Genomic DNA, 288,358 nt, shown 5'->3' with positions numbered 1-288,358 from the left:
AGTGACCAATTGGTAAAACACGCTGGCTACCTGCTTGATGGTGCCGACAGAGCGCCCAGTCCATATTCAGAGCCGGGTCGCGTTACCCAAATGGGCACCCATGGCAGCACGCTGGCTCTGAGCCAGAGCAAGATCAGGTGGCCCACAGGCCGACTCAGCCTGTAAAAGGATAGGTCCCGGAGGGGTCCAGTCATGGAGGGGTGAGGGGTACCCAATGCAGCAGCAGGCCAGGCCATTCTTATGGAGCCCATAGTAGCATTTATGCTTCTCCTGGCTCCACAAAAATAATGATTAACTTAACTTTTGTGCTCCTCTTCGGCTGGATTGCTACCTGAAACTGGGCAGAGTGACGCACGCTCCACCTGGTTCTCTCCTAAAATGGCAATCGGGTCTTATGTACATCATCGGGCCCTGATTTGCATATTAAAAGGGTCCATCATCTGAAGCAGGTGGACACTCTGGCTGCCCAGTAATAGGCCAGGCGGGCATCAGCTGGACAGGCAGCGGCAATGAGGCAGTAAGTTCACCTCACCATTTCAGGGTTTCCACTCAGCAGTGCCACTCATAATATCTGCCGAAGTTCCTTTTAATTCAATCATGGCTTCAGTTTTTCCCTTCAAAGATATTTCTAGAAAGTTTTATAGGTCACCGGTTTTACTAGATTCTTGCAATGCATAATTAGCGTAACAAAACTATAGCAAGCAAATACTAAACAAAACTATATTATTTGAAACAACATTTATATAGCGCCTTTAAACTAGTAAAACGGCCCAAGGCACTTCACGGGAGTGATTATCAAACAAAATTTGATACTGAGACACATAAGGAGATATTAGGTCAGGTGATCAAAAGTTTAGTCAAAGAGCTAGGTTTTAAGGAGCATCTTAAAAGGAGGGGAAAGATGCAGAGAGGTTTAGGGAGGGAATTCCAGAATTTAGGGCCTTGGCAGGTGAAGGCATGATCACCAGTGCTGGAGCGATGAAAGTCGAGGATGTACAAGAGGCCAGAATTGGAGGAGCGCAGGGATCTCGGAGGGTTGCAGGGCTGCTGGAGATTACAGAGATAGGGCGGGGTGAGGCCACAGAGGGATTTGCAAACAAGGATGAGAATTTTAAAATTGAGGCATGCCAAACAAAATACAATTGCATTTGGCAATCAAAAGCATGAATATAATTATACATCACAACATAATTCTCTAAACTGTACCAGCCCATGAATGGCTTAATTCTACTAATGACTAATGAATGACAGTTTAACAGGAGATAACTCCAAGAGTATAAACAGCTACCACACATTGGGGGTAATTTGACTTTGTGCGATAATGTAAAATGGGTGATAGCGAATTGGCAGCCCACAAATCTTCAGCACAATAGCCGGGATGTTGTCGGGGCCCACAGCCTTTGCTATATCCAGTGCGCTCAGCCATTTCTTGATATCACGTGGAGTGAATCGAATTGGCTGAAGACTGGCTTCTATGATGGTGGGGACCTCGGGAGTAGGCCAATATGCATCATCCACTCGGCACATCTGGCTGAAGTTGGTTGCAAACGCTTCAGCCTTGTCTTTTGCACTCACGTGCTGGGCTCCACCATCATTGAGGATGGGGATATTCATGGAGCCTCCTCCTCCTGTTAGTTGTTTAATGGTCCACCACCATTCACGACTGGATGCGGCAGGACTGCAGAGCTTTGATCTGATCCGTTGATTGTGGGATCACTTAGCCCTGTCTATAGCATGCTGCTTCTGCTTTTTAGCATGCATGTAGTCCTGTGTTGCAGCTTCCCCAGGTTGGCAGCTCATTTTTAGGTACGCCTGGTGCTACTCCTGGCTTGCTCTTCTACACTCCTTGTTGAACCAGGGTTGGTCCCCTGGCTTGGTGGTAATGGTTAAGTGAGGGATATGCTGGGCCATGAGGTTACAGATTGTGGTGGAATACAAGTCTGCTGCTGCTGATGGCCCACCAGCGCCTCATGCATACCCAGTTTTGAGCTGCTAGATCTGTTCTGAATCTATCCCATTTAGCACGGTGGTAGTGCCACACAACACAATGAAGGGTGTTCTCAGTGTGAAGACGGGACTTCGTCTCCACAATGACTGTGCGGTGGTCACTGCTACCAATACTGTCATGGACAGATGCATCTGCGACAGGTAGATTGGTGAGGACGAGATCAAGTAGGTTTTTCCCTCTTGTTGGTTCACTCACCACCTGTCGCAGGCCCAGACTGGCAGTTATGTTCTTCAGGACTCGGCCAGCTCGGTCAGTAGTGGTGCTTCCGAGCCACTCTTGGTGCTGGACTTTGAAGTCCCCCACCCAGAGTACATTCTGTGCCCTTGTTACTCTCGGTGCTTATTCCAAGTGGTGTTCACCATGGAGGAGTACTGATTCATCAGCTGAGGGAGGGCGGTAGGTGGTAATCAGCAGGAGGTTTCCTTTCCCATGCTTGACCTGAAGCCATGAGACTTCATGGGGTCCGGAGTCAATGTTGAGGACTCCCAGGACCACTCCTTCCTGACTGTATACCACTGTGCCACCACCCCTGGGACAGGACATACCCAGGGATGGTGATGGAGGAGTTCGGGACATTGGTTGAAAGGTATGATTCTGTGAGTATGACTATGTCAGGCTGTTGCTTGACTAATCTGTGGGACAGCTCTCCCCTGATGTTGGTGAGGAGGACTTTGCAGGGTTGACTGGGCTGGGTGTGCCGGTGCCGTGTCCGTAGCCGGTGCCGAGTTCGATGCCGGGTGGTCTGTCCGGTTTTATTCTCATTATTGTGTTTCGTAGCGGTTAGTTATAACTGAGTGGCTCGCTAGGCCATTTCAGAGGGCAGTTAAGAGTCAACCACATTGCTGTGGGTCTGGAGTCACATATACGCCAGACCAGGTAAGGACGGCAGATTTCCTTCCCTAAAGGACATTAATGAACCAGATGTGTTTTTACGACAATCCGATAGTTTCATGGTTACCATTACTGATACTAGCATTTTATTCCAGATTTATTTAATTAACTGATTTTAAATTTCCCAGCTGCCGTGGTGGGATTCGAACTCACGTCTCTGGATCATTAGTCCAGGCCTCTGGCTTACTAGCCCAGAGACATTACCACTACACTACTCTTCCTGCCATTGTTCATACCTGGCGATACAGCAGCGGGCGGAAGGCAATTTCACATCCGGGGCGATAATGGGGCACTGCGCACTTTATGATGTCATGATCTGCGAGGCGCTGAGGCTCAGGTGGTATGAGTTACCGGCACTGAAGTTCACAGGAGTCGCTGCATTCGCCACACCCGGTCGCTAACCCCTTAGCGCCCTGTTAGCGCCACCCCACAGGCACTAATGGGAGGCACTAACCAACCGAATTTCTCCCCACTAGTGTCCTTACCCAGTCTGGTCTATATGTGACTCTTGTCCTGACAGATGGCAATATCAAGCAGGTGGACTGCAACCATCAGGCAACCATCAGGTAGACATAGGTAGAACTAGGAATCAGGAGGAGGAAGAGGGAGAGGAGGAGGAGGCGGCGGAGGAGGATGAAGAGGAGGACGAGCAGCAACTACGTGGGAGGGAGGCGTTCAATGTTGCCTCTTCAAGGGCCGTTCGTGAATGCCTGATAAGACACCACTTCAGACGAATGACAGAGAAAATGGCTTTTGGGATGAACAAGCACATCATCACAACCATCCCGCAGCCCCTATTACTGGGCAAAGCTCCAATGAGTAAAATGAGCAAAGTTGTCAAGTTTCAATAAAAACATTTATTTTTCTGACAAACTGTCTTATTAAGCACAACCAATAATAAACAAACACAACAATTCGTTAACAAACAAAAATGGTTCTTACCACATCAAGATAAGCGTTAACAGAGTGAACAATATATTAACATAAACATCCAACTTTGGGGCAAACATATCCCCATTTGTTTGAGAATTTCTAGTTATTTGTCCTTCGAGGGTGATCTCTTTCCCTTCGCACTTCCCCCCTTTCCACCCTACTGTTCCCCCATAATGTGGCCCCAGTGGCTGCAGCAAGGCTGGTGGAAGACTGCTCAATGTTGGATCCAGAGACTGCACATGGCATTGAAGGACGCCCTCGACCAGCTCTGGGCCTGGAGGGCCCGGCTGCAGACTGCACCAACACTGCATAGGCGGCAGCAGTCTGGGCTGGCTGGGTTACAGGCTGTGGCAAGTGCAATGGCGGAGTGGCAGGGGTGGCAGCAGGAATGATGTCATCCTGAGAGAGGACTGCACCTTCCTGCTCGACCCACACACTGCCACTCCCACGGGGCAGGACCTCAGCATCCGGAGCAATCTGCTCGAGCACAGATTGCTGGCCTGCTGCATCACTGTGAGATCCCCGGTGGACAGTGGGTGACCCAGCGACAATGGAGCAGTCAGCGCTTGCGTGACATCAATTTGAGACTGCATGAGAGCAGTCTGACATTGGATGGCACCAACCAATGACTTGATTCCAGCACTAAGCCATTGCATTGCCTCGATCTGTGCTGCAATAGATGCTGCCACCTCACCCATTACATGCGGCATGGGGTCTGGGTCCCCACGGTCTCCCTGCAATTCAACCATCCTCTGCAATGAGGCAAGGATGGGTTCAAGGGTTTGCGCACAGATGACAGCTGTGCTAGCGGCAGACTCCTCCACACTCCCAACCAGTGCATCCATGCTGTCGGGCACCCTTGCCTTTGCACCCATGAGCTCAGTATGCATGCTCGTTGCCTGAGTATTCATCGCCGCGATATCGAGGTCCTCATCCCAGTCCTGTGCAGCAGAACTCATGCGCGCACTCACCCTCTGGGGAGATGACCCCCAAGCTTCCCTTCCCCCATGGCATTGCTTGCAGCCTCCCTTCCCCCATGACATTGCTGCAGCCCGCTGGGTCCCGGAGCTTCACCCACATCAGATCCAAATCCCCTGCTCCTCTCCAGTGAACGTGTGGCCCCAGTATCGGATGTCTCACCCTCGGGTGACGCGGGCGGTGAGGCGCGGGCTTCGTGTTCCTCCTCCTCTTCCACATCGCTGCTACTGGGAGGTTGAGGGACAGGCTGATCATCTGGTGGCTCGCTATCTGAAAGCAGCAAGGAATCGAGACAGTATAGTTAGATGGAAAGTGTAAAAGACTGGTGTTGTGAGGGAGAAGTGGTATGAGAGAGGAGATAAAGCTGATGAACATACCGTTGTTGTCCCCAAGGGGGTCAACCTCTCCAACTGCCACAGTGCCCACAACATGACTGGCAATGAGTGTGTGGACTCACTCCTCCAGTTGTGCGAGGGGTGCAGCTCCGCCTGTTCTTCTCCTGTGTGTTGTTGCTCCCTCCGGTTATGTGAAAGCTTGGCCTGCAAGAAAAAGGACAGCGTCTGAGTGAGTGTGCAGCCATGTTTTTGGCAGATGTGCCTCCCATAGTTGAATAGCCGTCAATGTCTGCAAGGTGTGGGATGTGGATGTGACTTTTATTAGATAGGCATAATTGTTGGGTGAGTGTTGGGGATTTGGGATTTCACACCGTCTGTGCAGAGTGAGGTTGAGATGGTGGGATGTAGAGGTTTTTCAAGCATGTGCTCACCCTGACCACCCGAGTGAGGTCGTTGAACTTCTTGCGGCATTGGGTGTGAGTCCTTTGGACCAGGCTCCTGGATGAAATGTACTGGGCCACCTCCCTCCACACCCTTGTGAACTCCCGGGGCAATGTCCTCCTGCCAGTCTCTGGGAACAGCACTGCCCGTCGGTGTTCCACAGCGCCAACCAGAGCCTCCAATGCCTGGTCACTAAACCGGCGAGCTCTCTCCTTGGGCCTCTAAGTAGCCATCATGAATCTGTGGTGAAGATTTGCACCTGCTTGCAGGCTGAGGTCAAACGCTGCAATGATCAGGGTGAGGCTGTGCAGCATGATGGACCCTCCCCTTTAAGAACTGGACGGCACCAGCCTGTCTGAGTACAAGGTAATTGACTCGCCTGAGCTTGAGTAGCGCTCTGAGGTAACGCCTCATTCCAACAGTAGTGCCCGAAGAGAGGTGTGTAGCGCTTGATTTAGTGCTCCAATCACCTCCAGGGGCACTGCAAACTAATTTCACGGTCACCGGTGATAATTTGCGCAGGCGCTAAAATTTCCGCCAGGCCGATATTAGCACCCCAAAATGGGCAATACCGAATTTTTCCCACTTTGTGTCTGTCTTCACAGAAGAAGACGCAAAAAACTTCCCGGTCTAGCGAGAATGAAGAACTGAAAGAAATTAGTATTCGTGAAAAAACGTACTGGAGAAATTAATGGGACTGAAAACCAATAAATCCCCATGACTTGATCGCCTACATCTTAGGGTTTTGAAAGAGGTGCTTATAGCGATAGTGGATACATTGGTTGTAATTTTTCAAATTTCCATAGATTCTAGAATGGTTCCTCTGGATTGGAAGGTAGCAAATGTGACCTCACTATTTAAGAAAGGAGGGAGAGAGAAAACAGGGAACCTCAGACCAGTTAGCCTGACATCAGTAGTAGGGAAAATGCTAGAATCTATTATTAAGGACGTGGTAACAGGACACTTAGAAAATAATAATAGGATTGGGCAGAGTCAACACGGATTTATGAAAGGGAAATCGTGTTTGACAAATCTGTTGGAGTTTTTTGAGGTTGTAACTGGCAGAATAGATAAGGGGGAACCAGTGGATGTAGTGTATTTGGATTTTCAGAAGGCATTCGATAAGGTGCCACACAAAAGGCTATTAAACAGAATTAGGGCTCATGGGATTGGGGGTAATATACTAGCATGGATTGAGGATTGTTAGCGGACAGAAAACAGAGAGTGGGAATAAATGGGTCATTTTCGGGTTGGCAGACTGTAACTAGTGGGGTACCGCAAGGATCAGTGCTTGGGCCTCAGCTATTCACAATCTATATCAATGATTTAGATGAGGGGACCAAATGTAATATATCCAAGTTTGCTGATGATACAAAGTTGGGTGAGAATGTAAGTTGTGAGGAGGATGCAAAGAGGCTTCAGGGGGATATAGACAAGCTAAGTGAGTGGGCAAGTAAATGGCAAATGGAATAAAATGTGAAGTTATCCACTTTGGTAGGAACAATAGAAAAGCAGAGTATTTTTTTAAATGGTGAGAGATTGAGAAATATTGGTGTTCAGAGGGACCTGTGTGTCCTTGTACACAAATCACTGAGAGTTAACATGCAGGTACAGCAAGCAATTAGGAAAGCAAATGGCATGTTGGCCTTCATTACAAGAGGATTTGAGTATAAGAGTTATTTACTGCAATTATATAGGGCCGTGGTGAGACCACAACTGGAGTATTGTGTACAGTTTTGGTCACCTTACCTAAAGAAGAATATACTGGCCACAGGGAGTGCAACAAAGGTTCACCAGACTGAGTCCTGGGATGGGGGGATTGTCCTATGAGGAGATTTTGAGTGGACTAGGCCTACATTCTCTAGAGTTTAGAAGAATGAGCGGTTATCTCATTGAAACATACAAAATTCTTACAGGGCTTGACAGGGTAGATGCAGGGAGGATGTTTCCCCTGGCTGGAAGGTGGAGTTGAGGTAGAAGATCAGCCATGATCTTATTGAATGGCGGAGCAGGCTCAAGGGGCCTAATGGCCTACTCTTGCTCCTATTTCTTATGTTCTTATCATTATTCCACTGGGCCCAGGATCTGTTGCCCCAATGATCACCGGCGTGATTGGTCTGATGATAGCTATCAGATCCTGAAAGCTTGGAGACACAGCACTTGCCATGGTCTGGAAGCCACGATTCATGCTGCGCGCCATTCTGTCTTCTATTGATTTCAGAGTTACAGTCTATGCTTCCTTGGAGGTGGAGGCAGCAATTGGTCCTTTGCCACTTCTTCGCTGTTGATCTGGGGGAGGATTCCAATGAAGCTGCCACATACTCTATTGGTGAAATCTTCCATGATGTTGCCATGAAGGACAACTGTAGACTCGACAGTCATACCTGCCAGTTGATGCACATACTCGGAGTCTGACCTCTGAGCCTGCACGTAGGTACAATGGTTCTCAGACATCCTTCTTTTCAGTTCCCATGAATTCTCGGTCGCATGATTCCGAACCTTCTGCCTGGCCTTCATTGGGAAGGTGGAACTTCCTCACCGACTCTGTGCTCTGTGAATCAGCCCATTTCCTCACTTCCACCATCTATTCTCCTGGGTCAAAGTCTCTGAGCTGGTGCCTGGGAGAGAGGAAACAACTGCTGCAGGTGGTGAGTTGGAAGGGGATGGGGCAGGCTCACAGAGCTGTACAAGGAAGGTGTCCCAAGTTCTCATACTCCTCTTCCTCTTCATCGTTATCATTATATGGTGCAGGTGAGAACTACCTCCCAGATCCTCCTCCTCCTCCTCCCGTGCCCCCATTGCTGTGATGGATCAGCAGGAAGAGAGGATAGAAGCTCAGAATGGGTGAGCATTACCCCTTTAAGCTTGAGACAGAGAAAGGGGGTGGAAGGTTATGTCTTTGTAGTGCTACCTGGTTGTCCTCCCATCTGATGCTGAAGAGTGCAGGCTGAACTGTCTTTTGAAAGACTGCACAGAGGTTCCATATAGTTCAGCTGCTTACACCTGTTTTACACGGGTTTTAAGCCTATGTGTGCACCAACGGTAAGCAATTGAGAAGACCCAGGAAACCCACGTATAACATCCTCTGCAGCTATTTTGTTTTTACAGTGGTAACAGTGGCGTCACTCACTTCGAAGAAACTCCAGGCCAATGTGTGCCAACTTGCTCTTGTACACGGTTCAGTCACTCCCCAGGAGCCAGCAGTAGATTGTGTTTACAACAAAGGAACAAGAGTGCCTACTTGAACAATGAGCATCAACTATCTGAACCAGGATCGTTGAAATTGAACAATCGCTGCACTCTTGGAAAAGACCACAGTATGGTGAAATTTGAATGACTTTGAGTTTGGTTTAGTACATATCCTTATCAGCGGAATGATGGCACAGAAAAGTGAAAATCATCTAACTACGTAGGATTGTACAGCATGTTACAGCTGGATCTGTATGCTTGAGTAATTTAAATAAAATGGAGCTATTAACCTTTGAGGATAAAACCTAATTTAGAAATTAAAATGTTCCATGGTATTTCCACACATTTTTCTTCACACTCCAGTATTAAATAGTCTGAGAGCTCATTTAGAGAAGATCAATTCTGATTTGAGTGACTGGAGCTCCTTCTTTTACGGATTAACAGCGTTAGTCATACAGTCAGTGAGAATAGGGTTTTTATTGTTCAAATAAGTCATTAATATGCAGTAAAAGTTATAGAAAAACAGCAATTATTTTTGGTTTCAATGGAAACAATGGTTAGTATTATTTTTAAATCTAGGTTGCTGGTGACTCCTATGAATGGAATGACAACAGTCATTATGCTGCATCTATCAATCAACATATTTAGATATACAGCAGCTAAACTTGAAGTATGGGCCATACTGTGTGATATACCTATCAATTCCTCCAATAAAAGGCGAAGAGTTACGAAGGTGACTAAAGGTTTTTATTGACTAAATAACAGAGCCCACTCTCGTGGGTGATCCGATCCAAGCAGGAGGAATACCAGCCAGTCGCTCACCTTTATACCTGGCCTGGTGGGTGGAGCCAAGGCGGAGTCGGCAGTGGTCATCCCAGGTATAGCAGTGTGGCAAGAGGCGACCTCGTACCGTGATACAATAGTGGTCAGTGATACAGTTATAACGAACAGTGGTGAACAGTGCTAACTACTAACAGTGATACAATAGTGAACGTGGTTTACCACATTCACCCCTTGTTTAGAATTAAGTCCGGCGGGGTGAAGTGTACTACCAATTCTGGTAGGTCAGTCTGTCCGGAGGCTTCGTAAGCCTCTCCGATCGCCGCAGCGGTGGTGTTGCCTTATCCGGTGCTGGTGCCTTATCCGGTGTTGATGCTGGTGTTTGCGTGGTCGGCGAGGGCTCGTGGGGTTCCGGCATGCCGTCTACCTGGACTGAGGTTGGGGGGGGTGGTGGCGGTGTTTCCGGATCGGCTGAGGGTGCGAGGTCTCGTAGGGAGACAGTGTCCTCCCGCCCGTCTGGGTACGCCACGTAGGCGTACTGGGGGTTGGCGTGCAGGAGGTTCACCCTCTCGACCAGGGGGTCCGTTTTATGGGTCCTCACGTGTTTCCGCAGCCAGACCGGCCCCGGGGCGGTCAGCCAGGTTGGTAGAGTGGTTCCCGTAGTCGACTTCCTGGGGAAAACGAACATTCGTTCATGGGGGGTGGTGTTAGTGGCCGTGCAAAGTAATGACCGGATGGAGTGCAGCGCTGTCGGGAGGACTTCTTGCCAGCGGGAGGTTGGGAGGCCCTTAGACTTTAAGGCTAAGAGGACGGCCTTCCATACCGTCGCGTTCTCTCTTTCCACCTGACCGTTACCTCTGGGGTTGTAGCTGGTGGTCCTGCTTGCTGCAATACCTCTCTCTAGGAGGAATTGCCGGAGTTCCTCGCTCATGAAGGAGGAGCCCCGGTCGCTGTGTATATAGTTCGGGAACCCGAACAAGGCGAAGAGGGCATTCAGGCACTTAATGACCGTGCTACTGGTCATGTCGGGGCAGGGGAAGGCAAAGGGGAAACGGGAGTACTCATCAACGATGTTGAGGAAGTACACATTACGGTCAGAGGACGGGAGGGGCCCCTTAAAGTCGATGCTCAGGCGCTCGAAGGGGCGGGTGGCCTTGATCAGGCTTGCTCGGTCCGGCCTATAGAAGTGCGGTTTGCACTCCGCACAGGTCTGGCAGTTCCTGGTCATGGTCCTGACCTCCTCGATGGAGTAGGTCAGGTTGCGGGCCTTAATGAAATGGTAGAGTCTGGTGACTCCGGGGTGGCAGAGCTGGTCGTGGAGGGTCTGAAGCCTATCGATATGCGCGCTGGCGCATGTCATTCGTGAAAGGGCATCAGGGGATTCGTTCAGCTTGCCTGGCCGGTACAAGATCTCATAATCGTAGGTGGAGAGCTCGATTCTCCATCTCAAAATCTTGTCATTCTTGATTTTGCCCTTCAGCTTGTTATTAAACATGAAAGCCACCGAACGCTGGTCGGTGAGGAGGGTAAATCGTTTGCCTGCCAGGTAGTGCCTCCAGCGCCGTACTGCCTCCACGATCGCCTGGGCCTCTTTCTCGACCGACGAATGTCGGATCTCGGGGCCCTGTAGGGTCCTTGAGAAGAAGGCCACTGGCCTCCCCTCCTGGTTTAGGGTGGCGGCTAAGGCGAAGTCGGATGCGTCGCTCTCCACCTGAAAGGGGATGGACTCGTCCACTGCGTGCATCGTGGCCTTGGCTATGTCTCCCTTAATGAGGGAGAAGGCCGCGCACGCCTCCTCCGTGAGGGGGAAGGAAGTGGCTTTCAGGAGGGGTCTGGCTTTGTCCGCGTAATTGGGTACCCATTGGGCATAGTAGGCGAAAAGCCCCAGGGTTCTCCTAAGTGCTTTAGGGCAGTGGGGGAGGGGTAGCTCCATGAGGGGGCGCATTCTTTCTGGGTCGGGGCCGATGATTCCGTTCTCCACTACGCAGCCGAGGATGGCAAGGCGCGTGGTGTTAAACACGCATTTCTCCTTATTGTAGGTGAGGTTCAGCCGTTGGGCCGTACGGAGGAATTTCTCCAGATTCGCGTCATGTTCCTGCCGGTCGCGGCCGCAGATAGTGACGTTATCTAGGTAGGGGAATGTAGCCTGCAGTTCGTTCTGGTCAACCATCTGGTCCATCTCCCTTTGGAAGACCGAGACCCCATTAGTGACACCGAAGGGGACCCTAAGGAAGTGGTATAGGCGCCCATTCGCCTCGAAGGCGGTATACTGGCGGTCCTCAGGGTGGATAGGGAGTTGGTGGTAGGCCGACTTCAGGTCGATGGTCGAGAATACTTTATACTGTGCAATCTGATTGACCATGTCAGATATGCGGGGGAGGGGGTATGCGTCCAGCTGGGTATATCTGTTTATGGTCTGGCTGTAGTCGATGACCAGGCGGTTTTTATCGCCGGTCTTTACGACTACGACCTGGGCACGCCAGGGGCTGCTGCTCCCCTCGATAATGCCCTCTTTCAGGAGGCGCCGCACCTCAGAGCTAATGAAGGCTCTGTCCCCGGCGCTATACCGCCTGCTTTTGGTAGCGACGGGTTTGCAGTCAGGGGTAAGGTTAGCAAACAGAGAGGGTGGCGGGACCTTGAGGGTGGAGAGGCTGCAGGTGTTACGCGGTGGGCGGTTTAACGTTTGCTGGTTGTTGACTGTGAGTGGGGGGAGGGGTCCACCGTATGCTAGGGTTACGCTTTGGAGGTGGGATTGGAAGTCCAGCCCTAGTAGGACGGCAGCGCAGAGATGGGGGAGGACGAGGAGTTTAAAGTTTTTATACTCCGTGCCCTTAACCGACAGGGTCACGACACAGTAGCCGCTGATGTCCGTGGCGTGGGACCTCGATGCCATCGAGATTCGGCTGCGCGTTGGTAGGACAGAGAGGGAGTAGTGGCTCACCGTGTCTGGGTGGATGAAGCTCTCCGTGCTTCCGCTGTCGAACAGGCAGGTCGTGGCGTGGCCGTTCACTTTGATGTCCATCATTGACTTGGACAGATGGTGCGGGCGGGCTTGGTCCAGGGTGACGGAAGCTAGTGTGTAGCCGAGCGAGTCGTTGTCATCTGCGGGCGAGGCGGTCGGGCGTGGTGAGTAAAATGGCGTCTCCCACGAGGTAGGGCCCCATGAGGCACTATTGGGGTCGGTTGCCTTAATCAAAGATGGCCGCCCCCATGACTCATGTGTGGGGATGCTGGCCTCAGTTGCCCTAAACAAAGATGGCCGCCCCCATGACTCATGTGTGGGGATGCTGGCCTCAGTTGCCCTAAACGAAGATGGCCGCCCCCATAGTTCGCATGCGGCACTGCTGGCCTCTGAGGATCCGCTCCTGCAGGCCTTGGAGAAGTGGCCTTTCTTCAGGCAGGTTTTACATATGGAGTTCTTGGCTGGGCAGCGCGACCTCGGGTGCTTCTCCTGGCCACAAAAAAAACAGCCGGCGGCCCGATCGCGGATGCCCGATGTCGGGGCCGGTGCCGGGGGTGGCGGGGCCGGTCGGGTCCGGGACGCCGACGCAGAGGTAGGTCCCGGGGGCGGCGCTGGGAAGGGTGCTGTGGTAGGGGTCGGGCCCGAGTCCCAGGGTCGCGAGCAGTACCTGGTGAATGCTTCCTGATCTTGGTGGGCCACTTCCAGGGAGATAGCGAGGGCTTCAGCTTTTTCCATGCTGAGGTCTTTAGCTTCCAGCAGTCTTTGCCGTGAGTACTCGGACCGTAGGCCTTTCAGGAATGCGTCGCGGATATTATCTTCAGTATTTTCGGCTGCCGACACCGATTTAAACTCACAGTTCCTGGCGAGTGCATATAGCGCCTGTGAGAATTCGGCTACTGATTCTCCTGGCTGTTGCGGCCGTGATCTTAGGAGGTGCCTAGCGTACATGTAGTTTACCGGGGTCCGGTACTTCTGTTTCAGCAGGTTGATGGCGGTCTCGTAGGTAGTCATGTCCTCGATGAGAGTGTATACTCTCGGGCTCAGTTGTGCCTGCAGGACACTTAGTTTGGATGCCTGAGGGACGCTGGATTCTCTCAGGTATGATTCGAAGCAGACCAGCCAGTGTTTAAAGTCTGCGGCTGAGTTTGCTGCTCGTGGGTTCAGGTCCAGGTACGGCGGTCTGAGGGCTCGCAGCCAAGCTGGCTGGTGTGGCTGTGCTCCTGGGAGCTGCGCTGGTGGCTCCTCCGCCGGTTGTGACTCGTTGTTGGACATCATTAAATTTAGTCAATAAAATTGATATACCTATCAATTCCTCCAATAAAAGGCGAAGAGTTACGAAGGTGACTAAAGGTTTTTATTGACTAAATAACAGAGCCCACTCTCGTGGGTGATCCGATCCAAGCAGGAGGAATACCAGCCAGTCGCTCACCTTTATACCTGGCCTGGTGGGTGGAGCCAAGGCGGAGTCGGCAGTGGTCATCCCAGGTATAGCAGTGTGGCAAGAGGCGACCTCGTACCGTGATACAATAGTGGTCAGTGATACAGTTATAACGAACAGTGGTGAACAGTGCTAACTACTAACAGTGATACAATAGTGAACGTGGTTTACCACACTGTGACTATAACATTAAAGGAATACTCTATGGTAAAATCTCTGACAATGGCCATATCTGTCAGCACTGCTATAAAACACATTAAAAAAAATTTTTTTTTGCTTCCCATTTCCACCCTTCCCTCACCTTCACATGGTCCATCTCCGACGCTTCACTTCCCTTCTTCAACTTCTCTGTCTCCATTTCTGGGGATAGGTTATCGACCAACATCCACTATAAGCCCACTGACTCCCACAGCTACACTTCCTCCCACCCCACTTCTTGTAAGGACTCTATTCCATTCTCACAGTTTCTCCGTCTCTGTCGCATCTGCTCTGACGATGCCACCTTCCATACTAGTGCTTCAGACATGTCTTCCTTTTCCATCAACCGAGGATTCCCCTCTACTGTGGTTGACATGGCCCACGACCGTGTCCGTTCCATTTCCCATACTTCTGCTTTCACCCCTTCCCCTCCCTCCCGGAACCACGATAGGGTTCCCCTTGTCCTCAACTTTCACCCCACCAGCCTCCACATTCAACGGATCATCCTCCGCAATTTCCACCACCTCCAGCGTGATCCCACCACCAAACACAACTTCTCCTCCCCTTTCAGCATTCTGAAAGGACCACTCCCTCCGCGACACCCTGGTCCACTCCTCAATCACCCCCAACACCCCCTGCCCTTCCCACAGTACCTGCCCGTGCAAGCGCAGGAGGTGCAACACCTGCCCTTTTACCTCCTCCCTTCCCACTGTCCAGGGCCCCAAACACTCCTTCCAGGTGCAACAGAGATTTATTTGTACTTCTTGCAATTTAGTATACTGTATTCGCTGCTCACGATGCGGTCTCCTCTACATTGGGGAGACCAAACGCAGATTGTGTGACCACTTTGTGGAACACCTCCGTTCAGTCCGTAAGCATGACCCCTGAGTTTCCAGTCGCCTGTCACTTTAATTCTCCACTCCACTCCCACTATGATCTCTCCATCCTCGGCCTCTTGCACTGTTTCAACAAAGCTCAACATAAGCTCAAGGAACAGCACCTCATCTTTTGAATAGACACTTTACAGCCTTCTGGACTCAACATCGAGTTCAACAATTTCAGCCCATAACCTCTGCTTATTTTTTCACATGGCAGCTGTTGATTATTCTGATTTACACCTCTTCTGGACTCATTTTTTGTTTCTTAACTTGTCCCATTACCATCTCATTTTGCCTTGACCCATCATCCCTTTTGTCATTTAATCTCTCCTGCCTTCCACCCTATCCCAGACCTTCCCTTTTATTCCTTCCTCCCCTCCCCCCTTTCCCTGCTCCTGCACCTGCTTAGAATCTGTTACATGCCTAACTTTTTCCAGTTCTGACGAAGGGTCATCGACCTGAAACGTTAACTCTGTTTCTCTCTCCACAGATGCTGCCTGACCTGCTGAGTGTTTCCAGCATTTTCTGTTTTTATTTCAGATTTCCAGCATCCACAGTATTTTGCTTTAGTTTTTTTAAAACTGTGGTTCTTTTCAAGTTGAATGCTGATCTTTTTAACCTGCATCTGCATATATCCCATGACAATATTAGGTCATATTTGTTAAGTCTGTGTGTTCCAGTTATGGTTAATATGAATCACTGCACACAGACCACAAGAATAACTTTAACAGGTCTTTACTAGTCGAAGGTCAGGGCTGAACTGAACATAATATTATTACACTGTGCTTATATACCGGTGTGGTCACCACCGGTATTACGTATACAGCAGCCAAAGAAAGTAGTACCTTTCTTAAGGTGGACCAGGCTTAAGTTCTCTTAAGGTGAAACAGGTTACATACACCACAATCCTCCCTTTTTAGCTTAACAGTCATATCCCCAAATAAACATAACATATATACATATATATAACTTCAGGTATAACAGTTCAAAGGTTCAGTCTCTCAGGAGGCTTTCTGATTCGGCTTGGATAACGCCTTTCAGTGGTCTCTGATTCTTGTTGTTGAGGTGCCTCCTCTAGTTGGTTGCCAATGTATTGGGTGTCATCATCATCAAATACATTCTCGGCCGAGGTAGATGCTTCAGGTTCATGAACATCTTCCACAGCTGTCTCTGTCACAACCATGGGTTTGACCCTTGCTCTCGACTCTACCAGTTGATCCGCATGACGCCTTATCACATGATGACCAATATCTACGGTGTACATCAGAGGTCCTTGTCTGGCCCGGATTGTTCCGGACTGCCATTTGTCGTTTCCATAGCCCCTTGCCATCACTGGTTGTCCTACGTCGAAAGTTCGAGTGGTCTTGCTGTTAATATGCCGAAACTGTTTGTTTTCCACTTCCCTCCGCACATTTGGTTTTAACAAGTCCAACTTGGACCGCAACCTCCTGTTATAAAACATCATAGCAGGACTTTGGTTAGTCACGGCATGATCAGCGTTTCTATATGACATCAGGAACTTATCGACCTTGTGTTGCAGCGGAATCTGATCATCATTCATGGCCTTAATAGCCTTTTTGAATGTCTGGACAAATCTTTCAGCCAACCCGTTTGTCGCCGGATGATATGGGGCAGAGGTATAATGTTTAACTCCATTCTTCTTTAAGAATTGTTGGAATTCTTCCGATACAAACTGTGGTCCGTTGCCCGAACAGATCTGTTCTGGCAATCCGTTCCTTGCGAATATTGTTCTTAACACCGCAATTGTCTTTTCTGAAGTAGTGGTATTCATCTTGATGACTTCTGGCCATTTGGAATGTGCGTCCACCGCGATTAGGAACATGGAGTCCATGAATGGACCAGCAAAGTCAATGTGTACGCGTTGCCATGGGGCTGAAGGCCATTCCCATGGGTGTAGCGGTGCAATCGGAGGTGCATTTTGCACTTCTTGACACCCAGCGCAGCTTTTCGTTAACTCCTCAATCTGTTGGTCAATACCCGGCCACCATACGTAAGCCCTAGCAACACTTTTCATTTTAACTCCCCCCAGATGACCTTCATGTAGTTCTTTTAAAACTCTTTCCCTTAACTTGGGAGGAATAATCACTCTTGTCCCGTACATCAAAGTACCATGGCAGACGGACAGCTGGTCTCGCCTTGCCGAGAATGCCGGTAACAGAGGATCACCCCGTGTTGGCTATCCTTTCACTGTCACCTCGTAGACTCTGGACAGTGTCGGGTCGTTCCTGGTTTCTCTTTCAATACTTGCGTTGGTGACAGGTAAACACTCGATAATGGTCGAATGAAATAACTCAACAGGGTCAACTTCCATCGTGTCTTCATCTTCAGGTAGTGGCAGGCGCAACAGGCCATCAGCATTGCCATGCTGTTTCGTACCTTTGAATTCTATCTGATATTGATGTGCCCCTAAGAAAAGAGACCATCTCTGGAGACGCTGTGCTGTCATCACCGAAACACCCTTCTTAGGGTTAAAAATGGACACCAACGGTTGATGGTCCGTCAGAAGTGTGAATTTTTGGCCCTGTAGGTAATGATTAAACTTCTTCACTCCCCATACAAGGCTAAGGGCCTCCCTATCGATCTGCGCATAGTTGCGCTCAGCGGAGGTCAATGATCTGGATGCAAACGCGACTGGCCTTTCCGTGCCATTTGGCAACTTATGTGAGAGTACGGCCCCAATACCATATGGAGAAGCATCACAAGCCAACCGAATAGGCAGTGTCGGGTTGAAGTGAGCCAACACTTCCTCTGAGGTGATCAATTCTTTGCTTTTGCGAAATGCCTTCTTACAGTTTTCGCCCCAGTCCCATGGTACCCCTTTCTGTAAAAGAGCGTTCAACGGATGCAGCACCGTGGATAGATTTGGCAGAAATTTATGGCAGTAGTTAATTAATCCTAGAAACGACCTCAACTGAGAGACATTCTCCGGAGCGGGAGCCTTTACAACTGCCGCTATCTTGTCAGGAGACTTATGAAGCCCCTCCCGGTCAATGACATGACCACAGTATGAGATCCGCTTCTGGAAGAACTCACATTTCTGCCGATTTACCCTAAGTCCATACTCTTTCAGTCTGTTGAGCACCAGTTCCAAGTTAGTGAGATGCTGTTCATCACCATCACCTGTGATCAGAATGTCATCCAGGTAACATTGTGTGCCTGGAATTCCCTGTAATACCTGCTCCATGGCCCTCTGCCAAATTGCTGGAGCTGATGCCACACCAAAAACCAGCCTATTGTACCGGTACAACCCTCGATGCGTGTTGATCGTGAGGTATGTTAAGTCTGTGTGTTATAGAGTCATAGAGTCATAGAGTAATACAGCACGGATAGAGGCCCTTCGGCCCATCGTGTCCGCGCCGGCCATCAAGCCCTGTCTAATCTAATCCCATATTCCAGCATTTGGCCCGTAGCCTTGTATGCTATGGCATTTCAAGTGCACATCCAAATGCTTCTTAAATGTTGTGAGGGTTTCTGCCTCCACAACCCTTTCAGGCAGTGAGTTCCAGACTCCAACCACCCTCTGGGTGAAAAAGTTATTTCTCAAATCCCCTCTAAACCTCCCGCCCTTTACCTTGAATCTATGCCCCCTAGTTATTGACCCCTCTACTAAGGGAAAAAGCTCCTCAGCATCCATCCTATCTATGCCCCTCATAATTTTGTACACCTCAATCATGTCCCCCCTCAGCCTCCTCTGCTCCAAGGAAAACAAACCCAATCTGCCCAGTCTCTCTTCATAGCTGAAGCGCTCCAGCCCTGGTAACATCCTGGTGAACCTCCTCTGCACCCTCTCTAACGCGATCACATCCTTCCTGTAGTGTGGCGACCAGAACTGCACACAGTATTCCAGCTGTGGCCTAACCAGTGTTTTATACAGCTCCATCATAACCTCCTTGCTCTTATATTCAATGCCTCGGCTAATGAAGGCAAGTATCCCATATGCCTTTTTTACCACCTTATCCACCTGTTCCGCCGCCTTCAGGGATCTGTGTACTTGCACACCCAGATCCCTCTGACCCTCCGTCTTGCCTAGGGTCTTTCCATTCATTGTGTATTCCTTTGCCTTGTTAGTCCCCCCAAAGTGCATCACCTCGCACTTTTCCGGGTTAAATTCCATTTGCCACTGTTCCGCCCATCTGACCAACCCATCTATATCGTCCTGCAGACTGAGGCTACCCTCCTCGCTATTTACCACCCTACCAATTTTTGTATCATCCGCGAACTTACTGATCATACCCTTTACATTCATATCCAAGTCATTAATGTAGACCACAAACAGCAAGGGACCCAGCACCAATCCCTGTGGTACCCCACTGGCCACAGGCATCCAGTCACAAAAACAACCTTCGACCATCACCCTCTGCCTTCTGCCACTAAGCCAGTTTTGTATCCAATGTGCCAAGGCACCCTGGATTCCATGGGCTCTTACCTTCTTGACCAGTCTCCTGTGCGGGACTTTATCGAAGGCCTTACTGAAATCCATGTATACCACATCCACTGCGTTACCCTCATCCACACACCTAGTCACCCCCTCAAAAAATTCAATCAAATTAGTCAGACATGATCTTCCCTTGACAAAGCCATGTTGACTATCCCTGATTAATCCTTGCCTCTCCAAGTGGAGACAAATTTTGTCCCTCAGGATTTTTTCCAATAATTTTCCTACCACTGATGTTAGGCTCACTGGCCTGTAGTTCCCCGGTTTTTCCCTACTACCCTTCTTGAATAATGGTACTACATTAGCGGTTCTCCAGTCCTCTGGCACATCCCCTGTGGCCAGAGAGGTCCTGAATATATGTGTTAGAGCCCCCGCAATCTCCTCCTTTGCCTCACACAGCAGCCTGGGATACATTTCATCCGGGCCTGGGGATTTATCCATTTTTAGGCCAGCCAAAACCGCCAATACCTCCTCCCTCTCGATGTTAATATGTTCGAGCATATCACAGTCCCCCCGCCCTATTTCTATGTCTACATCGTCCTTCTCCATAGTGAAAACAGATGCAAAAAATTCATTTAGAACCCCTCCTACATCTTCCGGCTCCACACACAGATTGCCACTTTTGTCCCTAATGGGCCCTTATATTGAGAATTACTACACAGACCACAAGAGTAAACTTTAACAGGTCTTTACTAGTCGAAGGTCAGGGCGGAACTGCCCAATAAATCATTACACAGCACTTATATACCGGTGTGGTCACCCCCAGTATTACAGTATACAGCAGCCAAGATAAAGTAGTGCAACTCTTAAAATAGTTCTCTTAAAGGTGAAACGGTTCTCTTAAAGGTGGAACGGTTACATACACTACAATCCTCCCTTTTTAGCTTAACAGTATATATTCCCCATTAAACATAACATACTAACATATATACACAACTTCATGTAAAACAGTTCACAGATTCAGTCTCTGAGGCGGCGCCTCCTGCGCCTCCTGACTCGGTCCGGATAACGCCTCGGTGGTGTAGTAGTTTTTGGTGGTGTAGTAGATTCTTGTTGCTGGGGTGACTCATCTAATAGTCCTTCACTGGACTTAACAGCTTGAACTTTCGTAACTGCAGAACCAGCATTGCTGATTTCTAAAGGCTCGAGTACCTTGGGAAGTTTTTCTGCTTCCAGACTGATTTGGCTCAGTTCGGAGGGACCACGTGCATGACCTGGTAGGGGTGATAATGGTTCAGATGAGTCACCATCTTCATCATCATGGGACAACTCACATGAATATACTAGATTGCTGTCCTCCTCAGTATCTACGTCCTCCAAATGTTTTATTATTTCTATTTTTGGAGCTTCAACTGTGAGTGCGGCTGTGGTCTGTGCATTACTTGATTTGTAGCTATATTCACCAGAGTCTTTGGGTGTGAGATTTGTAATGGTAAGTTCTATCACATTCTTATTTTGTTTAAATTTGTATCGGTCAGAAGATTCGATTAAGCTCTGGTCTTTGTACCATCTGACCATCTTGGAAGTAGGTGTAAACTCACAGCTCAAAGTAGCAGAATGCTTCTCTTCCACTGTAATGTTCTGTAGTTCTTTGACTACCTTTGACGGAGGCTCTTTAATAGTCAGCCTCGCCTCAGATTTTGATTTCCCTGCGATAAACTGCAGCAAGCCGGTCATCTTACAAGTTGTTTTTTTCAGAGTGAGACGATGAATAGTGCCACGATGCTCCATGTCCACATCTTCAGAAGCATGAAGAATTTCACCATTTAGTATCCATTTTGGAGGCTTCACGTCAGCAACTGAAAGCTCACACTCAAGAATGGCGTCACTTGGCTCTGTCACTTCCACATCCCACATGGGTTTAATGATGGCAATTGATTGCTCTGCTACATATAACTTTGCTGTGCTTTGGTCATCCATGGCATCGCACATGTAGTTGCCTTCATCTTCAAAAGCGACATTATTAATAACAAGCTTCCTGTACACATCTTCACTCACAATCTCATATTTATTACTGGGATGAATCTCTTTGTCTTTGTAATACCACTTGACAGCAGCATTTGGCCTGGAAACCTTGCATTCGAAAATGACACGATGTTTCTCCATGCCAATCTTCTCTCTTAAGGGTTTCACAATTTTAACTGGCAATTCTTTAATTCGAAGCAAAGCTCTGGAAGTAGCGCTTTCAGCAACAAACTTGATCTCTGCAGCATCTTCAGTTTTTGCCTCTGCCACCAATTCCCTGAGTGGCTTATTACTGCTGACACTGCTCACAAAAGGGTGCTCTTTCTTCTTAGCTTTCAACTGATCGATGAATTTGACATATTCCCTTTCATGCTCAGCTTTGATTCGTTTGGCCTCATCGCACAGACGGTTTGTGTGTTCCTGTTCCATTTTCTCAATCAGCTGCTTCTGCTGTCTTTCCAGATTCTCCCACTCTGTGTCAAAGAACTTTTTCTTTGCATTCATCTCTTGCTCAAAACGGCGAATCATTTGTTCTAATTGCTGTTGTAGTTTGAAATTGAGTTGAGTTCGAGCCCGGTGTTCCTCAGAAATGTGCATGTCTGTAGACTGGACAGACTCAGAATTCTCTGTCAAACCATGTTGTTGTTGTTCAGTGGAATTCTGTTCTGATACTTTGTTCTCTTCTGAAGCATTTATGCACTCCTTCGTTTTTCCATCATTAGTCTGCAAGTCCATTTTAGACTTGTCTTTTGCACATGGGCTGGTCTTACCATCATCAGTTCCAGAGTCTGAGCTGATTATCTTCACCGAGTTCTCACTCTCTGCTTTGTCACTGTCACTGCTGCATATGCCCTCATCCAATATTCTGGACAATCGTGCAGGTTTGACATCTTTGTTTTTTCCGGAAACTACCGTTATTGCTTTTAGGGAGTGCCAGTCCATATTTATTTTCCTGATCCACTCCCGTCCCAGAAGTGGTGGACCTCCCTCAGGTAGTACATATATGTCCATTCCTTGGTGTTCTTTACCCTGGTGTACCACCTTGACTTTTATCTTTCCGATGGGGTATACTCTTTGCCCCGTGTATGTCTGCAATACTATCTTCGTATCCCGTAGGGGAATATGTTTGAATAACCTTTTGTAATCTTGCTTATTCATGACCGTCAACGCCGATCCGGTGTCCAATTCCATCTTCACGTGGACTCCTGCTATCTGCAGTGTGACCCAGATAGTTTGTCGGTCAGCTTCCTTACTCACATTGTGAATTCTCAGACTACCCAGTTCCTTGCTGTTGGAGTCTGAATCCGAATTCTGTTCATCCGAACTCTTCTCAGCCACCTTATGTACCTTTCTGCACTTTTCCTGCGGTGACTTTTTGTTGCTGGTCTTCTTTCCTGACCGGCATACTTTAGCTATGTGACCAAGCTTGCCACATTTTCTACATTCCTGGTTTTTAAACCAGCATTGATTCTGATCGTGTGTTGTCTGTCCACAATGATAACATTTCGTTGTACCCGAAGCCATTTGATCTACGCTGAGTACCGCTGCCTTCAGCTGCATTTCCGCAGTGCCTCTCGCTGCGGCTTCGTGCGATGCTGCAATAGAGACAGCCTTATCAAGTGTAAGATCATTCTCTTCAAGCAGCCGCTTTTGTGTTCCTTCTTTCGACAATCCACACACGAATTTGTCTCTCAGTGCCTCTGTCAGACTTTCCCCAAACTGACAGTATTTCGCTAGCTTACGCAGTTCAATTAAATACTCCACGTTGCTTTCCTCTTTCAGTTGCGTTCTCGCATAAAATTTAAATCGTTCCGCTAACATCAGTGGTGTGGGGTTCAAATGATTTTTCAGGACAGCCACCATTTTAGCGAAAGTCTGATCCGCCGGTTTAGCTGGTGATAGAAGATGCTTCAATAGCCCGTATGTCTTCGCACCCATTGAGTTTAGTAAGGTTAGTGCTTTATCTTCATTTGATATTTTATTTGCCTTACAATATATCTCTATGCGTTCTACATACGTGGCCCAATCTTCAACATCGGGATCGAAATCGTTGATGTTACCACGCTTAGGTATCTTCGCAACCTTCTTGAGAACAAAAAGAATTATTTTTTTCTTTTACAAAATGGCGGTTTCCCACGCTTGTCTTCATCCCCCGCCTACGAAAATGGCGGCTTCCCGCGTTTTGCCTTTCTCCCCCGCTGGCTGTAATGGCGATTGCCGAATTGCTGCGTTCGCCCTCCCCCAGCGGTTTTCAAATCGTGCCTCCCAGCCCCTCTTGCAGTCCGGTCCTTTCCCCCCCCGGCTGCGGCTGAGTTCTCCGTGGTTTGTTTCTTTTTTGTTTTTTTCCCCGTGCTTACGCTGCCCCGGTCGCTGCGCCTCGCGGCCTCGGTAGCTGCCCGGCCTTTTTCACCGGTCGCGGTCGAGCTCTCTCTCGACGCTGTTGCATCTCCCAGCCCGCTATTTTCTCCCGCGCCTTACGCTGTCCCGGTCGCTGCGCCTCGCGGCCTCAGTAGCTGCCCGGCCTTTTTCACCGGTCGCGGTCGAGCTCTCTCTCGATGCTGTTGCGTCTCCCAGCCCGCTTGTAGACCGGTCTCTCACACCGGCTGCGTTTGCATTCACCGCGGCTTCCGTGCCTTACGCTGCCCCAGTCTCAGCGCCTCTGGCCCCGACTTCTGTCCGGCTCTTTTCCCCGGCCGTGGTCGAGTTCTCCGCCCTTATATCCTCCGTTTTTTTTTTTCTCCCCTCCTTCACAGCCAATGTGGCCGACTGGCTGCTCGTCGCTGATCGGCTTACCCACCACCGTGATAGAAGGGATGATCACTGCTTGTTGCTGATGGAAGGCTTCGTGTCAGAATTCTTCCTTTGCTCTGCAGACCCGAGTCTTATCTTAGCAGAATGATGAGGGCGGATGCCTCTTCTCGACGCCCGTTAAACTGCCTTGGATGTATCTCTGCCGCAGGGTAAGATCGTACTCGTCGCCACTGTTAAGTCTGTGTGTTATATTGAGAATTACTTCACAGACCACAAGTGTAAAGTCTGTGGGTTGTTTAGTTAATTAATACACAGACTACCAGAGTAACTTAAAACAGGACTTTACTATTCGAAGGTCAGGGCGAATCTGCCAAATAAATCCTGACACAGCACTTATATACCGGTGTGGTCACCGTTGGTATTACAGTATACAAAAGCCAACAAAGTAGTGCCACACCTAAAATAGTTCTCTTAAAGGTGAACGGTTACATACAATGGTTTTCTTAAAGGTAGACGGATACATACACTACAATCCTCCCTTTTTAGCTTACAACATACTTAGTCCCCCATTAAACATAACATATATTCAACTTCATGTAAAACAATTCACAGGTGTAATCTATGCGGGAAACAGTTTACAGATTCAGTCTCTGCGGGAACAGTTCACAGATTCAGTCTCTGGTCTTGACTCGGTCCGAACAACATCTCTGTGGTGTAGCCGGTTCACATTGCTAGCGTGACTCATCCAATAGTCTTTCCCTTGACTTAACAGCTTGAACTTCCATCCTGCTGAACCAGCAGTGCTGACTTTTACAAACAGCTGGACTGCCTTGGTAATTTTTCCTACTTGCCAACTGATTTGGCTCCCTTCATAGGGCCCACGTACATGATCTGGTAGAAGTGATAATGATTTAGATGGTTATCACCTTCTGCTTCGTCTTTTTCTTTTCTGCTTCTTGGAGACTCTCGGGGCTCCCTTATCCGCTGCCAGCTGTAGCGCCACCATCTCCCTATGTTCCTTAGACTTTAAGTGCTTCATCCTGATTTCTGCACTGTGGGAGTTTTCATCACAAGCTGGGCAGACCAAGTCCTCGTAATATTCCGTGTCACTCAACAGGTCATGGTAATATTCGGTGTCGTCCTGAACTAGTCTAGCGAGAGGGCCTGCTACTTCTTCCTTACCCAACTGGACGTTAGCCGACTGTTGTTCCCTCCCTAGACATCTTTCCTGAAGAGACTTCTTCATGCGTTCATATTCATCCCGCTCTTCCTGGGTTTCCTGCAAATCCTTCACTAATGACCTCATTTGTGATTTCAATACTTCCCCTTCCATCAGGGATTGATTGATCGGGCTATTCAATCCTTCTACTGGAGCAGCTGTTTCAACATTCTGTTGTTCACATAGACGTGATTCAGCGTACTTTTGGCATCCCAGTAAAATCTGTGTTGCAACCTCAGCTATTTCCATAACTTTTGAGAGCTCCGAACTCCTTCCCTTTGAAGATTGAAGCTCGTGTTCAGATTGTTCCCATTGCAGAGTCTTGTCCCTCAGCATATGAAGGAGTTGGCTGACCGTTAACTCTTCCACGGGAACACTGTGGATCAGAGTCTTCTCCATTTCATCCACCTTTTCCTCCAATGCTTTCACCTTCTTTTCCTCTTGTACTTTGGCTTTCAGCGCTCGGAGAAGTTGCGCCTTGATGCTCTCTAGCTCATGTTCAGGGGCCATTCTTACAGTCTCTGTGTTTCTTACAGTTTCCTTTTCTTCCACTGAAAGGATTCCCAGTTGAATCTGTTCTTCAAGTTGTTGAACCTCGGTCATTGCCGCCTCATATTTGTCTTGGGTTTCCTTCAATGTTTTTATGAGTTCTTGGACATCTTGTCTTTCATGTTCTGCCATGTCTTTCACCTCTAATTTCTCATCTGTGGATGGAACTTCTACCGATGAGTCTGTCTTGGCCTTGAGCTCATCAAGAATTTCCTGCAGCCTTTGGACTTCTTGCTCATGTTCAACCTTTAGTTGCTCATATGCTTCTACTGAAACTAGCTTTTCGGAGGTTGCCGAGTTAATCCCCTCCAGGATTGTAGCCTGGGCCTGTTCATACTGTTCCTTCAACTTCTCAAACTCTGCTTGTAAGGAGTCGTAGAGAAGAACGGGAATAAAATCCTGGCTTCCTGAAGATTCCTCTTCATTTGCTCCTTCCTGCAAATATTCTAACTCCTGAACAGCATAAGGGAGATGTGATCGGTAATTGGTCACAATGGCTCTATGGTCGCTCTCTGCTTGAGCTAGCTGCTTCTGTTGTCTTTCCAGATTCTCCCATTCGGTGTCATAGAACTTTTTCATTGTTTTCATCTCTTGTTCGAGACGGTAACTCACTTGTTCTACTTGCTGTCGTAATTTGAAATAAAGTTGAGTCCGAGCTCGGTGTTCGTCAGTCATGGATATGTCCGTAAACTGAACAGACTCAGAATTCTCTGTCAAACTATGTTGTCGTTGTTCGGTGGAGTTCTGTTCTGAAACTTTGTTCTTCTCTGGAGCATAAGCCTTTATGCATGCCTTCGTTCTTCCAACCTTAGTCGGCAAGTCCATTTTAGCCTTGTCTTTCATATTTGGGTTGGTCTTATCGTCATCCGTTTCAGAATCTGAGCTGATTGTCTGCACCGAGTCCTCACTCGTTATGGCTTTTAGATAGTGCCATTCCATGTCTATTTTCTTGATCCACTCCCGTCCCAGAAGTGGTGGTCCTCCCTCAGGTAGTACGTATAAGTTCATTCTTGGGTGTTCTTTACCCCCATCTCTCACCTTGACTCTTATCTTCCCCATGGGGTATACTTTATGCCCCGTGTATGTCTGCAATACGAACTTGGTATCACTTAAGGGTATATGTGAGAATAGCCGGTGGTAATCCCTTCGATTTATGACTGATAGAGCTGATCCAGTGTCCAACTCCATTTTCACTTGGACTCCAGCTATTTTTAGCATGACCCAGATAGTTTGTAGGTCAGCTTCCTTACTCACATTGTGAATTCTCAGACTGCCCAGCTCCTGGCCGTTTGGGTCTGAGTCCGAATTCTGTTCGTCTGAACTCTTCTCAGCCACCTTGTGTACCTTGTTGTACTTTTCCTGTGATGGCTTCCTTTGGTTGTTGGTCTTCTTCCCTGACCGGCATACCTTAGCTATGTGACCCAGTTTGCCACATTTCCTACATTCCTGGTTCTTAAACCAGCATTGGTTCTGGTCGTGTGTTGTCTTCCCACAACGATAGCATTTTGTTGTACTCGAGGTAATTTGATCCACACTGAGTGCCGCTGCCTTTAGCTGCATTTCCGCAGTTCCCTTCGCTGCGGCTTCGTGCGATGCTGCAATAAGGACAGCCCTGTCAAGTGTAAGGCCGTTCTCTTCGAGTAGTCGCTTTTGCGTTCTTTCCTTTGACAACCCGCACACGAACTTGTCTCGCAATGCCTCTGTCAGATTCCCTCCAAACTGGCAGTGTTTCGCTAGTCTACGCAGTTCAACCAAGTATTCTGTGTTGCTTTCGTCTTTCCTTTGCGTTCTCGCATAGAATTTGAATCGTTCCGCCAACATCAACGGTGTGGGGTTCAAGTGATCCTTCAGAACAGTCACAATATCATCGAAAGTCTGATCCGTCGGTTTAGCTGGTGCTAGTAGATGCTTCAAGAGCCCGTATGTCTTCGCGCCCATCGAGTTTAGCAAGGCTATAGCTTTGTCATCTTCTTCTATTTTATTGGCCTCACCATAGATCTCAATGCGTTCCACATACGTGGCCCAGTCTTCTACCTCGGAATTAAAATCGTTAATGTTACCACGCTTAGGCATCTTCCTCTCTTCCTGATAACAGCACGGATTATTTCTTTAAATTTTCTTTTTTTTTTCATGATGGCGGTTCCCGCGAAAATGGCGGTTTCCCGCGCTTATCTTCTCTCCCCGCCCACTTCAATGGCGGTTCCCCGCTTCTGTCTTCTTCTCCGCCTAATGGCGGCTTCCCGCGTTTCTTCCCCTGGTGGGAGGGGTACACTTTCCCCACGGGCGACGGCCGCTGGCTTTCAGGTTCACAGCCTGCGCGTCGGCTTCAGTGCTTTCCCTTTTCTCGGCAGGGCAACCGGCGCTGGGTACACCCCGTTGACGGCGAACAGTTTCAGCCGCTGGGCTGGCTCTCGCTCAGTTCCCCTTGCTCGGGCTCTGTCTCTCTCCCGCTCGCTCGGCTCTACCGGCGCTGGGTACACCCCGTTGACGGCGAACAGTTTCAGCCGCTGGACTGGCTCTCGCTCAGTCTCCCTTGGTCGACTCTGCCTCTCCTGCTCGCTCGGCTCCCAATCGCGCCTCCCAGCCCTCTCGCAGTCCGGTGCTTCCCTCCCCGGCTGCGGCTGAGTTTTTATATCTTCCCGCGCCTACGCTCCCGGTCGCAGCGCTTCGTGGCTTCGGTCGCTGCCCGGCCTTTTTCGCCGGTCGCGGTCTAGCTGTCTCACGACGCCGTTGCGTCCCCAGCCTGTCTGTACCGCAGCTTCCTTGCTCCACGCTGCCCCAGTCTCAGCGCCTCTGGGCCCGACTTCTGTCCGGCTCCTTTCCTCCTCGACCGTGGTCGAGTGCACCGCCCTTATCCTCCGGTTATTCTTTTTACTTTTCCCTTACTCACAGTCACCGTGGCCGGCTTGCTTCTCGTGCTGATCGGCTCACTCCTCACCGTGGCAGAAGGGACAGTCAGTGCCTGTCGCTGATGGAAGTCTTTGTCTCTGAATTCTTCCTCCTTTCCAGCTCTGCAGACTCGAGTTTTCTCCCAGCAGAATGACGAGGGCGGTTGCCTCTTCTCGACGCTCGTTAACTGCTTCGGAAGTATTGTTGCCGCAGGGTACAATCGGACTCGTCGCCACTGTAAAGTCTGTGGGTTGTTTAGTTAATTAATACACAGACTACCAGAGTAACTTAAAACAGGACTTTACTATTCGAAGGTCAGGGCGAATCTGCCAAATAAATCCTGACACAGCACTTATATACTGGTGTGGTCACCGTCGGTATTACAGTATACAGAAGCCAACAAAGTAGTGCCGCACCTAAAATAGTTCTCTTAAAGGTGAACGGTTACATACAATGGTTTTCTTAAAGGTAGACGGATACATACACTACAACAAGAGTAAACTTTAACAGGTCTTTACTAGTCGAAGGTCAGGGCGGAACTGCCCAATAAATCATTACACAGCACTTATATACCGGTGTGGTCACCCCCGGTATTACAGTATACAGCAGCCAAGATAAAGTAGTGCAACTCTTAAAATAGTTCTCTTAAAGGTGAAACGGTTCTCTTAAAGGTGGAACGGTTACATACACTACAAGGTATTGGCGTGACTCTTCTTCAACCTCCATCTGCAAGTATGCCTGCGCCAGGTCTATCTTGGTGAAGTGTTTCCCGCCAGACAGTGAAGCGAAAATATCCTCAATCCGTGGAAGCGGATACTGCACCGTGTGAAGCACCGGATTAACGGTGATCTTGAAATCGCCACAGATGCGAACCTTCCCTGGATCTCCTGGCTTATTGTTCGCAGGACGTTTCATAACGGGAACAATGGGCATAGCCCACTCACTCCAATCTACTTTAGACAGTACCCCTGAACGTTCTAGTGCTTCCAGCTCCGCTTCAACCGCAGGTCGTATTGCATAGGGTACCGGTCTGGCTTTAAAAAATTTTGGTTGTGCATGTTCATCAATCTTGATGTTTGCCGTAATTCCTCTCAGTGTTCCCAGTCCCGGCTGGAACACCTCTTTAGCCTCATCCAATATTCTGGACAATCGTTTAGGTTTGACAGCTGTTTCCCCGGAATCTACCGTTAGTGCTTTCAAGGAGTGCCAGTCCATATTCATTTTCCTAATCCACTCCCGTCCTAGTAGTGGTGGACCTCCTTCAGGTAGCACATATAAGTCCATTACTTGGCTTCCTTCACCCTTGTGGACCACTTCTACCTCTATTTTTCCGATGGGGTACACTCTTTGCCCCGTGTACGTTTTCAATATAATCTCCGTATCCTGTAAGGGAATATGTTGGAATAACCTTCTGTAATCTTTCTTATTCATGACCGTCAATGCAGATCCAGTGTCCAATTCCATTTTTACTTGGACTCCTGCTATCTTAAGAGTGACCCAAATTGTCTGGAGGTCTGTATCCTTACCAACGTTGTGTATTCTTAAGCTATCCAGTTCATTACTGCTAGCGTCTGAATCTGACTTCTGTTCAGTCAAACTGTTCTTTGTCACCTTGTGTACCTTTGCATATTTTCCTTGCGGTGACTTTTTATTGCTGGTCTTCTTTCCTGACCGGCATACTTTAGCTATGTGGCCAAACCTGCCACACATTCTGCATTCTTGGTTTTTAAACCAACACTGGTTCTGATCGTGCGTTGTCTTTCCACAACGATAACATTTGACAGAACTCAAACCCAATTTGTTTGTACCGAGTTCCGGTGGCCGTAGCTGCATTACTGCCGTGCCTCTCGCTGCGGCCTCGTGTGCTGCTGCCATAGTGACCGCCTTCTCGAGAGACAGCTCATTCTCCTCGAGCAGTCGCCTTTGTGTATCCTGTTTAAATAAACCACACACAAATCTATCTCGAAGTGCCTCTGTCAGTCCCGTTCCAAACTGACAATATTTTGCTAGCTTACGTAATTCCATCAAATATTCAGCATTGCTTTCATTTTGCCGCTGTCTTCTATCGTAAAATTTAAATCGTTCCGCTAGCATCAGCGGCGTGGGGCTAAGATGATTTTTTAGGACAGTAACAATCTGTTCGAACATCTTATCCGCCGGTTCATCTGGTGATAACAGGTGTTTCAATTGCCCGTATGTCTTCGCACCCATTAAGTTTAGTAATGTTAATGCTTTATCTGTCTCAGGAATTTTATTTGCCTTACAATAGTTTTGTATGCGTTCTACATACATAGCCCAGTCTTCTATATCACTGTCGAAGGCATTAATGTTCCCATGTTTAGGCATCCTTGCAATCTTCTTGAGAAACAAAAAAAAATTCTCTTTTATTTTAAAATGGCGGTTTCCCGCGCTTGTCTTCTTCCCCTGCCTACTAAAATGGCGGCTTCCTGCGCTTGTCTTCTTCCCCCGCCTACGAAAATGGCGCCTTCCCGCGTTTGCCTTTCTCCCCTGCTGGCTGTAATGGCGATTGCCGTATTGCTGCCGTTCGCGCCTCCCCAGCGGTTCTCAATTCGTGCCTCCCAGCCCCTCTTGCAGTCCGGTCCTTTCCACCGGCTGCGGCTGAGTTCTCCGCGGTTTCTTTTTATTTTCTCCCGCGCCTTACACTGTCCCGGTCGCTGCGCCTCGTGGCCTCGGTAGCTGCCCGGCCTTTTTCACCGGTCGCGGTCGAGCTCTCTCTCGACGCTGTTGCATCTCCCAGCCCGCTTGCAGCCCGGTCTTTTACACCGGTTGCGTTTGCATTCACCGCGGCTCCCGTGCCTTACACTGCCCCAGTCTCAGCACCTCTGGCCCCGACTTCTGTCCGGCTCTTTTCCCCGGCCGTGGTCGAGTTCTCCGCCCTTATATCCTCCGTTTTCCCTCCCCTACTCCACAGCCAACGTGGCCGACTTGCTGCTCGTCGCTGATCGGCTTACCCACCACTGTGGTAGAAGGGATGATCACTGCCTGTCGTTGATGGAAGGCTTCGTGTCAGGATTCTTCCTTTGCTCTTCAGACCCGAGTCTTTTCTCAGCAGGATGATGAGGGCGGATGCCTCTTCTCGACGCCCGTTAAACTGCCTTGGATGTATCTCTGCCGCAGGGTAAGATCGTACTCGTCGCCACTGTTAAGTCTGTGTGTTCCAGTTATGGTTAATATGAATCACTGCACACAGACCACAAGAATAACTTTAACAGGTCTTTACTAGTCGAAGGTCAGGGCTGAACTGAACACAATATTATTACACTGTGCTTATATACCGGTGTGGTCACCACCGGTATTACGTATACAGCAGCCACAGAAAGTAGTACCTTTCTTAAGGTGGACCAGGCTTAAGTTCTCTTAAGGTGAAACAGGTTACATACACCACAATATTGCCCTCTTTTTAGGAAAGTGGGATAAAGCCACTTTTTCCATTGTTATTTGCAATCCAGAAACTCACAGCTTTGAAACATGCAGACTCACTCAATACAATTTTGTTAATGGGAACAAAATAAACAGCTATAACAGAGATCCCTTAAAACTTCTCATGCAACCATTAAGCCATTGTTAGGTATAAGTAATTCAATATTTCCAGTTGTGTAATGTGCTGAAAAATAAGCCTGCTTTTCCAACAATGCCCTATTCATCCTTGTTAGCTGGGCATGCAAAAGGATTTAGCTAGCACTAGGGAACCTAGAACTAGGGGACATAGTTTCAAGGGGTCGCCCGTTTAAGATGGAGATGAGGAGGAATTTCTTCTCTCGGGTCGTGAATCTTTGGAATTCTCTTCCCCAGAGAGCTGTTGAGGTTGAGTCAGTGAATATATTCAAGGCGGAGATAGAGAAATATCTGAGGGGAGTCAAGGGTTATAGGGAAATGGCAGGAAAGTGGAGTTGAGGCCAAGATCAGATCAGCCATGACCTTATTGAATGATGGAGCAGGCTCAAGGTGCCGAATGGCCTACTCCTGCTCCTATTTCTTATGTACTTTTGTTCTTATGGACATTAATGCACCCTTCTCAGGGAGTACACTTGATACTTTCATTCTCAGGCAGCTCCATGACATATAGTTCTTTGAAGAAGAAGGAAAATAGATAGTGGTTGGGCTACGTAGTGCAGCCATGGCTGATGATACCTCTGCACAATCTCTGTACTGAGCAGGGATCAAATAATAATGGAGATGTGAAAATCAGGACCCAATAGAGTAAGCATTAGAGGTGCTAAACCAACATGTGTGGACCAGTTTGAAGCCCACCCCCAACCCAGAAATGGCTGCAATATTCCTCAATGAAGTTACGAAAAAGGTACTACAGTCATAGACATAGGCTTCACCTTGGATTTGGATGAGGATAGAGCATAGAAACTCTGGTGTGCAAAAAATGTGCCATTGTGTCAGGAGGCTATCATCCAAAAGTTTGATTGAGCTCTAAAATTATCCACTATGACATTTTATTGGATAACTTTTATAACCAAGACTTGTTATTTGATTTTACGTGTTTATTTTTGCCTCAGAATGTTTGCATTTATCTACTTTAGAATAATAGAATCATAGAAACTTACAGCACAGAAGGAGGCCATTCGGCCCGTCATGCCTGTGCTGGCTCTGAAAGAGCAGTCGTGCTTAGTCCCACAGCCCCTCTTTTTGTCCGTAACCCTGTAAATTCCTCATCCAACCTGTCCAACTCCCTTTCAAAATAATTTATGGAACTGGCCTCCACCACCTTTTCAGGTAGAGCATTCCAGGTCCCGATAGCTCTCTGAGTGCAGTGCTAATGAGAAACGCCGGTTCGAAAGTGTGGATTTAGTACGCAACTTTCAGGCTAATTGATGATTACCATGATTTAAACGTGCCTGCAGGTGCTGAAACCGACAACTGCAGGTTTAGCACGCAAGCGTTGATTAGGCGCAATTTTCCTGGAGCTAGACATAGCCTGCGCTCACCCACTTCCACTGAAGGTGTAGAGTGCGCTGACTGGGAGAGAAGCCAACGTGGAACAATGTCTCAAGGACCTAGAGAGAGAGTGCCCAGGTTGTCCAACGTGATATTAGAGATCCTGGTGGAGGAGATACAGAGGAGGAGGGATGCGCTCTATCCACAGGGGGGAAGGAGGTCACAGAGGCAGCTAATGTGATGCACGTGGGAGGAGATCACCCGGGAGGTGACAGCCAGGAGCTCTGGCCCCAGGATATGACTCCAGTGCCGCAAGAAATGTAATGACTTGACACGCGTTGTCAAGATAAGATCCCATCTCACAAATACACTTCTCAATAACTGCACCAGCACCGGCACTAACGTCACAACCTCAACACACTTCATCACCATCTTAGTATATACTGACATTCACACACACCACAGTATTGCTTCCTTCACAAGCACTACTCACACCTCAGACACATCTCCTCACACTGCTTCAACCATTTGAGGCATCACACAAACACACTTGTCAATACACTCATTCACAATCACCACTCTTTCTCTTCCAGGAAAAAACAGCACACAACAGGCAGCAGCAGGACCTGACCAGGGGAGGACAACCATGCCTGCATGACATCATTCCTCTTGAGGAGGCAGTGTTGGCCATGATCGGGAGGGGAGTGGGAGATGCCGTGGCCGGAGGCAGAGCAGCGGGAATGTCGACTAGTGGTATGTGGCCACTACAGCTTCCTTACAGATGCACAACTATTCCTGATCCCTAACCCCCAAAGCTATCCTCGCTCCCAAGCTCCATATGGTCTCATCACACACATCCTCCTATATGAGGCTGCACCCTAACCCTTCCAGCATTATCATTGCAAGCTCCCAGGAGCAAGATCCACCTCGCCCCCCCTAGAGAAAGTGCAAGACGAGTAACAGCCATCTTGCCCTCCAGAGGAAGAGGAGAACGAGGAAGAATGAACCGCGTCAATGGCTACCACTGTCACAGGCACCAGCTCAGAGACCGGCACCACACATAACTTAGAGGCTAGGCTAGAAGAGGGATGCACTGGGCACTAGTGGGCAGCAGTCCCGCAGGGTGGAAGGGACACCACAGGTGCCACCTTTCCGGGGGTTCAAAGTCACATGCTAGTTCTGCTGTAGAGGGGTCCGTGAGGACCTTGCAGGGCCAAGCTTTAGAAGAAGGCTGAAGATGCAACAAAGCAAATGCTTGGTGAAATGGAGAGTTTGCCTGAAAGCTTAAGGGTTGTGGCTACAGGAATGGAGGAGCTGGCCTCCACCTTGGTACGTGGTTTGACGCAAACTCTGGAACTCGTCCTCTCCAACATGGAAAGGCTGGTCAATTGCAGCCAGCGACCTGTGGAGGCCGACATCATGCAGCGTCTGATGACTGAGGTCGCAGCTTCCACTGTAGTCATTGCAGCTTGCATGGAACGACAAAGTGCTGCAATGGAAGCTCAGGCAGCTGCTATGGTGCCTCTGGGCTCCTTGGTTGAAAAGGGCTTGCGGAGTCTCTCCGGTGGCCAGAGATCTGTCCTGCACCAGATCACTGGGTAGACTGTACAGAGGCCCCTAGGTAGAGGCATGGGAATCATGGAGCAGGAACCTACTGGCCTCTCTCTGGATGCCAGCATTGTTTCTCCCTCCCCATCACTGCATCATTGCTCTTGCTGTTGACTGTCAGCCAGGCGGTCCAGACTGCTGAAGCCCATGGTGAGATGGTGCAGTCAGAGGCAGGGCCATCACGACCCACAGCCTCTCAAGGACGTCCCAGGAGGACATCTGAACTGCCCTCTTCAGAATCTCAGCAGCCATCCACCTCACCTGTTGCTGCCACTGAGGTTGCATTTCATAGAAGCACTAGATTATGCAAGAGCACGTATAGATAGCCACTAAGGGTAAGCACCAAGGTGAATAGTTTAATATTTGTAAGTTCTGTTGGTTGTGTTATGTTTCCATTGTTTGTTTTTGATGTAGGTAAAAATGATGATGGTAATTGGGTAGTGGTGGAATCGGTAGTCTTTTTTGTTGTGATCTTCATGGGGATGTAGTTGAAAGGATTGAATGCAGATGATGGATTGCCTGATGGATCCTAAGTCATGGAAGGTCTGATGGTGGAGCAAGTCTCTCAAAAGTGCTCTTCAATTAGATGGTAGCGAGCAGCCCTCCCAGGTGCGGGCGGTCTACCTGGAAGCCTCTGCTGCTCCCCCGGTCCCCCTCCTCTTCCTCTTCCTCCTCTTCCTCTTCCTCATCCTCTTGTGACTGCTGAGCTTGATCCTCTGGCACAATTGCTGGTGGTAACGACTGGTCTCTCATGATAACCACGGCCGAGTACTGCAGGGCACCCCCTGACCGGTCAAGGCATTTAACCTCTGCTTCAGGACCCCAATGGTCTGCTTAATGATATTCCTGGGGGCTGAGTGGCTCTTATTCTGTGAGTGCTCAGCTGGTGTCTGGGCTTTCTCAGGGGATTCCAGAGCCATGGCATCAGAGGGTATCCCTTGTCACCTAGTAGCCAGCTCTGCTAAAAGCTGACAAATCCCCTGGACCTGATGGCCTACATCCTAGGGTTCTAAAAGAGGTGGCTACAGAGGTAGTGGATGCATTGGTTGTGATCTTCCAAAGTTTCCTAGATTCAGGAAAGACCCCAACAGATTGGAAGGTAGCAAATGTAACACTGCTATTTGTTGTATGAACGCATTAAAGCATAGAACCAGGCAGACAGGCTTACAACTACGATGTTCTCTTTATTCTCTAAAATGGCTGACTGCTGCTTTCCCGGGTAATTCCCATAATGCAATGCACATTACATTACCGTATTAACTGGTGTTAAACTCGCACATTACATTACCGTATTGACTGGTGTCAAACTCGCAATCAATACACGACATCCCCCTTTTCCTTGGAAACAAACTTGCAGTTTACAAACAGTTGCTTACAATAACACAGCATAACTTATTTGGTTTATAAACTTTTTACAAACTTGTGTCTTACCACACAACTAAATAATTCCCAGGTTTAAACATTTAACATCACCCATGCAGTTCTCGCACAGTTTATGTTGTGACATAATCAGACAGTCTTTGGGGTTTTCTTTTAACACTTTGAGGTCTGGCTGTATTGGGTATGTCTGACATGTTGGTGTCAGTGGGTATTGCCTGTGTCACAGTGGTATGTGTGTCAGGGTCTACTATACTGTCCTCAGTCCCTTGTGTTTCCTCCTGCTCATGGAATGTCTCCTTTGGTCCATTGGTTCTGTATTTCTTCACAAACGTAGTGTTTCTCGAGTAGCATGCCCCGTCTGGAGATTCTACTACTACTTGACTCCCTGTTTTACTCAAAACTTTGTGGGGTGTGGCAGTAAAAGGAGTGGTGAACTTGTCCACTTTGTCCTGCCGTACCAGCACCGTGTCGCCAACTTCCACCTCTGAGTATTGTGTCCTCCGCTGTTCATCTGCGTACAGTTTGGACTTGCCTTTTTGTTCTGCGTCCCTGTCACGTAGTTACATGTCTGCGCGCGACTCTGTGATGTCTGGCAGCTTTCCTCTCATTTTCCGTTTAAAGAGCAGCTCTGCCGGGCTCTCTCCTGTCGTGGCATGGTCAATGCTCCTGTACACAGTCACATATTTTCTAAGTTCACGTTTCCAATCTAGTCCTTCTGACTGAGCAATTCTGATTCTCTTCATCAGTGATGCATTCTGGCGCTCGACTTCTCCGTTAGCCTGAGCCCATTTTGCTGTCGTTTTCAGGTGTTTGATCCCGTTGTTTTCACAGTATCCTTTGAATAATTCAGATCTGAATTGGGGACCATTATCAGATTTGCAGGTGATTGGCAAACCATGACGGCTAAATTGACTCTAAACTATCAATAACCTTCTCTGTTGTTGTGGAGGTCATGATGTCGTATTCATAGTAGCGACTATAATAATCAACTACCACAAGAATGGAGTGGTTGGATGGCAAGGGTCCCAGTAAGTCTATAGCTACATCCTGCCAGGGGCCCTCCGGTAATGGTGTTGGTCTCAACGGTTCAGGTGGGTCGGGTCTGGCTACTATCTGACAGCCGTGGCACGCTTTACAGTGTTTTTCAGCTGCCTTGTCCATGCCAGGCCACCAAACCTTGGTTCTGAGATGTTGCTTTGTTCCAACTATTCCCAAGTGTCCTTCATTTGCTAACACCAGAGCTCGTGCGTGTAACACTGTGGGTAGCACGATGCGTGTTCCCCGAAGAACTAGGTACCCCACTACGCACAGCTCGTTTGCAATTGCTGCATAAGCTTTACAGTTCTCAAAATGTCTGTTTGTGATTGCCTTCCGTACCTCAATCAGCTCTGGGTCGGTAGCAGAGGCTTCCTCCACCTCTCTAGTAGTGAGTGTTTTTGGGGTCGCACTCACAGCTACAAATCTCACGTATTCATCTGAGCCATGAGAATGTCTCTCCTGTTTTGCTGTCTCACCCAGCAATCGTGACAGTGGGTCTGCAATGTTTTGCTTGTGTCACCTTAAAATCGTACGGCTGTAATCTAAGTACCCATCTCTCTATACGGGCACAAGGTTTAGAGTGTGGGCCGTATATCACTTGTAATGGCTTATGGTCAGTTACCAAGTTAAATTTTCGGCCATACACATATGGATGCAGCCTCTCACAAGCCCATACAAGAGCTAAGGCCTCTCTGTTTGAGAGTATTTCCTCTCACAGTCTGTTAAACTATGACTTACATAGCATATTGGCACCTCTTGTCCCTGTTGGTCCTGAACTAGTACTGCGCCTAAACCTACAGGACTGGCATTTGCTATCACCTTGGTTGGTGCGTCCTTATCAAAATATGCTAAAGTGCCGGCTCTGGCCAACTCTTCCTTGAGTGCACTGAATGACTGTCTCTGTTGTGATCCAAATTTAAATGGTGTGTCTTTTCTTGTTAGGCGTCGCAGTGGCTCTGTTAGCGTTGCGAACTGCGGGATGAATCTGCTACTGTAACAACGAGTCCCAAGAAACTCCTCACGTCTGTAGCATTCTCTGGTTCCCGAGCTTCTGCCACCGCTCGCACTCTCTCTGCTGTTGGTCCGATGCCCTTTTCAGACAACAGGATTCCCATGAAAATCAATCGGTCCATGTTGAATTGGCACTTCTCTGAGTTTAGTGTCAGTCCACTTTCCATTAGTCTGGTCATGACAGCGTGCAGGCGTCTGTCGTGCGTTTCCTGGTCGTGTGCATGCACGATAATGTCGTCTGAGATGTTTTCAACACCCTCTATTCCAGCTAAGGCATTAGCTATCTCGTGCTGATATTGCTCACTAGCTGAAGATACACTGAATATCAGCCTCTTTTACCTGTATACTCCGTTATGTACTGCAAACGTTGTGATTTCTCATGACTCCGGGGTCAGTTCTAGCTGGTGATAACCCCATTTCAGGTCTAGCTTACTAAACACCGTCGAGCCGTTCATACCTTGGAGTATCTCATCAACGGTGGGGATTGGATATCGTTCCCTCACTATTGCCTGGTTTGCTCATCTCATGTCTAGGCATAACCTTACATCCTTATCTGCTTTTGGTACAATAACCACAGGATTTACCCATGGGGTGGGACCAGTTACAGGTTCAATAATGTCCATGTCCCTCAATTGTTTTATTTTGGCCTCTACTGTCCCCCTTAAGTTGAATGGTATACGCCTGAGTGGCTGGGCCACAGGCTTCACTTGTGGGTCGATATACAAACTGATCTGTTTTGTGTTCAGCCTTCCTACTCCCTGGAACACCTTTGGATACCGTTGTTCTAGTAGCTGTCTTACATCTACCACAGCTGAGACATCTGCGCCTATTTTTAAAACTCCCAGTTTCATAGCTGTCTCCCTTCCTAGCAACGGCTCTCCATGGCCTTTAACCACAATGAACTCTGCCTGCTCAGTTCTCTTACCTATTGTAATCCCACATGTGAATACATCTTTAACTGACAGTGGTCAGCTAGAAGCATAAGAGAATAACTTTCTCTCTGTCTTAGGGACATGTGACTGACACTTAATGTGTTCTGACTTTAATCCTTCCCATGTATTCTCATCTATCACATTACTAGTTGCACCCGAATCAATTAACATTCTCAGGTTTACTCCCCCCACACAAAAGGTAAGTCTCTCTGTCACGTTATTTCCAGTAACAGCCAATGCAAAGTAATTTTGTTCCTCTACATTGTTCACACTATGTTTCTTTGTACCCTTTGTGCGGCATACTTTGGAGAAATTATCCTTTCCCTTGCACTTATGACACGTTTGTCCGCGTGCTGGGCATTTCGGATCTCTGCCCATGTGGTCTATGTGTCCACATCTGTAACATTTCCTTTTGTTCCTCTTGCCATTTCCCTTTGGTTTCTCTGTCGAGCTTTTCGCATAATACCCTCTTTTCTGTGTAACACGACGAACAGTATCTGTCTCCGCCTTCTCTGTACATGACATGGCTGACATCTGCTCCTCGACGTTTTCACATTGCGAGGCCAATTGTAACGTGCGGGCGAGCGTTTGACCTTGCCCTTCCTCTAGCAATTTCTTCCGCACATAGGCTGACGTGCACCTACTCAGGATAGCGTCTCTTATTTGATTATCCGCATCCCCCCCAAAAGCACAGTCTTTAGCAGCCTGCCGCAAGTGAGTAGCAAATTGTTGCACAGTCTCACCTGCCTTCTGGGACAACTTATGAAAAGTCTGTCTAGCAAACGCTGCGTTGACCTGGGGCACGAAGTAGTGATTCAAAGCACTAACCGCCGCCGTGTAGTCTGCTGGTTCTCCTGTGTCCGGTAGAGTCGAAAAGATATCCTGGACATCTGGTCCTGCTAGGTGTAGAAGTAGAGCTCTTCTCCTCTGCTTTGTGGCAGCTGTAGAGGTATCGTCGATAATGAGTCCTTTGCCATTGGCATAAAGCTCAAAAGACGTTAACCACCTTGACCATCTTGGACCCAACGTGGCTGGCTCGGCGAAGCAAGCAAAATTTTGAATGCTGGTCTTCTCCATCCTAGCTAACTAAAACTTGGACAACTACCTATTTAAAATGATTCCTGTTCGTTATCCTCGTCGCCAATGTTGTATGAACGCATTAAAGCATAGAACCAGGCAGACAGGCTTACAACTACGATGTTCTCTTTATTCTCTAAAATGGCTGACTGCTGCTTTCCTGGGTAATTCCCATAATGCAATGCACATTACATTACCGTATTAACTGGTGTTAAACTCGCACATTGCATTACCGTATTGACTGGTGTCAAACTCGCAATCAATACGCAACACTATTCAAGAAAGGAGGGAGAGAGAAAACCGAGAACTACAGGCCAGTTAGCCTGACATCAGTCGTCGGGAAAATGGTGGAATCCATTGTTAAGGAAGTGGTAACAGGATACTTAGAAAATCATAATATGATTAGGCAGAGTCAACATAGTTTTATGAAAGGTAAATCGCGTTTGTCAAATTTATTAGAGTTTTTTGAGGATGTAACTAGCAGGGTAGATAAAGGGGAACCAGTGGATGTAGTATATTTGGATTTCGAAAAGGCATTCAATAAGGCGCCACATAAAAGGTTGTTAAGCAAGATAAGGGCACATGGAGTTGGGGGTAAGGTATTAGCATGGATAAAGGATTGGTTAACAGACAGAAAACAAAGAATAGGGATAAATGGGTCATTTTCAGATTGGCAGGCTGTAACAAGTGGGGTGTCGCAAGGATCAGTGCTTGGGCCTCAGCCGTTTACAATCTATATTAATGACTTAGATGAAGGGACTGAGTGTAATGTATTCAACTTTGCTGACGACACAAAGCTAGTTGGAAAAGTAAGCTGTGAGGAGGACGCAAAGGTGCTGCAAAGGGATATAGACAGGTTAAGTGAGTGGGCAATAAGGTGGCAGATGGTGTATAATGTGGGGAAATGTGAGGTTGTTTGCTTTGGTAGGAAGAATAGAAAAACAGAATATTTTTTAAATGGTGAGAAGCTATTAAATGTTGGTGTTCAGAGAGATTTGGGTGTCCTAGTACAAGAAACACAGAGAGTACCGCCTCTAAGGCAAGTATATCCTTCCTTAAATAAGACAACCAAAACTGTGCACAGTACTCCAGGTGTGGTCTCACCAGAGCCCTGTACAATTGTAGCAAGACTTCCTGACTCTTGTACTCCAACCCTCTAGCATTAAAGGCCAACATGCCATTTACCTTCTTAATTGCTTGCTGTACCAGCATGTTAACTTTCAGTAATTTGTATACAAAGACACCCAGGTCCCTCTGAATACCAACATTTCCCAATCTCTCACCATTTAAAAAATACTTTGCTTTTCTATTTTTCCTACCAAAGTGATAACTTCACATTTCTCCACATTATATTCCATTCGCCATGTTCTTGCCCATTCACTTAACCTGTCTATATATGTGCGCAGTCAAAGCTCCCTGGACCACGAGGAATCCCACAATCCTGTCAAATCCTAGAGCGCTCTGGTCTTCTCTGGCAATACGGAATGATATATAGTCATTTCTCAGAGTGCATAGAGCTGCAGAGACCTCCCTTATGCAGAAGTGCACAGCGGATTGTGATATGTGACACATATCAACTGTGGCAGTCTGGCTACTGTGACCTTGACTGCCACAGGCAATGCATTCCTGGCTGTGCTGCGACATCTGACTCTTTGTTCCATGAGGCCACAGGTCACTGTTACGACCTCCTTGGTAAAGCGCAGCCTCCTCATGGACTGGTCTTGGGTCATGTGAATGTAGGAGTAGTGCTCTCTGAAGACCCTGGGTGGATAGGACCTCCTGCTGAGAGCCCGCCTCGCCCTCCTGTCTCTCTCTCCTGCAGCAGCTAATGCTGCTCTGCCTGGCATCATCTCCTCCTCCAATTCCTCATGTAGAGCAAGGGGGACACTAGCAAGATCCCCATGACCAATCACACCTGGTGACTTCTATCAGGTGTCCAATAAGGTGGAGTAGTACAGCGCTCAATCATTTTAGGTGAAGTCCTGGGAGAATTTCCGGGAAAAATGTTGATAGAGAGTGCTGGTGAAGTGTTGAAAAAGTGTCCTCTTCAAACGCAGTGTAGTCAGTCGATCTCAATCAGCAAGTGAACATTGTAAACTGAGCATGGCTTTAAGTAACCTTCAAAATCCTCAGCAACGACTTGTTTACTTGTTTACTCCAGTTCAGCTGGTTGTTGTCAGGAGAGGTCGATAAATGAAGTGTTACCCACCACAATGACATGCAGCCTCTTTAATGAGCGCTAGCAGGCAATATAATTATCAATCAGCCCCTTAATGATCCTCTGGGTGGCCGTTCCTAGCACAGGATTCACCTCCTTTACAGGTTAAACACCATATTGGCCACCTCCGAGGCTCTTTAGTGCCTAAAGTATCCAAGGAAAATCGCCCTCCTACTCTTTAGTTTTCCCCTGTGTGCAGTCAAATTTCCCGTGGTGTAAGGGGTGGCGTGTGCCCAGTCAGCTCTGCCCCTGACTGCCTCTGAGCGGTTTGAATCGCTCCCACACCCCTGAGTTCTAGACACTGGACTTAGGTACAGGCGGCGATACAGAAATAGAGTAGACAATTGGTTTGGTACAAGAAAACCGTAATTTTATTAAAAGGCACAACAATATTACAACACTGGAAAAATCACTAGAATAATTACAGGCATACAAAGTTACACTTAGTTGGGAATGGGGAACACATGGCACAACGAGGGAATAGTCACGTTAATAATCCCCCTACCCTTGTCCCACCCCCAATACCTAACTAGATTGAGCTAAGAGGGGCCAGGGATTTATGCTCACCAATGGGGTTTCCTTGACAGTTCGAAACCTGTCGATTAAGCCGGTTGTGGTTTTGGGGTTCGCTCTTTGTGTTCTTTGGGGCCTGCCATTGTCACGTGGTCCCAGGGCGCGGCGGTGGAGTCGTCTGGGTGAAGTACCCCCTTTTTCCTCAGTTTGCAGAGTAAAGTCTTTATTGGGTACTTTACCTTGCAGGATGGTTGTTCTTCTGGTGGTGGTCGTTGGATTTCGTTGCAGCTGGGCTCGGCTGGTGGCCTTCGGGGTCGGCTCAGTCGTGTAAGGCTGCGGTTGTGGCCTAATTGTCCTCCGTTATTGCCTCGAACTTGCTATTTGGCTCTATTCCTCAACGTACCCCGATGGCTGGCTCTCTTCTGCCGTGCTGAAACCTCGATCTTGCTGTTTAGCTCTATTCGTCAACGTACCCCAAGTGCATACCTCCTGATCTACCGGTGGGCCTATAATTATACCACGGCCTCCATTCCCTTATCTGCGCGCCAAATCAGGTCAGTTCTTTGTTTAATTTTTGGCGGGCTCGTCTGAAGTGTTTATAGTCATTCACCTTAACGGCTTTTGGGGCGGTTGTCTCCTGGTTTTAACGGCTTCAATATCCTGGCTGTTTGTCATTTATGAATGTTTATTCGTCTTTTCCTGGCTTGGCGGCTCCTTTGAGCGGTTACCGATTATGTATGCAAAAAGTTAATGGCCTCAAGATTATGTCTATCCTGAGTTAACTGTTTCGAGATGAAAGATGCATATTCTGTGTTTACCTAGCTGTCTGGTTTTAGGAAAATGACAAAGTCTTCCACACAGATCCATGCATATTAGGTTTCATTTCAGGATTTGAATGGGCCTGCCTTTTGCAGGGCCTTGCTTTCTAAAATCCTGCTGGCCTCGGTCACGAGGTTTCAGAAGCCATTTTCTTTCGGGTACCCTTTTTAATAACATGTCCAAACAGGGTCCCTTTATCCATAACTTTTGGGGAATGTGGGAATTTTGAGAACCCTACACTGGTGCCGGGGTTTTGATTCTTATTGCATTCCTCCAATAAGTCGTCACCCTCCCCGGAGATCAAAACTGAAAATTGGTTAGCGAGTGACATTGGCTTGGGGGATTCCTGCACTACCTGTGTCTTCCTCCTACCATGTCTGGTGGTCATCCATTCCCTCACCTCCTGCACCTTCTGTAGCTGTGAGGTGCCCACCTCCTGGAACGTATGTTGGAGGAAACTCTCAGACTCCCGGATGCACTGCAGTGACTCCAGTTGCTCCTCAAGCTCCAAAACTCAGAGCTTGAGCTTGAACAACTGGTGGCACTTCCTGCGCACAAGGTTATCCAGGACTCATGAAGTGTCCTGGAGTTCCCATGTAGAACAGGATGCACATGCAAAGGGTCCCTGTTGGTCTGCCATGGTAGTCAATCCACTGACCTCTAAATCACGGAGACCCTGACCACTAAAACATTTGACACTGAACTCTAAAAATCTAGGACACTTAAACCTAAGACACTGAGACACTGACCTATAAAACTCTAACAAACTCTGAAAGACATTGGCCTAGAAATTCTCCTACCCTGTCTTCTACCAGCATGTTAGTAGTAAGCGGGTAGTAAGAGGCGGGGGGGGGTGCCTATTAGGGACAAAGAAGGTGATATATGCTTAGAGGCACAGGGCAAGGCTAGAATACTCAATGAGAATTTTGTATCGGTGTTTACTAAGGAGGTGGATGCTGACAAAATATCGGTAGAAGTGGAAAAGGTAGAAGCAATGGAAGGGGTAAAAATTGATAGACAGGATGTACTAGAAAGGCTGGGTATGCTTAGAGTGGATAAGTTGCCTGGTCCAGATGGCTTGCATCCCAGGTTGCTAAGGGAATTGGGGGAGGAGATAGTGGAAGGGCTTGCCATAATTTTCCAATCTTCCCTAGATGCGGGGGAGGTGCCTGAGGATTGGAAAGTGGTAAATGTGACACCATTGTTCAAGAAAGGGTGTAAGGACAATCCTAGTAACTACAAGCCAGTCAGTTTAACATCAGTGGTGGGTAAAGTTTTAGAAACAATAATCAAGGAAAAAATTAACGGGCACTTGGAGAGGTTTAAGCGAATTAAGGAGAGCCAACACGGATTTGTAAAAGGTGCACCTGGGGCCTCATCATTCAGGTGTGACCGAATTTCTAGGCCTATATCTTTTCCTTGAAATTCCTGCCACTGTGGGCACTGACATGCATCAAACTGATTCTTGGAAATTGAAACTGATTTCTCCCAAACAAGAGTTTCAAACTGAAATGAAAACAGAAAATGTTGTAAAAACTCAGCAGGTCAGACAGCACCTGTGGAAAGAACGGATAGGGTGATGTTTCAAATGTGGACCATTCATCTGAACTGGAGGATATTAGAGATGAACAGCAAGATCATGAAGTTCCAATGAAGAGTTTTGAACATGTGCAATTTTATGGACGATGGAGGATGGGAGAGCAGTAAGAAGAGTAATTAGGAGTAGATGTGACAAAGGCATGTATAAGGGTTTCAACGATGGAGGAGCTGAGATAAGGGTGGAGGCAGACAATGCTGTGCGTAATATTGCAAATGAAAATAAGGAAATGGCAGACTTGTTGAATAATTACTTTTTGTGTCAGTAATCACAGTAGGGGAAGTGGATAATATACCTGTCATTCTAGGGAAACTAATAATGAATCAAGGACTGAAACTCACTGAAGTTAATGTAAGCAAAAAAACAGTATTCAAGAAAATAATGGCACTAAAGACTGACAAATCCCCAGAACCTGTTGGCTTCCACCCCAGGGTTTTAAAGGGAGTAGGTGAGGAAATTCCAGATGCTTCAGCCATAATCTTCCAAAGCTCTCTCGATTTAGGAATTGTCCCTTTAGTTTGGAAAATTGCAAATGTAACTCCATTATTTAAGAAAAAATGAGAGATAAACCAGGAATTTATAGATCTGTTCGTCTAACATCTGTTGTGTGGATGGTATTGGAATCTATAATTAAGGACAGAGGCCTAGAAATTCAGTATAGCCACTTTTGGGGCGGTAAAGTCGGGCGGGCGCTAAAGTTTGCGCCCGCCGGAAAGTGGAGGCCACTTCGCCGATATTCAGTAGCTTTGGCCAAGGAGTTTGCTCGAGCGCTAAAACTGGTGTTGCACCCCTATCTTTAGGCGCTAAGCTGGCGGTGCAGACTGATACCGCCGAGACCGGGCGCAGCGCAGGTGCGGTCATGTTTTGATTGACAGCAGACACCCTGGCGCCGGCCAGCTCTTAAAGGGGGAAGGGTCGACTTGGTCTGCTGCCACGCCCTGGATACTGCAGCCCTCCAGCTAGGCCTAAACACTGCTGCTGGAGAGAAATAGCGCCAGCAAGGATGCAGAGGGCCCGTGAGCGAGCGCAGCGCTTCTCTGCCCATGATTTGAAGGTGCTGGTTAGGGCTTTGGAGAAGAGAAGAGATATCTTGTTCCCGGACAGTGGCAAGAAGGCTCCCAAGAGGCTGTACAGGAGAGCCTGGAGGGAAATCGGCCAGAGGGTCACAGCCAACAGCGATGTCCCCAGGACTGGTGACCAATGCCGGAAAAAGTTTAACGGCCTCACTCGGTTGGTCAGGGTGAGTACCCTTTCCAGTGTCCTCCTCATCCTTGCATGTGCACCTCACATTATGGGCAAAGGGACCTCAAAGGCCTAATGGCCAGCCCTCCTCCAGCAGCTATGGCACTGGCATGAACATCAATAGCACTTTCTGCACTTTACACACTGGCCAAGCTATTCGACCATGGGAGGCAGTGCACACAACAACAGGGCACCACACTGTACTTAGAAGCCGTCCTTTCTCTTGCAGGCCAAGCTGGCCGAGAATCTGAAGAGCCGGACTGTCACCGGGGGAGGCCGTGCCCAGTTCCAGGAGCTCAGTGACCTGGAGGAGCGCGTGGGTCGACTCATGGGTGCCCGGGTGATTGGCCCCGTTGCAATTGGAGATGCCGACCCTGTGCTGGGCCCCAATGGTAAGGACATGACCGTTTGGACCTCTCTCGTTCCCCTTGCGCTTCAGATCTACATCCTTTGCCACTGTCCGACCAATGCGCATAATGCCACCACTCATGCCTCCCTCGCTGACGCCCTGTCCTCACTCTAAAGCTACTCTTGTGCCTTCCTGCTTTCACCTGGTGAGGAGGAGGTCCCTGAAGCTGCGAGTGTCAGTCCCTCGGAAGAGGAGGACGAGGAGGAGCAAGAGGAAGGCGGCACATCGGGGGAACCCTCATCCGTGCCAGGGGATGGCAATGGAGGGGACACGTCTTGCCTGGAGGAGAGCCAGGGGGAAGTGTTGCAGGGGGGTGTAGCTCCTGTGCCCAGTGGCGTCCAGCCACGCGGGAAGGGTCGGGCAGCACGGCTGCCTTCTCCCCAGAGGGGGGAAGTGTTGCAGGGGAGTGTAGCTCCTGTGCCCAGTGGCATCCTGCCACGCGGGAAGGGTCGGACAGCTCGGCGGCCTTCTCCCCAGAGGGGGGAAGTGTTGCAGGGGAGTGCAGTTGCTGGGCCCAGTGGCGTCCAGCCACGCGGGAAGGGTCGGGCAGCTCGGCGGCCTTCTCCCCAGAGGGAGAGTCCGGCCTCCAGTCCGGAGACGGTCCTCGCCCAGGAGGTGCGCCTCCTTGATCAAATGTCCGCGGACTCGGATCGTCGCCACACCGAGTTCATGGGTGTTGTGGCACGGTTGCCTGAGGCCATTGAGTCCCTGGCTCATAATGTGGCCGATTTCGGGGCCTCACAGGCCAGGGGTTTCGAACAACTCGCGGCAGCACAGGCCAGGGGTCTCGAACAATTCGGGGCATCACAGGACGCGAGTCGGGCAGAATTCAGGGCATCACAGGACGCGAGTCGGTCCGAATTCAGGGCAGCACAGGCAGCGAGTGGAGAGTTGACGAGTGGTGCCGTGCAGTCACTGGCTGGTCTGATGCGGGCACAGACCAGGGCAGTACGGGCACTCACTGCTGCCACACTCGCTGTGTCATGCACGCATCGCCAGGGCACCCGCCGCGCTGCTGCAGCACAGCGGTCTGGCCTTCACCAGATTGCTGCGCTTGCTGCAGTGCCAGCCCGGCCGACTGCCAGTGTCTCTGGCGACCAGCGAGCGCCTGGCATCAGCCAGCTTGCCCCCATTGCTGCAGCCGCCACTGCCACTCCCCCAGCAAAGCTGCGACGAGCTGCTGGAGAGACTGATGCTGCCCAGCCACAGCTGCAGCAGTCAGCAGCCGGCCCCTCCAGGGCCGGAGCTCGTCTAGGCCGACCCCCAAGGGCATCTGCCGTCACGCATTGTGCCCCTCAGGAGCCTTCCCCCAGCCTTGCAACACCCACAGGGCCCAGGTTGAGGCAGAGCAGCAGGTCGGCCAGGGGCCGGAAAAGCGTGGACAAGGACTCGCCCTCTCGGCACACAAAGTAGAGTGTGTTGCCAAATGTTTTTTTATATGGGGGTGTTTGTGTTCTGTATGGGGGGGTTTGTCTTGGTAAGGCCGAGGATGAAGGCCATTTGGATGGACAAGTTTTGTTATTCCTCCCCAGGTTGTGGGAGTGAGATATGTTTTTGACTGTTTTTTGGGGGTCTTGTCTGTTTTTGGGTTTCATGTGGGAAGGGCCCTGAGTTTGTTCAATAAAGCTTTTTATTTATTCAGCTTGTCCATGTGTGATGTTTCAAGTGGTTGTTGCGTTAACCGGCTGAGGGCTTGCGGAGCGGCTGCATTCATGTGCCTTCATTGCCACAAGCCATTCCCTGACAGGGGGCCTAGAAGTGTCGTTCAATAAGCCGCCGACGGATGGCCCTTGGACCTTGTGGCCCCCTCCTGGGCTGGTACTCCTGCTCCTCCTCCTCCTCCTCATGGTCCTCCTGCTCGTCCTCCTGAGGTGGTGGTCCAACGTGAGGTGGCAGTGCCTGAGTCCTGCGGATAGCCAGGTTGTGCAGCATGCAGCAAACAACGACAAACTGGGAGACTCTATCCGGCGAATACTGTAGAGATCCGCCGGAACGATCCAGGCAGCGGAACCATTGCTTGAGGACGCCAATCGTTTGCTCTATGATGTTCCTTGTGGCTTGATGGCTTTCGTTGTATGCCTCCTCAGCAGGGGTCCTGGGCGCGCGGAGCGGGGTCATGAGCCATGTACACAAAGGATAGCCTTTGTCCCCGATAAGCCATCCTCTTGGGGGAGGCTGTGCCTGGAACATGTCAGCCACAGTAGTCTGGCGCAGGATAAATGCATCGTGGCTGCTGCCTGGAAAGCGGGCATTGACAGCTAGGATGCGCTGCCTGTGGTCACACACCAGCTGTACATTGACGGAATGGTAGCCCTTCCGGTTGCGGTAATCCTCGGCATTGTCGATAGGTGCCCGCATAGCCACATGCGTGCAGTCAATGGCGCCCTGCACCATGGGGAAGTCGGCGATCCTCGCAAATCCGACTGCACGCTGCTCCTGCCTCTCTAGGGTCATGGGGAAGGAGATGAATTGGTGTCTCCTTGTGAAAAGGGCATCGGTGACCTGCCGGATGCAACGATGCACGGCGAACTGGGAGATGTTCGCTATGTCCCCAGCAGCGGCTTGGAAGGAGCCGCTTGCATAAAAGTTCAGAGCCACCGTGACCTTCACTTCCACTGACAGAGACGTCCTGCACATCAGCTGTGGACGCAGATCTCTGTGAAGCAGCTGGCAGATCTCTGCAACCACCTCCCTTCTGAAGCGCAGCCTCTTAACACAATGCGCGGCAGTCATGGTGAGATAGGACACCTGCTGGCGGTATTCCCTGAGTGGGTAAGGCCTACGTTGCCGACGCCTGATGGCCCCTCTGCGTCTAGGCATGGCTGCCCCTCTCACACAGCGTCTGCGAGCCCTTCGTACATAATGCTGGAACTGAGGGTTGGAACCCCATGCAGCCCCCATAATATACTTGCAAACAGTGAAATCACAATGAGTCAAATTTCCAAGCTCTGGCCAGAAGCCAAAAATACCTCTCCTATGTTGGCCCAAATCAGTAAGGTCTCTTCCTTGGTCTCTGTCCAGAAATCTGTAGCACTAAAGTCATTGCAGCAAAATGGCTGGCCTTTATAGTTCAGTCTAAGTGCCCTTTAATTAGTGCTCCCCGAGGCCCGCAGGGCCTCTGCTGCGTTCCACTTCACAGTTCTTAACAGCGCCACACCCACATTGGGCAGGCGCCACTGAAGTTCCGGTTTGGGGTGCACAAACGGCGTTGCACGACGAAATGACGTCACAAGCTGCGCGCGCAGCTGAGCGCGCGCAAACACTTTGCGCCGGCGCTAAATGTCAACTGAAGTTGGGCGTAGGCGCAGGTCGGTCTGCGCCCGGGCGCTAAGTGCCTAGCGCTCGAGATCTACTCCTCTTATGGCGCTAACGGCTGGCGAACACAACTGAATTTCTAGGCCAGAGTGACTGAGCAGTTAGAGAAATTTAAGCTGATTAGAGAGAGCCAACATGGATTTGTAAGGGTAGGCCATGTCTAACGAGCCTAGTTGGACTTTTTGAGAAATTAACTACAATATTAGACAGGGAAATGAATGTCTATGGGTGTAGTTTATATGAACTTCCAGAAGGCATTTGTTAATGTTCCACGTAAGAGACTGTTAGCTAAAATTAAAGCTCATGGAATTGAAGGCATATTAATGACCTGGTTAGGAGATTGGTCAGGCGGTAAAAGACAAAGGGGGTGATTTTCATTCAGAAGTCGGGAAGGAGGCGGGACTACAACTTTTGGGGTTGTAGTCCCGCCTCCATCGAGATGCAGCCAATCCACGCGATTTTAACTTGATTGACCTTGTTGAGCCCGCCCAGCGGGCTCAGCAGGCCAATTAAGGGCCACCCAGCAACAGGTGACATCACAGACTGAAATTTCATCCCTCATGTGAAATTTCATCCTCCCCATCCCCCACCCACCCATGCCCCACAATTGGCGGCCGTGCTTTCAACCATCAGAGGCCCATGCTCTTGAATTCCCTCCCCAAAGTCTCCGCCTCTACACCAACCCCATCTCCCTTAAGGCCTCCTTAAAACCCATCTCTTTGTTCAAACTTTTGGTCACCTCTCCCAATATCTTCATCTTTATCTTTGTGTACATTTCTGTCTGATTACACCTCTGTGAAGAGTCTTGGCATGTTTTTCTACATTGAAGGATTTATTAAAATGCAAGTTGTTGTTTATCTCAATCTTCCTAAATGGTCACTGACCCAATACTTTCTATCCTTAACTATTCACTGCCATGCCCTTCTATTCCAAGTACATATTACCTCCAAATCCTCATTCGTTTTCCCCCCACCAACTCATCACCCTCACCAATCTACTCACTATTCTCACACAATTGCTTAATTCCCCACTCTATCACTGCTTCCACTATCCCCCTGAATTGTTCAGAGCCTCTTTCTAGCACCTTTATCTCAAATAACATATCCAATCACTTACTGTGAGCAATATCACAGAAGAAACACAGGGCACAAAATTCTGATCCAGGCCAAGGGTGAAGAGCAAAGCTTATCTGCCTGCAGCCAGAATTTGGGGTGGAACCCTGTTCCGCTGGATGTCGACCTCATTTCCTCTGTCCTACATTTTGTTGTTAGACATAAGAGGCTCTTCTACCTGCTCTCCCCACATTGAGAGCACACATGTGGCATAGATCTCGGGTTACCTCTGGAATTCCTCCCCATACACCCTTGCAAGGCTGAGGCTTGGCGCAAGTTCCTTTGAGGGCCTCACTAAGATTCTTACTAAGATTGAACTGACCCTGTTGGATCTTCCAGAGTTGGCCCTCATTTATTGTTCAAACTAATGGCTAGGATTGGGTTTGATGCTGGGAGCTAAGTAAGGAAGGAGGATTGTTGGTGGTGGGAAATTGCAGATGCCATCAGTCCATTGAGTTAAGATCAGGGTTGAAAAGTACTTCAAGATTACAGACAGTCTGCCTCATCCTGGGAGAGTGGCCGGGAAAGGAGCAGTAGTTGTGGCAGGATCTGAAAATAAAGAGGATGAGAAAATGTTGGCTTCAGTTGCCTCCTTCCTGTCTCCTCCCCCAATCAGTTCTTACTATAATTATTGCAACAACAAGAAGTATTTATATAGCACCTTTAATGTAGTAAAACACCCCAAGGCACTTCACAGGAGTGGTATGAAGCCAAAGTTGATAGCGAGCCAGATAAGGAGATAGTAGGGCAGAGCTCGGTCAAAGAGGTAGGTTTTAAGGAGAGCCTTAAAGGAGGCAAGAGAGGGGGAGAGGTTTAGAGAGGGAATTCCAGAGCTTAGGGCCTTGGCAACTGAAGGCATGGCCAACAATTATTAAAATCAGGGATGCTCAAGGGGCCAGAATTAGTGGAGCGCAGATATCTCGGAGGGTTGTGGGGCTGGAGGAGATTAGAGAGATAGGGAGGGGCAAGGCCATGGAGGGCTTTGAAAACAAGGATTGAATTTTAAAGTCGAAGCGTTGCTTAACCGGTAGCCAATGTAGGTCAGCGAGCACAGGGGTGATGGGTGAATGGGACTTGGTGCGAGTTAGGACACCGGCAGCAGAGTTTTGGATGACCTCAAGTTTACGGAGGGTAGAATGTGGGAGGCCAGCCAGGAGTGCAATGGCATAGTCCAGAGGTAACAAAGGCATGGATGAGGGTTTCAGCTGCAGATGCGGGGCGGGGCGGAGTCGGGCGATGTTTCGAAGGTGGAAATAGGCGGCCTTAGTGATGGTGTGGATATGTGCTCAGAAGCTCATTTCGGGGTTAAATATGTCACCTGGGTTGTGGACAGTCTGGTTCAGCCTCAGACAGATGCTAGGGTGCAGGATGGATTTGGAGACTAGGGAACGGAGTTTGTGGCGGGTACCTAAGACAATGGCTTCAGTCTTTCCAATGTTTAGATGGAGGAAATTTCTGTTCACCTAGTACTAGATGTCGGGCAAGCAGTCTGACAATTTAGAGACAGTGGAAGGGTCGAGGGAAGTGGTGCTGAGATGGAGCTGGGTGTGTCAGCGTACATGCGGAAACTGACGCCGTGTTTTCGGATGATGTCGCTGAGGGGCAGCATGTAGATGAGAAATAGGAGGGGACCAAGAATAGATCCTTGGAGGACACCAGAGGTAATGATGCGGGAGTAGGAAGAGAGGCCATTGCAGGTGAATCTCTGGCTACAATTAGAATGGAACCAGGCGAGTGCAGTCCCACCCAGCTTGATAACAGTGAAGAGACGTTGGAGGAGGATGGTGTGGTCAACTGTGTCAAAAGCTGCAGACAGGTCGAAAAGGATGAGGAGGGATAGTTTACTTTTGTCATAGTCACATAGGATGTCATTTGTGACTTTGATAAGAGCCGTTTTGGTACTGTAGGAGGGGCGGAAACCTGATTGGAAGGATTCAAACATGGAGTTCCGGGAAAGATGGGCACGGATTTGGAAGGTGACAACACGTTCAAGGACTTTGAAGAGGAAAGGAAGGTTGGAGATAGGATTTATTCCAGCTCACTGCCATGTGAACTGCTCAAAAAAGTGGATAGCCAGGGAGCACTGTATACACTGGAGCTGGCCACAGTCTTAGGGTAAAGTTTTAATTAAATTTACTCCTATTTTCATATTGTTTCATTCTTAAATGTAGTACTAGTAGTGAAACTCTGCTTAGTCTCTTTCTTTGATCTGTTTTCCAGAGTTGTCAATGTTGAGTTAATGTCTGGAGTGATGTTTGTGAACATCAAAAGTCTCGCAAATCCATTAAACAAAGAAATGAATTTATTTTAAAAGCAAAATGTGTAATTATCACTCAACGAGCAGCACTCGACAGTCCTGGTGTTTTCTCAGGCAACTAAGATGCGGATTTTACGAGATGACAACAACTTGGGGGCAGATTTTCCTGTTGCTGCCCCTGGCTGTTTTGGATTGTCTAGGTGCAGTGCATAGAGGAAAACCAGGCAGGGAGGATCGCATGGCAGTGTGAAAGCCTGCCCTGTTTAAGTTAATGAACAGGAAATCTGGCCGGGCACCCATATTGAAGTGCAACCTTCCTCAGCCACACCCAGGGAATCCATACGTCCAGGTGCAGGAACAAGAAAAACTGCATTGTCATGTTGACCATTGAAATTACACAAGTGTACTTTGGCTGTGTCAAAACTTGCCACCACATTACTGATGACAAGAAGGAAGGTGATGTGGGGAAAGGGAGTTTTATTCTTGTACAGAAAAGTAGGTTACATACTCCAGAATTTTTATTTGCTTGGAGTAAGGCATCATTGCAGGGATAAGTTGCGAGAGGGGTATTGATAATGGAAGCAGATTCCTGCCTCTAAACCCCCTCACCTGCTGTTTCATTAAGCAATGTGAAGTGTGCTTTTCAGGTGTGACTGTGGATGCAGATAGAATAGTTGTACAGATTAACCCAAAACTAATTTTTTTCCTTTTCACATCCGAGGGGAAAATGTCATAGGTAGAACCAAAAGTTTACGTGCAAATTTATTGGACTATATGGGGAGAGTCTGTTTTCTGCCAGCGCCAGTGGGAACCAATGATCTACAGGAAACATACCTTGGGAAATTGTGAATACGCAGGCCATGATTTGCAATCTGTTCATGTCACTAGATGGGAAATCATGGGCGACATGATAACCCAAAATGCACATGCTGCGAGTGCTTCTCCCCACTAGAAGCAGACAGATCATGGAATTACCCCTATAGGTTCAACCTGGAACATTTGGTTTGATACACAGTATAGCTTGCCTCTGCATCTCTGTGCTAGGAGGAGGGGGGGGTAATAGCCAGGTTTTCCACTCTCAATTGCTATTCAATGAACCCTGTACAAAAGTACATATGTGTGAACGTTGAATGAGGATTAGATTGGGCTTGGGTGGGATGTCCCCACGGTTGAATAGCCGATTGATCCCCACTAGGCTCACACCTAATATTGGACACTTAGTCATGGTACCCTAGGGTACTTGGGACATGAGGGAGAAAGGAATAGAAAGGATATGCTGATAGTGCGAGATGAAGTAGAATGGGAGGAGGCTTGTGTGGAGTTTAAACGCCAGCTCAGAGTAGTTGGGCTGAATGGCCTGTTTCTGTACTGTAAATTCTATGTAATTCTTCATAAGTTTTAGGAGAGGAAGGGAGAAACAAGATAACAAAATATAGATTCCCATAATTATTTCTCAGTCTGTGCGTTGGATTTTTCTCCAATTGACGGGTTAGTGGCAAGGTGGAACTCCTGCCCACCCACGTGACTCCGCCAGGAACTTGCCATTTTTTTCTCCCAGGGCCCTCACTAGCTACGCGGGCCAGGTTTGGAGTTGTAATACCACCCCCTCATTGGTTTACTGCCACTGGGAAGGTGGCAAATTTAGTGCTTTAACATTTAAAACACAGCCGGCAATTAAAGAGGCGTATATGTTTTTGGAGAACAGGAGGCCAGCATGGCTAATATTTCAGGGAGAGCAGTAGCCTTCGGGGTGTGAGCAGCAGGAAGGGCCCCAGATTTTCAGATGCATCTGTGGAGCATCTTTTGACGGAAATGAGGGCAAGATGGATAAGGCTGTTATGAGGTGTCCTGTCCTCAGTCCCTAAGAGGTGTTTAAGGCAGTAAGGAGGGAGATTGCAGTAGCAGTCAAAGCAGTTTCCACCGCCCCATGACTACCACACAGTGTCGGGAAAGAGTTCAATGACCTCACAATGGTAGTCAAGGTAAGTCAAAGGCGCTGATATCAAGAAATGGCTGAGCACACTGGATAGAGCAAAGGCTATTAGCCCCAACAACATCCTGGTATCTATCCAGCAATGTGGAAACTGGCCAGGTATGCCCTGTCCACAAAAAGCAGGATAAATCCAATCCGGCCAATTACCACCCCATCAGTCTACTCTCAATCATCAGAGAAGTGATGGACGGTGCCATCAACAGTGCTATCAAGCAGCACTTACTCACCAATAACCTGCTCACTGATGCCCAGTCTGGGTTCCGCCAGGACCACTCAGCACCAGACCTCATTACAGCCTTGGTCCAAACATGGACAAAAGAGCTGAATTCCAGAGGATAGGTGAGAGTGACTGCCCATGACATCAAGGCAGCATTTAACCGAGTGTGGCATGAAGGAGCCCCAGTAAAACTGAAGTCAATGGGAATCGGGGGGAAAACCATCCACTAGCTGGAGTCATACCTAGCACAAAGGAAGATGGTTATTGTTGTTGGAGGCCAATCATCTCAGCCCCAGGACATCGCTGCAGGAGTCCCTCAGGGCAGTGTCCTAAGCCCAACCATCTTCAGCTGTTTCATCAATGACCTTCCCTCCATCATAAGGTCAGAAGTGGGGATGTTCGCTGATGACGGCATAGTGTTCAGTGTCATTCACAACTCCTCAGATAATGAAGCAGTGCATGCCCACAGCAAGACCTGGACGACATTCAGGCTTTGGCTGATAAGTGGCAGGTAACATTCGTGCCACACAAGTACCAGGCAATAACTATCTCCAACAAGTGAGTGTCTAATCACCGCCCCTTGACATTCAACGGTATTACCATCGCTGAATCCCCCATCATCAATATCCTTGGGGTCACCATTGACCAGAAACTTAACTGGACCAGCCACATAAATACTGTGGCAACAAGAGCAGGTCAGAGGCTAGGTATTCTGCAGCAAGTGTCTCACCTCCTGACTCCCCAAAGACTTTCCACCATCTACAAGGAACAAGTCAGAAGTTTAATGGAATACTCTCCACTTGCCTGGATGAGTGCAGCTCCAACAACACTCAAGAAGCTCGACACCATCCAGGGCAAAGCAGCCTTCTTGATTGGCACCTCATCCACCAGCTTAAACATTCACTTCCTCCACCACCAGTGCACTGTGGCTGCTGTGTGTATCATCTACAAGATGCACTGCAGCAACTCGCCAAGGCTTCTTTGGCAGCACCTCCCAAATCCGCGACCTCTACCACCTAGAAGGACAAGGGCGGAAGGCCCATGGGAACACCACCACCTCCAAGTTTCCCTCCTAGTCACACACCACCCTGACTTGGAAGTATATCACTGTTCCTTCATCATTGCTGGGTCAAAATCCTGGAACTCCCTCCCTAACAGCACTGTGGGAGTACCTTCACCGCACGGACTGCAATGGTTCAAGAAGGCGGCTCACCACCACCATTTCAAGGGCAACTAGGGATGGGCAATAAATGCTGGCCTTGCCAGCGATGCCCACAGCCCATGAACGAATAAAAAAAACTTACAGGATGTTGCCTGGAAGGATCCAGTGGCAAAGAAATTCAAGCAGCTGTGACCTTGACTGGAAGAGACAGTGCTGCTCTCCTGATGGAGGTGGTCTTCAGCCAGCAGCTGGTATATTTCCCCAATTGCCCTGATGGAAAGCACAGCCTTCTCAGGCAGTGATGTGCAGAAAAATCCAAGTAAGACCTTCTTGGTCTATAAACCTTATTGAGTATCAACATGGAAGAAACAAACATCTTTTATGTTGCCTCACTCCAATCCAGCCACTTACATATCCTCGTCCTCCGCTTTACAACATAGAATAGAGGGTTTCCCATTTGGAAATCCATGTCTCCCGCCCAAAGCTGACTAAAATGAACAGAACCTCCAAAGTACCAAAATCATTTAATAGGCAGGCAAAGTGGCACCAACCTTCAGTTGGAGCAAATAAAGTGACCTCAACACATTTCTCGCTTCAGGAATACTTTAGCAGTGTTCATGCCATCATTACATAGTGGCAGTAATAATTTGGGATAGACGGTGGGGAATATTAGTCGACGAGGTTAATCACACCAACACAGCGCCATTCAAATGCAACAGAGCAGTCCCCTGGCAGCTCTTAAAGGGGACTGGCAAATGTTTGGGAGGATATTCTGGTGCAATATAGAATGGCAGTTTTAAGACAAGTAGACATTTCTGACCCATTTCAGTCCATTTACTGCCTCAAAACTGGCAGAAAACAGGTGGTAATTTAGAGGAGGTTTATGGGGGTGAAATTGGGTGCCTTTGTGCCTCCGGTTAGTGCCCCTGGGGGACGCTATCGGGGCGCAAATGGCTTTGCGACCGGGCACGACGCTGACATCGACTCCCGCCATATTCGGCCGGAGATCGTGCCGTTATCGCCGTGCGCATCGCCCTGGTAGCGCCCCAGACCCGAAATTGACTTCTGCCCCCTGCAGCAGCGCCAGTCGCAAACACTGACAACTGCAGGAGGCGTGCATTGTGCGGCCGGCCATTTCGGGGGCGATGATTAAAGGCGAGGTGGCCAAGGTATGTAAAAAAAACTTACCTTTCTTGTTCTAGTTTTTTTCATGGGTTCATGGCTGCCTTGGTGGTCCAGGTAGGTACTTTTTAAATTGCAGAGCCTGCAGTGATGGCCCTTCTCTTTAAGGGAGGGAAGGAGCCTTTGAACGCGGCAGCGCTGCACGGCCCAGTGTGCAGCGCTGCTGAAGTCTCCACCCTGCTCGCCGACATTAGCGCCCTAAGGAGTGAGTGGAGTGCTTGATTTAGCGCTCCACTTCCCTCTTGGAGCGCTAAAACTCAATTTCGTGGTCGCCAGCGCTAATTAGCACCGGGCGCTAAAGTTAGCGCCCAGGAAATGTTAGCGCCCCAAAATGGTCGATACTGAATTTTTCCCCCTTAGGGTCTAAAGGTGAATAGGCTGTTCATTTATTGCCTCTACATTTTAGAAATGAAAAAAATCTAATGGCTAATAATTGACTTTAGAGAGTTCAGTTGCTTGCAGTTATTTATTGATATTCATTTGTGATTATGAAAAAGTAGACAGTTTATACAACAAAGTAAAAATGTTGCAAAGATTCCATTATATCCCATTTTGAAAAGCAATTAAAAGTAACTTATTTCTAATGACATTTTGTATAATATTTGGCTAAAAGCAATGAATTGGAAATTACTTTCCAAAGATAATTGTAAATTGGATTTAACTGTAGTTTGCAAGATCTAGATAGGTGTTACAGATTGTGGTGTTTATGAAAATGCTGTAGGACAGACAATATCATTGCAGCCACATGACATGATGGAAGTATAGTTGTACCATTCAGTTCCTCCGTTTAGACAGTTAAGTTTCACTTTCTTTTCTTCAGTCTCTTTTTCTTGGCAGCATTCACAAATATGATCCATGGTGTTTGATTGGGTGTTAAATCTGGAAAATAAAAGGTTGCATGTTGTAGCGGTGTAAATGTAGAAACAATGTGACAAAATTATATAGTTTTGATACCAGGTTACAACAAAGATAGACTTTGGTTTTATACAGTGCCCGATTCTGTCTGAAATATCTAAAAGTGCTTCACATATCGTGAATTGTGCAATGACTTATGTTGGGTTAGAGAACATCTTACCACATTCAGAATATGATCAGATATCAAACAACATTAGAATAACTTACAGCTACATACAGAGAGATAAGATGCAGAGTGAACGACAAACACTCAAAATAGGTAAACTGCAACAGTTTGGTTATGTTAGTTATTTGGAAGCTGTCAGCATGGAAGGGGCACTGAAAGAATTAATGAACATCTTGGCAATGAACATTTGGGATATAAACAGAAACAAAAGTATAGTGAGCAACTACACAAAGTCTAATGTATATTTAACAGCAACTTGTCTCAAACACTCCACCACTGTAGCCACCAGTTGGCTGACTGAGGTTTGTATATGGCCATTTTTAGTTGTACATTGCTGTCTTTAATTCTATATTCACTCAAAATCCAATCAAAAATGATTTCTAAATGCGGAAACAATTTTTCTAGTTCCAAGCTCAGTAAAGACATATTCTTCGTTATGAGATAATATTTAATGATTCTTATTTAAATCACAATTAAAAACATAAAGGAAAAATACTTACTGAGCTGACCCAGGACAAGTGCCGACACATATGCTCATCTTAATTACTTCTGAACAGATTGTATCGTTCACTTCTTTTGTGACATTTACTGTACGGGTCAGCTGCTTACAATTGCCTATTGGAACTAATAAAATGAACAACACAGTTTAAAACTTCAGCTACAATTGAATATAGAAAACTTTTTTAAAATTTGCATTATTAGGAACTTGGATGGTTCAGGCACAAGGTAGTCATAGATTTTATCAGATTCATCTCTACTGAGTTATTTTAACTTATATTCAAAGTTTTTGTTCTCCCAGAATGCCTGTATCTGCATAATAACTATTAATACCAAGTACCTCCAGGGAAAACAAAAACAAAGCACTCAAAAGAACTTTACTAATTCTGTGATTTGAAACAGGGATTCCACATGATCCTCTGCAGCTCACCACATTGTGACTTTTTAAGGTGATTTTGTGTGCTCGAGGTGAGAGTTGATAGGGCTGGGGAATGGTCAACATCGAGCACACCTAGGTCAGGTATAGGATAGATAGATGCAGAGTGAAGCTCCTAATACTCTGCTCCAATAATGACCCTCAACACCTGTTTAGAAAGCACTCCTTGCTACACAAGTGTGGTATTTTCCATTGTATCCCTTTCCCAGTCCAGCATCTTTAGTGTCAAGTAGTATTGAATTAGGGTGGGTTTTGTGGCATGAGCGCATGCCCTCAAAAGCTGATTGCCCAAACTCCTTTCAGATTGGATCCTTAGAGTCATTAAAGAACTCGGGCACTATTCGAAGAGGAGCAGGGGAGTTCTCCCAGTGTCCTGGCCAACATTTATCCTTCAACCGACACCAAAAACAAATGATCTGGTCATTTATTTCATTGCTGCTTGTGGGACCTTGCTGTGCGCGAATTGGTTGTGGCGTTTCCTACTTTACAACAGTGACGACATGTCAAAAGTACTTTATTGGCTGTAAAACAAAGCGATTGGTACTGAGCCATAGAGACCAGGGTGGTAATAGAGCTGCTACAGCTGGCCTTGGTACATCTGAACTAGGAAGGGGAAAAATCAACTGGGTTCGTGCTTTTGATGGCTAGTTAGTGAAACCTACTGAAAATGCAGATGTTAGGTAGGAACAAATTAACAATGGACTGTGATGCACAACATGACTAAATAGCCAACTGACACTTGGGTTGAAATTTTTCTCCACGAGCCTATCCAAAATTGGACGCAACAGAGAATGTTGAGTTTGGGTGGTGAGTCATATGATTCATCTGTGATGTTAAATAAAGTTTAACCTTTTGACTACTGTTTACATTCTTTTTCCTAATGCATTCCTCTATTTATTACTTTTTTCTAAGTTTTCACTCTTTCACATTCCTGTCTTTCTACAACTTAATTTCTTTGATACACTAAACCACTACACGTCATCGCTGCGCTCCACCAAGTGGTTTGTGACGGTAGTTGTCCGATCAGCTGTAGCCAGGTTACATGAACACATTCTCAGCTCACTCGAATGGAGAAATGCGACAGTGGCCTGAGGCACCAACTGCAATGGGTTGAGCACAAAGGGTTTGCACACCTATTGTTAGTGACCGTCGATAATGGTGCCTGTGTGAATTATTTGGGACAGTCAGTAAGGTGCACAAGATATTTCTCTTTTTTTTGATGTCTATATAAATCTCCAAAACCCTAAAGAGTTTTTTTGGATGAGGCCAGCAACTTCTCCCACCATGCTGTGCACAACCTGGAGAGAGATAACCAGCATGGAATCAGGAAGAGAGGACACACATAACTAACCTCTGATGAAAGGTCACCCACCTGAAACATTAACTCGGTTTCTCTCTCCTAGATGCTATTTGATCTGCTGAATGTTTCCAGCTTTTTCTGTTTATATTTCATACATAACTAACTTGGAGATTTTCCAAAGACATAACTCCCCTGGCACACAAGACAAAACATTCCATTTCTAATTTCCTCAATGACAATTTGAAATGTCATGGACATCTATTTAAAGATTGTTTGAGGCACAAATCTCACAGGAAAAATATACTAGAATGTCACAGCAATGAGCTTTTATTTTCCTCCTCACTAACCTAGAGGACACTGAAACCAATTGTACCCTGAATTATACTGAGTGAAATCAGTCAGCTCCACACAGACCAAGATCAGAACCTGGAACCTTCTTGATCTATATAGATCAGCACCACACCACGTGATGCACTTATCTCAATAGGGACCTTACTTTTATTTAAATACTGACTCAATATTGCTTTAAGGAAGAATCACCATTTATTTGTATATTACAAATGGTAGGTAGACCACAACAGTCCATTTCAAAATGCATTGAAACACCCACTGTCAATCTGGTCCAATGGAAAAGCCCATTTATAAAAGTGTCCACATTTATCTGCAATACTTGTTACTTCTGTAGGTGACACTGTAATCAGGAGTTTCAGTGTAGAGGTTTGCTATCAATGCCAGTAATGCCAGAATGCCTTAAACCATTATACTTTGTGTCAGGAACAAACCTGAGGAATTCTTGCCAGTTCTGAAATTAATGCAGCCATCTCTGGGTTTTTTAAAAAGAAACAGGATCTTTTCAAAACTAAAGTACAGGAATCCCTTCAATGTTTGCAAAATCTGGACCTATTCACTAAAATAAATTCAGTGCCTATTACTGTAAAAGCAAAAATATTGGAATATGTTTTTAAAATATCAACCCCTTCAATGTTCAAAAAAACTTGAGGCCTCCTCATTTGGTGAAAAGTCAGAAACTTTATTCATTGGAAAATCAGGGCAACCCTCACCCCGAGGTACTTTTCCAACAGCCCTGCTGAGATATTTTTCTAACCCCCACCCCTCTTCATTGAGCTACTTTTCCTACTCACAGACTCCCCCACCATGCACTGCAGCAGTTTGGTCTTGACTACTCATGTGCAACACCACAAGAGATCGACTCGTATATTAATGAATTTGAGTGTAACATAATTAAATGGTTACCTGGAGTTGGGCACTTATAGCAGCAGTTATCTTCATCCCATTTTCTCTCAGACTAAACAAAGAGAATTAACAGTAAAGAGTTAATATCGTACATGCTCTTTGAATATATAGCGATAAGACTTTAAGAATGTAGAGATGATCATATGTGTTAATGTATGACTGAAAAAAGGAAGAAATTAAGACTTCTATTTATATTCTGTTCATGTCTTTCAGAAATGCCTCAAACCACTTCACAAACAATGTGCTCAATTTAAAATAAATTCTATGACACATGGGAGAATTACCATCCATTTTTAAGAACTGTTATTCAGTAACCTGTTTCTGCGGCTCAGAGTCCCCACTGATGTATTTCTCTTTTCATCACTTTTATGACATCTATTTTTGCTGCCTGTTTGAATTGTTGAAAGTCCCAGCCACCAATTTTATATATTTTTTAAGAGAAGGAAAGAGTAGTGACATACAGAAAAGAAAGAAAAAGAGAAACACACGCACAAAGAATTGTAGAATTTAAAGGGGGAGATTTTGCTCTCCTTTGTGCCGAGGGAATGTTTCGTTTCTAGCCAGGAGACAGAAGGCTGCACAGTTGGCAGTCAGTACTGCTACTACAGGCCTACACTAGGTGAACACTGGGGCTTAATGACCTGTACCCAGAAATATGTGCAGATTCAGACATGCCGGGATGGATTTTCTCAATGGGGGCGCGTTGGGGGCGGGACTGCTGGTTGTCGGGTTTCAGTCCCACTCCCAACGACGTCTGGCCAACCCACGCTGTTTTTCCTTGATTGACCTTAGCTGGCCAACTAAGGGAAAGCCGGTGACAGAGGACGTCAGCGTATGACGTTTCACCTGTCGAAAACTTTTGACAGAGGAATTGTCAGCGTTTGACAGCTTTGAGAAGCTGTCAAACACTGACAATCTCTGTTCTAAGGTGAGTCCTTGCACAAAGACTCACCAAAACCTCTTTCCTCAGCAGAAATCAGATGGCTGCTGCATCTGAGAATGCAGCAGCCATTCTGTCATCCCTGCCGTTGAGATGGGGCACCTCCAATCCCCAAGGGTTGAAGCCTGCAGGAAGAAACAAAGGTAAGTATACTTTTTCTAACACTTTACACTCACCTCTCATACTTACCTCTGCACACTTTCACCCATCGCTCACCTCCACAGCGGACTTTTCGATCCCTCTCACCCCTGCAGACCCACTGCTCGCCTCGCTGACCCTGGCGAGGTTCGCAGCTGTTGGGAAGCCCGCACTTGCAGGGGTAAAATGGGGATAAGCCTCAAAACTGCCTGTTAACTCCCTGCCCGACTTTGGGACCCGCCTCCCGGGAAGATGGAGGCAGGTTGGGGGCGGGTTCGGTATCCGCTCCCAGTTTCTGCCATTTTCCCGGAAGTCCCGCCTCCATAGGGCTGGGAAAATTCCCCCCACCATGTGGAGTGCATTTCTGGTGTGCTCTGCCTGACTCCTGCTCATGCAGCAGAGTTTCGGGGTGGGGAGGGGAAGTCAAAGGACAAAAATCAGGCCCAATGTACGATAGGAATACAGGGAGACGGTAAGGCACAATAAAAAAGTTAGAGACAAACGGAAACAATGATGGCCCAGAGTTTGCGGCCCTGATGCCAGTGAAAGGGCAGCGTTCGCCATCATTGTGCCTTTGAAACTGATCGCAACTTGAGGATTTAGTGCACGCGCAGCGGAATGTGGAAGTCGTGGAGTTGTGGCCTGTCATTCACTGCTCCTCCACAGGCAGCACTGCGGACCCCCCACAGAGCCGCAATCAGTGTCATCACTCACGTCATGGAAACTGATGAAAACTTCAGCACATCCGTGGTAATTACACTGTTAAATACCCGGTTAAAAGTTAGACCCAAAGGAATTAGGTGTTGTTAGATTCTCAAAATTTACAGATCCCCCAAAACGAAAAGGATAACCCTATTAAAATGACACTGGACCCTTGCTAAAACCATCAGGAGTCATAAAAGGGCATGTTGGGCCTAACGAGGAGATTCAAGGTCAGAAACAGACTTGGCATTTTAAAAGGACATGTTCAGGCATGTTTGGGAAAAAGGCTGCAACAAAGAAATGGGATCTTCCTCTGCAGTAGACAGTTTGGGTATTCGAGATAGTCAAACTGTCTGGGGGAACTATAAACATCACAGCCCCTATCAAGAAATTTACATGCTAACAATAGACCCACGGAAGAACAGCCTCACAAGACCCATCCAAAAACATGCATAAAACAAATCGTTTAGCCAACCTACAAAGAATCTCAGGCCCCACAGTAAACTCAAAGCTTGAGGACAATTCAATACAATTAGATAAGAGCTCAACAGCTCAAGAAAACCATCCCGAAACTACTTCTCACATTTTTAAACTACTTCAACAACTCAGGAAGCCATCCTGAAACCGATTAAACAATTTAAGATTAGGAGGCTCCAATTAGTATAATTGAAAGCCTGTTTTCTAAAGACAGAGAAGTCAATAAGTTCGAAAGACTCGTTCAGCAGTTCAGTTCAGCAGTTACACAGTTACAACAAGTTCTCTACAAGCTCTACAGTTCTCAGGATTTCATCGAGTTCAAAGAAGTTCACAGTTCTGGAAGCAGGTCAACACACAAGAAGAAACCAGAGCAACAGTTTCAGTGACCATCAGACACCTCGCGGCAACAAGGGCCTTACGAAACAACCAACTGGGATACGGCAGGCACCAACCAACACATCTAGCGAACCCTGAAACCGCGAACCAGCTCAACTGTCAAGGAGTCGCTTTGATGAGCATTATCCCTGGTCCTTCAGAGCCTAACTTAGCTAGTAAGATGGGATTGGGAGGGGTGAGATATTGGTCTACTGTAATTTTTCCCTCGTGTATGTCGAAGTGTTTTCCCCATTTTATTAGAGTATTATTATTGTGTTGTATTTTCTTTCTCAAATAAAAATCCAAGTTCTTACACCAAAATCAGTTGGCTGCTGCCCCTTTATCACAACCCCCAAATAAGTCCAAGGTCTAGAACCAAGGGAGTGGGAACGATTCGAACCGCTCATAAGTCAGAGGTGAAGCTGACCCCAAATACCACCCCTTACAGTGTAACTGGGGTTTTGACAATGTATTGACTGCTAAACAAAGGTTATGGTCCTGAAAAACTCATTTTAATTTTGTGCGGTCAAATTTATCCATTTTAACAAAAATTGAAATTAAGAAACTTAAAAAATATATATTTTTTAAAGTTTGTCCATTTTTATTTCAGGTTTGCCTTTTCCCCACGTGAGAGTCCCAATTGTTGTTTTGCTCTCTCTAACAGTTTTAAAAATGTAGAATATTGGGAGCTTACCCACTTCCTGGTTCGCTGTCTGAGAATTCTGTATTTTGATTGGCTGCTTAGACAGCTTGTTGCGGTCACAGTAACTCTTCACTGGGAAACCCCATTAACTTGCGTTGATTTGAATTACGTGTCAGAAAATCCGAAATTCTCGACACAGAGATCATGAGATCTTTGTGCAAAGCTTACTTCGGGGCCAGCAGTGGACGCCTTCGCTTCGCCACTGACCATAAATTCCAGGCTAATGAAAATATGTGACAGCCACATATAAACCAAGAAAGTGGGAAATGGAGGTGGGAGTGGCCACAGAAAGATGGAGATGGGGAAAAGAAAATTAGAGAAGAGGTCAAGCAAAGAGACAATTACAGGTAGAGAAAGAAGTTTGTCTGTGCGCATTGGCACAGGAGATCAACCAGTGACTATAACCTGCAGATGCAACACCTGTAATAACTACAAGTCTGCAAATCATATGGATAATTTCAGTAATATTCATAAACACCTTGCAGTTATTAAGTTTTCTACTGAAATATACTATTGTATGATTAAGTTCTGCATCATCATAAACTGAGCAGAAAAATCAATTCTACATCCTACAGTAATATTAATCCTGACATGGAGGCAATAGCAAAGTAACAGTTTCCTGTTTCGATATCTGATGGATAATCAAACTATACTGACCAGGCTTAGCAATAGTTGGTGATACAAATACCTGCATTCTATAACCCACATTTTTAAACCGTTTTATATATTTAAACAGAATATTGTGGTACATATTTTGTTTCAGATGTTCAAAAATTAAATAAAGCGTCTCAGTTCATGCTAGATTATTTTCTACATTTAAAATTCTTTTGCAATTTTTAATGCTCTAAAATGTCATGTTTATTCACCAAGAAATAATGTTTATAGTAATTGTATTTAAACAATAGTTTACATCCAACCATTTATCTGTTCTTGATTAAGATCCCCCACGATGAGGAAACGTCTGGTAAATAGAAACAATGTACTGTACAAACCTCTTTGCAAGTAGGCTGAGTGACGCACGTCTTTTTCTGTGTTACTACCTCAGATTTAAAACATGTGTAGGAAGTACAGTTATTGTTGCGATCAATCCACCTTGCACCATTCTAGGAATGAAAGATACAAAGTAATAAAATAAGTAAATTCAACTGATGTTTTCCAAACAAATTAAACAAACAATGTAATGTCACCAGTTCTTGCGTTAAGGGGACAGTTTCCACAATTAACACTGTAAATAATCTCAATATACAGTACTTGTTTTGTTAAATATAATGGTCCTGAAGATTCACAGAGAGTGTGCATCCCAGTGGGACTTCCGTTGCTGACCCTACCAAGGTTTGCGAGGTTAGGGATGGATCCCGTCAGTTCCACACTCATGGCACTCAAGAGGTGCATTTTGGACGCCCGCCCACTGAAGAGGCTGGAAAGTCTTTGCCTGTATGCAAAAGTACTGCGTGTAAAAGTATTTTAAAAATACTTCACCCTTTTCAGGGTTCCAGGCCCTGATCTTGGCCTCACATCCACCATTTGGTATGCCTGGTCTCACCAAGTGAAGGGAACTCTGATGTCCAGAGTCTCTGCCCCAGCCCTGCTTTCTCTTACACCTTGTAAGAGGTGGGCTGAGGCTCCACCCCGTTACCCGGCCCAGCTGGAATTTTTGCACCAGGCTGAGTCCCAGCCTAACTTCCAAACCTTCTGGTGGACTCCTCCAGGGAGTATATTGGAAGGGCTGTGAATTTTCAGGACCAATGTCCTGGTTACACGTAAAACAAACATTGACAACTATTGCAGGAGAATAACAATTATTAACCTCAAAGTAGTGAAGCAGAGTTACAACTGTGGTTGAATAGAATTGCTTGCCTGGAATTTTCACAGGGGGTATCCAGCAGGAGATCAGTGAAAGCCCCGGAGAAATGACATAAATGGCCATTTACACAATTTATCTGGGGTTTCTGCTGAAGTCATGACAGAAGTTGGGGAGAAACACAAACATTCTCCTCTGTCATGTTTAGGTTTGTGTTTGTTCGCAGGTAGAAATTACAGCTGTTGTAGAAAACTAAGTGTAATTGCATTTAAATGGTTGTTTCTTTATTTGGTTGTACTCAAACCTACAAGCCTGGAAGCTGCCATCAAAGTAAAGTCTTAAAGCAGCAATATCCAGAGTTATGACTCTTGTGCACTTCCCACCTGCTGCAAGCCAGTCTTCAAATTACTGCAGGTCTTTTCACCAGGTGCCGCACTTTCTCAACAAAACTGTGCAGTAACAGCGTTAGCAATCTGGGCAATATTGACACTTAAAGCAGTACAGTAAATCGCCATTTTAGTGCATTGTTTTCACCGTTTGGTATGTCTGGTTGAGATGTGCAACTTTCAGCCAAGTACTTGTATTTCGGAAATCAAGGCAACTGCTGCATTTCATTTATTGAACATATTTGGCCCAGAAATTCGGGTCTCCACGGGTGAGTACGCATGGGGTACTCACCCGTAGGCCCAATGGAAGTGCCGGTCTTCTGCATGCACTGTGCATGCGCAGGAAACCGGCACTTCTGATCCACTGAACGAAGAGGTTCAGAGGTCGAACGCGCGCGCAGGAGAGGCTGCGCGTGCGCTTTGAACGTAGGTTTTTTTTGCAGGTTTTCCCGGGATCGTAAGCCTGCAGTATTTAGAAATGTAAAAAGCAGGCATAAGGCCTGCTTTTTACAAGGTAAGTGGTGAATTAATTAAAATTAAAACATTTTTTCCACAGGTTTATTATTTTTAAATACTTTAAAGCAAGGTAAGTTTATTTTTAGCCCCGTTAGAATATAAAATTATTTTTTTCAAAAATTTAAGTTATTGTTTAAAATAGTTATTTAATGTAATTTATAGTTTATCTAAAAAGTGTGATTTAAAAAAAAATTATTTGAAGGTTTACTGCTATTTTGGGGCCGTAGTATTCATAAGTTTTGACAGGTCTTCCTGTCAATCTTATGAATGGGCTTTTTCCTCCTCCGATTGGCTGCCCATGGCTCACGTGATCCCAGGGGACGCATCGCACTAACTACGCCCCTGGGACACGCAAGCACAGCGCACCGGCAGCTGGGCCAGGCCCCGGAGCGGAATTCCACGGGGCCCTACAGCTCAACTGCCGGCGCGCAAGGTAAGTGCAAGTCGGGGGCTTACACCCGCGGGAAGCCCCCGACCCGAATTTCTGGGCCATTAGATGTAGAACACCTTACAGTTAATAGAAGGCACCACTGGTCAAATGTAATAAAATGACACGATTGTGAAAGGCAGATAATTGCTTTGAGCCCATTTTCTTTTCCAAATATATCCTCCATAACTGATCAAAGGTCCCAACGTCATTGTTCCAGTGGGAGTGAAGAGAAAGATTGTCTATCCCTGATATCACAAGTGTACCACAGTTAATAAATGTGTTTACAAATATATTCTGCATAAAAATATTAAATTCTGAATCACTTACCTCTCTCCGTTTTCCTGTACTGTCCAGGCAACCTGTTGTTTTAAAAAAAAACTTCATCAGTTCTGTGATTTTAAATGACACAGTGTTCAAAACTGATCATTAATACCTACTATTTTTATTAACTAAAAAACTATCAAGAGGATTTCCTATTGAGTTAAGGTAAATAAACTTACATGTATGAACACAGGTGGTCTTGTCTTCAGATAGCTTCATTCCACTTGGGCAAAAGCAGCCTTCCTCAAAAGAGGTCAACTTCAACCCCTCTTTCACTGTACTGAAAACGAGAATGAACAGTTAGGGGGAAAAATTTGTCCCCTTAGCACCTCCCGTTAGCACCAGAGCAGTATCGCCAGGGCGAGCCGAATCCAGCACCACATGCTAAATCCGGGCCCCCCCCCCCCCATATGGATTGGAAACTGAGTATTGCCGGGAGCGTCAACACCAGGTAGATCATGATGTCAGTGAGTGTGCAACGCTCACAGCCCGATTTGCTAAATTGATTGTCGCCACCTACCTCAGCACCTGGAGTAAACACTGACAGGGAGAGCTGGCGTTCAGCACTAGGAAGCCGGCTCCAGGGACGTTATTTAAAGGGATCATCAGTAATCACTCGCAGCTGTCAGGTGAGTGCAGTTTCAGTGGTTTCTTGTCAGTTTCACCCACTGCAACAGTTTCATTCAGTAATTTGCAGGTTCTTTTGTATCAGGAGTCTTCTGGCAAATTAAAAGTAGCTACATTTATACTACAAAGTAGCTACATTTATTCTTCAAAGATTCAAACTGCTACACTTGACAACATTAATGGGGACTATACCTCGGCCTCCAGGATCTATGGCGGAGGGAATGTAGGCTGCGAGAAATACAGGAACAAGTGCGCAGAGGGATGAGGAGGGACATCAGGGCTTTCACCAGGAGGCTTTACCCTCTGAGGGTATTCAGAGAGCACTTCTCCTACCTTCAATTAGGTGAGGAGCAGTGTATTAGACAGCTCTGCCTCACCAAGGAGGTGGTTACAGAACTCTGCCACCTCCTCCAAACAGACCTCCAGCCTCACACTAGGATGACTTAAAGCCCAGATCCCCTTTGCTCACCAAATCCCCATCATTCCATCCCTCTCGCAGGCCACATCACACCACAAAGCTGAAATGAAGGGCAGCACGGTGGCATAGTGGCTAGCACTGTTGCCTCACAGCGCCAGGGACCCGGGTTCAAATCCGGCCTCGGGTGACTGTCTGTGTGGAGTTTGCACATTCTCCCCGTGTTTGCGTGGGTTTCCTCCGGGTGCTCCGGTTTCCTCCCACAGTCCAAAGATGTGCGGGTTAGGTTGATTGGCTATGATAAAATTGACCCTTAGTGTTAGGGGGATTAAATACGTGGGGTTACGGGGATAGGGTGAGATATGTGTCGGTGCAGGCTCGATGGGCCGAAATGGCCTCTATCTGCACTGTGGGGTTTCTGTGATTCTGTGACAGACACCACAAAAGAATGGCAAGTGAACTAATAAATTTATCAAAAAATAGTGAACACATATTTACACCAAAAATATTAACTATTCACCCTTGTGCAATCCCTTAGTGCCTATCATTACTGTGCTTTTGCCTACTCTAGTGCTCCTATGAAGTGTTGGCCCAGTGGCTGCAGCATGGCTGGTGGAAGGCTGCTGAGTGTCTGTGCGGGAGACTTCAGATGGCCTTGCAGGATGCCCTCGACCAGCTCTGGACCTGCAAGGCCCGGCTCTAGACTGCACCACCTCAGCATAGGCAGCAGCAGTCTGGGCTGGCTGGATGACAGGCAGCGACAAGGGCAATGGCAGAGTGGCACTGGTGGGAGCAGGAATACTGTCATCCTGAGAGAGGACAGCAGGTTCCTGCTCCACTGACCCACTGCCACTCCCCTGGGGCAGCACCTCAGCATCACTAGCAATCTGCTGGAGCAGAGATTGCTGGCCTGCTGTGACACCATGAAAGCCCCGGTGGATGGTGGTCGACCCAGCCACGATGGCAGCAGTCAGAGCTTGCGTGGCATCAAGCTGAGACTGCATGAGAGCAGCCCGAGATTGGATGCCACCAAGCATAGACTGCATTACAACACTAAGACGTTGCGTCACTTCCGCCTGTGCTGCAATGGAAGCGACCAGATCGCCCATCACAGGCAGCATCACGTCTGGGTCGACACAGTGTCTCTGGGAGTCTACCATCCTTTGTGGACTGGAAATGATGGGCTTCATGGTGTGCGCAGAGCCTTGTGCAATGTTGGAGGCGGACTCCTCCAGGCTCCTTATCATTGCCAAGAAGCGCTTGGGCACTCTTGCCATTGCAGCTAACATCTCCCTGTGCATGACCATCACCCTTCTTCTAAATGCCGCCCCATCAAGGTCCTCATCGGAGTCCTGTGCAGCAGAACTCGCGCGCAAACTTACCCTCCTGGGAGCTGGCCCCTGAGCTACCCTTTCCCCCTGCCTTGCTGCAGCCCACTCGTCCCCGGTGCCTCACCCTGTGCAGGTCCCGCTACTATACTAGCCTTTCCAGAAGAAGGTGTGCAAGGTGTGAGATGTGGGTGAGAGTGTTGGTAGGTAGAGATTGTTGGTGGGTGAGTGCTGGGGGTGTGGTGCTTTGGGCAGTGTGTGAAGATTGTGGTTTGATGATGGTATGTAGCATTTGTTGAAGCATAGACTCATCCTGACCACCCGAGTGAGGTCGTTAAATTTCTTCCTGCACTGTATGTGGGTCCTGGGGACCACAGTGCTGCCCAAGACCGCACAAAGTGGAGGAGAAGCATCCGGAAAGGCGCCGAACACCTCAAGTCTCTTTGCTGGGAGCAAGCAGAAGCCAAGCACAAACAGCGGAAGGAGTACACGTCAACCCAAGCATCCCACCCACCTGCCCCTTCAACCACCGTCTGCCCCTCCTGTGACAGAGACTGTAGGTCCCACATTGGACTCATCAGTCACCTGAGAACTCATTTTTAGTGTGGAAGCAAGTCATCCTCGGTTCCGAGGGACTGCCTAAGAAGAGAAGAAAACGACTATACTAGTCTCTAAAGAACGTGTAGTGCCAGTTTCTGAGCTGGTGTATGCGGGTGAGAGGTGCAATGACGCAGTGTGTTCTTCCTCCTCTTCTCCTGCCTTGCTCTCTACAGTGCCCTCAGGGACAGGCTCCTCAGTTGCTTGCTCATTATCTGAAAGTATAAAGGCACAAGAGTCGGGTTGTGAAGCGAGGGGGGTACAGGAAGGGAGAAATGCATGCATACAGCATGATTAGCTGGAAAGTGCGAAATGCTTGTGGGGTGAGGGGGAAGTGGGATGTGAGAAGGAGTAGGGATGAACATACCGTTATTGTCCCCAAGGGGATCAACGTCGCCGGTGGCCACAGCGCCCACCACCAGGCGCCCAATGATCTGCAGCACTCGATTCTCCAGCGCAGACAGTGGTTGGGTATCGGCTTGTCCCCCGCCTGTGCGCTCCTGCTCCCTCCCGTTGTGAGCCACCTTGGCCTGCAAGAGAAAGGAAAGTATGTGAGTGAGTGTGGAGCAATGTGTTTGGAAGATGTACCTGCCATAGTTGAATAGCTGTCATTGTGAGCAACGTGTGAGATGTGGGTGTGAGTGTTGGTAGGTAGTGATTGTTGGTGGGTGAGTGCTGAGGGTGTGGTGCTTTGGACAGTGTGTGCAGACTGAGATTCAGATGATGGCATGCAGCATTTGTTGAAGCATTGACCCACCCTGACCACCCGAGTGAGGTTGTGAAATTTCTTCCTACACTGTGTGTGGGTCCTGGGGACCACAGTGCTGCCCGAGGCCTGCTGTGCTACCTCCCTCCACATGTTGCGGAAGACTTGCAGCGAGGGGCTCCTGCCACTTGTCGGGTAGAGCACCGCCCTCCGTCTCTCGACAGCGAAAACCATTGCCTCCAATGCTTCACTAGAGAATCTGCAGGCTCTCTCCCTGGGGTGTGGATCTGCCATGAGCACACCTGATTCAGTCCTCGAGCTCCTTGTTCTGCTGCTGCTTGCTGAGGCAGCTGCACAGCCAGCAATGCTGAGAATGAGGAGCTGCAGCATCAGTGAACCTCCCTTTTAAGAAGTGAACAAAGCTCCTGGCAATTCTGACTTGCGATTAGACTGCACCTGCCCACTTCCCCCTCATCCCACAATCTTTTCTCACTTTCAAGCTACTCATGGTATATGCATGCATTTCTGCCTTCCGACCACCCTCCCCTCACCATAACCCGACTCGTGTGCCTTTCTGCTTTCAGATAATAAACAAGCACCAGAGCAGCCTGTCTCCGATGTCATCGAAGAGAGCGAGGCGGGAGAAGAGGAGGAGGAAGACGACACCACAACACTTCATAGAAACATAGATAAATAGGAGCAGTAGGCCATTCGGCCCTTCGAGCCCGCTCCGCCATTCAGTATGATCATGGCTGAACCTCTATCGCAATACTATATTCCTGCTCTCTCCCCATACCCCTTGATGCCTTTTGTGTCTAGAAATCTACCTATCTCCTTCTTAAATATATTCAGTGACTTGGCCTCCACAGCCTTCTGTGGTAGAGAATTCCACAGGTTCACCACCCTCTGAGTGAAGAAATTGCTCCTCATCTCAGTCCTAAATGTTCTACCCCATATCCTGAGACAGTGACCCCTCATTCTCGACCCCCAGCCAGGGGAAATATCCTCCCTGCATCCAGTCTCTCTAGCCCTGTCAGAATTTTATACGTTTCAATGAGATCCTCTCTCATTCTTCTAAACTCTAGTGAATACAGGCCTAGTCGACCCAATCTCCCCTCATACGACAGTCCTGCCATCCCAGGAATCAGTCTGGTGAACCTTCGCTGCACTCCCTCTATGTCAAGTATATCCTTTCTTAGGTAAGAAGACCAAAACTGCCCACAGTACTCCAGGTGTGATCTCACCAAGGCCCTGGATAACTGTAGTAAGACATCCTTGCTCCTGTATTCAAATCCTCTTGCAATAAAGGCCAACATACCATTTGCCTTCCTAACTGCTTGCTGCACCTGCATGTTTGCTTTCAGTGACTGGTGTACAAGGACACCCAGGTCCCTTTGTACATCAAGATTTCCCAATCTATCACCATTTAAATAATACTCTGCCTTTCTGTTTTTTCTACCGAAGTGGATAACTTCACATTTATCCACGTTATACTGCATCTGCCATGTATTTGCCCACTCACTCAACTTGTCTAAGGCACCTTGAAGCCTCTTTGCATTCTCCTCACAACTCACAATCCCACCTAGTTTCGTGTCATCAGCAAACTTGGAAATATTACATTCGGTTCCCTCATCCAAATCATTGATATATATTGTGAATAGCTGGGGCCCAAGCACTGATTCCCTGCGGTTCCCCACTAGTCACCGCCTCCCACCCCAAAAAAGACCCATTTATTCCTACTCTCTGTTAACCAATTTTCAATCCATGCCAGTATATTACCCCCAATCCCATGTGCTTTAATTTTGCACACTAACCTCTTATGTGGGACTTTATCAAAGACCTTCTGAAAATGCAAATACACCACATCCACTGGTTCTCCCTTATCTATTCTACCAGTTACATCCTCAAAAAACTCCAGTAGGTTTGTCAAAAACGATTTCCCTTTCATAAATCCATGGTGACTCTGTCTAATCCCATTGATATTTTCTAAGTGTCCTGTTATCACATCCTTTATAATAGACTCTAGCATTTTCCCTACTACTGATGTTAGGCTAACCGGTCTGTAGTTTCCTGTTTTCTCTCTCCCTCCTTTTTTAAATAGTGGGGTTACATTTGCCACCCTCCAATCTGCAGGAACTGTTCCATAATCTATAGAATTTTGGAAGATGACAACCAATGGATCCACTATTTCCATGGCTACCTCTTTTAGTACTCTGGGATGCAGATTATCAGGCCCTGGGGATTTATCGGCTTTCAGTCCCATTAATTTCTCCAGCACTATTTTTTTAATAATACTAATTTCCTTTAATTCCTCCTTCTCACTAGACTCTTGGCCCCCTAGCATTTCTGGGAAGTTATTTGTGTCCTCTTCCGTGAAGACAGAACCAAAGTATTTGTTTAATTGCTCTGCCATTTCCTTGTTCCCCATTATAAATTCTCCCGTTTCTGACTGTCACTCACAGACACCAGCTCAGAAGCTGGCACTACGTGTTCTTTAGAGGCTAGTGTAGAAGCAGGATCTGCACAGGGTGAGGCACCAGGTGTCACTCACAGACACCAGCTCAGAAGCTGGCACTACATGTTCTTTAGAGGCTAGTGTAGAAGCAGGATCTGCACAGGGTGAGGCACCGGGCACGAATGGGCTGCAGCAAGGCCAGGGGGAAAGGGTAGCTTGGGGCCAGCTCCCCGGAGGGCGAGTTCACATGCGAGTTCTGCTGCACAGGACTCAGATGAGGACCTCGATGGGGCAGCCTTCAGACAAAGGGTGATGGGCATGCACACCAAATTAATGGGTGCATTGGCAAGCCTGCCAGTGTGCATCTCGGCAATGTCTGCCTCCAACATTGCACGGGAATCTGCGCAGAGCATGGAGCCCAGGATTTCCAGCCTGGCAATGATGGTACACTCCCAAAAAGACCGTGTCGACCCAGACATGATAGGCGATTTTGCAGCTTTCATTGCAGCACAGGCGGAAGCGATCCAATGTCTTAGTGCTGCAGCAGGAGTTCAGACTCCTCTCATGCAGTCTCAGTGTGATGTCACCCAAGCTCAGATTGCTCTTATGCAGTCTCAGCTTGAAGCTACCCAAGCTCTGACTGCTGCCACCATGGCTGGGTCTACCACCATCGACTGGGGCTTGCAGGGTGTCACAGCAGGCCAGCAATCTGTGCTCCAACAGATTGCTAGGAATGCTGAAGCGCTGCCCCAGGGGAGTGGCAGTGAGTCAGTGACCCTGCTGCCCTCTCTCAGGATGACAGTATTCCTGTTCCCACCTCTGCCATTGCCCTTGCCGCTGATTGTCAGCCAGCCAGATTGCTGCCGCCTATGCGGAGGTGGTGCAGTCTACAGCCGGGCCTTCTAGGTCCACAGCTAGCTGCTCGAGGTCATCCTGCAAGGCCATCTGAAGTCTCCCGCATGGAAACTCAGTAGCTTTCCACTAGCCATGCTGTAGCCATTGGGGGAGCACTTCGTAGGAGCTCTAGATTAGGAAAAGGCACACGAACGACAGGCACTAAGGGACTGCACAAGAGTAAATAGTTAATACTTTTCCTGTAAATGTGTGTGAATTGATTTTTGATAAATTTATTAATTTTGCTTGGAATCTTTTGTGGTGTCTCTCATTTTAGCTTTGTGCCCAGGAAGACGCTGTGATATTCCGTGAGACAGGGATGGTATGATGGGGTAGTGGGGAGCAACAGGAATCTGCAGTTCCATTCACTGGAATTGGAGTCTGATGAGCCGTTCACGGACAGCCCATCCAGAAGGACGAATGGCTGCCTGCTGCCTCCTCCCTCCCTCGTGTTCATCCTCCTGCTCCTCGTCCTCATCCTCCTCCTCCTCTCACTTGTCCTCCCTCCTGAGATGGTGCTGCAATCCTTGGTGGCAAGGGCTGCGCCCTCATGATGGCCAAGTTGTGGAGCATACAGCAGATCACCACGAAACGAGACACCCGTTCCGCCGAGTACTGGAGGGCTTCTCCCGAGTGGGCAAGGCAGCGGAACTGTTGATTCAGTAGCCTGATGGTCTGCTCGATGATGTTCCTGGTGGAAGCATGGCTCTAATGATATGAGTGCTGGGCACGAGTGTTGGGGTTGCGGAGGGGAGTCATGAGCCAGGTGGAGAGCGGCTAACCCTTGTCTCCAAGCAGACACCCTCGAGTTTGCTGGAAGATTGCTGGCACACCGGATTGACACAGAATGAAGGCATCATGGCTGCTGCCAGGATAGTGGACACTGACATGAGGAATCGCTGTGCGTGGTCGCACACCACATGCACATTAAGTGAGTGGTAGCCTTTGCGGTTACGGACGATCTCAGGATTGTTATGTGGCGCCCGCAAAGCCATGTGTGTGCAGTCGATGGCGCCCTGCACCATGGGGAAGCCCGTTATTCTGGCAAAGCCACATGCGCACTCGTCCCGCTTCTCTCTGAGATGTTAGCTATGTCTCCTGCTGCAGACTGAAAGGATCTGCTGGTGAAGAAATTGAGGGCCATGGTGACCTTGACTGCCACTAGGAGAGCAGTGGTCGCCCTGCTCTCAGGCTGCAGGTCTGGTTGCAGGAGGTGGCAGAGTTCTGTAACCACCTCCTTGGTGAAGCGTAACCTCCGAATACACTGCTCCTTGCTTAAGTGGAGGTAGGAGAAGTGCTGTTGGAAGACCCTAGGTGGGTAAGGCCTCCTGTTGAGAGCCCTTATGGCCCTCCTCCTCCTCTTCCTCCCTCTGCGCGAATGTTCCCATCTTCCTCGCTGCTTCCACTCCCTCTGCTGAAGATCCTGGAGCACGAAGCTGCCTGCCAGTACAGCCCCCATAACTGTGAGCAAGTGTTGTGAGCAGAAGCCTTTAAAAATAATGAAGGTATTCTGCACTTGCAACAACACTCCCGGTTACCTTGGAACCTTGAAAGAAGTTAATAAAGCTGGTGGAGTGGCAAAAAGTAGCACAGAGCCAGTCAAACTGCATAAACAAGTCACATCCAAGTGATTGCTGATGATGCCTTTCAATACTGCTGCTGCCTCCTTCCTGCTTCTGAATGCTTGCTCTGCCTGTCGTTGTTAAGTGCAGCGGCAAAATCCATGTCACAGATCGGGCACCAAGTGAGCGTTGCACACTCACTGACGTCACAATCTGCTTAACTTCAATGCTTCAGCGATTACTGACATCTGCAGGGCATCCGGTCATCGCAAAATGGCAGCTGTCGCATGATGCACCACCAGCTGGCGGAAGAACGGAAGCCATTTTTCGCTCGATTGTGGCAGTAACGGGTGGAGCTAAATACCCAAATTTTTAGCCCTAATAAGAGATCGCAAAATCTCTGTTTGAAGAATGAACTCAGTCGAGAATATTTTGTGGACTTTATGGGATTTTTCTGAGGGTATTTTCTCTGTGATGGGATCGCCCTGTGCAGATATGTGAAAAACTGGTTTGGTAAAACTCCAGAGAACACATGGCAGTTGGCTGTGACAAAAGAACTGTCAGTCATCCAGAATGTATGGGTTTACCCGACAGCCCTGGAAAAAGGAGGGGGGGCATTGACGAAGGGGCTGAGGACCCTGAGGCACCCGTTGAACTTGAACCTACTGGAAAGCCACTCTAGTATGCAAAAGCACTTCTCACCTCCATCTCAGAAGAGAAGCAGAACAATGAACCCACTAGCCTAGCCAGCCAAAGAGGAGCCAGTTTTTCCCAACACAAAGACCGAGAGATGTCCCAGACTTAGGGCCATTAGTCCAATCACGGAATACTCATGGGTCTGATGATGGCCCATCACTGACTAAAGCACTGGAGTGCTTAGAAACAAAAGGATTTTAAAGATTGGCGGGAAAAATAGGGGTAGCAAGACTCCTTTAAATACTTTTCCACCATTTTCTCTCTCTCGCTCCACCAAGATCGACCTAACAAGAAGTAGTACCAGAGGAAGAAGCCGCTGAGCGGAGTGATCGAGGCCGACTGTGTGTGATGGTAAGCATGGTCTCAAGTGTCCCAAGCCGGTAAGCAGATATCCCAGGCGAGCTGGGTGAGGTGTAAGGGCTCAGGGTTTTTCTCAGAAGTGAAGTTTTTAGGCTATTCTGGGGTGGAAGCTTCGTTTGGTTCAGCCAGGCGAAGGGGTTTATGCGACTGGGTAATTTGTTGGTAGGGGTGGAATTAGAGTCCACCATAGCAACAAGGGAATTACTGCTTGTTATAGTCCCCAGTTGTGTACTGTATGTATGTTGTTTGTAATCTGGATTTTATTCTCCACAGAGACAGTGGTTTTGTTTAGTAGTGCATGTTTTAGCCAGTGTAGGTTAGACCAAATAAACATAAGTATGATTTTTCACAAAAGCATTCCTGTCTGTGACTTATTCCATTTACACTCTGAATAATAATTCCCGGGTATAGAACTTTCGTAAGGTGGGGGCGATTCGAACGCCCGTCTAGCAATTGGGCTAGAATCAAAACCGCTTACACTAAGTATGCTTAAGATAATATTTTCAAAAAGCGATCTTAAACCTAGTTGGGTTACATTACTGGTGCAATACAATGAACATTTGGTTGTCAACCATTATTTCGAACATAACTACTTGCTGATCTTATGCCCTAGTTATATTGCATGCTTGACATGACTTTTTGCATTTGTTAACATTACAGGACCACCTGGAAGAATTGGTATTGCACTGTGATTGCCACACTTGGGTTACAGTGTAGCTTCAAGAGTTTTACTCTAATCATTCAAATAGGACCTACTGGTTCAGTATGAGGGGCATTAGTCATGCTGTCTGGGCAAGCAACTGAGCAAGGCGCAATGAGTCATTTTATGAATTTGTGTAACTGCAGAGCACAGCTTCATGAGTCAGGAGCAACTGGGTTTAAGATCAATTTTAAATGTTATCTTTGGCATACTAAATATTATTAAATTTCCTCAGGAGTTTCACAAGACTCCGGCTGTGACTCCAGACTGCGCAGGGTGAAATGTGATTCTGGTGCACAAAGGCCTGTGGCAGGAGGGCAAATTGGTAAATTCCACTCGCCAGTTTGTTTGCTTGTTGTACTCAAACTGGTGAGGAGAAAATAATTTTAATGCTAATTATTTATAAGCATAATGTAATATAAAAATCAGAATCAAACTGGAATTGTGTAAAAAAATAATGCACCATTACTTACTTGTCCTCACAATAATCATCCTTCTTCGATTCACAAGGCTTATAAACAAAAGTTTCATTGCAGGTAAAATCTATTTAAAAAAAAGTGTAAAAAAATTATAAAATACACAAAACACTGTAATTACGCAGTTAGATAAACCATCAGAGGTGAAAGAAATCATGGCCTAATTTTAAATGAAGTGAAACTAGAAATGCCAATGTTCTGCCAGAAACACCAACATGCACTCCTACTAAGACATTTCAAAACTTTGAAATTAAAGTCATTCGTATTATCAATGAATTTTCTGCAATGTGTAGTTTTTCTATTCCTTGTCTGTTGTTCAACAGGAGAAAATCAAGAGAAACGTGACCCTTTAAGAAGTTCATGGTATCCTTGGAAGTGAGGACTAATATTCCACACTCCCAAACTATGTAAGAGCCATGGAGAATGATTTTGGTCTCCCTGCGTAGAATGGGTGGGAGCTGGACGGAGCAAAATTAATGGCCAGTGTTGAAGTCGGGGGGAGAAGCCAATAAAGAGTTGCATGCCTTTGCCCAGGGTGCGTGTTTACCCATTTCTGCCCTTCTTGCAGGAGGGAGACAACTAACACTAAGTATCATCCTGCCATTCTACAGAGACTACAAAAGAGGCTGCCACTGACATCTTAGGATCAGACACGACAGTCAGCACTGGAGAAGGTGAACCTCGAGGTAGGGTCTCTACCTCTTCTCTTCCTGCTCTCTCACCCACCTTCTGAACATAACTTTGTGTGGCATACTGCTACTAGTGGCCTGACAAGTGCTTGGCATCAATACAGGATCCCAATCCTTGTCCCTCTCTCTAATTTAACTAGATCCAAGATGCTGTGGTGTTGTTTACATACCAGCTGCACACTGTGACTGGAAGCACTTTCTATTTAGATGATGAGGAGGATTGATAAATGGTGCCCAGAAAGGCACATGTACTATTTATAAACCCCTTACACCTTGAGAAAGTCAGCCACTCTGTAAAATTTGATCGCACCATCTTTCTGATGCTGGGAAATCATTCCAAGTGAAACAAGCTGGTCTGCCTTGGTGGAAAAGGCTCCAGTTACTGTCGTAGGCTGGTCCAACCTGCATACTGATTAAAGTTCCCCTGTAGGACCCTGGAATGGTCCAATCATGAAAATGTTGAGAGCTACGCTGACTATTATGGGCACTGTCAGAATGGTGGAGGCGGGCTGGAGGTTTGGTCACAGCAGGAAGCATATTTCATCCAAGGCTTCTGTGTTGAAGCACAGTGTTCTCAGACAGAGCTCACAGTACCACAGAACCAAAGAAGCTTACAGCACAGAAGGAGCACCAGAGCTAGTAAAATCCAACTAGTGGGCACCAGTGGGAGGGCCTCAGCCTCCTCTGGTGAGCATTCCATTCCTCTTCTTCCTCCTCCACCGATTCTTCCTCCAGATACATTATAAACAAAGGGATTCACAGAGGGAAATCTATACTGTTGCCTAGTCCATCGCTTTATAACAGAAAAAAATTCAAATCAAAGCTAATTAAGGAGAGCCAACACAGATTTGTAAAAGGTAGATCGTGTTTGACTAATCTAATTGAATTTTTGATGAAGTAACAGGGAGGATTGATGAAGGGAATGCAATGGATGTTGTCTACATGGATTTTAGGAAGGCGTTTGACAAAGTACCACATAGAATGCTGGTTAACAAAGTTGAGGCTCATGGAATAGGTGGGTCAGTGGCAGCTTGGATAAGGAATTGGCTTAAGGACAGAAAGCAGTGAGTTGTGGTAAATGGCTGTTTTTCAGACTGGAGGATAGTAGACAGTGGTGTTCCCCAAGGGTCTGTGCTGGGGCCACTGCTTTTTTTGATATATATGTAAATGACTTGGATATTGGAATACAGAGTAGAATTTCTAAATTTGCCGACGACACCAAACTTGGGGGTGTAGCAAACAGCGAGGATGATGCCAATCGACTGCAACAGGACATAGAAAGGCTAGCAGAATGGGCAGACAAGTGGCAGATGGAATTTAATACAGAGAAGTGTGAGGTGATGCATTTTGACAGAGGGAACAGGGAGAGGCAATATACACTTAATGGCATAGTTTTAAAGAGTGTGCAGGGACAGAGGGACCTGGGAGTTAATGTGCATAGGTCCCTGAAGGTGGCAGGACATATTGAGAGAGTGGTTAGCAAAGCATGTGGGATCTTGGGCTTCATAAATAGAGGTATTGAGTAAAAAAGTAGAGAAGTTATGCTGAACCTTTATAAAGCGTTGGTTAGGCCACAACTGGAGTATTGCGTCCAGTTCTGGTCACCACACTTTAGGAAGGATGTGAAGGCCCTTGAGATGATGCAGAGGAGATTTACCAGAATGGTTCCGGGGATGGGGGATTTTAGCTACAAGGACAGATTGGAGAAGCTGGATTTGTTTTCATTAGATCAAAGGAGGCTGAGGGGTGATTTGATAGAGGTGTACAAGATTATGACCGGTTTGGATAGGTTAGCCGGGGAAAGGCTGTTCCCACTAGTTGATGGTACAAGGACCAGAGGACACAGATTTAAGGTTTTGGGCAAGAGATACAGGGGGGATGTGAGGAGAAACCTTTTATACGCAGCGAGTGGTGAGGACCTGGAACTCGCTGCCGACGGAAGTGGTGGAAGTGGAGACACTCAATGTTTTCAAGGGGAGACTGGATAGGCACTTGTGGGAAATAAACTTGCAGGGCTACGGGGATAGAGTGGGAGAATGGGACTGAATGGATTGCTCTACAGAAAGCCGGCACGGATTCGAAGGGCTGAATGGCCTCCTTCTGTGCCGTTATGACTCTATGACAAAGCAGTAATAAAGAAGTTATAACCAAAAGTTCCAATCCAATGAGCGTTCCTTCAAGAAACCACTTCTGTCTTGATCAGCTGGTCCTGGTAAGTACACCCGATTGATGCAGTCTGTAATTTACACTTAGGGCAAGACAGATGCAAATGGTGGAATTAGGTCATTCTGTCATTATCCTGTGCCAGCACAGAGGGAGCAGGGAGCACTTCTTCCATCCACCCTCACTTTCAGCAGCAAGTACAATGAATGTAAAAGAGGGCAGAGACCAGCCTCAATGAGGTCCCACCCAAATTCTGCTCCCACCAGAAAAGATGATGCAAATTATGCATTTCCAGATCCAGCTCAAAGTACCAAATTAACCCTCTGTGGATAACTTTTAAATAATAGCGTTTCCTTTCCCTTAAGTTTCTTCCTGCTGTGGCAATCGAATTAATCTGAACTGTTTCTGGAAACTAAAACCAATTTTTCTCTCTTTAAGAAGCTTCAAAGTGATCGGTTCCTTCTCTGAAAATTTTAAGTAGCTTCCTTGATTTGAATAGAGTAGCTTTTTTCATATCCCAGAAAAGTTCCTGGAGACTTCCTGAATTTTGAATATTCCAACAGTCAATCGTACCTAAACTGAAATCATCACGCAGTATTGTTTAAGCTTGAACTATTCCTCTCTACAAAACCTAGTAGATTGTACTGAAATAAGCTTGGATATGGGATCTGAACTACAGTCTTTTTTTAAATTGCTTATATATGACTGTATTTAAAAAGGCTGCCCCTAAATCATACCAGACAGAAATCTACATTATTTTTATTTGTAATTGTATTGTAACTTTGTAACAACCTATAGTCAAATTTAATATAAGCCCAGACATAGGAGTCAATTCTAATCCCATGCACGTCTCCCGATATTTATTTCCAAAGGGAGCAATGTAAAATGGGCTGCCGACTCGCTATCGCCCATTTCACACTATGGCACGAAGTCAAGATCTAGCTTCTCATGTGCAGGAAAATGTCTTAGCGCTCTTAATGATGAAACACACCCCCTTGTGGTTTTTACACACATGCAAGGAGAGAAAGAACTTGCATTTATATACCACCTTTCACTTCCTCAGATATCCAAATTGTTTTAGAGCCAAAACTTACAGTCACTGTTATTTTGTAGACAAATAAAGCAGGCAATTTGCACATAGGAAGGTCTCACAAACAACGAGGAGATAAGTTGCTCGACAGTCTGTGTTTGTGATGGCATTAGTTGAGGGATGAGTTTCGACCAGGTCATGACCTGAACAGGCAGACGGAGCCTCATCTGAAAGACTACACCTCCAAAAATGCAGCATTCCTGCAGTGCTGCATTGAAGTCTCACCCTAGATTATGTACACAAGTCCTGTAGTGGGCCTTCAACCCAAAACCATGGAGCTGAGTTGACACAATGATGTGATGTTGAATTTGTACAAGACATTGGTTAGCTTACAGTTGAGTATTGCATATGGTTCTGGTCACCCATTATAGGAAAGGAAAGGTTACAATAAAGATTCACTTGGCTGATAGAAGGAATGGAAGGTTATGAAAAAGGTTTAAAAATTGGGTCTTTTTTCATTGGAACAGAGAAGGTTGGGTGGGTGGGAGGATTCCGAATGGAGGATGTCAAAATGATGGTGTGAATTTTATCCCAACACACCCAGCAGCAACTGAGCGTTGGGTGGGAGTGTGGCCTTTAAAATGGAGCATTCAGCCTTTCCACCCCATTCCCAGTGGAATCCCGCTGGCCACCATGTTAACTGCTCAGTGCAGTTCAGTAGCTGAGGCTCTCACTGGAAGCAGGCCGCAGCCTCATACATTTATGCTAATTGGGCTCCCGATATGTCAATGGGACCCCGATTGGAGTTTAAGGCGTGCCTGAGTGGGGAAGTCGCCACAACTTTCCGGCCAGGCTGAAACAGTTGTCAGAAGGAGGAAGAGGCTCTCCAAGGAAAGTTGAAAACTTTCCTTTATTGGGCCAGGAGGGGCAGGAGTGCTCCCCCGCGGGCTCCCCTGCCCTGGACTCCACCCTCACCCCTCGCTCCCAAGAGTTCATCCTGAAACCGCCTCCCTGCAACTTACCTGCTTGTCCCCATGCTTTCCTTTGCTCCAAACCTGTGTCCTCTGTTCGCCCAAACTTCTCCCACCCGCCGGCCAGTTGTAGCTTTCCGCCCGTTTCAGGCTGATCGGCGGCTGCGTGCTGGTCAGGCCCAGGAGTTAAAATACCCTGGGCCGGAAATCTGGGCCAGGAACTTGCTCCATCACCCCACACCCAACCTGAATCCCGCGCAGGATTAAAATCAACCCCTATGTCTCTGCATATTTTAAATTGGATTATAGGTTTTTATTAAATTATAATGCAAATCGATATAGAATATCGACATGAAATTTATAATAAAGTAAGATTTGACTGTTTCCTAGACTTAGAGTCCTTACCACATCCGTCTACAGAAGATCTCCAGTCAACACATGCATTTTCTCTACAGCTGTCAGCAGCAGCTTTTACGTTGCTGCAGTCAAGTTCTGTGGAATTGGTTTCACAATGGTCATCGATACAGCTTTTATGGTAAGGCTTAAGCTGAGTACTGCTGCAGTTTTCAAATGGTCTGTAAGGAGGGGAAAACACAAATATCACTAAAGGAAAGCCTCAATACCTTATCTAACACCTTATTAAATTTCAAACTTTATTTTTGATAAATTTTAAGCCTAAATCAGCAGTTTATTTTGGTTAGATCTAATGTTAAATAAAATTACATTGTTCTAAATTTTTATGATCAATACAATAGTAGAGCGAAAACCACCTCTATATTTTACATATCAATATATATCTATACCTTATTAAACAGCTTACAGATGTGTGTGCAGTTGCAAGTTAATATATTACCAGTGAATCTCCCATTGTGCTTCTCATTCCAAGGATGGGGAAGTGGTGTCTGTGGAGCAGATTGGCAAGGGAAGGACACGAGGTTGAGCTGGTAAAGGAAAGGTTTAGAAGCCAGGAAGAACTGTTTTTAGAACGCTAGTAGATAATGTGTCCTGGTGAGCAGGGTAGAGAGTTCCAGTCTGTAAATACTGGGTTAACACTCAACCGAATACTCACATCTGATGGGAGTCAAGTTCACAGAATCACAGAATCTACAGTGCAGATAGAGGCCATTTCGGCCCATCGAGCCTGCACCGACACATATCCCACCCTATCCCCGTAACCCCACGTATTTAATCCCCTAACACTAAGGGTCAATTTTATCATAGCCAAATCAACCTAACCTGCACATCTTTGGACTGTGGGAGGAAACCGGAGCACCCGGAGGAAACCCACGCAAACACGGGGAGAATGTGCAAACTCCACGCAGACAGTCACCCGAGGCCGGATTCGAACCCGGGTCCCTGCACTTCCCCACACCACCCCCACCCCCCGTATTGGATGGTATGAAGGCAAATGTAGTAGCTATTTTATGTCAGCAATGCCCAACAGACAGCAATGAGATGAATGAACGGTTAACGGTAGGAAAATTATTTACACTCAGTATTTCCCCACAATGGCATTGAGATTGGGAACCACCATCTGGGGAAATATAGAGGCCCAAGATTATACCTAATGCATTAGCTCTCAAAATTACCTTTTAAATGTATGGGAATAATTCCACAAGTGGGCACTTGTGGGGCTGGATTTTCCCTGCCGAAGCGGGATGGCGAGTTCCGGTCCCACTTCCGCCTGCAGCTGCTCTCTCAAAAAAGATTTTCCATAGATTGGCCTTGTTAAGCCCACCTTGCAGGGTTCCCAACCAATTAACAGGAAGCGGGTCTGATGATGTCATTTGACGACACGTCATCAGCCAATTTCCTTAAAGGGACCACGGCCACATTGATTTTGACAGTTGTGCTCTCGGTGTTCTGCAGCACTGAGGTGCTGCAAACACGGACAAGCACTACACAAAGGTGCACGTCTGCACCCAGGTTCACGCATGGAGATTCCCTTCCCTTCCCATGGGTGGAAGAGACCTCCCCAGGACACCAATGCAGGCTGCTTTCACATTGCACAGCAGGACACAAGCAGGGATGTCGCCAGGAGGACCAGGCTGCAGTGGCGCCAACCTTTCAATGATCTCAGTAGATCATGAAACATTACTGCCAAGCCACACTCAACCTTACCCTGCTGTGCCACTCATTGCATCCCCATCACTCTGCCTTCCCTACCCTACTCCTGCATATCCTTACTCACACCAACTTACCTTACACCTCCACCCATCCCTCTCTCTCTATCTACATTATCACTTCCCCATCTCAATAGCCACCCCTCACACTCAACTTCATCCTACTGCAAACAGACCAACTAACAACACACAAGGGTAGGCACTTGAGAGGTTTAGCCAATGTTCATGTGAAGTTTCTGGTAATGTGTTGTCATACAGTGAAATCTATATTTTCAACACTTCACCTTACTGGGCAGATCTGTGCGCACCTTGAGAAGTGTCTTATTGAATTCCAGTGAATGTTGAGACATAACGGCACCCCTGCTATAGTGATGAGTATGAATGGAATGGCTTGAACATTAAATGGATGCTTTATGGTGCTAGTGAGAGATGGTTTCCACCTGGCGCATCATGTGGCAGCCAGGGTTTACAGCGTCAATTGTTAATAAGCCATTTAATGATTTAAATTGTCTCTCCTGCCGCTTGGTGTCGGGTTAGTTCTGCGCAGACAGACCCGACACTTGGGAGACTCACGTAGAGGCGGGTTGACAGCGGGTTTCCTATCCACTGTCAATCTTTGCTATTTTGACAGCGGACCCTCCTCCAAACCTGCCCTCTGAGCGTCGGCAAAATCCAGCCCGTAGTGAGGACCAGTGCTCGGAGAGAGAGCAGGATAAATTAATGCATGGAAATCACACGTTAGGGGCTCCAAGACTTCCCCCTGCACTTTCTGCGAGCACCGCTCCCCACTGAAAGCGCCCAATCACAGAATCAATCTGAGTATATATATAATACACACACACATACACCTACACACATATTCACACTATACATAGACATTTGAAACTGATTTTGAAAGAAATTAAATGACAATTTAAAGCTTTACATACTCTTGTGAAATGATGTCACATACAGATGAGGTGCGAGAGCATGGCGTGGGAGTGGGTTCAGGAATACAAGGCTGATTTTGAGGAGCTGATTTACAATACGGCTTATTGGGGACATCAACCTTCCAATCAAATGCAGTTTTGTGGCAGCAATCAGGAGGCTCTATTATCCCATTTGGTCTCATGCAATCATCATCGGGAACATCTGTGCAAGAGCCTAAGAGAAAGGAAAGAACAATCTTTGTCCTTATTGCACGACAAACATCAAATCACCAGCAGTTTTACCTCTGCAATGAAACATAAAAGGGGCACACAACAAAATATGAAAACATGAAACCACATACCACACTGTCCTTGGGTATTATTGAAGAAAAATCTTTCTGCCACTCTGATTTTAAAACTGTTCAGAGCAGCAGTGATTGTTGTTTTAATGTCAGTAAAATAAATACGCACACTCCTGGTGTTCAGTTCAGTAATGCTTATTTCATCTGTGATGTAGGGAACGGTTTCCTGATTTCCATTAACCGTTAACTGTAAGATTGAAAACATAATTTTATTCAAACCATCAATGCCACAAACCAGCAACAGCCTCATAATTTTTGGAGATTATTGTCGACATTGTTAACTATGAGATGGTTATCTCTGTTCAAATGCCCCTAATGGGATATCATTTCTATTCTCTCCCCTACCCACTCTAAAGGCACTGACTCATTTTGAGTGCAATTCCATTGGTGCAAGTAGCTCTCTAATACAAGTAGCCATCTTTGTGTGTAATCTTAGTGCTATTATCAGGAGCTGATTCAATCACAGGGGAGGGAGCCACTGTAGGGGAGGGAGCATTTTACTTTTCTTTTTATTCCTTCATCCCTATCCCAGAGGTATGGGGGAGAAATTCAGTAGCACCCAGGAAGGGGCGCTAACCTTTGAGAAGTTGGAAGTCTAGCGCCAGGCGCTAATCAATCTCGCTGCCTGCTAAATCCAGTCTCAGCACTCAAAGAATGCAGGAGAGCACTAAATCAGGCGCTAATGGCATAGGTGAGTGGCATTAGGCTCCAAGTGGTAGCAAATATGAGGTGTTGCGTAATGGGAAGTGAGCATTGGTGCAGGCGCCTTCCAGCCATTAAAAGGGAGGGTCACTGGAGTCTGTACATCAGCCCCCAATGATTTAGGGAGTGCAGAACGGCAATATGTTGTGAGATGAAATGCAAAGTGCTTTAACAACCCACAACACTCCGGGGACTAAGCAGCCTTTATTTGGCTGCAGATACATCCTGCGCTTTCTGCCACTCATAACTGGCCTTTGGAACGGAAGTTCCTTGACAACTGGGGTGCATCCCTTTAAATAGTGCCCCGCCAGCCAGCTGGTTCACGCCGCCGTTCCCTGGCGTTGTTGGTGCGAGGCAGTAAGGCAGGGGGCGCAATTAAAGTTAGATCGGGTGCCCAGCGAGCGTTGCACACTCGCTGACGTCACGATCTGCATGGCGAAAGGGACTGAGGCGCTAACCGTTATCGCTGGTGCTACGGGGCCAGCGAATTTACCGTGCAGCGCGACTGCCTGAGCGCCCCATTGGTGCTCCCGCCAGGCGCTAACCTACTGAATTTCGCCCCCATATGGGATCCAATTGTTGTGCCCCCATCAGTCTAGCGAGCTCAGCACAGACCAGTAACTGCCTAGACTGTGCAGTTTATTATCAGACCGCACAATGCATTTGGATTCAATCAGTTATTGCCCTTTAAATGTTTTAGTGATATCTCGAACTAGTCAATCATTTGGCCAATTACATTGAGATAAGCAAGATGTTGGGCAGTAATACAAAAAAAAGTCAGAATACTTACCGCATAGTTATTATTAGTTGAAATTGTGATCTTAACTCCTTTGTAAAAAATGATTAGCCCTTTTGGACAAGAATAGGGTACAGAAGGAAAGCAGAAGTAATTATCTACTAGAACGCTGAAATTGTATTTTGGATCTCGTTCTTCCACAAGAACGTACGTGCAATTCTTGAAGAAATTATATGCTAGCCCATTGAAGGTAATATAGTGTGGGTCTCCCCATACGCTACATTCACCTAAAAAAGTAAGTAAAATACGGTTTGCATGGTATTTTTGTATTAATGCTACTAATAATGTCTAATGATATAGTCATTAGAACAGACGAAAGATACTAACATCCACATTCCCAAGACTGGCAGCCACATTCATTTATTACTTCGATGGGCTTTAAATTATTAGGACATTTAGGCTTTTCTTGTTTGCAGACTTTTAGTGTAACAGTAGTTCCATTCACACATTCTTTAATAGAACAGTCTTCTGTCCATGTTCCAGTGCACTAGGGTTAAAGGAAAGTTCATTAGATCAGTAACCATGTGGATTGCTTTAATAGTACTCATGTAACTCATGTCAATTCAATACAATAATGTCTCAGAAATTAGCTAACAAGAATGAAATAATTCCACAGCACTCAAGGACCACCTTTTACATTGATTTTAGCATTTGGGATTTTCACCCACTTCACCTGAATCCAAGGACCAATTCCCTGGTTGTCACAAAAAATGGCAGTAATCATAGCACTCCCTTGCAACTCGAGTGGCCTGCCAACTCAGTCAGATGTGACAGGGTCACTTAATTTACATAATCTCAATACACTCTTTGCGCATTTGCTACGACAACAGCTACTGTATAATGGAACCTGATTATTGTGAAAGGATGATGTCTACAAGAACTGGGAGAACCACGTTCTTCACTGAAAGGAAGCCTGGACATGCTGCTGCAGGAGGTGCAGTAAGGAAGCTGGATACTTTACGGACTGAGAAGAAACCTCTTACCTAACCAAAGTTCAGCAAACATGGTAGGGAGGTAGCCAGCCATCTAATCACAGACTTCTATGTCCATAACTCATGGGAGCAAGTGGAGAAAGAGGTTCACTGGGTTCAGGAAGAATACCTAACTGGGATTATTTTAAATTTGCCTGCTCAAAAGAAAGCCTTTACTACACTTGCATGAAGCACGGAGCCCATCAGCTGTGCAGCCGGAAGAACACTGGCCCCACCCCTCGCATCTTCCAGCCCCGAACTACTGTGTCTGTAAAACTGCAGCTACAACTCAGTGGCTGCCAAAGGGACAGGCATCCTTTGTCTCAGAAGAGCTCCACTTTGTGTTAGCGAATTAATGTGGCACTTGAAACTACTTGCATGCGATGTACTCATCCTTTCGCTCCATGTGGAATATAAGCTGACCATTGCGGTACCTGTCATGGAACATCCCAATGCTGAAAGTGTCTGTTTGGTTTCTTTTGAAAGGTGAAGCCAGCCCACAACTATTGGGAGAGAACCTGCACTGGTGGTGGACCAGCCAATCTGTGCCTCCTCACTCAGCATGAAGGCTTGGACCTCAAATTATTGGGTTGGTGACCATGGAGGGTGTGGAAGTGGGAGAACTTAGTAGCTTCATGGCAGCCCCACTAGACAGTGAGTCATGTGCAGACATATCTGGCCATCAGTAGCATGCACTGTATTGACCTTGCTACTGAGTGCACAAGTATTTGCCACACAGTTCATGTTGCCTTTCTCTTGGTCTAGGGGGCTCCCAAAATGACGTAGCTGGCCCCAGGAAAAACAAGAAGATGATCATATCAAAAATACTGGTGAAGTACTCTTCGGCACACAGGCATCAGCACAGAAACATGCACTTCAGGGGAAATCAGACAGAAAGAGTCAGGAGTAAGCACCTGGTGAAGCACTGGCGAGGAGCAGCAAGTAGAGGTGGCAGCAAGTGAGCAGCAACAAGAGGAAGGAAGAGGTAGAACCATCTGTGCAGCTGCCTGCTCCTTGAAATAGTGCTGGCACGATGGACTGGTTCAAAATGAAGGTGTTGTGACTGCTACCAATATCACATTCTCCTGCATTATTCTGTTTCTGTGGTTTGACATGACCCACATGTTGATGGAATGAAAGTCTTCCAGATTCAGAAACACAAGGTGGGTAATTGCCAACTGAATCTAGTGTCAAGATCAGACCTGACACCTGCACAAATTGTAGCAAGACACCCACAATAAGGAGTCTCATTCCACCTCACTCCAGAGCTAGTTTGGACATTAATATCTGATGTATACCGTACAAGTTTGAAGTTTGTGTGATGCCTTAACTGCTTTGCATCAATACCAAGCGTGTAGGCCCCGAAATTCCTGAGAGCCCTCTCTGCTAACGCAAGTGCAGCAGAATAAAACTCCTTTCCTGCCATTCCCCAAGATACAGATCATGTCCCAAATGGCAGCGCCAGGGTCATTTACATGGTCAGGGTGAACGCATTGCATCTGCAAAAATGCCAACCACAAAGTGTCAGTCAGGATGTTGGCGCAGAGCCATGCCACTCCGACAGCAGCAATGAGGCCCAGCAAGGATCCAGCAGAATAACTGCTCTAATACATAAGAACATATAAGAAATAGGAGCAGGAGTAGGCCAATCGGCCCCTCGAGCCTGCTCCGCCATTCAATAAGATCATGGCTGATCTGATCCTAACCGCCAATCTATTATCACAGAACCATCTCCTGAATCTAACAGAATTAGACACACGAAATAGGAGCAGGATCAGGCTACACGGCCCCTGGGCCCGCTCCGCTACCCACAGGGCCATGACCGCTCCAAACCTAGACTCATGTCCAAATTCCTGCCCGCTCCCCGTAACCCTTAATTCCCTTTACTTCTAGGAAACTGTCTATTTCTGTTTTAAATGTATGTAATGATGTAGCTTCTACAGCTTTTTGGGGCAGCATATTCCATGGACCTACCACCCTCTGAGTGAAGTAGTTCCTCCTCATCTCAGTTTTGAAAGAGCAGCCCCTTATTCTAAGACTATGCCCCCTAGTTCTAGTTTCACCCATCATCGGGAACATCCTCCCCGCATCCACCCGATCCAACCCCTTCACAATCTTATATGTTTCAATAAGATCGCCTCTCATTCTTCTGAACTCCAATGAGTAGAGTCCCAATCTACTCAACCTCTCCTCATATGTCCATCCCCTCATCCCCGGGATTAACCGAGTGAACCTTCTTTGTACTGACTCGAGAGCAAGTATGTCCTTTCTTAAGTATGGACACCAAAACTGTACACAGTATTCCAGGTGCGGTCTCACCAATACCTTGTACAACTGAAGCAATACCTCCCTATTTTTATATTCTATCCCCCTAGCAATGAAAGCCAATATTCCATTGGCCTTCTTAATCACTTGCTGCACCTGCATACTAATCTTTTGAGTTTCGTGCACCAGGACCCCTAGATCCCTTTGTAGTTCAGTACTTTCCAGTTTCTTGCCATTAAGATAATAACTTGCTCTACGATTTTTCCTGCCAAAGTGCATAACCTCACACTTTCCAGTATTATATTCCATCTGCCAAATCTCTGCCCACTTACTTAGCCTGTCTATGTCCCCTTGCAGGTTTTTTATGTCCTCCTCACTCACTACTTTCCCTCCCATCTTAGTATCATCTGCAAACTTTGATATGTTACACTCGGTCCCCTCCTCCAAATCGTTAATATAGATTGTAAAGAGTTGGGGACCCAGCACTGACCCCTGCGGAACACCACTAGTTACTGATTGCCAGTCTGAGAATGAACCATTTATCCCAACTCTCTGCCTTCTGTTAGATAGCCAATCCTCTATCCATGCCAGAATATTACCCCCAATCCCGTGATTTTTTATCTTAAGCAATAATCTTTTGTGTGGCACCTTGTCAATTGCCTTTTGGAAGTCTAAATACACTACGTCCACTGGTTCCCCTTTATCCACCCTATATGTTACTTCCTCAAAGAACTCGAGCAAATTTGTCAAACATGACTTCCCCTTCATAAAACCATGCTGACTTTGTCCTATTAAATTATGATTATCCAAATGTCCTGTTACTGTCTCCTTAATAATGGACTCCAAAGTTTTACCTACCACAGATGTTAGGCTAACCGGTCTATAGTTTCCAGCCTTCTGTCTACTGCCCTTTTTAAATAAGGGTGTTACATTAGCAGTTTTCCAGTCTGCTGGGACCTTTGCTGAGTCCAGGGAGTTTTGGAAAATTATTACCAATGCATCCACAATCCCTACCGCCACTTCCCTCAAGACCCTAGGATGTAAGCCATCAGGTCCAGGTGATTTATCCGTCTTGAGTCCCATTATTTTACCGAGTACCACTTCCTTAGTGATTTTGATCGTGTTTAGCTCCTCCCCCCCTATAGCCCCCTGTTTGTCCAGTGTTGGGATATTCTTAGTGTCCTCTACTGTAAAGACTGATACAAAATATTCATTCAGTGTTTTTGCCATCTCCATATTTCCCACCATTAATTTCCTGGTCTCATCCTCTAAGGGACCAACATTTACTTTAGCAACCCTTTTTCTTTTTATATAACTATAAAAACTCTTACTATCTGTTTTTATATTTTTTGCTAATTTACTTTCATAATCTATCTTCCCTTTCTTAATCAATCTTTTTGTTATTTTTTGCTGTCTTTTAAAGTTTTCCCAATCCTCTATCCTCCCACTAGATTTGGCAACCTTATATGCCCTTGTTTTTAGTCGAATACTATCCTTAATTTCTTTACTTAACCATGGATGGCTGTCTTTTCTTTTACACCCTTTTCTTCTCAGTGGAATATATATTTTTTGGAAGTTGTAAAATAACTCCTTAAATGTACACCACTGATCATGTATCGTCTTACCCTTTAATCTATTTTCCCAATCCACTCTACTCAATTCCGCTCTCATACCTTCATAGTCTCCTTTATTCAAGCTTAGCACGCTTGTTTGAGATCCAACCTTCTCACCCTCTAATTGAATATGGAATTCAACCATGTTATGGTCGCTCATTCCAAGGGGATCCTTTACTAGGACATTTTTAATTAATCCTGTCTCGTTACACAGGACCAGATCTAAGGTTGCTTGCCCCCTGGTCGGTTCAGTTACATACTGCTCAAGAAACCCATCCCTAATACACTCAATGAACTCATCCTCAAGGCAGCCCTGCCCAATTTGATTTGTCCAATTAATATGATAGTTAAAATCCCCCATAATTATAGATGTTCCCTTATTACAAGCCTCAACTATTTCCTGATTGATACTCCGTCCAACAGAGTTGCAACTGTTCGGAGGCCTATAGACTATGCCCACTAGTGTTTTTTTCCCCTAATTATTCCTTACCTCCACCCAAACTGTTTCATTATCCTGATCTTTTGACCCAATATCATTTCTCTGTATTACAGTGATTCCTTCCTTTATTAACATAGCCACCCCACCTCCCCTTCCTTCCTGCCTGTCCTTCCTGGTATGTTTAATTCCCAGACAGTCACCCTGCAGCCATGTTTCTGTTATGGCCACAAGATCATACCCATATGTAGTTATTTGTGCCATTAACTCGTCTATTTTGTTACGAATGCTACGTGCATTCAGATAGAGAACTTTCAAATATGTTTTGTGACACTTAGTTTCTGCTTTTGCCCTTTTTATTACTTTACCTTTTACTCCATACCTTCTGCCCCTTCCTGACATGCCTGGTTTTTAATTTCCCCACTGCTACCTAAGTCTATGACCTTCTCTGTTGTCATTTTTATTATTTGCTCTCTAGGAACCTCCCCCCCCCCACTAGTTAGTTTAAAGCCCTCTCTACAGCTTTGAGTGGAGTGAGCAGACCTATCAAAGGTTTGGGCCTTCTAAAGGCCCTGAACAGGACTTATGCCAAATCTCAGATACTGTGAGTTTCTGTGAGGCCTAATAAGGGCATAATGTGTACAATTTCCAGGGACAGCACAGCAACACCCAATGACACATAAGAACATAAGACGTAGGAGCAGGAGTAGGTCATTTGGCCCCTCGAGCCTGCTCCGCCATTCAATAAGATCATGGCTGATCTGATCCTAACCTCAACTCCACTTCCCTGCCCGCTCCTCATAACACTCGACTCCCTTACCGTTCAAAAATCTGTCTATCTCCACCTTAAATATATTCAATGACTCAGCCTCCACAGCTCTCTGGGGAAGAGAATACCAAAGATTCATGACCCTCTGAGAGAAGAAATTCCTCCTCATTTCCGATTTAAATGGGTGCCCATATTCTGAAATTACGCCCCCTTGTTCTAGATTCCCCCATGAGGGGAAACGTCCTCTCTGCATCTACCCTGTCAAGCTCAAGCCCCTTCAGAATTGTATATGTTTCAATAAGATCCCCTCTCATTCTTCTAAACTCCAATGAGTATAGGCCCAGCCTGCTCAACCTTTCTTCATAAGACAACCCCTTCATCTCCGGAATCAACCTCGTGAACCTTCTCTGAACTGCCTCCAATGCAAATATATCCTTCCTTAAATAAGGAGACCAAACTGTACACAGTACTCCAGGTGTGGTCTCACCAATGCCCTGCACAGTTGTAACAGGACTTCCCTACTTTTATACTCCATTCCCTTTGCAATAAAGGCCAACACTCCATTTGCCTTCCGAATTACTTGCTATACGTGCATGCTAACTTTTTGTGATTCATGTATACATCCCCTTGTTGTAAGGTGGGTGGATGGATGGAAGATCTGCCCATGGCCCGCACTGGAATTTAAAGGCCCAATGTAAACGGGATAGAACCCCAGATAAACCAGGTTCCAACCCAAATTCCTGCCAGGCCCTAAGCAGGAATCTTCCTTTCCATCTTCTTGGAGCCCAGGAATTTCAGGGCCATAGTGTAGATGCATCCTGAAATTCAATGCAAGAGCATTTTTTGTTATCACAATAGGTGAGCAGGTAATGACACTACCAACGTTTGGTCAACTAAGTCCCAAGTTTCCTGCACAGATTTTGGAAGCACTCAGAACTGTCATTTTGGTGACCATTAAGTGAATAGCCCTCTGTAGACAGCACTCCAAACAACATTAACCAGCAAAAATATTACAACCAACTCAAAGGGCAGTGGTTCAATAACAAAATAAACTTAATGGAGTTGGATGTTGAGGAAAGTATTTTTGAATGGAAACCAACAGCTGATGAAGGCTCATTGATGATATAGCACAATGGCCCTTTTTTAACAGCAGAACAACATAAAGAGCAGGAGAAAAGCAATGTATGAGCAACCGCTTGCTGAAGCTTTTAAACAGCGTAAGAGAGCAATTGACTAAAAGAGTGAGGAGAGAGGTTAAGAAAAATGTCTTTATGCAGAGAGCTTTTATTGAGGTAGAGGCCATTACATATTTCTACAGAAAGAGTAGATAAAGATTTAAAGCAGAGAAAGGTACAGGACTGTGGGGAGAGCCAGCACAGACATGTTTTATCGTTTTAAACAGATTCAATCATGGTCAGAAAGGGAACTGAAAGTGATATGGGTAAGACCGTCTCTCATGGGTTACATAAAGAGCCAGAGAAAAGCAATGCATGATCATCCCTACGTTGAAGCTTGGACGAGTTGATAGGTGGAGGGAAACAATTGAAAAAAAAATTCGTACAAACTGCTGTGAAGTAACATTTTTGTTGAGCAGGAGGAATATTTATTCCCTCTGGGGGTATATTCAAGTACAAAAACTAGTCCAAGAATCAAACTTGTACACTCCGCTTATGCAAAACACTTTGCATTCTGGTCTATTATGACATGCATTTTATACAAAAACTTACCACTTTAGATTCATTCACATTGCAATGACATGTGGGTGTGGGGGTGGTTGTGGGGGTGGGTGTGGAGGTGGTAGTGGGGGTGGATGTGGGGGTGGATGTGGGGGTGGATGTGGGGGTGGGGGTGGATGTGGAGGTGGGGGTGGATGTGGAGGTGGGTGTGGTTGTGGAGGTGGATGTGGAGGTGGTTGTGGGGGTGGGTGTGGAGGTGGGTGTGGGGGTGGATGTGGAGGTGGATGTGGGGGTGGGTGTGGGGGTGGATGTGGAGGTGGTTGTGGGGGTGGATGTGGAGGTGGGTGTGGGTGTGGATGTGGAGGTGGGTGTGGGGGTGGATGTGGGGATGGATGTGGAGGTGGGTGTGGATGTGGAGGTGGGTGTGGGGGTGGATGTGGAGGTGGGTGTGGGTGTGGATGTGGAGGTGGGTGTGGGGGTGGATGTGGAGGTGGGTGTGGGGGTGGATGTGGGGATGGATGTGGAGGTGGGTGTGGATGTGGAGGTGGTTGTGGGGGTGGATGTGGGGGTGGGTGTGGGGGTGGAGGTGGAGGTGGTTGTGGAGGTGGGGGTGGGTGTGGAGGTGGTTGTGGGGGTGGGTGTGGAGGTGGGTGTGGGGGTGGTTGTGGAGGTGGGTGTGGGGGTGGTTGTGGAGGTGGTTGTAGGGGTGGGTGTGGGGGTGGTTGTAGGGGTGGGTGTGGGTGTGGTTGTGGGGGTGGTTGTGGGGGTGGGTGTTGCGTTGGTTGTGGGGGTGGGTGTTGCGTTGGTTGTGGGGGTGGGTGTGGAGGTGGTTGTGGGGGTGGGTGTGGGGGTGGTTGTGGAGGTGGGTGTGGGGGTGGTTGTAGGGGTGGGTGTGGGGGTGGTTGTGGGGGTGGGTGTGGAGGTGGTTGTGGGGGTGGGTGTGGAGGTGGGTGTGGTTGTGGAGGTGGGTGTGGGGGTGGATGTGGATGTGGATGTGGGTGTGGGTGTGGATGTGGAGGTGGTTGTGGGGGTGGATGTGGATGTGGGGGTGGGTGTGGGGGTGGGTGTTGCGTTGGTTGTAGGGGTGGGTGTGGGGGTGGTTGTAGGGGTGGGTGTAGGGGTGGGTGTGGAGGTGGTTGTGGAGGTGGTTGTGGAGGTGGTTGTAGGGGTGGTTGTAGGGGTGGTTGTGGGGTTGGGTGTGCTGTTTATTGCACAACATACTCTAATTCTGTAGTCAAGACACATGAGGCTAGTAGCAGAAGGTGGTGGGGTGCATTTGAGTCCTTGTAAATCACATGTCACATTGTCAGTTGTTTCTGAGATTGAGATATGGGGGTATTTAAGGACTTCGCACTGAATGTTATTAAATGTATTATTGGAACCACATAGTTTCTCCGGTGATTCTCGATCTTCTCTGTCCAACGGGCTTGGTGTAAATGTATTGCTCCAGCTTGACCAATAACCATCACAAGGCCCCGCTTCAAAATAAAAAGAGAAAAACTGATCAACTTGTGTAAATGCGTAATTAGGAAAGAAAGACAGAAATGCATTGATAAAGTGCCTTTCATGACCTCAAGTAAAATAAAATAAAGTAAGTGACCAGATCCTCTGTTTTAGGTGTTGGTTGAGGGATAAATATTGGCCAGGACACTGGGAGAACTCCCCTGCTCTTCTTTAAATAGTACCTGAAGATCTTTTACATCCACCTGGGAGTCCACACTGGGCCTCGATTTAACATCACATCCATAAGACGGCACCTCCGCCAGTGCAGCACTCCCTCAGTACTGCACAGAGTCGCCAGACTAGATTATGTGCTCAAGTCTCAGGAGTGGGTATTGAACCCACAGCCTTCTGGTTCAGAGACAAGAGTGCGACCACTGAGCAAAGGTTGACAGATGGTGTTATGAAGATATTTCTAAAAATGACTGGATTTCTGAGGTAATGGTAAGTTCATGTCTCAGACATAAAATGTTGACAGTTGTATATTAACTGATCTAGCAACATTTTGCCCAAAATATTTCAGAAACTGGTGGATTGTAGTACTTTCGAAAAACAAACTTGTTAGTCTAATCATTACATCGGCAATCTTTTTGATTTTGAATGTCATATTTAACAACATGATTCAAAAATAAGAATGGCAATTACCTTTTAAAGCCAATTACCGAGGTTAATCATTTGGCCTCATCAGTTGCTGTCACTATTGTTTCCACATCAAGGTAATTATTTGAACCTGCTGCAGCAGTGGCATTTTGTGCTAAGGACAGGGTTAGTACTCCAGGTTAATTTAGAATATGTGCAGCTCAAATTCCTCATTGATTCCATGAGTAATAAACGTGTTTATTATAAAACTTTTTCTTTTAACTTTCCACCCAAGCATAATAAGCTGGCTATTGTCACTGATCAGTTTGGTTCCCTCTAAGTACAATCATGTTATAATGGTCTGAATTTTGCAGGGCCGAGTCCTCAGAATAGCCCCGCAAGTTCCGAGTCTCCGCATGTGCTGCGCATGCACAAAAACCCGGAACTTACAATCTGTCAAGTTTCGTATTGACTGATCCTTCGCATCTGCTGCAACAACACTTTTGCTGGCACAGAGCTGGGCTATTTGCCCAACTACTGCCCAGCGAATGCCCACTACGGGCCTTTTTTTTTAACCAGCATAAGGGTTAAAATCAATGTTAAAATAAAAATTTTCAAATGATTAAAACATACACATACATTTAAAATTCATTTAGGTAACTTTTTGGCCCGTTTTAAAATGTTTACATTTTTTTTCAAAAACTTAAATTTTTATTCTAAATGCTTAATTAAAAGGTTTGTTAATTAATTTTTTACATGGGAACATTTATTTTTATTTAAGTGGTGTAAATTCTTATTTATTTGGGGATTTCTAATATGCTTAGGGGGATTCCGTATATAAATGGAATCCCCATAAACATCATAGGAATCCCCCTTTTTGATTGGTTGACCGGGTCCACGTGTTCCCAGGGATGCTTGCGAACCGCGGGCGTCCCTGAGATGCGCGGGCCTTTAAGCGTACGCCTGCAGGCCCAGGACCCGAAGAGTCTGAAGCTCCGGAGACACCAGGTTCATTCGGATTTTTTTTTCGGTTTGGAGGCGTATTCTTCTGGTATGCCTCCGACCGCAAATTCAGGGCTATTGTGTTCGCTGGGTAGGAACTGGAAGTCCTCACATGTAGTATTGTGTGGCTCCTGTGCAGCATTTCCTGATGCTCTCTTATACATTACTGTTTCATATATTACAATGACCAAATCTTCCTTTGCTATCACAAGCAAGAAAACATTTAGGGGTCGGTTTTAGTTCAGGTGTGGGGAATTGGAGGTTTCCCCGAATTTAGTGATTCCGACACGATTGTAAATGGGTCTGTGAGATTGATGCAAATTTAACACAATTGGCCAATTGATTTCCAGCGTGTGGGAAGCCTTGGCAATTGAGTATTTCCAGTCAAAAAGTCGCGGAATATGACGTCATCATTGCTGCTGCTTTTAAGGTCCACAGCAAGCCTTACTTCCTCTGCAGGCTTCCAACCTTCAACATTAAGATGGCACAGGAGCCTGCAGGAGGAACGGCCAGCGGGAGGGCCAGATCTGCGCCCAAATTTGATGAGGCTTCACTACAGGCATTATTGGATGGTGCTAGGGCCCACAGGAAGGTCCTCTTCCCTTCTTCAGGCAGGAAGAGGCCTCCCAGCCAGACCAAGTGGCAGGTCAAGTCAACTCCCTGGGGCTAACACGAAGAACATGGTTGCAGTGCAGGAAAAGATTCCATGATCTTCTTCGCACTGGAAAAGTAAATACTGTATGATGTTTCCATCACCCTCAATCTGATCCCCATTGCCTTTCCTCACCAGCACTCAGCTTTAGCAATCTCTTCCTGCACATCCCACTAGACACTGACATCCATGCACCCTTACCCATTTTCCCTCTCTCTCTATGCTCACATTCACAGACCTATGCCACCATGCAGCCCTCACACTCCCTCTCACTCTGATGCTATGAACACAACTGACAACACACAGGGAGGGCCCTTGTTATTGCAACCTCACTCCATCTTTGTCTCCTTCTAAGTATCTATGCTATGCAATCTCTGCACTCACTCCTTCATTCTCACTCAACTTCCACTTGTCTCCCTCATTGCAGCAAAAGAGAGCTCGCAACAGGAGAGAACGAGCCAGGACAGGAGGAGGGCTGCCCTCATTAGCCCAGCTCACCCCCTGGGAGGAAGGCATCCTGGAGATTGCCGGGGCTGACCAAGATGTGGATGTTGGGGAAGGACAGGCAGGAGCATCCCCGCAAGCTGGTGACAGAATAGTTTTCCATCTCACTCATTGGCATTGCATGAGTCGCTGATAATGATTCTGAAGCTACATCATATGGACTTATGACCATCTGCAAAATGCAATTTGCATGTAACCTTGGCATCACATCTCTGACTTTTTCCTTGACTCCCCCACAGGACCATCGAGAGCCCCCGTCCCCACGGTGCAGGAGGAGAAGCTTGAGCAGCCGGACTCCTCAGAGGAATCTGCAACCTCTGAGGGCGCAGCGTCAGCAGAAATAAGCGCACCCAGCACCAGCGCAGACACTCACACCTCGGTGGGACCTTCGGGACATAGAATAGAGTTGTCACCTGGTATATCACAGCTCACAAGTGAGCATCAGCAGATTGTGGAGACAGGGACAGCAGTGGAGAGTCCTCGTCAGAGGGCGCAGGGCTCTGCCAGCTCGGCTCAGCTGCATGTCGACCCTCTGCCTCTGGGTCCATCCGTAAGATCAGAGGTGATGGAACTCCAGGCACAGATGCAGGAGTCTCTGGACGGTTTTGGCTCTAGGGTCGCTGCGAGTGTGGAGCGAATGGAGGAGTCCATTGCGAACATGAGCAGAGCCTTTGTGGAGTCATTGGCGCATGAACGCATCAACACGGAAAAGATGGCTACCTACGTGGAAATGATTGCTTCCTCCGTGGTAAGGCTGTCTACAGTAGAGGAGAGGAGGGCTACGGCCATGGAGGAGGTTAGTCGCCAGTTTATGGAAAACATGGTGAGTGTTCACAATAGAATGACATCTCTTGAGGAGCGATGGGCATCTATTGAACAGAGAAACCAAACCTTCATGGAAGTCCTTCTGAGTAGGACTGCCATTGCAGATACGGGTCCCCATGGCCCCGCTGATGTGCAGCAAGCTGCTCTCAAGCCACTTGCAGGCATTGAGGGGGACCTGACCCATGAGAGGGAGGTTGGTGGCAGACCTCGAGGAAGTGGGGGCTCCTCTCCAAGCGCTCACACTTCCATGCCACTGCAGAGCCCTCGGTCAGAGCCCCGCCGGAGTCCACACCCAATGGAGATAGAGGTCTCAACCTCTGCACAGCCGCAGGAGCAGCAGACTGCTGGTGAGCCCTCACATGCTCGCCATCCCAGAGGACGCCCGCCAAAGGTTTCGAGACAGGAGCAGCAGGAAAGTGAGCAAGGGGCCTCCACATCTGCTGACGCCACAGGGGAACCACTATGTAGGAGCACGCGTAAGAGGCAAATAAAGCACAAATAGTCACAAGCGTAGTCACTTGGGTGAAATGCTGTGTATTTTGTGTAAATGCCATCAGTTATGTGTTTTTCATAAAAATTCTGATGGCAACTTCTGCAGTTGTGGCGTGTGTCATTTCGCAAATGGGGCTGGAGGTCCTCTAATGCCAAGAGGGGAAGGAAAAAAAGGCCTCCCATGCTTCTGGTAGGTGCCTCAGTTGAGGAAGCGCTGAGTGAGGGTGGAGAGAGGGGTCTCGCAGGTCACACTGGAGATGGATGTCAGGCTCCAAACTTCCACAGCTGTTGTTATGCCTTCTAAAAGTTGCCCCAGACCTGAGGCAACAAAGTCCTGCCACCTGCAAATGATGACTGATCAAATCTCCTCTTTAATGTTGGACCTGCAGCTGATAGTCAGCAAGCCAATAGTGTTCACGCCAGGTTTCACAGGCGTCATCCCCACCAGGCGCGTTTTACATGGGAAAAGGGTTAAACAGGCAAGGGCCTGTTAAAATGGGATTATAACGGGTCAATCAGACACACCTAGGTTAAAATGGCGTGGAGGCGGGAACCAGGCGGGGGGGTCGCAACCCCTAGGTTTTGCGATTTTAACCCCCCGCATGCCTAAAAGCCCGCCTCACGGACCAATGAATATCGAGACCTTAGAGTCTTTTGCATTATTTCTAGAATAATGTTCCCATAAGGGGTTTGATTTTAACATGTATTGTCTGGCCTTAATGGGGAGATCATAATCTCACAATTGGGCCAGTAACCTTACTGCCCTGTTAAGGCCAACCAAGCAGCTGGTGCCATTTTGAAAGGGGACTACCGCTGAATGCCCGAAGAGCTTGTCTGTTTCAGGTATTAGGCCCATTTCAATATGCAAGTAGGACCCTGATTGCCAAGTTAGGTCGTAAATGGTTGGAGCGATCGCCAGTCACGCTCCGATCATTTCCATGGACGATGGAGCAGAAGGAACCCAGTCAAGGTAAGTTTGGTAATATTTTTGCAGGGCCAGTAGGAGCAGGAGTGCTGTTCCAGGCACCACAAAAAATAATCTGTGCCGCTGTCGCGCCATGACCCCCACCCTCCGCAATCTTCCCCCTGTCCACCCACCTTACCCCACACTTACATGTCATGGTTGGAGATGTTGTATATGTCGTGGTTGTCATGGTTGGAGATGTTGTCGATGTTGTGGTTGGAGATGTTGTAGATGTCGTGGTTGGAAATGTTGTATATGTCGTGGTTGTCGTGGTTGGAGATGTCGTGGTTGGAGATGTTGTAGATGTCGTGGTTGGAGATGTTGTAGATGTCGCGGTTGTAGATGTTGTAGATGTTGTGGTTGTAGATGTTGTAGATGTCGTGGTTGGAGATGTTGGAGATGTTGTGGTTGGAGATGTTGTAGATGTTGTGGTTGGAGATGTTGTAGATGTCGTGGTTGTCGTGGTTGGAGATGTTGTAGATGTCGTGGTTGGAGATGTTGTAGATGGCGTGGTTGGAGATGTTGTAGATGGCGTGGTTGGAGATGTTGTAGATGGCGTGGTTGGAGATGTTGTAGATGGCGTGGTTGGAGATGTTGTAGATGGCGTGGTTGGAGATGTTGTAGATGGCGTGGTTGGAGATGTAGATGGCGTGGTTGGAGATGTTGTGGTCGGAGATGTTGTAGATGTCGTGGTTGGAGATGTTGTAGATGGCGTGGTTGGAGATGTTGTAGATGGCGTGGTTGGAGATGTAGATGGCGTGGTTGGAGATGTTGTAGATGGCGTGGTTGGAGATGTTGTAGATGGCGTGGTTGGAGATGTTGTAGATGGCATGGTTGGAGATGTTGTAGTTGGAGATGTTGTAGATGGCGTGGTTGGAGATGTTGTAGATGGCGTGGTTGGAGATGTTGTAGATGGCGTGGTTGGAGATGTTGTAGATGTTGTGGTTGGAGATGTTGTAGATGTTGTAGATGGCGTGGTTGGAGATGTTGTAGATGGCGTGGTTGGAGATGTTGTAGATGGCGTGGTTGGAGATGTTGTCTCTGTCGTGGTTGTAGAGGTCGTAGTTGTTGGACTTGTCACACTTATACTTTCTAAGGAAGAAAAATGATTTTAGATCATTAAATCAGCAGAAAACTTTTTGATTTTGAGTATCAATCATGTTAAGCAACTAAATTACAACAATAACTCTACCACTACTATTATGATCAAGAGTATCTGTCCTTGCCTTAAGATCTAAGTCAGCTTTCTGTATTCCACCCAGGAGTTATCATATCTGGTAATTGCTTTTAGCTGCTGTCTTTGAGAACCATAGCACATCATATCAGACCTCATTTTAAGTAACCGATATCAACCAAATACATTTTACCCAAGTTAAACAAGCAGATAAGAAAGTTATATAATAATAATTATATATTAGCTCCAGGGATGTGGCTCTCAGTATTCCCCGAGAAAGTGGTAGTGGGCCACCTTCTAATTGTGCTTCATAGAAATTAATTGTATAATTAACTGGTTTGCCAGATCATTCAGAGGTCATTAAGAACCATGTAGTGTGGACTAGAGCAGGCCAGATGGGGTAGTGGTAGCAGGTTACCTTCCCAAAAGGACATTGGTGAACCTTTTTTTGACAACAATCCAGCAGCTTTCATGGTCCTTTTTCTGGTGCTAGCCCAATTAGCAGAGTTTTGGATTTTCAACCTCTCAGCTGCCAGCCCATACCATAAACATTACACTGCTGTACATATCTTTTATTTCTCGAGTAGACAATGAAAAAAATACAACCCCAAGAACTAAGCTAAACTAAATTTTAAATACACATAGTATTTCTTCTTTCTTTAAAGAATATCAAACTGACTGGTGTTTCTCTGAGATTTCAGTCTGTTTCCTCTCAGAACTTTCCAACCCCACTTTATATTCTGGAAAAAGGTTAGCACGACAACTGGAATTTGTATATCTGACCTCTTCAAAAAGGAACTGTCAGTCAAATATAAATGGAATCAATCACACAACATTATTTAAGTTTGAATTATATAGTTCTTAAATTTGTATTTGAAAAATCTTGTAAAACTGTATTGGAACATGCCCAATCTGGCTTTAGCTGGCTGATAAAGTCGTGAATGGTGGTGGACCATTAAACAACTAACGGGAGGAGGAGGCTCCATGAATATTCCCATCCTCAATGACGGTGGTGCAAAAGACAAGGTTGAAGTGTTTGCAACTATCTTCAGCCAGAAGTGCTGAGTGGATGATCCATATCGGCCTACTCCTGAGGTCCCCACCATCACAGAAGTCAGTCTTCAGCCAATTCAATTCACTCCATGTGATATCAAGAAATGGCTGAGCGCACTGGATACAACAAAGGCTATGGGACCCAACATCATCCTGGCTATCCTGCTGAAGACTTGTGCTCCAGAACTGGCCGCACCTCTAGCCAAGCTGTTCCAGTACAGCTACAACACTGGCATCTATCCGACAATGTGGAAAACTGCCCAGGTATGTCCTGTCCACAAAAAGCAGGACAAATCCAACCCGGCCAATTACCGCCCCATCAGTCTACTCTCAATCATCAGCAAAGTGATGGAAGGTGTCATCGACAGTGCTATCAAGTGGCACTTACTCACCAATAACCTGCTCACTGATGCCCAGTTTGGCTTCCGTCAAGACCACTCGGCTCCCGACCTCATTACAACTTTGGTCCAAACATGGACAAACGAGCTGAATTCCAGAGGTGAGGTTAGAGTGACTGCCCTTGACATCAAGGCAGCACTTGACCGAGTGTGGCATCAAGGAGCCCTAGTAAAACTGAAGTCAATGGGAATCAGGGGGAAAACGCTTCACTGGCTGGAGTCATACCTAGCACAAAGGAAGATGGTGGTGGTGATTGAAGGTCAATCATCACAGCCCCAGGACATTGTTGCAGGAGTTCCTCAGGACAGTGTCCTAGGCCCAATCATCTTCAGCTGCTTCATCAATGACCTTCCCTCCAACAGAAGGTCAGAAATGGGGATGTTCGCCGATGACTGCACAGTGTTCAGCGCCATTCACAGCTCCTTAGATAATTATCAGTCCATGCCCGCATGCAACAAGACCTGGACGACGTTCAGGCTTGGGCTGATAAGTGGCAGGTAACATTTGCGTCAGATAAGTACCAGGCAATGACTATCTCCAACAAGCGAGAATCTAACCACCTCCCCTTGACATTCAATGGCATTACCATCGCCAAATACCCCACCATCAACATCCTGGGGGGTCACCATTGACCAGAAACTTAACTGGACCAGCCACATAAATACTGTGGCAACAAGAGCAGGTTAGAGGCAGAGGCTAGGTATTCTGCAGCAAGTATCTCACCTCCTGACTCCCCAAAGCCTTTCCACCATCTACAAGGCACAAGTAAGGACTGCAATGGAATACTGTCCACTTGCCTGGATGAGTGCAGCTGCAACAACACTCAAGAAACTCAACACCATCCAGGACAAAGCATTCCGCTTGATGGGCACCCCATCCACCACCTTAACCATTCACTCCCTCCACCACCGGCGTACCATGGCTGCAGTGTATACCATCTACAAGATACACTGCAGCAACTCACCAAGGCTTCTTCAGCAGCACTTCCCAAACCCACAACCTCTCCCACCTAGAAGGACAAGGGCAACAGGCGCATGGGAACACCACCACCTCCAAGTTCTCCTCCAAGTTACACACCATCCTGACTTAGAAGTCTATCGCCGATCCTTCATCGTCGCTGGGTCAAAATCCTGGAACTCCCTACCTAACAGCAGTGTGGGAGTACCTTCACCACACGCACTGCAGCGGTTCAAGAAGGCGGCTCACCACCACCTTCTCAAGGGCAGCTAGGGATGGGCAATAAATGCTGGCCTTGCCAGCGACACCCAGATCCCATTAAGCGAATAAAGAAAAGGAAAAAGAAGTCCACTTGCAGTGTGACTGTGTTTAAAGGGGCAGCTACCAAACCAACACTAAGCAAACACTAAAGAACATCTTGGTCACAGCAGGAAGCACGCATTAACTATTACTGAGGTAGGAAAACATTTGGGGGTGATTTTCAAATGCCAGCTGCCGGTGCCTTGCCTGAAAAATGTGTGGCTACTGTTGAAGATTGGGGGAGGGGAGGGGGCACCTCGGCTGCCCAATTCATGCTCACATGGTGCAATTTTCAAGTGGGCCAAGTAAATGGGCGAGCAGCACACCCACCTGTTTCAGTAATGAGGCTGCTTAAATATGCAAATCAGAGACCGACAGAAACTGCAGGACCCTGTTTGCAACCTTCAGATACAAATGGGTGGAACATGCACTCGTCCTGAAAGGCCAAGCAGAAAGTTCTGGTGGAAAAGGATCTGTGCTCAATTTTCATGTCTATAGCATGCTGTTTTCAGGCTCTATATGAGTGCTAAGCACAGGAAAATCGACCCTCATATGTTTTCAGGTGTAATTAGGCTTTGGCCAGTTGTAAAGGCCGCCACTGCTTTTTTTCAGCCCACTTGGGAAATACCAGATTAGGTGATTTGGATGCAATAGACATATTTTCTGCCTCCTCTCCCCAGCCCATTAAATGTCTGTGTGATGAGCCCACTCCATCGGGAAATTCACTATATACACGTCAACACAAACAACGACCAATAACACTGACATTTATTTCTAATCATAGCCCAAAATTTTGTATCACACAGACACATGTTATTTACCTGTTGTGGTGGCAGTTGTTGTCGTAGATATTGTAGAGGTTGTTGTAGGTACTAAAGATGAAGATAGATAAGAATTACTTCAAATATCACATTATGGTTTGTCCTACCTTTCCTACGAGGGGGAACCAAAGCCAGAGCTCCCTGGATGACGAAAGAGATAGAGTGTAAGATGGAGCAGAAAAAGGGGGCGTATGACAGATGTCAGGTTGAGAATACAAGTGAGAACCAGGCTGAATAAAAAACGTTTAGAGGGGAAGTGAAAAAGGAAATAAAAGGAGCAAAGAGAGAGTATGAGAATAGACTGGCAGCTAACATAAAAGGGAATCCAAAGTCTTCCATAGGCTTATACAGTAAATAGTAAACGGGCCGATTAGGGACCAAAAAGGAGGCCTACGCATGGAGGTAGAGGGCATGGCTGAGGTACTAAATGAGTACTTTGCATCTGTCTTCACCAAGGAAGAACATGCTGCCAAAGTCAGTGAAAGAAGAGGTAGTTGAGATACTGGATAGGCTAAAAATTGATAAAGAGGAGGTACTAGAAAGGCTAGCTGCACTTAAAGTAGGTAAGTCACCAGGACCGGATGGGATGCATCCTAGGACGCTGAGGGAAGTAAAGCTGGAAATTGCGGAGGTACTGGCCATAATCTTCCAAACCTCCATAGATACGGAGGTGGTGCCAGAGGACTGGAGAATTGCAAATGTTACACCATTGTTCAAAAAAGGGTGTCAGGATAAATCCAGCAACTACAGGCCAGTCAGTTTAAACTCGGTGGTGGGGAAGATTTTAGAAACGGTAATCCAGGACAAAATTAACAGTCACTTGGACAAGTGTGGATTAATTAAGGAAAGCCAGCATGGATTTGTTAAAGGCAAATCGTGTTTAACTAACTTGATTGAGTTTTTTGATGAGGTAACAGTGAAGAGATCGCAAAGTCTCTGAAGAATGGACTCAGTTGGGAAAATTTTTGTGGACTTTATGGGATTTTTCTGAGGGTATTTTCCCTGTTATGGGATTGCCCTGTGCAGATACGTGAAAGACTGGTTTGTTAAAACTCCAGAGAACGCATGGCAGTTGGCTGTGACAAAAGAACTGTCCATCATGTATGGGTCCGCCCGGCAGTCCTGGAAAAAGGAAGGGGGCCATTGAGCCTGAATAGAAAAGCCACTCTAATATGCAAAGCACTTCTCACCTCCATCTCAGAAGAGGAGCAGAACAATGAACCCACTGGCCTCACCCAGCCAGAAGGGAGCCAGTTTTCCCAACACAAAGACCGAAAGATATGTCCCAGACTTAGGGCCATTAATCCAATACGCATGGGTCCGACGATGACCCATCACTGATTAAGCACCGGAGTGCTTAGAATTCCTCCCAACACAAAGACCGAAAGATGTGTCCCAGACTTAGGGCCATTAATCCAATACGCATGGGTTGGAGGATGACTCATCACAGATTAAGCACCGGAGTGCTCAGAAGCAAATGGATTTTATAGATTGGCGGGAAAAGATAGGGGAAGCCAGACCCCTATAAAGACAGAAATAACAACAGAAAATGCTGGAAAAACTCAGCAGGCCAGGCAACATCCGTGGAGAGAAATTAGAGCCGACGTTTCGGGTCTAACCCTTTTTAACATCCGTGGAGAGAAATTAGAGCCTATAAAGACAGACTCTTTTCCACCATTCTCTCTCTCTCTCTCGCTCCTGCTCCAACAAGACAAGAAGTACCAGAGAAGCCGACGAGCAGAGCGATCGAAACCGGGGTAAGCATAGTCTCTCAGAAGTGAAGCTTTTGGGCTATTCCGAGGGTGGGAGCTTCGTTTGGTTCAGCCAGGCGAAGGGGTTTATGCGACTGGGTAATTCATTGATATGGGTGGAATTAGTGTCCACCATAACAATAAGGGAATTACTGCTTGTTATAGTCTCCAGTTTTGTACTGTATGTATGTTGATTGTAATCTGGATTTTATTCTCCACAGGGATAGTGATCTTGTTTAGTAGTGCATGTTTTAGCCAGTGTATGTTAGACCAAATAAATACAAGTTTGATTTTTCACCGAAGCATTCCTGTCCGTGACTTATTTCATTTACACTCTGAATAATAATTCCCGGGTATAAAACTTTCGTAAGGCGAGGGCGATTTGAACCGTCCGTCTAGCAATTGGGCTAGGATCAAAAACCGTTTACATCTCTTGGTGACCAATGGCAGGATCTGGGTTAAAAGAGTGTAAAAAACCGCCTACATCAGAGAGGATTGATGAGGGCAATACGGCTGATGCGGTATACATGGACTTCCAAAAGGCATTTGATAAAGTGCCACATAATAGGCTTGCCAGCAAAGTTGAAGCCCATGGAATAAATGGGACAGTGGCAGCATGGATACAAAATTGGCTAAGTGACAGGAAACAGAAAGTAGTAGTGAACGCTTATTTTTCAGACTATAGGAAGATATATAGTGGTGTTCCCCAGGGGTCAGTACTAGGACCACTGCTCTTCTTGATATATATTAATGACTTGGACTTGGGTGTACAGGGCACAATTTCAAAATTTGCAGATGACACAAAACTTGGAAATATAGTGAACAGTGAGGAGGATAGTGATAGACTTCAAGAGGACATAGACAGGCTGGTGAAATGGGCGGACACGTGGCAGATGAAATTTAATGCAGAAAAGTGCAAAGTGATACATTTTGGTAGGAAGAACGAGGAGAGGCAATATAAACTAAAGGGTATAATTCTAAAGGGGGTTCAGGAACAGAGAGACCTGGGGGTATATGTGCACAAATCGTTGAAGGTGGCAGGGCAGGTTGAGAAAGCAGTTAACAATGCATATGGGATCCTGTGCTTCAGAATCATTTCATATCATTTCACTGGCAACTATCTTTTAATTTTGAGCAGCTCTTATTTGGTGGCACGTTAAAAATAGAAAGTTCAGTTAACTTGTGTAAACAGGAGGTTTAAAAAATACATTGGCTTCTAGTAATTTCCAATTTAAGACACAGATTCCTGTATTGTTCTGGCAGTGTTATTTGGATATCTTGAATAGGATATTTGCTTGGCAAATGGAATAATTAGTGGTGAATATCCCTTGTGAGCAACCAGGGTGTATTCTTGAGCATATAACGCAAAAACAGAGCCAGCGCTTTGAGCAGAAACTGCAATATTACACAAGGGAGAGGAACTGTTGTCACTATGTTAAGGGTTGGTAACAGAATATATTCAAAAACCTCAATGTCACAATTACTATGAATTTAAAATTGAGGGGAAGGTTGTCCTTGTTTTAAAAAACAAGTTCTTCTTTGCCCAATATGCAGTGAAAACAATTTTATATTAGAAAGTAGATTTATAAACTGTTTGACTTATCACAAGCGCTGCACAGAGTTCACACACCATATAGAGGGTTAAGTTGGGGAACATTACTTTGTAGATGTTAAAGGTCTTCACCCACAGTAACTGATACCAATATTTGCCTGTATAATGATTTACTGGGCTGTATGCATTACTGACAAATAAAGTTTACTTACCACAGCTGACAATTCCATCAATGCATGTACTGTAAAATATTAAATGTTCAGATAATTTATTTTTAGGAAATCAATTAAAAATAATCCTTAATCTACATATAGCTTCCATATCCTTTATAGTCATCTTTACACTACAGGTACCAGTTAGCAATCGGTACATTTGTAGAAGTAGATCAGAGTTATACTGCCAATTTTGCTTCATTCTCTGGTGAGGGAAAAATAGAGCTTTTTGCATGTCTACTCCCCAGGATCAAAAAGTCATTTACATTTTCACATTAATATAATGACTATTTGCTTTCAGCTGACATTGAAAGGATTAAAAATTACCTTTTAAAAATATTGCACTATTCTGAGACAGCGGCCTAGATTTTCCCATTTCTGACCTGGCCAGCGTGGGGGTTGGGATTGGGGCCAGCGGACTGCGGGAGACCAGAGTGTTCGGGTTTCCAAAACTCCACAGTGTGTGTGTGACGCAATGGGCGGGTTTCCTGCCCGGAAACCAGCCTGACGAATCCACGACTCCGATCCACGAACCCGGGGAGGGGTGGGCTACTGGTGGGTGAGCTTTTTGGCCATTTTAAACCCTGTCCCATTTACTTTTGCATTGACTTCAACCGAAAAAAAACTTCGGGCAAAGTGTAAAACGGGCTGTTGATTCGTTATTACCGAAGGACATTTTCACCCCTCCCCTATGTTTTAAATACCATTTAGACTATCAATATTCTGGTGATAAACTATTTTTTAAACAGTACATAAAACTGAAATTGGCCTTTTTTGAATGAATAAGAGGATTTGTTATTCTGTTCATGTGTTTAAAAGCAGGGTCAATCTAATGGTTACAATGTTGTGAAATACATCAGAATTTGCAAGACATTCAAAACAATGGGAATGAATCAGGTAACTTAACAATATTTATCATGACACCACATTCTGGTTATTTCAGAATACTGAATCACATTAACCATCGAATCTTTGAAATAATTGTTGATGATAAATAGTTAGATGCGTCCCAGTTAAATTTGGTCATGTACATCAAAACATGCTCATTGTAGCAAAGGATTTTCATGATTTCAAAGAATTGATGAAGCATGCAGCAATGATCTGGTATGGTCTGTACATCACTTGAAGCAGCAATCCTGTATCCTGAATTCTATAACTGACAGCGCTAAAACTTGACCAAACAGTGGAAACTGTGCTGGTAGGATGGATGCAAACATTACAGTACATATCACTTTCATAAGTAGAATAGCTGCACATAAATCTAACTTGGATGCTAAGCTTAGATGTTTCCTTATGTTTTTCCTTAATCTAGATTTGAGGATCAACCTCCTGAGTCAGTCTTCTCCAGCAGCCCTGGTAATAGTGACATGACATTTGGCATACAATGTGTGTTATTCCCTATAATATTTTACATCAGACGTCCTCATTCTCTTTTGAAGTAGTGTATAATAAATACACTTTAGGAAAAGATGGATGTAACAAATATATTCAACTCAGTTGGAAATATAAAGATTCAAACTCAGGTAGTTACTAATAAAGATTTTACAAACAGTGGGACAGCTGGTAGACAAACATGGTGCTGCCTGTTGGTTAATGGAGATGAGTCATCCATTTAAATGACTCACGATAAATTGGGCAGATCCTTCCCAAGCCCCATGTCCGTGGCAGATATTTGGACTGAGCAAGTGGCTTATATTGGAAAATCACAAGTGTGTTGTTTGTGACCTTCTGTCAGTGAATGTCAAGGGAGAGAAAATCACGAGCAAAGCGCCCCCCACTTCCTCCCGCACCCCCCCCCGCCACCACTGCCCACTGCCCACCCCACCACCCCCAGTGCATATGAAGCTCTGATTGTGGTTTAGGGTCTCAAAGTTGAACTGACTAATTTCAGCACAAGGCCTTTGTACGTTCAACCTAATTTAATTATAAGGGTGGCAATGTGCATTCGCCAATTTACTTACTGTCTCGTACGTTAATGCAAGTTTTAAAGAAGATGCCTATCTAGTTTTGAAATGGATTTTAGTTTAGGTATCAAGAGAAGATGGCCCTTTAGAAACTATAGCAACTGGTATCGTAATGTGAATGGGTCTAATAACAAAAGGTCATATTTAGCTTTAATATGACATATTACATAGAATTTACAGCACAGAAACAGGCTATTCGGCCCCAGGTCTATGCCGGTGTTTATGCTCCACATGAGCCTTCTACCAATCTATTTCCTTAATCAAAACCCATCAACATATCCATTATTCCTTTCTCCCTCATGTGTTCATCTAGCTCCCCCTTAAATGAATCTATGCTATTCACCTCAACTACTCCTTGTGGTAGCGAGTTCTGTATTCTAACCACTCTCTGGGTAAAGAAGATCTCCTGAATTCCTTATTGGTTTTATTAGTGACTATCTTATATATATGGCCCCTAGTTTTGGATTCTGCCACAAATCTTCTGTCTCTTCCTCTTAGGCAGTCCCTTGGAACGAAGGATGACTTGCTTCCACATTAAAAATGAGTTCTCAGGTGACTGATGAGTCCAATGCGGGACCTACAGTCTCTGTCACAGGTGGGGCAGACGGTGGTTGAAGGGGCGGCTGGGTGGGGTGCTTGGGTTGACGTGCGCTCCTTGTGCTGCCTGCGCTTGGCTTCTGCTTGCTCCCGGTGAAGAGACTCGAGGTGCTCGGCGCCTTCCCGGATGCTTCTCCTTCACGTTGTGCAGTCTTGGGCCAGGGATTCCCAGGTGTCGGTGGGGATGTTACACTTTTTCAAGGAGGCTTTGAGGGTGTCCTTGAAGCATTTCCTCTGCCCACCTGGGTCTCCCTTGCCGTGCCGGAGCTCCGAGTAGAGCGCTTGTTTTGGGAGTCTCGTATCGGGCACGCGGACAATGTGACCCATCCATCAGAGCTGATCGAGCATGGTTAAAGCTTCGATGCTGGGGATGTTGGCCTGAGCAAGAACACTGACGTTGGTGCGCCTATCCTGCCAATGGATTTGCAGGATCTTGCGGAGGCAGTATTGGTGGTACCTCTCCAGTGCTTTGAGGTGCCTGCTGTACATGGTCCATGTCTCTCAGGCATACAGCAGGGTGGGTATCACTGCTGCCACAAATATAAGTTTGTTGATTACACATTAGTAGTAATAACTAAAAATAAAACTACATGTTATGGATACTTTACCAGCTTCCACAGCCAGGTACGGTTTCAGTTGCATTATATATTTGACCATTGTAATAACAAGTACACTCCTCTAAGTTGACACATTTCATTGTATTTTCATCCAGATAAGGAGAACTCTCCGGGCACTTTGGATAGCAGCCTAATTATTAGAAAAAGTTATAAAATTAGTATGAGGCACTGATAATATCAGTACCATATTATCAATGGATTAAAACATAGTTTTATCAGAATTATATCACAGTAAATTATATCACAGTTTATTAGATATTAGACAAGTGTGGAATTTCATACTTATTTTGCCCATCTCCATTTTTTCTATTAATAATTCATTCTTTGAAACTCAAAGTAAATTAACTATGTAAATACCACTGGGCAATGAACTGCTGGAAACAGAACCTGTAGTCATGTGAGGGTGATATCCCAAACTGTAAATGTTAAGACACTTCAGGCAGTTGAGTGACAGCAAATGGCTTTGCTAACAGAAGCCCCTCAGATTACAATACACAGCAACTTAGGGAAGTCTCTCTGTTCAAAGCATTAAGCCCCATCAGCATCACCTCAATGTGATTCAATATGAAATACATTCATCGCCACTTGTGAAGCATCACATTTTCTGCTGCATGGATACCCACTCTTTCATAACTCCTTCCTGCTCAGCCACTCTGATGATGTAACTTGTGTGAGGGGTTGGGGGCGGGTGGGGGGAGAGGCCCATATATTCCACAGCAGTTTCATTCACTGCAATGAGAACTGACACTTTAAACTGGCCCATGAAGCCAATTGCAAGAGACATGACTGCAGGATGTTCAATACCAACCAGGTGTGCAGCAGTACCCAGCTGGCAGGACCTTTTCCGTGGTCAGGTAACTCCGAATTAACTCTCTTAGTCCATTAAACATGCCAGCTCCCACTACAATGAATACAGCTGCTGATGTCACTACAGCAGTCGAGTGCCTGAAGAGGGAAGGTGGTGTTAAGCGGCAGGTCTCAGGATGGCAACGTAAATTTTCTAACTTATCTTTTAAGGATGGAGCTGAGTCTTTACTTTGTAAAGAAATACGAACAACACAGCAAAAAGGTGCTGAAAAAAAATCACTTGGCCTGAAAATAGGATCGCCGAGCAGTTTCTTCTGCTCTATGAGGGAGAAAGTATTTCCCAAGAATCTGGGAGCTATTGAAACACACCGTACATTAAAGGTATTTTTCAAGATTTCAATCAGGTTGCCTTCAGTTGAATGCAATGATTTCATTAAATGTATTCAAAATTTGCATTATTACTGGAATTAATTGAATCTAACCTTCCCTGTCTGCCTCCTTCAAATTTGTTGACTAAGTTGATATTGAAATATATGCGCCACCATCACTATCACCCAGGTATCGATATTGCTATTCACTGACAGTTGGGAAATCCTTCTCTTAGTTCCTTGCAAACGATTAGAAAATAGCTTTTATTTTTATCAATGCATAAATAAACAAAATAGTTAAAAATAAATGATGTTTAATGATTGCTTTATCTGAAATTATTACTGTTTTTGGAACAAATTAAGAACTTATTATATTTATATAACGCCTTTAATGTAATAAAACGCCACAAGGCACTTCACAGGAGTGGTATTAAATTTTTTTTGACACTGAGCTATATAAGATGTTAGGGCAGATGACCTAAAGCTTGGTCGAAGAGGTAGGTTTTAAGGAACGTCTTAAAGGAGGAAACAGAAGCGGAGAGGAGGAGCGATTTAGGGAGGGAATTCCAGATCTTAGGACCTAGGCAGCTGAAGGCATGACCGCCAATGGTGGAGCATTTAAAATCAAGGATGTTCAAAAGGCCAGAATAGGCGGAGCGCAGAGGTCTAGGGGGAATTACAGAGCTGGAGAAGATTAAAGAGATAAGATGGGGCGAGGCCATGGAGCGATTTGAAAACAAGGATGAGTATTTTAAAATAGAGGTGTTCCTTAACTGGGAGCCAATGTAGGTCAGCAAGCACAGGGGTGATGGGTGAGCGGAACTTCATGCGAGTTAGCACACGGGCGGCAGAGTTTTGGATGACCTCAAGTTTATTGAGGGCAGAACTAGGGAGGCCGGCCAGGAGTGCTTTGGAATACTCAAGTCTAGAGGTGATAAAGACATAAATGAGGGCTTCAGCAGCAGATAAGTTGAGGTAAGGGCAGAGATGGGTGATATTACGAAGGTGGAAATGGGCAGTCTTGGTGATAGAACAGATATGAGGTAGGAAGCTCAATTTGTGATCAAGTATGACATCAAGGTTGCAAACAGACTTGGTCAGCCTTAGACAGTTGCCGGGGAGAGAGATCGAATCAGTGGAAAGGGAATGGAATTTGTGGTGTGAACCAAAAACAATGGCTTCGGTCTTATCGATGTTTAATTGGAGGAAATATTTACTCATCCAGTGCTGGATGTCGGACAAGCAGTCGGATAGTATAGAGATGGTGGAGGGTTCGAGAGAGGTGCAGCTGGGTATCATCAGCATACATGTGAAAACTCACATTTTGTTTTATTCGTTTGTGGGATGTGGGCATCGCTAGCAAGGCTAGCATTTAATGCCCATCCCTAATTGCCCTTGAGAAGGTGGTGGCGAGCTGCCTTCTTGAACCGCTGCAGTCCGTGTGGTAAAGGTGCTCCCACAGTGCTGTTAGGGAGGGAGTTCCCGGATTTTGACCCAGCGACAATGAAGGATCGGTGATATACATCTAAGTCAGGATGGTATGTGACTTGGAGGGGAACTAGGAGGTGGTGGTGTTCACATGCGCCTGCTGCCAATGTCCTTCAAGGTGGAAGATGTCATGGGTTTGGGAGGTGCTGCCAAAGAAGCCTTGGCGAGTTGCTGCAGTACATCTTGTAGATGGTACACACTGCAGCCACGGTACACCAGTGGTGGAGGGAGTGAATGTTTAAGTTGGTGGGAGGGTGTGCCAATCAAGCAGGTTGCTTTGTCCTGGATGGTGTGGAGCTTCTTGAGTGTTGTTGGAGCTGCACTCATCCAGGCAAGTGGAGAGTATTCCATCACACTCCTTACTTGTGCCTTGTAGATGGTGGAAAGGCTTTGGGGAGTCAGGAGGTGAGACACTCGCCACAGAATACCTAGCCTCTGACCTGCTCTTCTTGCCACAGTATTTATGCGGCTGGACCAGTTAAGTTTCTGGTCGACGGTGACCCCCAGGATGTTGATGGTGGGGGATTCGGCGATGGTAATGCCGTTGAATATCAAGGGGAGGTGGTTAGACTCTCACTTGTTGGAGATAGTCATTGCCTGGCACTTCTGTGGCACAATTGTTACCTGCCACTTACCAGCCCAAGCCTGAATGTCATCCAGGTCTTGTTGCATGCAGGCATGGACTGCTTCATTATCTGAGGAGTTGTGAATGGCGCTGAACACTGTGCAGTCATCAGCGAACATCCCCATTTCTGACCTTATGTTGGAGGGAAGTTCATTGATGAAGCAGCTGAAGATGGTTGGGCCTAGGACACTGCCCTGAGGAACTCCTGCAGCGATGTCCTGGGGCTGTGGTGATTGACCTTCAACCACCACAACCATCTTCCTTTGTGCTAGGTATGACTCCAGCCAAGTGGAGCCTTTTCCCCCTGATTCCCATTGACTTCAGTTTTACTAGGGCTCCTTGATGCCATACTCGGTCAAATGCTGCATTGATGTCAAGGGCAGTCACTCTCACCTCACCTATAGAATTCAGCTCCTTTGTCCATGTTTGGACCAAGGCTGTAATGAGCTCGGGAGCTGAGTGGTCTTGGCGGAACCCAAACTGGACATCAGCGAGCAGGTTATTAGTGAGTAAGTGCCGCTTGATAGCACTGTCGATGACACCTTTGCTGATGATTGAGAGTAGACTGATGGGGCAGTAATTGGCCGGGTTGGAGTTGTCCTGCTTTTTGTGGGCAGTTTTGCACATTGTTGGATAGATGCCAGTGTTGTTGCTGTACTGGAACAGCTTGGCTAGAGGCGCAGCTACTTCTGGAGCACAAGTCTTCAGCACGATAGCAGGGTATGTTGTCGGGGCCCATAGACTTTGCTGTATCCAGTACGCTCAGCTGTTTCTTAATATCACGTGAAGTGAATCGAATTGGCTGAAGACTGGCTTCTGTGATGGTGGGGGCCTCAGGAGTGGGCTGATACGGATCATCCATTCGGCACTTCTGGCTGAAGATGTTTGCAAACGCTTCAGCCTTGTCTTTTGCACTCACGTGCTGGGCTCCACCATAATTGAGGATGGGGATATTGATGGAGCCTCCTCCTCCTCCCGTTAGTTGTTTAATGGTCCACCACCATTCACGACTGGATGTGGTAGGACTGCAGAGCTTTGATCTGATCTGTTGATTGTGGAATCGCTTAGCCCTGTCTATTGCATTCCATTTCTGCTTTTTAGCATGCATGCAGTCCTATGTTGCCGCTTCCCCAGCACCTCATTTTTAGGTACACCTGGTGCTGCTCCTGGCCTGCTCTTCTACACTCCTTATTTAACCAGGGTTGGTCCCCTGGCTTGGTGGTAATGGTAGATTGAGCCATATGCCATGCCATGAGGTTACAGATTGTGGTGGAATACAATTCTGCTGCTGCTGATGGCCCACAGCACCTCATGGATGCCCAGTTTTGAGCTGCTAGATCTGTTCTGAATCTATCCCATTTAGCACGGTGGTAATGCCACACAACACGATGGAGGGTGTCCTCAGTGTGATGACGGGACTTCGTCTCCACAATGCGGTGGTCACTCCTACCAATACTGTCATAGACAGATGCATCTGCAACAGGTAGAGTGGTGAGGACGAGATCAAGTAGGTTTTTCCCTCGTGTTGGTTCTCTCACCACCTGTCGCAAGCCCAGACTGGCAGTTATGTCCTTCAGAATTTGGCCTGCTTGGTCAGTAGTGGTGCTACCAAGCCACTCTTGGTGATGGACATTGAAGTCTCCCACCCAGAGTACATTCTGTGCCCTTGCTACTCTCAGTGCTTCTTCCAAGTGGTGTTCAACATGGAGGAGTACTGATTCATCAGCTGAGGGAGGGCAATAGGTGGTAATCAGCAGGAGGTTTCCTTGCCCATGCTTGATCTGAAGCCATGAGACTTCATGGGGTCCGGATTCAATGTCGAGGACTCCCAGGGCCACTTCTTCCCGACTGTATACCACTGTGCCGCCACCCCTGGTGGGCTGTCCTGCCGGTGGGACAGAACATACCCAAGGATGGTGATGGAGGAGTTTGGGACATTGGCTGAAACTACTATACTTGTGTTGCCGGATGATGTCACTGAGGGACAGCATGTAGATGCGAAATAGGAGGGGGCCAATGATAGACCCTTGGGGGACACCAGAAGTGACAGTGCAGCATCGGGAAGAGGAGCCATTGCTGGTGATTCTATGGTCACGGCTGGAAAATTAGGAATGAAAGCAGGCGAGTGCAGTCCCATCCAGCTGGACTACGGTGGAGAGGTGTTGGTGCAGAATTTTGTGGTCAACCGTGTCAAAGGCTGCAAACAGGTCCAGAAGGACGAGAAGGGATAGATTACCTTTGTCAGTCAATTAGGATTTCATTTGTGGCCTTGGTAAGAGCTGTTTCAGTATTGTGGAAGGGGAGGCAGCCTGATTGGAGGGATTCAAACAAAGAGTTCTGGGAAAGATGGGCATGGATTTGGGAGGCGACAACACGTTCAAGAACTTTGGAGAGGAAAGCGAGGTTGGAAATGGGGTGATAGTTTGCAATGACAGAGGGTCAAGGGTTGTTTTTTTGAGGAGAGGGGTGATTACAGCAGATTTGAACAAAGCGGGACAATACTGGAGGAGAGAGAACTGCTAACAATATCCACTAAAATGAGAGCCAGGAAGGAAAGTTGGGTTGTCAGAAATTTAGTAGGAATAAGATCGAGAGAGCAGAAGGTCGGTCTCATTGACAAGATGAGCTTTGAAAGGGCAAGAGGGGAGACAGGAGAGAAATTAGAGAAATATGTAAATTTAGGGTTAGGGCAGGGGGGAAATGGAGAGGGAAGTAAGGTCTGGTGGGCTAGGGGAAAGGAGGGAATTGAAAGCAGAAGCAGTTGAACAGATGGTGTCAATTTTTTTGACAAAGAAGTCCATGAGCTCCTCACATTTATTGTTGGAGGTGAGGGAGGAGGAGGCAGGGGAGGGTGGTCTGAGAAGATGGTTAGTGGTGGTGAAGAGGAGCCTGGTGTTATTTTTGCGGTCCTGGATGATCTTAGAATAATGGACGGTTTCAGTGACGGAGAGCAGGACCCGGTAGTGCTTTAAACAGAATTATGGTCAATATCAATAACATATACAAATTAATGTGTGTAAAATATTGTCAGAATTAAAATATGACAGATTTATCTTTCATTCAGGTGGTATTCAGACGTTAAGTGACTACAGTAGTAAATTGTTTGTATAATTTATCTTGTGCATATGCTTAAATCATTCACTATAAACATGAATTTAGAGTCACCACAAAATAAATCTACTTTTCATTGAACTAATTTAATAAAAGTAGACAACCTGAAATTTCAGCACTGTGAATACTTGTTCTGCAGACAATTAATTCCTGATGTTTGTTTACTATAAAGCTATACTATACTGTGCTGCTGTTACAAAATCTATAAGGGTACTGGTAAAAATAGGTTGAGTTTTGAAGAATAAAATAACAAGAGGTAATACTTATCTTGGAAAATTTAAGATAGGAGTTTGTATGAACTTCTGTTGTATTTATGAAGATTTTTGACACTTGGTTCATAGAAATATTTATGAATAGATCTTTAAAAAATCCTAAAATGAACTTCAAAAAGCATGCTTAACAAGGAAAATATTGTGGCAAATAGGAGAAAGTGTGGGGTGCAATGTCTAAGAAATTAGAAAATGATGTAATAATATAGCAGTAAAGTGTTATCATGAAAACTAAGGTACAAATGTGTTATCATCAAAACAACAAACTAATAATACCTTTTGTATACTAATGAGAGATTAACAACATGTTCCTTATCTGAATCATTTAAAAATAAGGATAGCTCTTATAATAGGATTAGTTGTGATAGACTGATGTGTCTTTTTATTCTTATGTGCCAAACCATAACTTATCTCTTCTGACACATTTCATGATATTTGATGTATATATTCAAGAAAATTGTCATAAATATTTAGATAAAGTGTCACAAATTAGCGTAAATACAACAGACATTCACACAAACTTCCCATTGTACTACAGATTCCCAAATAAAATCAACGTCTTACTAGTTACGGCTAACCTCAATCATTGTGTACACATTCACTCAAATGTATTTGAACCCCAAATTATGTAGTTTCTTTTCTACAATTTTCTTCCTCCCTCTTCTGAAGGTAATGGCTTTTGCTGGGACACAATTTCACAGTTACCCTCAGTTACCTCTCTCAAGTGGCCAGTCATCTGTAATCCGAGATACTGAGTATTAGCAGGTTCTTTCACTGTAAGGGGACATCACAGTTAAGTCCGATCCTATCCTCACCTGCCGTCCACACACGATTTTTTGGGGCAAAACTTAACTGGTTCACTAATATCCTTCTGGGAAGGGAACCTGAGACCGCGACCCAAGTCTGGCCTACGTGTGAGTCTAGTCCCACAGTACATGATTAACTCTTAATGCAGTCAGGGCAAGTAGGGATTGGCAATAAATAGTGCCGTGCCAGTTGTCACCCACATTCCAAGAACAAAGAAAAAGCCAGCAGGTAATGATCAGGAGTGGAAACCCTGGATGGTTTTTCTACTCACTAGCCCAGGGAGATTGAGATCAATGCTGTACTCTCACATCCTCCCACTGCTGATCTGACCTAGTCACACAACATAACAAGAAACTGAATCTGGAATCTTGATGGGTGTGACTCATCACTACACCAGGTAGTGCACTGAATCATTAGTGGCAACAGAAAGAAGGACTCTTCACTTGCTTAATATTAAAATATACATGAAGAAAACAAATAGAGAAATGCCTTCTGGCATACCAAAACTATAGTAGAATTATGTAATAGTACCACCTTCAAGAACTGCAGAGAGCTTTTTTCGAATTGTATGGTCCGAGCATGTTTTTGCCTTTAATGTTCCACATGGCTGATAGTGCCAGCTGCATTCGCCGGGGCTGTTATAATAGTCACAATATACCGCTGCAATGTAAAATGGAAATAGTTCATATGTAATCACCAGTAATTGGTTCAACAGCCAAAGGGAACAGTTCACATAAAAGTCCAAATATTGTTGAAATAGATTGGAAATAATTATCACAACTCCAAAACCTTGCTACGATTGCCAGATGGATTATCTCATGGTGCAGTTCATCAGGGCAGACAGATCGACCTTACAAGGTCTGTGTACCAGCTAATGTAACGCATCACTGAAGGCTACTACCCAGAAGTCTGTGATTCAGACCATTCAGCATTCCAGGCCCAAGCAAAGTAGTAAAGAGGTGAGAAAATGGCAAAGATAGCAATTGAAAGAAGGATTCTTAAAAAGTAATTAAGGCTGTAATGTAAAACTAAATATCAGAAAGTTGCCACTTTACCTATTATTTTCACCCATAAACACTAATCTTTGCTAAATCCTGCAACTTTAAGATGACCCAACAAACTCTCCTGCATTTACTGAGAAGTTTCAATTAATATTTCTAATGAAACCAATAATTTAGACTTACGGCATCGTTCGGGGGTTCTCCAGCGAATACAAACACCAGCTTTGTTACAAGCTTCTGCATACACTGCTACAGCGGTACAGAAACCCAGATATTTTCCCTCCTTATCACAGGCACAAGCTTCTTGCATACAAGCAGCATAGTATGGTTCTGGGTTAACCTGATAAAGGTGGCACAACACAGTGTCAGAAAAGACATTAACATTTTGGAAGAGGTTTTACAATACTTCAATCAAACAACCAGAATGTTGACTACTATGTTTATTTTACAAGTGAAAGACTCAATTTATGAGTAGCACCCTTCCTGTGAACAAATTATGAGGTCTTTCATACAAGTGGAATAAGTTAGTAATGCACCATCCAACAGTAACACTTTCTGTCCCCTCTCCTCATGATGGTTTGATTCCTTGCTGTGGTATATCTCAACATCCAAAATCACAAAACACTACACACGGAGCACAGAGGAATTTGTCTGATCTCAGCCTCAATTCAACCCCCAAATCCCCACACCATCCCCAACAACTGAACAAAGTCCTTAAGAGACAATTGCAGGTCCTTAATGAGAAATACCAGTTCAGTTGAAGTAGCAAACCCGTTACACTACACTCCAAGCATTAACCACTTGCAAGCGTGGGAGATTTATATCCCACCCTCTGCCCTGCTTTTATCACTATGTTGTTGGTATGACTGGTTCACTTAAGATTCTGGTCAATGTTGCTGCTGGAGGGTTCAACAATGGTGGTGCTGTTGAAGGTTAGAGGGAGATGGCTGGAGCTTTTTTTGTTGGTGATGGTCACTGCCTGGCTTGTATGTAGCACAAATGATACCTGTCACTGCTCAGTCCAAACCTGGATGTAATTCAGGTCCTGTTATAGGCTGGCATAGGCTGCTTCATTATCAGGGGTTGTGAATGGAGAGGAACACTGGGCCAATGAACAGCCTTACTCTTGATGATATGAAGCAGAGAAGGTAATTGAGGAAGCAGCAGATGATCATAGAATCATGGAATGGTTACAGCACGGAAGGCGGCCATTCGGCCCGTCCACCTGTGCCGGCTCCCTGCAAGAGCACTTCAGCTCGTTCCACTCCCCCACCCTTTCCTGTAGCCCTGCAAATTTCTTTCCTTCAGATACTTATCCAACTCCCTTTTGAAAGCTGTGATTGAATCTGTCTCCACCACCCTTTCAGGCAATGCATTCCAGATCTTCACCACTCGCTGCGTAAAAAAGTTTTCTGTTACATCGTCTTTGGTTCATTTGCCAATCACCTTAAATCTGTGTCCTCTGGTTCTCGACCCTTCTGCCAATGGGAACAGTTTCCCTCTATCTACTCTGTCCAGACCCTCATGATTTTGAACACCTCTACCAAATCTCCTCTCAATCTTCTCTGCTCCAAGGAGAACAACCCCAGCTCCTCCAGTCTATCAACATAACTGAAGTCCCTCATTCCTGGAATCATTCTCGTAAGACTTTTCTGCACCCTCTCTAAGGCCTTCACATCCTTCCTAAAATGTGGTGCCCAGAATTGGACACAGTACTCCAGTTGGGGCCAAACCAGTGTTTTATACAGGTTCATCATAATTTCCACACTTTTGTACACTATACCTCTATTTACGAAACCCAGTATCCTGTAAGCCATTTTAACGGCTTTCTCAACCTGCCCTGCCACCTTCAACGATTTGTACACACATACCCCCCAGGTCTCTGTTCGTGCACACCCTTCAGGATTGTACCATTTCTCTCCTCATTCTTTCTACCAAAATGTATCACTTCACACTTTTCTGCGTTAAATTTCATCTGACATGTGGCCGCCAATTTCACCAGCCTATCTATGTCCTTCTGAAGTCTATCGCTATCGTCCTCACTATACTTCCAAGTTTTGTGTCATCTGCAAATTTTGAAATTGTGCCCTGTACACCCACGACCAAGTCATTAATATATATCAAGAAAAGCAGTGGTCCTAGAACCGACCCCTGGGGAACACCACTGTATACCTTCCTCCAGTCCGAAAGACAACCATTCACCACTACTCTCTGTTTCTTATCACTTAGTCAATTCCTTATCCATGCTGCCACAGTCCCTTTTATTCCATGGACATCAACTTTGCTGGCAAGCCTATTATGTGGCACTTTGTCGAAATCCTTTTGGAAATCCATGTACATTACGTCAACTGCATTACCCTCATCAACCCTCTCTATTACCTTATCAAAAAACTCAATCAAGTTAGTTAAACACCATTTGCCTTTAACAAATCCGTGCTGGCTTTCCTTAATTAGTCCACACTTGTCCAAGTGACTGTTAATTCTGTCCCTGATTACTGTTTCTAAAAGCTTCCCCATTACCAAGGTTAAACTGACTTGCCTGTAGTTGCTGGGTTTATCTTTACACCCTTTTTTGAACAATGGTGTAACATTTGCAATTCTCCAGTCCTCTGGCACCACACCCGTATCTAAGGAGGATTTGAATACTATGGCCAGTACCTCTGCGATTACCTCCCTCAATTTCCTCAGCATTCTAGGATGCATCCCATCTGCTCCTGGTGATTTATCTACTTTACGTACAGCCAGCCTTTCTAATACCTCCTCTTTATCAATTTTTATCCTATCACATATCTTCTCTGTTTCTATGGGGTATGGGTAGAAAGCAGGTACCGGGTATTGAACTTGGATGATCAGCCATGATCGCGTTGAATGGCAGAGCAGGCTCAAGGGGCCGAATGGCCTACTCCTGCTCCTTGTAAGGTTTTGCAAAATTTCAGAAAATTTCTGCAGCCCCCGAAGATTATTTGATTAAAAGAAAACCTGGTTGGAATGTACCTTAAAAACCCAGGGCATCAAAAATGGCTGCCAGGCCTCGTGGCAGAAGACAAAGACAGCCTGTCTGAACATCTCCCATCACTGGCTGAAGTACTTGAGGTACTTAAAACTGTCAATCAACTGCGGTTTAGGAAGTTCAACAGAGGAACAAAAGGATTGTTTGTTTACACGAGCTCTCTACAATGTTGGCAAATTGGCACAGCAGGCAGTGGAAACCAGTTTTCTAACCAATCAGCAGGGGTGACTCATTTGGCTGTAAACAAACAAACAGTATAAAAAGACCAGTCTTAGTGCGAGCAAGCACTGAGTGCGAGTCATCAAAGAGCGCTGTGAGTTTGGGTAAGTGTGAGTTAGGGTAAGTGGGGTGTTAGGTGCTCTTTTCAAACTTTAACTCTGTGGGTTGTAGTTAATAAGGCCTTTCTGGTGCAGAGTGACTGTTGGTAAACCATTTAACTGGTGTAACTAGAGGGATTGATTTAATTTAAATCCAATTAATTAAAGGGGATACGAGCATCTAAAATCAGGCAGAGGGTGTCCATAACTAACAATAAAAAATTTAATTAATTACATAGAATGGAGCAGGTGATGTGTTACTGTTGCGAGATGTGGGAGCCGGTGAACCCCATTGAGGCTCACGGTGATTACGTCTGTGACAAGTGTCTGCTGCTACAGGCACTCCAGCTCTGTGTTGATGAGCTGGAGTCTGAGCTTCAGACACTGCGACACATCAGGGAGGGGGAGAAGTACCTGGACTCTGTGTATCAGGAGGTGGTCACACCTATGAAGTTAATTAATTCAGATGTAGCCCATGGTCAGGGACAGGACGGTGTGACTACGAGTGAAGTAGGTACGGGGATCCAGGAGGTAGAGCTGGAGGAGCCGCAGCTCTTGCTCTTGTCCAACAGGTTCGAGGTTCTTACTCCCTGTGGGGACAGGAGCAGGGACTGCAGGGAGGATGAGCAACCTGGCCACAGCACCGTGGAACGGGGGGCCATTCAAGAGGGGGGAGTAAATAGAAATGTTGTAGTGGTAGGGGATAGTATTATTAGGGGGATAGATAGAGTTCTCTGCAGCCGAGAGCGAGAGTCCCGAAGGCTCTGTTGCCTACCTGGTGCCAGGGTTAAGGACATCTCCTCTGGGCTGGAAAGAAACTTGCAGTGGGAGGGGGTGGATCCAGTTGTCGTGGTCCATGTTGGTACAAACGACGTAGATAGGACTAGGAAGCCGGTTCTGTTACAGGAGTATGAGCAGCTAGGGGTCAAATTAAAAAACAGAACCTCAAGGGTAATAATCTCTGGATTATTACCTGAGCCACGAGTGAATTTGGCTAGGACAAATAAAATTAGAGAGTTAAATGCGTGGCTCAAAGATTGATGTGGGAGAAATGGGTTTTGCTTCCTGGGACACTGGCACCAGTACTGGGGCAGGAGGGAGCTGTTCCGTTGGGACGGGCTTCACTTGGCCAGTGCTCAGACTGGAGTCCTGGCGGATCATATAACTAGGGCTGTAGAGAGGGCTTTAAACTAACTAGTGGGGGGGAGGTCCCTAGAGAGCAAATAATAAAAATGACAACAGAGAAGGTCATAGACTTAGGTAGCAGTGGGGAAATTAAAAACCAGAGCGTGTCAGGAAGGGGCAGAAGGTATGGAGTAAAAGGTAAAGTAATAAAAAGGGCAAAAGCAGGAACTAAGTGTCACAAAACATATTTGAAAGTTTTCTATCTGAATGCACGTAGCATTCGTAACAAAATAGACGAGTTATTGGCACAAATAACTACATATGGGTATGATCTTGTGGCCATTACAGAAACATGGCTGCAGGGTGACAATGCCTGGGAATTAAACATACCAGGTTATTTAACGATCAGGAAGGTCAGGCACGAAGGAAGGGGAGGTGGGGTGGCTATGTTAATAAAGGAAGGAATCACTGTAATACAGAGAAATGATATTGGGTCAAAACATCAGGATAATGAAACAGTTTGGGTGGAGATAAGGAATAATAAGGGGAAAAAACACCAGTGGGCGTAGTCTATAGGCCTCCGAACAGTTGCAACTCTGTTGGACGGAGTATCAATCAGGAAATAGTTGAGGCTTGTAATAAGGGAACATCTATAATTATGGGGGATTTTAACTATCATATTAATTGGACAAATCAAATTGGGCAGGGCTGCCTTGAGGATGAGTTCATTGAGTGTATTAGGGATGGGTTTCTTGAGCAGTATGTAACTGAACCGACCAGGGGGCAAGCAACCTTAGATCTGGTCCTGTGTAACGAGACAGGATTAATTAAAAATGTCCTAGTAAAGGATCCCCTTGGAATGAGTGACCATAACATGGTTGAATTCCATATTCAATTAGAGGGTGAGAAGGTTGGATCTCAAACAAGCGTGCTAAGCTTGAATAAAGGAGACTATGAAGGTATGAGAGCGGAATTGAGTAGAGTGGATTGGGAAAATAGATTAAAGGGTAAGACGATGCATGATCAGTGGTGTACATTTAAGGAGTTATTTTACAACTTCCAAAAAAAATATATTCCACTGAGAAGGAAAGGGTGTAAAAGAAAAGACAGCCATCCATGGTTAAGTAAAGAAATTAAGGATAGTATTCGACTAAAAACAAGGGCATATAAGGTAGCCAAATCTAGTGGGAGGATAGAGGATTGGGAAAACTTTAAAAGACAGCAAAAAATAACAAAAAGATTGATTAAGAAAGGGAAGATAGATTATGAAAGTAAATTAGCCAAAAATATAAAAACAGATAGTAAGAGTTTTTATAGTTATATAAAAAGAAAAAGGGTGGCTAAAGTAAATGTTGGTCCCTTAGAGGATGAGACCGGGAAATTAATGGTGGGAAATATGGAGATGGCAAAAACACTGAATGAATATTTTGTATCAGTCTTTACAGTAGAGGACACCAAGAATATCCCAACACTGGACAAACAGGGGGCTATAGGGGGGAGGAGCTAAACACGATCAAAATCACTAAGGAAGTGGTACTCGGTAAAATAATGGGACTCAAGGCGGATAAATCACCTGGACCTGATGGCTTACATCCTAGGGTCTTGAGGGAAGTGGCGGTAGGGATTGTGGATGCATTGGTAATAATTTTCCAAAACTCCCTGGACTCAGCAAAGGTCCCAGCAGACTGGAAAACTGCTAATGTAACACCCTTATTTAAAAAGGGCAGTAGACAGAAGGCTGGAAACAGCCTAAAATCTGTGGTAGGTAAAATTTTGGAGTCCATTATTAAGGAGACAGTAACAGGACATTTGGATAATCATAATTTAATGGGACAAAGTCAGCATGATTTTATGAAGGGGAAGTCATGTTTGACAAATTTGCTGGAGTTCTTTGAGGAAGTAACATATAGGGTGGATAAAGGGGAACCAGTGGACGTAGTGTATTTAGACTTCCAAAAGGCATTTGACAAGGTGCCACACAAAAGATTATTGCTTAAGATAAAAAATCACGGGATTGGGGGTAATATTCTGGCATGGATAGAGGATTGGCTATCTAACAGAAGGCAGAGAGTTGGGATAAATGGTTCATTCTCAGACTGGCAATCAGTAACTAGTGGTGTTCCGCAGGGGTCAGTGCTGGGTCCCCAACTCTTTACAATCTATATTAACAATTTGGAGGAGGGGACCGAGTGTAACATATCAAAGTTTGCAGATGATACTAAGATGGGAGGGAAAGTAGTGAGTGAGGAGGACATAAAAAACCTGCAAGGGGACATAGACAGGCTAAGTAAGTGGGCAGAGATTTGGCAGATGGAATACAATACTGGAAAGTGTGAGGTTATGCACTTTGGCAGGAAAAATCGTAGAGCAAGTTATTATCTTAATGGCAAGAAACTGGAAAGTACTGAAGTACAAAGGGATCTGGGGGTCCTGGTGCACGAAACTCAAAAGGTTAGTATGCAGGTGCAGCAAGTGATTAAGAAGGCCAATGGAATGTTGGCTTTCATTGCTAGGGAGATATTGCTTCAGTTGTACAAGGTATTGGTGAGACCGCAGCTGGAATACTGCATACAGTTTTGGTGTCCATACTTAAGAAAGGACATACTTGCTCTCGAGTCAGTACAAAGAAGGTTCACTCGGTTAATCCCGGGGATGAGGGGATGGACATATGAGGAGAGGTTGAGTAGATTGGGACTCTACTCATTGGAGTTCAGAAGAATGAGAGGCGATCTTATTGAAACATATAAGATTGTGAAGGGGTTGGATCGGGTGGATGCGGGGAGGATGTTCCCGATGATGGGTGAAACTAGAACTAGGGGGCATAGTCTTAGAATAAGGGGCTGCTCTTTCAAAACTGAGATGAGGAGGAACTACTTCACTCAGAGGGTGGTAGGTCCATGGAATATGCTGCCCCAAAAAGCTGTAGAAGCTACATCATTACATAAATTTAAAAAAGAAATAGACAGTTTCCTAGAAGTAAAGGGAATTAAGGGTTACGGGGAGCGGGCAGGAATTTGGACATGAGTCTATGTTCGGATCGGACATGGCCCTGTGGGTAGCAGAGCGGGCCCAGGGGCCGTGTAGCCTGATCCTGCTCCTATTTCGTGTGTCTAATTCTGTTAGATTCAGGAGATGGTTCTGTGATAGAAACATAGAAACATAGAAGATAGGAGCAGGAGTAGGCCATTCGGCCCTTCGAGCCTGCTCCGCCATTCAACAAGATCATGGCTGATCATCCAAACCCTAGCATCCGGTCCCTACACCGACAGCCATCCCACCCAAGCCCTATCCCCGTAACCCCATGTATTTAATCCCCCCTAACACGAAGGGTCAATTTTTATCATGGCCAATCAACCTAACCTGCACATTTTTGGACTGTGGGAGGAAACCGGAGCACCCGGAGAAAACCCATGCAAACACGGGGAGAATGTGCAAACTCCACACAGACAGTCACCCGAGGCCGGATTTGAACCCGGGTCCCTGGCGCTGTGAGGCAACAGTGCTAACCACTATGCCACCGTGCTGCCACGTGATAGTAGATTGGCGGTTAGGATCAGATCAGCCATGATCTTATTGAATGGCGGAGCAGGCTCGAGGGGCCGATTGGCCTACTCCTGCTCCTATTTCTTATGTTCTTATGTATAATGTTGACTCAAGGGCTTAAGCACTTGAAGCTGTCAATCAGTTGCGGTTGGGCGGTGACCTCAGGACAATGGATTGTTTACAAAGCACTTGAGTGCTGTTGACTGAACATTTAAGGATTTGTTTGTCCAGCACTTGAGAAATCGGTGGGACATTTTAAACTGAGCACAAACCAGTTTAAACGAATGGGAAACACATTCAAACCCATTACAGTCAATGGGGACAGAGCGGTCCCTTTTGTATAGCCCAGATACATTCAGATTTGGCGCGAAGATAACGGCTCCCAATGGGGTATAAAGATAGCCCCTCAGGAAGCCACTCTCTCTCTCTCTGCCGCCTTGCCTCCGATGCCCTGCCTACAAGAGGAACAGCTCAGCAGCCCACCCAAAGAAGTGGAATACCAGCAGTTACTTTTGAATTACTGGGGTATCTCTATTTCGGGGCGGTGAAGATTCTAAGACAGACCGCAGGGGCACGGAGCAGGCGTTCACTGGTGAGCATCGATTTTCTGGCCCATTACAAGGCAACCTGGACAGGTATTAGGGGTGGGAATTAAAGGGGAATTTTGTTAAATTGTAATTTTAGTCAATTTTCCCTTGATGTGTCCGTTTCTCCTCCCCGTTAAGTAAAAGTGTGCTGTATTAAGTAAAAGTGTGCTGTATTCATAATTATTTTACTGTATAGCAATTTATCCTTTATTTCAATAAATACTGGTCTTCTTTGCACCCAACCACGAGTCTCGTTTTGTCTATATCGCTACTGAAATAAGTCCGGCGGTCAGAACCAGAAAAGGGAGTGATTCAAAACCGCACGGGGCCTGGAGCAGCTCAGATACTTCTGACTGGCCAGAGACAAACCCCAGGGGCAATCAAACCACACCCCACCAAAACCCCTTTTCTTCATCCTATCTTCTATGTTTCTATGTTTCACTACCTCCTCCTTTACTGTGTCTATGGCAGCATCCTCTTCCTTGGTGAAGACAGATGCAAAGTACTCATTTAGTACCTCTGCCATACCCTCTGCCTCCATGCATAGGTCTCATTTTTGGTCCCAAATCGGCCCACCCCTCCTCTTAATACCCTTTTACTATTTATATGCCGACAGAAGACTTTTGGATTACCTATTATGTTGGCTGCCATTCTATTCTCATACCCTCTTTTTGCCCCTCTTATTTTCTTTTTCACTTCTCCTCTGACCTTTCTATATACAGCCTGATTCTCAGATGTATTTGCAACCTGACATCTGTCATATGCGCACTTTTCGCCATCCAGGGAGCTCTGACTTTAGTTGCGCTGCCTTTCCCCCTAGTGGAAACATACCTCGACTGTACCTGAATTATTTCCACTTTAAAGGCAGCCCATTGTTCCATTACAGTTTTGCCTGCCAAGCTTTCATTTGACTTTACCCAGGCCAGATCTGTTCTCATCCCACTGAAATTGGCCTTCCCCCAGTTAACCATTTTTACTCTAGATTGCGCCCTGTCCTTTTCCATAGCTACTCTAAACCTATGATACTATGATCACTGTTGCCTAAATGTTCACCTACTGACACTTGCTCCATTTGACCTACCTCATTCCCCAGAACCAGATCCAGCAGTGCCTCCTCCCTCGTCGGGCCGGAAACATACTGATCAAGAAACTTCTCCTGAACACACTTCAGAAATTCTTCTCCTTCTCTGCCCTTAACATTATTATGATCCCAGTCTATATTAGGATAGTTAAAGTCCCCCATTATTACTACACTATAGTTCTTGCATCTCTCTGAAATTTCTCTGCAACTTTGCTCCTCCATATCTTTCCCACTATTTGGTGGTCTATAGAATACACCTAGTCGTGTAATGGCAGCTCTATTGGCCCAGTAATTCCGGGCCCAACGCGTGAGTACGGACGGGGTACTCACGCGTGGGCCCGATGGAAGTGTCAGTTTTCAGCATGCACAGCGCATGCGCGGAAAACCGGCATTTCCTGTCCTCTGAACCAAGGGGTTCAGAGGACGAATGCGTGCGCGCTGAAATTCCTTTTTTTCCACAAGTTTGCGCGTGTGTAAGGGCCTCTCCTTTGTACGAATGTAAAAAGGAGACGCAAGGACTTCATTCTTTAAGGTAAGTGGTCTATTACTTAAAATTATAACATTTTTTCCACAGCTTTATTGTTTTTAAGGACTTTACAGTAAGGTAAGTGTAGTTTTAGACCCGATTTTTAAAAAAATTATTTTTTTCAAAAATTTGATTAATTGTTTAAAATAGTTTTTTTAAAGTTATTTACAGTTTATTTAATTATTGGAATGTTTTTTAAAATTTTATTTAAAGTTAAACTAGTCTTTTGGGCACCCATACTTTTCATGAGTTTGACAGTTCTTACTATCAAACTCATGAATGAAGTTTCCCCTCCCCTGATTGGCTGCACAGTGCTCACCTGATCCCAGCCGGCACATCGAACTAACGACGCCGCTGGATCAGGTAAGCACAGCGCGCTGACATCTGAACCGCGCCAGTGACAGGAATTCCAAGCAGGCCCAGGCTTCAGATGTCGGCGCGCTGGGTGAGTGCACATCGGGGGCTTGCACGCGCGGCAAGCCCCCGAACCTAATTTCTGGGCCAATATTTCTTAACTCTAGCCATATAGATTCTGTCCTTGACCCCTCCAGGCCATTCTCCCTCTACAACACTATAACATTCTCCTGACCAATACTGCCACACAGCCTCCTATATTTCCTTCCCTATCTTTCCTGAACACTTTATAACCAGGAATATTTAATACCCAATCCTGATGATTGAAACGCTGCACTGAGGAATTCTTAGAGATGTTTTGGGGCTCCAGTGAATGGCCTCCAACAAACATGACCCTTACTTTGTATCCGGTATGGCTCCAGAAATGTGAGCATTTTCCACCTGACCCCCCCTCTGATCTCAGCGTGTTGGAACTCCTTGGTGCCATACTCAGTGAAGTGTTGCCTTAATGTCGAGGGCAGTTATTCTGACCTCTCCTCTGGCATTCAGCACATGTGGCCTAGGCTGGATAAAGTTTGTGATGGGAAGTGAAGTGGAAGTGAATCATTCTTTTAGAATCTGAACTGAGTGTCGATGAGGAGGTTGAGGGATGGGGGGCTAGTTGTTGTTTGATGGCACTCTAGATGATTTCTTCCCTCACCTTACTGATGATTGGGAGGGGACTAATAGGGCCATTAGATTAGGGCTGGATGAGATTTGTCCTGTTTCTTGTGGATTAGACACACCTAGGTAATTTTCTACATTGTTGTGTAGAAATCAATGTTATAGCAGCACTAGAATAGTTCGGCCGAAGGGCGGCTGGTTCTGGAACACAGGTCTTCAGCACTACAGCCAGGATGTTGTCAGGGTCCATAGCTTTTGCTGTGTTCAGTGCCAGCAGCCACTTTTTAATGTCAAGTGGAGTGAACCATATGGGTTGGATAATGGTATCTATGATGGTGGGAACCTCAGGGAGAGGCAGAGTAGGATCATCTACTTGCCACTTTTTGCCATAGACGTTTGCAAACATCAGCCTCATCCTTTGCACTCATGTGCTTTGCTCCACCATAGTTGAGGATGGGAATGTCCATGGAACCTCCTCCCCCAATTAGTTACGTGGTTTTCCATCACCATTCATGAATGGCTGTGGTAGGGCCACAGAGCTTGGCTCCGATGTGTAGGCTGTGGAAGCACTTCACTCTGTCTATACCCTGCTGCTTTTTTGTTTCTGTTGTAGCTTCACTAGATTGGTCTTTCATTCTTAGCTCTTTCGATTGCTGCTCCTGAACACCCTTCTACACTCCCAATTGAACCAGGGTTATTATTGTTTTGTTTAATCCCTTATTTTGAACATTAGAAATTTCAGTTACTGAGAAAAGAAAATGGTGGATGTAAAATGCAAATTAAACATTTTTGAAAAACATTTTTTGAGTGATTTATGAAGAAAAAATGATACAAAGACCTAGCTGGTGATCAGATTGTTAAATTACATTGGCAAGAATTTTTAATTTGTACGTGATTTTATGGAATGTGATAAAGGTTGGTTGCTACAATGATGACATTAGGATCTTTTAGTTTTCATCCCTGCGATGGCAAGATATGTGGGCGTGCTCAACTTCGAGAGTGGTTTAATGTGTGGAAGTGCACTCTCGTAGAGACTGAGGGCAGGATTTTCCCTGCAGAGGTGGGATGATGGCAGGAGAGCTGGTTGGCGGGTTCCGGTCCCGTTCCCGTCTGCAGCTGCTCTCTGAAAATGATTTTCCATAGATTGGCCTTGTTAATCCCGCCCTGCAGGGTTCCTGCCCAATAAACAGGAAGCGGGTCTGAGGATGTCATTTGATGACGCGTCATCAGCCGATTTCCTTAAAGGGACCACGGCCACATTGATTTTGACAGTTGTGCTGTCAGTGTTCTGCAGCATTGAGGTGCTGCAAACACTGACATGCACTGCACAAAGGTGCAAGACTGCACCCAGGATCATGCATGACTCCCTCCAGCATGCAGGGAATTTCTCTTCCCTTCCCATGGGCAGAAGAGACCTCCCCAGGAGGTCAACAGTCTGGTCGCACATTGCACAGGAGGACACAAGCAGGGATGTCGTCAGGAGGACCAGGCTGCAGTGGTGCCAACCTTTCAATGATCTCAGTAGATCACGAAATGTTACTGCAAAGCCACACTCAAACTCACTATGCCACTCATCACATCCCCATCACTCTGCCTTCCCTACCCTACTCCTGCACATCCTTACTCACATCAACTTACCTTGCACCTCCACCCATACCTTTCTAGCTACATTATCACTTCCCTATCTCACTAGCCACCCCTGACGCTCACCGTCATCCTACTGCAAGCAGACCAACTAACAACATACAAGGGTAGGCACTTGAGAGGTTTAGCCAATGTTCATGTGAAGTTTCTGTTAATGTGTTGTCAAACATTGAAATCAATATTTTCAACACTTCACCTTATTAGACAGATCTGTGTGCACCTTGAGAAGTGTCTTAGTGAGTTCCATTGAATGTTGATACATAACTCTCCCTCCCACTATTGTGATGAGTGTGAAAGGAATGGCTTGGACATTATAGGGATGCTTTATGGTGCTGGTGTGGGGTGGTGTCAACCTGGCGCATCATGTGGCAGTCAGGGTGCACAGCGTCAAGTGAAGTAAATCTGGCCATGGTGATACCATCACTGGCCTCCCAGGCAACAATGTTGTCAGGTGCTGATGCCCTGTGTCCTGTGCAGCATCAGGTGATGGCGGAGAAGGTTGGTGATGTTGTTGGTGTGCCTGGTGATGTTGGTGTTGGGGCTGATCGTGGAAGGATTCAGAGGACCAAGGTGTGATTTTTTCAAGGGCACCAATGTTGTTGGAATAGATGGTAGCTGCAGTTGAGATGACAGAAGCGATCTGTCAATGGTGAAAGAGTTTGCTCCAATGAGGTGCCACTGGATATAGATTTGGCTCTAAACATTTGCAAGCTAAAGAAATCTCTATATGTCTTATAGATACAGTAACCAACAGTTTCTGAGCTCTGAAACTGAACAGCTGCAACATGGTATCCTTTATACCACTTCTGCAGCTGTCAGGTAAATCAAAGCAGACCCAACTCATGGCAGGGTGAGCTGGCGTGTTCCCCGAGCAGCGGGTAACCTGTGGAGGAAGTACGTAAAATTACAAGGTAGGCTCAAAATAGCATTAAATTGGCTGTTAACAAGCCATTTAATGATCTAAATTGTCTCCCCCACCACTTGGCATCAGGTTAGTTCTGCACAGACACCCAACACCTGGGAGACTCGAGTGGAGGTGGGTTGACAGCGGGTTTCCTACCTGCTGTCAATCTTTGCTATTTTGACAGCGGACCCGCCTCCAAACTTGCACTCTGAGCGCTGGCAAAATTCAGCCCGGAGTGTTTTTTTATCACATAAGAAATAAGAGCAGGAGTAGGCCATTCGGCCCCTCGAGCCAGCTCTGCCATTCAATAAGATCATGGCTGATCTGATCTTGGCCTCAACGCCACTTTCCCGCCTGCTCCCCATAACCCTTGACTCCCCTGTAGCTCAAATATATATCTATCTCCGCCTTGAATATAATTAATAACTCCGCCTCCACAGCTCTCTGGGGTAGAGAATTCCAAAGATTCATGACCCTCTGAGAGAAGAAATTTCTCATCTCCGTTTTAAATGGGCGATCCCTTATCCTGAAACTGTGTCCCCTAGTTCTAGATTCCCCCACGAAGGGAAACATCCTCCCTGCATCTACCCTGTCAAGCCCCCTCAGAATCTTATATGTTTCAATAAGATCACCTCTCATTCTTCTAAACCCCATTGAGTATAGGCCCAACCTGCTCAACCTTTCTTCATAAGACAACCCCTTCATCTCAGGAATTAACCTAGTGAACCTTCTCTGAACTGCCTCCAATGCAAGTATATCCCTCCTTAAATAAGGAGACCAAAACTGCATGCAGTACTCCAGGTGTGTTCTCACCAGCGCCCTTTACAGTTGTAGCAAGACTTCCCTACTTTTATACTCCATCCCCCTTGCAATAAAGGCCAACATTCCATTTGCCTTCCTAATTACTTGCTGTACCTGCATGCTAACATTTTGTGTTTCATGTACGAGGACCCCGGATCCCTCTGTACCGCAGCATTATATCGTCTCTCTCCATTTAAATAATAATTCGCTTTTTTATTTTTCCTGCCAAGGTGGATAACCTGACATTTTCCCACATTATACTCCACCTGCCAAATTTTTGCCCACTCACTTAACCAATCTATATCCCTTTGCAGTCTCTGTGTCCTCCTCACAACTTGCTTTCCCACCTATCTTTGTATCATTAGCAAATTTGGCTACAGTACACACGGACCCTTCATCCAAATCATTAATATAGATTGTAAATAGTTGAGGCCCCAGCACTGATCACTGTGGCACCCCACTGGTTACATTGTGCCAATCGGAAAATTACCCACTTATCCTGACTCTTTGTTTTCTGTTAGTTAGCCAATCCTCTATCCATGCTAATATATTACCCCCAATCCCGTGACCTCTTATCTTGTGCATTAACCTTTTATGTGGCACCTTATCGAATGCCTTCTGGAAATCCAAATACACTACACCTACTGGTTTCCCTTTATCCACCCTGCTCGTTACATCCTCAAAAAACTCTAGTAAATTTGTCAAACACATTTTCCCTTTCATAAAACCATGTTGACTCTACTTGATTATATTATGATTTTCTAAATATCCTGCTATTACTTCCTTAATAATGGATTCCAGCATTTTCCCAATGACAGATGTTAGGCTAACTGGTCTATAGTTTTCTGCTTTTTGCCTCCCTCCTTTCTTGAAAAGAGGCGTTACATTTGCGGTTTTCCAATCCACTGGGACCTCTCCAGAATCCAGGGAATTTTGGTAGATTACAACCAACGCATCCACTATCTCTGCAGCCACTTCTTTTAAGACCCTAGGATGTAGGCCATCAGGTCATGGGGACATGTCAGCCTTTAGTCCCATTAGTTTGCCTAGTACTTTTTCTCTACTGATAGTCATTGTATTAAGTTCCTCCCTCCCTATAGCCCCTTGATTATCAATTATAATTGGGATGCTTTTAGTGTCTTCTACCGTGAAGACCGATACAAAATATTTGTTCAAAGTCTCTGCCAATTCCCTGTTTCCCATTATTAATTCCCCAGTCCCATCTTCTAAGGGACCAAGGTTTACTTTAGCTACTCTCTTCCCTTTTATATACCTGTAGAAGCTCTTACTGTCTGTTTTTATATTTTTTGCTAGTTTACTTTTTTGCTAGTATAATCTATCTTCTCCTTCTATTATTTTTTTAGTCGTCCTTTGCTGGTTTCTAAAAATTTCCCAATGCTCTGGCCTACCACTAATCTTCGCAACATTGAATGCCTTTTCTTTCAATTTGACACCATCCTTAACTTCCTTAGTTAGCCACGGATGGTTCATCCTTCTCGTAGAGTCTTTCTTTCTTACTGGAATAAACCTTTGCTGAGAGTTATGAAATATCTCCTTAAATGTCTGCCACTGCTTATCTACCGTCTTATCCTTTAATCTATTTTCCCAGTCTACTTTAGCCAACTCTGTCTTCATACCTTTGTAATTGCCTTTACTTAAGTTTAGGACACTAGTTTCAGACCCAAGTTTCTCACCCTCCAACTGAATTTGAAACTCTATCATGCTATGATCACACTTCCCTAGAGGATCCTTTACTATGAGATCATTAATTAATCCTGTCTCATTACACATTACCAGATCTAAAATAGCCTTCTCCCTGGTTGGTTCCACAACATATTGTTCTAAGAAACCATCCTGAATAAATTCTATGAGCTCGTCCTCAAGGCTACCCTTACCAATTTGATTTGTATATGAAGATTAAAATTGCCCATGATTATCGCAGTACCTTTCTTACAGGCCCCTATTATTTCTGGATTTATACTCTGTCCTACAGCATAGCTACTGTTAGGGGGCCTATAGACTACTCCTACCAGAGACTTCTTTCCCTTACTATTTCTTATCTCCACCCAAACTGATTCTACATCTTGATCTTCTGAACCAATATCATTTCTCACCACTGCATTGATCCCATCCTTTATTAACAGAGCTACCCCACCTCCTTTTGCTTTCCACCTATCCTTCTGAAATGTCAAATACCCCTGAATATTCAGTTCCCAGCCTTGGTCACCTTGCAACCACGTCTCTGTAATGGCTATCAAATCATACCCATTTATTTCTATTTGTGCTGTCAAGTCATCTATCTTGTTACGAATGCTGCGTGCATTCAGATAAAGAGCTTAAAAAAAATGTATATATCATTTTTACCTACTCTGAAACTATTTGCTGGTGCACGCTTTTGTTTGTAAGCTCTGTCTCCTCCTGTCACACTCTGGTTATCATTACCCCTATTGCTACCCTGCACTATTGCCTTCTCCTTTCTCTTTGACTTTCTAAGTTCCCCTTCACCTGAACCCTCCCCCCACTATTTAGTATATAACTAATTATGTTTTCACAGCTATAAAAATATCAAAATTTGTGAAAGTAGTAGCAATAGATTTGTAATAAAGTGCCTTACCTTATTGTGACAATTTTTAAACACTTCGTTTGCATCATTAATTATGGCACATTTTCTCTGTGCCCATGGAGAACAAAATGGGTTTTTCTCACAAGGGAATGTTTGATTCACGGCATTAGAGCAGGACTGTGTAGACTGCCAACTGTTTCCAAACTCAATGGGGCTGCTCACCACAGAGTTAAACTTTGTTGTTAGGTCATCTTCAGTGTCATCATTGAAATTTCCACAGAGACCACATATTTTATTCTGTTGTAAAAGTTACAAATAATCAAAAAATTGTTAAGGATACTAATCTGGCATTTCAAAATCAATCTTCAAAATAAACTAATTAGACTGATATTTATGATTTGCAGAACATATGTCCAACAAGTCTACAACTGAACACCAATTATCTGCGAAATAATTTAATAACTATTAATGTTGCATTTTCATTGGTCTGTTGAGTTAGTTCATCTCAGCTGAGGTGGCAACAAGTGACCTCAGCACTGCAGGACTATGCAAAGGGACAGGGAAGAAAATCAACTCAGATTCTCATTATTGACCATTAACTAATGACCACCGTTAGAATTGGCATATGTGAAAGAGGTGTCAGGACAGGATTGGACTGGGCTACAAACCTGCTGACCTTCCTATTTAGGGTCACATTTGAAGAATGGCCTATTGGCCAAAGCATTGGACGGCCACCAGTACCTGTGCAACCACACTCCAGCGTCCATCAACATCTTTGGGAAAGGGGGAAAATTGGTAAAAAAAAAATTGATCTCTCTGAGCTAGGTTATTCCTGGATGGTATTCTTGCCTCTTAGATGGTAATATACTGCCTGCCTACCCATTAGCATCTCCCTAATCTAGAAGAATCTGATACCATGCAGGGCAGGCTCATTTACTTGTGAGACAGTGCTACAAACTTGTAAGTTTCACAAAATTCAGGCAGTTCCCCGCCCCCCCCGAAGATTATTTAATTAAAAGAGACCCTGGTTGGACTGATTTTAAAAATCCAGGGGCACACAAAATGGCTGCGGTCAACCTCGTGACCAAAAGCCTGTAAGTTCCAATTGTGGACTCTGTGACAAGCTAACAGCTTGGGTATTTTTGATGTCTGCAAGATCACGAAACCAGACAGAACTTTTACATTTATGTATTGGGAGCAAACTCAGTTACATTCAGGCCCCTGTTTACAGGCCATCAAGCTTGTTTACTCAAAAATCCAAACGATCAGCGGAGCCATCCAGGTTAGGCTGGCCCCATCAAGGAATCTATTGAACAAAGGAGAGCAGTTATGGGACCGTTAGAAGCTATTACCAGCCATCTAAGTTGATGGGCCAAGATCGACACCTTTTGTTCAATTCCAACCCGCTCAAATCAGACAAAGGATGAGCTGATTTAGCGCGTGAGATAAGGGCTACCGAGAGGAGTATAACTATAGCCCCTCAGGAAGCCATGCTCTCTCTCTCTCCTCGCCTCCTGCCTACCACCACCCCAGGAAGAGGACCTACGAAGAAGAGCCTGTCCCGAGAAGTGAAATACCCTGCCAGAGACTATTTTATTACTGGGGCATTTTCACCTGGACGGTACCCTGTGCAGCATTGAAACCACGTGGCATCGAAAGGCAGCAGGGCAAAGCAGCAAGATTCTCATCTGTTTAAACGACTCGGACTGGTGAGCATGGAATTCTGACCCCTCATAAGATAGCCTAGCGAGGTTTAGAGGGTGGGAGTTAAGGGGATTGCTAAAATTGTCATTTTAGTCATTTTCCCTCGATGTGCCATTTATTTCCCATCCCTGTTAAATGTAAGTGTACTGCATCCATATTATCCTTTGTATAGAATCGTTCTCTGGTAATAAAATCTTGGTTTATCTTTGCACCAAACCACTGGTCTGTTCGTTTTCGATATCACTACCTGCAAATAAGTCCGGTGGTCAGAACTCAAAAGGGGGCGAGCGATTCGAGCCGCTCAAAGGGGGTAGTCAGAGGCATAACTGACGAACCCAAGACACCCACACAGTAAAACCCCTTGAATGGTATTTTGCTTCTTCAGTGCTTTACCTGGCAATTCACCTCTCAAATTTAATCAAGTCATACTGTTATTCCCCTTCCCCGAACTGGGAGGGCTACATTATACATTGGAGTATAAGAGCAAGGAAGTCTGGCTGCAAATATATAGGTATGGTGAGACCACACCTGAAGTACTGTGTACAGTTTTGGTCTTATCTAAGGAAGGATAAACTTGCCTTACAGGGGGTGCAACAAATATTCACTATATTGATTCTTAGGATGAGAGGGCTGTCCTATGAGGAGAGATTGTGTAGAATGGGTTTATATTCTCTGGAGTTTAGAAAAATGAGAGGTGATCTTATTGAAACATATAAAATTCTCAAAGGGCTTGACAGGGTAGATGCCGAGAGGTTGCTTTGCCTGGCTGGAGAGTCTAGAACTAGGGGGGTCATAGTCTCAGGATAAGGGGTCGGCCATTTTGGACTGGGATGAGGAGAAATTTCTTCACTCAGAGGGTTGTGAATCATTGGAATTCTCTACCCCAAAGGAGTGTGGATGTTGAATCATTAAGTATATTCAAAACTGATATCGATAGATGTTTGGGCACGAATGGAATCAAGGGATATGGGGATAGGGCTGGAGGTGGACTTGAGGTAGAAGATGAACCATAATCTTATTGAATGGCAGAGCAGGCTCGAGGGTCTATTCCTGTTCCTATTTCTTATGCTCTTATACATAGTATGTATGATTGCTTGGATAGAGAGGGACATATTAGGGACACCGAACATGGCTTCATAAAAAGGATTTCTTGCCTTACAAATCTAATTGTATTTTTTGAGGAGGTTATGAAGATGGTGGATGATGGAAACCCAGTAGACATTGTCTACTTAGACTTCCAAAAGACTTTTAATAAGCTACCGCACAAGAGGCTTCTCTACAAGATTAAAGCCTTTGGTATTAGTGGTAATATATTGAGCTGGATTGAGAAATGGCTGGCAGGACGTAGGCAAAAAGTAATTAACGATGGATTTGGATCTGTTTGGAGATCAGTCACCAGTGGTGTCCTGCAGGGATCGGTGTTGGGAACCGTTGCTACTTAGTATTTTTATTAATGACCTGGCTGTAGGTGTTGGGGGCACGATCTGCAAATTTGCAGATGATTCGAAGGTCTGTGCGAGTGTTAGGACTGTAGACAACGCTCAACTGCTTCAGATGGATCTTAATGTGTTGGGAGATTGGGCTCATGACTGGCAAATTATGTTTAATTTGGGTAAGTGCAGTGTTACGCATGTGGGCAGGGCAAATGCTCAACATTCATACACCCTTCAGAGAAAAGCATTAAAGAAGGTGGAGAAAGAAAGTGATCTTTGCATTCTCGTACTTGAGCAATGCCATGAAGCGATAGCTAGAGCAAATAGGGTGTTGGAGTGCATTCATTGGACAATTGATTATAAGACGAGACATACTATTTTGTCCTTGTACAAGACCCTGGTCAGGCCTCACTTGGAATACTGTGAGCAGTTTTGGTCTCCTCCCATGCTGGGTGATATTGAGGCTTTGGAAAGGGTGCAGAGAAAGGCCACTAGACTAATTCCCAGTATAAAGCATCTTAGTTAACAAGATAGGCTAAAAGAGTTGGGAGAGTTTAGAGAAGCATAGACTTAGGGGTGATCTGATTGAGGTTTATATGATAATGAAGGAAGGAGATTGTGTTCCAGTTGAGTTTGTTCCAATTAAATAGGTTAGGGAGGACCAGGGGTCACAATTTTAAGTGTGTAAGGTCAGATCTAGGTTAGATGTCAGGAGGTGGTTCTTTTCCCAGAGAATAGTGGACCTCTGGAACAGGCTGCCATTCATGCGGTAGACGCGAATTTGACAAATTCCTTCAAGTGAGAACTGGTCCTGGTTTTGGTCGGGGTGGACATCACCTCTTACAAAAGGTAGGTACTTTAAGGAATTCAGGACCAGAGTGATCTCCTGGGCTAGTTTTAATCGCCTAGATGGGTCGGAGAGAAATTTCCCAGATTTTCCCCCCCACAAATTGGCCTGGGTTTTTCGCCTCTCCCAGGAGATCACATGGATTTGGGTGGGATAGAGAGAGTATTTCTCGTGATACACAAGGTATCACAAATGTGTAGGACAGGCTGTATGGACCAGAGGGTCTTTATCTGTCCGTCATTGTTTGTATGTTCGTATAATAGAAAAGACTTTTGATCCTAATACACTCCAGTGTCTTTTAGGACTGACAAAGTCTCTAGGCGTGGGTACTGGCCACCTCACTAACTTCCTTCTGAATGTAAGAAGTCACACAACACCAGGTAATAGTCCAACAGCTTTATTTGAAATCACAAGCTTTCGGAGCGCTGCTCCTTCATCAGGTGAAGTGAAGAGTTGCATCTAAGCACAGCATATATAGTCAGAGAGTACTGCCAGATGATTACAGGTAATCTTTCTAACTGCCCTTTATCACACCTCAGCAGAGAGATAATCACAGCAATCACAGGTGTGAATGGAGTCCAAACAGGTCAGTCAGGAAAACATTACATCAAAGAACAATGAGGTGGGGTCACAAGGGGTCAAATGTTGCAGATGCTGGGGTCTGTATGAAAAACAAAAAACCATTTTTTTGCTGGAAATCACAGCAGGTCCGGCCGCATCTGTGTAGAGAGAACAAGCCAACGACGACTCGAGTCTGGATGTCTCTACGTCAGGTGGGGTTACATGTAGCGTGACATGAACCCAAGATCCCGGTTGAGGCCGTCCTCATGAGTGCGGAACTTGGCTATCAGTTTCTGCTCGATGATTTTGCGTTGTCGTGTGTCTCGAAGGCCGCCTTGGAGAATGCTTACCCAAAGATCGGAGGCTCAATGTCCTTGACTGCTGAAGTGTTCCCCGACTGGAAGGGAACACTCCTGCCTGGCGATTGTTGTGCGGTGTCCGTTCATCCGTTGTCGCAGTGTCTGCATGGTTTCGCTGATGTACCATGCTCCGGGGCATCCTTTCCTGCAACGTATGAGGTAGACAACGTTGGCCGAGTCACATGAGTATGTACCATGTACCTGGTGGGTGGTGTCCTCACGTGTGATGATGGTATCTGTGTTGATGATCTGGCATGTCTTGCAGAGGTTGCCGTGGCAGGGTTGTGTGGTGTCGTGGTCGCTGTTCTCCTGAAAGCTGGGTAATTTGCTGCGAACGATGGTCTGTTTGAGGTTAGGCGGCTGTTGAAGGCGAGTAGTGGAGGCGTGGGGATGGCCTTAGCGAGGTGTTCGTCGTCATCGATGACATGTTGAAGGCTGCGAAGAACATGGCGTAGCTTCTCCGCTCCGGGGAGGTACTGGACGACAAAGGGTACTCTGTTGGTTGTGTCCCGTGTTTGTCTTCTGAGGAGGTCTATGCGATTTTTCACTGTGGCCTGTCGGAACTGTCGATCGACGAGTCAAGCGTCATATCCCGTTCTTACGAGGGCGTCTTTCAGCGTCTGTAGGTGTCCATCGTGTTCCTCCTCATCTGAGCAGATCCTGTGTATTCGCAGGGCTTGTCCATAGGGGATGGCTCCTTTAACGTGGTTAGGGTGGAAGCTGGAGGAGTGGAGCATCGTGAGGTTGTCCGTGGGCTTGCGGTGGAGTGAAGTGCTGAGGTGTCCGTCTTTGATGGAGATTCGTGTGTCCAAGAATGAAACCGATTCTGAGGAGTAGTCCATGGTGCGTTTGATGGTGGGATGGAACTTGTTGATGTTATCGTGTAGTCTTTTCAGTGGTTCTTCGCCGTGGGTCCATAGGAAGAAAATGTCATCGATGTTTTCTTCCTATGGACCCACGGCGAAGAATCACTGAGAAGACTACACGATAACATCAACAAGTTCCATCCCACCATCAAACTCACCATGGACTACTCCTCAGAATCGGTTCATTCTTGAACACACGAATCTCCATCAAAGACGGACACCTCAGCACTTCACTCTACCGCAAGCCCACAGAAAACCTCACGATGCTCCACTTCTCCAGCTTCCACCCTAACCACGTTAAAGAAGCCATCACCTATGGACAAGCCCTGCGAATACACAGGATCTGCTCAGATGAGGAGGAACACGATGGACACCTACAGACGCTGAAAGACGCCCTCGTAAGAACGGGATATGACGCTTGACTCGTCGATCGACAGTTCCGACAGGCCACAGTGAAAAATCGCATAGACCTCCTCAGAAGACAAACACGGGACACAACCAACAGAGTACCCTTTGTCGTCCAGTACCTCCCCGGAGCGGAGAAGCTACGCCATGTTCTTCGCAGCCTTCAACATGTCATCGATGACGACGAACACCTCGCTAAGGCCATCCCCACGCCTCCACTACTCGCCTTCAAACAGCCGCCTAACCTCAAACAGACCATTGTTCGCAGCAAATTACCCAGCTTTCAGGAGAACAGCTACCACACCACACAACCCTGCCACGGCAACCTCTGCAAGACATGCCAGATCATCAACACAGATACCATCATCACACGCAAGGACACCACCCACCAGGTACATGGTACATACACATGTGACTCGGCCAACGTTGTCTACCTCATACGTTGCAGGAAAGGATGCCCCGGAGCATGGTACATCAGCGAAACCATGCAGACACTGCGACAACGGATGAACGGACACCGCACAACAATCGCCAGGCAGGAGTGTTCCCTCCCAGTCGGGGAACACTTCAGCAGTCAAGGACATTGAGCCTCCGATCTTTGGGTAAGCATTCTCCAAGGCGGCCTTCGAGACACTTGACAATGCAAAATTGTCGAGCAGAAACTGATAGCCAAGTTCCACACTCATGAGGACGGCCTCAACCGGGATCTTCAGTTCACGTCACGCTACATGTAACCCCACCTGATGTAGAGTCATCCAGACTCGAGTCGTCGTTGGCTTGTTCTCTCTACACAGATGCGGCCGGACCTGCTGTGATTTCCAGCAAAAAAAGTTTTTTGTTTGTTTTTTGTTTTTTTATACAGACCCCAGCATCTGCAACATTTGACCCCACCTCATTGTTCTTTGATGTAATGTTTTCCTGACTGACCTGTTTGGACACCATTCACACCTGTGATTGCTGTGATTATCTCTCTGCCGAGGTGTGATAAAGGACAGTTAGAAAGATTACCTGTAATCATCTGGCAGTACTCTCTGACTATATATGCTGTGCTTATATGCAACTCTTCACTTCACCTGATGAAGGAGCAGCGCTCCGAAAGCTCGTGATTTCAAATAAAGCTGTTGGACTATAACCTGGTGTTGTGTGACTTCTTACATTTGTCCACCCCAGTCCAACACCGGCATCTCCACATCATTCCTTCTGAATGTTACAGGATTGCGTATATTGATCATGTGACACCAAGCGCTGGCACATTATCCAGTCACAGAGATTGCTGTAACTCTCTGGCTAAATCAAGTGAAATTTCTCCAGATATATGATCTTCCTTATGTTTATTCACATGATAGCTGTGGAAATTTAAGTGATCTTGGGAATTCCCTAGAGGGAGCTAAATTGAGAGATGAAGGGGAAAATTAAGATTTACCAACTCCTTTTGATAGTTGGGCCAATCCCCTGGAGTTATATTAACACTCTTCACTTGATTGCGTTTATACACTCCCTCTTTTCTCTATCCTATTTGACCCATTATCGGTGCATATTTGATACTGTGCCACACTATGATAGCTTTCTTCTCTGTTGATGTCATTATGATGTGCTTTGGGCCCAGATACCGATCTATTTCATTTCCTTTTCAGTTTTGAAAAAGGGTTAGACCCGAAACGTCGACTCTAATTTCTCTCCACGGATGTTGCCTGGCCTGTTGAGTTTTTCCAGCATTTTCTGTTGTTATTACCGATCTTTTATATTGGTTTTACACAGAGACGTGTCTAATCAAGAACAATTATTTTTCTCTATTTGTATCACTCAGCTAACTACCTGCCTGGAAGATTTTCAGATTATAATCTTTTGTATCATTACAACTTCCACGTGACTATTTGCTTTCAGAAAAAGTGAAGAATCAAAAATCATATGTAAGAGAGAATATTTTAACCTAAAGCCGCACTTACCCTCCATTGTTCATCCAGTGTGACTGAAAGTCTTGTGTGTTTGTCCCAAATCACAGTGAGCCCATTGGAAAATGTAAGGATTAAATAGAGCCCAACAGTGTGAAACGAATAGGAAATATCTGTGCAATTTGTTACAGGATTTGTATCAGAAACTTCTACTTTCCCATCTTCCAAAGTTAGTTCTTTATCCTATAAGACACAAGTGGGTTTGAAAACAGAATGCTTTATAATGCATACGATCGTTAATAGTCCCAACTGAAATTGGTATTTTGAAAACTTCTAATAAAATGGCTACTAAACTAACATAGCTACCTAATAATTGTAAATTAGCATATATACCTGAAATATAATTTTGATATTTCTTGAACATGTCACGCCATCTTCACAGCAAGCAACATTTTCTGTTAGTATTTGGAATGTACCTGTTTTTCCTTCACAATGGTCCTAAAATGAAGATAACTTTAAATAAATATGTGAAACAAAATATAGTCTGTACACTTGTATATGGCTCAAACAGTTCAATAATTAATACCAGTGAGTAGTATATCAGTATAATCAGAAAAATACTCAGTACAATTTCAACTGTAAACCATTGATATGTTTTATTACATAGGGGATGAAACTGAACCTCATTGCGCCAGTTTTCAAGGCAGAAAATGGGTGCAGAGATCCAATATGGGGACCAAATTCCCGTGCCTGAACATCATATTGTTTTGGGCACTGTAGGGGCGTCCCTGGCGGCTGCATAAAATAGACGTTAGGTTCCTTGAATATGCTGCTAAGGTACCAAAAAGATACGTTTAAAAAATATTTACCTGAATGTGGATCCGGGTAAAGCAGGAGTGCTCCTCCCGGCTTCACCTTAAAAATGCTGGCTGCTGCCAGCCAACGCATGCCCCCTCCCGAACTCACCTGAGGCCCTCAGCCAGTGTCCCAGCCAGCCAAATACACTGCCCCACTCCCCCGCGACCAACGAGTTGCCTCTGGGGCTATGACTGTCACTTATGCCTCATCACATCCCCATTACTCTGCCTTCCCTACCCTACTCCTGCACTTCCTTACTCACACCAACTTACCTTGCACCTCCACCCATCCCTCACTATCTACATTATCACTTCCCCATCTCACTAGCCACTCCTTACACTCACCCTCATCCTAGTGGAAGCATACCAACTAACAACACACTTGGGTGTTTTAGCCAATGTTCATGTGAAGTTTCCGTTAATGTGCTGTCAAACTTTGAAACCTTTATTTTCAACACTTTGTGTTCTTGGACAGATTTGTGTGCACCTTTTAGAAGTAGCTTAATGAGTTGCAGTGAATGGGGAGACATAAGGGTACCCCCCCACCACCAGCCCCCACCGCAATGGCGAGGAGTGTGAAAGGAATGGCTTGGGCTTTGTAGGGATGCTTTATGGTGTTGGTGTGGGGTGGTGCCAACCTGGCACATCATGTGGCAGCCAGAGTGTGCAGCGTCAAGTGAAGTAAATGTGGCCAACCCTGGCGTCCTGGGCAGCATTGTGGTCGGGTGCTGATGCCCTGTGTCCGTTGATTGCAGAGAAGCTTAAAATAATGCTTAAATGCCTGTTAACAAACCAGCTAATGATCTAAGTTGCCTCCCCCGCCGTTTGGTGTCGGGTCTGTTCAGCGCTGACAGACCCGACACTTGGGAGGCTAGCATGGAGGCGGGTTGACAGCGGGATCTCAACCCGCTGTCAATCATTTCAAATTTCACAGCTGACCCGCCTCCGATCCCGTCTTCTCAGTGCCGGCAAAATTCCGGCCAGAATGTCACTGATAATGTGAGGTAATTGCCCAAGGAACCAGAAGGGGTGATGAGAAAAAATCGTTTTATGCAGCGAGTTGTGATGATCTGGAATGCACTGCCTGAAAGGCTGATGGAAACAGATTCAATAGTAACTTTCAAAAGGGAATTGGATTAATATTTGAAGAGGAAACATTTGTAGGGCTATGGCGAAAGAGTGGGGGAGTGGGACTAATTGGATAGCTCTTCCAAATGAATAGCCTCCTTCTGTACCATATGATTCTATGATGGATGAGAGATGTACACGACTTGAACTCAATCATTAGTTTGTTGCTCATGAATTCTGAAACATTTCAAACACGTACAAAAGTTAAATTTCATCCATCGAAGTGTGTAACCTTCAATTTAATTTTAATCATTAAAGCCTGTATACCAAGAACGGTGTGGATACACCAAGTGCTGTATAGGTCTTTATTGATGATCTAGTCATATCAAGGTCTCTATTTTTGTCTCTGCACCATATTATTATTCAGGTTTTGGGAAAGAATAATAAATAATGTTTCTGAATCTTCAGAAACTTGTAATATCTGTTTAGGACCTTAACTTATCCTCAAACAGAATAAATGCAAAGTTATGACTCATTTCCTATTTAGAGTAAATCAAATATTTAGTCATTTTAACTTACCTGAACAAATATATATTCACAGTTACCCTCATAGGTGTATCTCTTCTCATCAAAAGTTGTGTAATGACCTTCACCGTAAACCTTACAGGTCTTTGAACATAAACTCTTCGTGCAACTCCATGATCCACCCCGGCATGTGCTACAATATATGGAACGGTGAAGTTGTGTTCTATATTAGACAGCTTTTAATATATGAAATTTATCAATTTTGATATTTGTTGAATCTCACCACTTGTTGCAATCCTTTGTGATTACTTCTCCTTCAGTATAACTATCTCCTCCAAATAAACAAGGGCATTTTTCCAGCAAAACACAGTTTCCGCTGTTATCTTCAGCTTTGCCTTTAGGACAGACACAGCCAGGTACACATGGTTCCGGCTGTTATAAAAGAGAAAAGCTTCAGTGAATTGTCCAAAATATTTATCTATTGTTGTCTAACAACATGAAATAATATAAACTTCTGGTTACCAGTATTGCCATTCTCAGGCTATACATATTATTGGATTAGTAAAGAATTTAGACAGTAATTACTCAGTATGGATTTCTCTCTCTCACACACACACTTTATTGCTTTATGAACATAAGAACATAAGAAATAGGAGCAGGAGAAAGCCATACGGCTCCTCAAGTCTGCTCTGCCATTCAATAAGATTATGGCTAATCTTCTACCTCCAATTCACTTTCCCGCCCTATCCCCATATCCCTTGATTCCTTTGGTGCCCAAAAAACTATCAATCTCAGTCTTGAATATACTCAACGACTGAGCACCCACAGCCCTCTGGGGTAAAGAATTCAGAACAACCCTCTGAGTGAAGAAATGTCTCCTCATCTCAGTCCTAAATGGCCGACCCCTTATCCTGAGAGTCTGACCCCTAGTTCTAGACTCTCCAGCCAGGGGAAACAGACTCACAGCATCTACCCTGTCATGTCCTCTAAGAATTTTATACAATTCAATGAGATCACCTCTCATTCTTCTGAATTCAGAGACTATAGGCCCATTCTACACAATCTCTCCTCATAGGACAATCCTCTCATCCCAGGAATCAATCTAGGTGAACATTTGTTGCACCCCCTCTAAGACAAGTATATCCTTCCTTAGATAAGGATCCCAAAACCATACACAGTACTTCAGGTGTGGTCTCACCAAAACCCGATATAACTGCAGCAAGACATCCTTATTCTTGTACTCCAACCCCCTTGCACTACAGGCTAACCTATCATTTGCCTTCCTAATTGCTTGCTGTACCTGCATGTTAACTTTCTGTGATTCGTGTACAAGCACACCCAAATCCTTCTGAATCCCAACATTTACTAGTTTCTCACCTTTAAAAAATTCCTGCTTTTTTATTCTTTCCACCAAAGTGCATAATTTCACATTTCTCCACATTATACTCCATCTGCCAACTTCTTGCCCAATCATTTAACCGGTTTATATCCCATTGCAGCCTTTTTGCGTCCCTCTCACAGCTTACTTTACCAACTAGCTTTGTATCATCACCAAACTTCAATATATTACTCATGGTCCCCTCATCTAAGTCATTGATATAGATTGTAAATAGCTGAGGCCCAAACACTGATCCTTGCGGCACTCCACTGGTTATAGCCTACCAACCTGAAAATGACCCATTTATTCCTACTCTGTTTTCTGTCCGTCAACGAATCCTCAATCCAAGCTAATATATTATCCCCAATCCCATGGGCCCTAACCTTGTGTAACAAACTCTTCTGTGGCACCTTATCGAATGCCTTCTGAAAATCTAAATATACTACATCCACTGGTTTCCCGTTATCTACCCTGTCAGTTACACCCTCAAAAACTCCAATAGATTTGTCAAAGACGATTTCCATTTCCTAAAACCATGGTGACTCTGCCTAATGATATTATGATTTTCTCAGTGTCCTGTTACCACCATACATAATAATATGTTCGAGCATTTTCCCTACTGCTGATGGCAGGCTAACTGGCCTTTAGTTCCTTGTTTTCTCGCTTCCTCCTTTTTTCAACAATGGGGTTACATTTGCTTTCTTCCAATCCACAGAGACTGTTCTATAATCTAGGGACTCCTGGAAGATCAAAACCAATGTTCAAAGCTTCTTCAATTCTGTCTCCCATAAACCAAAAAGGGCAAAAACACTTGTTCCATGAGTGAAGTCAAAGAAAAAATATTTAGCAAAACTCCGCAATGTAGTGAGAGAATTTTTTATATCAAAATATATCCCCTATTGTTTAGAATGGCTTGTTTAATTATATTCTGTGTTTAACTTAAAACAGTCTATTTTGTGTGATTGCTCAATCTTCTGTGTTGCATGCAAGTTTGTAGAATTCCCACAATCTTGTAATGTTGGATATCACTTACACATGGTAAATTCAAGCTACTGCATTTCTTTCCACAGTGATTCTGATTTAAGTTCCCAGCTAGGAAACAATTAAAATGTTCCTTTTCCCCAAGACACCCTAATGGACAAAAAATGCATAAAGTTATTTCATACAGATTCCAATTCATGCTTCAGGTACTGACAGCTTTAGAAGCTACTAATAATTTACCTGGGGTTTGCGTAGTGGTAGTAACGGTAGTAGTCTCGCACAAAAGTGCTCCATTTATACAAAAGCTGAAGAGAGAAAAGAAAAGCTAAGGCTCTATTTTCATGTTTCATGATTCAACTTTGGTAGACTGTAATAAGTATGCTTACCAATTCCCAGCGCTCTCTCCAGGTTTAATATATGTGTCCCTGTAGTAACACGAGCAGTCTCCTTTATCAACACAGACTCCATTTTCATTCATGTACTTTCCCTCAGGACAGCCACAGCCATAAACTGGAACATCCTTAACTCCACAGGTGTAATCAGTTTTTGACAGTAATCTGCAGTTCCGGTTACAGGCTGTCATGTTATTGTCAAAAACCTGGTTCTTCTCACAGGTTGTATCTAGAAACAAAAACCACTGGCATCAGAATACAGTTGAATACTGATGAAAGCAAAAGACAAGGGCAAAGCATTCACAACTATCTTCAGCCAGAAGTGCGAGTGGATGATTCATCTTGGCCTCCTCCTGAGGTCCCCACCATCACAGTTGCCAGTCTTCAGCCAATTTGATTCACTCCATGTGATATCAAGAAACGGCAGAGCCCACTGGATACAGCAAAGGCTATGGGACTCAACAACATCCCGGCTGTAGTGCTGAAGACTTGTGCACCAGAACTAGCTGTGCCTCTAGCCAAGCTGTTCCAGTGCAACACTGGAATCTACCCAACAAACTGGAAACTTGCTCAGGTATTTCCTGTCCACAAAAAGCAGGAAAAATCCAATGCAGCCAATTACTGCCTCCCATCCACCTGCTCTCAATCATCAGAAAAATGATGGAAGGTTTTGTCAACAGTGCTATCAAGTGGCACTTACTCACCAATAACCTGCTCACAGATACTCAGTTTGGGTTTCGCTAAGACCACTCGGCTCCAAACCTCATTGCAGCCTTGGTCCAAACATGGACAAAAGAGCTGAATTCCAGAGGTGAGGTGAGAGTGACTGCCCTTGACATCAAGGCAGCATTAACTGAGTGTGGCACCAAGGAGCCCTAGTAAAATTGAAGTCAATGGAAATCAGGGAGAAAACTCTCCACTGGTTGGAGTCATACCTAGCACAAAGGAAGATGGTTGTGGTTGTTGAAGGCCAATCATCTCAGCACCAGGACATCACTGCAGGAGTTCCTCAGGGCAGTGCCGTAGGCCCAGCCATCTTCAGCTGCTTCATCAATGGCCGTCCCTCTCTCATAAGGTCAGACATGGGGATGCTCGCTGATGAATGCATACTGTTCAGTTCCATCCCCAATTCCTCACAGAATGTAGCAGTCCATGCACACATGCAACTAGACCTGGACACCATCTAGGTTTGGGCTGATAAGTGGCAAGTAACATTTGCACCACACAAGTGATAGGCAATGACCATCTCCAACAAGAGAGAGTCTAACTACCTCGCCATGACATTCAATGGCATTACTATCATCGAATCCCCCACCATCAACATCCTGGGGGTCACCATTGACCAGAAACTTAACTGGACTAGCTGCATAAATACTAATAAGAACAGGTCAGAGGCTGGATATTCTGCAGCGAGTGTCTCATCTCCTGACTCCCCAACATCTACAAGGTACAAGTCAGGAGTATGATGGCATACTCTCCACTTGCTGGATGAATGCAGCTCCAGCAACACTCAAGAAGCTTGACACCATCCAGGACAAAGCAGCCCGTTTGATCAGCACCCCAACCACCACCTTAAACATTCACTCCCGCCACCACTGGCGCAACAGTGTTTACCATCTACAAGATGCACTGCAGTAACTCACCAAGGCTTCGTCAGTAGCACCTCCCAAACCTACGACCTCTGCCACCTTGAAGGATAAGGGCAGCAGAGACGCATGCGAACACCACCACCTTTAAGTTTTCTTCCAAGTCACATTCCATCCTGACTTGGAAATATATCGTCATTCCTTCATTGTTGCTGGGTCAAAATCCTGGAACTCCCTACCTAATAGCACTGTGGGAATACCTTCACCACACGGACTGCAGCAGTTCAAGAAGGCGGCTCACCACCACCTTCTCAAAGGCAATTAGGGATGGGTAATAAATGCTTTCCTTGTCAGCGATGCCCACATCCCATGAATAAGTAAATGAAAAAGCATAAATAAGCAGTCAAATATTTCACTACTAAATGAAAATGTCTATGCATTATGACTGAAAGAGAACGGCACTTTCGATTGGCAGTTTAAATGCAGGTTACATTTGGTAATGTCTGCATTATCCAGGCTCCATTTTAGATAAGGATTCCCATCTAGCCAAATTAAATTTTTTGCCCTAAACCCTATTTTCTGTTATTTATAAGAGCTTCTCATATTTGCTGTTTATATCAATTCAGTCAATTGGTTAGTTTTCTTCTTAATTGTTGGGAGGTTGGAGATCGGGAGGGGTCGGAGATCGGGGGAGGGTGTTGGAAGGTCGGAATTGGGGTGGGGGGGAAAATTGGAGATTGGGCGGGGTGGGAGATTGGGGGGTGGGGTTGGAAGGCCGGGATTGGAGATCGGGGATGGGTCGGAAGGCCGGGATCGGTGGGCTGGGGGTGGGGGTTCGGGGGCCGGGGATCGCAAGGCTTGGGGGGGTGGGGGATCGGAGGCCTTGTGGGTGTTGGGGGGGGGGGGTGCAGTCGGAGGCCTTGTGGGGGAGATCGGAGGCTTCGGGGGCTGGGGTGGGGGAGTTCGGGGGGAGATCGGAAGGGTCTGATCGCGGGTTTGGGTGAGGCAAGGACACTGGTTCCAGCAGGTATGGGGAAATGCACTTACCTCCTGGATCCAGCAGTCCTTGCCTCCCTTTAGCTGCCAGGTTCCCCGAGGCCTGGGAAACTCGTCTACCCAGAGTTAATTTTAAAATGGAGATTCAAAATAAGTCACACAGCCTCATTAAAGTATTTGAAGAGCCAACCTGCATCCTGTCCTGCCTCCATTAAAATCGGAAGTGGGCAAGTTGCAGGCGGGTTGGGGTCGGAATTCAGATTTCTGCCACTTTAACCTTCCACCCGACCCAAACCCACCTGTTTTTGGGGTTATAATTCCTCCCATTGAGTTGAAATTGGTTGCGATATACCAATGGCAGTGGTCTCTACATTTTTTCCTCTGCTTTGCACCCAGGAACTAAGGCCGCTATTTTCCGAGTGGAGGTGGGTTGGAAGCGGCTTTGATGTTCGGTGGGTTCCGGTCCCACTGCCGGTTTCAGCCGCCCTGAAATTACGATTTTTGCTTAAGTGGGCTGATTAAGTCCGTCGTGCGCGCCACCCGGCCCAATCAGTGGGTTCAGGTCTGCTGCTCGCCTCTGCGGACGTCTTTCAGCCAGCTACTTTTAAGGGGCTCATGCAGCCTTGTTTTTGATCAATCCTATTCTGCTGCTTCTCGATGTGACACATCTCAAAATGACTGCTTCAAGACCAAAGGCATCTCCCAGATTTGATGATGACTCCCTCCATGCTCTTGTGGAGGGAGTGACAGGGCGTCAAGAGGTTCTGTTCCCCTCAAACGGACGGAGGAAGCCTCCTCAGCAAACCAAAGCAGCCTGGCTGCAAATTGCTGAGGGGGTGAGTGCCAGGACTTTGTGTTAACGCACCTGGGTTCAGTGCAGGAAAAGGTTCAATGACCTGCTACGCACAGCAAAAGTGAGTATAACATCACGCTTACCTTCAATCTGCTCCCCATCTCCTCTCATCACCAGCACTCTGCATTGTCAACCTTCTCCTGCACATCCCACTTTACCCATACATCCCTTGCACCCTTAACCATCCCTCTCTCTCTACGTACAGAATCACATAACTATTCGACTATGCAGCTCTCGCACTCCCCAACACTGTTATGCAATGACAACAACTAACAACGCACAGGGAGGGCCCTTGGTATTGGCACTTCACTCCATCTTTGTCTCCCTCTAAGCATCTATGCTATGGATTCTCTACACACACTCCAACATTCTCACTCAAACTCCACTTGTGTCCCTCATTGCAGGAAAAGAGAGCCCACAATAAGAGGGAGAGGGTCAGGACAGGAGGAGGGCCACCTTTGATTGCCCACTTGACCACCGCTGAGGAGGTTGCTCTCAACATCATCGGAGGTGCTGAGGATCTGGAAGTGGGGGACTTTCAGACGGGCACAGTAGAGCAAGCTGGTGACAGAATAGATTTGCAGCCCTTTCATTTAGATTGCATGAGTGACTGATATGGCATCTGATGTTCATACAGATTGAGTTCTGATCATCTGCATAATTCGATGTGCCTGCTACATTAATATCTCAAGGCTAACTCGTGCCTTTACTCCCCCACAGGACCATCGAGAGCCCTCATCCCCACTGTCCAGGAGGAAGAGCCGGATGGCTCCTCAGAGGAAGCTACAACCTCTGAGGGCGCAGCGTCAGCAGAATTGAGCGCACCCAGCACCAGCGCAGATACGCACACCTCGGTGGGTCATTCGCGAGATAGATTGGTGTGGTCACCTGGTGTATCACAGCTCACAAGTGAGTATCAGCAAATGGTGGAGACAGGGACAGCAGTGGGGAGTCCTCGTTGGAGGCCACAGGTCACTCCTAGCTCTGCTCAGCTGCATGTGGACCCTGTGCCTCTGGGGCCATCCAGAAAGAGAGCGGTGCTGGAACTTCAGCAACACGTGCAGGAGTTTCTGACAGGTTTTGCATCCACGGTAACTGCGAGTGTGCAGAGAATGGAGGAGTCCATCTCAAACATAAGCGATGCCATGGTGGAGGCAATGGCGCATGAACGTGCCACCATGGAGAGGGTGGCAACCTCCTTGGAGGACTTAACTCGCCAGACTCAACAGAGCATGGTGACCCTTCTAAATAGATGGTCTGCTATGGAGGATAGATGGGCAGCTATTGAGGAGAGACACCAGAGGTACATGGACGTCCCCATTATAAGGAGTGTCAGTACAGAGACGGGTCCTCATGGCTCCACTGATGTGCAGCAAGGTGCTCTCCAGCTACTTGCTAGCAGTGAAGTGCGGCCGACCCATGAGAGGGATGTTGGTGGTCGACAACAAGGAAGTGTGGACTCCTCTCCAAGCGCTCACACTCCCATGCCACCGCGGAGCCCTCGGTCAGAGCCCCAGATTCCTCACCCAACTGAGATGGCCGTCACAGCCCCTGCACAGCCGCAGGAGGAGCAGACTGTTGCCAAGCCCTCCCAGGCTCCAAAACCCAGAGGACGCCCGGCAAAAGTGTCGAAGCAGGAGCAGCATGAAAGTGAGCAAGGTGCCTCCACATCTGCTGAAGCCACAGGGGAAGCACGCATAAGAGAAAGTTAACGCACAAGTAGGCACAAGGGTAGTCACTTGGATGTTTTGATGTAATACAAATTGTAATAAAGAAATGCGATGGCAAACATTCAAAGAGTTGGCCTATGTGTGCCCAGAACTGGAAGTGTCACAGTGAAGTGTCAGGGCGCCTTTCATCTGTAATGATGGTGGTGAGAGTGATAGGAACCCACAGTTTATTGTACAGAGGGTATATGGTGTGTTAAGAAGGTGGCAGCCACATGTGTTTGCTTTGTAAACTTAAGCAAATCTGGCATGGATTAGGGCATCCCTTGCATCACAGCCAGCAATGTGCTCACGTGCTGGTGGAACTGGCACATCCGCCTCCGCAAGATGTTCCTCCTCCTCTGAAGAGGAGGCTGTGCGCTGCGTCACTTGTTCCTCAGGCAACGCTAAGCCATGCTGCTGTGCGATGTTGTGCAGTGCACAGCAGACCACAATGATTCTGGAGACCCTGGCTGGTGAGTACTGTAGGGCTCCACCTGGTCTGTCGAGGCATCTGAATCTCATTTTGAGCAAGCCGATGGCTTGCTCGATGATGGCTCTGGTGGAAATGTGGCTCGCATTGTAGCGCTCCTCAGCTTCGTTTGATGGCCTCCTCAACGGCGTCATTAGCCACGTCTTCAGGGGATAGCCCTCATCTCCAAGTAGACATCCGGAAAGTTGGGTTGGCGGATTGAAGAGCTGAGGCTCAGTAGACTGCCGCAGGATGAACAAGTCATGGCAACTGCCAGGGAACTTGGCGCAAACATGCATAATGTTCTTCCTGTGGTTACACACCAGCTGGACGTTAAGGGAGTGGAAGCCCTTGCGGTTGACAAATACAGCTGGGTTGTGAAGGGGTGCCCTAATAGCCACATGTGTGCAGTCTACGACGCCCTGCACCCTTTGCAAGCCTGCCATATTTGCAAAGCCAACCACACGCACAGTTACACTTGCTTCATCCGTGGAGAAATGGATGTAATTGGGTGCCTTTGCAAGGAGGGCATACGTAGCCTGTGTGATGCAAGTGTGTGCGGCCGACTGGGAGATGCCGCTGATGTCTGCTGATGATCCCTGGAAGGACCCTGAAGCAAAAAATTGAGGGCGGTGGTGACTTTGACAGCCACTGGTAAGGAGTGTCCACCCACTCCTCTGGGCTCCAGATGTTGGTGCAGCATTGTGCAGATGTCAGCGACTCCCTCTCACGAAAGTCTCAACCTCCTTTGGCACTGCTGCTCAGTCATGTTGAGGAAGCTCATCCTTGGCCTGTAAACCCTGTGTTGGGGTATTTCCTGTGGCGAGGTGCAGCCCTGCACTGACGCCCACTGTCCTGTGCAGCATCAGGTGGGTGAGGAGGAGATTGGCACTCCTGTTGTTGCTGCTGCTGTTGTGCCTGGCTCTGCTGCTGCCGCGGCTGCTCTTCCTCCAGTTCTGAGGACCAGGATGAGAGGGTATAAATGGTTCCCATTCCGCTGGTATATATCTCAGTTGAGGAATAGATGTTATAAGCGCTCAGGCAATGTGGGGAGAGGGTTTTCCAAGGGGGTCACAGTGCATATGGATCTCAGGTTAACCACTTACGAGCTCAATAGACCTGCAAAAAGTGTTCCAACACCTCAAAAAACAAAGTTCTGTCATCTGAAAGTCAACCATGTTACAGGTCCGCTTTTATGCTGCAGGTGCAGCTGTCAAGAATTCACGTTGTTGCTAAACCTGGCACAATCAGCTGGCTTGTTTTGCGGATGGCATGGAACACGCTAAAAATGTCGTAAAATGGGACGAGCCTACTAAAATGGGATTATGTAGGCAGTTAACAAGCTGTTAACTGCCTAAAGTGCCTCTCCTGCTGTTTGGTGGTGGGTTTGATCGGGACTCCCAGGCCCAACACTTTGCAAAGTTGCATGGAGGCGAGTTGACGGCGGGTTGGGCACCCACCGTCAATCAAAATGAATTTAACCTCTGACCCGCCTCCAAACCCACCCTCTGAGCGCCGGCAAAATCGCGGCCTAAGTGTCTCCAAGCACAATGAAGGAGACAAATGGTGCCTTTATTTTCTAAGCTCAAGATAGACAATCTTAAATGGTCTTCCACCTCCCTCCATCTTCATAATGTTAAAATGATGACTTGTTGCACAGTCTCTTTCTTGAAAGACTTAAAATGTGCAGAAGTCTGTCTTCCCCTCCTCTTACAATCTACAGGCATCTAAAACCCATCACCTAATCTTTATTATTTGATTTACCATTCCTTTTAGTCTGCTCTTTCCAACCTTGACGATGTCCTACACGAAGCCTCAATTTGAAGTCCCCCCCAGCCTGGTGGAAACTGGATGGTGGGGCAGTTAAAATAATGGCACCAACTTACCCCCTGGGATCCCAATGTTTTCAGCAGTTGCGCAGGACGCCCACCAGAAGGCATCAGGGTCCTGGTTTAAATATGCAGATCGGGTCCCAATGATATTATTGGGACTAAACTGCAATTTTAGCCTGAGGCCTGAGCGGGGAGCACTGGTGGTTTCGACAGGCCAAAACTGCCAGGAGCTGCATCGAGGGCTAGAAGAGGCCCAGCAAGGTTTACATTTTTTTAAACTTTCCTTATGGGCCTGGAGGAGCAGGATTATTCCTCCAGGCCCCACAAGGAAACATTGGGTCTCCTTTGCCTCGGGCTAACCTCTCATTCACTTAAAATCGAGGCCTGTTGGTCTTAGCCCATAATCTAGGTTTCTTCAAAAAGAGCAAAATCCTGACAAACATCTTATTCTGAGCACAATGGTGGACTCAAATGATCAGCCAAGATCTTACAAATAGAGCTTGATAGGTTTTGTACCTGTGCAAATGAAGTTCAATATTGAATAAAAGCAAGGTACTGTAGGTCAGAAATACAAACAGGAGGTACACACATTCCATGGATGAGATAGAAATTACCACAGGGATCTGAAATCATCCTCAAGAGGTTAGTTGACTCAATGCTCACTGTGGTAAACCACTGTTGTTAGTATTGTTGTTCACCACTGTTGTTAGTACTGTTGTTCACTGTTAGTACTGTTGTTCACTCTTGCATATTGTTGTACTTGTCTGTGCATGCCTCAGCTGACTCCGCCCCTGGCTCCACCCTCATGGCTGGGTATAAAGGTCGCTGCTCGGCAGCCTCCGGCCCTTTTGGATACCAGGCAACCACAAGAGGCATGCTCTGTTCTTTGGTAATAAAAGCCTGTTTATTACTTTCTCAATCTCCAGTCTTTTGTAGCAATTGATAGTGCATCAATTTTATTACCAAAGTTAAATGTTGGCTGCGGATGCTGATCAACCGATGGCACAAAACGCTGAGCAGCAGGTGCTGCTGCGAGCCCTCAGACCAACATGCCTGGACCTAGACCCCCAAGAAGCGGGTTCGTCGCCTAAATTCGCACAATGGCTGCGTTGCTTTGAGGCGTATCTGGAAGCCTCGACCGTGACTCTTGATGAAAATAAACTGGAAATCCTGGCCTCGAAGGTGAGCCACCAAGTCTATACTTTAATCCAAGATGCGACGACCTACGCGGCGGCTATCGACCTACTGAAAGGGCAGTATGCACGCCCGGTTAACACGGTCTATGCCAGGCACCTTTTAAGATCTCGCAGACAGCAGCCCGGGGAATCAGTGGAGGCCTTCCTACGGGCACTGCGGGTACTCGGACGCGGCTGCGACTGCAGGGAAGTATCGGCCGCGGCACATGCGGAGGGACTGATACGAGACGCTTTCGTTGCGGGTCTAAGGTCCGACTACTCCCGGCAGAGGCTGCTGGAGAAGGGTGAAATAGACCTGACAAAGGCAGTGTCCCTCGTGCTCTCGCTCGACGCGGCCCACAGAAATATGGACGCTTTCTCCCCTAATCGCCCCACGCCGTGGACGCCGCAATCTTGGGCCATGGGACCGCCACCTCCGACTGCTGCAGCGATGTCCAAGGCACAAAAATGCTATTTTTGTGGCCAAGCTACACACCCTAGAGCACGCTGCCCCGCGAAGAATGCTACCTGCTCCAGCTGCGGGAAGAAAGGTCACTACGTTAGCGCCTGCAAAGGGAAGACCGCTAACGCCAGCAGCGCCGCGTGCGAACCGTGGGCGCAGCCATCTTGCCTGCCATCTTGGGCTCCCCCAGCCACGTGGGGATCGGGACCGTGGGCGCCGCCATTTTGTCCGCCATCTTGGACGCCTCCGACTTCGGTTACGGGGGACCCGGACTCCACCACCGCCTCATCGGATGACCGCATCGACGCGCTTGAACATACGCTGGCTTCCGTGACGCTGGATCAATCTCTCCCGCATCAACTGTCCAGGTCCATGATGGACATTACGGTAAACGGCCGCGCCACTACCTGCCTTTTTGACAGCGGGAGCACGGAGAGTTTTATACACCCCGACACGGTGCGCAGTTACTCTCTCCCGGTCCTGCCGACGCGTCATCGCATCTCTATGGCTTCCAAAGCCCAGTCAGCGGAAGTCGGTGGCTACTGTATGGTGACTCTTTCAGTGCGAGGTACTGAATACAAAAATTTTAAACTTCTGGTCCTGCCCGATCTCTGCGCTGCCGTCCTACTGGGGTTGGATTTTCAGTGCCACCTTAAGAGTGTCACTTTAGCGTACGGTGGACCCCTCCCCCCTCTCACGGTCTGCAGCCAGCAGTTTTTAAATCGCCCGCCGCGCGCCATTTGCAGCCTCTCCACCCTTAAAGTCTCCCCCCCCTCCTTGTTCGCTAACCTCACCCGCGACTGTAAGCCCATCGCTACCAAAAGTAGGCGTTACAGTGCCGGGGATAGGGGTTTCATTAAATCCGAGGTAGCGAGACTCCTGAAGGGAGGGATTATCGAGAGCAGCAATAGCCCATGGCGAGCACAAGTGGTGGTGGTGAAGACTGGTGGAAAACAGCGCCTAGTTATTGACTACAGCCAGACGATCAATCGCTACACCCAGTTGGATGCATACCCACTCCCCCGCATATCTGACATGGTCAATCAGATAGCACAATACAAGGTGTTCTCGACGATTGATCTGAAGTCGGCATATCACCAGCTCCCCATCAGGGCTGAGGACCGCCAGTACACAGCTTTTGAAGCTGACGGTCGGCTCTATCACTTTCTCAGAGTTCCCTTCGGCGTCACCAACGGAGTTTCTGTCTTCCAACGGGAGATGGACCGGATGGTTGACCAGAACGCGCTCCAGGCCACTTTCCCATATCTAGACAACGTCACCATCTGCGGCCACGACCAGCAGGACCACGACGTTAATCTAGGGAAATTCCTCCGGACGGCCCAGCGGCTGAATCTCACATACAACAAAGACAAATGTATGTTTCGTACTAAGCGCCTTGCTATTCTTGGCTGCGTAGTGGAGAACGGAGTCATCGGCCCAGACCCCGATAGAATGCGCCCTCTTATGGAGCTCCCCCTCCCCCACTGCCAGAAAGCACTGAAGAGATGCCTGGGGTTTTTCTCCTACTATGCTCAGTGGGTGCCCAACTATGCGGATAAAGCCCGACCCCTCATCAAGTCCGCCTCCTTCCCCCTGACAGCAGAGGCCTGTGCAGCCTTCACTCTCATAAAAAGCGATATTGCAAAGGCCACAATGCACGCTGTGGATGAGTCCCTCCCTTTTCAAGTGGAGAGCGACGCATCCGACTTTGCCCTAGCTGCAACCCTTAACCAGGCGGGGAGACCCGTGGCCTTTTTCTCAAGGACCCTCCAGGGCCCCGAGATTCGACACTCCTCTGTCGAAAAGGAGGCCCAGGCCATTGTGGAAGCCGTGCGACATTGGTGGCATTACCTGGCCGGAAAACGATTTACCCTGCTCACTGACCAGCGTTCAGTAGCTTTTATGTTTCATAATAAGCAGCGGGGCAAAATCAAGAATGACAAGATATTAAGGTGGAGAATCAAACTCTCCACCTACAATTACGATATCTTGTACCGGCCCGGGAAACTCAATGAGCCCCCAGATGCCCTATCACGTGGTACGTGCGCCAACGCGCAGGTTGATAGATTACAGACCCTCCACAATGACCTCTGCCACCCGGGGGTCACCAGGTTCTTCCATTTTATCAAATCCCGTAACCTGCCCTACTCCATCGAGGAGGTCAGGACCATGACCAGGAACTGCCAGATCTGTGCCGAGTGCAAGCCGCATTTTTATAGGCCAGACAGAGCGAGCCTGATCAAAGCCACGCGCCCCTTCGAGCGGCTGAGCATCGATTTTAAAGGGCCCCTCCCCTCCTCTGACCGCAATGTGTACTTCCTCAATATAATTGATGAGTACTCCCGTTTCCCGTTTGCCATCCCTTGCTCGGACATGACCAGTGCCACGGTCATTAAATGTCTGAATGACCTCTTCGCATTGTTCGGTTTCCCTAGCTATATCCATAGCGACAGGGGCTCATCTTTTATGAGCGCCGAACTTCGGCAGTACCTGCTCGCGAGAGGCATTGCTACAAGCAGGACCACCAGCTACAACCCCCGGGGTAACGGCCAGGTGGAAAGGGAGAATGCGACAGTCTGGAAGGCAGTCCTTTTAAACTTAAAATCTAAGGGCCTTCCGACCTCCCGCTGGCAGGAGGTCCTCCCTGCGGCGCTCCATTCCATTCAGTCGCTGCTCTGTACACCCACCAATGCCACTCCTCACGAGAGAATGTTCTCCTTCCCCAGGAAGTCCACGTCGGGGATTTCGCTACCAACATGGCTGACTTCTCCAGGTCCCGTCCTACTGCGGAAGCACGTGAGGACCCATAAGGCGGACCCCCTGGTCGAGAGGGTGAGCCTCCTCCACGCCAACCCGCAGTATGCTTACGTGGTGTACCCGGACGGGTGGGAGGACACAGTCTCCATTCGAGACCTCGCACCTGCGGGTGCTCCTGAAACACCCTCTTCGCCACCCACCGCTACTCCTGCCTACCCCCAGGACACAGTCCCCGCACGAGACCTCACACCTTCGGGTGCCTCTGAGAGACCACCATCGCTACCTCCCATTACCCATGCTCTGACCCCTGTAGACGGCATGCAGCAGCCCCAGGGTCCGCCACCTGCTGCACCTCCTCTGAACGAGACACCGGGTTCAACGTTGGATGCTGCACCATCACCGCCGCTGCTGCGACGCTCAGGACGGCTTACAAGGCCTCCTGATAGACTTCAGTACACAAATTTTTAGTGCACTTCACCCCGCCGGACTCAATTCTAAACAAGGGGTGAATGTGGTAAACCACTGTTGTTAGTATTGTTGTTCACCACTGTTGTTAGTACTGTTGTTCACTGTTAGTACTGTTGTTCACTCTTGCATATTGTTGTACTTGTCTGTGCATGCCTCAGCTGACTCCGCCCCTGGCTCCACCCTCATGGCTGGGTATAAAGGTCGCTGCTCGGCAGCCTCCGGCCCTTTTGGATACCAGGCAACCACAAGAGGCATGCTCTGTTCTTTGGTAATAAAAGCCTGTTTATTACTTTCTCAATCTCCAGTCTTTTGTAGCAATTGATAGTGCATCACTCACCGTGTCCAATCAGTGTGAAGCAGCAATAAACAAAACAGATAAGATGCTGGGTTGATTTCAAATCTTCAGGAGTTGTGCTGATACACTTCCATTCATTTGTAAATTTTATAAACTGTTTTCAAGCAACTGATTCTGTCTGCAGAAAATAGTGTGAAATTCAATGAAAGGTAAAGATCTCAACTTACTGCAAACTCTTCCAGTCCATTTCCTCAGTATGACACCTCTTGCAGCACATGCATGAACGTATGCCCCCAATGCAGCACAGATACAGTGATCAATATTCTGACAGTTGCATACGGAATCCTTACACATCTTTAAAACAAGCACAATTAAAACAAGCATTTTCTTCATTAATCTTTGCTAAATTCATGTATATTTTGCAAACTGAAATCTAGAGATAACAATGGCAGAACATAAAAACAGAAAATGCTTGAAATACTCAGCAGGTCCGGCAGCATCTGTGGAGAGAGAAACAGAGTCAACGTTTCAGGTCGATGACCCTTCGTCAGAACTGGAAAAAGCTGGAGATGGAACAGGTTTTTAAGCAAGTGCAGGGGCAGGGAAAGGGGAGAGGGGAGGAAAGAACAAAAGGGAAGGACTGTGATAAGGGCCATGTCAACCACAGTAGAGGAGAATCCTCGGTTGAGGAAAAAGGAAGACATGTTGGAAGCACTGGTATGGAAGGTGGCATTGTCAGAGCAGATGCAGCGGAGACGGAGAAACTGGAAGAATGGAATAGAGTCCTTACAGGAAGCTGGGTGGGAGGAAGTGTAGTCTAGGTAGCTGTGGGAGTCAGTGGGCTTGCAGTGAATGTTTGTCAATAGCCTATCCCCAGAAATGGAGACAGAGAAGTCGAGGAAGGGAAATGAAGAGTCAGAGATGGACCATGTGAAGGTGAGGGAAGGGTGGAAATTGGGAGCAAAGTGAATGAAATTTTCTAGTTCAAGCGGGGGCAGGAAACAGCACCGATACAGTCATTAATGTACCGGAAAAAGAGGTGAGGGATGGGACCTGAGTAGGACTGGAACAAAGAATGTTGCACATATCCCATGAAAAGGCAGGTGTAGCTGGGACCCATGTGGGTTCCCAGAGCAACACCTATAATTTGGAGGAAGTGAGTGGAGTCAAAGGAGAAGTTGTTCAATGTGAGAATAATTGGACACCAACACCCCTCCGGAACCTTCTTCCCCTTCACTTTCCTCTGACCCCATCCCTTACTCCAATCTCACTCTCTGCCGCATTTTCACTATCCCTTCTGACCTTCCCCTCTCTGACCCTGAACGATCAGTCCTTAGCAAGGGCCTGAGGTTCATCCCCTTACGCCCCCATCTCAATGAATTTCGAGCTCGGCATGATGCTAAGCTCTTTTTCCGCCACCTTCGTCTCCGTGCCCACTTCTTTGGCCAGGAGTCTTCCCCCGCACAGCTGACCCTTTCTCCCATTTTCAGAATTCTCGTTCCACCTGGACCCCTCCCTCTGGCCTCTTAACCTCTCTAGATCTTTTTATTGCAAAAGTGTGACATCGGCCATCTCAATTTCTGTGCTCCCCTCACTCACTCCAACCTACCTCCCTCTGAACTTACAGCACTCCATTCTCTCAGATCTAACCCCAACATTGTCATTAAACCTGCTGACAAGGGTGGTGCTGTTGTTGTGTGGTGAACCGACCTCTACCTAGCGGAGGCTGAACGCCAACTCTCCGACACCTCCACCTACCTCCCCCTAGACCATGACCCCACTATTCTTCTTCTTAGGCAGTCCCTCGGAACCGAGGATGACTTGCTTCCAGATTTAAAATGATGAGTCCAATGCGGGACCTAGTCTCTGTCACAGGTGGGGTAGGCGGTGGTTGAAGGGACGGGTGGGTGGGGTGCTTGGGTTGACGTGCACTCCTTGCACTGCCTGCGCTTGGCTTCTGCTTGCTCCCGCGAAGAGACTTGAGGTGTTCAGCGCCTTCCCGGATGCTTTTCCTCCACTTTGTGTGGTCTTGGGCCAGGGATTCCCAGGTGTCGGTGGGTATGTTACACTTTTTGAAGGAGGCTTTGAGGGTGTCCTTGAAGCGTTTCCTCTGCCCAGTTGTGGCTCTCTTGCCGTGCCGGAGCTCCGAACAGAGTGCTTGTTTTGGGAGTCTCGTATCGGGCATGCGGACAATGTGACCCGTCCATCAGAGCTGTGGTCAAAGCTTCAATGGTGGGGATGTTGGCCTGAGCAAGAACACTGACGTTGGTGCGTCTATCCTGCCAATGGATTTGCAGGATTTTGCGGAGGCAGCGTTGGTGGTACCTCTCCAGTGCTTTGAGCTGCCTGCTGTACATGGTCCATGTCTCTCAGGCATACAGCAGGGCGGGTATCACTGCTGCTCTGTAGACCATGAGCTTAGTGCCGGTTTTGAGGTCCTGGTCTTCAAACACTCTCTTCCTCAGGTGACCAAAGGCTGCACTGGCACACTGAAGGCGGTGTTGGACTTCGTCATCGACGTCTGCCCTTGTTGACAGGAGGCTCCCGAGGTATGGAAAGTGGTCCACGTTGTCCAAGGCCTTGACCCCACTACTGAACATCAAGTCACCGTTTCCCAGACCGTCACTGACCTCATCTCCTCTGGAGATCTTCCCTCCACGGCCGCCAACCTCATAGTTCCCAACCCCGCACAGCCCGCTTCTACCGCCTTCCTAAGATCCACAAACAGGACTGGCCTGGTAGACCCATCGTTTCAGCCTGTTCTTGGCCCACGGAACTTATCTCTTCCTATCTCAACTCTATCTTTTCTCCCCTTGTCCAGTCTCTTCCCACCTACATGCGCGACTCTTCCGACGCCCTCCGCCACTTTACCAGATTCCTGGCCCCAACCGTCTGCTTTTCAGTATGGACGTCCAATCCCTCTACAACGCCATCCCCCACCAGGATGGCCTGAGGGCGCTCCGCTTCTTCCTTGAACAGAGGCCCAACCAGTCCCCATCCACCACCACCCTCCTCTGCTTGGCTGAACTTGTTCTCACATTGAACAACTTCTCCTTTGACTCCACTCACTTCCTCCAAATTAAAGGTGTTGCTATGGGAACCTGCATGTGTCCCAGCTATGCCTGCATTTTCGTGGGATATGTGGAACATTCTTTGTTCCTGTCCTACTCAGGTCCCCTCCCTCACCTCTTTTTCTGGTGCCATTTCCGCCACCTCCAGCGTGATCCCACCACTAAACACATCTTCCCCTCACCTCCCCTGTCAGCATTCCGAGGGGACCGCTCCCTCCGCGACACCCTGGTCCACTCCTCTATCACCCCCAACACCACTTCCCCTTCATCCGGCACCTTCCCGTGCAAGCGCAGGAGATGTAACACATGCCCTTATACCTCCACCCTTCCCACTATCCAGGGCCCCAAACACTTCTTCCAGGTGAAACAGTGACTTACTTGTACTTCCTGCAATTTAGTATACTGTATTCACTGCTCACGATGTGGTCTCCTCTACATTGGGGAAACCAAACGCAGACTGGGTGGCTGCTTTGTGGAACACCTCTGTTCAGTCCGTAAGGGTGACCTCGAGCTTCCGCTCGCCTGTCACTTTAATTCTCCGCTCCACTCCCACTCAGACCTCACCGTCTTCGGCCTCTTACACTGTTCCAATGAAGCTCAGTGTAAGCTCGAGGAACAGCGCCTCATCTTTCGATTAAGCACTTTACAGCCTTCTGGACTCAATATAGAGTTCAACAATTTCAGACCGTAACTTCTGCCACTATCATTTTTTTTCCATTTATTTATTTTTTCTCTCTTCCACATGGCAGCTGTCGATCATTCTACCAGAGCCATTTACACTTCATCTGGAGCCATCTCTTTTTTCTTAACTTGTCCTATTACCATCTCCTTTTGCCTTGCACCATCTCTTAATCTCTCCTGCCTTCCATCCTATCCCAGACCTTCCCTTTTGTTCTTTCCTCCCCTCCCCCCTTTCCCTGCCCCTGCACTTGCTTAAAAACCTGTTTCATCACCAGCTTTTTCCAGTTCTGACGAAGGGTCATCGACCTGAAACATTAACTCTGTTTCTCTCTCTACAGGTGCTGCCTGACCTGCTGAGTATTTCCAGCATTTTCTGATTTTATTTCAGATTTCCAGCATCCACAGTATTTTGCTTTTCTATTAATGCCAGCACATACTAGGAGTGAATAGGTCATAGCCTTTTAAAACACAAAGGAGTCGAATTCGACTATTGGGCAACCAATCAGTGGTGAAGAAGTCTCTGCGGTTTTGAGGCCCCGGCCTCATTTAAATTTTCCAGCTGAGCTGCTGGGCACCAATCAGGCGTCCCAATGCAACTCGCCAGATTGAGGCCTCAAGATCAGGCTGGGATGGCTGCCCGCAAGTTAAGTTGTGAGGGGGGTCACAATTATGGAGGGTGGGGGTCCCGGAACAGCAGCGGCCCAGATTATTTTTGTGAGCTCTCCTTCTCCTCAGGGGCCCACGAAAATAATACGACACTTACAGTGCAGGCTCTGACCAGTTACAACTTAAAATGGCAATCGAGGTCCTATTTACGTCATAGGGTCCTGATTTACATATTAAAAAGGGCCTATCGCTTGAAACAGGCGGGCGCTCTGGAGACCTCGCGGTAGGCCTCTTTCATTTTCTACCAGTTATTTTGTAGAGTTTTTGATTACTTCCATTCCATTTTTCCCCACAATCCATCCTGGTGTGGTATTCTGGGAGTCTTTTGTACCAGAATAATTACATTTACAGTAAATGTAACAGTGTGATGTGACTAACAAAGCAGGTCTAATTAGTTTGAAATAGGTTTATAATAAGTGAGTGATTTATTTTATCTCCCTTGAGTTCTTAGGAATTTTACTACTATTGCAGCTTTAGCTGGGGGGAAAATTAATTTTCAACATAGTGTCCTGAGTTTTTAGTTCAGTAAATTAACTGTCCTTATAGTTTGCCCTTTATGAGTTGCCCAAATATTTTAGCTGTTTCTGCATGATATTGTCTGCATAAAAACATTAGGGGCAGGATTTTCATTGGGCCGTGGAGGCGCGATTGGAGGCGTGTGGGGGGTTAAAATCACAAAATCGGGGGGCATGAACCAATCCCGCCCCCCAACCCACCTCCATGCCAGTTTCAAAGGAGCAGGATACCTAACTTGTGCTAGGACCCGCCTACCTGAGGTGGGAAGGGGATTAGTGCCAATTAACTGCCTGTTAACAGGTAGTTAACAGGCAGTTTTTAGCCTAATCCCTATTTTTATTCCTGAAGTGTGGGATTCCCAACGGCTCCAAACCACGCCAAGTTAGCGAGGCGGACCGTCGGGCTGAAGGGCTTGGAGGGTTTGAGATGTCCGGTGTTCAGGTGAGTGATGGGTGCATGAGTGCAGAGGTAAGTGTGTTTGGTGTGTGTAAAGTGTTTAAAGAAGTTTAATTCCTTTACTTACCTCTACAGCCTTCCTTCCTTCAGGTCTCGGGAGTCCCTTATCACATCGGCACAGAAAGCAGAATGGCCGCGAGCTGTCAAAAGTTGCAGCATTCAGCTTTCTGTTCTGGAGAGATCTCTAAATCAGCCTGAGAGGAAGGAATTAACTTAGTGTACAGATTGTCAGTGTTGACAGCTTCAAAGAGCTGTCAAACGCTGATATTTCATCTGTCAAAAAGCTCTTGACAGATGAAATGTCAATCTGTGACGTCACCTGTTGCCGGGTGGCCATTAATTGGCCTGCTGAGCCTGCTGGGCGAGCTCAACAAGGTCAATCAAATGAAAATTGAGTGGGTTGGCCACAACTCGATGGAGGCGGGACTACAATCCCAAAAGTTGTAGTCCCGCCTCCTACACGCCTCCAGTATCAAAATCCAGCCCTAGGAGTCTCAGTTAAATGCCTTTTTTTCTTGACTGGCACAATTCCTCATTTTATAAAAAAACATTCTCATTGAGTTTTAAGCAAATGGAAGTTTTATATTTGTAAATATATATATATTGTACATATCTATTACTAATCAAATATTTTTTTAATCCTGACTAAAAGCTTAATAATCATCCCATGAAGCATTTTTGATAATTGTATGACTAGATGATTTAATAGTGGTCCTAGCTCTAATAGACCAATAATTATATTAATGTGACTGAAGGAATATTGCCCCTTATACAATGAATGCTTGATTTTTTAAATTTTGTATATATCTTACTGCAAGTGATTTATGAAAGGATTATCAGACAGATTTTACCTTTAGTTTAATTCATGTCCCTATTAAATCTTCCACAGATGTTAAATATAGACTGCGTAACTTTTCATTTGACTTTGATTAGGAAAGGTTTCCATTTACACATGTTTGCAAAATATTCATACTTACCTCATAGTATTTGATGTAATCTACTGTAGAATGACAGTTAGCAAAAACACTATCGCGTTTTATCAGCTCGGAGCAATGTTCTTTTGCATAGTAATCTGTAATATAATTTGAAAATGTGATTGCTTATATTCAACAATTGAATACATTGCATTCAGATATTATCAGCAACTTAATTTAACACAGATATAGTGAGAATAAATTATGCCTGAGTCAATAATATTTTTGAGACGTAAATAAGGGAGAACCAGTGGATGTGGTGTATTTGGATTTTCAGAACGCCTTTGATAAAGTCCACATAAGAGGTTAGTGTGCAAAATTAAAGCACATGGGATTGGGGGTAATATACTGGCATGGATTGAAAATTGGTTAACAAACAGGAAAGAGAGAGTAAGAATAAATGGGTCTTTTTCGGGGTGGTAGGCGGTGACTAGTGGGGTACCGCAGGGATCAGTGCTTGGGCCCCAGCTATTCACAATATATATCAATGATTTGGATGAGGGAACCAAATGTAATATTTCCAAGTTTGCTGACGACACGAAACTAGGTGGGATTGGGAGTTGTGAGGAGGATGCAAAGAGGCTTCAAGGTGATTTAGACAAGTTGAGTGAGTGGGCAAATACGTGGCAGATGCAGTATAATGTGGATAAATGTGAAGTTATCCACTTCGGTAGGAAAAACAGAAAGTCAGAGTAATGGCCCAGAAATTCGGGTCCCAACGCGTGAGTACGCACGGGGTACTCACGCGAGGACCCGATGGAAGTGCCGGTTTCTTGCATGCGCGGGAAACCGGCACTTCCGTTCCTCTGAAAGAAGGGGTTCAGAGGTCGAACGCGTGCACGCGGGAGTCTGTGCGTGTGCTTTGAACTTACCCTCACGGAAAAACCTGTAAAAAAAAAGTAAGTCTTTAGATTTTAGAAATGTAAAAACCAGGCGTAAGGCCTGCATTTTAAAAGGTAAGTGGTCAATTAATTAAAATTAAAACATTTTTTCCACAGCTTTATTATTTTTAAATACTTTAAAGCAAGGTAAGTTTATTTTTAGCCCCTTTTTTTATAAAAAAATGTTTTCAAAAATTTAAATTATTGTTTAAAATAGTTATTTAATGTAATTTATAGTTTATTTAAAAAGTGTGATGATTTTTAACAATTTATTTGAAGATTTACTACTATTTTGGTGCCGGAGTACTCATAAGTTTAGACAGGTCTTCCTGTCAATCTTATGAGTGGGCATTTCCCTCCTCCGATTGGCTGCCCATGGCTCACGTGATCCCAGGGGACGCATCGCACTAGCTACGCCCCTGGGACACGCAAGCACAGTGCGCCGGCAGCTGGGCCAGGCCCCGGAGCGGAATTCCACGGGAGCCCAGAGCTCAACTGCCGGCGCGCAAGGTAAGTGCAGGTCGGGGGCTTGCACCCACGGGAAGCCCCCGACCCGAATTTCTGGGCCATTATTTAAATGGTGATAGATTGGGAAATGTTGATGTACCAAGGGACCTGGGTGTCTTTGTATAGCAGTCACTGAAAGCAAACATGCAGGTGCAGCAAGCAGTTAGGAAGGCAAATGGTATGTTGGCCTTCATTGTAAGAGCATTTGAGTACAGGAGCAAGGATGTCTTACTACAGTTATACAGGGCCTTGGTGAGACCACACCTGGAGTACTGTGTGCAGTTTTGGTCTCCTTACCTAGGAAAGGATATACTTGCCATAGAGGGAGTGCAGCAAATGTTCACTAGACTGATTCCTGGGATGGCAGGACTGTTGTATGAGGAGAGATTGGGTCGACTAAGCCTGTATTCGCTAGAGTTTAGAAGAATGAGAGGGGATCTCATTGAAACGTATAAAATTCGGACAGGGCTGGACAGACTGGATGCAGGGAGGATGCTTCCCCTGGCTGGGGGTCTAGAATAAGGGGTCACAGTCTCATGATACGGGGTAGGACATTTAGGACTGAGATGAGGAGAAATTTCTTCACTCAGAGGGTGGTGAACCTGTGGAGTTCTCTACCACAGAAGGTTGTGGAGGCCAAGTCAATGAATATACTTAAGAAGGAGATAGATAGATTTCTAGACACAAAGTGGATAAATGCGAGGTTATCCACTTCGGTGGCAAAAACAGGAAGACAGATTATTATCTGAATGGCAATAGATTGGGAAAAGGGGAAGTGCAACGAGACCTGGGTGTCCTTGTGCACCAGTCACTGAAGGTAAGCATGCAGGTGCAGCAGGCGGTTAAGAAGGCAAATGGTATGTTGGCCTTCATAGCGAAAGGATTCGAGTACAGGAGCAAGGATGTCTTGCTGCAATAACAACAGAAAATGCTGGAAATACTCAGCAAGCCAGGCAGCATCCGTGGAGAGAGAAATAGAGTTAACGTTTCAGGTCTGGGACCCTTCATCAGAACTGGAAAAAGCTGGAGATGCAACAGATGTAACAGCAGGTGCAGAGACGGGGGGGTGGTGGCGGCGGCGGTTAGGAGGGGAGGAAGGAATTGAAAGAACATCCTGTACTTTTGTAAGAGGCAGGAAAGATAAAATGTTGCAAATGGGAGTGGCAAAAATCATACTGCATGAAAAATGGGGGCAGGGATAATTATCTGAAATTGTTGTACTCAATGTTGAGTCCGGCAGGCTGTAAAGTGCCTAATCGAAAGATGTCTTGCTGCAGTTGTACAGGGCCTTGGTGAGACCACACCTTGAGTATTGTGTGCAGTTTTGGTCACCTTATCTGAGGAAGGATGTTCTTGCCATGGAGGGAGTGCAGCGAAGATTCACCAGACTGATACCTGGGATAGCAGGAATGACGTATGAGGAGAGATTGGGTCGATTAAGCTTATATTTGCTAGAGTTTAGAAGAATGAGAGGGGATCTCATTGAAACTTATAAAATTCTAACAGGACTAGACAAACTAGATGCAGGAAGGATGTTCCCGATGGCGGGGAGTCCAGAACCAGGTGTCACAGTCTAAGGATAAGGGGTAAACCATTTAGGACAGAGATGAGGAGGAATTTCTTCACCCAGAGTGGTGAACCTGTGGAATTCTCTACCACACAAGGCAGTTGAGGCCAATTCATTAAATATATTCAAGAAGGAGTTAGATATATTTCTTAAGGCTAAAGGGATCAAGGGATATGGTGAGAAAGCAGGGACAGGGTACTGAATTTGGATGATCAGCCATGATCTCATTAAATGGCGGAACAGGCTCGAGGGGCCGAATGGCCTACTCCTGCTCCTATCATCTATGTTTCTACAAGGGCATCAAGGGGTATGGGGAGAGAGCGCGGGAATATGGTATTGAGATAGAGAATCAGCCATGATCATAGTGAATGGCGGAGCAGGCTTGAAGGGCCGAATGGCCTACTCCTGCTCCTATTTTTCTATGTTTCTATGTTCGACACTGTAACTGAAGGATTTGGGCCCAAAATTCCTCCTTTGACTACAAATGAGAAAAAAGCATGTTTTCTCCAATGTTATTCAAATGCCAATGGCTGTTCTGGAACGTGTTGCTTTCAAACATTTGTTGTGTGAGAAAAGAATTTAATCAGAAAAATGAAAACTGAATTAGTCAATCACAATAGAAAAATGCAGTCATTCAGCTTCAGAGGGCACCATTGTTGGGAGAAAATATCTGAAAACAAGCTGAGCAAAAGCGGTCAATGCTGTTAAGCACAATAATGGAGCAGCTTTAGGCACTGCTCCTCACCTATGCCAGTGTAGCTGACTCTACTGTAGTGCATCTGCTGCCTGGAGCGGTACCTGCTCTGAGTTATGTGCCTGCTTATATCCTCTGTGCTCCTAGGCCCCCCTCTCTTGCTACAATGCAATAAAGCTGTCAATGCCTGCTGGACCCAAGGTCCTGGACAGAAAACGCCTCTCACTGCTGTGGTAATACTTTTACATCTTCCCTTTAGTTAAACTCACCAGCTGAGTCTGACATAAAGTAAAGTAATTCAGCAAATCATTTTATAAGCTAAATGAGCCAATTTGTCTCACTCTTCACTTGTGTGTTTTTTAAAAGTTTTTTCCAGTGTTTGGAATGCTCAGAACAGTGCAAAACATGGATCGATTGTCCTTCCAAGGTTAGTTCATTATCATAATTATGCACAGCTTCAGATACAGTTTTGGGCATGTAGAGGGAGTGCACCAAAGGTGGGAATGGAAAATTGCAGGTTGGTGAAATTGAAAGCGATACACGTTAAAGGGAAGGGATAGAATAAGGTGAGAAAAATCCTTACAGACATGGGAAAGGCTCAGAAGGCACTTCAACCCACTGGCAGCCTTTCCCATGTCTGAAGGGGAAGAGGCAAAGACATGTGACAGGCAAAAAATGAAAGGAAAAGAAACTCAAGATGCAGATACAAGTTGCAGGAAAGCAGTGCAGCCCAGCACCCGACTCCCTGTTTGATGGGCGTAGAAGTGGAGGTGGCGCTGCATGAGATGGTTAGAAGGACATTAGCGCATTCTCTGTGCTGCTCCGCTGCATCATCTCGATAGGACAGCCTTGCAGTGTGTCTTGCAAGAACATGGAGTCAAATATCAGGCCAGAGCTGACTGTTATCGTTACTGTCACTGGATGTGCCTGCCCTTTGCTGCATGGTGACCTCAGGTGTACTTGCAGCAGGTGGTAGACCCATTACATCAGGCTCTCCAATAACCTGTGAAGGTTGCTGCCACCATGACATACTGCAAAGTGGGTGCTCATGAGGAAACGTTGATCAGGCCTATCTTAGTGGTGCCAAAAGCAACGGGCCCAGATTCCTTCAGAAATAGGAGCCTCCGCACGCACTAATCAATTTCCAAAGTGAGGTAGGTTCACCTGTCCGCAGTGGGTTTTAGTCAATAGACACCGAACACCTTATGTGCAGCCTGATCTGTTTGGCACACCTTAGTTGGTCCTCCCCTTCTTCCAAACACCTTAAGCAGGGGATTTCCTATTGGGGAATGCATTGGTGCTAGTCACAGTGCAGAGGGAGGGGTGGGACAATTGGCACAAAGCCTCAAGAGAATCTATGTGCCAGACGGAAAAAAAAACAAAAGAAAAATTTGTCAAGAAATGGCTTTAAAGCGGCAGAATCAATTTATTTACTGTACGCTTGAAATCAACTACTGCTCACAACTGATTCCCTAGCAACCCTGGATGCCTATTTCACATGGTGCCATTTGGAACAAATGTCCTGTCTGCAGAATATCCCCACCAGCATTTTTTTTTAAATAGCCCTCTCCTGCTAAACATGGGAGTCCCATTTTCAATAAGGCATCAAATGACATGCTAGGGAGCCAGTAACCATAAGCTTTCATGTGTTGCCTCACCGCATCTTCCTCCGATGGCCATTCCGCCACTTTTACCACCATAGTTGGCCCTAAAATATTTCTATCATAATGGGAGAAGACAGCTTAGTGGAAATTAAATACTCATCAGCCATAATCTAATTGAATGGCGGAACAGACTCGATGGGCTGAATGGCCTACTCTTATTCCTATCTTCACAGCTGACCAGGAATAAAACTGTTGAGAATGGGCAGCAATGTATTTAGCACGAATGGCAATCCATCACTGCTGACACAGAGTGAGATCCAGGCCACTTACACACACTTTGTTGATCTTTTCCTCCCATAAAGGACTGATTGAGAATAAGGTGTTCTATTTTACAGTTAGGGTGGCATTTGCATGTTAGCAAAGATTAACAAGATATTTCTCATGATTTCATTAGAAATATACTGTAAAACAATTCTGCCCCAGTGGAAAATTCTTGCCAGAATTTGATCCTGTAGATGAAGCACTCGTGCCAGCAGAATGATCCAAGTCAACGGGGAAGGGATGTTAGGATAATGGTCTGTGACACAACCACACACTTACAAAACAAAATGAAACTACAATAACAGATCAGGTCCGAAACAGAGCATTACCTTTTTCTGAACTAACGCAAGTGGGAATTTCCGTTTCAGGAGGGCTGCATTTAAGGTCAGCTCGCCACGAGTGAGCAAAATTCACCTGCGATTGTTCCACCACATTTTGCCCAGACAAGAAGTCATCAGCGGCATTGCCATTAAAGTTGCCACATAAGCCTAGGAAATAAACAATTGCAAAACATCACAAAAATCTAATGTTTTGATTTGATTGAGCAGTTGTTTTAACAAGGCCAGATCATCAAATCATAGTCCAGTTTCTTTGAACAATTTTACAGACTTTGTTCCTCAGACAGTATTGAACAAAATGTGACATTAAGTATTTTATCACACTGATTGTTTTAATATTTGGCAGTGCCTCATGTCTAAACCATCCCTGTTATAGCCAATATCTGATGTACAATTGCCTTCAATTTCATTTCTATTATTAGTCCCTTTCTAAAATCACCGCTCCATCTCCAAACTCCCTTTCCTCTTCAAAGTCCTTGAACCATTGTCGTCCCCCAAATTCGTGCCCCCCATAATTCCATGTTTGAATTAGGCTCCTGTCCCTGCCACAGAGCTGAATTGGGCCCAACCAACGTCACAAATCACACCCTTTGTGACTGTGACTGTAGCGCATTTTACCTCCTTGTCCTCCTCAACCTCTCTGCAACCTGTGACATGCTTGGCCGCACCATCCTCATACAACGTCTCTGCTCCATTGTCCAGCTCAGTGGGATTGATCTCTGTTGGTTCCACTTTTACCTATCCGAGCATAGCTAGAGCATCTCCAGCAATAGATTCACTTCCTGCCCCTTCACCATTGCCTCTAATCACCCAAGGATCTATCCTTGGCCCCGCTCCACATTCTCATCTACATGCTGCCCCTTGGCGGCATCATCCAGACATGGGGTCAGCTTCTAAATGTATGTCAAACTTTACCTCTCCAACACCTCTCTTGACCCTCGCCTGACTCTGTGTTGTCAGACTGCTTGTCCAAAACCCAATCTACGAAGACCAAAGCCCATCATCTGTGGCCAATCCTTGTCAGCAGTTCTGCACCTGTCCCTGGCCATTGTATCAGGCTGCACCAGACTGTTCACAACTTTGGCATCCTCTTTGACCCGGAGCTGAGTTTCCAAACACCTACTTGCACCTCCATAACATCTCCCAGTCCACTTCTACCTCAACCCATCTGGTGCTGAAACCCTCGTCCGTGCCATTATGACCTCCACCCTCTGAAAACTTCAGCTCATTCTGAACACTGCTGCCCATATCCTATCCTGGATGGGTTTCCTCCCACTCACCCATGTCAATGACCTTAAGCGGAGCAAGGATGTCTAAGCTAAGGTCGTCCTGAATAGATTGTGACATTGATTAATTGCCCAGTAATATATGTTAAATGTTTCTTGCACTTGGGCCATTGCTTTTCCTCAGTCACTATGTCTGTTAGCAACCAACAGCTTGACTGGCTTTTGTTGATGTGCTTCAAGGATGGACATCACAGATACTGTCTACCACAAATGTAGCAAAGCCAAGGTCTTAGAATGCAGCAGCAGAAGGGTTTCTTTAACTATTTTATACAATACATAAAGACCTGTGGACAAAATCACTCAATTTTTGTCACAACAACTTACCTTGAAACTGCTATTGTGGGGTATACAGTTAATGGCCTAGAAATTCAGTTGGCTGCACCACCCATTAGCACCTTAAGAGGGCGCTAAGTGGGTCGCAAGCCACTGGCCACGCCTCCCACTAAATTCAGCAGGACGCTAGTGGTGGCGCTAGCTGTTAGCGCTGCGCCGCTACCGATGATGTCATCAGTGTGCGCAGCGCCCCGCTGACGCCCCGGCCGCGATATTTGGAAGCGCCCCCTGATTTACCACCGGACGCTATGTGCAACCGGTTCAGGGTGGCGTACCTGCGGCGGTAGAGGCGCAAATTAAAAGAGAGGTGCGGGGCGGCCATTTTTGTTGTTGGCCGCCTGCCAGTACCTCTCTGCGCTCCCGTCCCCGGCCTTCTGACCACCCCCCTCCCCCCGCGTCGTGCCGGCTGTGTTCCAAGAGCCCGGCACTTCTCCTCGCTGCTGGGCTCTTTTGCCGGCACTCGCGATCCTCGGGGGCCCAGCTGGGCCCCAGATCGCGCTGAACAAGGCCCCTCCCCTTTAAGAAGGGGAGGAAGGCCTGCAGTACCGCAGCGCGACGTGCCGCAGCGTGTGGAGCTGCGGCACGTTGCGCAATGATATTCAGTCGCAGCGCCCCAAGAGGGATGCGGGGCGCCTCCAGTAGCGCCGCGCTTCCCTTTGGGGCGCTCCAACTGAATTTCCGGCGGGCGGCCGCGAATGCTTCCGGGGCGCTACTTTTAGCGCCCTGGCGAGGCTGGCGCCCCAAACGGGGCTATAGTCAATTTCTAGGCCAATGAGTTTAAATGTTGTCTGCAGCCAAGTAATTATTTAGCCATACCTTTTACACTTCCTTTTTTATCTTCCAGCAGTGAAATGTAAAGCTGCATAGTGGGAGATGTCTGCACTTGCATTGTCAGCCCAACTGTTGTTGCAAATTGAATGAAGTGTGAAGACTGTTGAAATATTGTTATTCCATCTGTGCAATAAAAAACTCTAGTTTAATTTAAGATTGAACAATGTTAGTTTTTTGTTTAAGAGGAGAAATTAATTTTCTTCAATTTTGTTTTTACCCTGTTTTAGAGGAAGTGTAATTTCTTCTCCACCAGAATGAACATCACCATTGTTATTGAATTCATATGTGGTCTATAAGGAAAAAGATTAAGTTTTCTAGGATCATTCAAACAAGTAATATACAGCACTAAAAAAACCCATAAATTCTTACCTCATCCTGAGAATATATAACACGTTGTAAGCATATCTGTTTCACTGCCTTTTGACATATATGCATCTCAACCTTTACTGACCAGTTTCCTCCCTGTGGGGTTTTAAAAAAAGTTGGACTTTAAAATATAAAGCTTAAAATTCTGCCAAACAAGGATGGATATCATAGATACTGTCTACCACAAATGTAGCAAAAAATCTCACATACAATAACTGCATAGTATGAGCAATCTCCTCTCAAATTATAATATTTCCCATCAAATGTTGTAATATGTGTTCCTTCTTCTATTTTGCAACTTCTGGGACAGCTACGATGAGAGCACGCCCATAGTCCACTGTTACAAACACTAAAAAAGAAGAGACCAATGTTTTTAGTGAAATATTTGACAACACAGTTGATGAATGTTCTAGTGTGAGCTGAATTAGGAGCCATTACCATGTCTGGCAGGATGTCTGTCTGCTCTCTCCAACTTCATAAATCTTTCCACTGTATTCACAAGGACATTTTGATTTTTCGATGCATTTGTTGGTGCGTCTTATGTTATCAAGAACAGTGCCTGACGTAGAACAGAATAAATCTATATGTACATTGATTCATAACCAAGGCAAAGTTCAATGTTTTCATTTATAATTGTAGCACTGATAGTGATATTCTTGTTCTGGTACAGTCTCTTCCCTTGAACTGGGATTTTGGTGTTGGGTTTAGGCTGGGATTTTCAGATTTAGCTGATGAAGGACATTTCCAGTTTTAGAAGGTCAGTTGTTACTGATGAGTAATAGACTATTGTAGGCCCCTAGAGCCATGCTTGATTACCTTAGGGACTCAGAGAGGAATTTCCCAGAGTTTTTCCTAAATTGGCCACAGGTTGTTTCTCTGGTTATTTGGCTCCCCAGGAGATTGCATGGTTGAGGGCGAGTAAAGGGTGTGTGTGATTCCGCCACATTTGGATGGACAGACTCAATTTGCCAGATGGCCTGATCCGGTCCTTTTCATTTGAAAACTAATTGGGCCCCTTGGTTCTGTCAGACAGATTCATGAAATGAACTTCCTGGCTCAACAGATGTTTAACTTATCAATGTTTGGAAAACTACTGTGGAACTTTTAACTCACATGATCAGGTGCTGCCAATCAACTATACATATGCAAACATTGCAGCAATGATTGGAGGCTAAAGTGTGCTTTTTAATTTTAGTGTAACCAGTTACATTTCACTCTTTAGCTGGTAACATTCACAAGCAGACTTACTGTTCGCAAAATAATTGATTTACATTAAGGCAGTTGGGTGTTTACCAAACTTTTCCTCTCTGGTCGAACATGTGGACTATATCTGGGTAATGGCACTACTTAACTTTAATGTGGAAATGGCTCGAGCGTAACACAAACAGCAAGTTACATTTTCAGCTGCATCCCAGCACCTTCAGCACAGGAGGGGAGCAAAACATTTTTTATTTGTTCTTGGGATGTGGGCATCGCTGGCAAGGCCAGCATTTATTACCCATCCCTAATTGCTCTTGAGAAGGTGGTGGTGAGCCGCCTTCTTGAACTGCTGCAGTCGGTGTGGTGAAGGTACTCCCACAGTGCTGTTAGGGCGGGAGTTCTAGGATTTTGACCCAGCGACGATGAAGGAACGGCGATATATTTCAAAGTCAGGATGCTGTGTAGCTTGGAGAGGAACTTGCAGGTGATGGTGCTCCCATGCCTTTTCCTTCTAGGTGGCAGAGGTCGCAGGTTTGGGAGGTGCTGTCAAAGAAGCCTTGGCAAGTTGCTGCAGTGCATCTTGTAGATGGTACACACTGCAGCCACGGTGCGCCGGTGGTGGAGGGAGTGAATGTTTAAGGTGGTGGATAGGGTGCCAATCAAGTGGGCTGTTTTGTCCTAGATGGTGTCGAGCTTCTTGAGTGTTGCTGGAGCTGCACTCATCCAGGCAAGTGGAGAGTATTCCACCACACTCCTGACTTGTGCCTTGTAGATGGTGGACAATCTTTGGGGAGCTTTGAGACACTCGCCGCAGAATAGCCAGCCTCTGACCTGCTCTTGTAGCCACAGTATTTATGTAGCTGGTCCAGTTCAGTTTCTGGTCAATGGTAACCCCCAGGATGTTGATGGTGGGGGATTCGGCGATGGCAATGTCATTGAATGTCAAGGGGTGGTGGTTAGATTCTCTCTTGCTGGAGATAGTCATTGACTAGCACTTGTGTGGCATGAATGTTACTTGCCACTTATCAGCCCAAGCCTGAATGTTGTCCAGGTATTGCTGCATGCGGGCATGGACAACTTCATTATCTGGGGAGTTGCGAATGGAACTGAACACTGTGCAATCATCAGCGAACATCCCCACATCTGACCTTATGATGGGGGGAAGGTCATTGATGAAGCAGCTGAATATAGTTGGGCCTAGGACACTGCCCTGCAGCGATGTCCTGGGGCTAAGAGGATTGGCCTCCAACCACAAACATCTTCTTTTGTGCTAGGTATGACTCTAGCCAGTGAAGCATATTCCCCGATTCCCATTGATTTCAACTTTACTAGGGCTCCTTGATGCCAATCTCAGTCAAATGCTGCCTTAATGTCAAGGGCAGTCAGCCTCTGGAATTCAGCTCTTTTGTCCATGTTTGGGCCAAGGCTGTAATGAGGTCTGGAGCCGAGTGGTCTTAGCAGAACCCAAACTGAGCATCAGTGAGCAGGTTATTCGTGAGCAAGTGCCACTTGATAGCACTGTCGATGACACCTTCCATCACTTTGCTGATGATTGACAATAGACTGATGGGTTGGTAATTGGCCAAATTGGATTTGTCCTGCTTTTTGCAGACAGGACAGACCTGGGCAGTTTTCCACTTTGTTTTTTAGATGACAATGTTGTAGCTGTACTGGAACATCTTGGCTAAAGGCACGGCTAGTTCTGGAATGCAAATCTTCAGCACGTCAGCCAGGATGTTGTCGGCTGTTTCTTGACATCATTGGAGTGAATCGAATTGGCTGAAGACTGGCTTCTGTGATGGTGGGGACCTCAGGAGGAGGCCGAGATGAATCATCCACTCAGCACTTCTGGCTGCAGATGGTGGTAAACGCTTTAGCCTTGTCTTTTGCACTCGCGTGCTACGCTCCGCCATCATTGAGGATGGAGATATTCATGCAATCTCCTCCTCCCATTAGTTGTTTAATTGTCCACCGCCATTCACGATTCGATCTGGCAGGACTGCAGAGCTTTGATCTGATCCATTGATTATGCGATCGCTTAGCTCTCTTTATAGAAGGTTGCTTTCGCTGCTTAGCATGCATGCTGTCCTGTGATGCATCTTCCCCAGGTTGGCAACTCTTTTTTAGGTATGCCTGGTGCTGCTCCTGGCATGCTTTTCTACACTACTTATTGAACCAGGTTTGGTTCTCTGGCTTGATGGTAATGGTAGAGTGAGGGATATGCCAGGCCGTGAGGTTACAGTTTGTGGTGGTGTACAATTCTGCTGCTGCTGCTGCTGGCCCACAGCGCCTGAGGTATGCCCAGTTTTGAGCTGCTAGATCTGTTTTGAATCTATCCCATTTAATACGGTGGTAGTGCCACACAACGCAATGGAGGGTGTCCTCAGTGTGAAGATAGGTCTTCATCTCCACAAGTGCTGTGCGGTGGTCACTGCTACCATTGCTGTCATGGACAGATTCATTTGCGACAGGTAGATTGGTGAGGACGAGGAAAAGTAGGTTATTCCCTCGTGCTGATTCTCTCACCACCTGCTGCTGAGTCTGGCAGCTATGTCCTTCAGGACTCTGCCAGCTTGGTCAGTAGCGGATCTACCGATCTTGGTGATGGACATTGACGTCCCCTACCCAGAGTACATTCTGTGCCCTGGCAACCCTCAGTGCTTCTTCGAAGTGGTGTTCAACATGAAGGAGTACTGGTTCATCAGCTGAGGGAGGGCAGTAGGTGGTAATCAACAGGGGGTTTCCTTGCCCATGCTTGACCTGAAGCCACGAGACTTCATGGGATCCGGAGTCAATGTTGCGGACTCCCAGCGCCACTCCCTCCCAACTTTATACCACTGTACGCAACCTCTGGTGGCTCTGTCCCGCTGGTGGGACAGGACATACCCAGGGATGATGATGGAGGAGTCTGGGACATTGGCTGAAAGGTATGATTCTGTGAGTATGACTATGTCAGGCTGTGTGACAGCTCTCCCAATTTTGAGACAAATCCCAGTTAGTGAGGAGGACTTTGCAGGGTTAACTGGGCTGGGTGTCCCATTGTCGTGTCCGAAGTCAGTGCGAGGTCGATGCCGGGTGGTCGTCCGGTTATGTTCTTATTATTGTTTTCTGTAGCGGTTTGTTACAACTGAGTGGCTTGTTGGCCATTTCAGAGGGCAATTAAGAGTCAACCACATTGCTGTGGGTCTGGAGTCACATATAGACCAGACCAGGTAAGGACGGCAGAGTTCCTTCCCTAAAGGACACTAGTGAACCAGATGGGTTTTTACGACAATCCGATAGTTTCATGGTCAATGTAGGGAGAGTGAAAAGTGTGCTGCATATTTCCACAAATTATTAGTCGTGTTAGAACAGGCAATCACTAGGAGTCCACTGCTTTGATTTTAACATAGCAATATTAAATTTGAGTTCTTTTCCCATAAAATGTTGTTCTCGCAGATTGGAGACAATCTAATATTCTCATTCGATCGCTAAATGACTTTATTGAATGTTTCAAACCATTTACAACTTTGTATTAGTGGACACGCTGTGCTGCGATACAAGGGGCCATTACTGTTAGAACCGTGTATCTTAATGTTGTGTTCTTCAATAATCAGACAACAGACTGTAGGAACGATTCAACAGGTGTTTACTGAATGAGAGTTACTCTAGAACTAACTGTACAGATCACTACTCAGGGTTTATATACAGGTGTGGTCACTGCCGGTACCACAGTATACAGGAGCTGTAAAAAGTAGTTCTCCCCTTAAAGGTACATACATTACAATTCCTCCCCTTTTAGATTAACAGTACCATAACACTCATTTAACAATTAAATATCAAACTAATTACAATTAACACTTTTAACATGCAACATTAGCTGAAAATAGTCTATTTATAAATTCAGTCTTTGGGGAGGCTTCCTGATCCTTTCTGGATAGCGCCTTTCCCGAGTGTCTTGCAGCACGGTGGCATAGTGGTTAGCACTGTTGCCTCACAGCGCCAGGGACCCGGGTTCGAATCCGGCCTCGGGTGACTGTCTGTGTGGAGTTTGCACATTCTCACCGTGTTTGCGTGGGTTTCCTCCGGGTGCTCCGGTTTCCTCCCACAGTCCAAAGATGTGCGGGTTAGGTTGATTGGCTGTGATAAATTGACCCTTAGTGTGTTAGGGGGATTAAATACATGGGGTTACGGGGATAGGGTGGGATATGTGTCGGTGCAGGCTCAATGGGCCGAAATGGCCTCTATCTGCACTGTGGGGATTCTGTGATTGTGTGATTCTTGGTGCGGAGGCGATTCTGGCCCCCTGTCGTCGGTTGGTACATCAGCTTCCGATGCTACTGTTTCTGGGGTAGATGCTACCTGTACGTTGGGTTCATCACCAGGTACGTATGGGCGAGGCATGGGTTGACTTGTTCCTGTGACTCTAGGATCTGGTCAGCATGGCGTCTCACGATGCTCTCCCCAACGTCCACTGTGTACATTAGTGGGCCCTGCCGTGTGCATATCGTTCCTCATAGAATCATAGAATCAGAGAAAGTTACAGCACGGAAGGAGGCCATTTCGGCCCATCGTGTCCGCGCCGGCCAACAAAGAGCTATCCAGCCTACTCCCACTTCCCAGCTCTTGGTCCGTAGCCCTGCAGGTTACAGCATCCCAAGTGCACATCCAAGTACTTTTTAAATGTGGTTAGTGGTCCTGCCTCTACCACCCTTTCAGGCAGTGAGTTCCAGACCCTCACAACCCTCTGGGGGAAAGAATTTCTCCTCAAATCCCCTCTAAACCTCCGACCAATTACTTTAAATCTGTGTCCTCTGGTTATTGACCTCTCTGCTGAGGGAAATAGGTCCTTCCTATCCATTCTATCTAGGTCCCTCATAATTTTATACACCTCAATCACGTCTCCCTCAGCCTCCTCTGTTCCAAAGAAAACAGACCCAGCCTATCCAGTCTTTCCTCATAGCTGAGATTCTCTACTCCCGGCAACATCCTTGTAAATCTCCTCTGTACCCTCTCTAGTGCAATCGCATTCTTCCTGTAATGTGGTGACCAGAACTGCACGCAGTACTCTAGCCGAGGCCTAACCAGTGTTTTATACAGTTCAAGCATAACCTCCCCGCTCTTGTATTCTATGCCACAGCTAATAAAGGCAAGTCATAGAGTCATAGAGTTTTACAGCACAGAAAGAGGCCCTTCGGCCCATCGTGTCTGCGCCGCCCATCCATCCCTGTCCAGTCTAATCCCATTTTCCAGCATTTGGTCCATAGCCTTGTATGCAATGGCATTTCAAGTGCTCATCCAAATGCTTCTTGAATGTTGTGAGGGTTCCTGCCTCTACCACCCTTTCAGGCATTGAGTTCCACATTCCAACCACCCTCTGGGTGAAAAAGTTCCTCCTCAAATCCCCTCTAAATCTCCTGCCCCTTACCCTGAATCTATGCCCCCTTGTTATTGACCCCCCCACTAAGGGGAAAAGTTCCTCTTTATCTACCCTATCTATGCCCCTCATTATTTTGTACACCTCAATCAGGTCCCCCCTCAGCCTTCTCTGCTCCAAGGAAAACAACTCCAGCCTGTCCAGCCTCTCTTCATAGCTGAGGCGCTCCATCCCAGGTAACATCCTGGTGAATCTTCTCTGCACCCTCTCCAAAGCAATCACATCCTTCCTATAGTGAGGCGACCAGAACTGCACACAGTACTCCAGCTGTGGCCTCACCAGCGTTTTGTACAGCTCCATCATAACCTCCCTGCTCTTATATTCTATGCCTCGGCTAATGAAGGCAAGTATCCCATATGCCTTTTTAACCACCTTATCTACCTGCTCCGCTGCCTTCAGGGATCTATGTACATGTACACCAAGGTCCCTCTGACCCTCTGTACTTCCTAGGGTCCTACCACTCATTGTGTATTCCCTTGCCTTATTTGTCCGTCCAAAATGCATCACCTCGCACTTTTCAGGGTTAAATTCCATTTGCCACTTTTCCGCCCATCTGACCAACCTGTTTATATCGTCCTGTAGCCGGAGGCTTTCCTCCTCGCAATTTACCACCCCACCAATTTTCGTGTCATCTGCGAACTTACTGATCATACCTTTTACATTTTCATCCAAATCATTTATGTAGATCACAAACAATAAGGGACCCAGCACCGATCCCTGAGGTACCCCACTGGACACAGGCTTCCAGTCACAAAAGCAACCTTCGACCATCACCCTCTGCCTCCTGCCACTCAGCCAGTTTAGGATCCAATGCGCCAAGGCACCCTGGATCCCATGGGCTCTTACCTTCTTGACCAGTCTCCTATGCGGGACTTTGTCAAAAGCTTTACTGAAGTCCATGTACACCACATCCACAGCATTTCCCTCATCCACCCCACTAGTCACCCCCTCGAAAAATTCGATCAGATTTGTTAGACATGATTTACCCTTGACAAAGCCATGCTGACTATCCCCGATTAATCCTTGCCTCTCCAAGTGGAGATTAATTTTGTCCCTCAGAATTTTTTCCAATAATTTCCCCACCACAGATGTTAGACTCACTGGCCTGTAATTCCCTGGTTTATCCCTGCTACCCTTCTTGAATAATGGTACTACGTTAGCTGTTCTCCAGTCCTCTGGTACATCCCCTGTGGCCAGAGAGGTTCTGAAAATTAGTGTCAGAGCCCCTGCAATCTCCTCCCTTGCCTCCCACAGCAGCCTGGGATACATCTCGTCCGGGCCTGGGGATTTATCCACTTTTTGGCCCGCTAAAACCGCTAGCACCTCCTCCCTCTCGATGCTAATATGTTCAAGTATGTCACAGTCCCCTTGCCCGATTTCTATGTCTGCATCGTCTTTCTCCATAGTGAACACAGATGCAAAAAATTCATTTAAAACCCCGCCTACATCCTCTGGCTCTACACACAGATTGCCACTTTGGTCCCTAATGGGCTGCCATTTTTCTGTTCGGTAGTCGCGGGCCAAGACTGGTTGCCCTACATTGAAGCTCCTTGTTGGCTTCTCATGGATGTGCTGGAATTGCTTACTCTCAACATCTCTTCGTACGTTTGGTCTGAGCAAATCCAGGTGAGATCTTAACCTTCGGTTAAAGAACATCAAGGCTGGGGCCTGGTTGGTTACTGCATGTGTCGCATTCCGGTAGGCGAACAGGAATTTGTCCACCTTGTGCTGCAGCGGAATGTTGTCATTGTACATAGCCTTTATTGCCTTCTTAAAGGTTTGTACGAACCTCTCAGCCAATCCATTTGTGGCTGGGTGATACGGGGCGGATGTGTAATGCCTTACCCCATTCCTTTTCATAAATCTTCGAAACTCTTCGGACACAAACTGTGGTCCGTTATCACAGCAAATCTGCTCTGGCAAGCCGTTCCTGGCAAAAATGGTCCGTAGGACTGCAATAGTTTTCTCCGTGGTGGTGGAGGACATTTTGATCACCTCAGGTCATTTCGAGTGCGCATCCACGGCTATTAAAAACATTGAGTCCATGAATGGACCAGCAAAATCAATATGCACCCATTGCCATGGAGATGAGGGCCACTCCCATGGGTGTAGAGGGGCATGTGGTGGTGCATTTTGGACCTTCTGGCATCCTGAGCAGCTCTTTGTCAGGTCCTCGATTTGCTGATCGATCCCTGGCCACCACACATAAGCCCTAGCAAGGCTTTTCATTTTCACCCCTCCCAGATGACCTTCGTGAAGCTCATTGAGCACTCTATCCCTTAACTTGGGTGGAATTACCACTCGGGATCCACACATCAAGGTCCCCTGGCATACTGACAGCCGTTCTCTTCTGGATGAGAATGCTGGCAACAGTGAGTCGCCATGTGCTGGCCATCCCTTCATCGTCAAATCATATACCTGAGACAGTGTCGGGTCATTTCGGGTCTCCTTCTCTATACCAGCGTTAGTTACTGGCAAGCATTCAATTATAGTCGAATGAAATATTTCGACAGGATCCACTGCTGGTGCTTCCTCCGCAGTAGGCAGTGGCAGGCGTGATAGCCCATCAGCGTTTCATAGTAACATAGTAACATAGAGATAGGAACAGGAGTAGGCCATTCGGCCCTTCGAGCCTGCTCCGCCATTCAATGAGATCATGGCTGATCCTCGTCTGAGATCATAGCTGATCTTACCAGTTCAGTACCCCGTCCCCGCCTTTTCTCCGTAACCCTTAATCCCCTTAGCCTTCAGAAATATATCCAATTCTCTCTTGAAAATATTTATTGAATTAGCCTTCACAGCCCTCTGTGGCAGGGAATTCCACAGGCTCACCACTCTTTGAGTGAAGAAATTCTTCCTCATCTCTGTTTTAAATGATTTGCCCGCTATTTTTAGACTGTGGCCCCTGGTTCTGTGCTCCCTGGCCATTGGAAACATTCTCTCTGAATTCAGCCTGTCCAGGCCTGCCATAATTTTATATGTTTCGATGAGATCCCCTCTCAATCTTCTAAACTCCAGTGAGTACAAGCCCAAACTATTTAATCTCTCTTCGTAGGTCATTCCCGCCATTCCAGGTATCAGCCTGGTGAATCGCCGTTGCACTCTTTCCATGGCAAGAACATCCTTCCGCAGATGGGGCGACCAAAACTGTACACAATACTCCAGATGCGGTCTCACCAGCACCTTGTACAGCTGTAGTAAGGTATCCCTATTCCTATACTCGAACCCCCTTGATATGAAGGCCAACATACCATTTGCCTTCTTAATCGCCTGTTGCACCTGCATGCTCTCCTTCAGTGACTGGTGCACAAGAACACCCAGGTCCCTCTGCACTTCCCCATCTCCCAATCTATTGCCATTTAGATAATAATCTACCCTCCTGTTTTTACCCCCAAAGTGGATAACCTCGCATTTATCCACATTATAGTGCATCTGCCACGTATCCGCCCATTCCCCCAACCTGTCCAAATCGCACTGTAGCCTCCTGACATCCTCATCAGAGCCCACCCCTCCTCCTAGTTTAGTGTCGTCAGCGAATTTGGAAATATTGCATCCAATTCCCTGATCCAGATCATTTATATATATTGTGAACAGCTGGGGTCCCAGGACAGATCCTTGCGGCACCCCGCTGGTCACTGCCTGCCACTCTGAAAACGAGCCGTTTATTCCAACTCTCTGTTTTCTATCCGCCAGCCAGTTCTCTATCCACGTTAATACTTTGCCCCCAATCCCATGAGCCTTAATTTTGCATGACAATCTTTTGTGTGGAACCTTATCGAAGGCTTTCTGGAAGTCAAGGTACACCACATCCACTGGCTCTCCCCCATCTATTTTACCAGTTACTTCCTCAAAAAATTCCAGCAGATTAGTCAAACACGATTTACCCTTTGTAAATCCATGTTGACTCTGTCCGATCCTTTCCCCATTTGTCAAGTGCTCCGCTATTTTATCCTTAATAATGGACTCTAGCATTTTGCCCACAACCGATGTAAGGCTTACTGGTCTATAATTCCCTGCTTTCTCTCTACCCCCCTTTTTAAATATTGGGGTAACATTAGCTACCCTCCAATCCACGGGTACTGTTCCCGAGTCAATGGAGTTCCGGAAGATGATCCTTAGAGCATCTGCTATCTCCAGGGCCACCTCCTTAAGTACCCTAGGATGTAGTTTATCAGGCCCCGGGGATTTGTCGGCCTTCAGTCCCCTCAACTTACCCAACACCATATCCCTAGAGATACTAATTTCTGTCAGCTCCTCCCTCTCATTAGTCCCTATGTTTGCCGATATTCCTGGGAGGTTATTTGTGTCCTCCTTTGTGAATACAGAACCAAAGTATGAGTTTAATTGGTCTGCCATTTCCTTATTCTCCATTATATATTCTCCCGAATCGGACTGCAGGGGACCGACTTGGGATTTTACCAGTCTTTTCCTCCTGATATACCGATAAAAGCTTTTGCAGTCTGTCTTTATTTTTGCTGCAAGTTTACTTTCGTATTCTATTTTCCCCTTCCTGATTAATCCCTTTGTCCTCTTCTGCTGTATCCTGTACTGCCCCCAATCTTCCGGTCTGGTGCTTTTTTTTGCCAGTTGATATGCCCTTTTTTTTGATTTTATGCTGTCCCTAATTTCCCTCGTTATCCACGGTTGAGTCACCTTTTTAGGTTTATTTTTATGCCAAACCGGTATAAACATGTTCTGGAATTCTTCCATTCTATCTTTGAATGCTTGCCATTGTCTATCCACTGTCAATCCCCCCAGAAACACCACCCAATCAATCTTACCCAATTCCCGTCTCATACCCTCGTAATTCCCTTTATTTAAGTTCTGGACCTTAGTCTCTGATTCAATTTCCTCACTCTCCATCTCGACTGAGAGCTCGATCATATTATGATCGCTCTGACCCAAGGGGCCTCGTACAAGAAGATTGGTGATAAGTCCCTTCTCATTGCACAATACCCAGTCTAAAATGGCCTGATCTCGAGTCGGCTCCTCGACATATTGGTCCAGATAACCGTCCCGAAAACATTCCAGGAATTCCTCCTCCTCAGAATTTTTACTAATTTGGGTAGTCCAATCAATATGTAAATTAAAGTCACCCATGATGACAGCTGTGCTCTTATCGCACGCTTCTCTAATTTCCCTTTTTATGCCTTCCCTCACCTCCATATTACTATTTGGAGGCCTATATATCACACCCACTAACGTTTTTCTCCCCTTGCTATTTCTCATTTCTACCCATACAGATTCCGTTTCATCCGAGTTAATATCCTTCCTTTCCATTGCATTAATCCCCTCCTTTACCAGCAATGCTACCCCACCTCCCCTACCTTTTTGCCGATCCTTCCTAAATATTGTATATCCCTGGATGTTAAGTTCCCAGCCTTGCCCACCCTGCAGCCACGTTTCTGTAATCCCAATCAAATCATACTTGTTTACCTCTATTTCCACAACTAATTCATCCACCTTGTTCCTAATGCTTCTAGCATTAAGATACAAAGCCTTCAGGCTTGCTTTTTTCACACTCTCATTATGAATTAGTTTGGCCCTTTGTGTTTCTCTCCTTTGCTTATTGCTTCTCACCTTTCTACCATCTATTTCTGACTTCATATGACTTCCCTCTTTTCCACTACCTAGGTTCCCATCCCCCTGCCAAATTAGTTTAAATCCTCCCGAACCGTCCTAGAAAATATTACCCCGAGGACATCGGCTCCCTCACAGTTCAGGTGTAGACCGTCCCCTTGGTACAGGTCACTCCTCCCCAAGAACTGGTTCCAATGCCTCAAGAATTTAAATCCCTCTCCCTTGCACCACTGCTCAAGCCACATATTTAGCTTATCTATCTTACTCTCTCTAATCTTATTAGCTCGTGGCACTGGTAGCAATCCAGAGATTACTACCTTTGAAGTCCTACTTTTCAATTTAGCTCCTAACTCCCTAAATTCAGCTTGTAGGACCTCCTCCCTCTTTTTACCTACATCGTTGGTACCTACATGTACCACGACAACTGGCTGATCCCCCTCCCCCTTCAGAATGCTCTGCACCCGCTCCGAGACATCCTTGACCCTTGCACCAGGGAGGCAACATACCATCTTGGAGTCTCGGTCTCGGCCACAGAAACTCCTATCTATCCCCCTTACAATTGAATCCATGCTGTTTCGTGCCCTTATACACGATTTCATATTGGTGCGCCCCTAGAAAAAGGGACCATCTTTGTAGCCGTTGCGCAGTCATCACCGGAATGCCCTTCTTTGGATTAAAGATGGAGACAAGTGGTTGGTGGTCAGTCAGCAAGGTGAACTTCTGCCCGTGCAGATAGTGATTGAACTTTTTCACTCCCCACACTAGGCGGAGGGCCTCCCTGTCAATCTGGGCGTAGTTACGCTCGGCTGAGGTTAGTGATCGTGACGAAAAGGCTATTGGCCTCTCTGAGCCATCCGAGAATTTGTGCGACAGCACCGCTCCAATATCGTAGGGTGACGCATCACATACCAACCGAATTGGTAATGCCGGGTTGTAATGGGCTAATACCTCTTTCGATGTGATTAGTGTTTTGCTCTTCTGGAAAGCTCGTCTACATTCGTCACTCCACTTCCATGGCACCCCAGTTTGCAGTAGGGTGTTCAGTGGGTGTAGTATTGTAGACAAATTTGGCAAGAACTTATGGTAGTAGTTTACCAGCCCGAGGAACGACCTCAGTTGTGACACATTTTCCGGTGCTGGAGCCTTGACTACTGCCTCAATCTTCTCTGGGGACTTATGTAACCCCTCTTTATCGATAACATGGCCAGAATACGAGATCTGTTTTCTAAAAAACTCGCATTTGGGGCGGTTAGCTCAGAGCCCATGTTCCTGCAATCTAGTGAGCACCTGCTCCAGGTTGGCAAGGTGATCACTGTCATTTTCGCCCGTGACCAGGATGTCGTCCAAATAACACTGGGGTCCCTGGGATCCCTTGCAGGACTTGTTCCATTGCCCTCTGCCAAATAGTCGGAGCTGATGCTACCCTGAATACCAGCCGGTTGTATTGGTAGAGACCTTTATGGGTGTTGATTGTGAGGTATTCTTTTGATGCTCCTTCTACCTCCATTTGCAGATACGCCTGGGCCAGATCAATCTTAGTGAAGCGCTTCCCTCCAGATAGCGAGGTGAAAATATCTTCAATCTGCGGAAGTGGATATTGTACGGTGTGAAGGACCGGGTTCACTGTTACCTTAAAGACCCCACAGATGCGAACCTTCCTTGGTTCCCCAGGCGTGCTGCTCAATGACTTTTTCATCACAGGGACGATGGGTGTAGCCCACTCGCTCCAGTCTACCTTGGACAGTACACCTGAACGTTCCAGACTCTCCAGCTCTGCTTCGACGGTTGGGCGGATCGTATAACGTACCGGTCTGTCCTTAAAAAATTTTGGGCTTGCGTTTTCTTCAATTTTAATCATCGCTGTCATGCCTTTTAGTGTTCCGAGTCCTTGCTGGAACACTTCTTTCGCGTCAGTTAGGATCTTTGACAGTCGCCCAGGTGTGATGTCGTCATCCTTTTTGTCAGCCACAGTCAGTGCCTGTATGGAATGCCAATCTAGCTGTCTCTTCCGGATCCATTCACATCCTAGTAGTGGTGGTCCTCCATCTGGCAATACATATAGGTCCATTTTTGGTGTTTCCTTGCCGTTATATATAACGTTCACCCTTATTTTTCCTTTGGGGTAGACTTTTTGCCCCGTGTACGTCTTCAAGACAATCTTTGTATCTCTCAAGGGTATATGTGAGAATAGCCACTTGTAGTCCCTTCGGTTTATGACTGTTAGGGCTGATCCTGTGTCCAATTCCATTTTCAGTTGGACTCCTGCTATCTTGAGCGTGACCCAGATAGTTTGGTGATCCTCCGTTTTGATCACATTATGTAGTTTCAGACAACCCAGCTCCTTGCTTCCGGAGTCTGTATCACTCTTCTGTTCGTCTGAACTACTCTCCGTCACCTTATGTATCTTCTTGTACTTCTCCTGTGGAGATTTCTTGCTGCTGGTTTTCTTTCCCGACCTGCAGACTCTTGCTATGTGTCCTACTTTTCCACACTGTCTGCACACTTTGTCCTTGAACCAGCAATCATTCTGGTCGTGTGTTGTTCTGCCGCAGCGATAGCATTTCACTGTTCCGTATGACATTTCATTTGTGCCATATTCTTGCGGTCTCCGTTGAATCTCTGCAGCGCCCCGTGCTGCTGCTTCGTGTGATACTGCAATGCTGAAAGCCTTGTCCAGCGTAAGATCCTTTTCTGATAGAAGCCGTTTCTGGGTTCCTTCACTTTGAAGCCCACACACAAACTTGTCCCTTAAAGTATCTGCTAGTCCTGTTCCAAACTGGCAGTGTTTCGATAGCTTGCGCAGTTCCGTTAAATACTCAGCATTACTTTCATCTTTATGCTGGTTCCTTTTGTGAAACTTAAATCTTTCTGTTATCAGCAGCGGTGTGGGGTTTAAGTGGTCCTGTAGGATTGACACTATGTTTTCAAAATCCTTTTCTACTGGCTTCTCTGGGGTTACTAGGTTTCGTAGTAAGCCATACGTTTTGGCACCCATTGAATTCAATGCCAGCGCTTTCTTGTCATCTGGCACTTCATTCGCCTTGCAGTATACTTCTATGCGTTCGACATATGTCGTCCAATCTTCGACTTCATTGTCGAACACTGTGATACTGCCACTCTTTGGCATTTTTGGGTGTGGTTAGACTGGCTTAAAATGGCATCTCCCGCGCTTTCCTTTCTTCCCCGCTGCAGCTTAAAATGGCGGCTCCCGCGCTTTCCTTTCTTCCCCGCTGCCGCTTAAAATGTCGTCTCCCGCGCTGCTGCCAACGCCGCCCTCGGCGGTCCTCGTGGCAAATGGCGACGCCCTGTGGGTTTCGTGCGTTGCTCCTGCGCTGCTGCCAACGCCACTCTCTGCGGTCCTCGTGGCAATGGCAGCGCCTCGCGTTTTCCTGCGCGCCTCTCTCCCCCGTTGACGCTGCTCGGCCCTTGAACACCGGCTGCGCTCTGCTCTCTCTCGCCTCTGTCCCCTGTTGACGCCACTTGGTCCTGAACACCGGCTGCGCCCTGTGCGCTCTGCCCTCTCTCTCTCCCCCGTCGACGCTGCTCGGCCTTTTTCTGTGCCGCTCCGTCGGGCTCTAGCCCGTCGCTGTCCGGGAAGGGTTTCGCTGGAGCACCGTGACTGGAAAGCCAAGCCTGGCTCTCGACAGCCTCCCCTGCGATGCTCAAATCGCCGCTGGATGACTGGGCGGTTGCCCGTGGTCGACGCCCGTGCTTCTGGACTCGACCTTCTTCCACTGTTCTCCAGGAGCGAATCCCTGGGAGGTGATGCAGAGTTGCAGGTAGGTTCGAATCTGCTCGTCGCCAATGTTAGATCCGTGTATCTTAATGTTGTGTCCTTCAATAATCAGACAACAGACTGCAGGAACGATTCAACAGGTGTTTACTGAATGAGAGTTACTCTAGAACTAACTGTACAGATCACTACTCAGGGTTTATATACAGGTGTGGTCACTGCCGGTACTACAGTATACAGGAGCTGTAAAAAGTAGTTCTCCCCTTAAAGGTACATACATTACAATTACCTCTTGCCCTTGCCCTTTAATCTATATTATAGATCCCCAATCCTACTGAATGATTTCTATATTTTGCCATAAAAATTTGAGGAAATAAAGTAGGCATTCATACAAATAAATCTACTCAGAAAATTAGGATTGAACTGTTTGGTCCTGCAGTTCCCATAACAATCAGGATTCAAAGCAATTGCACACTTAAACTCGAAAGTTAGATTTCTATTTACTGCTGGCAGCCCGGGTGGTGTGAACTAATTTGCTATTTCAACGTGAATTCTGGTTGTGATAACCTCGAAAAATTTCTGGAGCTAGTGCTAATGTGTTTGATTCTTTGGAAAGGTGAACGGAATTAGGAATCAGCTTCGTGAGCACAGACAAGATCACCCAATGAGAGGAGCTCCCATTATTATTTTACTAAAATTTTGATGGGGTACAAATTGTTATGCGCTTGTTTTTTAGGCATAAAGCGGCCACAAAGCATAGCGATCTAGCAGTGGGACGACCTGCGCCAATCTGCGCAGGCATTGGCCACACTGCCAAATCTGTGGGGCCCAACGTTAAGGCATCCCAGGCTGACCAGCGCCAGCATCTCACCTCAATTATTGAGATGAGACCCAAGGACCGATTTCCATCAATCCTCAGGACTCTTGCTTCCACCACGTATTGTTTTCATACGCCGGGTCTGGACGGGCCCGGACTGATTCCTACCCATTTATTTCTGCTAGGTTGACTAACACTCTGACACATCCAGGCCCTGCACGTTAAAGAGCAGCCATGAGATGCTTCTGTTATACCTAGTTTTCTTTACCTATGACAGCGATTATACAAATTGCACCTTGTGGGAAATTTATGTTTTATCGGAGGATTTTCTTTTATTCTCCATCGAGTCTCTGATAGTGTTCCCTAATTTTACTTCCTCTACAAGACAACAAATGGCAAGGTCATCCTCAAAGTTCAGGCACCAAGACATAGCCCAGTGGAATGGAAAGAGACAATTTGCTGGTGTTGGCCATACTATTGTGCAGAAGTCCAAAAGAAAGTTACATGCAGTCCGTCACATAGAGGAAAAATAATAAAATGGGAAGTTCCACCTGCTGCATGCATGTGCCTCCAGACTGCCAACCAGAGCAAACTACTGTAAAGCCCCGCTACTGAGAAAGTTATCGGCAGTCAATCATTTCCCCCACGCCACCCCAGCAAAGATGAGTTTTGTCCTCAACCCCTGTGAGACTGAGATCCTGAATCTTACCCCCATTCCAAGTGAGATTTTGGTTCTCAACACCCCTCACCCCACATAGAGTGATATTTCAGCTGTGATCCACCCCTCCACCACATCCCAACACAGAGAAAGATTTTGGCACAAACCCTCCCCCCACACTTAACAAACAATGGGCATCACTTCCCCTTCTGATGAACAAGATGTAATCCCCCTTTCTCCCATTGGCTGCCAATCCAATACCACCCATGTCATAAATTGCAACTTCTACAAGGAAGTACTACTGAACGGCCAGCTGAGGGCGCCGCCCGAGGAGTATAAATACTAGGGCGAGGGCCCAGCTTGGCCAGAGACAGTCTGGAAACAGGAAGCTAGTGGCTACTAACTAGACCTCCATGTTTTGTTACAAGTCGATTAAAGCCTTGCTTTATGTACAACCAAGTGCGTAGTGAGTCTTTATTATGTCAACCCACAAATCCCCACTGACTCAGTTCCCCCTTACAAGTTACCGCTACCCCACTTCCTTTCTACTTTTACACTAACCCTCTCCCTGACTGCATTTCCCATCCATGGACCCTTCAACCTCTTGGTCCTATTTCGTCTCCCTTGATGGCTGGTTGTTGCATGCCTCATTCCATATTTCCTTTCCCCCTCCCCTCCCTGCTCCCCTTTCCCTCTCCTCACACATCCTCGATCCACTCCCCCAAATTGCTACCATTATCCCCCACCCTCCAAACCTGCTAGACTGGAAGAATTCGAATTGGTCTCGACTACCCATATGCAACATCACAGGAGGCTGGCATAATATATTAAAAACAACATAATGAATCTGTCTCAGTCAAAATAATATTGTTACCTTTTGGACATTCACAAGTATTTACACAAGCATCTTTCGGTTGTTGGGGCTTTGGATCAGTACAAGTTGGAATATTTGCTTGACCACAATCCATGTAAATCTGATTCTCAGGACAAACAGGCTTTTCTAGAAAGGAAAATTCATGCATTTCACATTTTGAGTTGTAATAAGTGCAAATGCACAAATATCATTGTTCTAGTTAAGAGTGAAAATATTTAGGAGTTTTAACCTTCAACTGTTTATTTGTTTTATTTTCTAGATATGCAGCAAAACATACCACATCCTGACGTGTCCCTCCAATTCTTCTGAGATGTTGGTGGTGGGCACAAGTTTGCAATTTCTGTTAAACTGAAACATTTGGCCTGATGTTTATTTGGAGAAGCACAGACATCCCTTTGGCATATGGTGAAATAGGATTTGTAGTCAGCACAGGATGTAAAATGCGTTGAGAAGGGCCCGATACAGCTCTGATGAAAATAAACACAAGTGAAAATTATATAAACACAGACCTACTGCAGAGTCTTCAAGCTGTGAAATCTACTACAACAGAATGTCACTAATTAAACTCAAATGTTTTTGCATCAGTTTTTAAACAATTATATTTAGCAAGTGATTCCCAGTTTTCCAAAGGGAGGCATGTACATTTAGTCAAGATTTAAAAGCACTTTTATTATTGTTATATCCAGGAGGCTGACTGTTTATAGAAGCAGCACTGCACAGAACACAACTTTAACATTTCCCAATTAAACTTTCAGGGTGGTCATAAATCAGAAACAACTAGTGGTGGCAGAAACTTTGGGGGTCGATTTTCAGCTTGCCGCCGCGATGTAAAAGCGACATTATGCATCAGCTGCCCATGAGAGATATTGCCCAATTTTCATTTCCATGCGGTTCCTATAATGGGCGATCAATCTGCAATGCCAGTTTTACGTGCTAGCTATGCCAGATAGCAAGTTGGAAATCTATCCATCTATTTCCCAACAACCAGAAACATTCGCTGAATTTGTCAGGAATGTTAAAATGACGTGTATGGTTGAGTGGATCAATGAAACACATTCTAATTTGATTCTCTGAGATCTGTTAAGTGAGAAGATAAAAGTTAATTTTCCTTTCCTGCCTGTGGTGAAGTGACCAGCCTCCCGTAATGAGATAGCCAGAACTGCAAACCTGCTGAATTTGGAGTCTGTTCGCCGCGCCTGCCTTAGATGCAGTTCATTGAATTTTCAATTAGATATTGAACTTTTCAACTGAAACTGACCTCTATAACACTGGCCACTTTAATTGTGTGAACGAATCACCTATTTGATGGTGTGCCCCTGTGATGTAGGTACTTGGATCATAAATGGAGTTGTATCTGTGTAAACTAATTGTCTAGTTTAGATTAGAACACATTAACTGAAATGCAGAATTAAAAACAGACTGTGGTCAGCAGATTCACATGGTTGAACAACAATTAACTGCAAGAAGTATTATGCTATAAAATAAAATCAGCCTTTATTACAAGGGGGTTGGAGTATAAGAGTAAGGAAGTCTTGCTGCAATTACATAGGGCTTTGGCTGGACCAAACCTGGAGCACTGTGTACAGTTTTGGTCTCCTTACCTAAGGAAGGATATACTTGCCATAGAGGGAGTCCAACAATGGTTCACTAAATTGATTCCTGGGATGAGAGGGCTGTCCTATAAGGAGCGAGGGAGTAGAATGGGCCTATATTCTCTGGAGTTCAGAAGAATGAAAAGTGATCTCCTTGAATTGTATAAAATTCTTAGAGGGCTTGACAGGGTAGATGCTGAGAGACTGTTTCTCCTGGCTGGAGAGTCTAGAACTAGGTGTCAGTCTCAGGATAAGGGGTCGGCCATTTAGGACTGAGATGAGACATTTCTTCACTCAGAGGTTGTTGAATCTTTGGAATTCTTTACCCCAGAGAGTATATTCAAGACTGATATCGATGGGATCTTGGGCACTAATGGAATCAAGGGATATGAGGATAGGGTGGGAAGGTGGAGTTGATGAAGAAGTTCAGCCATGATCTTATTGAATGGAGCAGGCTCGAGGAGGTATGGCTTACTCCTGCTCCTATTTTTTTATATTCTTATAACAGAAATAAGTACTGATCTCATTATCCTAACTGCAGGAAGTTATTTGTTTGTTTATTATTTAACTGCTCAATGTTCTGCACCATCATCATACCCAATTTAGAAATATTTATTACTGGAGCCCAAGTCAGGTTAACGTTGTACAAAATTAAATTGTAATTACAGTAATAAGGTCCTCTCTGGAAATAAGTAACTTACCCTGGCTGCCTCACAATTTCTGTCTTCAGATACTTTGATAGGACAGGAACCGGATGTAACAGAGTAGTCACGGAGCGAGACGTCACTCACTAGAAGAGAGAGAGAAAGTGACACTCCATGGTTTAGTAATTTGGTTAATACCATGTGTGCAGCAAATCCTTCAGTGAGCTTGGATTGTTTGAATAGAAAAATACAGCTCAAGTTCAAGGTAATGATAGCGAACTACACGCAGAACTTTTGAAAGTGCTCAAGCTGCAAAGTCACTTTGCAGCAAAACTCGGCTATTATCTCACTGGTTCATGTGCACAAATGCCATTTTCACCAAACTCTATGGCCCGGATTTTGTGTTAAGAATAATGTTGAGGCGAACAGCGTTCAAAGTTATAATGGAGTAAATCGGAGAGCAACTTCCAGAGTCTGCACATGCGCAGTTAAACGTGGGAATCCGGAAGCGGCTGTCTGATTTGCCCTGCTCCTCCACAAGCTTTGCTACACCAGTACCTTGCCAATAGACTCGGCATTGAAATCTATGTAAAGGCATGAAGTTGCTGTACTTACCCACTAATTACCCACTAAACACGCCAGAAAACGTTAGGCCCTGTGCATTCTCTCTCTTAATCCCATCTTTCTTTCCCTCTCTTTATTTATCTTTCTGTATATGATTTTACAATGAATTAAATATTCTAATTTATACTTCCTGGTTCAGACTCTGCGGGCTCGATTTTAACTCAGGTGCGGGCTGTTGTCGTGTTATCCGAATTTCTTGTTTCCCACATGATTCTAAATGGATGTGGGAGATTGATGCAATTTAAACTCAATTGGCCAATTGATTTCCAACTTGTGGGAAGCCTTTGCAAAAGGGTTTTTCATGACTGAAAGTCCCCTCCGATGATATCATCGTTGCTGCTGCATTTAAGGTCCACAGCAAGCCTTGCTTCTTCTGCAGGCTTCCAAGCTTTCTCCAATTGGTGTCAGAGGGACCTGCAGGAGAGATGACAAGTGGTAGGGCAAGAGCAACTCCTTGCTTTGACGAGGCAGCACTGGTGGATGGGGCTAGGGCTAACAGGAGGGTCCTGTTCCCTTCATGAGGGAGGAAGAGGCTGTTGTGTATGTACCTTTAAGAGAATAACTGGTCTCAGACTGCAGTACCGGCAGTGACCACCCCTGTATAAAAGGCGCTAGAGAGCCTCTGTTGTTTAGTTTCGTTATGGACTTCCACCAGTAAACATCTGTTGTTTTCACTCCTGCTAGTCCGTGTCTAAATCATTCACGGACTTAACACTGGCGACGAGGAAGAAACAAACTTACCTGCAACTCAGCAGCAGCTCCGACGACGTTGTTGAAGGTCGGAGCCAGAAAAAAAAAAGAGGCCATTGAAACTCGAGAAACGGGCGTCGACCGTCAATCATCGATTTAAAAAATTGCAGGAGCGACTTTCCAGAGCCAGGCTGGGTTCCTCGGTCCGTGGTTTCCCAGCTAATCGGGCTGGTGGCAGGTAGTGCTCTGATCCTTCCTGGGCTGCGGCGGGCTGAAGCTCGATCGGGTGGCCTTTCAACGGGGCCGGGCAGCGAGTCGGGAAGCAAAGAGAGAGAGAGAGGGTGGAGCATACAGGGCGCGGCCGGTGTTTCGAAGCCGGGCAGCGTTCGGACCTCAGAAGAGGGAGGGAAGTGTCCCAGAGGGTCCGCTCCACGACGGGAAAATAATAAAAGAAAAAGAATACGCGCAAGAAACCGTGGAAAGCAGCGCTAACAACAGCGGGGAAGAAGACAAAGCGCGGGAGGTGCCATTTTGTTAAATCGGGGAAGAAGGCAAAGCGCGGGAGGCGCCATTTTAGATTTGCAAGATGCCGAAGACTGGCTGTATCACTGCTTTTGATAACACATTAGAGAACTGGACCACGTATGTGGAAAGAGTCGAGGTAAATGAAATAGCGGAGGGGAAAAAGGCATCAATATTGCTAAACTTAATGGGCGCTAGAACGTACGGCCTATTGCGGGATCTGATTACTCCGGCCAAACCGAAGGCGAAGAGTTTTAACGAAATTGTTGCTGTTCTACAGGAGCACTTAAACCTTACACCGCTGTTGATAGCAGAAAGATTTAAATTCCACAGGAGAACTCAGCACAAAGATGAGAGCAATGTTGAGTATCTTACGGAACTACGCAAGCTATCAAAGCACTGCCAGTTCGGAGCAGGACTGGCAGATACCCTACGGGACAAATTTGTCTGTGGACTCCTGAGTGAAGGAACACAGAAGAAGTTACTCGCAGAAAAAGAGCTGACGCTAGATAAGGCTTTCAGCGTGGCAGTATCGTATGAAGCAGCAGCCAGGGGAGCTGCAGAAATTCAACAAAAACCACAGGAATACGGCACCCACGAAATGACACGGGGATTTGCAAAATGTTATCGCTGCGGCAGAACTAACCATGACCAGAAGGACTGCTGGTCCAAAGACAAAATATGCAGACAATGCGGGAAGATTGGACACATTGCACGAGTTTGTAGGTCTGGGAAGAAGACCAGCGACAACAAAAAGGCTACTAAGGAACCGTACAAGAAAGTACAAAAGATGACGGACAGAAGTTCCAAAGACCAGATAGTGAATCCGGAAACAGGAGACTAAGCTGTCTCAAACTTCACAATGTAATCGCAAAAGAGGATCACCGAACCATTTGGGTCACTCTCACGATAGCAGGGTCCCAAGTTAAAATGGAATTGGATACAGGATCAGCGCTAACCGTCATGAATCGACGAGACTACGAGCGGCTATTTTCACACATACCCTTGAGAGAGACAGCCATCGTCTTGACGACGTATACAGGGCAAAAAGTATACCCCAGAGGAAAAATAAGGGTGCCTGTCGAATACAATGGCAAGAAAATACGGAAATTGTATCTCTACATACTGCCAAATGGTGGACCACCGTTATTGGGACGGGAATGGATCAGGAACATAAACTTAGATTGGCATTCCATTCATGCAATGACGGTGGACGGTAAGAAAGATGAAGACGTCACTCCTGGACGATTGTCAACAATCTTAGCTAACGCCAAAGAGGTATTTCAACAAGAACTGGGCACGCTTAAAGGCATAACCGCCTCGATAAAAATAGAAGAGAATGCAGTTCCCAAGTTTTTCAAAGCGAGACCGGTACCATATGCAATTCGCCCAGCCGTCGAGGCAGAGCTGGAGAATCTGGAGAAGGCGGGCGTGTTGTCTAAGGTCGACTGGAGTGAGTGGGCGACACCCATCGTTCCTGTCATGAAGAAAACGTTAAGCAATAAGTCCGGAGAGCCAAGGAAGATTCGCATCTGTGGGGATTTCAAGGTAATGGTGAACCCTGTCCTTCGCACAGTACAATATCCTCTTCCAAGAATAGAAGACATCTTCGCCTCGCTGTCTGGAGGGAAGCGTTTTACAAAAATTGACCTAGCACAAGCATATTTGCAGATGGAGGTTGAAGAGTCCTCTAGGAAGTATCTCACGATAAACACTCACAAAGGTCTTTACCAGTATCATCGATTGGTATTCGGAGTAGCATCGGCTCCGGCGATATGGCAAAGAGCGATGGAACAAGTCCTGCCAGGGATTCCGGGGACTCAGTGTTACTTGGACGACATCCTTGTAACAGGTGAAGATGACAGTGAACACCTTAACAACCTAGAACAGGTGCTCACTAGACTACGGGAACATGGGCTGCGAGCCAACCGCCCCAAGTGCGAATTTTTTAAGAAACAGATATCGTATTGTGGCCACGTGATTGATGAAGAGGGGTTACATAAGTCCCCTGACAAAATTGAAGCGGTTGTTAAGGCCCCAGCGCCTGAAAATGTGTCGCAACTGAGGTCATTCCTCGGGTTGGTGAATTACTACCATAAGTTTTTGCAGAATTTGTCAACAATTCTGCACCCACTGAACGCCCTGCTACGAACGGGGGTAGCATGGAAATGGAGCGATGATTGTAAGCGTGCTTTTCAGAAGAGTAAGGACTTAATCACTTCAAAGGAAGTATTGGCTCACTACAACCCAGCACTGCCAATCAGGCTGGCGTGTGATGCGTCTCCCTACGGCATTGGGGCAGTACTGTCACATAAATTCCTTGATGGTTTGGAGAGGCCGATAGCTTTTGCGTCACGCTCGTTAACTTCTGCCGAGCGTAACTACGCCCAGATTGACAGAGAGGCCCTCAGCCTAGTGTGGGGGGTGAAGAAGTTCAATCACTATCTGCACAGTCAAAAATTTACTCTGCTAACCGATCATCAACCTCTTGTCTCCATTTTCAACCCTCAGAAGGGCGTACCGATAATGACAGCACAATGGCTGCAGAGATGGTCCCTTTTCCTAGGGGCACACCAATATGACATCGAGTACAAAGGAACTAAACAGCATGGAAATGCTGATGGATTGTCACGTCTACCGTTGCCGACGGTGGAAGAAGAAGACCTTGCAGTGGATCCAATGGAGTTATTCCACTCGACCATAATCGAATGTCTCCGTGACGAATGCAAACATAGAAAAGGAAACACGGAATGACCCGACACTATCACGGGTCTATGATTTAACGGTGAAGGGATGGCCAGCACATGGCGAACCACTGCTGCCAGCATTCTCGCCGAGAAGAGAACAGCTGTCAGTGTGCAGAGGAACCTTGATGTGTGGATCCAGAGTAGTAATTCCACCTAAGTTGACGGATAGAGTGCTCAATGAGCTTCATGAGGGTCATCTGGGAGGGGTAAAAATGAAGAGCTTAGCCAGAGCGTTTGTGTGGTGGCCGGGAATTGATAGAGAAATCGAAGAGATGACCAAGAGCTGTGCAGGATGCCAGAAGATCCAAAACGCCCCACCACAAGCTCCTCTGCATCCATGGGAGTGGCCCTCATCTCCATGGCAAAGGGTGCACATTGATTTTGCTGGTCCCTTCATGGACTCGATGTTTTTAATTGCGGTGGATGCACATTCAAAGTGGCCAGAGGTAATAAAAATGTCCTCAACCACCACGGAAAAACTATCAGTTTTACGAACCATATTCGCCAGGAATGGGCTGCCTGAACAGATTTGCTCTGACAATGGACCACAGTTTGTGTCTGAAGTGTTCCGGAGGTTCTTAAAGAACAATGGTGTTAAGCATTACACATCTGCCCCATATCATCCAGCCACTAATGGATTGGCCGAGAGGTTTGTCCAAACATTCAAGAAGGCTATCAAGGCAATGTGTAATGAAGATATGCCCCTACTCCAGCCATGATGTTCTTCAATCGAAGACTACGATGCCGCTTGGATTTGGTTAAGCCAAACGTCCGAAGAGATGTGGAGAACAGGCAGTTTCAGAATATGAATGAAAGGCCGACCAGGAGTTTTAAGATAGGTCAACCAGTTTTGGCCCGGGACTACCGCACTGAGAAATGGCAACCAGGAACGATTTGTACACGCCAAGGACCTCTCATGTATACCGTGGACGTTGGGGAGAGCATTGTAAGACGCCATGCTGACCAGATTCTAGAGTCACGGGAAAACATCAACTCCACACCACGATCTGATACACCTGGTAATGAAATCGACGTTCCAATTGCAGCTACCGCAGAACCGGTAATATTGGAAGCAGATGAACCAAACAACGACATTGATTCCGACTCAACATTGCCAGAAGAACCTGATATCCCAAAGAGGCGTTATCCAGACAGAATCAGGAAGCCTCCTCAAAGACTGAACTTATAATTGCTTAAACTTAACCAATGTATCTAGCAACAGTAATTGTGATTGTAATTCGTTATCATTTAGTTGTTAAATGAATGTTATGTACTGTTTATCTAAAAGGGGAGGAATTGTTGTGTATGTACCTTTAAGAGACTAACTGGTCTCAGACTGCAGTACCGGCAGTGACCACCCCTGTATAAAAGGCGCTAGAGAGCCTCTGTTGTTTAGTTTCGTTATGGACTTCCACCAGTAAACATCTGTTGTTTTCACTCCTGCTAGTCCGTGTCTAAATCATTCACGGACTTAACAGAGGACTCCCGCTCAGACCAAGGCTGTGTGGATGCAGGTGACTCCTTGGGAGTCACCCACAGAACCTGGATACAGTGCAGGAAAAGATTTCATGACCTTCAGCGCACTGGAAAAATTAGTATGAATTTCCCATCACCCTCAATCTGATCCCCATTGCCTTTCCTCACCAGCACTCAGCTTTAGCAATCTCTTCCTCCACATCCCACTTGACACTAACATCCATGCACCCTTACCCATTCCCTCTCTCTCTATGCTCACATTCACATAACTATTCCACCATGCAGCCCTCACACTCCCTATCACTCTGATGCTTTGAACACAACTGACAACACACAGGGAGGGCCCTTGGTCTTGCAACCTCACTCCATCTTTGTCTCCTTCTAAATATCTATGCTATGCAATCTCTACACTCACTCCTTCATTCTCACTCAACCTCCACTTGTCTCCCTCATTGCAGGAAAAGAGAGCTCACAACAAAAGAGAGAGGACAGGAGGAGGACAGGCGGAGGACAGGAGGCGTGGTGGTGGTGGCGGTGGTGGTACGGGACCTTATCGATAGCCTTCTGAAAGTCCAAATACACCGCATCCACTGGTTTTCCCTTATCTATTCTACCAGTTACATCCTCAAAAATTCCAGTAGATTAGTCAAGCAGGATTTACCTTTTGTAAATCCATGTTGACTTTGTCCAATCCTGTCACTGTTTTCCAAGTGCTCTGCTAGTACATCTTTTAGAATGGACTCTAGCATTTTCCCCACTACCGATGTCAGGCTTACCGGTCTATAATTCCCCGTTGTCTCTCTACCACCTTTTTTGAATAGTGGGGTTACATTAGCTACCCTCCAATCCATGGGAGCTGTTCCAGAATCAATAGAATTTTGGAAAATGACCATCAATGCATCTACTATTTCTAGGGCCACTTCCTTATGTACACTACGATGTACATTATCAGGCCCTGGGGATTTATCGGCCTTCAATCCCGTCAATTTCCCCAACACCATTTCCCTACAAATACTGATTTCATTCAGTTCCTCCCTCTCATTAGACCCTATGTTCCCCGACATCTCTGGCAGGTTATTTGTGCCCTCCTTTGTGAAGACAGAACCAAAGTATGTACTTAATTGGTCTGCCATTTCTTTGTTCCCCATTATAAATTCCCTTGATTCTGAGTGCAAGGGACCTACGCTTGACTTCACCAATCTTTTTCTCATCACGTATCTATAGAAGCTTTTACAGTCAGTTTTTATGTTCCATGCAAGTTTACTCTCATACTCTATTTTCCCCCTCTTAATTAATCCCTTTGTCCTCCTTTGCTGAATCCTAAACTGCTCCCAATCCTCAGGTTTGCTGCTTTTTCTGGCCAATTTATACGTCCTCTCCTTGGATCTTATGCTGTCCCTAATTTCCCTTGTTAGCCACGGTTGAGTCACCTTTTTTGTTTTATTTTTATGCCAAACAGGGATGAACAAATTCTGTAGTTCATCAATGTGATCTTTAAATGTTTGCCATTGCCTATCCACCATCAACCCTTTAACTAACGTTCCCCAGTCCAACCTAGCTAACTCACGCCTCATGCCATCGTAGTTTCCTTTATTTAAATTCAGGACCCTAGTCTCTGAGTCAAATACTTCACTTTCCATCTTAATGAAGAATTCTATCATATTATGATCGCTCCGCCCCAAGGGGCCTCGCACAACAAGATTGCGAATTAATCTTTTCTCATTACATAATACCCAGTCTAATATGGCCTGATCTCTAGTTGGTTCCTCGACATATTGGTCCAGTAAACCATCCCGTATACACTCTAGGAATTCCTCCTCCACAGTATTGTTACTAATTTGGTTAGCCCAATCTATATGTAGATTAAAGTCACCCATGATTACTGCTGTGCACTTATTGTACGCGTCTCTAATTTCCCATTTAATGCCATCCCCAACCTCAGCATTACTATTTGGGGGTCTGTATACAACTCCCACTAACGTTTCTGCCCCGTGGTATTTCTCAGCTCTACCTATACAAGCTCCACATCATCAGAACTAATATCCTTCCTTACTATTGTGTTAATTTCCTCTTTAACCAGCAATGCTACCCCACCTCCTTTTCCTTTTTGCCTGTCTTTCCTGGGATGTTGAGTTCCCAGCCTTGGTCACCCTGAGCCATGTCTCTGTAATCCCAATTATATCATATCCATTTACATCTATTTGCGCAGCTAATTCATCCACCTTATTACACCTCTTCCTTTCCCTGCACTGTCTCAGGTTGAAACAGACTGTTAGCAATCTTAGCATCCTATTCCACCCCTGGTTGAACTTCTAACCCCATATCTTCTCTATCACTAAGACCGCCTATTTCTACTTCGTTATTTTATCCTTTAATTCACCAATTCTCATCATGGAATTGCAATGTGGATTAAGGAAATCCAAATACTGTGCTGAAACACAAAGCAAGCCCAGAAGGGAAAATAGTTCAAAGTCAATCCAAAGACAACACAGTTTGGATTTTATTTACATAGAAGATACAGCACAGAAACAGGCCATTCGGCCCATCCAGTCTATGCTGGTGTTTATGCTCCACTCGAGCCTCCTCCCATCTTTCCTCATCTAACCCTATTAGCATAACTCTCTATTCCCTTCTCCCTCATATGCCTATCTAATCGCTCCTTAAATGCATCTGTACTATTCGCTTCAACCACTCCCTGTGGTAGCGAGTTTCACAGTCTCACCGCTCTCTGGGTAAAGAAGTTTCTTCTGAATTCCCTATTTGATTTTAAGATGACTCTCTTATATTGATGGCCTCTATTTTTGCTCTTCCCCACAAGTGGAAACACTCTCTCTGTATTTACTCTATCACAACCTTTCATGATTTTAAAGACCTGTATTAGGTCACCCCTCAGCCTTCTCTTTTCAAGAGAAAAAAGACCCAGCCTGTTCATCCTTTCCTGATATATATACCCTTGCATTTCTGGTATCATCCTTGTAAATCTTCTCTGCACCCTCTCCAGTGCCTCCACATCCTTTTTATAATATGGTGGCCAGAACTGCACACAATACTCCAAGTGTGGTCGAACCAGGGTTCAATACAGGTTTAGCATAACTTTACTACTTTTCAATTCTCTCCCTCTAGAAATAAACCCTAGTACTTGGTTTGCTTTTTTTATGGCCTTCTTAACCTGTGTCGATACTTTTAATGATTTGTGTATTTGTACTCCTAGATCCCTTTGTTCCTCTATCACATTTAGGCCCAGAAATTCAGTTAGGGGCGCCCAGCTCGCCTGGGCGCCGGAATTACCGCTGCGCACGGAGCCACTTGCGCCAGCGGGATATTCAGTTTCAGCGCCCCAAGTGGAAGCCGGCCGCTAAACAAGGGTTTCGGCGCCCCGAATATCGGCGTGCAAAGTGCCGCAGTGCCACCCGCTGCGGCACGGCAGCCTGTGGTACTGCAGGCCTTCCTCTCACTCTTAAGGGGGAGGTGCCTGCAACAGCGCGATCCCCGCTCGCGAGTGCCGGCAAATGAGCCCAGCACCAAGGAGAAGTGCCGGGCTCTCTGGAAACAGCCGGCAATGCCGCGGGGGGGTGGGTGTAGGAGGCCGGGGACGGAGGTGCGGGCAGGCGGCCGCCGAAAAAGCGGCCGGCCGCACCTCCACCTTAACTCGCCCCACTACCGGCACAGGTAGGCCCCGTGTACCGGTCGCTGTTTGCGGCCGGCGCGGGGGAGGCGGCAGCGACCAAATATGGCCAGCGGGGCGATAGCGGGGCGCTGCGGACACCGATGATGTCATCGGTGGCGGCGCAGCGCTACTGGCTAACGCCGCCATTAGCGCCCCGCTAAATATCGCGGTAGGTTTGCACAGTGGCGCAAAAGTCCTCTTTGGACGCAAACTGGTGGCGCAGGCCCTGAATTTCTAGGCCTTAGATTCTTATTTTCCAAGTAATATGTGACATCCCTATTTTTCTTACCAAAATGTAATACCTCACATTTATCTGTGTTAAATTTAATTTGCCAATTAAATGCCCATTCTGCAAGTTTATTAAACAAGATTTCCATTACCATGAAAAATTACATGTTCTGCACATTAGACATGAAAAATAGTTAAACGCAATAGGAAAATGGAATAGCAGGGTTTGGGTACCTGTACAGGGAGACAGAGGGAAGGGAAGCAAGGATTCAAGCAAAAGACAGGAAGGAGAAAAGCAAAAGTGGAAGTCAGAGAAATCAAGGGTGTAAATCAAACATGGCCGCAGTAAAGAATAATTCTAAAAGGTCTAAGAGTGTTAAAAAAACATGCCTGAAGGCTTTGTGTCTTGATGCGAGGAGCATTCGTAATAAGGTGGATGAATTAGCTGCGCAAATAGATGTAAGTGGATATGATATAATTGGGATTACGGAGGCATGGCTCCAGGGTGACCAAGGCTGGGAATTCAACATCCAGGGATATTCAATATTCAGGAAGGACAGGCAAAGGGGAAAAGGCAGTGGGGTAGCATTGCTGGTTAAAGAGGAGATTAACACAATAGTAAGGAAGGATATTAGCTCTGATGATGTGGAATCTGTATGGGTAGAGCTGAGAAATACCAAGGGACAGAAAATATTAGTGGGAGTTGTATACAGACCCCCAAACGGTAATGCTGAGGTTGGGGATGGCATTAAACGGGAAATTAGAGATGCGTGCAATAAGGGCACAGCAGTTATCATGGGTGACTTTAATCTACATATAGATTGGCCTAACCAAATTAGTAACAATACTGTGGAAGAGGAATTCCTGGAGTGTATACGGGATGGTTTCCTGGACCAATATGTCGAGGAACCAACTAGAGATCAGGCCATCTTAGTCTGGGTATTATGTAATGAGAAAGGATTCATTAGCAATCTTGTTGTGCGAGGCTCCTTGGAGAGAAGCGATCATAATATGATCGAATTCTTCATTAAGATGGAGAGTGAAGTAGTTGATTCAGACTTGGGTACTGAATTTAAATAAAGGAAACTATGATGGCATGAGGCATGAGTTGGCTAGGATGGATTGGGGAATGTTACTTAAAGGGTTGATGGTGAATAGGCAATGGCAAACATTTAAAGATCGCATGGATGAACTACAGAATTTGTTCATCCCTGTTTGGCATAAAAATAAAACAAAAAAGGTGACTCAACATTGGCTAACAGGGGAAATTAGGGATAGCATAAGATCCAAGGAGAGGACATATAAATTGGCCAGAAAAAGCAGCAAACCTGAGGATTGGGAGCAGTTTAGGATTCAGCAAAGGAGGACAAAGGGATTACTTAAGAGGGGGGAAATAGAGTATGACAGTAAGCTTTCAGGGAACATAAAAATTGACTGTAAAAGCTTCTATAGATATGTGAAGAGAAAAAGATTGGTAAAGTCAAGTGTAGGTCCCTTGCAGTCAGAATCAGGGGAATTTATAATGGGGAACAAAGACATGGCAGACCAATTAAGTACATACTTTGGTTCTGTCTTCACAAAGGAGGACACAAATAACCTCCCAGCGATGTTGGGGAACATAGGGTCTAATGAGAGGGAGGAACTGAATGAAATCAGTATTTGTAGGGAAATGGTGTTAGGGAAATTGACGGGATTGAAGGCCGATAAATCCCCAGGGCCTGATAATGTACATCCCAGGGTACTTAAGGAAGTGGCCCTAGAAATAGTAGATGCATTGCTGGTCATCTTCCAAAATTCTATGGATTCTGGAACAGCTCCCATGGATTGGATGGTAGCTAATGTAACCCCAATATTTAAAAAAGGTGGTAGAGAAAAAACAGGGAATTACAGACCGGTAAGCCTGACATCGGTAGTGGGGAAAATGCTAGAGTCCATGATAAAAGATGTACTAGCAGAGCACTTGGAAAACAGTGACAGGATCAGAAAAGTCAACATGGATTTTTTTTATTTATTGATGGAATGTGGGCGTCGCTGGCTGGCTAGGCCTGCATTTAGTGCCCATGTCTAATTGCCCTTGAGAAGATGGTGGTGAGCTGCCTTCTTGAACTGCTGCTGTCCATATGGTGTAGGTACACCCACAATGCTTTTAGGAAAGGAGTTCCAGGATTTTGGCCCAGCAACAGTGAAGGAACGGCGATACAGGTCCAAGTCAGGATGGTGTGTGGCTTGGAGGGGAACTTGTAGGTGGTGATGTTCCCATGCGTCTGCTGCCCTTGTCCTTCTAAGTGGGAGAGGTCGCGGGTTTGGAAGGTGCTGTTGAAGGAGCTTTGGCGAGTTGCTCCAGTGCATCTTGTAGATGGTACACACTGCAGCCACAGTGCGCCGGTGGTGGAGGGAGTGAATGTTGAAGGTGGTGGATGGAGTGCCAATCAAGCGGGCTGCTTTATCCTGAATGGTGTCGAGCTTCTTGAGTGTTGTTGGAGCTGCACTCATCCAGGCAAGTGGAGAGTATTCCATCACACTCCTGACTTGTGCCTTGTAGATGGTGGAAAGGCTTTGGGGAGTCAGGTGGTGAGACACTCGCAGCAGAATTCCCAGCCTCTGGCCTGCTCTTGTAGCCACAGTATTTATATGGCTGGTCCAGTTCAGTTTCTGATCAATGGTAACCCCCAGGATGTTGATAGTGGGGGATTCAGCGATGATAATGCCATTGATTGTCAAGGGGAGGTGGTTAGAGTCTCGCTTGTTGGAGATGGTCATTGCCTGGCACTTGTGTGGTGCAAATGTTACTTGTCACTTGTCAACCCAAGTCTGAATGTTGTAAAGGTCTTGCTGCATATGGACACGGACTGCGTCAGTATCTGACGAGTCTCGAATGGTGCTGAACAGTGTGCAATCATCAGCGAACATCCCCACTTCTGACCTTATGATGGAGGGAAGGTCATTGATGAAACAGCTGAAGATGGTTGGGCCTAGGACACTGCCCTGAGCAACTCCTGCAGTGATGTCATGTGATTGAGATGAATGACCTCCAACAACCACAGCCAACTTCCTTTGTGCTCGGTATGATTCCAACCAATGGAGAGTTTTCCCCTTGATTCCCATTGACTTCAGTTTTGCTAGGGCTCCTTGATGCCACACTCGATCAAATGCTGCCTTGATGTCAAGGGCAGTCACTCTCACCTCACCTCTTGAGTTCAGCTCTTTTGTCCATGTTTCAACCAAGGCTGTAATGAGGTCAGGAGCTGAGTGGCCCTGGCGGAACCCAAACTGGGCGTCAGTTAGCAGATTATTGCTGAGTAAGTGCCGCTTGATAGCACTGTCGACGACACCTTCCATCACTTTGCTGATGATTGAGAGTAGACTGATGGGACGGTAATTGGCCAGGTCGGATTTGTCCTGCTTTTTGTAGACAGGACATACTTGGGCAATTTTCCACATTGCCGGGTAGATGCCAGTGTTGTAGCTGTACTGGAACAGCTTGGCTAGGGGCGCAGCTAATTCTGGAGCACAAGTCTTCAGTACTATTGGCGGAATGTTGTCAAGGCCCATAGCCTTTGCAGTATCCAGTGTCTTCAGCCGTTTCTTGACATCACGTGGAGTGAATTGAATGGGCTGAAGACTGGCATCTGTGATGCTGGGGACCTCAGGAGGAGGCCGAGATGGATCATCCACTCAGCACTTCTGCCGGAAGATAGTTGCAAATGCTTCAGCCTTGTCTTTTGCAAAAGGTAAATCATGCTTGACTAATCTACTGGAATTTTTTGAGGATGTAACTGGTAGAATAGATAAGGGAGAACCAGTGGATGTGGTGTATTTGGACTTTCAGAAGGCTTTCGATAAGGTCCCGCATAAGAGACTAGTGTACAAAGTTAAAGCACATGGAATTGGGGGTAAGGTACTGACTTGGATAGAAAACTGGTTGGCAGACAGGAAGCAAAGAGTTGGAATAAATGGGTCTTTTTCCGAGTGGAAGGCATGAATAGTGGGGTACGCAGGGATCGGTGCTAGGACCCCAGTTATTCACAAGATATATTAATGATCTAGATGAGGGAACTAGATGTAATATCTCCAAGTTTGCAGATGACACAAAGCTGGGTGGGCATGTGTGCTGTGAGGAGGATGCAGAGAAACTCCAGTACGATTTGGACAGGTTGGGCGATTGGGCAGATGCATGGCAGATGCAGTATAATGTGGATAAATGCGAGGTTATCCATTTGGTGGCAAAAATAGGAAGGCAGATTATTGGCCCAGAAATTCGGGTCGGGGGCTTCCCGCGGGTGCAAGCCCCCAACCTGCACTTACCTAGCGCGCCGGCCGTTGAGCTGTGGACCCGCGTGGGATTCCGATCCTGGGCCTCCTCCAACTGCCGGCGCACAGTGCTTGCGTATCCCAGGGGCGCAGTTAGTTCAATGCATCCCCTGGGATCACGTGGGCCATGGAGAGCCAATGGTAGCAGGAAGTGCTTCATTCATAAGTTTGACAGGAAGAGCTGTCAAACCTATAAATACTATAAGCCCCAAAACATCACTAAAACTTCAAATAAATTTTTTAAAAACATCACATTTTTAAAATAACTATAAATTACATGAAATAACTATTTTAAACAATAATTTAAATTTTTGAAAAAATTAATTACATTTTCTAACAGGGCTAAAAATAAATTTACCTTTCTTTAAAGTATTTAAAAATAATAAACCTGTGGAAAAACTGTTTTAATTTTAATTAATTCACCACTTACCATGTTAAAAGCAGGCCTTGCGCCTGCTTTTTAAAAGTGTAACTGCTGGAGGCTTACCCTCCCGGAGAAACTGCAAAAAAAATGTAAGTTCGATGCGCACGCGCTGCCTCTCCGGCGCATGCGTTCCACCTGTCAACCCCTTCTTTCAGGGGAATGGAACTGCCGGTTTCCCGCGCATGCGCAGTGCATGCACGAAACCGGCACTTTCGTTGGGCCTAAGCGTGAGTACCCAGTGCGCACTCACGTGTTGGGACCCAAATTTCTGGGCCATTATCTGAATTGCAATAAATTGGGAAAAGGGGAAGTGCAACGAGACCTGGGTGTCCTTGTGCACCAGTCGCTGAAGGTAAGCATGCAGGTGCAGCAGGTGGTTAAGAAAGCAAATGGTATGCTTGCCTTCATAGCAAGAGGATTCAAGTACAGGAGCAAGGATGTCTTGCTGCAGTTGTACAGGGCCTTGGTGAGACCACACCTTGAGTATTGTGTGCAGTTTTGGTCACCTTATCTGAGGAAGGATGTGTAGGGTTTCGCAAGAATTTTGAAAATCTCTACAGCCCCGAAGATTATATTTTTGATTAAAAAAAACCTGGGTAGAATATACCTTTAAAAATCCAGGGCATCAAAGCTGGTGTATAGGTAGCCTCTCGGGAAGCCATTCTCTCTCTCTCTCTGCCGCCTCGCTTCCGTGCTCTGCCTGCAAGGAAGAACAACTCAACAGCCCGCCCAAAGGAGTGGAATACCAGCAGTTACTTTTAAATACTCAATGATGGTAGCCCGTTCGCCCGGGTAGAAAGAACGATGCAGCTCCCAGAGGAGTCCCCGCAGACGTTCGCAGACAGGCTGTAGCCAGTCTACCAGACCGCGTGCCCAGGAATGCCAGGGCGGGCAGCACTGGCTCCATTGTCTCATGACAAACAGCCTACACCAGATCCAAGCCCAGGTCGTGGCTTGGTTTGACCCCCGAAACCCCCAGACTACCGAAGAAGCGGTGATCCGCCGGCTCACAGTAGCCTTCAGAAACATGAGGTGTATCGAGGCGCCCCAACCCAAGGGAAAAGTCCATGAGGTTAAACCTGGGAGCCAGGGTAAGAAAGAGTGGCACCAGGAGGGGAACCGTCCCTCCCAGACTAGGTTAAATTGTTATGGGTGCGGGAAAGACGGTCACTGGAGAAAAGACTGTAAGAATCCCTGGAAGGAGAACAAGGGAAAGTATCCCACAGCCCCAGCTCAAAAGGCAGGGCCAGACATCCCTCCCGCAGCGATTGAGTCATTTTTACAATCCCTACGGTCTCTTCTGATTGGCCAGGGGAGAGTAGCAGCCACCACCGGTGCTTTGACCCCATCTGCCCCACCTCTCTCCCAGCAATGACTAGAGCCAGCGCAACCAGTTGACCTGTGTCCCCGCGAAAATGCTGAGGGGAGCAGGCCCTATGTTAAGATAGGGGTGAAGATGGGGCAGGGGAGGTATTCGGTGGACACTGGAGCCTCCAGCACGGTGGTCCACTCAGAAGTCCTGACCAATTCACCCCGGTCTAACGAGGTTCCATTTAGCTTAATGGGACCCACAGGGAAACAGGCAGCTGGGAGTGAACCTGAGGTCAGAAATCCTCAGCCCACAGCGGGTACAAGCTCACAGGCTGCACAGGCAGGCGCTGTGGCTTGTGCTAGGGGAGGAGCCATTCATGACCAGTGTAAGTTGTTCAAGCAGGGGAACAGGGAAGGAGAGTTCTGGGACCCCTGTAGAGCAGGCCCGGTAGTAGCAATCCGGGACAAGGGAGGCACATAGGGGATAGCTTTGGCCCCGGACTAAAAGCAGGTCCGGGTCCAAGATTCCACATTTAAGGCCGCCCTGGTGAGGGAAAAGGATTTTGAACAGGATTACTGGCAGGCAACCAGTTATATTAAACAATGCAGGTTGTTTGAGCCGGGGGCAGGGAAACAGGCAGCTGGGATTGTACCCGAGATTAGAAATCCTCAGCCTGTAGCGCGTACACACACACAGACTGTACACGCAGGCGCAGTCGCGTACGTGAGAGGAGAAGTTCCCCAGCACTTGGCCCGAGCGATTCCCCCTCTCTTGTGGGACTCCGGGGAGGAGCCTGAACCAGGTTTTAGACCTGAAGGGGTAGGCTCTCAGCCACCTGCAGCCAGTGTCAAGGGATTGCCTGTCCCCAGCCCAGGTTTGGGAAGGGAGGGACCCGAAGGAGGAGGTCCCCAGCCAGCAAGGAGTGTGACCCGAGCTAAGGGTCTGCTCGCCGGGGTAGCCCCACCAGCGACACTCCCTAGGAGATCTCTTCGGGTACCCCAGCCCAAGAAGGTATGGTCACCCACTTTCCAGTGGAATAGGGTGGACTCCCGAGTCAGGGAGAAGCCAAAAGGCAGAAGTCCCCAACCAGCAGCCATAAGCTGCGAGGGACTTGAAGTTGGAATCAGTCCAGCCACGCCACAGGGAGCAGCCTGTGGCAGGCCAAACAGGGATTAGGCTGGCCACCCGGAGACGAGCGGTGCTTGTATATAGCTTTGTACAAGTAATGTGTATAAAGGATTAAGGTAGAACGTGTTAAGTTAAAATTTTATATTGCAATTCGGTAGTGTTAATTATTAGAGAATAAGTTTTAAGTATGGTACCGTTCCAGAGTTGTATTATGTGAGTCGAGGTCACAGGACCCGATCACATTCCCCCGAGCCAGGGGACCTGGCTAGATGTTTTTTTAGTCTTTTTCAGAGTTCCGGAAGGTACAGAGGACCATCGTGTCTTTGGATGCTCGAGGAAAGGAGCACCCCTAGCCCACGAAGGAAGGGGTCTGCAGGAGGCAGATGCCCACAACATTTAAACTGTTATTGGAAATTCGATTAAGATTAAGAATTTACAAAAAGCTTGTTAATTATTTCATATCTTGTATTAGGTACTGGTCCCAACTCCAAAGGAAATAATGTGTGAATTTAGTTCCTAACTTTGAGATTGTAATACTTGTTTGGAGTTAAGTGAACAAATTGCATATGCCTGTGAATTGTTGTGTTTACAGATTGTGAAAATTTGAAATACATCTATGGCTGTAGAATAGTGCCATTTATTAAAGTGTCAGGCTATTGCATTATATTAAAAAAAGGAAGAAAAAAAAGGGGAAGCTCGGCTCTTCCATTTGTATTTTTAACAGATATGTTTTGGCTTGGTGGTAATCCCATTGAAGATGTTGTATCGTGTTAAAACTATGTCACAAGTGATGCAGGGGCATTGGACCCCCTCCATGCTTGAATTATTGTGAATACTCAGTGGTGCAGGGGCTTTGGACCCCCTCCGTGTATTGATTATTTAACTAATCTTGTTTTTCTGTCGATAGATGCCTACCGTGTACTGCGATTCTCTCTGGGTAGGGGAGATGGAGGTGTCAGGAGATCAAAGATAGATATAGATAATTATAAGGGAAGGTTGTTTGTGGGTGGTCAGAAATTATTGCTCACCTTTGGACAGGATACTACAAGCAAGTTTTAGTATCCGATGGGGGACTGTAGGGTTTTGCAAGAATTTCGAAAATCTCTACAGCCTCGAAGATTATATTTTTGATTAAAGAAAACCTGGGTAGAATATATCTTTAAAAATCCAGGGCATCAAAGATGGCTGTCCGGCCTCGTGGCAAAAGACACAACACAGCCTGTGTGCATGTGGAAGGAAAATCAAAGATGGCTGACAAGAGATTTGAAAAAAAAACAGCCTCTGAAGTAATGAGGTTTTTAAACTGTCAATCAAATGCAGTTTGGGAAGCTGCAATGAACAAAGAACTTTGTTTACACAAACTCTTACAATGTTCACTCAAGTGTTTAAGTACTTGAGACTGTCACTCAATTGCAGCTGGGCGTGACCGCAGGACAATTGGATTTGTTTACACTAACATCCAAGGGCTGTTTACTCAGCACTTAAGGAAACAGACATGTTTTTTTCAAACTGAGACAGCTTTATTCAAACCAGTCAATGAATGGGGCAACGCATTAAAACCCATCACAATGAATGGGGACAGGTCGATTCCCTTTTGTATAGCCCAGATACATCCGGATTTGGGCGCGAAGATTTCGGTTCCCAATTGGGGTATATAGATAGCCTCTCGGGAAGCCATTCTCTCTCTCTCTGCCGCCTTGCCTCCGTGCTCTGCCTGCAAGGAAGAGCAACTCGACAGCCCGCCCAAAGGAGTGGAATACCAGCAGTTACTTTTAAATACTGGGGTATCTCTACTTCGGGGCGGTGAAGAATCTAAGACCGCAAGGGCACGGAGCAGGCGTTCTCTGGTGAGCATAGATGTTCTGGCCCATCACAAGGCAACCTAGATAGGTATTAGGGGTGGGAATTAAGGGGAATTTTTGTTAAATTGTAATTTTAGTCAATTTTCCCTCATTGTGTCTGTTTTCTCCTCCCCTATTAGGTAAAAGTGCTGTAGTAAGCAAAAGTGTACTGTTTTAAGTAAAAGTGCTGTATTAAGTAAAAGAGTGTTGCACTGGGTAAAACTGCTGTTTTTAAGTAAAAGAGTGTTGTACTAAGCAAAAGAGTGCTGTAGTAGACAAAAGTGTACTGTGTTAAGTAAAAGTGCTGTATTAAGCATAGGTGTGTTGTATTGATTATTTTCAATTTATTTCTTTTTTATTTCAATAAATACTGGTCTGTTTTGCACTCAACCATGAGTCTCATTTTGTCTACATCGCTACTGAATAAGTCCGGCGGTCAGAACCAGGAAAGGGGAGCGATTCGAAACCGCATGGGGCTCTGGAGCAGCTCAGATACTTCTGACTGGCCAGAGACAATAACCCCAGTTATTTATAACCCCCCTATAATTCCTACAGATGTTCTTGCCATGGAGGGAGTGCAGCAAAGATTCATCAGACTGATACCTGGGATGGCAGGAATGACGTATGAAGAGAGATTGGGTCGATTAGGCTTATATTCGCTAGAGTTTAGATGAATGAGACGGGATCTCATTGAAACTTACAAAATTCTAACAGGACTAGACAGACTAGATGCAGGAAGGCTGTTGCTGATGGCGGGGGAGTCCAGAACCAGGGGTCTCAGTCTAAGGGGTAAGCCATTTAGGACTGAGATGAGGAGGAATTTCTTCACCCAGAGAGTGGTGAACCTGTGGAATTCTCTACCACAGAAGACAGTTGAGGCCAATTCATTAAATATATTCAGGAAGGAGTTAGATATATTTCTTAAAGCTAAGGGGATCAAGGGATATGGGAGAAAGCAGGGACAGGGTACTGAATTTGGATGATCAGTCATGATCGCATTGAAAGGCGGAGCAGGCTCGAGGGGCCGAATGGCCTACACCTGCTCCTATCTTCTATGTTTCTATGTTCACTTAAAAATTGAGTGTTTATTCTTACCTTTTATGAATTTCCCATTTACAAGCCCTTTCTTTTCAAAGTTTCCACAAAGTCCCCAAACATTGCCACTGTATTTAGGGTGAAGTTTTAGCTTAAAAACAAAATGGATGCAATATTTAAAGTATGTACATAATCATTTTCATGGTTTGGTCATTTTAAATCTTATGGTAACAGTAGCACCCGCAAACCACATCACCAATAATTAATCTAAAATTAAATTTGTTCTTTCTTGGCCATTTACACAGTTCTCCACACAAAACATTGTCTGAATAGGAAGTATGAATTGTTTAGGACAAACCCATAAAATTGTATCAAATTATTTCAGAAGTATTTCTCAGAGACATCACAGAATAGTCATCAGTAAACATGGAAATGTCCGAGGCCTGGTGAAGTACAGTTAACATGCATGTAGACGGCAGAAGAAGACGACCAAGGTAAATAGACAATGGGTTTGAATGAGTAGGCACTGGGCTTCACAGGCGAGTTATAGAATCGAAAATACTGGACAGACAGCAATTTGATAACAACAACTTGCATTTATATAACACCTTTAACATAGAAAAACAGCCCAAGACACTTCACAGAGCTATAATCCAAAATAAATGGATGCTGAAGAAAAGGAGATTTTGCAAGGAGTGACCAAAGAATTAGGAACATGGGACCAGGAGTGGGCCATTTAGCCTTCAAGCTTCTTCTGCCATTCAATTACGTCATGGATGATCTGAACCTCAACTCCATTTATCTGCCTTTGCTCCATAACCCTTGATACCCTTACCTAACAAAAATCTCTCGATCTCAGTCTTGAAAATTTAAATTGACCCAGAATCTACAGCATTTGGAGAAGAGGGTTCCAGATTTCCACTACCCATTGTGTGAAAAAGTGCTTCCTGATTCCAGTCCTAAATAGCCAAGCTCTGATTTTAACATTATGCCCCTTGTTCTGGATTCTTGTACCAGAGGAAATAGTTTATCGGTATCATTTTAAAGACCTCGATTAGATCATTCCTCAATCATCTAAACTCAAGGGAATATAAACCAAGTCCATGCAACCTGTCCTAATAATTTAAACCTTTAGGCCCTGGTATCATTCTGGTGAATCTGCACTGGTTTCCCTCCAAGGCCAATAAATGCAAGTTGTTGTTGTTTGGAGCCCAAATCTGAAGACAGTATTCCAGATGGAGTCTGACCAAGCCTTTGTACAACTGAAGCATCACTTCCTCGCTGTTATATTCCAAATCCCTTGGGATAAATGGTAATATTCCATTAGCCTTTTTGTTTACTTTTGGTACCTGTGCACTTGCTATTAATGGTTTGTGTACATAGTTACCTACGTCCCTTTGCTTCTCTATAGCTCCTAATCTCTCACAATTAAGAAAATATTCTGATTTGTCTTTCTCGGATCCTAATGGATCACTTCCTCACATTGAAATCCAACTGCCATAATTTTGCCCACTCACTTAGTCCGTATGAAACTTCCTGTTCCCATCTACACAACTTACTGTGCCTCCTAACTTTTAGTGTCATCTGCAAATTTGGATGTACAAGTCTCTATTCCTATACAAGAATGGTATTAAAGGAGAGAGAGATGGAGGAGCATAGGAGCTTAGGCAGGAAATTACATTGTGGGGCCTAGGTGGCTGAAGGCACAGGTCGGAGATGCAAAAAAGACCAGGTTTGGAGGAACAGAGAATTCTGGAAGGGCGAGGGAGGGCAGTTGTAGTGCTAGAGGAGGTTACAGAGATAGGGAGGGGCAACGCCATGAAGGGACTTAAACACGGGAATGGGAATTATCAATTGGAGGTGTTGGGGAACCAGGAGCCAATGTAGGTCAGCGAGGACAGGAGTGATGGGTGAGCGGGACTTGGCGCAGGTTTGGACACGGGCAGTCGAATTTTAGATGAGCTGGAGTTTACGGCCAGGAGAGCTTTGGAACAGTCGAGTCTGGAGTGTCAACCCATGGCTCCTTTCCTGTAAGAAGATTTCCTAATTCTGCTGCGAGATTCTCCTCAGGTAGTCTCAGCAGAGCTGATGGAAGGCTGCGATTGCTCATACAATAGCAAAATACTGCGGATGCTGGAAATCTGAAATAACAACAGAAAATGCTGGAAATACTCAGCAGGCCAGGCAGCATCCGTGGAGAGAGAAACAGAGTCAACGTTTCAGGTCTGGGGCCCTTCATCAGAACTGGAAAAAGCTGGAAATGTAACAGATATTAGGCAGTTGCAGAGACAGGGGGGGGGGGGGGGGTTAGGAGGGGAAGAAGGAATTGAAAGAACATGCTGTGAAAATGTTGCAAATGGGAATGGCAAAATTATACTGCATGAAAAATGGGGGCAGGAATTATTATCTGAAATTGTTGAACTCTACGTTGAGTCCGGCAGGCTGCAAAGTGCCCAATCGAAAGATGAGGTGCTGTTCCTCGAGCTTACATTGAGCTTCATTAGAACAATGTAATAGGCCGAGGACAGAGAGATCAGAGTGGGAGTGAAGTGGAGAATTAAAGTGACAGGCGACCGGAACCTCAGGGTCACCCTCACGGACTGAACAGAGGTGTTCCGCAAAGCGGTCACCCAATCTGCGTTTGGTCTCCCCAATGTAGAGGAGACTGCATCGTGAGCAGCAAATACAGTATATTAAATTGCAAGAAGTACAAGTAAATCGCTGTTTGACCTGGAAGGGGTGTTTGGGGCCCTGGACAGTGGGAAGGGAGGAGGTAAAAGGGCAGGTGTTGCATCTCCTGCGTTTGCACGGGAAGGTGCCAGGTGAAGGAGAAGGGCTGTTGGGGGTGATTGAGGAGTGGACCAGGGTGTCGCGGAGGGAGCGGTCCCTTCGGAATGCTGAAAGGGGAGGGGAGGGGAAGATGTGTTTGGTGGTGGGATCACGTTGGAGGTGGCGGAAATGGCGGAGGATGATCCGTTGAACGTGGAGGCTGGTGGGGTGAAAGGTGAGGACAAGGGGAACCCTATCATGGATCTGGGAGGGAGGGGAAGGGGTGAGAGCAGAAGTGCGGGAAATAGAACGGACACGGTCAAGGGCCATGTCAACCACAGTAGAGGGGAATCCTCGGTTGAGGAAAAAGGAAGACATGTTGGAAGCACTGGTATGGAAGGTGGCATCGTCAGAACAGACGCGGCGGAGACGGAGAAACTGGGAGAATGGAATAGAGTCCTTACAGGAAGCGGGGTGGGAGGAAGTGTAGTCCAGATAGCTGTGGGAGTCGGTGGGCTTGTAGTGGATGTTTGTCGAAAGCCGATCGCCAGAAATGGAGACGGAGAAGTCAAGGAAGGGAAGGGAAGAGTCGGAGATGGACCATGTGAAGGTGAGGGAAGGGTGAAAATTGGAAGGAAAGTGAATGAACTTATCTAGTTCAGGGCGAGAGCAGGTTTGTTGTTTGGCGAACCGACCTCTACCGTGCCGAAGCTGAACGCCAACTCTCCAACACCTCCTCCTACCTCCGCCTGGACCATGACCCCACTAGCAAACATCAAGTCATTGTTTCCAAGTGTGTCACTGACCTCATCTCCTCTGGAGATCTTCCCTCCATGGCCGCCAACCTCATAGTCCCCCAACCCCACACAGCCCGCTTCTACCTCCTTCCCAAGATCCACAAACAGGACTGCCCTGGTAGACCCATCGTTTCAGCCTGTTCTTGCCCCACGGAACTTATCTCTTCCTATCTCAACTCTATTTTTTCTTCCCTTGTCCAGTCTCTTCCCACCTACATTTGCGACTCTTCTGACGCCCTCCGTCACTTTAACAGTTTCCAGTTTCCTGGCCCCAACCGTCTCCTTTTCACTCTGGACGTCCAATCTCTCTACACCTCCATCCCCCACCAGGACGGCCTTCGGGCGCTCTGTTTCTTCCTTGAACAGAGGCCCAACCAGTCCCCATCCACCACCACCCTCCTCCGCCTGGCTGAACTTGTTCTCACATTGAACAACTTCTCCTTTGGCTCCACTCATTTCCTCCAATTAAAGGTGTTGCTATGGGAACCCACATGGGCCCTAGCTATGCCTACCTGTTCATGGGATATGTGGAACATTCTTTGTTCCAGTCCTACTCCGGTCCCCTCTCTCACCTCTTTTTCCGGTATATCGATGACTGTATTGGTGTGGCTTTCCTGCTCTCGCCCTGAACTAGATAAGTTCATTCACTTTACTTCCAATTTCCACCCTTCCCTCACCTTCACATGGTCCATCTCCGATCTTCCCTTCCCTTCCTTGACTTCTCCGTCTCCATTTCTGGCGATCTGCTTTCGACAAACATCCACTACAAGCCCACCGACTCCCACAGCTACCTGGACTACACTTCCTCCCACCCCGCTTCCTGTAAGGACTCTATTCCATTCTCCCAGTTTCTCCGTCTCCGCCGCATCTGTTCTGACGATGCCACCTTCCATACCAGTGCTTCCTACATGTCTTCCTTTTTCCTCAACCGAGGATTCCCCTCTACTGTGGTTGACACGGCCCTTGACCATGTCCGTTCTATTTCCCGCACTTCTGCTCTCACCCCTTTCCCTCCCTCCCAGAACCATGATAGGGTTCCCCTTGTCCTCACCTTTCACCCCACCAGCCTCCACATTCAACGGATCATCCTCCGCCATTTCCGCCACCTCCAACGTGATCCCACCACCAAACACATCTTCCCCTCACCTCCCCTTTCAGCATTCCGAAGGGACCGCTCCCTCAGCGACACCCTGGCCCACTCCTCAATCACCTCCAACAGTCCTTCTCCTTCACCTGGCACCTTCCCGTGGTATGGCAGCTGTAGCTACTATGACCGGAAAGCCCTGCAGCGGGTAGTCAAAACTGCCCAACGCATTACCGGCACCTGGCTACCGACCATAGAGCACATATACCAGAAACGTTCCATCATCAAGGACCCTACCCACCCCAGCCACAGTCTGTTCGCCCTCCTGCCATCTGGGAGACGCTACAGATGCATTCGCGCCCGTACGACCAGATTTAGGAACAGCTTCTTTCCCAGGGCTGTCATCCTACTGAACTCCACAAATAAACTCTAAAGCCTGCACATCTGCCAATGCACTTTATATGGTTATATTTATGTTAATATACTACAAGCCAAATATATGTTGAATGTTTAAATGTCTTAATCCAAATGTACACTCTCGGGAGCCGCAAGCCTACATTTCGTTGTACTGCACTTGTGCACTAACAATGACAATAAAAGTTGATTTGATTTTGATTTGAAACGCAGGAGATGCAACACCTGCCCTTTTACCTCCTCCCTTCCCACTGTCCAGGGCCCCAAACACCCCTTCCAAGTGAAACAGCGATTTACTTGTACTTCTTGCAATTTAATATACTGTATTCGCTGCTCACGATGCGGTCTCCTCTACATTGGGGAGACCAAATGCAGATTGGGTGACCGCTTTGCGGAACACCTCCGTTCAGTCCGTAAGGGTGACCCTGAGCTTCCGGTCGCCGGTCACTTTAATTCTCCACTTCACTCCCACTCTGATCTCTCTGTCCTCGGCCTATTACATTGTTCTAATAAAGCTCAACATAAGCTCGAGGAACAGCACCTCATCTTTCGATTGGGCACTTTGCAGCCTGCCGGACTCAATGTAGAGTTCAACAATTTCAGATAATAATCCCTGCCCCCATTTTTCATGCAGTATGATTTTGCCATTCTCTTTTGCAACATTTTCACAGCATGTTCTTTCAATTCCTTTCTCCCCTCCTAAACCTGCCCCCCTCCCGTCTCTGCACCTGCTTAATATCTGTTACATTTCCAGCTTTTTCCAATTCTGATGAAGGGTCCCAGACCTGTTTCTCTCTCCACGGATGCTGCCTGGCCTGCTGAGTATTTCCAGCATTTTCTGTTGCTATTGCTCATGTTGGGGCTCTTGAGAAACTTGTGGCCGGTGATTTCTGGGTATTTGAGCCTGCGAAGGCCTGACAGCAGATTGCTGCACCGTGGCTGCTGCCGGGGCAGACATGCTGGCACGATTGTGGGTCCTGCCTCAGATTCCTGCTCCCCTTCTCCCCGCCCCCATGCTAAAATCACCACCATATAAAAACCTATTCCCATTGTTTTGAACATTAATGCAGCATCAAATTGTGAGGCCCAGAACTTTGTCTCAGGTGGTGGTGTATAATGGATGATATCGGATCGGCCGCCCATTATAAGCAGGGCCTGATATTCAGTTCCGTTGCAATTAATCTGATGCCGCCCATTTTGCGACACCGCCCGAGACGAAATTCTAGGCCTAAGTGTAAAACTGTAACAGTTGGAACTTCATTTATGAAACACTATTCATAAAAGAATGGCCCTGAATTTGCGGTCAGAGGCTTCCCGAGGGGAAATGCCTCCAATCCGCAAATAAAATGCCCGCGTACCTGGTGGTCCAAGAGTTACGGAGACTCACTGTCCTGGGCCTCTCTGGGAACCTGCGGGTAGAGGCTCACGTATCCCATGGGCGCACGCAGTTCACAAGCACCCCTGGAATCACGTGGGCCGGCCAAACCAATAAAAGAAGGGAATCCCCATTCATGCTTATGGGAATTCTATATGTACGGAATCCCCATATGTATAAACGGGAATAGCCCAAAAAATACATCTGAACATCAAATAAAAAAATTTAAAAATTACATATTTAAAATTAAAAATGCCATTTAATTAAATATTTAAACCAAAATTTTAATTTTTTGAAAAATAAATTTAAATGTTTTAAAGGGGCTAAAAATTAACTTACCTTTTTGCACAGGTGTTTTAATGTATAAATGTTTGATAAAAATATACTTTTATGTAGTTTAAAACTCTTACAGTCCTTATGCTTTCACCAGGCGTAAGAATTTCATGGGCATTCACTGGGCAGAAGTTGGGGAAATAGTCCAACTCCCCGCGCACAAATGCCCTTTTCCCGGGAATGCGTTGGATCTGTCAAGAGTTGACAGATCGTAAGTTCCAAGTTTTCGTGGATGCACTTCGCATACGACAACCCAGAACTTGTTCGGCCCTTACGGGCGTGTACACACCTCGTACGCGCCCGTAGGGGCCGCAAATTACAGCCCAATGTCTTTCTGATTCCAGATTTGCATCATCTTCATTTAAAATATTTTATTGCGTTATAATCTCGCATTCTTTGAGAAGACAGCTAATAGAGAACATTCTTTATCAAAAGATTATAGAAAGCAGGTTTTATAGTCAAAACGTGTAGTGACGTGCAAAGCAAACAGTTTCTAAAATAGCTATTGTTACTGGTCCAAATAGACCTCAATGTTAATCCCAAGAAGACAAGCTGCAACTGCAGAGGGAAAGATTCATGCTTGACTTTTTCCGTCACTGGAGCTCCCTTCTAGACAATTTCATCGAATAATCATTGCCTTTCATATACAGAAATTTAAACATAGATTTAACTATTAATTACTATATCAGGGTTGCAGAAGCCCCCATTATGTCACTGAAAAGTTGTGAGCTGCCCACTGGCATTCCACCATGAGCTCTCCATAGTTTTCAAGTCTCTCAGCATCAACTGCAGTGAATTGTGTGAAGCATATATTCTTGTTATAGATAAACCATGTTTTGTCACCAAATATATCAATGTGTGAAATTAGGCTCGACATTATTTCTGAAGTTCTGCACCATTACATCTTGCTTATATATAAAATATTATGTCCTATAATATTATCATTATTTGTGCTCATATATAAGAAATATCAGTTCTCCAAATGTAACTTAGAGTATTAAAAGCTCCATGACACTGACTTATAAATTGTTAATTTCTCTGATGATGCAGAGCCATTCTTGAGAAACATGATTTCACCAACATGCACCAACTTCTCATCTAGACAACACATATCACCCTTTCACTAAAGAAAGTTAAATCAATAAAATGTGTTGTCATTACTTTACTTCATTTGCAGAGTAAATAAAAATAAAAATAAAAAAGGAATACTACACTTAAAAGAAATAATCTCACCGACAATGCATCTTTACGGTTCCAGATCAGGGATACGGAATGCTTCTTGTTTGAAAACTTGATGTTAATTCCATTGCTACGAACATTGACCACCTTGTCATCATATGGCAAATTTATTCTATAAAATAATGGTGATATGGGAATTAAGTTGAAAAAATGTGAGCTTGTAATTAGAGGGGCTGTGATGAGAAAGGCACACTCATTTTGGTTATGCCCCAACATTTTGCCATTCTGGACAGTATTAAGGGAGGCCACAGGGAACAGAGCAGGACTCATTGCCCTCCCCCTTCCTCTGGTGGACGGTAACCCACCCCACAATAAAACCTGTGGAACAGAGGCCAGTTACAACATTTAGGGTATGGACTCTGCCTGGAAGTATCAGGCAGTTGGAAGTCCTTTTGCTAGTAGTCTACATGACTCAGACATCTCCCAAGCAGGTAACAATGGAGCAATTTACAACATGGGCAAAGCTAACATAAATAAGAAAACACCATGCATATGGTAAGGATCCAATCCTGAGAGACCCCTTTCAACATAGGCATGATCCTTGATATACTCATGAATCAAGTCTCACACCAGCGATGCCACCAAAATTATCCTGGGCTCTAAAAGTGTCTTACTCCCAGTGTGTATTCAATTGCACCAACAACCCCAATATGACAATTCATTCTCCTGTAAGTACTATGTGAAAAAAACTGTATCACTTCACAAAACATTAATATGCAATCTTTTCGATGATATTTTTACAACTGCTTTACAATCTTAAAGTGTTTTCACCTACGCTAATGTTAATAATTAAGAACCATCACCATTTAACAATGTATTGCTTGGATCAGACAACAGTATCACCATCTACCAGCCTTCCCACTAGGCTATCAAGTATCAGAAAGATGTCCAATACAAGTCACACTATTTACTCTCTCTTACTTGACTCAGCTGATGCACCTGAAGTTGTCCAATTGGAATTAATTGGGTTTTAATTCACTGTCAGTTTTGCTCCCAATTTTGTTTTCAAAAGCTCTACAAAGTATTAAGTTAAAACAAATCCAACAAAAGATGACCTACAAATATCCAATATAATGGGAATGGCCCAGCCTCAATGTCTTCATGACTAGAACAGTCTCAAGTAATTAGCATGTCCTCAGGAGAGGGGAGGAGAAAGCAAAAAAATAGTGGAAATGGTGTAGGTAAAGTCAAGATGGTGTCTACATGGTTGCCTTATCCACCCAGAAACAGACGAGTACAACTTCAAAAGGGCAGTACTTGGAGAGTTCATGTTTTCTACTGAAATGCCCTAATGTCAATCACACTTTAATCAGGGCAATAGGGGCCTGAATATTGACCACAGATATATTCCCACATAACCAAGGTTAAGTAGACAACAGCGAAACATGAATCTAAAGTACTAAGACTGCTGTGGCCAAAGTCGCCAGTAACAAAGTGTGATTGTGACCACTGTGTAATATTTATCCTCATCGACTCTGCCACCATAAAATCGGGGAATCGGTGAAAAATTGGTAGATGGAATTTAATGTCAAGAAGTGTGAAGTGATATGTTTTGGTTAAAAAAAAGTAATAGCTGTAATTAAACTGAATGGAAGGAGGCTTAGTGCTGTGGAAGAGCAGAGGGATTTGGGGTTATATGTGTATCAATGTGGAATTAGCATAGGTAATCAGAGATTATAGTAACCATAGAACTGTATTTGCCACATTAATTTAAGGATTATTAAATACAAAAGTTGTTTTGTTTTTCAGGTTCCCTTAGTGTCAGAAATCAGGAGTAAATCAGTGCGAAAAGTCGGACAATAAAAAACCTGTGTAAATTCAGAGAAAATCAGTAAAACCAAAATCGGTTTTGATTTGAACATAACTGAAAGTCAAGAAAACAGCTATTGGTTCTGATTTAACTAGGAATTTAAATAAAGGCACAGTTAACCCATCATTGTTCACGCGGTTCATGGACACCACTTTAATGGGCCTCAAAGGCAATTCAAAAAGTTCTGGCAAGTGTATGCTGGGAGCAAGAAAAGGACCACTAATCTATTCCTGCAGGGAGTCGAGCACAGTGCAACCTGCCTGTATACTTCAGTTACTTAAATGAAACACATTTTCAAATTCAAGTTATTTTCCTCTCTTTTTTCTCCTCATCTCCAGTACTTGTGTAAAATTATGTTTTGTACATAAATGAAAAAGGAATCTTCAGATAACCTCATGACGTGTAAGGGAAAAGACACCCAATAAATAGAATTAGACAATGCCCAGATGGCCAGCAGTTTGTTTGTGGATTTTATCAACCTTTAGTACTTTTATTATTAAGGATGGAGCTGTGAAAAATTACAAATAAGACAAATCCAGTAACGAGGAAGCACTAGGTTAAAGGGCATCCTCCTTAACATAGAAAACTATCCACCTCCGCCTGATATGACTATTGATCGGGAATCAATCTGTTAAATGAGTTCCAGTTCTCCCTGCTTAATAAGTCTGAACTCATCCCGTTTCCAAGGCACTATACTTGAAGAAATGTGATGCCGCAGCATCTCAGTATCTGATTTACAAGCTTCATAAAACACAAAATCAAGAGAGAATGTTAGTTTTCTACCAAGCCCTAAAAATCTAGGAATTTGTGGTTGAAAAACCAAGTTGATCCCGAGGTGAACGGTAACAGTATTAGATAGTGACTGATTCTGAGCAATTGTATAAATGCACTATATTTCTGCTAATGCTATTTCTACCTTCCTCTAAGATTTTACTCAGAATTTAACACGACAACACTTTCTAATCTATTCTGCCTTTAGCAGTGTTGCACTGCCATCCTGTGGTATACTAAGTAAGTGAGTGAATGGGCCACCTTGGGGGAAGATTTGCCCACATGAAGGGGTCGATTTTAACTCAGGTGCAGGGAATTGGCGGGTTCCCTGAATTTAGTGATTCCCACACGATTCTAAATGGGTCTGTGAGATTGATGCAATTTTAACACAATTGGCCAATTGATTTCCAGCATGTGGGGAGCCTTGGCAATTGAGTATTTCCAGTCAGAAAGTCGCAGAATATGAAGTCATCATTGCTGCTGCTTTTAAGGTCCACAGCAAGCCTTGCTTCCTCTGCAGGCTCCCAAACTTCACCGTTAAGATGGCACAGGAGCCTGCAGGAGCAACGGCCAGCAGGAGGGCCAGATCTGCCCCCAAATTTGATGAGGCTTCACTCCAGGCATTACTGGATGGTGCTAGGGCCCACAGGGAGGTCCTGTTCCCTTCTTCAGGGAGGAAGAGGCCTCCCAGCCAGACCAAGGCTGTGTGGCTACAGGTGGCAGGTCAAGTCAACTCCTTGGGGCTCACACGAAGAACGTGGTTGCAGTGCAGGAAAAGATTCCATGACTTTCTTCGCACTGGAAAAGTAAGTACTGTATGAAGTTTCCATCACCCTCAATCTGATCCCCATTGCCTTTCCTCACCAGCACTCAGCTTTACCAATCTCTTCCTGCACATCCCACTAGACACTCACGTCCATGCACGCTTACCCATTCCCTCTCTCTCTATGCTCACATTCACAGAACTATTCCACCATGCAGCCCTCACACTCCCTCTCACTTTGATGCTTTGAACACAACTGACTACACACAGGGAGGGCCCTTGGGCTTGCAACCTCACTCCATCTTTATCTCCTTCTAAGTATGTATGCTATGCAATCACTGCACTCACTCCTGCATTCACACTCAACCTCCACTTGTCTCCCTCATTGCAGGAAAAGAGAGCTCACAATAGGAGCGAGCGAGCCAGGACAGGAGGAGGGCCGCCCTCAGTAGCCCAGCTCACCCCCTGGGGGGAGGCGTCCTGGAGATTGCCAGGGCTGACCGAGATGTGGAAGTTGGGGAAGGAGAGACATCCCCGCAAGCTGGTGACAGAATAGTTTTCCATCTCTCTCATTGGCATTGCATGAGTCGCTGATAATGATTCTGAAGCTACATCATATGGACTTATGATCATCTGCAAAATGCAATGTGCATGTAACCTTGGCATCATATCTCTAACTTTTTCCTTGACTCCCCCACAGGACCATTGAGAGCCCCCGTCCCCACTGTGCAGGAGGAAGAGCCTGAGCAGCCGGACTCCTCAGAGAAATCTGCAACCTCTGAGGGCGCAGCGTCAGCAGAAATAAGTGCACCCAGCACCAGCGCAGACACTCACACCTCGGTGGGACCTTCGGGACATAGAGTAGAGTTGTCACCTGGTGTATCACAGCTCACAAGTGAGCATCAGCAGATTGTGGAGACAGGGTCAGCAGTGGAGAGTCCTCGTCGGAGGGCGCAGGTCTCTGCCAGCTCGGCTCAGCTGCATGTCGACCCTCTGCCTCTGGGTCCATCCGTAACATCAGAGGTGATGGAACTCCATGCACAGATGCAGGAGTCTCTGGCAGGTTTTGTCTCCAGGGTCGCTGCGAGTGTGGAGCGAATGGAGGAGTCCATAGTGAACATGAGCAGAGCCTTTGTGGAGTCAGTGGCGCATGAACACGTCAACATGGAAAGGATGGCTACCTACGTGGAAATGATTGCTACCTCCATGGTAAGGCTGGCTACGGTAGAGGAGAGGAGGGCTACGGCCATGGAAGAGGTTAGTTGCCAGAGTATGTAATACATGGTGAGTGTTCAAAATAGAATGACATCTCTTGAGGAGCGATGGGCATCTATTGAACAGAGAAACCAGACCTTCATGGAAGTCCTTCTGAGTAGGACTGCCATTGTAGATACGGGTCCCCATGGCCCCTCTGATGTGCAGCAAGCTGCTCTCAAGCCACTTGCAGGCACTGAGGGGGACCTGACCCATGAGAGGGAGGTTGGTGGCAGACCTCATGGAAGTGGGGGGTCCTCTCCAAGTGCTCACACTTCCATGCCACTGCAGAGCCCTCGGTCAGAGCCCCACCGGAGTCCACACCCAACTGAGATAGACATCTCAACCCCTGCACAGCCGCAGGAGCAGCAAACTGCTGGCGAGCCCTCACAGGCTCGCCACCCCAGAGGACGCCCGCCGAAGGTGTCGAGACAGGAGCAGCAGGAAAGTGAGCAAGGGGCCTCCACATCTGCTGAAGCCACAGGGGAACCACTACGTAGGAGCACGTGTAAGAGGAAATTAAAGCACAAATAGTCACAAGGGTAGCCTCTTGGGTGAAATGCTGTGTATTTTGTAAAAATGCCATCAGTTGTTTGTTTTTCATAAAAATTCTGATGGCAACTTCTGCAGTTGTGGCGTGTGTCATTTCGCGAATGGGGCTGGAGGTCCTCTAATGCCAAGAGGGGAAGGAAAAAAAGGCCTCCCATGCTTCTGGTAGATGCCTCAGTTGAGGAAGCGCTGAGTGAGGGTCGCGAGAGGGGTCTCGCAGGAGGTCACACTGGAGAAGTGTGTGAGGCTCCAACCTTCCACAGGTGTGGTTATGCCTTCTAAAAGTTGCCCCAGACCTGAGTCAAAGTCCTGCCACCTGCAAATGATGGCTGATCAAATATCCTCTTTAATGTTGGGCCTGCAGCTGATAGTCAGTAAGCCAATAGTGTTCACGCCAGGTTTCACAGGCGTGATCCCCACCAGGCGTGTTTTACATGGGAAAAGGGTTTAACAGCCTGTTAAAATGGGATTATAAAGGCCAATTAGTGCTGTTTAAGGGCCCTAAAGACCAGTCCCGCCGGGTCCATCAGACACACCTAGGTTAAAATGGCGTGGAGGCGGGAACCAGGCGGGGGGGGGGGCCCGACCCCCAGGTTTTGCGATTTTAACCCCTTACACGCCTAAAAGCCCGCCTGTTGGCTGCGTTAAAACCAAGCCCGAAATGTGTGACTAAATCGTAAATCCATTTATAGCTTGTTATTAGGCTGTTTTAATATTCTACAATTTAGCACAACTTTAGAAAGTAATATTTTGTAATACTGCATTCAATAGTTATCACCAAGTTACCCCACTTTATAGTAACTTGTTTGACTGGCCAAACCAGTCAATGTATCACCTGATAGAGTAAGTATAATATTATTCCGTTTTCAATATAGTTCCCATTTTCCCACTACAGCAATAGAGTCATTTTAAAGTTAATTCCTATTGAATATATTAAAAAGTTAGCTGCTGAGGGAATGGGAGCTGGAAGTATTCAGCAAGGATATAGTTACATAGAAGTCTTATAATTAATATCAAAAGCTGCTGAGGGAATGGGAGCTGGAAGTATTCAGCAAGGATATAGTTACATAGAAGTCTTATAATTAATATCAAAAGCAATCCTGCAGAATTTAACTTACATCTGGTCTTTAACCTTAATTGTCCCATTCGTCACAACAATCTCGGTGGTTTCAATTTTGATGAATATGTGTTCCAGAATCCCATCTGACCCTCGGCGGATTTTCACCTCATAATCATCAAGCCTACGTTTGTTTAGCTTGCTCATGATAAGGTCGCAGGTTGATGTAAAATGGAAAAACTCATTGTTAAATCTCTTGAATGCTCCCACTCCCCATGTGTTACAGGTATCTGGAAGAAAAGGACAATTCTCTCTGTTACAACAACTGAAGATTACTACTTTGATAGGATCAGTGTCATTTTACAACCTGCCTTAATGCATTTGGGCAATCAAATATATTCAACATAATGTACTCACGATGGTTTTGCTGCGATTGAGAGGAACCATCCACTGTACGCTTGAAGACTTGGGTAAGAGCAGCCTGGTCCAGGTCTAGTGCAAAATGATAGGTTTAAATCCAAGTTAACTATTTATGGAGTATATGGTACTAACTGATAGTTTAATTTCAAAATGTTATCTTTGTGCTTATACAATCATCTTTTGTTAAAAGAAACTAATTGCAATGAAAGAACTTGTGACCATTTTATTAACAAAAATGTTGCTTTTATCAGTTTTGTACAATTTGTCCTTAGTTTCTTTTGGACACTAACAGACCTAAAAAAATATACATATTAATAACATTTCAAGCAGATTCATAAGTTTTAAAAATTCTGAATGAGATTCAGGAAATTGATCCAAACATATTGGACACACTGATTAATTGTCCATGGATTAGAATGGTCACATTTTGTTTTTTTTTACGCTAGATATTTTATGGAGTTCAGTGCCACTGGCTATTTCCATAAGTGGACTTTTTATCCCCTATGATCTGGAGCATACCTCTTCCCATCCAGAGCTGAGAGTAACGATAGATAAATCTCTAATTGTTTAATATTAATATAATTTTTAGCTGCATTGTTTTGTAGTTTTCAGTGACACTGTACATTTTCTGTTCATCTTCAGTGTACACTGCTTCCATGTCTCACAAGGGAGGGATGAACTGGATGTAGACTGTGACGTTTTAACACATGCCTAGGAAAGGGTTTGAATTTCCCCGATGGACTGCTGGAAGCTCCAAGGAAACCCTGGAAAATGGCATAAAGGGGTGTCCAAAAGCTTAATCAAAGAGGTGGGTTGAAAGGAGAGCCTTAAAGGAGGAGAGGGAGGCAGAAGCAAAGTGGTTTAGGGAGGGAATTGCAGAGTGTGGGGCCTAGGTGGCAGAAAGAATGGTTGCCAATGGTGGGGTGAAGGGAAGGGGTGATGCACAAAAGGCCAGAGTCAGAGGAATGGAGAGTTCCGGGGAGAGGGTAGGGGATTGCAGAGCCAGTGAGGGGCAAGGCCATAAAGGGATTTAAACAGGAGGATGAGAATTTTAAATTGTAAATCAAACTCATTAATGAAAGCGAGCTAAGAACAGAACTTTGGATCATCATAATGTTGATTTTTTTTTAAAACAGCAAATTAAGGCTGAGTTAGACTTTGTAGACAGATGCCCACAAACAAATTTAAGCCAAGAAAAAACAAGGAAAATTTAATGACAGTACCTCACTAGACGTTTAGAATTTCATTAATAAATTTTATGCCTAAACTTTTGAGTTTAGTTGTATTTACTATATTATAGAAATGGCTGTGCTGCTTTTTGATATCAACTTACCAAAAGTGGACTCTGCATAGTCTTGGTTAGCCCACATGTTGGCAGAGACATGGCCTGTGATAGAACAAGATCAATTTTACTCGATAAAATAATCATGAGCAATCAACACATTTAGAACATAATCAGAGCCTTGATTTTACATTTCTGCAACCTTTCTGCAGGTTCTTGACATTCAAACATAAACAAAATGGGCCAGAATTTACTGTCAAAATAATGGGGAGACAAACAGTGCTCACTGTTATTTATGCGCAAATCACCCAAGTGCAGAAAATTCACGCTGTTCAATGTATTTGAATGGTGAGTCAGACAGTAACTTCAGGCGACGGCAGATGCATGGTTAAAGATGAAAATCAAAAAGCTGCTGTCTTGAGATGCGCCATTCCGCCGTTAGCTTCCCGAAAATGGCATCTCGCTGTCTGCCTCAACATTCAAATACATTGAATGGCGTGAATTTCCTGTACTTGGGTGATAGATACAAACTAAACTCACCACAGAATGTTAGGGGTTGTCCATTTCAGTCTAAGTCCCATTTTTAATGGCGTGGTAAATCTTAATTACTGGGAAACAACCTCTCTGGAACTGAAAATCAAATTTTACAAGCATGGAGTCTCATTCCTTCAGCTTTTAATTGTAGTTTGAGATTTAAAAATTTTTTTTTTTTTTTTTTTTTACTTTTTCTTCCACCTCTTTTTTTTCTCTCTCAAACAAAACTTTATTTCCCTTTCCTTATTTTGTTTTCTGTAACTGATTTGACATTGAAATCATTATTCGAACTTACACTTCCTGGTTCAGACTCTGCCCTGTTCACACTGGTCCCAGATGCCCATGGATTGGAGGGTAGCTAATGTTACCCCACTATTCAAAAAAGGTGGTAGAGAAAAAGCGGGGAATTATAGACCGGTAAGCCTGACATCGGTAGTGGGGAAAATGTTAGAGTCTATTATAAAAGATGTAATAGCAGAGCACTTGGAAAGCAGTGACAGGATCGGACAAAGTCAACATGGATTTACAAAAGGTAAATCATGCTTGACTAATCTACTGGAATTTTTTGAGGATGTAACTGGTAAAATAGATAAGGGAGAACCAGTGGATGTGGTGTATTTGGACTTTCAGAAGGCTTTCGATAAGGTCCCACACAAGAGATTAGCGTGCAAAATTAAGGCACATGGGATTGGGGGCAAGGTATTGACTTGGATAGAGAACTGGTTGGCGGACAGAAAGCAAAGAGTTGGAATAAACGGGTCGTTTTCCGAGTGGCAGGCAGTGACTAGTGGGGTACCGCAAGGATCGGTCCTAGGACACCAGCTGTTCACAATATATATTAATGATCTGGATGAGGGAATTGGATGTAATATCTCCAAATTTGCAGACGACACAAAGCTGGGCGGGAGGGTAAGCTGCGAGGAGGATGTCGGGAAAATCCAGTACGATTTGGACAGGTTGGGTGATTGGGCAGAAACATGGCAAATGCACTATAATGTGGATAAATGTGAGGTTATCCACTTTGGTGGCAAAAACAGGAAGGCAGATTATTATTTGAATGGCAATAGATTGGGAGAAGGGGAAGTGCAAAGAGACCTGGGTGTCCTTGTGCACCAGTCGCTGAAGGTAAGCATGCAGGTGCAGCAGGTGGTTAAGAAGGCAAATGGTATGTTGGCCTTCGTAGCAAGAGGGTTCGAGTACAGGAACAAGGATGTCTTGCTACAGTTGTACAGGGCCTTGGTGAGACCGCACCTTGAGTATTATGTGCAGTTTTGGTCACCATACCTGAGGAAGGACGTTCTTGCCATGGAGGGAGTGCAGCGAAGATTCACCAGGCTGATGCCTGGGATGGCAGGAATGACGTATGAGGAGAGATTGTGTCGATTGGGCTTATACTCACTAGAGTTTAGAAGATTGAGAGGGGATCTCATCGAGACCTATAAAATTCTGTCAGGTCTGGACAGACTAGATGCAGGAAGGGTGTTTCTGATGGCCGGAGAGTCCAGAACCAGGGGTCATAGTCTAAGGATAAGGGGTAAGCCATTTAGGACTGAAATGAGGAGGGATTTCTTCACCCAGAGAGTGGTGAACCTGTGGAATTCTTTGCCACAGAGGGCGGTGGAGTCCAGTTCATTAAATATATTCAAGAAAGAGTTGGATATGTTTCTTGAGGCTGAAGGGATCAAGGGATATGGGGAAAAGGCGGGGACAGGGTACTGAGTTTGGATGATCAGCCATGATCACATTGAATGGCGGAGCAGGCTCGAAGGGCCGAATGGCCTACTCCTGCTCCTATCTTCTATGTTTCTATGCCCTGTAGAGGGCGCTGCGCAGTTTCCATCTCCCACTTGCAGCAACTTGCCATGCAAAAGCTCACAGAAATGAAACAAGCAAGGGCAGGGCACTGTTCATCCGCAGGTTACAATAAATTCTGGCCCGTTATGTCATATACAGCAAATTAAAAAAGATCCATGAATTAAAGCAGGGCAGATTTTCCGCTGTCATAAATTTGTGGGTTGTAAATTGCAGGCCAGATAACTTAAATAGTGAGAGACATGCAGGCTGTGTAAACTCAGTCTGCAAAGCCCAGGTACACCTGGGATGGGGGCGGAAAAAAGGCAAAGAAGCAGAAAGCGAGTCCAAGCTGCACGCTGAATGCTGGCCAGATTGGGTGAGGGCAGAAAATAGGTAATGGAGAAGCACAGACCTGGTGCAACAAAATGTAAAACCCACTGTGGCTTAAAGGGGCTCTGGAGTGAAATTCATCTTGAAGTTAATGGAAAAGAAATTTAAGTGGAGTGTAAAACAGGCGGCCGATGCGCTATTGCCCATTCTGTATCCCAAGACTAATTTCACCCCCATTGGCTGCAGTGGAGGAAGCAGGCAACCTGAGCGAGGAGGATGACATCCAGCTCAAAGGGAAGAGCAGCAATCTTCAGAGAGCCAGACCTGAATGTCCTCCTCATGGAGCAGGAGCGACGGGATGTTCGGAGTTTCAGGCCAAAGACCGGCCAAGCCTTTGATACACACTTTGTGGACGGAGTTGGCTGTGACAGTGAGCGCCACCTCCTTGAACCTCAGAACTCCTTTGCAGTGTAGGAAATAGTTTAAACAACCTCACCAGAGCACCCAAGGTAAGCTATCTATCCCCACTGACCCTTCCTTGCAGTCTTTTTATATGTGTGGCACTCCTTCATTTATTACCTTCAGTGTTCTAGGACTGTACTCTGAACCTTTGATTTCTTCTCCCAACCTGGTCCACCTGTAACCTACAAATACACCTTCTCTCAATGGGCCATGAACGAGAAAACCTCATTAACTTACCACACCTGCCCTTTCTTGTTTTCTGCCCCTCTTCTAGCCTAATGTCTCAAACTGTTGTAATGTAAAATTCTGCCGAGTGTAATATTCATGTCTTTACTCGTATCCCTTACAGGAGAAAGTGACCTTTAACCATTGGGAAACTCAGGCCAGGTGGCGGTTCCCCCTGAGCACTCATGAGGAAAAAGACTTGGAGATACTGGGGAGCTATGATGGCAAACCTTTTGGGGGCAAAGATCACAGAAATCACAGAAATCACAGAAACCCCACAGTGCAGATAGAGGCCATTTCGGCCCATTGAGCCTGCACCGACACATATCCCACCCGATCCCCGTAACCCCACGTATTTAATCCCCCTAACACTAAGGGTCAATTAATCATAGCCAATCAACCTAACCCGCACACCTTTGTACAAGGGGCAGTGACATCTTCAGCTTGTCTGTACAATGGTTTGAGACAGCAAACACATTAACGAGAAATATGATTGGGTAACTTCAAAAAGTATAAAGGAACTGTAGGGGTCGCCACATAACATTGTAACATCTCTTTGTCTTCTTTTCCTTTAGATTATCCTTGCCAGGATGGCACTGAGGAGTAGCAGGAGGAGGAGGAAGAAAAAGGCGAATGGCTTTCCAACTGTGCCCAACCAGCCACAGCCTCACCCATAGAATCATTTACCCTTTCTCTCTCATTCACCAGCACAGGGAAATCCACCTATGGGAATGCAGATTATTGCAATAAGGTTTTTCACTGAATGAAACACAACATATGAGGGCACAAAGGAGTCAGAGGTAAAAATGGGGGAGCAGAGGCTCAGCAGATATCAGCCCCTGACACCGGAGCCTGAAAACCCAGTTCTCTGGAGTATTGCCCTAAAAAGGAGGATGTTGGATGAGCATCACACTCACATTGAGACACTGAGGACTATCTCGAAGACCTGAGACAGATGGAAGGGGTCAGCCTTCCTCTGAGAAAGACTCAATACAATGCAAACCTATCCAGAGTGAGTGTTGGCAGCACAAACATCCTCCACGACAGAGATTTTTCAAACAATTAGTGAATCCAACATAGATGCATTGCCCAGTGGTCTTCAGGCCTTGGGGGACCATTTGGAGAGAACAATGGCCCCCAGGTTCCCAGAGCTTCAGGGCACCATCTCTCAGGGTCTGCAGGGTATAACTGCGAAAATGGTTTAAAAGCTTCTGTGTGATCTTTGAAATAGAAGCTCCCACCAGTTAGCAGAAGACAGTTTTCACATGATTTGCCACATCTACCTTTGTTGGAAATGCAATTGATTTGTGGCTCTAAAGTAATGTCAATGTTAATCTGAATTCGTGACAATTTTGAATTCTTTTGACAAAAATGGACTTTAGTCCCATCTCTAGAGGTGCCCCCTCAAAAGAGTAAAGAATAATCATATGAACAGTAAATTAACCAGGAAAAACTGCAAATATTGGATATCTGAAATACCTGCTTTTGCAGAGTAACTTTCCTGGGTTCCACTTTGTTTCATAGCAGCTGAACAATACAGAGGGATTACGGCATTAATTAAAAAAAAAATAAAAGATAGAAAGTAAAAGAAAAGAAAGAAAATAAAAGAAAGAGAAAGGAAAAGAATGATAGCTAGAAAGGAAAAGAGAAAGATAGATAAAGGAAAAGAAAAGAACGATAGAAAGTAAAAGAAATTAAAGAAAAGATAGAAAGTAAAGTAAAAGAAAGATAGAAAAAGATAGAAAGGAAAAGAAAAGAAAGAAAGGAAAAGAAAAGAAAGATTGAAATGAAAAGAAAGAGAAAGGAAAAGAAAAGAAAGATAGAAAGGAAAAGAAAACTCCAGAGAGTACAGGCCCATTCGACTCAATCTCTCATCGTAGGACAGCCCTCTCATCCCAGGAATCAATCGAGTGAACCTTCGAAGAGGAAGATAGAAAGGAAAAGAAAGTAAAGAAAAGATAGGAAGTAAATGAAAAGGAAAGATAGAAAGGAGAAGAAAAAGAAAAGATAGATTGAACGGAAAAGGGATAAAAAGGAAAAGAAAATAAATATAGCAAGGAAAGGAAAAGATAGATAGAAAGGTAAAGAGAAGAATGATAGAAAAGAAAATAAAGATAGAAATAAAAGAAGGATAGATAGATAGATAGATAGATAGATAGATAGATAGATAGATAGATAGATAGAAAGGGACAGAAAAAATATATAGAAAGGAGTAGGAAAGAAAGAATGGCAGCTTTACATCTATATCGCGCCTTTTACGACCTCAGGACGTCCCAAAGCACTTTACAGATAACGAAGTACTTTTGAAGTGTAGTCACTGTTGTAATGTGTGTACATACACTGCTCATTTACCACAAAACACAGAATGGTGTGCGGGCCACAGCAGCTACAAAAATCATGAGTTGTGTCAGCTGCACTATGATCCTTCACATTCATTCTGATTCTAGAACACAGAAAACAAAATCTGTGTAGAGTTTAAGTTCATTTTTGGTTAGTTTTTCCACCAGTTTCAGCCAGATAACCAACAAAAAACTAAGGGGGAGAAATTCGGTATCGCCCCATTTGGGGCGCAATTATCGGTCGGGCGCAAAGTTTAGCGCCCGGCGCAAATTATCGCCACCTACTGCTAAATTGGTCTAAATTGGAGTGCTAAATCAGGTGCTACACAACTCTCTTAAGGCGCTAAGGCCGAGGAGCGAGGCGCTACCTCAGAGGGCGAGCGCAGCGCAGGTGCTGTCAGTTAGCGATTGCACACAGACACGCTGGCGCCGGTCAGCTCTTAAAGGGTAGGGTCGATCTTGAATTGCAGCCGCACCCTGCGCATCGGAGCCCTGAATCTTGGCCTGGACAGACCTGTTGTCAAATCCTGAAGCCAAGGATCATGGAGAGGGCCAGGGAGCGAGCGCAGTGCTTCAGCGAGGGGGCCTTGGAGGCTCTGGTTGACGTGGTGGAGTGCAGGCGATCTCTCCTGTACCCGGAGAGTGGCAGGAGGCCTCTACCCAGCGAGTACCGAAAAGCTTGGAGGGAGGTGGCTCACAGAGTGACCTCCAGCAGCATGGTGCCTAGGACCCCTGTGCAATGCAGGAAGAAGTTCAACGACCTCACTCGGGTCGTCAGGGTGAGTACCTTTTTCAGAAACCTCTTCATCCCTCCATCTCGACCTCGCTTTAAGGCCGAAGGGTCTTGAAAGCCCCAATGCCCAGCACTCATCCATCACCTATGGCCCTTTCAGGAAACTCACACACACATTCAGCACTTTGCATACAGTAAGGGCTATTCGACCATGGGAGGCATTTCAGCCAGGAGAACTTTGCATACAGTAAGGGCTATTCGACCATGGGAGGCATTTCAGCCAAGATCATGGCTGCATCTTTACTCAGACCCTGTCCTTTTTCTTGCAGGGCAAGCTGGCGCATAATAGGAGACAGCAGCAACGGACTGGGGGAGGCTGGCCTCACCTTCAAGCCCTGACCGATCTGGAGCAGCGAGTCCACCGGATTGTGGCAAGCCGGATGCTTGGCCCCGTCGCCACTGGAGACGCCGACCCCGTTATGGACAGCAATGGTAAGGTCATCACCTTTTTGATCACTCTCCTTCCACTTGTTCCTGACTACAGCATCCTTTGACACTTTCGATCCAAATCAGTACATCGCTGCACTCATGCCTCCCTTGCTGCCACCCTGTCCTCACGCTAAAACCACTCTTCAGATGCTGATTCACCAGGTGAGGAGGCAGGCCCTCAAGCTGCCACTGGGAGTGAATCTGAAGGTGACGAGGAGGAGGAAGCTGCACCATCAGCGCCACCCTCAACCGAGGCAGCCCATGGCCATACTGGGGATATGAATTCCCTGGAGGGGAGCAGGGGGGAATGGTCTGAGGAGGGTGAAGCTCCAGGACCCAGCGGGCTGCAGCAACGCGAGGGGGGTAGGGAAGCTCGGGGGCCTACTCCCCGGAGGGAGAGTATGGCCTCGAGTCCTGCTGCAGTGAGCGCAGACGAGGTGCGGGTCCTCGCTGAAATGAGCGCTCAGTCGGAGCAAAGGCACACTGAGCTCATGGCTGCAGTGGCAAGGATGCCCGAATCCACTGAGTCACTGGCAAGGAGTGTCCAGGACGTCGGCGCAGAACAGGCGGCTGCGAGGCAAATGCTAAGTGCTGCAATGCAGTCAGTGGCTGGTCTCATGCAGACGCAAATTGGGGACACGCGAGCACTAACTGCTGCCACCCTCGCTGGATCGGGCAGGTTTCACCGGGGCCCTCACTGCGCCACAGCAGGCCAGCAATCTGTGCTCCAGCAGATTGCTCCGCATGCTGAAGTGCTGCCCCGTGGGAGTACCAGTGTGTCGGTCGAGCAGGGAGTTGCTGTCCTCTTTCAGGATGACAGCATTCCTGCTGCCAGCACTGTCACTTCTCCACTGCAGTTGCCACCACCTGTAGGACAGACTGCTGCCGCCCATGCAGAGTTGGAGCAGTGATATACCTATCAATTCAGTTCATGAAAAGCGACGAGTTAAGTTAGTAACTATAGGTTTTTATTGGCTAAATAACAGAGCCCACCCTCGTGGGTGATCGGATCCAACAAGGAGGAATACCAGCCAGTCAACCACCTTTATACCTGGGCAAGCAGGCGGAGCCATGGGGCGGAGTCAGCTGTGGTCAGCCCAGGTATAACAGCATGACAAGAGGTGACCTTGTGTAGTGATACACTATGGTTATCACTGTTTACACTGTTGTAACGATATAAACAGTGATAACCATAGTGTAACGATAGTGAACGATAAAAGTGGTTTACCACATTCACCCCTTGTTTAAATTTGAGTCCGGCGGGGTGAAGTGTGCTACCAGTTCGGGTATGTCAGTCTGTCCGGAGGCCTCGTAAGCCTTTCTGATCAGCGCAGCAGCGGCGGCGGTGATGCAGTATCCGATGTTAATGCTGGTGTCTGCGTGGTCGGCGAAGGCTCGTGGGGTTCCGGCATGCCGTCTACCTGGGCTGGATTTGGGGGGGTGGTGGGGGGTAACGGTGGTGTCTCAGGGATGCCCGAGGGTGCGAGGTCTCGTAAGGAGACTGTGTCCTCCCGCCCGTCTGGGTATGCCACATAGGCGTACTGGGGGTTGGCGTGCAGGAGGTCCACCCTCTCGACCAGGGGGTCCGTTTTATGGGCCCTCACGTGCTTTCGCAGCAAGACGGGCCCCGGAGAACTCGGCCATGTTGGTAGCGAGGTTCCCGTAGTCGACTTCCTGGGGAAAACAAACATTCGTTCATGGGGGGTGGCGTTAATGGCAGTGCAAAGCAGTGACCGGATGGAATGCAGCGCTGCCGGGAGGACTTCCTGCCAGCGAGAGGTTGGGAGGCCCTTAGACTTTAAGGCTAAGAGAACGGCCTTCCAGACAGTCGCGTTCTCTCTTTCCACCTGGCCGTTCCCTCGGGGGTTGTAGCTGGTGGTCCTGCTTGCAGCAATACCTCTCGCTAGTAGGAACTGGCGAAGTTCCTCGCTCATGAAGGATGAGCCCCGGTCGCTATGTATATAGTTCAGGAACCCGAACAGGGCGAAGAGGTCGTTCAGGCATTTGATGACCGTGGTACTGGTCATGTCTGGGCAGGGGAAGGCAAAGGGGAAACGGGAGTATTCATCAATAATGTTGAGGAAGTACACATTACGGTCAGAGGACGGGAGGGGCCCCTTAAAATCGATGCTCAAGCGCTCGAAGGGGCGGGTGGCCTTGATCAGGCTTGCTCTGTCCGGCCTAAAGAAATGCGGTTTGCATTCGGCACAGGTTTGGCAGTTCCTGGTCATGGTCCTGACCTCCTCGATGGAGTAGGGCAGGTTGCGGGCCTTAATGAAGTGGTAAAGTCTGGTGACCCCGGGGTGGCAGAGGTCATTGTGGAGGGTCTGCAGTCTATCAATTTGCGCGTTGGCGCATGTACTTCGTGATAGAACATCTGGGGGTTCGTTCAGTTTACCAGGCCGGTACAAGATATCATAATCATAGGTGGAGAGCTCGATTCTCCACCTCAAGATCTTGTCGTTCTTGATTTTGCCCCTCAGCTTGTTATTAAACATAAAAGCGACCGAACGCTGGTCGGTGAGGAGGGTAAATCGTTTGCCTGCCAGGTAACGCCTCCAGCGTCGTACTGCCTCCACGATCGCCTGGGCCTCCTTCTCGACCGAAGAGTGTCGGATCTCAGGGCCCTGGAGGGTCCTTGAGAAGAAGGCCACAGGTCTCCCCTCCTGGTTAAGGGTTGCAGCTAGGGCGAAGTCGGATGCATCGCTCTCCACTTGGAAAGGGATAGACTCATCCACCGCGTGCATTGTGGCCTTAGCAATGTCTCCCTTTATGAGGGAGAAGGCTGCGCATGCTTCTGCCGTCAGGGGGAAGGAGGTGGACTTCATGAGGGGTCTGGCTTTGTCCGCATAATTGGGTACCCATTGGGCATAGTAGGCGAAGAGCCCTAGGGTTCTCTTCAGCGCCTTTGGACAGTGGGGGAGGGGAAGCTCCATGAGGGGGCGCATTCTTTCGGGGTCGGGGCCGATGACTCCGTTCTCTACTACGCAGCCGAGGATGGCAAGACGCGTGGTGTTAAACACACATTTCTCCTTATTGTAGGTGAGGTTCAGCCGTTGGGCTGTACGGAGGAATCTCTCCAGATTAACATCATGGTCCTGCTGGTCGCGGCCACAGATGGTGACGTTATCTAGATAAGGGAACGTGGCATGCAGCCCGTTCTGGTCAACCATCCGGTCCATCTCCCTTTGGAAGACCGAAACCCCGTTGGTGACGCCGAAGGGAACCCTAAGGAAGTGGTAGAGGCGGCCATTCGCCTCGAAGGCGGTATACTGGCGGTCCTCAGGGCGGATAGGGAGTTGGTGGTAGGCCGACTTAAGGTCAATGGTAGAGAATACCCGGTACTGTGCAATCTGATTGACCCTATCAGATATGCGGGGAAGGGGGTATGCATCCAGCTGGGTGTACCGGTTTATGGTTTGGCTGTAGTCGATGACCAGGCGGTTTTTATCGCCGGTCTTAACGACTACGACCTGGGCACGCCAGGGGCTGTTGCTCCTCTCGATGATGCCCTCCTTCAGGAGACGCTGCACCTCAGAGCTAATAAAAGCTCTGTCCCCGGCGCTGTACCGCCTGCTCTTGGTAGCGACGGGTTTACAGTCGCGGGTGAGGTTGGCGAACAGGGAGGGGGGCGGGACCTTGAGGGTGGATAGGCCGCAGGTGGTACGCGGTGGGCGGTTTAAAAGCTGCTGATTGTCGACTGTGAGTGGGGGGAGGGGTCCACCGTATGCCAAAGTGACACTTTGAAGGTGGGATTGGAAGTCCAGCCCTAGTAGGACGGCAGCGCAGAGCTGGGGCAGGACGAGAAGTTTAAAATTTTTATACTCCGTGCCCCTAACCGACAGGGTCACAACACAGTAGCCGCTGATGTCTGTAGAATGGGACCTCGACGCCATCGAGATCCGGTTGCGCGTTGGCCGGACAGTGAGGGAGTAGTGGCTCACCGTGTCTGGATGGATGAAACTCTCCGTGCTTCCGCTGTCGAACAGGCAGGTCGTGGCGTGGCCGTTTACTTTGATGTCCATCATGGACTTGGACAGGTGATGCGGGCGAGCTTGGTCAAGTGTGATGGAGGCTAGTGTATGGCTGAGCGAGCTGCTGTAGTCTGCGGGTGAGGCGGTGGTTGGGTCTGGAGACAAGGTGGCGGTCGAGTGTGGTGAACAAAATGGCGGTGCCCACGACGTTGAGTAAAATGGCGGAGAAGATGGCCGCCCCCACAATTCACATGAGGCACTGCCAGCGTCGGTGGCCTTGATCAAAGATGGCCGCCCCCACGACTCACACGAGGGGATACTGGCATCTGTGGCCTTGATGAAAGATGGCCGCCCCCACAACTCGCATGAGGCACTGCTGGCGTCTGTGGCTTTCCCCCTGCAGGCCTTCGCGAAGTGGCCTTTCTTGTGGCAGTCGGAGCAGGTCGCGTTTCTTGCAGGGCAGCGCGCCCTCGGGTGTTTCGCCTGGCCACAGAAGAAGCAGCCGGCGGCCCGATCGCGGGGCTCCGATGTCGCAGCCGGTACCGGGGGTGGCGGTCCCGATCGGTTCCGGGACGCCGACGCTGTGGTAGGTCCCAGAGGCGGCGGTGCGAGGGGTATTGCGGCCGGGGTCGGGCCCGAGTCCCAGGGACGCGCAGCACAGTACCTGGAGTACGCCTCGAGGTCCCGATGGGCCACTTCCAGAGAGCGAGCGAGGGCTGCAGTTGTATTCAAGTCGAGGTCCTTTGATTCGAGCAGTCTTTGCCGTGAGTAGTTGGACCGAAGGCCTTTCACGAAGGCATCGCGGATATTCCCTTCAGTATTTTCTGCAGCCGTTACAGCTTTAAAGTCACAGTCCCTGCCGAGTGTTTGTAGCACCCGTAAAAATTTATCTACAGACTCTCCTGGCTGTTGCGAGCGGGATCTTAGGAGATGTCTGGCATACATGGAATTTACAGGGCTCCGGTACTGCTCTTTCAGCAGGTTGAGGGCGTCCTCGTATGTAGCAAGGTCCCGGATGAATGCAAATACTTTAGGGCTCACCTGGGCGGTCAGAACTCTTAGTTTGGATCCCGGAGGCACGCCAGATTCTCCCAGGTAGGATTCGAAACAGCTCAGCCAGTGTTCGAAGTCGAGGGCTGAGTTCGCTGCCTGTGGGTTTAGATCCAGGTACGGCGGTCGGAGGGCTCGCAGCCAGGCCGGCTGCTGGGGCTGTTGTAGATGGCCGTTTGGCTGAGGCTGTACGTCTGGCTGGTTGTTTGGCTGCTCCGTTGAAGACATTTCAAAATTTAGCCAATAAAATTGATATACCTATCAATTCAGTTCATGAAAAGCGACGAGTTAAGTTAGTAACTATAAGTTTTTATTGGCTAAATAACAGAGCCCACCCTCGTGGGTGATCGGATCCAACAAGGAGGAATACCAGCCAGTCGACCACCTTTATACCTGGGCAAGCAGGCGGAGCCATGGGGCGGAGTCAGCTGTGGTCAGCCCAGGTATAACAGCGTGACAAGAGGTGACCTTGTGTAGTGATACAACAGTGTAAACAGTGATAACCATAGTGTAACGATATAAACAGTGATAACCATAGTGTAACGATAGTGAACGATAAAAGTGGTTTACCACAGTCAGCAGCCGGGCCCTCCAGGCCCAGAGCTGGTCCAGGCCGTCCCTCAAGGGCATCTGCAGTCTCAGTTTCTGACACTCAGCAGCATTCCCCCAGCCTTGCTGCAGCCACTGGGGTCCCATTGCGGAGGAGCTGCAGGGTGGGAAGGGGGCAATTTCACAAGGGAAGCAGATCACTCTCGAAGGGCAAAAAGTAGGAGGTGTGGCAAAATGTTGTTCATTGTTTTATTGAAGGCCGAGGATCGTGGTCATATTTTTGTTACTGTCTTGGACATTGTCTCCAGGTTGTGAGAGCCAGTTATGTGATTGACTGTTTTTTTTTGTGTTTCTTTCTATTACTTTGTCATGCGGGAAGGATACACAGTTTGGTAAATAAAGAAGTGTCTTTATTCAAAACGTGCATGTTTCCTCTTGGCACTCATTGTTGCCTTGACCGACTTAGGGATTGCGGCATGGTTCCATTCAGGTTCTTTGAATGGCAGAAGCCATTCCCTCTGAGGGGGCCTAGAAGCGACTTGCTATAAACCTTTGACGGGATTCCCTTGCACTTTGTGCCTCCCTCCTGTCTTGGTGCTCCTCCTCCTCCTCCTCCTCTGCTGGTGCTCCAATGTCTGGTGGCATTGGCTGGGTCCTGAGGATTGCCAGGTTATGCAGCATGCAGCACACAACAACGAAGTGGGAGACTCGCTCAGGCAAGTACTGCAGGGCTCCTCCAGAGTGGTCCAGAGAGCGGAACCGTTGCTTGAGCACGCCGATTGCGTGCTCAACGATGTTCCTGGTAGCTTGATGGCTCTCGTTGTATCATTCTTCAGCAGGGGTGCTGGGCGAACGTGGCAGGGTCATCAGCCAAGTGCACAGAGTATAGCCCTTGTCCCCGAGAAGCCAGCCTCCTGGGTGAAGCGGGGCCTCGAAAAGGTCTGCCACAGAAGTCTGGCGCAGGATGAAGGCATCGTGGCTGCTGCCTGGAAAGTGGGCATTGACAGCGAGTATCAGCTGTCTGTGGTCACAGACCAACTGGACGTTCAAGGAATGGAAGCCCTTTCGGTTGCGGAAATCCTCGGCATTTTCTTGCGGCGCCCGCAAAGCCACATGGGTGCAGTCAATGGCGCCCTGCACCATGGGGAAGCCTGCTATTCTTGCAAAGCCCGCTGCGCATTCTTGCTGCTTGTCCGGGGTCATGGGGAAAGAGATGTACTCTCGTCTCTGTTGTGTCTGTGTATAATAAGACACAGACTGCAGGAGAACGGTACAACAGGTGTTTACTCAACGTGGCTCACAATGGAACTGATCTGTACAGATTACTACTCAGTGCTATATACAGGTGTGGTCACTGCCGGTACTGCAGTATACATGAGCTGTAAAAGATAGTTCCCCCCTTAAAGGTATATACATTACAATTCCTCCCCTTTTAGATTAACAGTACCATAACACTCATTTAACAATTAAATATCAAACTAATTACAATTAACACTTTTAACATGCAACATCAGCTGAAAATAGTCTATTTATATATTCAGTCTTTGGGGAGGCTTCCTGATCCTTTCTGGATAGCGCCTTTCCCGAGTGTCTTGCTCTTGGTGCGGAGGCGATTCTGGATCCCTGTCGTCGGTTGGTTCATCAGCTTCTGATGCTACTGTTTCTGGGGTAGATGCGACCTGTACGTCGGGTTCATCACCAGGTACGTATGGGCGAGGCATGGGGTTGACTTGTTCCTGTGACTCTAGGATCTGGTCAGCATGGCGTCTCACGATGCTCTCCCCAACGTCCACTGTGTACATTAGTGGGCCCTGCCGTGTGCATATCGTTCCTGGCTGCCATTTTTCTGTTCGGTAGTCGCGGGCCAAGACAGGTTGCCCTACATTGAAGCTCCTTGTTGGCTTCTCATGGATGTGCTGGAATTGCTTACTCTCAACATCTCTTCGTACGTTTGGTCTGAGCAAATCCAGGCGAGATCTTAACCTTCGGTTAAAGAACATCATGGCTGGGGCCTGGTTGGTGACTGCATGTGTCGCATTCCGGTAGGCGAACAGGAAATTGTCCACCTTGTGCTACAGCGGAATGTTGTCATTGTACATAGCCTTTATTGCCTTCTTAAAGGTTTGTACGAACCTCTCAGCCAATCCATTTGTGGCTGGATGATACGGGGCGGATGTGTAAGGCCTTACCCCATTCTTTTTCAAGAACCTCCGGAAGTCTTCGGACACAAACTGTGGTCCGTTGTCGGAGCAAATCTGTTCTGGCAAGCCATTCCTGGCAAAAATGGTCCGTGGGACTGCAATAGTTTTCTTCGTGGTGGTGGAGGACATTTTGATGACCTCAGGCCATTTCGAGTGCGCATCCACGGCTATTAAAAACATTGAGTCCATGAATGGACCAGCAAAATCAATATGCACCCGTTGCCATGGAGATGAGGGCCACTCCCATGGGTGCAGAGGGGCCGGTGGTGGTGCATTTTGGACTTTCTGGCATCCTGAGCAGCTCTTGGTCAAGTCCTCGATTTGTTTATCGATTCCCGGCCACCACACATAAGCCCTGGCTAGGCTTTTCCTTTTTACCCTTCCCAGATGACCCTCATGAAGCTCGAGCACTCTATCCCTTAACTTGGGTGGAATTACCACTCGGGATCCACACATCAAGGTCCCCTAGCACACTGACAGCTGTTCTCTCCTTGTCGAGAATGCTGGCAACAGTGAGTCGCCATGTGCTGGCCATCCCTTCACCGACAAATCATATACCCGAGACAGTGTCGGATCATTTCGGGTTTCCTTTTCGATAGAAGCGTTAGTTACCGGTAGGTATTCAACTATAGTCGAATGGAATATTTCGACAGGATCCACTGCTGGTGCTTCCTCCGCAGTAGGCAGTGGCAGGCGTGATAGCCCATCAGCATTTCCATGCTGTTTCGTGCCCTTATATTCAATCTCATAGTGGTGCGCCCCTAGAAAAAGTGACCATCTTTGTAGTCGTTGCGCAGTCATCACCGGAACGCCCTTCTTCGGATTAAAAATGGAGACAAGAGGCTGGTGATCAGTCAGCAAGGTGAATTTCTGCCCGTGCAGATAGTGATTGAACTTTTTCACTCCCCACACTAGGCTGAGGGCCTCCCTGTCAATCTGGGCGTAGTTACGCTCGGCTGAGGTTAGTGATCGTGACGCAAAGGCTATTGGCCTCTCTGAGCCGTCCGAGAATTTGTGCGACAGCACCGCTCCAATGCCGTAGGGTGACGCATCACATGCCAACCGAATTGGTAATGCTGGGTTGTAATGGGCCAATACCTCTTTCGATGTGATTAGTGTTTCGCTCTTCTGGAAAGCTCATCTACATTCGTCACTCCACTTCCATGGCACCCCAGTTTGCAGTAGGGTGGTCAGTGGGTGTAGTATTGTAGACAAATTTGGCAAGAACTTATGGTAGTAGTTTACCAGCCCGAGGAACGACCTCAGTTGTGACACATTTTCTGGTGCTGGAGCCTTTACTACTGCTTCAATCTTCTCTGGGGACTTATGTAACCCCTCTTTACCGATAACGTGGCCACAATGCGAGATCTGTTTTCTAAAAAACTCGCATTTGGGGCGGTTAGCTCGGAGCCCACATTCCTGCAATCTAGCGAGCACCTGCTCCAGGTTGGCGAGGTGATCACTGTCATTTTCGCCCGTGACCAGGATGTCGTCCAAATAACACTGGGTCCCTGGGATCCCTTGCAGGACTTGTTCCATTGCCCTCTGCCAAATAGCCGGAGCTGATGCTACCCCGAATACCAGCCGGTTATATTGGTAGAGACCTTTATGGGTGTTGATTGTGAGGTATTTTTTTGATGCTTCTTCTACCTCCATTTGCAGATACGCCTGGGCCAGATCAATCTTAGTGAAGCGTTTCCCTCCAGATAGCGAGGCGAAAATATCTTCAATCCGCGGAAGTGGATATTGTACGGTGTGAAGGACCGGGTTCACTGTTACGTTAAAGTCCCCACAGATGCGAACCTTCCTTGGTTCCCCAGGCGTGCTGCTCAACGACTTTTTCATCACAGGGGCGATGGTTGTAGCCCACTCGCTCCAGTCTACCTTGGACAGTACACCTGAACGTTCCAGACTCTGCAGCTCTGCTTTGACGGCTGGGCGGATCGCATAAGGGCTGGCCTTAAAAAATTTTGGGCTTGCGTTTTCTTCAATTTTAATCATCGCTGTCATGCCTTTTAGTGTTCCGAGTCCTTGCTGGAACACTTCTTTCGCGTCAGTTAGGACCTTTGACAGTCGCCCAGGTGTGATGTTGTCATCCTTTTTGTCAGCCACAGTCAGTGCCTGTAAGGAATGCCAATCCAGTTGTATTTTCCGGATCCATTCACATCCCAGTAATGGTGGTCCTCCATCTTGCAATACATACAGGTCTAGTTTTGGTGTTTCTTTACCGTTATATATAACGGTCACCCTTATTTTTCCGTTGGGGTAGACTTTTTGCCCCGTGTACGTCTTCAAAATAATTTTTGTGTCTCTCAAGGGTATGTGTGAGAATAGCCGCTCGTAGTCCTGTCGGTTTATGACTGTTAGGGCTGATCCTGTGTCCAATTCCATCTTTACCTGGACTCCTGCTATCTTGAGAGTGACCCAAATGGTTTGGTGATCCTCCGTTGTGATCACATTATGTAGTTTCAGACAACTCAGTTCCCTGCTTTCGGAGTCGTTATCACTCTTTTGTTCGTCTGAACTATTCTCCATCATCTTATGTACCTTCTTGTACTTTTCTTTGGTAGGTTTCTTATTGCTGGTTTTCTTTCCCGACCTGCAGACTCGTGCTATGTGTCCTATTTTTCCACACTGTCTGCACACTTTGTCTTTGAACCAGCAATCATTCTGGTCGTGTGTTGTTCTGCCGCAGCGATAGCACTTCTCTGTTGTATATGACATTTCGTTTGTGCCATATTCTTGCGGTCTCTGTTATATCTCTGCAGCGCCCCGTGCTGCTGCTTCATATGATACCGCTGTGGTAAACCACTTTTATCGTTACACTATAGTTATCACTGTTGTATTGTTATCACCGTTATCACTGTTGCATCACGATACGAGGTCGCCTCTTGTCGCGCTGTTATACCTGGGCTGACCACCTCCGACTCCGCCCATGGCTCCACCTACCTGCCCAGGTATAAAGGTAGTCGACTGGCTGGTATTCCTCCTTGTTGGACCCGATCACCCACGAGGGTGGGCTCTGTTATTTAGTCAATAAAAACCTTTAGTTACGTTCCTAACTCGTCGCCTTTTATTGGACGAATTGATAGGTATATCAATTTTATTGACTAAATTTTAAAGATGTCTACTACTGGCCAGCCAGAAGCCCTCCCAGAAGCACAGCCACAGCAGCTTTCAGACACCGGGCTACGCCAGCCACACCAGCCGGCTTGGCTGCAAGCCCTCAAACCACCGTACCTGGATCTAAACCCACAGGCAGCAAACTCAGCCCTCAACTTCAAACACTGGCTGGACTGCTTCGAATCCTACCTGGAAGAATCCGGCGTCCCGCAGAGAACCAAACTAAGACTTCTGAACGCCCAAGCGAGCCCGAGAGTATACGCACTCATCCAGGACACGACTACATACGAGGCCGCTATCAACCTACTGAAACAGCAGTACCGCAGCCCGGTAAATTACATGTACACCAGGCACCTCCTAAGATCCCGCCCGCAACAGCCAGGAGAGTCTGTAGCTGAATTTTTACGGGCACTAAGAGCACTCGGCAGGAACTGTGACTTTAAAGCGGTGACGGCTGTTGAAAATACGGAAGATAATATCCGCGATGCCTTTGTGAAAGGCCTACGGTCCGACTACTCACGGCAAAGACTGCTTGAAGCTAAAGACCTCGACCTGGACAAAGCTGAAGCCCTCGCTCTCTCCCTGGAGGTGGCCCATCAGGACCAGGAGGCGTTTTCCAGGTACTGCTCGCGACCCTGGGACTCGGGCCCGACCCCTACCGCAATACCCTTCGCAGCGCCGCCCCCGGGACCTACCTCAGCGTCGGCGTCCCGGACCCAACCGGGCCCGCCACCCCCGGTACCGGCTCCGACATCGGGCACCTGCGATCGGGCCGCCGGCTGCTTCTTTTGCGGCCAGGAGAAGCACCCGAGGTCGCGCTGCCCAGCCAGGAACTCTACCTGCGCAACCTGCAGGAAGAAAGGCCACTTCTCTAAGGCCTGCAGGAGCAGATCTTCAGAGGCCAGCAGTGCCTCATGCGAACTGTGGGGGCGGCCATCTTCTTTCACGGCAACTGAGGCCAGCATCCCCACACGTGAGTCATGGGGGTGGCCATCTTTGATCAAGGCAACCGACCCCAATAGTGCCTCATGTGAGTTATGGGGGCAGCCATCTTCTCCGCCATTTTGTCCTACCTCGTGGGAGACGCCATTTTACCCACCACGCCCGACTGCCACCGGGCCCCCGGACCCGACGACCGCCTCGCCCGCAGACGACAACGACTCGCTTACCTACACACTAGCCTCCGTCACTCTGGATCAAGCCCGCCCACACCACCTGTCCAAGTCGATGATGGACATCAAAGTAAACGGCCACGCCACGACCTGCCTGTTTGACAGCGGAAGCACGGAGAGCTTCATCCACCCAGACACGGTGAGCCACTACTCCCTCCCTGTCCTGCCAACGCGCAACCGAATCTCGATGGCATCGAGGTCCCACGCCACGGACATTAGCGGCTACTGTGCTGTGACCTTGTCGGTTAAGGGTACAGAGTATAAAAATTTTAAACTCCTCGTCCTCCCCCAGCTCTGCGCTGCCGTCCTACTAGGGCTGGACTTCCAATCCCACCTCCAAAGTGTAACCCTAGCATACGGTGGACCCCTCCCCCCACTCACAGTCGACAACCAGCGAAGGTTAAACCGCCCACCGCGTAACACCTGCAGCCTATCCACCCTCAAGGTGCCGCCACCTTCCCTGTTCGCTAACCTCACCCCCGACTGCAAACCCGTCGCTACCAAGAGCAGGCGGTACAGCGCTGGGGACAGAGCTTTCATTAGCTCTGAGGTGCAGCGTCTCCTGAAGGAGGGCATCATCGAGGGGAGCAACAGCCCCTGGCGTGCCCAGGTCGTGGTCGTTAAGACCGGCGATAAAAATCGCCTGGTCATCGACTACAGCCAGACCATAAACAGATACACCCAGCTGGACGCATACCCCCTTCCCCGCATATCTGACATGGTCAATCAGATTGCACAATACCGCGTATTCTCGACCATCGACCTTAAGTCGGCCTACCACCAACTCCCTATCCACCCCGAGGACCGCCAGTACACCGCCTTCGAGGCGAATGGGCGCCTATACCACTTCCTTACGGTCCTGTTCGGTGTCACCAACGGGGTCTCGGTCTTCCAAAGTGAGATGGACCGGATGGTTGACCAGAACGGACTGCAGGCCACCGCCGCCTCTGGGACCTACCACAGCGTCGGCGTCCCGGAACCGATCGGGACCGCCACCCCCGGTACCGGCTGCGACATCGGAGCCCCGCGATCGGGCCGCCGGCTGCTTCTTCTGTGGCCAGGCGAAACACCCGAGGGCGCGCTGCCCTGCAAGAAACGCGACCTGCTCCGACTGCCACAAGAAAGGCCACTTCGCGAAGGCCTGCAGGGGGAAAGCCACCGACGCTGGCAGTGCCTCATGTGAATTGTGGGGGCGGCCATCTTCTCCGCCATTTTACTCAACGTCGTGGGCACCGCCATTTTGTTCACCACACTCGACCGCCACCTTGTCTCCAGACCCAACCACCGCCTCACCCGCAGACTACAGCAGCTCGCTCAGCCATACACTAGCCTCCATCACACTTGACCAAGCTCGCCCGCATCACCTGTCCAAGTCCATGATGGACATCAAAGTAAACGGCCACGCCACGACCTGCCTGTTCGACAGCGGAAGCACGGAGAGTTTCATCCATCCAGACACGGTGAGCCACTACTCCCTCACTGTCCGGCCAACGCGCAACCGGATCTCGATGGCGTCGAGGTCCCATTCTACAGACATCAGCGGCTACTGTGTTGTGACCCTGTCGGTTAGGGGCACGGAGTATAAAAATTTTAAACTTCTCGTCCTGCCCCAGCTCTGCGCTGCCGTCCTACTAGGGCTGGACTTCCAATCCCACCTTCAAAGTGTCACTTTGGCATACGGTGGACCCCTCCCCCCACTCACAGTCGACAATCAGCAGCTTTTAAACCGCCCACCGCGTACCACCTGCGGCCTATCCACCCTCAAGGTCCCGCCCCCCTCCCTGTTCGCCAACCTCACCCGCGACTGTAAACCCGTCGCTACCAAGAGCAGGCGGTACAGCGCCGGGGACAGAGCTTTTATTAGCTCTGAGGTGCAGCGTCTCCTGAAGGAGGGCATCATCGAGAGGAGCAACAGCCCCTGGCGTGCCCAGGTCGTAGTCGTTAAGACCGGCGATAAAAACCGCCTGGTCATCGACTACAGCCAAACCATAAACCGGTACACCCAGCTGGACGCATACCCCCTTCCCCGCATATCTGATAGGGTCAATCAGATTGCACAGTACCGGGTATTCTCTACCATTGACCTTAAGTCGGCCTACCACCAACTCCCTATCCGCCCTGAGGACCGCCAGTATACCGCCTTCGAGGCGAATGGCCGCCTCTACCACTTCCTTAGGGTTCCCTTCGGCGTCACCAACGGGGTTTCGGTCTTCCAAAGGGAGATGGACCGGATGGTTGACCAGAACGGGCTGCATGCCACGTTCCCTTATCTAGATAACGTCACCATCTGTGGCCGCGACCAGCAGGACCATGATGTTAATCTGGAGAGATTCCTCCGTACAGCCCAACGGCTGAACCTCACCTACAATAAGGAGAAATGTGTGTTTAACACCACGCGTCTTGCCATCCTCGGCTGCGTAGTAGAGAACGGAGTCATCGGCCCCGACCCCGAAAGAATGCGCCCCCTCATGGAGCTTCCCCTCCCCCACTGTCCAAAGGCGCTGAAGAGAACCCTAGGGCTCTTCGCCTACTATGCCCAATGGGTACCCAATTATGCGGACAAAGCCAGACCCCTCATGAAGTCCACCTCCTTCCCCCTGACGGCAGAAGCATGCGCAGCCTTCTCCCTCATAAAGGGAGACATTGCTAAGGCCACAATGCACGCGGTGGATGAGTCTATCCCTTTCCAAGTGGAGAGCGATGCATCCGACTTCGCCCTAGCTGCAACCCTTAACCAGGAGGGGAGACCTGTGGCCTTCTTCTCAAGGACCCTCCAGGGCCCTGAGATCCGACACTCTTCGGTCGAGAAGGAGGCCCAGGCGATCGTGGAGGCAGTACGACGCTGGAGGCGTTACCTGGCAGGCAAACGATTTACCCTCCTCACCGACCAGCGTTCGGTCGCTTTTATGTTTAATAACAAGCTGAGGGGCAAAATCAAGAACGACAAGATCTTGAGGTGGAGAATCGAGCTCTCCACCTATGATTATGATATCTTGTACCGGCCTGGTAAACTGAACGAACCCCCAGATGCTCTATCACGAAGTACATGCGCCAACGCGCAAATTGATAGACTGCAGACCCTCCACAATGACCTCTGCCACCCCGGGGTCACCAGACTTTACCACTTCATTAAGGCCCGCAACCTGCCCTACTCCATCGAGGAGGTCAGGACCATGACCAGGAACTGCCAAACCTGTGCCGAATGCAAACCGCATTTCTTTAGGCCGGACAGAGCAAGCCTGATCAAGGCCACCCGCCCCTTCGAGCGCTTGAGCATCGATTTTAAGGGGCCCCTCCCGTCCTCTGACCGTAATGTGTACTTCCTCAACATTGTTGATGAGTACTCCCGTTTCCCCTTTGCCTTCCCCTGCCCAGACATGACCAGTACCACGGTCATTAAATGCCTGAACGACCTCTTCGCCTTGTTCGGGTTCCCAAACTATATACATAGTGACCGGGGCTCCTCTTTCATGAGCGAGGAACTCCGTCAGTTCCTACTAGCGAGAGGTATTGCAGCAAGTAGGACCACCAGCTACAACCCCCGAGGGAACGGCCAGGTGGAAAGAGAGAACGCGACGGTATGGAAGGCCGTCCTCTTAGCCTTAAAGTCTAAGGGCCTCCCAACCTCCCGCTGGCAGGAAGTCCTCCCGACAGCGCTGCACTCCATCCGGTCACTACTTTGCACTGCCGTTAACGCCACCCCCCATGAACGAATGTTTGTTTTCCCCAGGAAGTCGACTACGGGAACCACTCTACCAACCTGGCTGACCTCTCCGGGGCCCGTCTTGCTGCGAAAGCACGTGAGGGCCCATAAAACAGACCCCCTGGTCGAGAGGGTGAACCTCCTGCACGCCAACCCCCAGTACGCCTACGTGGCTTACCCAGACGGGCGGGAGGACACTGTCTCCTTACGAGACCTCGCACCCTCGGGCACTCCGGAGACACCACCTTTACCCCCCCCCACCACCCCCCCAATTCCAGCCCAGGTAGATGGCATGCCGGAACCCCACGAGCCTTCGCCGACCACGCAGACACCAGCACTAACACCGGATAATGCAGCACCACCGCTGCGACGATCGGAGAGGCTTACGAGGCCTCCGGACAGACTGACATACCAAAACTGGTAGTACACTTCACCCCGCCGGACTCAAATCTAAACAAGGGGTGAATGTGGTAAACCACTTTTATCGTTACACTATAGTTATCACTGTTGTATTGTTATCACCGTTATCACTGTTGTATCACGATACGAGGTCGCCTCTTGTCGCGCTGTTATACCTGGGCTGACCACCTCCGACTCCGCCCATGGCTCCACCTACCTGCCCAGGTATAAAGGTAGTCGACTGGCTGGTATTCCTCCTTGTTGGACCCGATCACCCACGAGGGTGGGCTCTGTTATTTAGTCAATAAAAACCTTTAGTTACGTTCCTAACTCGTCGCCTTTTATTGGACGAATTGATAGGTATATCAACCGCAATGCTGAAAGCCTTTTCCAGCGTAAGGTCCTTTTCAGATAAAAGCCGTTTCTGGGTTCCTTCACTTTGAAGCCCACACACAAACTTGTCCCTTAAGGTATCTGCCAGTCCCGCTCCAAACTGGCAGTGTTTCGATAGATTGCGCAGTTCTGTTAAATAATTAGCATTGCTTTCATCCTTATGCTTGTTCCGTTTGTGAAACTTGAATCTTTCTGCTATCAGCAGCGGTGTGGGGTTTAAATGCTCCTGTAGTATCGTTACTATGTCTTCAAAACTCTTTTCCATTGGCTTCGTTGGGGTTACTAGATTTTGTAATAAACCATACGTCTTTGCACCCATTAAATTTAACAATACCGACGCTTTCTTGTCATCTGACACCTCATTTGCCTTGCAGTATACCTCTATTCGTTCGACATATGTAGTCCAATCTTCGACTTCATTGTCAAATGCGGTGATACTGCCACTCTTCGGCATTTTGGGTGTGGTTTAAAATGGCGTCTCCCAATGGCTTAAAATGGTGTCTCCCGCGCTTTCCTTCCTCCCCCGCTGCTGCCAACGCCGCTCCCGGCGGTTCTCCTGGCAATGGCGGCGCCCTGTAGGTTTCGCGCGCTTCTCCTGTGCTGCTGCCAACGCCGCTCTCGGCGGTCCTCGTGGCAATGGCGGTGCCTCGCGGGTTTCTGCGCGTCTCTCTCTCCCTCTTTTCGACGCTGCTCAGCCCCTGAACACCGGCTGCGCCCTGTGCGCTCTGCCCTCTCTCTCTCTCCCCCTTTGCTGTGCTGCTCGGTCGGGCTCTAGCCCGCCGCTGTCCGGGAAGGGTCTGCGCACTACCTGTTGCCAGCCCGTTTCACTGGACCACCTCGACTGGAAAGCCAAGCCTGGCTCTCGACAGCCTCCCCCGCAATTCTCGAGTCTCTGCTGAATGACTGGGTGGTTGCCCGATCTCCAGGAACGAATCCCCGGGAGGTGATGCAGAGTTGCAGGTAGGTTCGAACTTGCCTCGTCGCCAATGTTGTGTCTGTGTATAATAAGACACAGACTGCAGGAGAACGGTACAACAGGTGTTTACTCAACGTGGCTCACAATGGAACTGATCTGTACAGATTACTACTCAGTGCTATATACAGGTGTGGTCACTGTCGGTACTGCAGTATACATGAGCTGTAAATGATAGTTCCCCCCTTAAAGGTATACACATTACAGTCTCCTTTTAAAGAAGACATTTGTGACTTGACGGATGCAGCTATGCACCGCGAACTGGGAGATATTGGCAATGTCCCCAGTAGCAGATTGAAAGGAGCCGGTGGCATAAAAGTTGAGAGCCACTGTTATCTTCACTGCCACTGACAGACATCCTGCTCCTCAGTTGAGGCTGCAGATCTGGCTGAAGCAGGTGGCAGAGCTCAGTGACCACCTCCTTGCTGAATCGCAGCCTTTGCAAACACTGCTCCTCAGATATATTGATGTATGAGAACTGTTGGCGAAAAACCCTGGGAGGGTAAGGTCTCCTGTACCGACGCCTGTTGGCCCTCCTCAGTCTGGCCATGATTGCCACTCTCTCTCTGCGTCTCTGTGCCCTCTCAATGTGATGGAGAAGCACGACGTTCCCATCTGTTGCAGCCCCCATAGTATGTGGGCAATCAAAGTTATGCTGGTGAAAAAGCAAAACAACTACAAAGTTATGGTCAGAAGCCAAAACTACCTCAGCCAGCGTTGACTCAATGCAGAAGTCTCTCTTTCTCCCTTTGTCTCTCTGCAAATCTCTCTCTCTCTCTCAGAACGAGTGGTCCAAAAATGGCTACCACACAGAAGCCAGGAACAGTCCCCTTTAAATAGCAACCCCCCAGCCCCACAGCGACTGGGAAGCGTTCCAGTCAACCTGTTGTTGGTAGCGACAGGCGGAAAGAAGGGGGACGCCACTGAATATCCGGTCCGGGGCGCCCCAAGGGCATTGCACTCTCGAATGGCGTCAAGATTTGCGTGCGCAGGAGAGCGGGCAGTATGGTTTAGCGCCGCTGCTAAATGTCCGCTCAATTTCGCGAGAGGCGCAGGTATCGCCGCGCCCGGGCGCTAGTTGGTTAGCGCCCCACTTATCGCCCTCTTAAGGCGCTGATGGGTGGCGCTAACAACTGAATTTCTCCCCTTAATTCTCTAAACATTTTTGATTATAAATAAATGAAAATAAAGAACTCACACAAGGAAAGATTCCTTGTGTGAATTGTAAAAGTAAATTGGGCCGTTCTTTTCCTAACCATCAGCCTGTGCTAAAAAAAAAAACAATAAAATGGCGATGGACCGCTCCTTCTGCAGAAGAAACACTACGGGGGTGATTTTCACTCAGAAGTCGGGAAAGAGGCGGGACTGCAACTTTTGGGGTTGTAGCCCCGCCTCCATCGAGATGCGGCCAATCCACGCGATTTTAACTTGACTGACCTTGTTGAGCCCGCCCAGCGGGCTCAGCAAGCCAATTAAGGGCCACCCGGCAACAGGCGACGTCACAGACTGAAATTTCATCTGTCAAGACGTTTTGACAGATGAAATATCAGTGTTTCACAGCTGTTTGAAGCTGTCAAACACTGACAGTCTTACTTCTAACCTGAGTCCTTCTACACAGACTCAGTTAGAAATCTCTCCGGCACAGAAAGCTGCAGGCTGTCACTTTTGACAGTTCGCAGCCGTTCTGCTTTCTGTGCCGGTTAGATGATGGACTCCCGAAACCTAGAGAAAGGAAGGTTAAGAAGGTAAGTACAGGTAATTTAAACTTCTTTATACACTTTAGACACACCAAACACACTTACCTTTGCACTCATGCACCCATCACTCACCTGAACACCGACATCTCGACCCCTCCAAATCCTTCAATCCGAAGGCCCAACTCCTCTAACCTGGCGTGGTTTGGAGCCATCGGGAATCCCACACTTCAGCCTTGAAAATAGGGATTAGGCTAAAAACTGCCTGTTAACTACCTGTTAACAGGCATTTAATTGTCACTAATCCCTTCCTGCCTCGGGTCGGCGGGTCCCAGTGCGGGGCGGGTACCCGCCTCCTTTGAAACTTACATGGAGGCGGGTTGGGGGCGGGATGGTGTCGGGACCCCGAATTTGGGACGCCTCCAATCCCGACTCCACGGGTCAGTTAAAATCGAGGCCTACAACTCAACGCAGTTCATTCTGAAAAATTAGAATAATCGCCAACCCACTCTAAGTTGGTCTAAAGTGATTATTTTACCTACGTTAGTGTCAGCCTTCTCAAAACAAATTGCAGTTCCAGACTGGATCACTAACCTGTCTAAATTATTGAGTGACAACATATTCTTTGCTCTTGTGGACATTGATTACCAGGTTACCATTAGTTTCAGAGTCACTGGATATCTGGAAACGATAGTATTATCCCTTACATAAATGCAGTCATTGAAAGTAGATTAAGGCTGCTTTCTGCTTCTCAAATCTTGCCTTTCCATCAGCTGACGCTAAAAGCTGTGGTATCTTTTGTGCTTGTTTGTTGTTGTGCAGTCACATAGCAGTACTGCAAACAGCTCTGAAATTTAGCAGCCTGAGCTGGAGGTGGCTCCTGACAACTGCACTACCCTCATAGTGAAACAGAGCTAAATCCGCCAATAATTAAAGCTGCAGAGGAACATTACTCAACTTTAAATGTCCTCAGAGGGTTAGAATTAAATAAAATCTATAGGCCTAGAAATTGGGTATAGCCCCGCTTGGGGCGTTAGAATTGGCACAGCGCAAAGTTTATAGCCAGACGCAACTTATCGCCACCTGGCGCGATATTGGGTTGCATCGCCCCTAAAGGTGACTGAGGCGCGAATTCAGGCGTTACACGGGGCTCCTAAGGCGCAAAACTTCCAGCGCAACCCAATATCGGAGCGGACGGATGCAGCGCAGGTGCTCTCAATTACCGATGACCACGAGACTTCCAGGCGCCGGCCAGCTCTTAAAGGGGTGGGTCAGTCAGCTTCAGCATCCATACTCTGCGCCTTGCAGGCCTCAGAATCGACGCACGCCCTTCTCTGGCACTAAAAACTTGGACCAGATGGAGAAGGTGAGACAGAGAGCAGAGCGCTTCACCAATGAGGCTCTGGAGCAATTGGTGGCCGCAGTGGAGCGCCGGCGAGATGTTCTCTACCGACGAGCTTGGAGGGATGTATGCCAGAGAGTCAACTCCAGCAGCATGGTGACCAGGAGCCCTGTCCAATGCAGAAAGAAATTCAACGACCTCACTCGGGTCGTGAGGGCGAGTGTTGTTTCTGCAAACTTCTGCATCCCTTCATTTGCACCTGACTTTATGGCTACAGGGTGGGCTGTGCCCCATTGGCCATCTGCCAGCAAGCACCCATGGCCCTTTCTGGGCACACACATGCACATTTGACTCAAGGCGTCATGTAAGGGCTCTTGCACCATGGGGGGCATGAGATGATCACTCAGGGTATCATGTCACATAACTTCCCCTCCTTTCCCCTGCAGTCCAAGCTGGCGAGGATTGGCAAAGAACAGCTTCGCACCAGTGGATGACCTCCACAAGTGGTCACTCTCACGGATCTCGAGGAGAGAGTCCACCAGATTCTTGGAGGACATCTGAGTGGTCCTGTAACCACTGCAGATGCCGACCACATTGTCGACAGCGATGGTAAGGTTCTCACCTTTTACAACTGTCTCCTTCCATTTGTTCCCCCCGCCAGCATGCTTTCTCACTGTGGACCCATGTCATAGCCTTGCCGCAATCTGGCATCCCTTGCTGCCCAGCTGTCCTTTTGCTAAAGCCACTCTTCCACCTCCCTGCTTTCAGATGCTGCATCACCAGCTCGGGAGCCGGGCCCTCAAGCTGCCAGTGCCAGTGCCTCCGAAGGCTCAATGAGAAAATTACTGTCCAACAGAAGGTCAGGAACTCTCTCCAGCAACGATCAGAATGGCCAGCCCAAATGGCTGCAGCTTTTATAATAGTGCTGTCCCCTTTAAATAGCACCCCCGAGTCTGAGAAGGGCCTGGGAACGCTCCATCCAACTGTCACTAATAGCGCCAGGCGGAAAGGTTGTGGGCGCCACCGAATATCCGGTCCGGGGCGCCAAAAAGGCGTTGCACACTGAAATGATGTCATGATCTGCCTGCGCCCGCGGGCGCGCGCAAAGAGTTAGCGCTGGTGCTAAAAGGATACTCAATATGGGAGGTGGCGCTATATTCACTGCGCCCGCCCGAAAATTGGGTAACGCCCCAATTCTCGGGCTTTTTAGGCGCTAATCGCTGGCGCTACCAACCGAATTTCTAGGCCATAATGTTTTAAAAAACAAAATTAGAAAATGCAAAACTTCCTACTCTGGAAATGAAAAACTAACAATATACACTACACACTGGTCCATAAAATTGTTCAAACTAATTTTTAAAAATCAGTGAATTCATCTTTTTTTGTATGGGAAGAGAGTTTATTCTTCATTTTGCATACAAGTCTAAGCATCATCATAGTCCAGTTTTTCTAAAGGTCTATCCAAATCCCATGCATTTCACCTAGCACTCTGTCCATGCTGCTCACTGAAACGTAACTTAGAAAGCATTACAGCTAAAAGAAAATCAAAGAGTGAGAATGAGAAACTGTCTTTTAGAAAAATCTTCGGTTAATAAAAGCCCATGTGATTTTCTGCTATCAACGTGTATCGACAGCCATTACAACCGAAAACTTTGCAATAATTTTAAGCTACTTCAAACATCCGAATCATAATTTAGAAAAGAAAAATACTATTAACCTTAAAGACTTAATTTTGTATTATACTATAAATGTAATTCATATTATCTTAAATAAATAATCTATGATTTATTGATTTAACAAGTAAACCATTTACTCCCACAAAGTGTAAAATTATGTACAGTCCCCACCAATTATAGCGAGCGTTTGCCCACTATACACGGTGGACGGTGAAACCAGAAAATTTAATTTTTTTTTACATTAGTTGTCAGGATAACATTGGTTTTGGGCTGAATCCTTTGCTGGCTGCTTTATCTTAATGTATCTACTGTGGTGCAAGAGTGTACTCACCTCCTTCCAAAGGTAAAGTTTGTAGGAAAGCATTGGGGCAGGGTCCTCGAGTACCTGATGGCTGAGATCCTGGAGCCGACGGGCAACACAGTGCAGGACAAGTCGCACATCATCCCCTGCCACCTGCAGCTTCCATCCACAAGGACCTCAACGAGTTGGCAAGAAAACGGCTCGCAGCAGGCGCAGGAGCTCTAGAGGCCCCCAGGGTGGGGAGAGGGAACTGGAGGCGGCGGGGCTGCCTGATCCAAGTCACAGAAATCATGAAATGGCTTAATGGCAGACACATCACTAAGGTAATCGTACTTCAGCAAGATGTGAACAGCTGATTGAAGCTGCTTGAACTGCCCGAAATAGTCAGCACCCTTAATACGTTATAAGCGGTGCCTTTGTAATTGACACCTATGCCAATGACAAATGGTCAGCGCCATGTGTCCGATATAGGCGGCTGCCCGGGATAACACGAAAGGTGTAAGTGGTGGGGACTGTACTAAAGAAACTGTACTGATTTTCAATTGACATCTGCAATATGTTATTTCTTATCCATCGGCAATTTGGCAGTAAGTTAGCACAAAATAAAAGAACAAGTTCTCAGTTAAGAGCCTTAGGTAACTTGCACTGTAAAAGGAAAATATAATCAATTATTTGTTTATATCAGCTAATCTCAAGTTCTTCATAAATTGTTTTCAATTCTCATACACAATGATTCAATGAGTATATTTTAAATATATACATACCTCAGTACAAACAAAATGTGCAAACTTACAAAAATATCTAGAAAAGTCTTACCTTTAAAGAGGGCAAGAACCCAGATCACCGCTAATACAGAGTATTTCATTGTATTAGTTTGAGGCTAAACTAGAAACTCAATGTCATTCTAGTTAGTGCTGCTGGCTACCTGAGGTTCCCTTGAATGGCCTTACTTTTATATTGCAGATCAGTTTAAAGCTATTTAAATGGAATGAGGAAATGAAAATGAAGAATGTTGATTTCCTGTAATTAAACTTCTGGCAATTGTAACATACACATAGATCTCTACAGGTGTAAAAATTATTTTCTGTAAATTTTTAAAGTCAAAGGTTTCAATTTAAAGAACTGCACTGAACGGAAGATTACAGTTTTAATTTTTTTGTGCATTCACTTTCAATTATTCTTTGCGACTTTGGTGCAAAAATCCTCTCGCAATCGTCCTGAAGCAGCTACCTGAAAGCAGCACGTTTTATATTCATGATCCAAAAGCTTAAAGGCAATATAGGAGACATTATTTTTCTCTATTTAAGTGAGAATAACTGACTATACAAGGTAAGGAACCTTATTTCACCATCAGCCATAAACTAGAATTAGTGTCAATAGTTAACCATTGCATCACTGTGGCGAGACTATTTCACCCTTTTTCTAACTTTACATGAACTGTTAAAAAGCTGACTGATCTACCTGGAAGGAATTACATTTATCTTCTCTGAATTAACACAATTTCAAGTCATTAAGTTAACTAAGTGATTTTCTACTTTTTGATTGTAGGAAAAGCCTAAAGAAAATGGCATTAAGAAAGCAAGAATGAGCAAAAGAACACTACTCAAATAAAGACAATTTGTCTTTGTTTGGGAATGGAGCATTAACACTGCCAGGACTGAGCAGGAATATCCTACACACAGTGGAGAGAAACAGAAGTAAACCGATTCATTCTGAAAGACTGATCTTAAAATGGGAGCAAGTAATTATTCATGTATTCAGGATTATTACACTGCTGCACTAGAGTGTTTTTGACCAGGTAAGGTTCTGCTTCAAGACTCGATCATCTGTAGACCATTTCAGGCAATTTAAGGTATTTATATTGCATTAGTAAAGCCCGAAATGAGAAATTAATAAGCATGAGAATAATAGAAACATAGAAACATAGAGATAGGAACAGGAGTAGGCCATTCGGCCCTTCGAGCCTGCTCCGCCATTCAATGAGATCATGGCTGATCTTCGTCTGAGATCTTAGCTGATCTTACCAGTTCAGTACCCCGTCCCCGCCTTTTCTCCGTAACCCTTAATCCCCTTAGCCTTCAGAAATATATCCAATTCTCTCTTGAAAATATTTATTGAATTAGCCTTCACAGCCCTCTGTGGCAGGGAATTCCACAGGCTCACCACTCTTTGAGTGAAGAAATTCTTCCTCATCTCTGTTTTAAATGATTTGCCCGCTATTTTTAGACTGTGGCCCCTGGTTCTGTGCTCCCCTGCCATTGGAAACATTCTCTCTGAATTCAGCCTGTCCAGGCCTGCCATAATTTTATATGTTTCGATGAGATCCCCTCTCAATCTTCTAAACTCCAGTGAGTACAAGCCCAAACTATTCAATCTCTCCTCGTAGGTCATTCCCGCCATTCCAGGTATCAGCCTGGTGAATCGCCGCTGCACTCTTTCCATGGCAAGAACATCCTTCCGCAGATGGGGCGACCAAAACTGTACACAATACTCCAGATGCGGTCTCACCAGCACCTTGTACAGCTGTAGTAAGGTATCCCTATTCCTATACTCGAACCCCCTTGATATGAAGGCCAACATACCATTTGCCTTCTTAATCGCCTGTTGCACCTGCATGCTCTCCTTCAGTGACTGGTGCACAAGAACACCCAGGTCCCTCTGCACTTCCCCATCTCCCAATCTATTGCCATTTAGATAATAATCTACCCTCCTGTTTTTACCCCCAAAGTGGATAACCTCGCATTTATCCACATTATAGTGCATCTGCCACGTATCCGCCCATTCCCCCAACCTGTCCAAATCGCACTGTAGCCTCCTGACATCCTCATCAGAGCCCACCCCTCCTCCTAGTTTAGTGTCGTCAGCGAATTTGGAAATATTGCATCCAATTCCCTGATCCAGATCATTTATATATATTGTGAACAGCTGGGGTCCCAGGACAGATCCTTGCGGCACCCCGCTGGTCACTGCCTGCCACTCCGAAAACGAGCCGTTTATTCCAACTCTCTGTTTTCTATCCGCCAGCCAGTTCTCTATCCACGTTAATACTTTGCCCCCAATCCCATGAGCCTTAATTTTGCATGATAATCTTTTGTGTGGAACCTTATCGAAGGCTTTCTGGAAGTCAAGGTACACCACATCCACTGGCTCTCCCCCATCTATTTTACCAGTTACTTCCTCAAAAAATTCCAGCAGATTAGTCAAACACGATTTACCCTTTGTAAATCCATGTTGACTCTGTCCGATCCTTTCCCCATTTGTCAAGTGCTCCGCTATTTTATCCTTAATAATGGACTCTAGCATTTTGCCCACAACCGATGTAAGGCTTACTGGTCTATAATTCCCTGCTTTCTCTCTACCCCCCTTTTTAAATATTGGGGTAACATTAGCTACCCTCCAATCCACGGGTACTGTTCCCGAGTCAATGGAGTTCCGGAAGATGATCCTTAGAGCATCTGCTATCTCCAGGGCCACCTCCTTAAGTACCCTAGGATGTAGTTTATCAGGCCCCGGGGATTTGTCGGCCTTCAGTCCCCTCAACTTACCCAACACCATATCCCTAGAGATACTAATTTCTGTCAGCTCCTCCCTCTCATTAGTCCCTATGTTTGCCGATATTCCTGGGAGGTTATTTGTGTCCTCCTTTGTGAATACAGAACCAAAGTATGAGTTTAATTGGTCTGCCATTTCCTTATTCTCCATTATATATTCTCCCGAATCGGACTGCAAGGGACCGACTTGGGATTTTACCAGTCTTTTCCTCCTGATATACCGATAAAAGCTTTTGCAGTCTGTCTTTATGTTTGCTGCAAGTTTACTTTCGTATTCTATTTTCCCCTTCCTGATTAATCCCTTTGTCCTCTTTTGCTGTATCCTGTACTGCCCCCAATCTTCCGGTCTGGTGCTTTTTTTTGCCAGTTGATATGCCCTTTTTTTTGATTTTATGCTGTCCCTAATTTCCCTCGTTATCCACGGTTGAGCCACCTTTTTAGGTTTACTTTTATGCCAAACCGGTATAAACATGTTCTGGAATTCTTCCATTCTATCTTTGAATGCTTGCCATTGTCTATCCACTGTCAATCCCCCCAGAAACACCACCCAATCAATCTTACCCAATTCCCGTCTCATACCCTCGTAATTCCCTTTATTTAAGTTCTGGACCTTAGTCTCTGATTCAATTTCCTCACTCTCCATCTCGACTGAGAGCTCGATCATATTATGATCGCTCTGACCCAAGGGGCCTCGTACAAGAAGATTGGTGATAAGTCCCTTCTCATTGCACAATACCCAGTCTAAAATGGCCTGATCTCGAGTCGGCTCCTCGACATATTGGTCCAGATAACCGTCCCGAAAACATTCCAGGAATTCCTCCTCCTCAGAATTTTTACTAATTTGGGTAGTCCAATCAATATGTAAATTAAAGTCACCCATGATGACAGCTGTGCTCTTATCGCACGCTTCTCTAATTTCCCTTTTTATGCCTTCCCTCACCTCCATATTACTATTTGGAGGCCTATATATCACACCCACTAACGTTTTCCTCCCTAATATAAGGTAATATTATCAGGACCCTCCTGATATTTAGGTATCTCCTGTGACATTCCACACAGTGAGTAGAATAGGCTTTATTCTAACATGGGCCTTTAAGCCTCAACATCAACTGCTATTCATAGTTCCAGCAGAACCAGAGATACCCTTCTCTTGTAACGGAGTCTCTCCCCGTTCCTCGGCCCAAAAAAGTCTCAGTTCCTCTCCGCCACGCCTACACTTTCCAACAGGTTGTGCTTCAATTGTCACTGTATTCAACAGTCGTTCTGACACAATTCAAGGTTTTTTTTGCCTGTCCCTCTTTCTCCACCTAAAGTGGGTCTTCCTGCTTGTGTGTGTGTGTGTGTGTGTGTCTCGAGCTCTCTATCCCTCCTGCCCAGCCATACTATGCTCCCCAAACTAAAGTAGAAGTGAAGTAAATAAAGTCTGGAATTTGCTTAGCCTGATTACTTATTTACAAACATATTTCAGAAGCAATGAGTTCTGAGTTAAATAAATTCCGGATGAATGACTTGCCAACTTGAAGGATTTCCATGGTCCTGCAGGTTGAGGAATAAAGCAGAGGCAAAACTGAGGTACAGGTGCACGAGTGCAATGCCGAAAGACGGCAGGCTCGGTCTGGGGAGTGAAGTGGCAGGAGATGTCTGAATGTACAGGTTGAGTATAGTACATAGGTATCTACATGGAAAAACTGGTTGCTGGATTTAGTTTAGGGGGAAGTCACCTTGTACATTTCAACTAGGGTCTGTTACATGTCTAGGCTTATGGATGTTTAGGTTCTGTCACTTCTTTGCAGCTCATCAGTTGCCAGTTTTGGCAATAAGAAATGAGATCAGTAAAATTCAAGAAAGTTGACAGACGGATATAACATGACATGACAGAGAAAAAATCTTTCGTATACTATCACTTCTGAAATCGGTGCACTAGGGGGCACTAAAGTAGAATTATACATATCATTGTTGGGACTCCATTCTGACAGTTCCTTGTGTTGTACTCCCAATTCCAGAATCCATCTTTGCAGTGTCCCTTTAAATACTGCAGTTGAAATCGACTTATGCAGGTCGTCACCACGCCGGCGCTGCCTAATTGATCAGAAAACCTGGAAGTCAGATACAAATGCAATGGATGGGTCAAAAGGCCGCTGACAGACACACCGTGCTTACTTCCGGGTTTCCCATGCACTATCAGACCCCTGTTCCCAGCGCGTCGCCAAGTAAAAATTCCCCCTATAGTTTCTGCCGCAGCTACTAACCCTTGAAGTGAATTCCACAGCCTAAAAGCTTCCTGCGTGAAGAAGTTTCTCCCAGCCTCTATACTAAATCTCTTGCATTGAACTTTTTATCAACTGACCCTTGTTCTTGACCGCTCACCAATTGAAAACAGTCTGCTTCTATCTACCCTGTATCATCCTTTCATAATTTTAAATACTGTATTATCTTTTAAATGGTGAGAAACTATTAAATGTTGGTGTTCAGAGAGATTTAGGTGTCCTCGTACAGGAAACAAAGAAAGTTAGCATGCAGGTACAGCAAGCAATTAGGAAGACAAATGACATGTTGGCCTTCATTGCAAGGGGGTTGGAATACAAGAATAAGGAAGTTCGACTACAATTGTACAGGGCTTTGGTGATATAAAGTATGTGTCTATACTTAATCCAATAATGAAGAGACAGCTTGGAAGATTCAACGTAGGTCTTTACTTAATACCAACAGGCGGCAACTGAGGGGAGATCAGTACCCACAGTACTATTTATACCCCTATGGCCAGGAGTGGTACTACGGTATCACTATGCCCTACAAAGTAGTGCTGCCCTAGCCATAGGTTTAAAGTAACATACCTATTACATACACAACATTCCTCCCCTTTTAATTAAAACGTACCCGTGCAATTAAGTCAATAGATGCCCCATAACTAGGGCTAATAACATTTGGTAACACAATATACATAACATATTTACATCAAGAGTTGTCTACTTATATATATATATATATATATATATATATATATAAACAGAAACATGTTATAGATTCAGTCTCTGAGGAGGCCTCCTGTCTCGACTAGGATAACGTCTTTCTCTAGTCGGTCTCGGTGTAGGCGGCGGTACTTCCGTCACCCCTTCATCGCTGGACTCGTCGGTGTCTGATGGCACATCCTGTGCCGTGGAGATCACTGGAGTGCTGAACTCCTCGCAATCCTGAGACCTCTGTAACGACGAGCTGGGCCGTGATTCCGCTGTAACAATGTGCTGAGACGTTTGAGGTAGTGAATCAGTTGGGTTTCTGAACTCCACAAGTTGATCAGCATGTCGTCTGATTATGCCTTCCCCTGTCTCAACTGTGTACATCAAGGGTCCCTGGCGGGCCTTTATCGTACCAGACCGCCACTTTTCATTCCTATAATCACGGGCCAACACTTGCTGCCCCACCTCGAAGCTCCATGTCTGTCTGTCTGGAGCCCTACGAAATACTCGGTTTTCCACATCTCTCCGAATATTTGGTCTGAGCAATTCAAGGCAAGACCTTAACCTTCTATTAAAGAACATGACGGCGGGGGCCTGGTTGGTCACCGCATGTGCAGCATTACGGTATGTGAATAGGAAGTTGTCCACCTTGTGTTGTAGTGGCAACCTTTCCTCCCCCATCGCCTTGATGGCCTTTTTAAAAGTCTGTACAAATCACTCTGCCAACCCATTTGTAGCCAGATGATATGGTGCGGACGTATAATGTCGCACTCCATTCCTTTTTAGGAATGCTTGAAATTCTTCTGCCACAAATTGTGGCCCATTGTCCGAACAGACTTGCTCGGGCACCCCGTTTCGGGCAAAAATGGTCCTTAAGACTGCGACCGTCTTTTCGGCTGTCGTTGATGACATCTTTATGACCTCCGGCCATTTTGAATGGGCGTCCACTACAATAAGGAACATCGCATCCAGGAAGGGGCCAGCGAAGTCCACGTGGATCCTTTGCCACGGCGTTGAGGGCCACTCCCACGGATGTAGTGGGGCTTGTGGTGGTACGTTCTGTACCATCTGGCAACCTTGGCACGCTTTTGCTACTTCCTCAATGTCCCTGTCAATGCCGGGCCACCAGACGTAGGCTCTGGCGAGGCTTTTCATTTTGACACCCCCCAGATGACCTTCGTGTAAGTCCTGCAACACTTTATGTTGTAATTTTTGAGGGACCACCACCCTGGCTCCGCACATCAATGTGCCCCGGCAGACGGACAACTGGTCCTTCCTTGCCGAAAACGCCGGCAATGATGCGTCACCCTGCGCCGGCCAGCCTTTCACGGTTAATTCGTAAACCCTTGCCAATGTCGGGTCGTTCCGTGTTTCCCGCTCAATACATTGGCTGGTGATGGGCAAGTGTTCCATAACAACCGTATGATATATTTCCACGGGGTCCTGTACTATCTCTTCGATCTCGGCAGGCAAGGGTAGCCGCGACAGGCCATCCGCATTGCCATGCCGTTTGGTACCCTTATATTCGATAAGGTACTGGTGTGCTCCTAAGAACAGTGACCATCTCTGTAGCCTTTGGGCCGTCATCAGGGGCACCCCTTTTGTTGGATTAAATATCGACACCAACGGTTGATGATCCGTCAGTTGTGTGAAACGTTGCCCATGCAGGTAGTGGTGGAATTTTTTTACACCCCACACCAGACTGAGGGCCTCCCTGTCGATTTGTGCATAGTTTCTTTCGGCTGTAGTTGACGACCTTGAGGCAAATGCTATTGGCCTCTCCGTCCCGTTGGGAAATTTGTGTGACAACACTGCCCCTATACCGTACGGGGAGGCGTCACATGCCAACCTCATTGGCATTTTTGGGTCAAAGTGTGCGAGCACTTCCTTTGATGTAATGAGTTGTTTACCCTTTTTAAAAGCAGCCTCACACGCTTCGTCCCAATTCCAGGAGACTCCCTTTTGCAGCAATGAATTTAGTGGATGTAAAATGGACGCTAAGTTCGGGAGGAGCTTATGGGATTGATCCCTGAAATGAGAGGGTTGTCCTATGATGAGAGATTGTGTAGAATGGGCCTATACTCTCTGGAGTTTAGAAGAATGAGAAGTGGTTTCATTGAAACATATAAGATTCTGAGGGGGATTGATAGGGTAGTTGCTTAGAGGTTGTTTCCCCTGACTGGACAGTCTAGAACGAGGGGGCATAGTCTTAGAATAAGGGGTCAGCCATTTAAGACTGAGATGAGGAGGAATTTCTTCACTCAGAGGGTTGTGCATCTTTGGAGTTCTCTACCCCAAAGGATGCGCAGTCGTTGAGTATATTCAAGGCTGAGATAGATAGATTTTTGGACTCTAGGGGAATCAAGGGACATGGAGATTGGGCAGGAAAGTGGAGTTGAGGTCGAAGATATTGAACAGCAGAGCAGGCTCGAGGGGCCCAATGGCCTACTCCTGCTCCTAATTCTTATGCTCTTACTTTCTTATTATATAACCCCATAATCTGTGTTGTTCAAATGAAAAATGACCCAATTCTTCAAGTCTTTCATTATATTTATGTTTGAATGACACAATTGTGTGGCAAACAAAAGCAGCTGATTTAAAAGCACAAGGAAAGGAAGATATTCACTTTATGCATTTCCCAAACTACACTAATCATAAATATATGTTCAAAGACATTGACTTGTCTCATTACATCCTCATATAGCCAACATCCCTTTCAAACCTTTTTACAAATAGTAAAGAGTTCAATCATTACAGGCCCAGGATATTGCAGCCCATGTTCCTCAGGGCGTGCTCCTTGGTTCACCCATCTTCAGTTGTTAAAAGAGCTTCCTTCAGATATAAAAGCAAGAGTGAGGCTGTTCACCAATGATTTTACTGTGTTCAGCTCCATTTACAACTCCTCCAATAATGAAGCAGCCCATGCCCATCATCAATACCCTGGGCATCACCACTGAGCAGAAGCTTAACTGGATGAGCTAATCCACACGGTGGTTACAAGAGTAGACCAGAGACTGGGTATTCTACAACTAGTGGCTCACCTTCTGACTGCTCAATGCCTCACCACCATCAACAAAGTTCAAGTCAAGCATGTGATGTAATGCTCACTATTTATCTGGAAGGGTGCAGTCCTAACGAAAGAAACTCAACACCATTGAGGACAGGGTAGTTTTCTTGATTGTCTCCCCTGTCATTAAACTCAATATACACCTTCTCCATCACCAGTTCACTGTGACTGCAGTGCGCAGCTTTCACAGGATGCACTGCTTTCTCAACCTGCCCTGCCACCTTCAACAATTTGTGCACATTGACCCCCCGGTCTCTGTTCGTGCACCCACTTTAGGATTGTACCATTTAGTTTATATGTCCTCTCCTCATTCTTTCGACCAAAATGTATCACTTCACACTTTTCTGCGTTAAATTTCATCTGCCACGTGTCTGCCCATTTCACCAGCCTGTTTATGTCTTCCTGAAGTCTAGCACTCTACTCCTCACTGTTCACTATACTTCAAAGTTTTCAATTAAGGTTGTGTTTTAGGTGTGTCTTTTTAAATTCAGGGATGTCACAATAAAGCTACTCCAGGCATTCGAGTAGTTTTATTTCTGTAATATTAGTTTTTGTTTCAATGTCATGGTTTGTGAGTTAAATGCTTATGAAAAGATCTGGCACAGGGGGCAGTCCTGTTGATGATCTAATGAGCGGCTAGCTAAAATTTACAACACTTTAGCTAAACCATTATACATTTGCTCTTCTAGATCAACTAAACCCTTTCTTCCTGCATCTTAATCTCAAGAGCAGCTACTGAAAAATAAAACCCTTATGTTGAATATCGTTGCAAAACTCCTTTGCCCCACATCAATATATTTTCTATGTCAACATTACACTTCTATCCCCCACTGAGATTGCTTGTGATGCCATTATATGGGTCGTTTATTTACTTCCTTTATCCGAGCCTTCACTACAAATTTTATTTGTAGGTAAGTGATTGACTTTCCATCAAATTCCCCTTGTTAAAGGTTTCAAATATCGACAATTAAAACCAACAAAAAGGAGTCCAATTTCATTTGTGAAGAAACAAAAATAAAAAAGTCTCAATAGTTCCAGGTCATTTAAATGCATGAATCACCTTTTAAATCAATTTGACTAACATGCTAACAAAAAGCTTCATGTGAAATAATGAAGTTATAACCAGCTTTTCTGGTTTAAAAATGAATGCTTAGAATGTCAGATAAACAGAACTGCAGCTCATGGCATCAGAGACGTCATTTGAAGTTTCTAAGAGATCTTTCTTGTTATAGCATATCACAAATACAGTTCAAGAGGAAATCTTATACTATTCATACTGTTGCATTAATTACTACTATTCACAATAGAGCATATGTGGAAATATTTACTGTATAATTCACATTTTGAATTATTCCCAGAGCACTGGCAGTTTTCAAAAGAAAACATTCCAGAATAGAAAGCAAAGATTTTACCTTTCCAAATTCTACTGTCCCACCATAACTGTCCGCCATCTTAAAACTCCATGTGACTGGAGACTTATGGCCTTGGATAGCAAAACAGTAAGGTCTATTAGCTCAATTTTGTTTGTGAACGATAAATTGTTGTATTTTCCAACACTGCAATTCTGATGCTGAGAGGGATGATTATTCTGGCATTCCCTGTGCACCACATTACAGAATGAGGAGTACCTCGGAGTATTTCACAGCAAAGAAAGACAACCCAGTGTTATTTTACATCACAATGCAGGGGTTGTTTTTGTAGATGCTAAATTCAAGTATCTGCTTAACTGAGAATAAAAACATTCTTTGGAAAACTGAAATTGAGCAAAGTGATTTGATGTTTGCAGATTTGTACAGATAAGCCTGCTAAAGACATTATTACCATTAATTTCCTATCAAATTCCTGCAGCAGACACTCATAGAAACATAGAAGATAGGAGCAGGAGTAGGCCATTTGGCCCCTCGAGCCTATCCCGCCATTTAATGAGATTATGGCTGATCATCCAAATTCAGTACCCTGTCCCTGCTTTCTCCCCATATCCCATGATCCCTTTAGCCTTAAGAAATATATCTAACTCATTCTTGAATATATTTAATAAGTTGGCCTCAACTGCCTTCTGTGGTAGTGAATTCCACAGGTTCACCACTCGCTGGGTGAAGAAATTCCTCCTCATTTCAGTCCTAAATGGTTTACCCCTTATACTTAGACTGTGACCCCTGGTTCTGGACTCCCCTGCCATCGGGAACATCCTTCCTGCATCTAGTCTGTCTAGTCCTGTTAGAATTTTATAAGTTTCAATGAGATCCCCTCTCATTCTTCTAAACTCTAGCGAATATAAGCCTAATTGACTCAATCTCTCTTCATACGTCATTCCTGCCATCCCAGTTTGCAAACTTTGACATCAAAGCATCCACCATGCTATGACTCTCAGGCATTCTAAAACTGCTCACAATGGGTTGCTGGTATTCTGCCTATTACCAGGTTTCAATAATATTGTAGATGGTCAAGGTTTACCTATATTAGCTGGAAATAAATCATAGGGACTTATCTCCTGAAGCTCGTCTTGTGAGTTTAAAGTCATTAAAAATGTTCTTAATGGGTGTTTACGTACAGTAAATAAAGCAAAGACATAGATTTCCAAACTTACCTTTGGTAGTGCCACCCATGGTAAAATAGGCAGAAGACACATAACGACAAGTCTCATACATGAATAATCGTATTTGGGCAATGTGCAAGAGAGACAGAAATCACACCCCAGCAAGATGTTACCACTTCTGTAGAAGAGCAGAAAGTAAATCACAGAAGGAAAAAAATTATTCTTAGAGACATACGGATTAGTTATGATAACTTGCACTTGATACAATGATGACTACACTGAAAAGAGGTATCATCCTCATTCTCCACTTCATAAAGCTTGTGAAGTCTTGCAGAGCACTTTACCATAGAGCTGTCTGGTTATTGTTACGTGATCAATTTGCTTCATGCAGTTCAGGAAATGTTGCCTGTCAGAAATTCATTGGAGAGTGGTCTGCACAGTGATCCTAAATGGAGTGCTTCTAAACAGAGTGCTAGAGTTGGGAATTTGGAGAGAGTGGGAATTCGGAGCAGAGGGGGAAGGAGGAGAGAGTGAGAGGAGCGGCCAGATATAAACGTAGGCCCAAAAGCCCAGAGCCTGGAGGGAGCACAAACATCACGGAGCAAGGTAAGTGACGTCAGGACAAGGGAAGGAGCTGAAAAGAAAAGAAAAAAAATTGGTGAGTAGCTGGTGACTTTCTTTTTAAGTCTTGAGTTTATTTCTGTTAAGTTAGTTAATAGTCTATTAAATAGAGGTCTGGCAGAGCACCTCAGTCCTGTGAAAAGCACATCTTGTGCCATGTGGGAACTTCAGTATGCTTCCAGTGTCCTGGACAACCACATGTGCAGGAAGTGTTGTTAGCTGGAGGAGCTCAATCTCCAGGTTTCGGAGCTTGAACAGCAGCTGGCATCACTGCGCTGCATCCATGAGGCTGAGAGATAAGTGGATAGCACGTTTCAGGAGGTGGTCACCCTGTAGCGTAAGAGTGTGCAGGCAGAGAGGGAATGGGTGACCGCCAGACAGACAAGGAGGACCAGGCAGGTAGTGCAGGAGTCCCCTGAATGCATCTCAATCTCTAATTGGTATATACATGTGAGGGCGATGGTTCCTCTGGGGAGTACAGCCAGAGCCAAGTCCACGGCACCACGGGTGGCTCAGCTATACAAAGGGTGAAGAGGAAGATCGGGAAAGCAATGGTGATAGGACATTCAACAGTTAGGGGAACAGACAGGCATTTCTGCGGCCGCAGACGTGATTCCAGGATGGTATGTTGCCTCCATGGTGCCAGAGTCAAGTATGTCACTGAGCGGCTGCAGGACATTCTGAGGGGGCAGGGTGAACAGCCAGAAGTCGTGATCCATATCGGTATCAATGACATACATGCAGGCAGATTTTAGGGAGCTAAGAAAGGGATTAAAAAGCAGGCTCTCAAAGGTAGTAATCTCCGGATTACTCCCCATGCCATGAGCTAATTAGTATAGAAATAGGAGGATAAAGCAGGTGAATGCGTGGCTGGAGAGGTGGCTGCAGGAGGGAGGGTTTTAGATTACTGGGACATTGTCAGAGTACGAAAGGCTTAGAGGGTGTGGAATTCTTAAAGTGCATCCAGGAGAGCTTTTTGAGCCAGCATGTAGAAAGTCCTACAAGAGAGGCAGTGGTACTGGACCTAATTCTAGGGAATGTAGCCGGACTAGTGGTAGAAGTGTCAGTAGGAGAGCATTTTGGTGGCAGTGACCATATGTAGGATTCGCAAAATTGAACTTTATATTATATAGGGTCGAATGGCAGAAGAGGCCATGATTTTAAAGACTGTTTTAAAAGAAGCCTAGGAAAAAGGGGCATTCAAAATGGCCGCCAGACCCCGTGACCAACTTATTGGGACACTTTAAAATGGTTCCTGCAGTCCTCAGACAGCTTTGTGGATTCAGCCCACAGTAAGTTCTGGAAGCCGTTTCTGAGAGAACGAAACCAGACACCCACATATACATATAGATTGGATGCAGATCCAGTCAAGATCGGCCTGTAGATAAAGGCCATCTGAATGTTTAACCAGACAAAAGGGAACAGTTTCATATTCATGAGAAGAGCATCAAGGACCCGTTAAGGACATCACCAGGACATTAAAAACAATGAAGGTCATTCCAGACCAGAGATGGCCCGTTACCGGCCATCCAAGAACAGTTTAAAATATAATAACTACCCCGTTGTGCTCCCAGCCCGCCAAAAATAAAACAAAAGACTAACCTGATTTGGCGCGAGATAAGGGCTTCTGATGAGAAGTATATCTAGGAACCCAGGGGTAGGAAGAGAGGAGAAGCCATCGTGGTGCTACCATCGTATCGGTAGCATCATCGCTAGAAGAAGGCGAAGAAGACGGTTCGAGCCGGCGTCCCGCCCCGGGGTAAAACATCAGGAGATCATCGACCAACCCCGGGCCGTTGACGAAACGGGAGGCCATCGACCCACTCCGGCTCGGGAGAAGAGACAATAAGAAACTGAAGAAATGATGGGGGCCAGCCCAAGGCTCCTCTGACCGGGGTCGAGCAAACGATCCCCGACCCCGCCAACATCCAGACCAGCCGGTGTCCAACCATCCCCGACCCCCACCTCAGGAGAGAGGTGTGGCGCAGCTCGCTGGGGTTCCAACAACCACGTGGAGACGGGACGCCTGAAAGGATCAAACGCAGACCTGTTTCAAAACCTTACACTTCCTTGTTGGATTGGTGAGCATGTTTCTGGCCCTTCATAATCAGATCTAGATAGGTTTAAGGGGGTGGACATTTAAGGGTATAATTAACATGAGTTGTTGTCCCTCGATGTTCCGTGTGTTTTCCCCATTTCATGATGATCTTTGCAGAGTATAAGATGTATAGTATTTGACTTAGTTAGGATTGTGTCGTTATGATTTGTTTGTGTTTTCCCCTCCCATGTACCCTCTTATTTGCTTGCATTTTGATTTGTTTTACATTATGCAATAAAATTCCATTTCGTTTCATCAAACTTGGTCTATAAGAGTTTTCTCTACATTGTAGTTCCTGCCCCAAAGTCCAGAGTATAGAATCTAAGGGGCGAGTGGGTCGAACCACTCACGGTTTTACTGTGCAAGAGAGAGAGGCCTCTAGAGAGAGAAATCTCTGCGATCTAAAACCCCTTACACATAATTCGGTGAGATTTGAGGTAGTCATGGAAAAGGACAAAGATGGACCGGAAATAAAGGTTTTAAATTGGGGGAAGGCCGACTTTAATATGATAAGGCAAGATCTGGCCAAAGTGGATTGGGATAAGCTACTTGTAGGAAAATCCGCCTCAGAGCAGTGGGAGTCTTTCAGAAAGGAAATAGAGAGAGTACAACGCCAACATGTTCCCGTAAAGGTCAAGGGTGGGACCAACAAGCCCAGGGAACCCTGGATGGCAAGGGATGTACAAGAATGGATTAGGAAAAAAAGGGAGGCTTTTGGCAGATGCAAAGGACTAAAAACAGTGGAAGCCGTGGAGGAGTATAGAAAGTGCAGGGGGTACTTAAAAAAGAAATTAGGAGAGCAAAGAGGGGGCATGAAAAAACACTGGCGGGCAAAATAAAGGAAAATCCCAAGGTGTTTTATAAGTATATTAAGGGCAAGAGGAAAACCAGGGAAAGAGTAGGGCCCATTAGGGACCAAAGTGGCAATTTGTGTGCAGAGCCGGAAGATGTGGGTGAGGTTTTAAATGAATATTTTGCATCTCTGTTCACTATGGAGAAGGACGATGTAGGCATAGAAATCAGGCAGGGGGATTGTGATATACTTGAACAAATTAGTATTGAGAGAGAGGAGGTACTAGCGGCTTTAGTGGGCTTAAAAGTGGATAAATCCCCAGGCCGAGACGAGATGTATCCCAGGCTGCTCTGTGAGGCAAGGGAGGAGATTGCAGGGGCTCTGACACAAATTTTTAGAACCTCTCTGGCCAGAGGGGAGGTGCCAGAGGACTGGAGGACAGCTAACGTAGTACCATTATTCAAGAAGGGTAGTAGGGATAAACCATGGAATTACAGGCCAGTGAGCCTAACATCAGTGGTAGGGAACTTATTGGAAAAAATTCTGAGGGACATAATTAGTCTCCACTTGAAGAGGTAAGGATTAATCAAGGATAGTCAGCATGGCTTTGTCAGGGGGAGATCATGTCTAACCAATTTGATTGAATTTTTCGAGGGGGTGACTAGGTGTGTGGATGAGGGTAGTGCAGTTGATGTAGTCTACATGGACTTCAATAAGGCTTTTGACAAAGTCCCGCATGGGAGACTGGTCATGAAGGTAAGAGCCCATGGGATCCAGGGCAATTTGGCACATTGGTTCCAAAATTGGCTTAGTGGCAGGAGGCAGAGGGTGATGGTCGAAGGTTGTTTTTGTGACTGGAAGCCTGTGTCCAGTGGTGTACTGCAGGGATCGGTGCTGGGTCCTTTGCTGTTTGTAGTGTACATTAATGATTTAGATGTGAATGTAGGAAGCATGATCAGTAAGTTCGCAGATGACACGAAAATTGGTGGAGTGGTAAATAGCGAGGAGGGAAACCTCAGGCTACAGGATAATATAGACGGGTTGGTCAGATGGGCAGAACAGTGGCAAATGGAATTTAACCCTGAAAAGTGTGAGGTGATGCATTTTGGGAGGACTAACAAGGCCAGGGAATACACAATGAATGCTAGGATCCTAGGGAGGACAGAGGATCAGAGGGACCTTGATGTGCATGTACATAGATCCCTGAAGGCAGCAGGACAGGTAGATAAGGTGGTTAAAAAGGCATATGGGATACTTGCCTTCATTAGCCGAGGCATAGAATATAAGAGCAGGGAGGTTATGATGGAGCTGTACAAAATGCTAGTTAGGCCACAGCTGGAATACTGTGTGCAGTTCTGGTCGTCCACTATAGGAAGGATGTGATTGCATTGGAGGGGGTGCAGAGGAGATTCACAGAATGTTACCTGGGCTGGAGCGCTTCAGCTATGAAGAGAGACTGGACAGGCTAGGGTTGTTTTCCTTAGAGCAGAGAAGGCTGAGGGGGGACCTGATTGAGGTGTACAAAATTATGAGGGCATAGATAGGGTAGATAGTAAGGAACTTTTCCCCTTAGTAGAGGGGTCAATAACCAGGGAGCATAGTTTCAAGGTAAGGGGCAGGAGGTTTAGAGGGGATTTGAGGAAAAACTTTTTCACCCAGAGGGTGGTTGGAACCTGGAACTCACTGCCTGAAAGAATGGTAGAGGCAGGAACTCTCAACATTCAAGAAGCATTTAGATGAGCACTTGAAACGCCATAGCATACAAGGCTACGGACCAAGTGCTGGAAAATGGGGTTAGAATAGACAGGGCTTGATGGCCGGTGCGGACACGATGGGCCGAAGGGCCTCTTTCTGTGCTGTATAAATCGATGACTCTATGACTATTGGGACCGGTTCTGGGGGAGATGGGACCTGTACAGGTCGGACAGGTTTCACCTCAACAGAGCTGAGAATAATATCCTTGTTGGGGAGAGGTGGGTGGGGGGAGGTTTGCCAGTGCTGTTGAGGAGGGTTTAAACTAATTTGGCAGGGGGATGGGTGCCAGGATGTAGTATTAGAAAGGAGAAACAAGGTGCACATAGGATTGGGAGAGACAGATAGCACTAGAGTAAGAAATAGTACGGTATTAGGTGGGGTCAGACTAAAAGAGACTACAAGAAGGTCTGAGATAGGTTTACAATGCATGTGTGTAAACGCACGAAGCATGGTAAATAAGGTTGGTGAGCTGCAGGCACAAATAGCCACATGGGAATATGATGTTGTGGCGATAACGGAGACCTGGCTCAAAAAAGGGCAGAATTGGGCACTAAATATTGCTGGATATAAGATGTTCAGGAAAGATGGGAAAGGAAAGAAAGGAGGTGGTGTGGCAGTATTGATTAAGGAGAATATCACAGTGCTGGAGAGAGAGGACGTCCTGGAGGGGTCAAGAACAGTATCTATTTGGTTATAGTTAAGGAACAATAGAGGTGCCATTACACAGCTAGGTGTATTCAAGAGGCCACCAACTAGTGGGAAGGATACAGAGGAGCAAATGTGCAGGGCAATTACAGAGAGGTGCAAGAACTATAGAGTAGTGTTAATGGGAGACTTCAATTGTCCTAATATAGACTGGGATAGTAATAGTAATAGTGTAAAGGGCAGAGAGGGGGAAGAATGTTTAAAGTGTGTTCAGGAGAACTTTCTTGATCAGTATGTTTCCAGCAAAATGAGAAAGGAGGCATTGCTGGATCTGGTTCTGGGGAATGAGGTGGGTCAAGTGGAGCAAGTGTCAGTAGGGGAACATTTAGGGAACAGTGATCATAATATCAAAAGGTTTAGATTAGCTATGGAAAAGGACAAGGAGCAATCTAGAGTAAAAATACTTAATTGGAGGAGGGCCAATTTCAGTGGGTTGAGAATGGATCTGGCCCAGGTAAATTGGAATCAAAGATTGGCAGGCAAAACTGTAATCGAACAATGAGCTGCCTTTAAAGAGGAGATGGTTCGGGTACAGTCGAGGTACATTCCCATGAGAGGGAAAGGTAGGTCAACCAAAGCCAGAGCTACCTGGATGATGAAAGACATGGGGGAAAAATTTGGTTGGTTCGCACCTCCCGGGGGTGCTAATGGGGCGCTAGGAACTTAGCGCCCGAGCGCGGCGATTTTAGAGCTGCTCGCGAAATTGACCAGTCGTTTTGTGGCAGCGCTAATCACTACCACCATGATCTCCTGCGCCCACAGATCGTGATGTCAGTCGAGCGTGCAATACCCCGGTAGCACCCCAGAAATTGAGTCACGCCCCCTGTCTTAGCGCCTGTCAGTAGTGTACGAAAGGCTGATATTTAAATATATCTAGTGGACGAGAATCATTTCTGTATAAATTCAAGTGTAGCCATTGACCAAATAATATTACCCATAATTACTCCTGGGTAACTAGAACTTGTTCAAAATGTAGCTGCACAGTCAACAGCAGTTTTGACTAAGTTTTGATAACAAACAGCCACAGGCTGCAAATGAAGGTCCAATCATTAAATTGCTAAGAAAAACATATTATAATGCTGTTAGAACTTAGAATTCGCTTAACAAAACTAATTGCAACAATATTTGAAGAATAATTAGTATAAATTCCAATAAATGAGAGCGATCATGGAAGTTAAGGTATTTATCTGGCAGATTAAAGTGAGACAGTCTAGAAACATCAAGACTAATGAAACAGCGCTGAAACGATCTGGGCCCCTGGTATAGAAAGGCCTTGTACAGCTTGAGGCATGAAATGAAAGAGATATGGTAAATTCCAATGGGGTGAAAAGCTATAAACAAGATAACACGACAGCAGAACAGGGTTAATGGAAATGTACTGGAAAAGGAGTGGCCAGGTTACTAGCCTTAACC

The 288,358-nt window shown here is 46.6% G+C and overlaps 1 protein-coding gene across 4 annotated transcripts; it reads right to left on the bottom strand.

Moving 5' to 3' along the window:
- Positions 1 to 59,302: 59,302 nt before the first annotated feature.
- Positions 59,303 to 269,792, bottom strand: LOC147105635 (mucin-2-like). 4 transcript variants are annotated; one of them, XM_086010175.1, is made up of 45 exons: positions 269,679 to 269,792; positions 239,458 to 239,511; positions 238,122 to 238,196; positions 237,766 to 237,994; positions 231,495 to 231,612; positions 223,550 to 223,640; positions 218,781 to 218,873; positions 203,542 to 203,630; positions 201,526 to 201,715; positions 201,249 to 201,374; positions 183,409 to 183,529; positions 183,181 to 183,319; positions 182,974 to 183,066; positions 182,822 to 182,894; positions 182,590 to 182,727; positions 180,146 to 180,304; positions 174,246 to 174,340; positions 168,106 to 168,232; positions 155,270 to 155,504; positions 155,124 to 155,188; positions 154,936 to 155,033; positions 152,808 to 152,956; positions 152,579 to 152,717; positions 150,468 to 150,572; positions 150,129 to 150,317; positions 142,059 to 142,304; positions 125,073 to 125,229; positions 124,423 to 124,548; positions 116,405 to 116,543; positions 113,236 to 113,264; positions 109,721 to 109,771; positions 105,167 to 106,108; positions 98,550 to 99,976; positions 91,096 to 91,255; positions 90,763 to 90,995; positions 89,271 to 89,457; positions 88,930 to 89,143; positions 86,283 to 86,452; positions 81,022 to 81,091; positions 70,388 to 70,488; positions 70,215 to 70,246; positions 67,747 to 67,857; positions 63,420 to 63,471; positions 60,432 to 60,555; positions 59,303 to 59,729 (listed from the first exon to the last, which is right to left on the bottom strand). In XM_086010175.1, the coding sequence occupies exons 1-45, from the start codon at positions 269,725 to 269,727 to the stop codon at positions 59,555 to 59,557; spliced, it is 7,785 nt and encodes a 2,594-aa protein (XP_085866301.1). In that variant the 5' UTR covers positions 269,728 to 269,792; the 3' UTR covers positions 59,303 to 59,554. The 4 variants fall into 4 exon arrangements, with proteins under 4 accessions (XP_085866301.1, XP_085866304.1, XP_085866303.1 ...); XM_086010178.1 differs by lacking the exon at positions 105,167 to 106,108; XM_086010177.1 differs by lacking the exons at positions 231,495 to 231,612; positions 238,122 to 238,196; positions 239,458 to 239,511; positions 269,679 to 269,792 and having other exon boundaries at positions 237,766 to 237,853.
- Positions 269,793 to 288,358: the final 18,566 nt, after the last annotated feature.

This window comes from Somniosus microcephalus, chromosome 17, assembly GCF_052327205.1.
Source record: "Somniosus microcephalus isolate GS21.2 chromosome 17, FLI_Smic_1.0, whole genome shotgun sequence".
Lineage (NCBI taxonomy): Eukaryota > Metazoa > Chordata > Chondrichthyes > Squaliformes > Somniosidae > Somniosus > Somniosus microcephalus.
Note: the sequence above shows the minus strand (reverse complement) of the source record. Positions and strands in the feature narration are given on the sequence as shown.

What these genes read in the sequence shown, in the direction of transcription:
- LOC147105635 (XM_086010175.1), bottom strand. Translation starts at nt 269,727, where the DNA reads ATGAAATACTCTGTATTAGCGGTGATCTGGGTTCTTGCCCTCTTTAAA. An exon ending in GAAATTGTGAGGCAGCCAGG is followed by an intron (nt 201,716 to 203,541) that starts GTAAGTTACTTA and finishes TATTTTCATCAG; the next exon opens with AGCTGTATCGGGCCCTTCTC. An exon ending in TGATGGAATTGTCAGCTGTG is followed by an intron (nt 109,772 to 113,235) that starts GTAAGTAAACTT and finishes CTTCATCTTTAG; the next exon opens with TACCTACAACAACCTCTACA.